Source organism: Eubalaena glacialis, chromosome 16 (genome assembly GCF_028564815.1).
Source record: "Eubalaena glacialis isolate mEubGla1 chromosome 16, mEubGla1.1.hap2.+ XY, whole genome shotgun sequence".
NCBI classification, from domain to species: domain Eukaryota; kingdom Metazoa; phylum Chordata; class Mammalia; order Artiodactyla; family Balaenidae; genus Eubalaena; species Eubalaena glacialis.
Window position 1 is genome coordinate 12,641,726 of NC_083731.1, and position 286,004 is coordinate 12,927,729.

The 286,004-nt window shown below is 40.9% G+C and overlaps 1 pseudogene; it reads right to left on the reverse strand.

The window, feature by feature from the left end:
• Positions 1-41,153: 41,153 nt before the first annotated feature.
• On the reverse strand, positions 41,154-204,226 carry LOC133076334 (large ribosomal subunit protein eL8-like; annotated as a pseudogene).
• Between the last annotated feature and the right edge of the window lie 81,778 nt (positions 204,227-286,004).

The following is a 286,004-nucleotide window of genomic DNA, read 5'->3' on the forward strand; positions in this document are numbered from 1 at the left end:
TTGAGTAAGGAGCATCATGGTGGATAAGGTAGGCTAGAAAATCAGGTATAGGAGAACTGGGGTGGATGTTTTGCCTTACGGCCTTATTTGCCTTATATTCCACGTTAGTCACAGATGAGCTGTGAGAATCTTGGATAATCAGAAAACTCCATGATCTCTTCCTTTTCTTTTTAAAATGTAAACCTTCTAGTGATTACTTAGGTATGGTGTCCTTCTTCAGTTAACAATAGGTTTGGATCCTTCAAGCTGTTCATGTAGCCTTCACCATTTTACTACTATTTGAGATGGAGATGGGGAGGTTAGTGGTGGATAATGCAAATGTCTTTTGTTTTTGAAAAAAGAAAAACTCCTGTAATTATTTCTTAACTATTCAGTGAGTTCATACTGTGTTCAAGTGATCAACTGTGGTGCCTTCACCTGCCCCAGGTCATACCTTTTTACCCTAAAATCTCAAACCTCAAACCACTACATCTACCCATTCACAAACTGGTACATACTTATTTCCTTCCTACCATCATTAACCTTATTTTGGAGAATGTAGAGCCTGCAGACCTTAAAAAATAATTTAAAAAATTTTAAATGTTCCTCTTTAAATTAAGCAACATAATAACTCAGAGGAAGGGAGTGGTCTGGAAGCAAAGTGCTGGCTTCCTCTCCCAAGGCTGCACCCTTCATGAACATGTCTATACTGAGACCCTGCTGAATTGCTTTTCTTGGGATGTATATTTTCATGCTACATCATACATTTAGTGAAACTACTCAGCTATGCTCTTAGCTGGTTGAAGATGGATCACCCCATAATGTAATTCAGACAAAAGCTGGGTTTATTTTTTCAAAGGCCATGGGAAATTAAGCACATTTGCCCACTGGCTCATTTCTGGGCCAGGTTTTGCACCAATATGGAAGCCTGTTTTGCAGGACTTACCACTCCAACAGAGGACTTTCCTGAAATGCATCTTGATAGCTCTTTTAACTCGAAAGTTCATCTCTGCAGGAAGTGGGGACCTTTTGCTACATTTTATCCTTCACCTTCCAGTCTATAAAAATCAAATTTAAGATAGGAAAATTCTTCGAAATTGTAGATTCATGGAACTAGAAAGAATTGGTACAATTCAAATTCATACAACTAGGACTCATATAATTCAGGTAATAGAGGACCAGATCTGAAACAACCAAGAGATTAAGAATCTAATCTACACTTAACCTTTCAAAAAGAAATTTTTTCATGAGCAAAGGATCTGAATAGACCTTTCTCCAAAGATGACATACAAATCACCAATAAACACACAAAAAGATGCTCCACATTGCTAATCATCAGGGAAGTGAGAATCAAAACCACAGTGAGATACCACTTCACACTCACTAAAATGGCTAGAATCAAGAAGTCATAATAACAATGTTGGTGAGAATGTGGAGAAATTGGGACCCTCTTACACCACTGGTGGGAATGAAAATGGTACACCTACTTTGGAAACTGTCTTGCAGTTCCTCAAAAAGTTAAACATAATTGTTATCATTTGACCCAGTCATTCCACATCTCGGTATATACCCAAGAGAAATAAAAACATATGTCTACACAAGAAATTGCACATGAATGTTCTTAGCAGCATTATTCACAAAAGTCAAAGGTGGAAACAATTCAAATACCTATCAACTGATGAATAGATAAACAAAATGTGGTATATCCATGCAATGGAGTACTATTCGGCAATAAAAAGGAATAAAGAACTGATACATGCTACAACATGAATGAACTTTGAAAACATGATGCTAAGGAAAGAAGACAGTCACACAAGACCACATACTATATGATTCCACTTACATGAAATGTTCCAAATAGGTCAATCTATAGAGACAAAGTAGATTAGTGGCTGCCTATGGCTAGGAGAAAGCGGGGGACAGGGAGTGATAACTAAAAGGTATGGGGGTTTTTTGAGTTGATGACAATGTTCTAAAATGGATTATATTTATGGTTGCACAACTGTGAATATACTAAAAAACGTTGACTTTTACACCTTAAATAGGGGAATTGTGTGGTATGTGAACCATATCTCTAGGTTTCCTATCTCAGTTTTTAATCATCCTGGCTGCCAGAAAATTCTTTTTCATATTTATCCTCATTCTTTTTGCTCAGTCTAATCAAAACTCATTCCCTCTTGTTTTTTTTTGTTTTTGTGTTTTGTTTTGGTAGAGACAGAGAGAAGTAAAAAAATATCCTTATTAAACTTCCTGAATCATAATTCTTCTAATACTCAGAGGTCAGTATTAAATTAGCTGTTCTGAGGAAACAATGTTGGTGCCTTTCACCTTTTCTCATAAGATCCATTTTTACACCACTGTTTACGTTGGAGCTTCTCTTGGAGCTTCTTAACCACTCTGGGCCTCAGATTCCTAATCTATAAAATGGGAGTGTTGGACTAGATCTTAGAGAGACGCTCCAGCTCTGAAGTTCTGTGAAAATGTCAATATCCTTTGAGAAAGCTGGACACATAAAAGACAGATATTTTCCTGAGCCACTGTAGGTATAACTATAATCAACTATGAAAAGAATATGGAAATGGATTGAAGTAGCCATGTTTTAAAATCAGTGAACACAGCATGAAGTGGACACAGCAAAAGACTAAGTCAGGAAACTTGATTTCTGCTTTTATGACTCGTGGTGAGAATTTGGAGAAGTCACATGACCGCTTGCATACATTTTCTTTTATGTAAAATGGGCTTCATGTAACCTGCATAGCTCCCTCTAAGAAATGTTTCCGTATAATGAGTAAATGAGCAAATATTGTAATGCAAAGATTTTAACAATAGTTTATAGATGTATAATTCAAAACACAAATACTGTCATTGAAAGACTTCTTTCCTTGGAGAAAATTTATGTCACCTAATTTTTGGGGGGCCTCATTTTACTTTGGTCTCATCATCTCCTCTTAAAACATAATGAATATGGCATAGTAAAAAATAAAGCAAGGGACTTCCCTGGTGGCACAATGGTTAGCAATCTGCCTGCTAATGAAGGGGACATGGGTTCGAGCCCTGGTCTGGGAAGATCCCACATGCCGCAGAGCAACTAAGCCTGTGCACCATGGCTGCTGAACCTGCGTTCTAGAGCCCGCGAGCCACAACTACTGAAGCCCACATGCATGAGCCCGTGCTCCGCAACAGGAGAAGCCACCGCAATGAGAAGCCCGTGCACCACAATGAAGAGTAACCCCCACTTGCTGCAACTAGAGAAAGCCCACATGCAGCAACAAAGGCCCAATGTAACCAAAAAAAAAAAAAAAAGCAAGCATGAAAATAAAAGCATAATGAAATTATGATAAATGTGAACAAAGCTAAGAAGAACATAAAAAAATTAACAAAATATTTTCCTTTCAAATTTGGCCTTGTAAAAAGTCTACGTTAATTATAAAAATTGTTAAGCATATTTCTAGTTGACCTTCCCCCCACCTCTCTACTGATTTCACCGTTAAGTTGTCTTATCTTTTTGGTCAGATCTCAGAAACCAGAAGTCAAGGGACCATGTCTAATTTCTCCTTTGTAACATCTCAATGCCTAAAACAATGCAGGTCCCTGGTATTTACTGAGGAAATACTGATGTTATTTGTTGCCTTGTAATGGAAGAGGTTTAACTGCTAAATGAAAATGTCACAATAAAAATTTTGCAGTCCAGCACTACATAATGATCAAAGGATCAATCCAAGAAGAAGATATAACAATTATAGATATATATGCACCCAACATAGGAGCAATTCAATAAATAAGGCAACTGCTAACAGCTATAAAAGAGGAAATTGGCAGTAACACAATAATAGTGGGGGACTTTAACACCTCACTTACACCAATGTACAGATCATACAGACAGAAAATTAATAAGGAAACACAAGCTTATCTGACACAATAGACCAGATAGATTTCATTGATATTTATAGGACATTCCATCCAAAACAGCAGATTACACTTTCTTCTCAAGTGCACACAGAACATTTTCCAGGATAGATCACATCTTGGGTCACAAATCAAGCCTCAGTAAATTTAAGAAAATTGAACTCACATCAAGCATCTTTTCCGACCACAACACTCTGAAATTAGAAGTCAATTACAGGGAAAAAAACATAAACAATACAAACACATGGAGGCTAAACAATACGATACTAAATAACCAAGAGATCACTGAAGAAATCAAAGAGAAATCAAAAAATACCTAGAGACAAATGACAATGAAAACACGACGATCCAAAACCTATGGGATGCAACAAAAGCAGTTCTAAGAGAGAAGCTTATAGCAATACAAGCCTACCTCAAGAAACAAGAAAAATCTCAAATAAACAATCTAACCTTACACCTAAAGGAACTAGAGAAAGAAGAATAAACACAACCCAAAGTTAGTAGAAGGAAAGAAATCATAAAGATCAGAGCAGAAATAAATGAAATAGAAACAGAAAAAATAGCAAAGATCAATGAAACTAAAAGCTGGTTCTTTGAGAAGATAAATAAAATTGATAAACCTTTAGCCAGACTCATCAAAAAAAGGAGAGGACTCAAATCAATAAAATTAGAAATGAAAAAGAAGTTGCAACAGACACCACAGAAATACACAGCATCCTAAAAGACTACCACAAGCAACTCTATGCCAATAAAATGGACAACCTGGAAGAAATGGACAAATTCTTAGAAAGGTATAACCTTCCAAGACTGAACCAGGAAGAAATAGAAAATATGAACAGACCAATCACAAGTAATACAACTGAAACTGTGATTAAAAATCTTCCAACAAACAAAAGTCCAGAACCAGATGGCTTCACAGGTGAATTCTATCAAACATTTAGAGAAGAACTAACACCCATCCTTCTCAAACTCTTCCAAAAAATTGCAGAGGAAAGAACACTCCCAAACTCATTCGACGAGGCCACCATCATCCTGATACCAAAACCAGACAAAGATACTACAAAAAAAGAAAATTACAGACCAATATCACTGATGAATATAGATGCAAAAATCCTCAACAAAATACTGGCAAACAGACTCCAACAACACATTAAAAGGATCATATACCATGATCAAGTGGGATTTATCCCAGGGATGCAAGGATTCTTCAATATACACAAATCAATCAATGTGATACACCATATTAACAAATTGAAGAATAAAAACCATATGATCATCTCAATAGATGCAGAAAAAGCTTTTGACAAAATTCAACACCCATTTATGATAAAAACTCTCCAGAAAGTGGGCATAGAGGGAAGCTACCTCAACATAATAAAGGCCATATACGACAAACCCACAGCAAACATCATTCTCAATGGTGAAAAACTGAGAGCATTTCAAGGATGTCCACTCTCGCCACTATTATTCAACATAGTTTTGGAAGTCCTAGCCTCAGCAATCAGAGAAGAAAAAGAAATAAAAGGAATACAAATTGGAAAAGAAGAAGTAAAACTGTCACTGTTTGCAGATGACATGATACTATACATAGAGAATCCTAAAGTTGCCACCAGAAAACTATTAGAGCTAACCAATGAATTTGGTAAAGTTGCAGGATACAAAATTAATGCACAGAAATCTCTTGCATTCCTATACACTAACAATGAAAAATCAGAAAGAGAAATTAAGGAAACAATCCCATTCACCATTGCAACAAAAAGAATAAAATACCTAGGAATAAACCTACCTAAGGAGGTAAAAGACCTGTACTCAGAAAACTATAACACTGATGAAAGAAATCAAAGATGTCACAAACAGATGCAGAGATATACCATGTTCTTGGACTGGAAGAATCAATATTGTGAAGATGACTATACTACCCAAAGCAATCTACAGATTCAATGCAATCCCTATCAAATTACCAGTGGCATGTTTTACAGAACTAGAACAAAAAAATCTTAAAATTTGTATGGAGACACAAAAGACCCCGAATAGCCAAAGTAGTCTTGAGGGGAAAAAAATGTAGCTGGAGGAATCAGACTCCCTGACTTCAGACTACACTACAAAGCTACAGTAATCAAGACAATATGGTACTAGCACAAAAACAGAAATATAGATCAATGGAACAGGATAGAAAGCCCAGAGATAAACCCATGCACCTATGGTCAACTAATCTATGACAAAGGAGGCAAGGATATACAATGGAGAAAAGACAGTCTCTTCAATAAGTGGTGCTGGGAAAACCAGACAGCTACATGGAAAAGAATGAAATTAGAACACTCCCTAACACCATACACAAAAATAAACTCAAGATGGATTAGAGACCTAAATGTAAGACTGGACACTATAAAACTCTTAGAGGAAAACATAGGAGGAACACTCTTTGACATAAATCACAGCAAGATCTTTTTTGATCCACCTCTTAGAGTAATGGAAATAAAACCAAAAATAAACAAATGGGACCTAATGAAACTTAAAAGCTTTTGCAAAGCAAAGGAAACTACAAACAAGACGAAAAGACAACCACCCCCAGAATGAGAGAAAATATTTGCAAACGAATCAATGGACAAAGGATTAATCTCCAAAATATGCAAACAGCTCATGCAGCTCAATATTAAAAAAAACAAACAACCCAATGAAAAAATGGACAGAAGACCTAAATAGACATCTCTCCAAAGAAGACATACAGATGGTCAAGAGGCACATGAAAAGCTGCTCAACATCACTAATTATTAGAGAAATGCAAATCAAAACTACAATGAGGTATCACCTTGTACCAGGTAGAATGGGCATCATCAGATAACCTACAAACAACAAATGCTGGAGAGGGTGTGGAGAAAAGGGAACTCTCTTGCGCTGTTGGTGGGAGTGTCAATTGATAAAGCCACTGTGGAGAACAGTATGGAGGTTCCTTAAAAAACTAAAAATAGAATTACCATATGACTCAGCAATCCCACTACTGGGCATATACCCAGAGAAAACCATAATTCAGAAAGACACATTCACCCCAATGTTCATTGCAGCACTATTTACAATAGCCAGGTCATGGAAGCAACCTAAATGCCCATCGACAGACGAATGGATAAAGAAGATGTGGTACATATATACAATGGAAGATTACTCAGCCATAAAAAGGAATGAAATTAGGTCATTTGTAGAGACGTGGATGGATCTGGAGACTGTCATACAGAGTGAAGTAAGTCAGAAAGAGAAAAACAAATATCGTATATTAACGCATATATGTGGAACCTAGAAAAATGGTACAGATGAACCAGTTTGCAGGGCAGAAATAGAGACACAGATGTAGAGAACAAACGTATGGACACCAAGGGAGGAAAGTGGTGTGGGGGTGGTGGTGGTGGAATGAATTGGGCGATTGGGATTGACATGTATACACTGATGTGTATAAAATTGATGACTAATAAGAACCTGCTGTATAAAAAATAAATAAAATTAAAAAAAAATTTTGCAGTCCAGGTAGAATTTTTTATGGGTCTAATGATTTCTGAGAACCACAAAGCTCATTTAAAGCATCTTAGGCAATGACAAATATCTCATAATATTCATGGGGTCAGTTACATCATAACGAGACTTAGAAAACTGAACAAGTCACTAGAGTTTACACACCTAAATAAGTGCTGATCTTCAAAGTAGGGAGACTGTATGCCTTTTCCAGTGATGGCACCATTACTCAAAATGGCATGGATCTTCCTCTGTGGGGAATTTTGTTCAGTGTCAGATTGCCATCTTTCAGGACTTCATTACTTACAGTCACACAATGAGGTGAATGGTGTTTCTTTTCTCTCTTTTTCAAGCTACTTGAGTTATTGGCAAATAGGATGCTTTGTACAGGTGGCAATGGCACTCTACCAATTCCCATGTAATTGGAGTTAGAGGTGGGCCTGCCTAAGAAAACAAACCTTCATAGAGCTGAGGTTGACATCGTTCTCGATGCTTTCAGGTGGGTCATTGTATCCTTAAAGCAACCCTTGGAGATAGGTGGTATTTTGCTCAAGAATGGGGGTGCATTTAGGGACATACACATGTATCCTGGGACACAGACATGTATCCTGGGACATAGACATGTATCCTGGGCCCTGAGTGATTACGGATGGGCTGTGCAAAGTCTGAAGCTGCTGACAGGTGTCCCTCCTGCTGAGGGTCACCTGGCACATTGTTGGCTGTTGCTGGGAGGCCCTCCAGGGACACAGCAAAACCACTACAGCTTCTTAGCACAGCAACAGGAAGCGGTCCCGAGTGGCAGTGGTGGTTTGCTAGCTTTGGCCAAGGTCCCAGCCCACCTTGCAGGAGCCGGGACTAAAGGTGCTCACCTGGACAGGGGCCAGGCCATCCTGAGGAGTCTCTGCTTCTTGAAGAGAGGAACCTCCAGGAGTGGGGGACCCACTCTTTTCACTTTTCAACCTTCCCCAGATTTCGCACCCTCACCCCGTGGTCTAACTTCCTCCCAGCTCTTGTTTAAGGATAAACTTTATGGGTGGCCTCTTCAGAGCTTTGCGTTTTGACTCTTTCAAAGAAAAGAAGGAAAGAAAGAAAGAAAGAAGGAAAGAAAGAAAGAAAGAAAAGAAAGAAAGAAAAAGAAAGAAAGAAAGAAAGAAAGGGAAGGAGGGAGGGAGGGGAAAAAGAAAAAGAAAACAGGTGTTGGCTTTTAAAACAATTGGTACATGTTTAGGTCAGTTGGAAAAAATGTGATAGGGGAAAGGTAGGATCATGTACACATGAAAACAGATTACAAAACAACTGTACAGTCAGTATAAGGTCATTTTCAGATCTAGAAGACTCTATATTAAATGTAACACTGAGGGTCTCTGGATGGTGGAAATGCAAACATTTTATTTATTTATTTTTGTATGTCTATTTTTTCTAAAGTTTTCAATGCACAGATCTTGCTTCTTTCTATATTAAAAAAAGATTACAGTTGACCTTTGAACAACATGGGTTTGAACTGCATGGGTCCACTTACACACAGATTGTTTTCAATAAATATAGTACCTGTATTTTCCACTTTACAGATCTTTAACTAAGGGTGGGGAAAAGTGTGTTCAATTATGGATGACAATATGTGGAATCAAAAGAACTAGGGTTGGAGTCCTGATTCTACCCAAACTGTTTTAGCTTCCTGCCCTTGGTTGAGTCATTTATCAATTCCTTTGTTATTAGTGAAGCAGAGATTACAGTATGCAGATTTTTGACTGCTAGGGAAGGGGTGGAGGGTCGACAACCCTTACCCCACGTTGTTCAAGGGTCAACTGTATTTTAAAAATGATTGCACTGATATGTATTTTCAATTGTGATAAAATATACATAACATAAAATTTACCATTTTCACCATTTTATGTGTACAGTTCTGTGGTATTAAGTATGTTCACACTGTTGTGTAACCATCACCACTATGCATCTGTAGAACTGTTTTCATCTTCCCAGACTGAAACTCTGTATCCAATAAACAATAATTCACCATTTTCCCCCTCTCCCCAGCTCCTGGCAACCCCCATTCTACTTTCTGTCTCTCTGATTTTGACTATTCTAGGTACATCATCTAAATGGAATCGAAGGGTATTTGTCATTTTTGTGACTGGCTTATTTCACTTATTTCACTTTGCACTAAAAAGGAGCAACAAGAACTCACCCACACAGCCGATGGAGGTGAAAAGTGCTACAACCCTTTGGAAAATAGTTTGCCATTCTCTTATAAAGTTGAAAATAAACATACCCCATGGCCCAGTAGTTTCTTTGCTGGATATATTCTCTAGAACGATGCATGCACTTGTGTACCAGGGGACAGTAATGTTCATGACAGCATTGCTCATAATAGCCCTGAACTAGAAACAACCCAAAAAGTCAACTGCAATAGGGCTTCCCTGGTGGCGCAGTGGTTAAGAATCCGCCTACCAATGCAGGGGACATGGGTTCGAGCCCTGGTCCGGGAAGATCCTACATGCTGCAGAGCAACTAAGCCCATGCGACACAACTACTGAGCCTGCCCTCTAGAGCCCGCGAGCCACAACTACTGAACCCGAGTGCCACAACTACTGAAGCCCACGCGCCTAGAGCCCGTGCTCCACAACAACAGAAGCCACCGCAATGAGAAGCCTGCTCACCGCAGCGAAGAGTAGACCCCTCTCCCCAACCAGAGAAAAGCCTGCACGCAGCAATGAAGACCCAATGCAGCCAAAATAAAATAAATAATAAAGTAAAGAAATTAAAATAAAAAAAACCTATGTATTAAAAAAAAAGTCAACTGGACAAATAAATTGTGACGTATACGTTTGATGTAATACAGGGCTACAGCCATACACATCATGGATGAAACTCACGAACATGATGTTCAGTGAAAAAAGCCAGATTCAAAAGATTCCATATGATTGCTTCCATTTGTATTTGTTAGGCAAAAAATAGAGTGTATCTTTAGGGAAGAATGTGTAGATGGCAAATATATAACAAAAAGCAAGGAGTGACTATCACAGGGTCAATACAAAGGGGTTATGAGTGGAAAGGAGCTTATGGGGGAGGGGAATTCTGCAGGGGGCATTGTCCTCTTTTCTGACTTAGGTGGTGGCTACTTTAGAATTTTTAAAAAGTATTATAGATTCGCAGGAAGATGCAAAGATACAAAGATAGTACAGAAGGTCCTGAATATGCTTCACCAAGTTTCCCCTAATAGTTGTATCTTAAATGATTATAGTACAAATTGGCATTGGTGCAATGTACATATATAGTTCTATGTCATTTTATCATATGTATAGTTTCAATAATCCGCCACCAATACCACCATATAGAACTAATCATCACCACAAAGATCTCCCCGTGCAGTTGCTTTAAGTCACCATCCACATCCTCTCCCCACTATCCACGGCCCCTCGAAACCACAAATCTATTTTCCATCTCTATAATTTCATCATTTTGAGAATGTTTTATCAATGGAATTGAACATATGACTTTTTGAGATTGACTTTTCCCAGTCAGCATAGTGCCTTTGAGAACTACCCACATTGCTGAACATGTCAATAGTTTGTTCCTTTTTATTGCTTAGTAGTTTTTTACCTTATGCATGTACCACAGTTTGGTCAGCCATTCACCTGTTGAAGGATATTTTGTTTTCAATTTTTTGCTATTACAGAGAAAGTTGCTGTGAAACCCAGTGTATAGGTTTTTATGTGGACATAAGTTTTCACTTCTCTGGGATAAAGCCCAGGAGTGCAATTGCTGGCTTGTATGGGAATTGTATATTTTATTTTACAAGAAGCTACCAAAGTGTTTTCCAGAGTGGCTTTTCCATTTTCCATTTCCACTAGGAATGTGTGAGAATCCAGTTTCTCTGCATCCTTGCCAGCATTTGGTATTGCCGTTATTTTTAACTGGAGCTATTTTGATAGGTGTGTAGTGATAGATCATCATGGTCCTAGTTTGCATTTCATTAGTGGCTACTGTGATGTTGAACATCTCCAGAGCAGGGTGATGTTTTTTCCTCCAACTTAGGTAGTAGTTACTTTAGAATTGCCTGTAGCTTCCATACACAGTTCTGTGGTTGTTTCATATTTCACAATACAATAATTAAGAAAAAAAGAAGGAAGGAAGAGCACTGAGTTTAATATTTTGAGTTATTATTCCCCTATATCCATTTTTAAAAATATGGCAACCACGAGTAAGGCAATGAAGTCACCTGGCTAGTGCCAGGTAGCAGAGGGAATCAGGTGTGCCTGGTGTGAAGACTGCTATTTTCACCTGAGCACAGCACCTCCATGTAAAACAGGCTTCTGAAAACCAAACCTCCTTCCAAAGCAGACTGACATGGAGTAGATCAAACACGAAGACCAAACACAGCCAAAAATCAATCAATAAATCATTATTTAAAAAAAAAGAAAAGGAAACACGCAGGGAACTATACTCAGTATCTTGTAATAACTACAGTGGAAAAGAATCTGAAAAAGAATATATATATGTATATATATATGATTGAATGACTTTGCTGTACACTTGAAACTAACACAACGCTGTAAATTAACTATACCTCAATAAAAAAAAAAAAAAGAAACAACAGATTTGGCTTAGTATCTTATATTCGTTTTCTAGAGCTGCCATAACAAAGTACCAAAAACTGCGGGGCTTAAACAACAGAAATGTAAATGTCCCACAGTTCTGGAGCCTAGAAGTCCAAGATCAAAGAAATTAGATTCTTAGATTTTAGAAAGATGCTGAAGCCAAAAAAAACAAACAAACAAACAAAAAAAGTTTCTGGAGTCAATTTAACGTTATCCAGAAATTCAGGCATTCAATACACAATTTACTTTATTTTATTTTATTTTTTTAAAATATAAATTTATTTATTTATTTTTGGCTGCGTTGGGTCTTTGTTGCTGCCTGTGGGCTTTCTCTAGTTGTGGCGAGCAGGGGCTACTCTTCGTTGCGGTACACGCGCTTCTCATTGCAGTGGCTTCTCTTGTTGCAGAGCACAGGCTCTAGGCGTGCGGGCTTCAGTAGTTGTGGCACGCAGGCTCTAGAGCGCAGGCTCAGTAGTCGTGGAGCACGGGCTTAGTTGCTCTGCGGCATGTGGGATCTTCCCGGACCAGGGCTCGAACCTGTGTCCCCTGTGTTGGCAGATGGATTCTTAACCACTGCGCCACCAGGGAAGTCCCTCAAGGCACAATTTAAAATTCCAGTCTCCTGGAATTTTAAAGGTGTCCTGCAAATGGTCATTCTTGCTCCTGCGCATTGGAGGAATTTTCTCTCTCATCCTCTTCACTCACCTGCTGTCTTTGACTCACTGAAATTAAATAGTACTGAGAAAAGCACTTTACATGTGTAACTTTTAACTCAACACAACAACCCAATGGATTCAGAGCCAATATTATTCCCATTTTACAGATGAGGCACCAAAGGCATAGAGAAGCTAAGTAACTTACCCCTCGTTTCAGAGCTAATTACCAGCAAACTAAGCTGTGAACACAGGTGGTCTGGTTCCAGAGTCTGTTGTCTTAGGCACTAAGCTGCACTACAGTATTTCTTAGAAATTAAAACAACAACAAGTATAATAAAGTTTCACATCAATGTCAGCAAAATAACTTTTTACAGTACCTTGGCATATGGTAGGTGCTGAATTTTTCCCCCAGCTTTATTGAGATATAATTGACATATAACATTGTGTAAGTTTTAAGATGTGCAACGTGATGACTTGATACACGTGTACATAGTGAAATGATTCCCATGATAATGTTAGTTACGTCCATCACCTCACATAGTTATTTTTTTTCCTTGTGGTGAGAACACTTAAAATCTGCTCTCTTAGCAACTTTCAAGTACACAATACAATTTTGTTAACTACAGTCACCAAGTTGCACATTAGATCTTCAGATCTGATTCTTAAGATCTTTTCATCTTATAATGGGAAGTTTGTACCCTTTGACCAACACCTCCCCATTTCTCCCAACCCCCCAACCCCTGGCACTACCACTCTACTCTCTTTCTATGCATTTGACTTTTTTAGATTCCACATCTAAGTGATCCCGTATAGTATTTGGCTTTCTTGTATGAATGTTATTCATCCTTTTTTCACTTCTAATATCCCTGATCTTCCTTTGACTTATTATTTTACAAGGCAGACATATTTGGGAATCACAGAGTTAAAGATGACTACGTTTGTTTAGAAATTACGGAAACCATTGATGTTGGCCAGTTGTTGGAATTTTTCTGTTGCTGGATTGATAAATGGCCTAAAAGATAAAAATTCTCTTGAAGAGAGTACACATTTTTCGATAATACTGCAACATCTCATTTGATCTGAGGCTAGGACAGTGCTGGAGACATGAAATAACATGGGCACAGACATGTCAATAGGATTTGCTTCAAGTTCTGAGTTCTGATATAATTCTGAACTTTGAAAAAAATATTTTTTTTGCCCCCAATTTTATCTTTGGAAAATGAGACTTTCCCCAGGTCATGGCCAGATTTTGGTAATGTTAACTCAAGTTTTACTAAAAATTAAACTGAGAATGCCTCCTGGTGATGGAGCCTGTTAGATCTGGGATTTGATTTTTCCTATTTACAAGCTAGTAAGTGAGCCCATTACTGTTTCATGAGTGCTGGCAATAGACAAAGATTCCTGGGGCTGAGATATGGGACTTATTATTCATGGCAGAGCAAGCAGCATACACATCAGCATATTTGCTTCAGTTCTCTTTGCCCTTAGGTCCTATGGGGGTGATGTGATACAGCCCAGATGAATGCTCTCTCCGCAGTGGGGTTGAGATGCAGCTGAGAAACTCTGAGTTTGGGGAATCCACCGCTTTTAGAGCAAGCAGTAAGCAAGACTGCTCTGTGTCCCTGGGGAGATATTACCCCATCACTCAAGATCACCAGCTGAATAAAAAACCCTGCCATGGACAAAGAGCAGACAGTGATGAGAAAACTTTTAGTAGAGGCTGGATTAGTGGCAGACCAACCGTTAGTGGGGATTAGGAAAAGCAGTGAGGAAATTTCACCAGCCATGTGGGTAAATGGCATGTAGCCTGATGTAGTGCCATAACAATTTGCAAAACTGTTCTGTAAAAACTTGGAAGATAGGAAATGCTACTAATAAACTTTTGGATTTGGCTAAAGAAATCCCCAGGCAGAATGTTGTGTCAGTTTGTTGGTCCCAAATGCATATGATAAGACATAGGAAGAGACAGATGAGGTCAAAATGCAACTGTTTAATTTGCAAGCAGAATTGAGAGAAAATATAATGTATCCAAGATGTGCTGGGATGGAAAATAAAATTGTTTATTATGCCCAGTGTCCACAGCAATTAAGATTCTCAAAATAAAATGAGGCCTGGGGCCAATGTCCAAATTAAGTGTACAGCTATAATGTCACACTTAAGATTGTTGAATGATTTGAGGCAGTGCCAACTAGACTCTCTCAGTAGACAAAAGAGCATTGTTCTACCGTTGCCTGACTTATGACCCAAAATAGAAAGAGACCTGTCTCAAAACTAATGGTAAATGTGACTTTTGCCCCATTGAGTAGACCCGTATCAGAGTCATAGGAAATCCACAAAATTTTAAAGAGAGTGTTGCTGGCAAAAGCATTGTCAGCTGAGACTAAAAGGAACAAAGACAGTTCAAAATGAATCAACAACCTCTGGGCTCCCATCTCTCTATAGGTAGGAGGCAGACTGAGAAAGCTATTTGGCTGCAAAATGGGCCATTTATGATGGAAAAGGGCTGAGCCAAGAGTCTTCCAGAAAAATGGATTGGATAGTTCGATACCCAGGGAGCAGAGATGGACCCTGATCAAGAAACCTTCCCTAGTTCTGGTTTAGGGGGACCTGGTAACATGTGCCCAGCTGTATTTCAGAATTGCCACGGAATAGTGACTACTACGTACCTCCCAACCTTCCCTCTTGAATGGGAGTATCTACTGTGGTTATCCTGCCTTATTAATATATTTTGGGTGTGTAGGGGGTGGAAAACTTGCTTTTTTGCTGTGCAGGTGTCCATATTGACAGAAGCTGCACCTGAGGATACATACCCAGGGAGCCTCATTTGGACCTGACACAGGTGATTAGATCTTAGACTTTGAGCGTGACGCCATTCTTGAGTGAGACATGTGGGGTTCCTGGGCTGGGGGTGAGCATATTTTGCATGTGAGAGGAAAATAAATAATTGTGGTCAGATGGAAGATGAAGGTAGCTTGAAAAAAACAGTGGGCATAATATTTTACTAGCTTTCTCATCAAAAAGTGGAGTTTATTGTTCTTCTCTTGAATGTGGACTGGCCTTGTGACTTGCTTTGACCTATGGAATGCAGCAGAGTGATGTTGTATGGCTTCCTAGCCCAGGACTCAGGGAAATTTACAGCTTTAGCTCTCGTCCTTGGGAATGCTGCCTTATGTGAAAAGCACAAGTTGGCCTGCTGAAGACGTGTAGCTCAGCCAAGACATAAATACGGATGTTTTATCCCATTGACCCTAGTTGAGCTGCCAAATAACTGCAGCCACAGTAGTGACCCCAGCAGAAAAGGTGATTGGTTTAGCCAACCAAATTGCTGATCTACAGAATCATGAATTACAACAGCAAAATAGCTGTTTTAAAGCCTCTACATTGGGACTTCGCTGGTGGCGCAGTGGTTAAGAATCCACCTCCAATGCAGAGGACACAGGTTCAAGCCCTGGTCTGGGAAGATCCCACATGCCACAGAGCAATTAAGTCCGTGCGCCACAACTACTGAAGCCCGCATGCCTACAGCCCGTGCTCCACAACAAGAGAAGCCACCACAATGAGAAGCCCGCGCACCACAGCAAAGAGTAGCCCCCTCTCGCCACAACTAGAGGAAGCCCGTGCGCAGCAACGAAGACCCAATGTAGCCAAAAAAAAAAAAAAAAAGAAAAAGAAAGAAGATAAAATAGAGGATCTCAGATTAAAATAGGAATTTTTGAGAGGGAGAAATTAGTATTTTTCTGCAAAATCTAGAACTTTCCAGTTTATACATCCCAGCGTCTTCAGGGGAGAACTTGGTTTTACCTTGTCAATTATCCTCTCTGTGACAGCTCTGATCACGTTTCAATAACCTCTTTTCTCTGTTATATATAAATCCTGTTTTTAATCTTGATTATATGATTAGCAGCCTTTGTACATGTTGATGTTACAGGACAGGGAAATGTCACGTTCTAGGACTTGCAGGAGTCCTTAGGACAGAATGCCAAGTGAGGGTTCTTGGCCGCACACAGGAAACAATTCAAGAGCGAACCAGAGTAAAGGGAAAGCAGGTTTATTGAGAGAGATACGCGTTCCATAGACAGAATGCGACCATCTCAGATAGTGAGAGTAGCCCCAGGGCATGGGGTAGTTGGTTTTTATGGACTGAGTAATTTCACAGGCTACCAAATGGGAGGAATATCCTTGCTATTTCAGGGAAGGGTGGGGATTTCCCAGGAATTGGGTCACTGCCCACTTTTTGGCAGTCAGCAAGCAGCAGAACCAGACTTAGAACCTGTGACTTCAAATCCAATACCCTTCTCTCAGTGCTACAACTATAAGGTCCATTAGGTTGCTTTCTTGTGCCCTGTTAATAATGTTAAATTCAAAATCTTCAGTCTGTTATTAAAGCTTCTCCATAATCTGGGTTAACCCGTACCTTCCAGCCTCATCTCCTAAAGCTACCCTAGTGGAGAGTATGGTTGGCTCTCGCAAATCTATTCCTCTCCATTGAGTAGCAGCAGTGCATCCTGGGAGATTATCCTTCCTTCAGGGTGTGCTTGATTATTATAAGAATAATTGAATCCTCTGACTAGAAATTGGTCCATAAACATGTGGGTATGATCCAGCTCTGGCCAAGAGATGCTGAGTGTTGCTAGAGACTTCTAGGAAAGTTCTCTGTTCTTAAGAGAGCAACAGGAAGCTCTTCACTCTCTCTTGTTGGATGGGAATAAGGAGGTACATGGCTCCAGTGCCTGTGGGCAGCCACTTTTCTTTCTTCTTCTTTTTTTTTTTTTTTTACCAAATGAGAAGACAGCAATTCATAGCACCTGCAGATAAGGGGGATAAAGCAAGAGCAGAGCAGAGCAGAGAAATGGGTCTGGAATCTAGAGTTAAAAGAACCAACAAAATTCCTTATCATCTCAACCATTTTTCAGTTGGATTTCTATTGCTTGCAGCGCTAAGCATCTAAGAGATAAAACTACCCAGATGCTTGGCTTACCCTGAATGCAGCAGCAAAACTATTGCAGTCACTATTTTTGTTTTGGAAATTTAAAATTATTTTTATTGTGGTATAATTTATACACAGATCTTAAGTGTTCAGTTGGATGAGTTTTTACAATTGAAACTGTGTACCCAAACCCAAAACAAAATATAGGACATTTCTCTCACCCTAGTTAAGTTCCCTCACATCCCTCTCTAGTCAATCCCCCAACCCCATCCCAGGCAACTACTTTCTTTCTTCTTTTTTTTTTAAAATTTATTATTTTTGGCCGCTCCGGGTCTTAGTTGTGGCAGGCGGACTTCTTAGTTGCGGCATGCAAACTCTTAGTTGTGGCATGCATGCAGGATCTAGTTCCCCAACCAGGGATTGAACCTGGGCCCCCTGCACTGAGAGTGCAGAGTCTTACCCACTGGACCACCAGGGAAGTCCCCCCAGGCAACTACTTTCTGATTTCCAGCAACATGGATTTATTTGGCTTGCTTCTGAACTGCTCATAAATGAAATCACACAGTATGAATTTTTTTGTTTGGCTTCTTTAGCTCGGTATAATATTTTCTGAGATCCATCCATGTGGTTGTGTGATCAGTAGTCCACTCCTTTTAATTGCTGAGTAGTATTCCATCATATGGATGTACTACAATTCATTTTTGCATCTTCTATTGATGGACATTTGGGTAGTTTCCAGTTTTAGACTATTAAGAATAAGGCTCTCTACTGGGAAAATCTGTAGGAATGGAAATACTGGGCATTATACCCATTTTCAATTTCCACACAGAAAAACTTTGAATTCTAGACTATCGAGGTAGGAAACAAGTGGTACAATTACTTAGCTTAGAAACTTCACAAGATTATCCTGAACTCATCTTGTTTTATTTTTTTTTAAAGAAAAATTAATCATTATCAAAATATCTGAGGACATAATTAATATGTACCTACTTTGTACTCCAGGCACCTTACATCATATGTTACTGCCTAATGTTGTTATTTACTAGCTGTTTGACCTCAGATAAATTCCTTAACCTCCCAGATCCTTAGCTGCCTCATATGTAACATAAGGATTAAAAATAGCACTTACTTCATAGGGTTTTTGTTAAATTAAATTAAATGAATTAATTAAATGAGCTAAGGTATATAAAGTACATATCACATTGCCTGACACACAAAGGTGCTCAGAAATAGTAACTGTTATCATTATCATGATGTAGTATCTTACAATAACCCAACGAATTGAGAATTCATACCCCATTTTCAGAGGCAATATGCAATTTGTCCTAGTTATAGAACCAGGATTAGGATTCAAATTTCCATCTACATTGGCACCAGAGGCCAAGCTTCTTCCACCGCACTATTACAACAAGGTATGCTATTTTCATGGTGTATCTTATTTAACCTTTACAGCGATCCTGTTAGATGATTTATGCCAACATGAAAAGAACAAGAAGGAAATAATATAATGAATTAGGAAAAAAAAAGTTTGAAACAAAGTCTCAGAGAAACATGGAGTAAAATTTGGTTTGCTGTGTTATTTTTCCCAAATAGTGAACCAGAGATACCCAGAGTACTTTTCAAGCTTTTGAGGGCTCCATGGGAGAACTTTGCAAGTAAAGACAGGATTTAGGAGGATGTGTGTATGTGTGTGTTTTGTTTGTTTATACTTTCCTAAACATTTAACCATATATTCCACTTGTTTTTCTCTTATTTTTTCTCTTTCTTTAGTGCAATTGGTCCTCCCATTGTAATCATGGCAGGATTACAGATGGCATGTTCAAAGGGGCTTATGGGAAATTTTAATAAAAGGATTATTTATAAATGTGTGGGCCGTTAAAAACCAACAAGGCATACTGAACATCTGTGAGGATAGAAAGAGTAGGAAGCCATTATGGCCCCTACACCAGGAAGGCAAGGGAATGGTGTGGTTACTACAATAGGGAGAATATTGCTCTGCCTGTAGGAAAGCACTGAGCAACAGCCGTTGGGGTATTTGGTGGAGGGACTCAAGACACACATGATGACCTGGGAGGGTGGAAGGCAGGGAACTAAATACCCTGACCTCGCTGGGTCTATCCCTGATTTGTGCAGGGGATGGAGGAGGTGGGAGAGCGAACATGGTGGCTGTGTTTATCCAGGTATTTGTGAACGAGGTGGGGGCAGTAGAGACACATTCTGAATGTGACTGTTGCAGTTAGACATTTTTCTCCACATCTGGACTTGGGCAGTTTTAATAACTTGCCCAAGGTCCTAGAACGAGTAAGTGAGGAAGAGTTGAGGGTTTATGTAGTTCGCTGGTTATTAATCCTGGCTGAATGTTAGTATCACCTGGGGAAGGGCTTAAAAATGACTGAAGTTGGGGGCTTCCCTTGTGGCAGTGGTTAAGAGTCTGCCTGCCAATGCAGGGGACACAGATTCGAGCCCTGGTCCGGGAAGATCCCACATGCCGCGGAGCAACAAAGCCCATGCGCCACAACTACTGAGCCTGTGCTCTAGAGCCCGTGAGCCACAACTACCGAGCCCATGTGCCACAACTACTGAGCCTGTGAGCCACAACTACTGAGCCTGTGTGCCACAACTACTGAAGACCGCGTGCCTAGAGCCTGTGCTCCGCAACAAGAGAAGCCACTGCAAGGAGAAGCCCGCACACCACAACGAAGAGTAGCCCCTGCTCGCCACAACTAGAGAAAGCCAGCGCACAGCAACGAAGACCCAACACAGCCAAAAATAAAAATAAATAAAAAATAAATAAGTTTATTTAAAAAAAAAAGTACTGAAGTCAGAGCCCCATCCTTTGTGATTCTGATATAATTCGTCTGGCTGGGGGCCCAGGCAGCGTATTAAAATCTCCCCCAGGTGATTCTAATATGCAGCCGGGGTTGGAAAACCATGGTCTGGCTGAGCTCCAATATGTGTACTGTTTTCACTGTAATGTGAGCTGCTCTGGGCACAGAGCTAGTGACAAAGAAATCACTGACCTGAGGGAACCCACAGTCTAATGCTAAGCAAACCATGACAACAAAGGGATGTGAGATGCTGGATGCAGTTTGGAGGAGTGAGGGGAGACTCCTCAGAGATCAAGCTTGAGCAGAGCTGTTGGTAGATTTTCCCACGTGCTGGTCATTGCTCCAAGCACTTAATAGTATTAGCTAATTTAATTCTTATCACCACCCTGTGAGAAGGTGCTATTATTAATTAATTATTTTAACCAACAACCATTATTCATTAAATGAACATAATTTAGATCTCATTACCTCCATTTTACACTTGAGGACGTTAAGACACAGGAGAGATTAAGTGTCTTGCTGAAGGTCACACAGAGGTATAAGTGGGCTTGAACCCAAGCAGGTTGGCCTGAGATCCCACCTGCATTAATACTATATGAATTAGCAAAAGTGACACGGGGGGTCAGAGAGAGAAGAGAGCAGACAGAAGGTAGAGCAAGTGGTATTCCAGGCAGAATCTTTGCTGGTTGGAGCTCGGTGGGGAGTGAGGGGGGGGGCGGGGGTTGGGGGCAGAAGGGGAGGCAGGTACCCCACACCACTTTCCAGGGATGAGGCTGCATCGTGATTTTTATTCTCAGGGCAGTAAACAGCCATGAGAGCGTGACTGGGTCAGATCGGCATTTTAGAGCCTGAGAAAGGATGGGACTCTAGCCCAGCAGGAAATGGAGGTGGGCGGGGGCCGTGGGGAATGCGGAAGGAGAAACAGGTTTGGGTTTGGCTTCAGGAAGCGGGAAAGGTTGAAACAATACCGAAGCAGAAATGCGGTAGAATTAGTTTTCAACTGCACGAGTGGGTCAGGCATTCCACAAGTTATTTATGTTTATAATAAAGCACTGAAGTTTGCTAACGATTTCCTCAAGTTAGAATGCAATCTAGCATCTTCCACGATAGCCTCATAACAGTGATACCCTTCCTTGTTTGGGGGAGACAGGTATGGGATGATGGGCAAAGCCCTGAGTTGCAGTCCGAAAATGGAAGAAGGCAAGGGTAGATACGAACACGTTAAAATCTGCAAAATATATGTCATCTTTTTTGGTTTTTTAATGCTTAAAATTTTAAAAATTTTTATGTCATCTTATTAAAAAATGAGGTTTCTTTATGCATGTGTTTCAACATTTAAATCTGTGTGATTTATCACCTTTGGTCTGGAAAGTCTGGAAAAATAAGTCAAGACATTTTAAAAACAAAGTTCATTTTTGGGCTGTAATCTGATCAGTCGTGTTTATTTTTCCTTAGTCTCAAAAGGTATGAGAAACAAAAACTTTCTCCCTCACCAGGAAAGGAATGGAGAGGTGGAAGATGAGGAGGTGGAGGTTTGGTGGCAGCTCAGGGTCTTCAGAAACACATAGCAGGGTTCTTTCCTGGAGGAAAGTACCTACCGGTACTTTTTTTTTTTTTAGTTGAAGTATAGTTGATTTACAATGTTGTGTTATGTTCAGGTATACAGCAAAGTGATTCAGTTTAATATATATATATATTCCATATATATGGAAAAGATACATATTCTTTTTCAGATTATTTTCCATTATAGATTATTACAAGATATTGAATATAGTTCCCTGTGCTATACAGTAGGTCCTTGCCTGCTGGTACATTTTATTAAAAAATTTTTTTTCAATATATTTTTTCAATTTTATTTTTTTATTGAAGTATTTTTGATTTACAATGTTGTGTTAGTTACAGGTATACAGCAAAAGTGATTCAGTTTTTAATATATAGATATATATAATCTATCTATCTATCTAAATATCTATCTATATATCTATTCTTTTTCGGATTCTTTTCCCTTATAGGTATTACAAAATATTGAGTATAGTTCTCTGTGCTATCATAGATCCTTGTTGGTTATTTATTTTATATATAGTAGTGTGTATATATTAATCCCAAGCTCCTAATTTATCCATCCCCTCCCCCCTGCACTGCTGGTACATTTTACCACGGGCATCACTGAGGATGGCCAAGGCTGGCAGCAGTGATGTGTGCTGGGGAGGATTTTGCACTCCACCGGGGGTAACAGAGGTACCCCTGCATCTGCCTTATATCAAAGAGGACCTGGGCAACATCCCAGAGGGAGCCCCAGCACCTCTCTCCTGGTTTCTGGCACCGGGAGTCTTATGTAATTCCATGGAACATGGAGAGATCCTCTCCTGACCAGGGTCACCAGCCTCATGAGGGGGTGGGCCCAGTGGGGGCTCTGAGGAATTTACCTGATTTAGAAAAAGAGAGAAATGTCAAGTTTCTCATACTCAAGTGTTGAGGAGAAATGTCTCACTCGCCACAGAGAAGGGAAAGCTTTTTTTTTTTTTTTTTTTGTGCTGAGCCTGGAGGCAAAGGCTTAAGGGTGGGGGTGATAGAGGTCAATTTCCTCTTGGAGGTCAGACCCAGAGGTTGAAATCTTAGCATAAAGAAATTTAAGGTCTGGAGGAGTGAAGATGGCAGAGTAGAAGGACGTGCACTCACTCCCTCTTGCAAGAGCACCAGAATCACAACTAACTGCTGAACAATCATCGACAGGAAGACACTGGAACTCACCAAAAAAGATACCCACATCCAAAGACAAAGGAGAAGCCACAGTGAGACGGTAGGAGGGGCACAATCACAATAAAATCAAATCCCATAACTGCTGGGTGGGTGACTCACAAACTGGAGAACACTTATACCACAGAAGTCCACCAACTGGAATGAAGGTTCTGAGCCCCACGTCAGGCTTCCCAACCTGGGGGTCTGACAATGGGAGGAGGAATTCCTAGAGAATCAGACTTTGAAGGCTAGCAGGATTTGATTGCAGAACTTCGACAGGACTGAGGGAAACAGAGACTCCACTCTTGGAGGGCACACACAGGGTAGTGTGTGCACTGGGACCCAGGGGAGGGAGCAGCGACCCCATGGGAGACTGAACCAGACCTACCTGCTAGTGTTGGAGGGTCTCCTGCAGAGGCAGGGGGCAGCTGTGGCTCACCGTGGGGACAAGGACATTGGCAGCAGAAGTTCTGAGAAGTACTCTTTGGCATGAGCCCTCCCAGAGTCCTCCATTAGTCCCACAAAAGAGCCGGGTAGGCTCCAGTGTTGGGTGACCTCAGACCAAACAACCAACAGGGAGGGAACGCAGCCCCACCCATCAGCAGACAAGTGGATTAAAAGTTTTACTGAGCTCTGCCCACCAGAGCAACACCCAGCTCTACCCACCATCAGTCCATCCCATCAGGAAGCTTGGACAAGACTCTTAGATAGCCTTATCCACCAGAGTGCACACAGCAGAAGCAAGAAGAACTACAATTCTGCAGCCTCTGGAAGGAGAACAACATCCACAGAAAGACAGACAAAATGAAAAGGCAGAGGACTTTGTACCAGATGAAGGAACAAGATAAAACGCCAGAAAAACAACTAAATGAAGTGGAGATAGGCAACCTTCCAGAAAAAGAATTCAGAATAATGATAGTGAAGATGATCAAGGACCTCAGAAAAAGAATGGAGGCAAAGATCGAGAAGATGCAAGAAATGTTTAACAAACACTTAGAAGAATTAAAGAACAAACAAGCAGAGATGAACAATACAATAACCGAAATGAAAAATACACTAGAAGGAATCAATAGCAGAATAACTGAGGCAGAAGAACGGATAAGTGACCTGGAAGACAGAATGGTGGAATTCACTGCCACAGAAAATAATAAAGAAAAAAGAATGAAAAGAAATGAAGACAGCCTAAGAGACCTCTGGGACAACATTAAACGCAACAGCATTCGCATTACAGGGGTCCCAGAAGGAGAAGAGAGAGAGAAAGGACCCCCAAAAATATTTGAAGAGATTATAGTTGAAAACTTCCCTAACATGGGAAAGGAAATAGCCACCCAAGTCCAGGAAGTGCAGAGAGTCCCAGGCAGGATAAACCCAAGGAGAAACACGCTGAGACACATAGTAATCAAATTGACAAAAATTAAAGGCAAAGAAAAATTACTGAAAGCAACAAGGGAAAAACGACAAATAACATACAAAGGAACTTCCATAAGGTTAACAGCTAATATCTCAGCAGAAACTCTACAAGCCAGAAGGCAGTGGCATGATATATTTAAAATGATGAAAGGGAAGAACCTACAACCAAGATTACTCTACCCGGCAAGGATCTCATTCAGATTTGATGGAGAAATAAAAAGCTTTACAGACAAGCAAAAACTAAGAGAATTCAGCACCACCAAACCAGCTCTACAACAAATGCTAAAGGAACTTCTCTAAGTGGAAAACACAAGAGAAGAAAAGAACCTACAAAACCAAACCAATAACAATTAAGAAACTGGTAATAGGAACACACATATTGATAATACCTTAAATGTGAATGGATTAAATGCGCCAACCAAAAGACACAGGCTTGCTGAATGGATACAAAAATATGACCCATATATATGCTGTCTACAAGAGACCCACTTCAGACCTAGGGACACATACAGACAGAAAGTGAGGGGATGGAAAAAGATATTCCATGCAAATGGAAATCAAAAGAAAGCTGGAGTAGCAATACTCATATCAGAAAAAATAGACTTTAAAATAAAGGATGTTACAAGAGACAAGGAAGGACACTACATAATGATCAAGGGATCAATCCAACAAGAAGATATAACAATTATAGATATATATGCACCCAACATAGGAGCAATTCAATACATAAGGCAACTGCTAACAGCTATAAAAGAGGAAGTCGACAGTAACACAATAATAGTGGGGGGATTTTGGCACCTCACTTACACCAATGGACAGATCATCCAAACAGAAAATTAATAAGGAAACACAAGCTTTAAATGACACAATAGACCAGATAGATTTAATTGATATTTATAGGACATTCCATCCAAAACAGCAGATTACACTTTCTTCTCAAGTGCACGTGGAGCATTCTCCAGGATAGATCACATCTTGGGTCACAAATCAAGCCTCAGTAAATTTAAGAAAACTGAAATCATATCAAGCATCTTTTCTGACCACAACGCTATGAGATTAGAAATCATTTACAGGGAAAAAAACGTAAAAAACCACAAACACATAGAAGCTAAACAATACGTTACTAAATAACCAAGAGATCACTGAAGAAATCAAAGGGGAAAATAAAAAATACCTAGAGACAAATTACAACGAAAACACGATGATCCAAAACCTATGGGATGCAGTAAAAGCAGTTCTAAGAGAGAAGTTTATAGCAATACAAGCCTACCTCAAGAAACAAGAAAAACCTCAAATAAACAATTTAACCTTACACCTAAAGGAACTAGAGAAAGAAGGATAAACAAAACCCAAAGTTAGTAGGAGGAAAGAAATCATAAAGATCAGAGCAGAAATAAATGAAATAGAAACAAAGAAGATAATAGCTAAGATCAATAAAACTAAAAGCTGGTTCTTTGAGAAGATAAACAAAATTGATAAACCTTTAGCCGGACTCATCAAGAAAAAGAAGGAGAGGACTCAAATCAATAAAATTAGAAATGAAAAAGGAGAAGTTACAACAGACACCTCAGAAATACAAAGCATCCTAAGAGACTACTACAAACGACTCTATGCCAATAAAGTGGACACCCTGGAAGAAATGGACAAATTCTTAGAAAGGTATAACCTTCCAAGATTGAACCAGGAAGAAATAGAAAATATGAACAGACCAATCACAAGTAATGCAACTGCAACTGTGATTAAAAATCTTCCAACAAACAGAAGTCCAGAACCAGATGGCTTCACAGGTGAATTCTATCAAGCATTTAGAGAAGAAATAACACCCGTCCTACTCAAACTCTTCCAAAAAATTGCAGAGGAAAGAACACTCCCAAACTCATTCTATGAGTCCACCATCACCCTGATAGCAAAACCAGACAAAGATACTACAAAAAAAGAGAATTACAGACCAATATCACTGATGAATATAGATGCAAAAATCCTCAACAAAATACTAGCAAACAGACTCCAACAACACATTAAAAGGATCATACACCATGATCAAGTGGGATTTATCCCAGGAATGTAAAGATTCTTCAATATACGCAAATCAATCAATGGGATACACCATATTAACAAACTGAAGAATAAAAACCATATGATCATCTCAATAGATGCAGAAAAAGCGTTTGACAAAATTCAACACCCATTTATGATAAAAACTCTCCAGAAAGTGGACATAGCAGGAAGCTACCTCAACATAATAAAGGCCATATATGACAAACCCACAGCAAACATCATTCTCAATGGTGAAAAACCAAAAGCATTTCCTCTAAGATCAGGAACAAGACAAGGATGTCCACTCTCGCCACTGTTATTCAACATAGTTTTAGAAGTCCTAGCCATGGCAATCAGAGAAGAAAAAGAAATAAAAGGAATACAAATTGGAAAAGAAGTAAAACTATCACTGTTTGCAGATGACACGATACTATACATAGAGAATCCTAAAGTTGCCACCAGAAAACTATTAGAGCTAACCAATGAATTTGGTAAAGTTTCAGGGTACAAAATTAATGCACAGAAATCTCTTGCATTCCTATACACTAACAACGACAGATCAGAAAGAGAAATTAAGGAAACAATCCCATTCACCATTGCAACAAAAAGAATAAAATACCTAGGAATAAACCTACCCATGGAGACAAAAGACCTGTACTCAGAAAACTATACGATACAGATGAAAGAAATTAAAGATGATACAACAGATGGAGAGATATATCATGTTCTTGGATGGGAAGAATCAATATTGTGAAAATGACTATACTACCCAAAGCAAACTACAGATTCAATGCAATCCCTATAAAATTACCAATGGCATGTTTTACAGAACTAGAACAAAAAAATCTTAAAATTTGTATGGAGACACAAAAGACCCCGAATAGCCAAAGCAGTCTTGAGGGATAAAAACAGAGCTGGAGGAATCAGACTCCCTGACTTCAGACTATACTACAAAGCTACAGTAATCAAGACAGTATGGTACTAGCACAAAAACAGAAATATAGATCAATGGAACAGGATAGAAAGCCCAGAGATAAACCCACGCACCTATGGTCAACTAATCTATGACAAAGGAGGCAAGGATATACAATGGAGAAAAGACAGTCTCTTCAATACGTGGTGCTGGGAAAACTGGACAGCTACATGGAAAAGAATGAAATTAGAACACTCCCTAACACCATACACCAAAATAAACTCAAAATGGATTAAAGACGTAAATGTAAGACTGGACACTATAAAACTCTTAGAGGAAAACATAGGAGGAACACTCTTTGACATAAATCACAGCAAGATCTTTTTTGATCCACCTCCTAGAGTAATGGAAATAAAAACAAAAATAAACATATGGGACCAAATGAAACCTAAAAGTTTTTGCACAGCAAAGGAAACTACAAACAAGACGAAAAGACAACCCTCAGAATGGGAGAAAATATTTGCAAATGAATCAATGGACAATGGATTAATCTCCAAAATATATAAAAAGCTCATGCAGTTCAATATTAAATAAACGAATAACCCAATCCAAAAGTGAGCAGAAGACCTAAACACACATTTCATCAAAGAAGTCATACAGATAGCCAAGAAGCACATGAAAAGCTGCGCAACATCACTGATTACTAGAGAAATGCAAATCAAAACTACAATGAGGTATCACCTCGCACCAGTCAGAATGGCCATCATCAAAAAATCTACAAACAATAAATGCTGGGAGGGTGTGGAGAAAAGGGAACCCTCTTTCACTGTTGGTGGGAGTGTCAATTGATACAGCCATTATGGAGAAAAGTATGGAGGTTCCTTAAAAAACCAAAAATAGAATTACCATATGACCCAGCAATCCCACTACTTGGCATATACCCAGAGAAAACCATAATTCAAAAAGACACATGCACCCCAAAGTTCATTGCAGCACTATTTACAATAGCCAGGACATGGAAGCAACCTAAATGCCCATCGACAGACGAATGGATAAAGAAGATATGGTACATATATACAATGGAATGTTACTCAGCCATAAAAAGGAATGAAATTGGGTCATTTGTAGAGACGTGGTTTGATCTGGAGACTGTCATACAGAGTGAAGTAAGTCAGAAAAACAAATATCGTATATTAACGCATATATGTGGAACCTAGAAAAATGGTACAGATGAACGGGTTTGCAGGGCAGAAATAGAGACACAGATGTAGAGAACAAACGTATGGACACCAAGGGGGGAAAGTGGTGGGGGGAAGGTGGTGGTGGTGGGATGAACGGTGGATTGGGATTGACATATATGCACTAATATCGATAAAATGGATAACTAATAAGAACTTGCTGTATAAAAAATAAATAAAATTCAAAAATTCAAAAAAAAATAAATAAATAAAATCATAAAAAAAAAATTTAAGATCTGGTAGAAGTGGGGCTGAGATAAGCTAAAGGAATGTGAGATCAGATTTGTAACATCAGTCTAAGTTGGAATTGGATATGCATTCAGAAAGCTCTACAAAAATGAATTCTAAGATTTGCAAAGGTGCCTATTAGGAGGAAGAAATGGACCCACCCCATCCTCCCACCCGAACCACACACACCTCTCCCTCAGGCACCAGCAGGAGGTACCTGATGATTACCTTGTGGTGAAAATGTAATTAACTTTCTTTCTTTCTCAAGTCATCACAACCAATGAGACGGTTTCCCATCCAGGCCCCAGCTGAATGAAATTAATGGATTACAAGCTGAAATCAGTATTTTGGTTTAAACTTTCCAGTTCTCAGCCCACAAGATATCTCAGGGCTTGGACCTCATCCCAGGGATGGAGAGGATTTTTTCTTTTAAATTAATTGATTGGATGTAGGTTGAAGGACTGTGTGAACAGACCTCTTTGTGTAAAATAATGAAAGCAATACTGACCCTGCCTCTGAGGTTGTTGAGGAATGTTAACAGGAGGTGATTGCAAAGGCCCAAAGGCACAGAGGCCTCATGTGAATTCTAAGAGACCTCTTTTGCCCACAAAAAGGCAGGAAAATATTTTAATCTTCTTGAGTGCAAAACAGAGATCTGATTTTATCTCCTCAAGGCAAAAATGATCTCATATGGCCATAAATATGCAAAATGACTTTCCTTTTGCTCCAACTAATTGCTGTAGAATAGATGAGCTATTTCTTACATGGATGGAAAGGTAGAATGAATTGTATAAAAAAGCGCTAGTTTCTAACCACCTGGAATCAACATGGAATATTTTTGTTATATTTGTCATTTTGTTTTTTTAACGAAATTAAGTATTATAGATAAACGTTAAGTGACATTTGACTTCATGTCCCATTCTTGTTTCCATCACCACTACTATGAGTTTTGTACATATTTGCTCACTTCTTTATCTTCTTTTCATATATTTATTTATCTACAACCAATATATAAAACTGTTCTGTGAACAGGTTATTGCTTTCAATTTATATAAGTGATGTTATACAATACATTTGATCTACATGTAGATTTTTCCACTCAACACTGTTTTTTAAACATATCCATATTCATACAGATAGATCTGGTTCTTTTTTTGGCTGTACCGCGTGGCTTGTGGGATTTTAGTTCCCCAACCAGGGATCAAACCCGGGCCCTTGGCAGTGAGTGCAGAGTCCTAATCACTGGACCGCCAGGGAATTCCCTCTAATTCATTCTTTTTAGCAGCTGTACTGTACAATGAATGTACCTTATTTCATGCATCAATTTCCCTATTACTTCAACAGTCTTGCCATTATAAACAATGAACTTCAATGAACATCTGTGTGTGTTTCCTTGTGCAAATGTGTGGTGGCTTCTCTGTGTTATATATTGGAAATGAAATTTCGAGGTTGTACAGTCATGCATTTTCAATTTTTTAAGAGTCTACCAAAGTTTTTATATCAATAAATCCTTTACCAGAGGTATCTTAGACTGTTAGGAACCCATTTCCCTCAATATACAAAAGTTAGGTAATTTGGAATCATTTAAACCCAAAGTCTCTACAGCCTCAATGAAACCTAAACCCTTACAATGGACAACTAAACTCTACCAACAAAGTCCTTTCCCATCTCTCCAACTTCATGTCCAGTTGTAGTAGAGAGGGCAGACTAGAACTTGATAAAGCTGTGATTGGTGACGAAGCAGCCATCACTTTTGTTAGTTTGGAAGGGGAATGTTTGGTGTTTTGTGGGTAGCAGACCAACCTTGTTTTTGTCTTTACTTACACATAATTTAGTTGTGGGCTTATTTTGTCTCACTTCATCACAGTCACAGAATGACCTTGTCTAATGTTAGTATCCTGTGAGATGGTTTATGTCCAACAGGAGAACACCATGGTCTAGCTGTGTCAGACTAGTTTCCAGATGTACAGGAACTTTATTTTTTAAGCTTTGCTAACAAAACACAGAAATCCTCTGCTGTGGGCTGAGAATTTATTTGTTGAAGTCCTAACCCCCAAGGTGACTACATTTGGAGATAAGACCTTTAAAGAAGGAATTAAGGTTCAATGAGTTCACAAGGGTAGGGTCCTGACCTGATAAGATTAGTGCCCTTATAGCAAGAGACACCAGAGAGCTTGCTCTCACCCTCCACAGGCATGTACTGAGGAAAGGTCACGTGAGCGCATGGTGGGAAGGAGGCCATCTATAAGTCAGGAAGCGAGCCTCACCCGGGACTGAATTGGCTGGCACTGAATTGATCTGGAATTTCCCAGCCTCAGAATTGTGAGAAAATACATTTCTGTTGTGTAAGTCCTCCCCTCTGTGGTATTTCATTATGACAGCCTGAGCAGACTCATACACCCATATTTCCCTGCTCTTCCTGGTTCTTCTCCGCACCGGCAACCATTTAAGACAGTTTTAACTGTTTCTTCTGACATTTATCGTGTCCTGTATTTTTGAATTCCATATGGTGCTATCTTATGACTCATCAATTTTATTTATTTATTTATTTATTTTTAATTTATTTTATTTTTGGCTGCATTGGGTCTTCGTGGTTGCACACGGGCTTTCTCTAGTTGCTGCAAGTGGCGGCTGCTCTTCGTTGCGGTGTGCAGGCTTATCATTGCGGTGGCTTCTCTTGTTGTGGAGCGTGGGCTCTAGGTGCGCAGGCTTCAGTAGTTGTGGCTCTCAGGCTCTAGAGCGCAGACTCAGTAGTTGTGGCGTGCGGCCTTAGCTGCTCCGCGGCCTGTGGGATCTTCCCGGGCCAGGGCTCAAACCCGTGTCCCCTGCATTGGCAGGTGTATTCTTAACCACTGCACCACCAGGGAAACCCTGACTCATCAATTTTAGACATCGTCTATCAATTTCCCATGATGGTAGACAAGTATTTAGCTTTGTTGTACTTCATCCTCTCCCCTATCCTCCCACTGTCGTTACAACTTTTGGTTAAATAAATATCTGGAATTTACATTATTTTCTTAATTATTGGGAAAACTGTCAGGACAACACAACTTGCCATAGTAAGTGCAGGTCTCCCCTGCAGGGGCAAGTTATCATGTGGAAAACAAGAATTGTATCCCAAAACAGGAGTAACAGAAAGAGTGAGTAATGGTGGCTAAGTCAGTAACGTTCATTACTTTTCCCAAAGATCCATCAGATAACATATTCCTATACCCTAGGGAATGGTAGGTAAGGAAGAAAAAGGAGGCCAGGAAAAATTCTTCCTGTATTTTTGCCTCCAGGTGAATGAAAAGGAGTTCCCTCCCTTTAATGGAAAACTGAGGGGGGCAGGGGGAGGAAATAAATGCTTCCTTCTCTACAGGAGCCTGCAGCAATGGTAGGGACTCAGCATGGACCTGAGGCTTCCCAGTACCCCTAGGTCAACTCAAGTATCCAATGGTAGCTGAGTATGGCAAGTAGGTACCAAGGAATGAGCAGTTTAGGAAGTTCAAAGTGAAATGTGAGGAAGGTCAGATTCCACAGTCACTTGCCCTTTGAATTGGACTCCACCATTAATCTGCCATGTTCAGTGTCCTGCTAAACAATAGACTTGAAAAAATGATGCACACACAGCCCTAAATTTGCTGAGCTATTCTCATACTCAGGCGAGCTCATTTCAGAGCATTCAGACTGTACCACAATTAGCTGCTGACACTCTCCTAAAATAATATTAAGCCAGGCCAGTAATTATACACTGGAAGAAACTATGTATAGGAAAGCTCATTAACTTGTGGAGTGGTGCAAGTTTCTGAAGTGGGAGCCTTTCCAGCAGGATGGTAGTGCTCCTGTTGGTATGGTTGAAAATCCGACTGCAAATCCTTAGCTAAATATTCAACAACATCCCGCTGGAAAAGCACCAAAGAAGTTTTCAGGGTTTATGGGTCAAGCGATAAAAAGGGTCAAGTCGCTCCCAAGTTTACCTGTAGGTGGCACTGTAAGAGTAGTCAAGGGAAGACCTACACTAACCACGAGGCTTATAAAAGTGACCACAGTCATCAATCAGGGTATCATCATCGTCATCATCATCGTCATCATCATCGTCATCATCGTTGTTGTCGTCATCTTTACAGTCACCATTAGCATTGTTCATTTAGGAACGCATTGCGTGTGGCGTAGTCCTAGATCCCATTTCCCACTATTCTGTAATGACAGACTTCTACTCCAAGGGAGGTTTATCTCGCATGTGTATGCATTTGGCTCTGGAGTCTCACCTCTGAGCCTTTGCTTCTGTGGTGTCCCTTGGCTGGGATACTCTGCCATGACCCTCTCTGCTTTGTTAGGAGGAGCTGCTCTTCATGAGTCGTCACCACTCCACTCAGGTTCCTGAGATCCAGCTCAGGCAGGGCTTCTGTCAACCACACAACCTTCATCTAGAGAAGCTTTGTCCTGCTTCCCTGTTACTTCTCACCCTAGTGAGGGCTTTGCATCTCCCATCTAACCTCAGAGTCCACCTCACACCGGTCAGAATGGCCATCGTTAAAAAGTCTACAAATAACAAATGCTGGAGAGGGTGTGGAGAAAATGCAACCCTCTTACGCTGTTGGTGGGAATGTAAATTGGTGCAGCCACTCTGGAGAACAGTATGGAGATTCCTTAAAAAACTAAAAGCAGAGTTGCCATATGATCCAGCAATCCCACTCCTGGGCATATACCCAGACAAAACTATAATTTGAAAAGATACATGCACCCCTATGTTCATAGCAGCACTATCTACAATAACCAAGACATGGAAACAACCTAAATGTCCACTGACAATGAATGGATAAAAAAAGATGTGGTGTATATATACAATGGAATGTTAGCCATCAAAAAGAATGAAATAATGCCATTTGCAGCAACATGAATGGACATAAAGATGATCATACTGAGCGAAGTAAGTCAGAAAGAGAAAGACAAATACCATATGATATCACTTATATGTGGAATCTAAAATATGACACAGGGACTTCCCTGGTGGTGCAGTGGTTAAGAATTTGCCTGCCAATGCAGGGGACACGGGTTCGATCCCTGGTCTGGGAAGATCCCACATGCCGTGGAGCAACTACGCCCGTGCACCACAACTACTGAGCCCACGTGCCACAACTACTGAAGCCCCTGTGCCTAGAGCCTGTGCTCCTTAACAAGAGGAGCCACCGCAATGAGAAGCCCGTGCACCACAACAAAGAGTAGCCCCCATTCACCACAACTAGAGAAAGCCCGCTCGCAGCAATGAAGACCCAATGCAGCCAAAAATAAATAAATAAATAGTTTAAAAAAACTATAAAAAAATACGACACAAATCAACATATCTATGAAACAAAAACAGACTCACAGACACCAAGAACAGACTTGTGGTTGCCAAGGGGGAGGGAGGATCCAGGAGGGATGGATTGGGAGTTTGGGATTAGCAGAAGCAAACTACTATATATAGGATGGATAAACAGCAAGGTCCTACTATATAGCACAGGGAACTATATTCAATATCCTGTGACAAACCATAATGGAAAAGAACATAAAAAAGAATATATATGTATACTATAACTGAGTCACTTTGCTGTACAGAAGAAATTAACACATTATAAATTAACTGTACTTCAATGAATTTAAAAAATTAAAAAAAATAAAGTCAGAGTCTAAAATAAGTCGTAAACAACTGTCTCCTGTCTCTCTGTTTTGTTTATAGCCAATGCCCCACCCAGCTCTCCAGAGTGGAAGGTAGCTCCTGGCCACCTTTGCCCATTCTTTGACTGCAGTAACCTGCCCTTCCTCCATACACAGAGTGTTTTCCACTGTCACTCTCTTGACATTGCTTGTGAGCCTCCAGAATTCAGGGGCTTTGTCTTATCTTTTGTTATATCCCCAAAGTTGGACACATATTAAGTTCTCAACACATATGAGGTGAATGAATGAATGAAAGCAGGAGAAGATTAAGTAAAAAGCCCCATTATGCACTTTCTTGAAGGCCAGGATGCAGAGAAGAGAAATTTCAAATTTTCCTCTCACTAAAAAGTTTGACTTTGGGGATCGAAAAGCTACAAGAAAGCCTCTCTTTTGAGGAAAGAATGTTATATTATCCTCTCTTGAGATAGGCATGTTAGATAACAGCCCTCAGAAATGCCCACCCTTTTATTTGCTGACCGAGCCCTGAATTTGTGGCTCCCTCCCAATCCCAGAGGTCAATTATGATGAGTTTAAGAGAATGGCTCATCACATTGCTAGGGAATGGTTTAAGCTTGAATTCTGGCTAATGACATCTGAGGGTATCCTACTTGGAGAGTTTGGGGAAGATTTTCCTGATTAAAAATGAAAACCATGAGGGCAAAACACTCTTATTCTTTTTTTTTTATTTTTGGCCGTGCTGCATGGCTTGCTGGATCCCAGTTCCCCAACCAGGGATTGAACCTGGGCCACGGCAGTGAAAGCACCAGATCCTAACCACTAGACCACCAGGGAACTCCCCCCAAACACTCTTATTCTTGATTAGATGTTGTTGGGTTGGTGTGTGACATCTGGAACATCTGCAGCCATCTTGTGGTCAGAGAGGAGACCTTACTCTCCTGCCAGTGAGATGGAAAGCCCCTGGCTTTTGAGGACATCATGGAATCCTGGATTTACCTGGCCTTGAAACTGCCTTTTTTTTTTTTCCTGGACTTACTGTAAAATAATAAATCCCTTATTTTAACTTCTATTAGTTGGGTCTACTATTTATTACAGCCCAAAGTATCCCAATTGACACAACTCACAGACAAATGTTTTTCTTGTGGAACATGCCAGATAGCTTCCCTTTGCCCTTCCAGATACACTTTCTACTCTTTTCCTTCCTGCTCTCTGCTCTGACAGGCTGAACTCTATCTACTATCTCTGTCCTCTCATCTTACCAACAAGGATATTAATCAGCATCTTCTTCAGTTAGCAAATTGTATGTCCACATATTATTTCTTCCAAAGGTTTCTCATCAAATATGTTACCTATAGTTTCCTTTTTAATTTTGCCCAACGCTGAATCCAAATTTGGTGGCTTTTAATGTAATTCCATGCACCAGTCAGGGTCCCAACATGACACAGATGGCTTAGTCAAATCTGGGTAATTCAGGGAAGTTTTTTTTTTTACAAAGGCGTGGGCGGGGTGGTGGCAACCACAAGGCTAGTCAGTTAGTCAACCACACTCTCTGCTTGAATCCAACTCAAGGAGATCAAATTCAAAATCAGTTAGAAGCCTAGTTCTTCCCAGAGTGTTGTCGGATCAAATGTTGCCTTTCTCTACCAACACCTGCTCTCAGTCATATTCTTCTCTTTCTTCTAGAAGAATTGCAAGTTACACTTTTTTGGGGGGAAAGCTTCCCTGTTCTTGACTAACCAACACTTCCTGAGCCTTCGCTCAGAGTTACGTCGCATTGTTATTGATGCTCAATATATATTGGAGTTCCTTGAGAATAGAGAACACATCTGATACTTATAAAACCTATTGCTAAACTGAGTATTACCACCATTATAACCCATATCACTACTCAGCCATTAAAAACAGTGAAATAATGCCATTTGCAGCGACATGGATGGACCTAGAGGTTATCATACTAAGTGAAGTAAGGCAGAGAAAGACAAATATCATATGCTATCGCTTGTATGTGGAATTAAAAAAAAATGATGCAAATGAACTTATTTACAAAACAGAAACAGACTCACAGACTTAGAGAACGAACTTATGGTTACCAGGGGGAAGGGCGGGGGGCAGAGATAGATTGAGAGTTTGGGATTGACATGGACACACTACTATATTTAAAATAGATAACCAACAAAGACCTACTGTATAGCACAGGGAACTCTACTCAATATTCTGTAATAACTTAAATGAGAAAAGAATTTGAAAAACAATAGATACATGTATATGTATAACTGAATCACTTCGCTGTGCATCTGAAACTAACACAACATTGTTAATCAACTATACTCCAATATAAAATAAAAATTTTAAAAAAAGCACACACAAATAACACATATCATACTTTATTATGATTACTTTTATTTTGGTAAACTATATGTAACATAAAATTTACTTAAAGTGTGCAGTGCACTGGCATTAAGTACATTCACATTGTTGGGCAACCGTCATCACTATTCATCACCAGAACGTTTTCATCATCCTGAACTGAAACTCTGAACCCATTAAACAATAACTCCCATTACCCTGCAGCCTCAGGTAAGCCCTATCCTACTTTCTGTAGCCCATACTTTATTTAAATTTCCTCAGTTTTTATCTAATGATATTTTTCTGCTCTAAAATTACATCTAGGGTATCACATTATATTTATTTGTCAGCTCTCTTTAGGTGCCTCTTGGTTGTGACGTTTCCTTAGACTCTTCTTATTTTTGATAACCTTGACAGTTTGAAAGAGTACTGGTATTTTGGAGGATGCCCCTTTACTGGAATTTGTTTCATATTTTTCTCATGAGTTTACTGGGGTGTGGGGATCCTGGGAAGAAGATCACAGAGATAAAGCACCATCTTCATCACATCATATCAAGGTTACCTACTAATTAACAATTTATGACTATTGATGTTGACCTTGATCATCTGGCTGAAGGAGTGTTGGTCAGGTTTTTCTATTGTAAAGTTACTCTTTTTTCCCTCTCCTTTTCCATACTGTACTTTTTGGAAGGAAGTTAAGGAACAGGGAGTTATGGAGTTAGTTTTTAAATTACTGCAGGACACACTTTATGTGGCATCTGTCCAGCTCACACGATTTCCCATTCCTGGGGGAAATTCCCTCCCCCAAATCCATCCGGGTGGCCCTCCACACGCCCCATCCCTTAAACACCTTCTCTTTTAAGCAGCCAGATTTGTCCTATGAAATCCTGGCTCTTGGCCACAGATGTTTAGAGAGAGTTGAGTCAACAAAGTCCCTTCCCCAGGTGCTTGGAATTTTAGGGCAGGCCAGGCTTTCTGCATGCCCAAGCCCAATACATAGCTACTAAGTTAATGATTATTTAATTACACCTTTCACTTGACTATTAATTATGCAAACAGTGTAGCTCAGATGCTTCCGACATTGGTGATTGCCTACTTAGCATCCATTCCTCCCTCCATCCTTTACCACACAAACCCAATTTTATTTCTAAGACTATTTCTCCCATGCAACCCATGTGCCCCAGGAATGGAGCCCCACCCCCAGCTCCAGGAGTGGGCCTAATTGCTCCAAGAGTAATGCCATCTTTCTTGACTGTGATAGGTTCAGGAACAGGCATGTGACTCAATTAAAGACAATGAGATTCGTGGAAAATTTTCTAGGGCTTCCTGAGAGAGATCTTCTTTGCTCTTTTTGGTTCCTCTTGAAGGGACCCTCTCTCCCTTCTGGATGTTGTAATATATAGACTGGAACCACTGCATACACCGCCAGACCAACCCCAAAAGCAGCTGGAACACAGAGGAGGGCAACCTAGAGAATGTCAGCTCAATGGAGCAAGAATCATGCTGATGCCTACCCTTTCTCTAGACCAGTGCTACTCAAAATGTAGGGTGAACTGTTTGTTACATTCTGCGATGACATAAATAAAGAAGTTGAGAGTAAATGTTTAAAAACGTTTGTAGTGATTTGACATTGCCATGACAGCTCAATGTGTGGCCAGTGAATTTGTGTAGTTGACCAGTTTGAGTGTTGTCCAACAAAGAGAAGAGTTGCAAGTAGTGCCATCTGTGTACAAGTCTTGTGCATTAGGACCATGTAGCAATCTGCACTGGATTGAAAAAAAAATAACAATACATCATCACCAAATGTCCTTCACCACTGATAGTTTGGGAGGCACTGCTCTAGACTTAGTAATTACATGAGTCAATTAATTCCCGATTTTTTAAGACAATGCGGATTCTATTTTCTCCAATTAACACCAAAGCATCTGAACTGATACAGTGAGTGAATCAAGTAAAAAAATAAGAGACCACATAGACATATTGGACATTTTTTGTAGGGTATACATATTAAATTAGAGTGTGTGTGTTTGTGTGTGTTTGTGTGTGTGTGTGTGTGTGTGTGTGTGTGTTTCCACCTTGCTCTGATTCTGGGTAACCATTTCTTAACGTTCCTGATTGCAAAAATTTCAAGAAGAGAATAACTTCTCTTTGGTACCTTTGCCAGCTGTTGGCATTTCCCAGCCTTAGTTCTTTGATTTGAATGTGATACCATAATAAAACACATGGGAGAGCTTCTAGAAGAACAGAAATTCCATTTGTATCTCTAGGGAGAATAAGAGGAAAGAGGGTTGACTTCATGCCATTCTCTGATTGTTTTTATCTTTGTATTTCAAAACGTTTCTAATATTGGGAGAATACCAATGTAATTTTTATAACCGTCTTTTTTTTTGTTTTGTTTTTTGGTCACAGCCTTTAAGGAGTTATCAGAATTATAAGTTATAAAAATATTATTTATAAGTTACAAAAAATAGGTCTTTTCCTTTTTTCCCCCTAGTCAATGAAGAAAAGGGCTATAATGGTTATTGTGTACATATAAATAGAATAAATGCATTTGTTAAAAGATGCAAAACTTATTTTTGTTTTTGTTTTTTTTTTGGTGATTATTCTCTTCTGGTATTATTTTGATCCTAAAGGAATGTTTTTAGAGAATTTTTGTTTACCATCCCAAAGATGATCTTTAAGCTAGTGATATGAAGAAAACTGCTGTATGAAATTAAAAAATTCAAGTACTCTTGCAACAGAGACGAAATGAGCACATCTTTTTAGCCTGGATGGAATGAAGCCACGTGACAATTGATTTATAGTGTGCACTGCCATAGCCATTAAGAGCTCTGGAAGCACTACTTGTGTTGAAGGATGAGGCAGATGGGGTGTTCTAGAGAACAACTAGAGAGTTTATTTTGGCCTCAAAGCTGGTTACTATTATAAGAGATAGCAAACTGGGCAATAGCTGCAGCAGAAGGGACTCAACAGATGAGCCTGATATATTATTTTAAGAACTTTCTTCCAAAGCCAAATCATAACACCTCATTGCTTTATATGAAGTAGAAAACACATTTTCTTATTGGACTTGCTTTCCTTGAAAATGGTAAAAGTAAATTCATAAACTTAGACCATATTGTATATAAAAATGGTGGAGCTCTTGTTTCAATGATATGATGAAACATTACATCATCGTCGTGTACCTTGTTGGTACAGCCATCTCTCTGCATAAGTGGCATTCCTTAACTGATCCCCTGGTTCATTTTTTAAATTCAGTTGTATGGCAGAGCCAGCAATACTCACCAAATATTCCATGGACTCCCCTAATTCTCAGTCTCCCTTGTAATTGACTTGGGGCCAGGTGTCTAGATTAGGCCAATGGACCATGAGCAAAAGGGACTTTTGTCACTTCTGGTCCAAGGCAATTAAAAACAAGTCTAGGTTTTCATAATCTTCTTCCCTTTGGTGGTGACCATTTTGACATAGAGGAGTCACAGAGGGAGGCAGCCTCCATCACCGAGTCACCATGTCAAGGAGAGCAGCTGCTTCAGACATTTTGTAAATCAGAAAGAAACTTGCTTTGAGAAGCCACCGAAATTTTGGCATTTATTTGTTACTATAACTCAGGTTGGTGTGATGCTGATTCTTGTAAGTCTTACAACCGTGATAGAATTGGGAACTACTAACCCATTCACCACTTGTAGTGTTGAGATAATCCCAGAGGCAGGGAGATTGATATCTGATGTAGATGTGGGCACACGGTGGCGTTCCTGGGGGCCCTATTTAGGTATTGCTCATTTGCTGCCATACTCTTACTGGGTGAGCAGAACTGTCTTAGGAGCTTTGACGATATAAACAACAACATCAACAACAAAATGATCTTAGTACTAAATCCATTCAGCCCAAGTATGAGTAACATACACTTCCTCCCTTCAATAAACTTACAGTCTGGTAGGAGAGGTTTAGGACAGGTACCAAGTAACTAAAATACAAGGTGGAGCAACAAAGAACGTTTTCTAGACTTGGGGGGATTATAAATTGTAGATTATAACTTAGAGAAGACACATCACTCACATTAACTCAATTAAAAAAACAACATGCATGAGTTTGTGTGTTCTAGGGTATAGTAGCACTATGGGAATTTGGAGAGTGAAGATACTGTTATGAGGTTGAGTTTTTTTGAAGGATAATTTGTATTTTTATGTACAGAAGAGTCAACATTGTGCTTTTATCCCAGTTTGGTGGCAAGATCTTTAGCCTTTGCCTTCCATCTCGGCAATGAGAGCCACAGATTTTTTTTGGACCTGTGATGTTGCCTCACAGTGATGGTGGATCTCTGCGTATCTGTCATTATAACTGGTCCTAATAGCTTCCACCAGCTTAGCTAGAGCTCCTCTGTCTTCCGAGTTAACCTGTGCGAAGAGTCTTTCTGAAGATGAGACATCTCAGCCTGGCCTTTCCCTTGAGAATGAACTCGGGAACTCCCATTTCACGGCCCAAGGCAGGCAGGAGGCCAGCGAGCTCAGTGGGGTCCACAAGTGTGCCGTTGCCCCCTTCTGAGCCTTCTTCTTCTCCACAAGGTGGGGACAATATTAACACCTGCTCAAAGGACAGGCGGTCTCAGTGGGGACTTCCCCTTTGTGGGTGGCTTTATTCTAGCTGGGACAACAGCTTCTGCTTTTGTTTTGTCTCTGGGCTGGGCTCATGGGCCAGCTTAAGCAGTTGAATAGCTATTTGGACCCCTCCAACCCCAAGGCCTGGGTGAACTGTTTCACCAAAGGGGGGCGCTTTCAGACACTCACGGAGGAGAGCCTTTGCCGCTGACAAAGCAGATGGCACAAACGGTTACGTGCCCCATTTTGCAGGCCTACCTGGAAATGATAATTGGCTTGTGATTTAAACACTTTAAAACATTTTGCTAGCATTTAAAGTTTTGGTCAACATAATATATATACATGTTTCAAATCAACAGGTCCCGTGTCAGGCTTTTTGCCACCCTGAGTCACATGATGGTTTACATTTGTACAGGAGTTTTCCAGATTATTCTTAGAGAAATGAATCTGACCACTCAAGGGCAGTTTAAATCTGTACTTCTAGATTTCAACATTTGTAATATGACCACAATATTGAATGTTTCCACCATAGTAGATTTTTTTTTTAATTAAAAGGAACAGATCAAATCAATTTTTGTCACTTTTCTTTTTGCTGAGAAAAAATGAATTTTTCATATGCTATAAAGACAGCACCAGCCCTTTTTGTCCCCTCTGAATAAAGGTATGATGTTAGCTATACTATGAAATTTATCCTCAGGATTCTGTAAGTAATTATACTAAGAGACTGGTCTTTTGTCTCTGTTTTAGCTCTGTTGCTCTCTCTTACCCAACATCTTATTAATCTACTAATGAAGAGATAGAAAAGAATAAAAATTGGGGCACTAGATTATCTATCTATCTATCTATCTATCTATCTATCTATCTATCTCAATAGATTATATAAATATATCTGTATATAATATACCTATCTATATATATTTATATATACATAGATTATATAAATACAAATCTATCTACATATTATATATATATATATATATATATATATATATATATACACACACACACATATATATATAAATAAACCTAGGCCTGATATGCTTTTCATAAGAACTATTGTTATATGATTGTTTTAAGTGTCCATTATATATCCTCTGAACCAAATTCTCTAGTTTTTATTATATTTTCTCCTAGAAAGATAAATGAGGCACTCCATAGTGGAATAAAAGACAGATTTGGCTTTTGGGAGTTGGGAAAGTTCTGGTAAAATGCCAAGTGCTGAGCTGCAGGTTTTCAAAATTGTTTATTTTCAAACCTACTGATGTAGGAAAATATCACATAAAGCCTCATGTCATTGCTTCTGACAGGGAAATAGGTCAGCTGCCCAGGTGGTGTCTAAGGAAAAAAAACACGGAAATAGGTAATGTGTAAATCTTGTTTTCAGCTCAGACTCTTTTTGCTGTGTAAGAGGCTCTGTGGGATTGAAAATCATCACTACCGTTCCTTGATTATTGTCTCTTAATCTGGTGGTCTGACTTTTATGGTTGTGGTCATAGTTATTTGAAAGATCTGATTTTTTTAAACTTTGGAAATTCTAAATTAATTCAGTACTGATATATTCATGGTAACCTATAAAATCAACTCTTGTTCCCAAGGGGCACAGGCCTAGATCCCTTTTAATAGCAAATCAGTGTGGAATTCTAAATGCCATTATTCCGACTTTAGTTCATATGGTGAATGAACTGAATGCCCATAATGTGGGAAGCAGCAGTGGTGCGCACTGAGGGCGGGATGGAGATTTCTAGACCTGAAGGAAGCCAGGTAGAAAAGTGTGGGAGGAAGGCTGGGGAGCATGAGCCTCCCAGAGATGGGGGAGAAGCTCCCAGGGTTGTCTTTTCCCAAATGCGGAAGACACATTTCATTAGCAGAACTGGTGGTAGCTGTGTTCTTTATCTTGTAGACAGATGATGTGATGTAAGGCGGATTTGCTACAGAGATGGGGAGTGACACTGTTTTGGAACCATTTTAGGTCATAACAAGTAGTAATGGGGGAAGTCACTGCAGTCAGGGGGTGCCCCAACCATCAGATATCTGGAAGGGAAGGAGGTCAGGAAGGTGGTGGGGTGGATTCAGACAGAGATTCTGGGGATCCAAGAACATGTGGGGTTGACCCTAAAAAGATAAGTCCTCAGTACACAGGGAAAGGATTTCTGCAGATAAGCCTCTTGCCCCATCTACAAAGCTACCTAAAGTGCCCTGATAGGCTACAATTTGGAGTTTGATGTATCTCTTCGGAACTCCATTCAACATGAATTTTACTCCAGGAGAGGCAAAGCTCGAGTTTAGTATATCAGTGACTTAAACTAAATTGTCAGAAACGTCTCAGAATTCATGTTTCAGAATACAGTATATACTCAAAAGATAGAAGTTAGAAAAGGGGAAATGTTTGCAACAAAAAGAATCTTGTTAACTATAAAGGAATCTACCAACACATCTAATACCCAAACATCCAAAAGTTTTTGAGGGCTAGCAGGATTTTGTTCACAAATTCTTATGGCTCAAATGAGGCACAGAAAATTCTCATCCTTTTTACAAGTGGACAAACTACAGCTCAGAAGGAGCTGGAGAAGAAAAGATTGTCCAATGTTATAAAGTGAAAACACAAAAAAAAGATCAAAAATAGATTTAACTGCATTATGCTTTGCATAATATTTTTTAAATGGCCAACTGTTTTTGTTTTAGAAATGTATTCCCACTGAGTACATCAGGTAATTCTCCAAACTCAAGAAACTTCAAGGGAAAAGAGAGAGGAGAGAGAGTCAAACAGATTTTATCTTAAATCTTTGTCTGATTTCAATTTATTAAAAACTTAATGCTACTAATATTAATAATTTTTTGTTTTTTTAAAAATTGAGGTGAAACTTATATAACACCAAAGTATACAAATCTTAAGTGATTAGTTCAATGAATTTTATATACCTGTGTAACCACCACCTAGATTAAGTTTGGAATATTTCCAGCATACCAGAAGGCTTTCTTATTCTCTCTTCCAATCAATACCCCCAGGACCCCCCAAAAACCACACCTCTGGCCTCTCTCTATCCCCATAGATTAGTGTTTCCTGTTTTGGAACTTCAAATAAATGGGATTCTGGCTTTTTTTGCTGAACATTATGTCTGTGAGATTCATCCTTGTTTTGTGTAGCAGTAATTTGTTCTTTTACAGTGCTGTGTGGTATTCCATTGTATGAATACACTACCTTTATTTATCCATTCTCCTGTAGATGGACCTTCGGGTTGTTTCTGCCTTGAGGAACTATTTCGAATAATACTGCCATGAATGTTCTTATACTTGTCTTCTAGTAAAGATAGCCACTTATTTCTGTTGGAGTTATACCCAGGAATGAAAATACCAAGTCATAGGGTGTAACTCTATTTAGCCTGGTAGATACTGCCAAATGGCTTCCAAACTGGTGGAAGAATTTATCCTTCCATAGTAATGTATGAGAGTTCCAGTAGCTCCTCTTCAACACTTGGTTTTATCTGTCCTTTAATTTTAGGTGTTGTGGTGGGTGTATCTCAGTGTAGTTTAAATTTGCATTTCCCCAATAACTAATGATGTTGAGCACCATAATGAATATTTACCAAAAAATCCACAATCTTACTACTCTATTTTTATTTTTCTGTAAGTCTTTTCAGTGCAGCCTATGTATGTAATTACACTCAGGGTAAATCTAGAATTGTGTTGTGTCTTTTTACATTAAACATTTTAAAGTTTGTTATGGCCTTCATACTTATCTTTTAAAATGGCTTCTTAATATCCCACTGAGTTTGACGCAGTATAATTTACTTAGCTATTTCCCTCTTGTTGAGTATTATGTTACTTCCCATTTTCCTCTGGCTCATTGTTGTTCAGAAGGAGAAATGGAGATGTATCACCCCAGAAACTATCATTTGTGGAGGTGATGTGCCAGCTAGGTGTGCTAGGTGCTTTGATAAGGGTTTAGTTTTATTTCCAGTACAACCTTCAGAAGTAAGTGTTATCTCTATTTTACAGATGAGGAATCGGATGCCAGGCTATATTAGCTTGTTTCTTCATGGAAGATAATTCCAGGCTTTGGATTTGGAAAAAAATTCAGTACAGAAATCAGAATGAACATGAGGTGATCTGACTCTGGGGTTCTACAGAGTTACATTTACCTGAGAGGGTTCATGGCCAGTGAAAGTTTGACACATTTTCTTTAGGATACTGTGGTCACCTACTAAATTATAAGGGCCACATTAAGTGTCTTCCAATGGGAGTGAGACCTCTGGGGTTCAAATCTCAGCTCCCACCCTTATTCACTGGGTAATCTTGGGTGGGTTATTCAATTTCTCTTCACCTCTGTTTTCTCATCTGTAAAATGGATATAATAGCCACTTCCAGGGCTGCTGTGAAGATAAATGAACTAATACATAGGAAACCCTTAGCATAGTGCCAGGCACATAGCACTCAGTGAGAATCAACTCAGATTCAATCATCCCCTAATTTTCCTATATCTTCCCAATATTAAAAGTTTCATTATTTTTAGCTAGAAGTCACCTTAGAGATCATACAGGCTAGTGCTTTACAAACTTGCTCATTTCTTCTTCATTTTTAAACAATGGACTCTTTTTTTCCTAGTACAAGGTACGTGGAACTCTAGCATCTAAGGCTGCTGCCACTGGTTGCCAGTGAGCACATGACCTTTCTGAGCTGAAGGCTCCTCTTTTATTTTCCTCAAGGAATAGGGTGAAGGGAGAACGCATTCACAATCAGAGGTGTTACTACCTCATTACTATGCCAGATAAGTGGTGTTGTAAGCATGGATCTGGGCCCAAACCCATTCATTTTATCCATGAGGATGCTGAGTTCTATGGCAGTTGCTAATGACAAGGAAACTTAAACGTGGCAGAATTAGAACTTGAACTTAGAGTCAGTGGATTTTCAGCTATGCTGGTTACATTTTACTGCCTCTCTAGCAAGAAGAAGGAGATGATGGGAAGAGCACTGGACTTGGAAACAGGAGACCTGGGTTTGGGTCTTGGCTTTGCCTCTAGTTTTATAATCATCAGGACACTTGCTATCATATCTGTCGAGCCCACAGGCTTCCCCTTTCTCTACAGACTACACTCTTCAAGTTTGTGCCAAACGGCTCCGCCCTTTGTCCATAGCTAATGGGCACTGTTTGATTATTTTGAAGGAAAACTGGCTCCTTATTCCTCAAAGGTCCACTCCTATGTAAAATGCAGGTGTAGGTCTAATTAGAATCAGCTGATGGAATCATGTTGCCCTTGGCAAACTTGGCTAGAAACGAGATTCCTTCTGAATCTTGACACAAATCTATTTTTTAAAGAGTAATAATACCCTGGATGCCATAGGCTTAAATGTGGATTTGTAGTGTCATAATTAAATTCTGTTCTTTATTGGCCCAAGGCTGGTCTTTCACCTCCTTCAAGAGTCAGTCTTTGGGATGTCCTTAGCATGCATGGGAATTCTTTTCTGATCTGGCCCTATATGATTTTCCTGCCCTATATGATTTTCCTGCCTCATCTTCCCCCACTACACACTGAAATACTTGTCATTCCCCAGATACTCCATACTCTCCTTGTTTTGCCTTTGAACGTGATGTTCCTTTTCCCCGGAATGCCCTCTCCTGTTGGGCTAACTGCCATCTATTGTTCAAGACCAAGTTCCATGTGTCAGTTCTTCTGGATGGCCTCTCCTGGCCCAGCTGGCTGCCCTCCTCTATGAACTCATAGATTACAACCTACTGGTGTTCTGTTGTGGTAGCTGGTTCTCTTATATGGCTCCCCCACTAACTGTGAGCTCCTTGAGTGTAGAAATGTAAACTATTCATCTCAGTATTTCTATGACTTAGAAGAACCAATGGTATAACAAAAACAATTCATAAATATTTGCTGAATGAATAAAGAATGAATAATTCTTCCTGACAGGAGAAGCAAATACTATAGAGACATTATTACATAGTGGTGGTCAGTCCTGTTGTAACCTCTGTTAGAAATGAAACTGTGACCTCTAATAAGTGACTTGCTGAGATTCAGTAGTTTTAAAACAAGTTTCAGTAAGGTGCCTTTGAACTTGAATTTCTAGTTCTTTTGGAATTTAAAATCCCTTCACTCACTTTTGTTTCTGAAATAGTTATAAACCAGAGGCGATCTCAAATTCAATCTGGTTGGGTTATTACATAAACCTACTAATTACTTGTTTTCAGGCTTGTATTTGCACTTATAACAATCATATACATTATTAAGATTTGGAAAAGGGATTCCAGAACCCAATGATGCAAGATTGCTACCACCCTTATTAAAAAGAAAGAGTAAATTGAATAGATATTTGCTCTTTATTCTTATTTAGAAAATGTTCCCATCTCAAGCTTCATTAAGTAGAGAAAGCCATTAGAATTGTTAGGTTTTTAAGTTCCTTAGTCCTTTCAAACAATGGTTCTTATCAACAAAGTGGGTATAGAGGAAACATACCTCAACATAACAAAGGCCAATATATGACAAGCCACAGCTAACATCATATTCAATGATGAAAAGCTGAAAGCTTTTCCTCTAAGATCAGAAACAAGGTGCTCACTCTTGCCACTTTTATTCAACATAGTACTGGAAGTCCTAGTCACAGCAATTAGGCAAGAAAAAGAAATAAAGGCATCCAAATGGGAAAGGAAGTAGAAGAACTGTCACTGCTTGCAGATGACATGAAACTATATATAGAAAACTCTAAAGACCCCCACAAAAAACCGTTAGAACTAGTAAATGAAGTCAGTAAAGTTGCAGGATACAAAATGAATATATCAATCTGTTGCATTTCTACACACTAGTAACAAATTATCAGAAAGAAAAATTAAGAAAATAATTCCATTTACAACTGCAACAAAAATAATAAATTACCTAGAGATTATCAGACTAAGTGAAGTAAGTCAGAGAAAGACAAATATCATATGATATCACTCATATGTAGACTCTAATTTAATAAAAAGATACAAATGAACTTTATTTACAAAATAGAAACAGACTTACAGACATCAAAAATGAATTTATGGTTACCAAAAGGGAAACATGGGGGGGCGGGGAAATAAATCAGGAGCTTGGAATTAACATACACAATACTATACATAAAATGGATAACCAGTAAGGACCTACTGAATAGCACAGGGAACTCAATATTCTGTGATAATCTATATGAGAAAAGAATCTGAAAAAAAATGAATATATGTATATGTATAACTGAATCACTTTGCTGTATACCTGAAACTAACACAACATTGTAAATCAACTATACTCTGATAAAATTAAAAAAAAATTACCTAGGAAAAAATTTAACCAAGGAGGTGAAAGATCTGTACACTGAAAATTATAAGACACTGATGAAAGAAATTGAAGGAGACACGAATAAATGGAAAGATATTCTGTACTCATGGATTGAAGAATATTGTTAAAATGTCCATACTACCCAAAATAATCTACAGATTCAATGCAATTCCTATTAAAATTCCAATGGCATTTTTCATAGAAATAGAACAAACACTCCTAAAATTTGAATGGAACCATAAAAGACCCTGAATAGCCAAAGCAACCTTGAGAACAAAGCTGGAGGCATCATGTGTTCGTAGATAGAGAGGACAGATTGTTGCCAGAGGTGGGCGATGGGGAGTGGGTGAAGATGGTTAAAAGGTAAAAACTTGCAGGTATAAAATAATTAAGTCATAGGGATGTACTTTACAGCATGGTGACTATAATCAAGCACACTGCATTATATATTTGAAAGTCGCTAAGAGAGTAGATCTTAAAATTTTTTTATCACATGGAAAAAAATGTGTGACTATGTGTGGTGATGGTTGTCAACCAGACTTATTGTGGTGACGATTTCACAATATATACAAATATTGAGTCATTGTATTGTACACTTGAAACTAATATTTCAGCTATATATCAAAAAATCATCTTAAATTTCAAAAATTAATACTTGTTTCTTTGCTTCTTTTTTTTTGACCAGAACCACATAGCATCACCAAAATTGTCTACTCAGGAAGAATTTGTAATGAGTTTATATGATGAGATTTCATTGAGTTAACTACCTCCCCCAAATAGCATCCTTTTTTTGAAAACCTTGAAGTTCAGATAGCTGTTATTCCTTTGTTAATTTGTCTTCTAAGTGAAATGAAAAGTCCTGTCAAGTAAGATTTATTTTTATTGTGGCAGTGGTGGGGAAGTGAAGAAATTTTATCTATATTCTATTTTCTGTTATTCAGATATATCATTTTCCTATATTAACAAGGAATATAGGAAATACACCGTGCTTGTTTGAGGTTTCACAAAATATACTCTAGTTTCTAATGTTGTGTTTGTGGTCCATGTTGATCGATCATATCACATGAAAGTCTGTCTTTGGGCCTCTCGCCTTCTGAGATGGCCCGTACTCTGTCTATGGAGTGTGTATCTTCCTGAATAAACCTTCTTTCTCTTTACTATGGTTCGCTCTTGAGTTCTTTCCTGGGTGAAGCCAAGAACCCACACTTGGTGGCTGTCCCAGGGACTCACCTGAGACCTGGGACATGACCATTCTCTCCAGCCCCACATTCTTTCCTGCAACATCTTTTCTGGTGCCCAACTTGGGACCTCAAAGGGCATAATCTTGATCTTCCTTTTGGGCTATGGCTCCTCTCTGGAGCATGGCTGTGACTTGTCCTGAGCTGTGTAGATTCAAGCAGTCCCTTAGGATCTGGCAGAGACCAGTTCTCTGGCCATGAAGGAGCCCACCAACACCAAGGCTTTTCTCCCCTCGATCTTTCTCATTCTCCTATTGCTCTGTCTCTTTGGACTTGAGAAGATCCACCGAGAGGACCACTGGACATCCAAATTAAGACCACGCGACAAGTACTGACAACTCGGTTGGGTGAATTTCCCCTCTGTGGCTCCTTGAGCCCAATTCCCCCTCCCTACTTGTTTTTAGTCCCAGTTTGGTTCCGGGACGCTGGAACTACGTCGGGGGCCCACACTGGGGGACTCCTTGAGTCCTCCTCTAGATTTGCGGCCGGCCCTCCCCGAGTGCTCTCAGGCTTATGGCCTCACTGCGCCCCCAAGAGGATGTTGGGGGTGAGCACTTCCCTCGTGGAGGTCACAGGCGGACTTCATCAACCTCTGAGTGGAGGTAGTGGGCGAGCACCTTTCTCAGCGGGCTTACCAATCTCTGGCCTAGGGAAGTGTCATGGCTGTACACCTTCCTTTCTATTCTGGGAAGCATCGCGGCTGCACACTTTCCCTCCTTTCCTGGATTCCTCTTATATCCTTCGACTTCTCTCTTGACTTCTTGGACTGTCTATTGATCCTTGAGCTTCCTTGCTGGCTTTGCCAGTAGGTTGTGTGTTGCCTTTTACTTCTGTGGAGAGGTAGGCCTCCTCAACATCACAAGGACCATATCCTGAGGGGAGCTTTTGCCTTGTATTGTTATCACTGCCTTGTGGCACTCCAGCCCTACCCTTCGGCTCTATTTGTTTCTCTTTCTTTTGTTTCAGTGATAAAGGTAATCCATTTAGTTGGCTCAGGGCCTAGGTCTCCCCTCTCCCTCTCTGAAGGATTTAGGCCCTGAAACTCTGGTTGCTCTTTGTCCCACTGGCTCTTGTTCCTTTTCCTGACTAATCCAAGGGGCCTACTCAGGCTCACCGACCAGGCAGATATCGAGTGCTCACAGGGACCCCGCTGTTGACACTGGGAGAACGCCAGGACAAATAACTACCACCTCGCCAGGATCCATCAGACTCTCGTCAAGACATCCTAATAAAAAATGGCGGCAACTACAAGCACCCCAAAGGACTCCCCACTAGGATGCATATTAGCTAACTGGGGAAAATTTAGACAGGATGGTTTAAGAAAAAAATTAATTTTTATTTGCAATACTGCATGGCCCCAATACAAAATAGGGGACCAAGAGATCTGGCCAAAAAAAAAAGGGTCACTGAATTACAATACCATCTTGCAGCTGGACCTATTTTGTAAAAGGGAAGGTAAAAGGGGGGAAGTCCCATACATCCAAATGTTCATGACCCTATTCCAAAATCCAGGTCTAAAGAACTCCTGCCAGGTGTGCTTGGCTCACATCCCTTCAAAGTGCCTTCTTCCCCCACAGGAGGCTGATGTTTTATTTATTTATTTATTTTTGAATTAATTAATTTATATTTTTGGCTGTGTTGGGTCTTCGTTGCAGCGAGCTGGGGCTACTCTTCGTTGTGGTGTGCAGGCTTCTCATTGCTGTGGCTTCTCTTGTTGCAGAGCACAGGCTCTAGGTGCACGGGCTTCAGTAGTTGTGGCATGCGGGCTTCAGTCATTGTGGCTCGCAGGCTCCAGAGTGCAGGCTCAGTAGTTGTGGTGCGCAGGCTTAGTTGCTCTGCGGCATGTGGGATCTTCCCGGACCAGGGCTCGAACCCTTGTCCCCTGCATTGGCAGGTGGATTTTTTTTTTTTTTAAATTAATTAATTTATTTAATTTATTTTTGGCTGTGTTGGGTCTTCGTTTCTGTGCGAGGGCTTTCTCTAGTTGCGGCAAGCGGGGGCCACTCTTCATCGCGGTGCGCGGGCCTCTCACTGTCGCGGCCTCTCTTGTTGCAGAGCACAAGCTCCAGACGCGCAGGCTCAGTAGTTGTGGCTCACGGGCCCAGTTGCTCCGCGGCATGTGGGATCTTCCCAGACCAGGACTCGAACCCGTGTCCCCTGCATTGGCAGGCAGACTCTCAACCACTGCGCCACCAGGGAAGCCCGGCAGGTGGATTCTTAACCACTGCACCACCAGGGAAGTCCTGAGCCTGATGTTTTAGATGATCCTCTTATGAGTCCACCTCCCTGGGGTCCATAACCGAGAACTCCTACCTCCCCCAATTCTGACAGGGACACTGTCTTCTGGACTATTTAACCCGAATGCCCCATCTGGGGAGCTGGAGACCCCAGCCCCCCATGAATCAGCTCATGGATTTGGCCTTTGGAGTATTTAACAATAAAGACAGTGTTGAAGAGGCAAAATGGATTCAGGGACAACAGCTAAAAGCACAATTACTGGAGGCAGCCCTACCCCTGCACCCCCTCAGATGGTAACACCTCAGGATTACCATCCCTTGGGAAGACCCATGGTGAGGACAGGATCCAGGAAGCCTGGATTGGAGCCACTGTCTCACCGAGAAAGGATCTGTTTTAAGTGTAGCCAGAAGGGCGACAGGAAGGGCAAATACTCCCTCTGGGGGAAAAGTCCACTGGGACCCTGCCCGATATGAAAACGAGAGGGCCACTGGAAATGGGACTGCCCCCAGTCCCAAAGGGGACTTGGGGCTCCCAAATCGATGATGACTGAGAGGACCAAAGACTGACGGGTCCCGGGACCCTCCCTGGCTCCCAAAGAACACCTGATCATTTCTCCGGAGGAGCCTTGGGTAACCGTTGACATGGCAGGTAGGAGACTTATTTTCTTATTAGATACGGGGGCCGCCTGCTCTGTGCTGATTTCCCTGGACCCTTGTTCTCCCAATTCTGTATGATAATGGGGATTGATGGAGAGCCCAAAACCAAGCGATTCACCCCTCCCCTCCACTGCTCGTTAGGAAATTTTACCTTTGCACTTCATTTTCTGCTCGTGCCTGAATGCCCTGTCCCCTTGTTGGGAAGGGACTTGCCCACTAAATTCCAGACAATAGTCCAAGCTGGAGACGTTTATGGATTAGAAAACAACTGCTCTTGGCCGGAGGAGTCTACCTCGGTCCCAAGCCAGAGGAGGTCTCCATGCCACCCCATCTAAGTTCTTAAACTATGGGCTATTAAACTTGTTCACAGTGTTAAAATGTCGCCTTCTTCTGCATTCCCCTGCACCCAGACTCCCATATCTCTTTTCCTTTGAGTGGACAAATCTAGACACTGTAATGCCATGAATGCCTCCACTCTCTGTGCTTATAAAATTCAAGCCTAGGGTGCCTATAGGATAGGAATGGAACGGACAAAAAAAGGGGGGGTAGCTAAAAATTGTCCAGCTACCTTTAGAAATGGGATCACATGAGGTTGCAGGCAAGCCTCCACAGATCAAAGCCCTGACTGAGGGCCATAATTAAAGAATTTCTTAAACCCAGGGAGGAACCCCAAAAGTGTTTGAAAATAGAGTACCAAAATAGGAGGCTACTAGTCTGACTAAACTAAGCATACCTGTTAGGAATTTTTGGGGAGACCTTCTCCCCTAAGCTAAATCAGGAAAAGTAAAACATTCCAACATAGGTGAATGGGTATATCAGTTCTTCAATATCACTGAGGTGGCCACCCAATTCTTTGAGGGGGAAAAAAAACCCAAACCTGTCCTTGTTTTACAAATCTAGTCTTTATAGGACCAGAGGTGTGGCTCCAAAAATAATGCAAAGCCCACCAATCCTTTTACCTCTCCCAAAACCTTGCCTATTTATCTTAAGAGGCTTATAAGTATTGACAAAGGGGGAACAAAGTCATCCTAGGAGGAACTTGTCTTTCTCCTCCCATGCCTTTGAAATGCAAATGTTCTACCTGGTTTTCTCCAGGAACCCTTATTTCTGCCATCTTTTTAAAATACAAATTTTGAAAAAGGGGGTGATGTGGAACTTGTCAAACACAAATAGAAATCTTAAGCATCTTTTCCATAAATGTTAGTAAAAAGGGTTTAGTCATCTAGACAAGTGACCTTGATTTGTTCCATCTGCCAGAAACCCAATTTAAATCCACCCTCTTTTGTAACTGATGGGTTTTACATTGTTGTACCTGACTCATGGCTGAAATTTTGGAATGGGAACTATGAGGTCTCTGTGTTTGTTTGAGGTCTCTGTGTTTGTGTGTGTTCGTATGTATCTATATGTGGCAATACCATACATCTATATTGTAGATGTATGGTATTGCCAAAAATTAATTTGTAAAAGAGCTCTATTTATTTGATTTAAAGGAAGTTGAGCACTTATATAAATACTCAGAAATAGAAAATAATCTGGCTAGAATGAATTTCAGGTTCATGTCATCTGGAAAATATTCAGTACTAAACTGATATCTTGTACTGAAGGTGGCTTAAGCTTGTTTTGATTAATATAGACATGTCTTTAGAGTTGTCAATGTTAAGTATAATACTTCTGTTGTACCTAGGTTTACTAGAGGTCAAATAAGACCTTATTATATCTGTTGCAAATTTGTCAACAAGAAAAGTAACTCGATGTGAAAAAACTTTTAAGGAAAGTGAGATATATGTTTTCAGTGAAAGAAGGTTTGAGGAATGAAAAAAAAAAAACTGAAAAAAGTTGTGCACAATCAGGATTTTCTAAGATTGGATTAAATTCAGTTGGATTAATGGATTTTGCTCGAAATGGGCCGAGGAAAGACTTGGGTTCAGTCTCTCTGTTAAGAGAACAAAGTTTTCTTGCAGTGCTGCTTTTGATAACGGATTGCGTGAGTTTCTTTGCCTTTAAGTGATCTGTATTTGCTTTTGAGATGTCTTGTAACTTTGGTTAAAAAAATAAGTATTGTCTCACAGTGACCTATGATCTTATTTAACCAAATGTTTTGAAACTTTTTGACAAACTTCCCAAATATCAAATTTTAATTAAAGTTCTTTTGACTTCCAGCTAACTTTGGGATGCTTTAGAGGGACCCTGAGGCACCTCAGAGAGAAATATTTAACTAATATTATTTGATGTGTTAAATTACATGGAGAGCATTATCACATGAGTGATAAACCTATGTAAAATATACTCTGTGGATGAATGTTATTAATGTAGACATTCTAAACATTATGTAAAGTTTCTAAAATTTGGATATGTCCTGGTATAATGCTATAGTTCTAGTAATTATCTTAAAATGTTGTATGTCACAACAATAACCAAGCTTCTTTATCAATTATACTGTAATCAGATGTCTAACCGTGCTTTTTAAGTCTTCTGTCATTTATAGACAGTTACTGTTGTCCGGATGTTTCATCAGTGATTCATCTTCAAGAAGATTCATAGGAAGGCTATGGAAGAAGTTACAACTGTTCCACAATTGTAATGTGCCAACATTATATAATGTGCCAAAATATATAATTTTTAAATTGTTCTGTAAGTAAAGGGGTCATGGAATAATGACACTCTGGTAGTTGTTGGGATTTTCCTATTGGCTTCATGTGGCAGGTACTGGATATTTCTTACTCATTGTAAATATGTCTCTTTTATTAGAAAAACATTTTTTCTTTTGTCAGAAGAGCCTTATTCCATTCTCCTTGCTAATAAATAGTTGGCATAAAAAATAAAAAAAGAAGATGATGGCTATGCAAGGATTCCAGTCCATACCACCTTAAAACAAGGAGCTGTCCTGCCCCTGGGTCCCCTAGATCAGGCATCCAGAAATTTCTACTCCCTGACGGGCAGGGTCGACACCCTTACTCAGTCCTGAAGCAGCTACAGAAGATGGACCGTTGCCTCTCTGCTTCCCATAAGAATATGGGAGTAAAATCTCTTCGGGGGGAATGAAACAGGAAGGGGGCAGGGGACAACCTTTAAAAGAATGACATAGCCATTGAGGACACGACATAAACTGGTTAGAACCAGCTAGGTCCAAGATGGCAGATGACTGACTTCCACCAGACCTTGAGCCTCAGTATACGCTCACTGTAACATATCAGCAAGCTAAATGACCCACCCACAGGTGCCATGACAGTTCCAAGGCCGACCATAAAATGCCAAAAAAGTGGGGGGGGGGGGGTGGCCCAATTCCTGGAAATCCCCACCCTTTCCCCCAAATAGTTGGAATAATCCTCCCACTCATTAGCCTATGAAATTACCCATGCCCATAAAAACTGACAACCCCGTACCTTGGGGCCTCTTGCCTTCTGAGATGGCCCACACTCTGTCTGTGGAGTGTGTATCTCCCTGAATAAATCTTCTTTCACTTTACTATGACTTGCTCTTAAATTCTTTCCTGTGCAAAGCCAAGAATCCACACTTGGTGGCCGTCCCAGGGACTCGCCTGAGACCTGGGATGTGACCATCTTCTCTGGCTTCACTTTCTTTCCTACAACATGGGCACTAGCAAGATGATTGGCCAGAGACAACTCAGAAAGCTAATCCCATTACCAAAAAACATGAGACTATGAGCCACATGGCAGAGCATTTCTCCAGGGTTCCCTTACCCTGCCGCTCTCTGTCCAGAGCCCCTTCCCAATAAAGTCTTTTGCTTTGTCAGCAAAATAAATAAATAAATAAAGTCTGTCTTTGTATCAGTCAGCTATAGCTGCATAACAGCCTCAAAATCTCAGTGTCATACAGCAATAAACATTTATTTCTTGCTCATGAATTTGAGGCCGCTGAGACAACTGTTTCAAGTTTCAATTCCACTAGGATGTCTCTACACCATATAGCTCTCATTCTTCTCTTGGTATCAGCCAGGGCCTGTTGTCTCTTGGTGATGGAAGAATAGAGAACAGGCCTCAGTATGTAACCACATGTTTAGTTCCTACTAACATCTCTTTGGCTAAGGCAAGTCACATGGTCAAGTAGAATGTCAAGGGGTGGGGAGGTTCACACCATCTTTTGTGTAGCAGTAACTGCAAAATCACATGACAAAAGACATGGATCTATATCCATGGATGAGAGAAGAGTTGGGACCAATAGTTTTATCTATTACAGTCTTGCACTTTAAAACTTTTGGATGGCATGTGTATTTGGTATATACCCAAATCCATGCTAGATTATGCAAGGTTCCAGCAAAAACTGTAGTATAGTCTTTTTCTGTATTGTTTCTTCACAATAAATTACTTTTAATAAGTATAGTAAGGTCACAAATTTTGTTCTCAATATTCTCAGATGTTTCTTAATTTTCTTCTATAGCTATCCTAGTCTTTCTCATAAATATCACCACAATAAGGAGTAGAGAAAAAAATTGTCTATCTAGTAAATGTAAACAGGTTCTTTAGTAAGTCAATGTTTTACAATAGTTGCTTGTGTTTTTGTTGTTGTTGTTTGTTTCGATGCTATTCTCTCCCACCTACCTAAGATGGCTTCTAGATGCCTGAAGCATGGAATGACTTACACAACTTTGTTAGGTGAACGTTTCCCTCCTGGCACACACCCTCCTGGCATTTGCAACTATAGTCTTGATGGGAATTAATGTGTTATTTGTTCTCACGGCTAAGTAGAGCCTGGTAGCCCTCCCACATGACCTGGCCTTGGTTCTTACTGGTGTTCTAAGCACACTGCATTTCTGCATTAGTCTCCACCTAGCTCCCTGGTCAGGGAGTCCACCCCAGACCTCTGCTTCTGGTTGTTCACCCCTCACAATGGCAGGCCCATTGCTGCTTTCAACTCAGCTGCCTCTGAGTCCCCACTTAGGGACTCTGGGAACTTCCTGGTTCTACCTATGTCCTTGGAAGCCATGAGTAGCTTGGGGAAGCAAAGTACACAGGGTGCTCTTTTGCTGAACCACTGTATTAGTCAGGGTTCTCCAGAGAAACAGCCAATGGGAGATATACACATATATAAAAGGAGATTCATTACAAGGAATTGGCTCACATGATCTGCTGTCTGCAAGCTGGAGACTCAGGAAAGTCAGTGGCGTAATTCAGCTAAGACTAAAGACCTGAGAACCATGATGTAAACCCAAGTCCAAGAGAAGAATAAGATGCGGTGAGGGGTCCCAGTTCAAGCGGTGAGGCAGGAAAAAAAAAGAGGGGGAGGATTATTCTTTCCTCCACTTTTTGTTCTATTCAGGCCCTCAAGAGATTCGCTGATGGCCCCCCACACTGGGGAGGATGATCTGCTTTACCGAGTCCACTGATTCCAATGCTGATCTCATTTGGAAACACCGCACAGACTCATCAGAAGTGATATTTGATGTGGGCTCCCCATGACCAGCCAAGCTGCCATAGCATTAATCATCACAACCATGTGTGCTTGCAGATTCACTTTGATGTGTCCACACCCCAGGCTAATGCAGGGCAACCTGTGGGGTGGCCCCTTTTCAGGGTTCAGAATGAGGACAAGGGGCCACCGTCCCCCCATCCTGCCTCCTGCCACCTCCACAGGAGTTCCTGAGGCCACCAGGGCACCTCAGTGAGTCGTCCCCTGGTTGGGGGGAGGACCCCCATACGCCCTGTGCTCTGGGGGAAAGTGTATTGCAGCCCTGGTCATTAATTCTGGGCGAAGGCAACTGGAAACTCCATTTAGGCCTCAGTTATATGCTCCTTCTAATCTAGTTTTCCCCAGAGAGCCTTGTCTTTGGGACATTTTTGGGCATTATCCAAGCCATTCATGAAGGTGATATTTCGACTACTGGTTCTGTCTGTGATTTAGGTTGAATTACTTGAATGCTGACATTCAACCATTTTTGACCTAAGAATAACAGCAATTCCATATGTTTCAACCCACATGTTAACTGATAGAACCCCCTGAAGAGAGGGAGGGTGCCTTAGGCCCCCATAGCCCCTGACCCTGTCACACTTCACGTTAGAAGGTCTGGGAAATTGCTCGCAAAGGATGTTTTAACAGGGCCTGGAGGAAAATGGACCAAACCAGAGGCTGTCAGAATTGCTGATGCGAGCCGGACAGAGGCTGTAAAGAGTTGATGCACTGACCAGCGTCTCCATGAGATGCAAGTCCTCCCCGGACACTGAGATTTCCGACTGTGGGGCTGTGCTCCGTGGCCTGGGGGCACTCAGGTGCGGAGAGGAGCTGTAGCTCCAGTTCCACCCAGGAGGTCTGGCTTCCCTCCAGTTGGGGTGATGCACTCCTGCTTTCATGTTTGGAGGATGCAGACCGCGGTGTGAAATGTGCCAGGGCGCGTGCCAGTGGGGTGGACAGTAGGCCGGCCTGAAAAGCAAAAGCCACCGCTGCCCGCCCCCCTAGCCCTTAGTACCCTCTTGGCTCGCTCCAAGGTTTTGAGGACACGTGGGCCCCAGCGCAGACCCAGTTTCAAAGATAGCTCAGGGCAGTCTGGGAGGGAAGGTGGGTCAGGGCACATCTGTCCTCGCAGGAGGAGCTGAAATAGCTCCCATCCCTGCACAGCGATGACGCAGAGAGAGAAGCGGAGCGGACGTGGTCCTTTTTTTAGTTCTTTCTCAAATTGTTTTCAGATTTGGGAATTACAGTTCCTAAGAGAAATAGTGCAGTGGCTCATTGCCATCCGACAGAGCCGCTGAGGTGTTTCCATTTAGTCTCAAAAAGCGCTTGCTCTGCAGCTCACGGTGACAGCAGGCAGTCAAACCCAGCTCAGCCAGCTGGGGAGAGGCCGGGGAGACACTGTCTTAATTCTGAACGATAGACTGTCTTATAGGAAGTGGCACTGTGTTATGTTTTGTTTTTCAGGTATATATAGAGATTCAGGTTGTTTCCAGAGTGGCTGTGAGTAGAGGGCCTGTCGTACCTTCTCCCCACCAGTCCCAACACCCCCTCCCGGTAAAACTGCCATCTCACTGGTGCTGTCTAGTCCCCTTTGCCATCGGCCCACTCTCCATCCTTACTGCCAGAAGGTGACCTCTGGGGATGGCATCACCTGAATTCCCTTGACTTCTGGCTTCCAGGCGAAGACAGCAGGGTGGGGGGAGGGGGAGGGAGGGAGGGGGAGATGAGAAGAGGGAGGGGAAGATTAAGGGAGGGATGGGGGGGAGATGCAGGGAGGGGGGACAGGGGAGGGTGGGGGGAGGAAGAGGATGGAAGGACAGGGGAGAGTCAGTGCACCAGTTCCCGCCCATTCTGGCCACCGCTGAAGGGCCGGGCTTGGCACTGGCTACCTGCTCTCCCGAGACCCCATGTGGATGGCCCCTCCTCCACTCTGTGTCCACAGGGCCCTGCAGAACCTGATCCCCTTTCTCCTGTAAGCCTAGGGATGGTAGTGGCTTCCTGCTGTTTTCAGTCCCAGGTACCTCACACTGGTCACTTGCCTGTAAGTCTGCGCCCAGCCTTCTGAATAGTCTCTATTAAACTCTCTTTGGAGTTACCATCTGTTTCTGCTGGAACCTTGATCCTGGAACCCAAAGACCTCCTGATCTTCTAATCACCCGGACATATTTCCATTCTAATCTTCAGCACCAGACAGCGGACATCTCTGTATTTTTAAGTCTCTTCCCCTCGGCTTCCCCATTTCCCTCTCACCAGAGCCCCACCTCTTGGCAGTTCCCATGGGCATCTGCTATGGGTGCCTGGTCTGCCCATCTCTGTACCTGCTGCCCATTCTCGGCCCTTCTCTTTTCACTCTTTATTTTCCCCCTGGATGACCTCAATCACACCCATGCTTCAACTTAGAGGAGGAAACTGATCCTTATTGAGTAGTCTATGTATGAATACCAGGTGCTTTATTCCATTATCCATTTGAATATTGAATATTTATTGACTGTCTCCAATGTGGCAGGACCCATCTGGGGCTGGGCATATGTTATCTCTTTGACTCTTCACAACAAAGTTGGTACTACTGTCTCTCTTTTATAGATGAGGATTCTGAGCCGCAGATAAGTTAAATAAAGCGCCCACTCAAGGTAGAGCTGGGACTGAAGTCAGCTTCCTTGCCTCCAAAGCTGGAGCTCTTCCTCCCATATTGCAACGATAATGGAACGCCTCCTCTTTACGTCGTTGAATTTCAGTTGAACTTAGCAGAACTTTTACAGATTCTAAAAACAGCAGAGGGACTTCCCTGGTGGTGCAGTGGTCAAGAATCTGCCTGCCAATGCAGGGGACACGGGTTCAAGCCCTGGTCCAGGAAGATCCCACATGCTGCGGAGCAGCTAAGCCCGTGGGCCACAGCTACGGAGCCTGCGGTCTACAGCCCGCGAGCCACAACTACTGAGTCCACATGCCACTACTACTGAAGCCCGTGCACCTAGAGCTCGTGCTCTGCAACGAAGAGTAGCCTCCACTCGCTGAAACTAGAGAAAGCCTGCGTGCAGCAATGAAGACCCAACACAGCCAAAATAAAATAAATAAATAAATAAATTTATTAAAAAAAAAAATCTAAAAAAATAAATAAATAAAATAAAAACAGCAGAGTCTGACTTCGGGGGCTTGAGTTGAAGTAGAAGAATTTTTTTGCTAACTCATTCATCAGAGACACGTGCCTTACTCTGACTTTCAGGCTCTGTTTGCTCTGTAATTCACTGTGATTCTAAACATTACCCCTGGGTCCCCAATTGCTCTATTTTAAAAGCTGGCATCCTGACAATACAAGATTACTTTAAAGTCAAAGCAGTAGGATTGATTCGAGATCTTTGCTCATAATAGAGATTAGAAACAGGAGTAATTGTTGGCATTTTCTTCTGCCCTGAAAGAGGACAATGAAGCTAAACCTTTTTCTGGGTATAGGACCCGGGATACCCTTATACTGCAGCTATAACATGGGAACAATGGAGTTGAGTAAACAGGATGTGCACAGTTGGCAGTGCTTGGTGATTTGGGTCCTAAAACGTTGGCCTGCTTTTGGTAGAGATGGCAAATATCACTTTGGAGAATATTTGAATTACTATGGGGGTGGGGGGAAATCCCTTCATCAGTCTCCCATCCCATACCCTTTTTAAAAAATAATTAATTAATTAATTAATTAATTAATTTTTGGCTGCATTGGGTCTTTGTTGCTGTGCGCGGGTTTTCTTTAGTTGCAGCAAGTGGGGGCTACTCTTCGTTGTGGTGCGCGGGCTTCTCATTGCAGTGGCTTCTCTTGTTGCGGAGCACGGGCTCTAGGCGCGTGGGCTTCAGTAGTTGTGGCACGTGGGCTCAGCAGTTGTGGCTCGTGGGCTCTAGAGTGCAGGCTCAGTAGTTGTGGCACATGGGCTTAGTTGCTCCGAGGCATGTGGGATTTTCAGGGACCAGGGCTCCAACCCACGATCCCTGCATTGGCAGGCGGATTCTTAACCACTGCACCACCAGGGAAGTCCCCATCCCATACCCTTTTTGAAAAGCAGAGTGCTAGATGAATCCTCAGCAACTTGCATACAGAGCACTGGACGTTCTAAGAGAGAAGGGACTAAGACCTTAACCTCTTGTCCCCAAGAATTGAAGTCCAGAACACTCTTCTGGAAGGGACAGAGTGACGAAGACGCTTAAATAAAATTACCAGTAAGGTAGAAAGAAGTGTGGCCTGTGGGTGGTGAGAGCTGCCAGCAGCCTTGAGTTGGTGAAGGGCGCAGAGTCCAGGTGTCTCTTGGTTCCGGAGGAAGCCAACCTGCTTTCTACCTGCCCCTACCCAGCCCTCCTGAGGGCAGAGTTGGATCTTAGAAAAAGCAGCTTAGAGGAATACCTTAAAAGGGAGCCCTGTCTAGTTTGGGGTGAAGTTCTTTTGACTGAGTTTTAGCCTGAGGAGATGGAGCCAGCAGGACTGCCTGGAAGCCCCCTGCCCCTCAGGAAGTGGAGATCAGGTGGGGGGAGCACTTTGCCGGTGGGTGGGGGTGGGGGAGGGGGACTAGACTTCCTGCTGGGCAGGGTAATTGGGCTGACAGCGTTCCAGTTTGGTATACTACTGTGATATCAGTTACCGGTTACAAATACAAAGCTCTAAGCACAGTGCCTGGCACATAGTAGGTTATCAAGAAATGGCAGGTAGTTATGAACATCATTATTTCATTTCTAAGAGAGATCACAAAAAAAGAAAATTACAGGGGGAAAGGGGCAGGGGTGGTGGTGGTGGTGGGATGAATTGGGAGATTGAGATTGACATATATACACTAATATGTACAAAATAGATAACTAATAAGAACCTGCTGTATAAAAAAATAAAATTCAAAAATTCAAAAAAATTCAAAAAAAAAAAAAGAAAATTACAGACCAATATCACTGATGAACATAGATGAAAAATCCTGAACCAAATACTAGCAAACAGAATCCAACAACACATTAAAAGATTATACACCATGATCAAGTGGGATTTATCCCAGGGATGCAAGAATTCTTCAATATATGCAAATCAATCAATCAATCAATGTGATACACCATATTAATAAACTGAAGAAAAAAACCCATACGATCATCTCAATAGATGCAGAAAAACTTTTGACAAAATTCAATGCCCATTTACGATAAAAACTCTCCAGAAAGTGGGCATAAAGGGAACCTACATCAACATCAATAAAGGCCATATATGACAAACCTACAGCAAACATCATTCTCAACGGTGAAAAACTGAAAGCATTTCCTCTAAGATCAGGAAGAAGACAAGGATGTCCACTTTCACCACTATTATTCAACACAGTTTTGGAAGTCCTAGCCATGGCAATCAGAGAAGAAAAAGAAATAAAAGGAACACAAATTGGAAAAGAAGAAGTAAAACAGTCACTGTTTGAAGATGACATGATACTATACATAGAAAATCCTAAAGATGCCACCAGAAAACTACTAGAGCTAATCAATGAATTTGGTAAAGTTGCAGGATACAAAGTTAATGCACAGAAATCTCTTGCATTCCTATACACTATCAATGAAAGATCAGAAAGAGAAATTAAGGAAACAATCCCATTCACCATTGCAACAAAAAGAATAAAATACCTAGGAATAAACCTACCTAAGGAGGTAAAAGACCTGTACTCAGAAAACTATAACACACTGATGAAAGAAATCAAAGATGACACAAACAGATGCAGAGATATACCATGTTCTTGGATTGGGAGAATCAATATTGTGAAAATGACTATACTACCCAAAGCAATCTACAGATTCAGTGCAATCCCTATTAAATCCCTATTAAATCCCTATTAAAATCCCTATTAAATCCCTATTAAATCCCTATTACCAATGGCATTTTTAACAGAACTAGAATAAAAAATCTTAAAATTTGTATGGCAACACAAAAGACCCTGAAGAGCCAAAGCAATCTTGAGGGAAAAAAACAGAGCAGTAGGAATCAGACTCTCTGACTTCAGACTATACTACAAAGGTACAGTAATCAAGACAATATGGTACTGACACAAAAACAGAAATACAGATCAATGGAACAGGATAGAAAGCCCAGAGATAAACCCACGCACCTATGGTCAACTAATCTATGACAAAAGAGGCAAGGATATACAATGGAGAAAAGACAGTCTCTTCAATATGTGGTGCTGGGAAAACTGGACAGCTACATGTAAAAGAATGAAATTAGAACACTCCCTAACACCATACACAAAAATAAACTCCAAATGGATTAAAGACCTAAATGTAAGACCAGACAGTATAAAACTCTTAGAGGAAAACACAGGAAGAACACTCTTTGACATAAATCACAGCAAGATCTTTTTTGATCCACCTCCTAGAGTAATGGAAATAAAAACAAAAATAAACAAATGGGACCTAATGAAACTTAAAAGCTTTGACACAGCAAAGGAAACTATAAACCAGACAAAAAGACAACCCTCAGAATGGGAGAAAATATTTACAAATGAATCAACGGACAAAGGGTTAATCTCCAATATATATAAACAGCTCTTGCAGCTCAATATTAAAAAAACAACCCAATCAGAAAATGCACAGAAGACCTAAATAGACATCTCTCCAAAGAAGACATACAGATGGTCAAGAAACACATGAAAAGCTGCTCAACATCACTAATTATTAGAGAAATGCAAATCAAAACTGCAATGAGGTATCACCTCACACCGGTTAGCATGGGTATCATCAGAAAATCTACAAACAACAAATGCTGGAGAGGGTGTGGAGCAAAGGGAACCCTCTTTCACTGTTGGTGGGAGTGTCAATTGATACAGCCACTGTGGAGAATAGTATGGTGGTTCCTTAAAAAACTAAAAATAGAATTACCATATGACCCAGCAATCCCACTACTGGGCATATACCCAGAGAAAACCATAATTCCAAAAGACACATGCACCCGAATGTTCATTGCAGCACTATTTACAATAGCCAAGTCATGGAAGCAACCTAAATGCCCATCGACAGACAAATGGACAAAGAAGATGTGGTACATATATACAATGGAATATTACTCAGCCATAAAAAGGAACGAAATTGGGTCATTTGTAGAGATGTGGATGGATCTAGAGACTGTCATACAGAGTGAAGTAAGTCAGAAAGAGAAAAACAAATATCGTATATTAATGCATATATGTGGAATCTAGAAAAATGGTACAGATGAACCGGTTTGCAAGGCAGAAATAGAGACACAGATGTAGAGAACAAGCATATGGACACCAAGTGGGGAAAGTGGGGTGTGTGGTGGTGGTGGTGGGATGAATTGGGGGATTGGGATTGACATATATACACTAATATGTATAAAATAGATAACTAGTAAGAACCTTCTGTATAACAACAACAAGAAAAGAAATGGTAGGTAGGTATGAGCATCATTATATTATTACTGAGAGAGATCTTGATGAGGAAAAGAATGAGCTGTTTGAGCTGAGGGGATGGGGGAGTGGGAGGGGCACTACTGCATGCTGTGACCTTTGCTTGGTGTCCTGCCTCCAATGGCTGTCACCCTGGTGAGGGGTGGAAATGGTCTGCAGAGTTTTCCCTGTACTCTGCCTCTAGTGGCTGTCACCCTGTTTCATTGCCCAGCAGCATGGTTGAGAGAGGTTGGGTATTGCTCAGCTCCTGAAAATGTAATATTTAGAGTCTTAGAATCTTGGAAGGAACCCAAAAGCCACCTACCGGTGGTTACCAAACATTTGAAAGCAGTAAAGCCTGTTTTCCTTCTTGAATAAAATTTTATATGACACACTGACATGTAAAACAAATTGAGTGAAATTTTGCTAATAAGATATCTTTTTGAGTTGAAATGTATTCTATTGACTTATGTTAGCATCGATCGACGAGAATAGCAAAGCAATTTGGAAAAATCCGAAACTCATAATTGGGGCTATGGAAGCAGGTTTCGGTCTTCTATCAGATTTAGTGAACATCCACACAATTCAAATCAAAATGCAAATTAAATCTCGGAAGTACCCCATGATATTCAGTATACCTCTAATCTAGCTCATTGTATTAGTCACAGCGCCAGTGGGAAACAGTTGGCACTCTCAAATTAGGGTGCTTCTAGGCAGCTTTAAACTTCTTAAAGCATTTACAAAAGCATAGGCAGGGCGGGGAGCCACGTGGGATGGTGTAATATCCCAGGGCTAGTGACAGTGGAGTTGTTACCACCAGTAGACCTGAGGGTCAAGCAGAGTAAGCCGTTACTAGCAGCTGGGAGATGACTGTGTAGGGGGGCTGCCTTGAGAGAGCAGGGACCTTCAGGAGAGGGACCGCGCCACTCCCAGGAGACCCTGCAGGAAAAGAGCAGGGGTGTAAATACCCAGTCTCACTCTCTTTCCTCCTTCTAACGTCTTCCAGGGGGCACCCTTTGGCAGACCCCAACCAGAAGCTAGAGGGCAAAAGAGACTTTGATGTCATTCCTCCAAGTCAGCCTCCCAGGGCACAAAGCAGGTTGGAGCAGGGTGGAGAGTGAAGCCAAGCCAGAGGAGCCAGTAGACACCATCTAGGACACCCCTGTCCCTGTTTTTAAAGATAGCAAGAATGTAAGCTCAGAGAGTTTAGTTGACTTGCCCAAGGTCAATAGGTTAGGGACGATGATAAGAAACCAAGTCCTCCAATCCCACTTCGGCCCTCTTTCCACCATGCTTTTTTCATCACTCTAGTCTGAGGACAATTCTTGATTCAGAAATTAGCACAACTCTGTAAATCAACTATACTTCAGTTAAAAAATAGAGACTAAACAAAACAGAACAAAAGTCACCTCATTAACCTAAACCCAAGTTGTGGTGGAACGGGCTTGTCACAAATAACAATACACCCATTTCAGCTTTTGGCGTTGAAGCATTTTCAGGAACTGAGGACTAGAGACCAAACATTAGAGTAAGAGATGTTCCCATTGCTCTTTTCACTCAGGAAATTCCAAAGGTTTGGGCAGCTGTGGGCCAGGAACCATAAATAAAGACCAAACACAAACAAGAAATATACTTGGCTCACCTGAATAACCAAATCTATATTTCTTATAAATTTCAATATCACACCTCTGTCAAACATTTTCCCTCTTTTGCCCCCCCCCCCTTTTATTATCTGACTCTCAGGAAAACTCTAATCCTGGATCTAAACCACCATTCTTCTGTTACACCTGCACTTCCTACTCATGCTGGGGAAAGTCAGACAACGGATAAAGTTTTGCGACTACAAATCTATCGACTCCAACCACATCCACACTTTAAAGGTTGCTCAGCCATCCACCTGAACCCCTGGACAGGTTTGCCTCTTCTTTGTTACCACAACTGTTTCAAAATGCCTTCACTCTCCTCAAGGCCCCGCGTACCCTCCTGACTCCCAGCTGTGACCTTGCCCTCTGCAGGCACTATGCGCAGGTCAAGTTGGCTATGACATACCTCCAGAAGCCTTCTGTTTCTTTTCATTTCCAAGGCATTCGGGATAATGCAGAAACATTGCAGAGCAGTGATTTTTCAAAGCATGGTTCCCTGGACCAAGAGCGTCAGCACACCTCGTTAGAAATGCAGTTCTCATGCCCCACCCCAGATGCAGGAAACCAGGAACTCTGGGAGTGGGCGCTGGTCCTCCGGGTTTAACAAGCCTTCCAGGTGATTCTGATGCAGCTAAATGAGTGCGAGAACCATTGCCTTAAAATAAGATGCAGCTTCTGCTTCCTTCTTTAGCCTTGTGTCTTGTCAACATTGCCGATTTCTCCATTTTATTGTGCCCTCTAACGATGTGGGGCTGTGGTGCTAATCATTCTCTAATCCGATCAAGTTTTCTCTTGGGTCAGAGATTTGCAAAGCTGCTACCTCAGCTTGGCAATCCCTGTGCTATTTATTCCCCATTACCCTTCATTTCTCAACGTTACATATTTTAGGGACTTCCCTCATCCTGCAGCTAATGTAGATGTGAAGACAGACTAGGGACACATCTCTCACATTATCAACAGGGACCTCCAAGACTTTCAGATTAGGGACCCCATGTAAATGTTGGGTACTGGCTCTAGGTGTGCCGACTTCCCTAACAGGTGACTTGAAGGGCGGGTCTGTGTGGAGGGGAAGATAGCCATTATAATGAACTGTGTCTTTTCATTTATTGTTTTGTGATAAAGGAAGACTAAATTACAACCCAGTCTGTGTTTCAAATGTCATTCAGTTCAGCTCTTGCACATTCGGTTGGCTCTTGTTATTTGGTTGGGTTATCAGTTTGGGTCAGAGAACTTCAGGTTGGGCTAGGGGGAGGGAGGGCAGGGCAAGCTTTCTCTGGGTGACCTAGCGGCCCCTGTGTTCCCCATTTGTGATTTCACAAGGCAGCTCTCCCAAATGCACTGGGCCTTCCTGAGCTAGAGAGCACCCTTGCGTCATTTGAGTTAATTCTAGTAAGAAGAAGTCTGAATATAGAAATTAATTTGAGATCAACTGCTCACCTCCTTGGGGTAATTTGCCCCTTTCATGAAGCCAAGCAGTCAGCCAGAGCTAAGAAAATTACTTCCAAGTGGACACTCCACTTTGGAGTGATGACTCCACTTGTATAGGGAATGCATTTAACTCACCTGGCTGTGCTGTAGAACCAGGCCCATCAATTTTCAATGGTCATTCACCAGGCATTTTCAATTTGATTAATTTCCTTGTGGTTTCTACCCAACTCTAAGCAAGGCCAAGTTTTTGTTGTCTCTTGAACATTTTTTGCTTCCCTAGGAAGTATGAAACATACCTGTGTTAGAACCTGATGGCATTCTTCAGTATTTTCCGTGCTATTTTTAGGTCTAGTGGTGAGGTAACTTGGGACCTGGGAACCAAAAGGAACAAGAATTCATCATAGCCATTGTGACCCATTAATTTGAGCTGAACTCACAATTTTTCAGTCGTTCCAATTTAGACTCCTACTTCGATCACATGATCTTTCGACACTGATACTTCCTTTAATATCGTGGTGAATATTTCAGAATTTTTATGATAGCATTATCTATAAACTATGGAAAAGGAACAATGAGATTTCATGTTTTGAAGCGTCACAAATACTACGTGGCATTTTCCAGTTTTTCTTAAAATGTTACTTTTGTATCGTGATACTTCTCTGGATTACTCTAAGCATAATCTTATAATTTTCTTTTGTTTAAAACTAAAGCAGAGTAAATAAAGTTCAGTGGGTTCTGCTTGCACTGTTAAAGTTGGACTTGTGTGTTTAGATTTTCTGTTTCTTAACTACTCTTTGCTTAACCTGTCAGTTATTGAGAGGTTTAAGTTTTCAATTCCTCCTAGTAATTCCTGTTTTTGCCGTACATATCTTAAGGCAATGTTATTCAAGGACGTACAAGTTCAGAATTGTTATAACTTTGGAGTTAATGTTAGGTGTTAACCAGTTTATCCTTAATAATTCAGTTGGATATAAGATATATTTAACTTTAGAGTAACATAGTTGTATTAGATTTTTATTGCTGCTGCAACAAATTACTACAAATTTAGTGGTTTAAAACAACACAACTTATTATCTCGCACTTCTGTATATTGGAAGTCTGACGTGGGTCTCCCGGGGCTAAAATCCAAGTGTTACAGGACTGTGTCCCTTTTTGGAGGCTCTGGGGGTGAATCTACTTTCTTGCCTTTTCTGGCTTCTAAAGGCCACCTACATTCCTTGGCCCGTGGCCCCCTTCCTCCATCTTCAAAACCAGCAACATTGCATTTCTCTGTGTCTTTCTTTCATAGTCACATGTTCCTCTGACAGACTCTTTGTTCTGCCTCCCCCTTCAACTTTTCAGCTCTCTTATGATTATATTGGGCCCACTTAAATTATCCTGTTTTTGAGCTTTACAAAAATGGAACTATATGGTAGATACACTTCTGTTTCTCTTTCACTCAACATTAATTTTAATGAAATTAATCCCTATTGATATATTTAGTTGTAATTTTTTAACTTCTTGACTTAAAAAATTTCTAAATTTTTTTCTTCCAGTTTTATGGAGATATAATTGACATACACCACTGTGTAAGTTTAGGGTGTACAGCATAATGATTTGACTCACATAAAATGAAATGATGGGACTTCCCTGGAGGTCCGGTGGTTCAGACTTCACCTTCCAATGCAGGGGGTGCGTGTTTGATCCCTGGTTGGGGAGCTAAGATCCCACATGCCTCGCGGCCAAAATACCAAAACATAAAACAGAAACAATACTGTAACAAAATTCAATAAAGACTTTAAAAATGGTCCACATCACAAAAAAAAATCTTTAAAAAAAATCATGAAATGATGACCACAATAAGTTAAGTGAACATCCACCATCTCAAATAGATACAAAATAAAAGAAAGAGAAAAAGATAGTTTTTCCTTGTGATGAGACTCTTAGGATTTACTCTCAACAACTTTCATATGTAACATACAGCGGTGTTCATTATATTGATCATGTTGTGCGTTACATCCCTAGTACTTATGTATCTTGTAACTGGAACTTTGTACTATGTAATTGTAATTTATACATTCTTGTTGCAGTATAATATCTCATTGTATGAATTCCATCTAGAATTTTATTAGAAATATTGGACTTTCTCTCCCATCCTATCTTATCTTTTTTGTATTTTCCATCTCTTTGATTCTCTGTGCTTCATGTAGTATAAATTCCTCAGATATTTCTTCATGTTTACTAAGTCTCTACTCAGCTACAACCAATTTGCTGCCTAACCCACCAGCTGAATTCTGTATTTCAATGACAGCATTTTCGTAATTTGAAAGCTCTATTTGGTCCTTTTAAAAACAGGCTTGTTCTTTTTTCAGAGTGTTTATGTGTTTAGTTTTTCTTCTATGTTTTTATTAATCTTAAACATTTATTTAAACTCAAATGATTCTTTTAGATGAAACTTTTCAGGATCTAATCTTGATATTTTTTGTGTATGCTGACTTGTTCTTGGTACATTTTTTTCCTTATCAATTTTACATCTTGAGTTGAGAGCTGAGCTGATTGTTCAGGGTTTTTTTTCCCAATATTTGGGACTGTAGTGCAGTGTCCTTGAAGATTTGCTCTTCAGAATTTCAGAATGGTTTCATGTATGCTTCTGCCTGGCATCTCAGAGGTATCATAAGGTTGTTGCTAGCTTTCATATTAATTGTTTGGCTTGGAGGTTTCTGGATTATAAAGGAGATATATATATATATATGGTTCTGAATTCTCAGGGGAGGTTTTTCCCCCCACTCAGAGTCCAGTATTAAGACAGAAAACAACCTTTGTCAAGTAAACTATTTGTAATTCAGGGAAACTTAAAAAATGATGCAGCCAGCACTATGACTTACACCACTGGGTCATCTGACTCCATGACAAAAGAAGTGGACATTGGCATCCAAGAATGAGTCCCAAGACTGGGACTTCAGTGAATTTTGTTGGAGAAATGGGGTAGAAGAGAATCTGGGAATTAAGCAAGGATTGATGATGGGATTATCAGAGAGGCAGACAAAATATGAGCAGGTAAAGTGGGTGCAGTGGTCCTGGGGCTAATTATCAGGACTCAGAAGATTTGTCTCAATATCGCATTGAAACTGTCTTTTTGCTTAGCTTGAGCCCTACTCAGGACTGAGGCAGTCCCTTAATGGCACAGAGGCTGACTAGTCTCATTTTCAAAATTCTAAATTAAGGGAAGTTGTCCTTAGTCTTGTCCTGTTGTCCTTTCTGACTTTCCCTATTTTACTTGCTGGAGCCACTCCCCTTCCCCCTCCCAGTTAAATGCCTCTAGCACAAGGTTCTCAATCTTAAATGCCTATGGGGAGAGGGTGATGGGGCAGGTAACTTGAATTAATAAAATGAGATGGAATGATGACCGAAGAGAAGTAAAGATCCAGGGGGACGTGGCTTCTCGGCTCCAGCTTATTGTTGCTCAGTGGAAACGTATAGTCTGGACTGGAAGTTTGGATTTCTTAAAAAAGAAAACATCTAAAAATGCTGGCCACTCATTCAGTTATAAAAATGTGCTGTGTTAACCAAAAACACATCTGTAGGTCACATATGGCCTGCAGGCCACTGGTTTGCAACTGCTACTCTGAGCTGCCTTTCAGAACCTTCTGGGTGCCTGAATTCCCTTGTTCCATGGCAGCCTCTATTCTCTCTCCAGGTTTACCTGTCAAATAATATACCTTTCCATATGATCTGCATTCTCAATTCTCCAACAAACACCACATTCTTAGACTGACCGTATTTGAACAAATTCTCACTAAAGTGTGAATGATGGATAGCTCCTCCCAAAGTATTTGGATGGAATCACAGTGTGAAACCCTGGCAGGGAGCCCAAGGAGCAGTATCTTGTGGGCATGACCGATGCAGGCAGTGTGGAGTCGCAACGAGTGTGGGCTTTGCAGCCCTATGTTCCTGCCTCCTGGCTCCCCGCTCACGAGTGGAGCGATGCGGTCCACGAGAGGCTTCATCCCTCTAGGTCTTGGTTTTCTTATCTGTACAATCCGGATAATAATACCTGGCAGGGTTATTGTGAAGCTGTTAACTTCTGCTATATACTCAATGCTTCTTTTTGTTCCGATTATGGGAATTCTGCAGTGATAAGAGCCCTAAGTGAAGGCCCTCCCTGTGCAGATTTTGTAGACCTGGAAGATTTTGGTTCAAGGCATTTGCCCAAGGTCTCAGCTAGGCAAGCTGGAAATTCATTTGCAAAATTTATTTTTAATGGTAAATTTTATGGGACAATCAACTGTAATATCCCATAGCTCATCTCTGAGGCAACATGAATTAATTATTAAAGGAAGACCATTGCCCCCAAATCTGTCAGGTTGGAGTGTTGGGGAAAGGACCAGTGTACTTCCAATCCTTCTATTTAGTATCTGTGCAGCAGTTAATCTCTTTAAACCTCAGTTTGGCACCAGCATCTGCTTTGCCTGTTGGAGTATTACTCCGAGTGTTACTGATATGTTACTTTACAAACTGGGGGTGCAAACATGGTCTCATCTCTTTAAAGAATGAACACTAACCAAAGAGCATATGTTCCTGCCTGGGAGAGAGGTCAGTATCTCCTTCCTGGGTCTCCCCCCACAGCCCCGCCCTGAATTCTTCAAGAACTCGAGGGTTATAGAGTCCTAGGGTGGGGCTTAGGTGGTTGAAGGCAAAGCCAAAGTTTAATCAGTTTTCTGTTACCATTGCTCCTTCTAGCTCATTGTCACTCTCAGAGCCACCTCCTGGTCCTCCAGAGACTTTCTACAATCTAGAAAGTATGTCCCCACTGGGCAGACCCAGTCCTGTGGACGCTTGGCTTAGCAGGTGAAACCTGGGCCAGATTTCAGCCTCCACTTGCTTCTTTGAACTGTATTTCCCTCACCTCCACAAGGGCAGGACACCTGGTCCTGCACCGCCTGACAGAGGGATGCTGTATGATGCTGGTCTGGGGAGGCCCCGCCCCTGCCTTCCCTGGGCTCACAGGGACACAGCTTTGACTGCTCAGCTATTTCAATTCCTGGGGCTGCCATTGCAAGAGGCAAGAGGCACCTGGGGAACACTTGCCTGGCCTCATCCTGCTGCCTGGACAGCCACATACCTCACCCTCAGAACACAGAGGCTCTGAGGTCTGCCGCTTTTGAGAACTCCAGGGCAATCTCCCCTCCCCTTATTTTAGAGTCCTGCTGGTGAGTTCCCCTCCTAAGGTTGACACACGTGACTTCTAGGAACATGCTATGACAGAACTAAACAAAAAAAATCAATGCAAGTTAAATTTCCCTCAAGACATCTTAATACATGTAAGCATCATATTGTATTGAAATATTTTTTCTTTAATCTGCTGTTATGCTATAAATCAGATTGATTTTGAAATAAGCTGGTTGCTTCATAATCTTTAGCAGGAGCCTCCAAGGATCTGGACCTTCCAGGAAACCCAACAAACCTTTTTTTGATGGATTAGCTGTGGCTGTCATTTGCATATGAAATTGAGGTGCTGATACCCTCCCAGTCTCTCTGATAGCTGGAGTGGGTTGCTGCAACTCTCAGCTGGCCTCCCTTGTGACATATGACTTGTGCAAACAGATGCTGAGACTTAGGGACCCAGCCTGGGGTCACGGGCTGGAATTACTTCACCTGGGAGTCAGCCGCCCACCTGCTGGCCTCTTCCTGGTTAGCATTACTGCTTTCTTCTCATCTGGACTAAACAGCCCCTACGAGCTAGTCCCCCTGTTGGAATCCACAAAACTACTGGACCCACGGTAGAAGATTATAAACAAGGAGATTTATTTTTCTTCGTTTAGAATTCTAGCAAGACTGACCAATTTTTTTAAAAATTGGAAGCTCAGTTAAATCAAACCAAGGATTAAGTGAAACGCCAGCCAAAAAAATCAATAAATCATTAACTTGAACAGACCTTAGAGACCTGTTGCCTGGCTTGCTTTGCCACGTGACAGAAGGTTCAGTAACTTGTGATGTGGAAGGAAAGTGGGTAATCATTTCCCGGAGCGTGAATTCATTTCTTTTCCTTGAGCTCCGCTAGTGAATGGGTGGTAGCGATGCTCTATCACCACCTAGTGATACATTCACACACATCACTTACAGCGCACAAACGGGCTCTGAGATTGTCCTGGCGTTCCCCAAGTAAAATCAATGCACGTTGGTGAAAACTAATTGCAACAAATCACATGTGACAGATACCTAAATACAGTGATTCTGAGACTTTCCTCTGCCTTCTGGTTCCCATGCCTTGATTGTGCTGATCAGGGGAAGGAAGTGCAGAGAAGATCTGGGAAACCTGTAATTTACTTGGGAAGTTGGGATTTAATTGCACGTGAGATGGTGGGAAGTGAGCAAGAGAAGAGGATAGACCAGAGAAGCAGGGGGCACGGTGCCCAGGAGCCAGTTCAGAAAGCTCTGCTGATGTTTGGTTTTTGGGGCGAGAGGATGATCAGGGAGTTCAGGGAGATGGAGCCTACTAGGCGTTTTTAGGAAATTTTGCTATTTTCTCATCATGGCTTTTTGTTTTTCAACTTGCAGTGGGTCACAGGACTAAGCTAGGTCTCAAATCAGCAGCAAGCAGGCTACATGTCTTCTGGGTTACACACAAAAATATCACACCGCATACTGTTATTTTGACATTTGGGGCAGCAGGGGGTGTTAAAGATTAGAGGGGATACAGGTGTTCTAAGGATGGTGGGATGCCATTGATGAGTATTGACAAGCATCTATCAGGCCTTCCTTATGGACCAGGCACCCTCCTCAATTGTGCTCTGATGGAAGAGAGAACCGCGACATTGTGAAGGGCTGGGGAGAAGGGGGAGCGAAATGAGGTGGAAAGGAAGGTGGGCTGAGGCCACAAAGCAGCTGAAGGAGACCCTGAAGGAAGTAGAAAGTAATGAGCCAAGAGCCCTTGTAACAGACTGGTGGCCAACATCTGTCTCATCACTTCTCCCCGGGGCACTGCTGGATGTCACACCCTGAAGGGCAGGAGCGCTTTTTGTAAAGCAGTATGAGGTTCTCTTCCTGGGATTTGCAAATACATATCATATGTAAGTTGAATAAGCTGATATTTTTCTCCATAGGATTATATTACTATTAAATATCAAATATGACTATTATATACCTCTGTACCAACTTTGCAGCACTTTAGCAGGCTCTGAATGCCCACCGTCCTTCCCATCCATCGGTTCATTGTCCATCCTTCCATCCATCCCTCCATCCATCCCCCCATCCATCCATCCATCCCCCCATCCATCCATCCATCCATCCATCCCCCCATCCATCCATCCATCTATTCATGTATTCATCCTTTATTCAAGTATTCAAGTCTGAGTCAGACAGTATGTGAAGCACTGAATATTCATTGATGCTCATTACTCCAGGGAGTTCATCCAGCACCAACCACATTCTTCTAGGCTCCAAAGAAGATGTTTCCATTTTCACTGGGGCGGGCCATATTCTTGTAGAGCGTTGGGCCAGTGGTGCCCTGTTGTCACTCGTGGAAAGAGCAGACGGCACCTCTCTGATTATTTCTCACACTCATGCCTTTTGCCTATTACGTCTGGGATTTTCCCATCATGGCTGAGGCACAAAAAGCTTCAGGACTTTTGGGCACCTGTGCACATGCATTGGCTTGCACAGTCTGGCCCGACCTATCACAGACAACACCCAGGCTGTTAGGAAGTGTCACCAGTTCATTCTGGATTCCGAGTGGCTCCCTAGAGGTCACACAGCCCAAGGTGTGAGGGTTCAATGTCCCATGGGATGAAATATGACCAGTGAGAAAGAGGAGATTGGAAGGAGCTGGTGGATGCGTTATTCTCCTTTCCTCTTTGCTGACAGACTGTTCTGAGACTCAGAGCATCCACACTGCTTCTTTCCGGGTGTGTCCTCTGTGACAACCAGAGTTGTGACAACCAGAGTTGTCACAGAGGTGTGTGGCCAGCTCTGTAATGTACCACCTTATCTGTTCTTTCCTTCCTTTGCAGTCTTGCTTCCCTTTTCTTTTTTTTCCCCTCCTCTTGGGACCTTGCGCTTACACTTCTCAACAACGCGTGCACGTAAGTTTCGCCTCAAGCTCTGGTTTCTAGGGACCTTGAGCTAAGACAGTTCACATGCCCATCTCGGGACCAATTGCTGGGATTAAGGTATCCAGATGCCCCCGCCATGTAGTGGTGGGGAGTGAGGGGCTGTGATTGAAATTCCCACCAGGAACAGGTGTCATGGGGGAGGGGTTCCCAGAGGAACAAGAAAGATAGGCTGGAGTCCTGGATGACAACACACTTGCTGCAGCCCATACCACCATTCCTCTCGCCACCTCCAGCTGGGTTCAGGAAGTGGCCAAGCAATGTTTAAATCATTAAAGACATATTGTCCTACCTTCACCATGTGATCCAATTTAACATCATCACAGAGGGACCACCTGACTTCACGTCCCTTTGAGATGAGACAGTATGAGACACATAGAATCACCCATGAAATAGTCTCAACAGAAATCTTTAAAGCCAATCAAGACTTAAGATGTAGCTTAAGTTAAGTTATAGGAGACATAGGGGATAGAGGAACAAGTGAAGTGACATCATGAGGAAAATACTTCCAAATCTAGAATGTGGAATATTCTACAAGATAGCAATATGAGTTTCCTAGGGCTGCCATAACAAAGTACTGCAAATCTGGTGGCTTAAAATGACAGAAATTTATTGTCTTCCAGTTCTGGAGGCTAGAAGTTCAAGATCAAGGTGTTTGCAGGGTTGATGCTTTCTGAGAGCTATGAGAAAGACTCTTCACACCTCTCCCCTAGTATCTGGTGGCTTGCTGGCAACCTTTGGCATCCCTTGGCTTATAGAAGCATCACTCCGGTCTCTCCTTCATCTTTACATGGCATTCTCCCTGAGTCCAAATTTCTCCTTTTTATAAGGACACCAGTCATATTGAATTAAGGACTCACCCTACTCCAGTATGACCTCATCTTAACTAATTACACCTACAGTGACCTATTTCCAAATAAGAGCCCGTTCTGAGGTACTGGGGTTAGGATTTCAACATGTGAATTTTGGGGGGAACACAATTGAACCCCAAAACACTTGGTCTCTTCAAGACTTCCATGTCATTAAAAAAAAAAATACAAGATTAACCTAGATTAAAAGGGACTAAAAAGGCACAGCTGTGAAATGCAATGCGTAAAAGTTGATTGGAGCGTGGTTCAAAAAATTGGATATAAAATTATCTTTTGGGACAACTGAGGAAATGTGAATATGGACTGGCTATTAAAGGATGTGAAGGAATTATTATTGATTTTCCATGGTATTGCAGTTATGAAGGATAGTATTTTTATTTTTAGGAGGTGAATGCCTCCTAAAAATCAGGAGGTCTGTGGATCTTCTGGACACCATCCATGGACTCCAAGGTGAGAATCCCTGGGTCCAAGTAAACCCAAGAGCCTTTCAGAGAGAAGGGGGCATGTATCTGTGTAGCCTGACATCTGGTGGTTATTTCAGAGAATTTCTGGCTCCTGGCTTGGGAGGGGTCGCCCTCGGGGTACAGAGCTCTAGAGGAGGAAGAGGTATGGGCTGTTTGTTGTGTGTGTGTGGGGGGGGGCATTGGGGGACATATATTGACCTTGAGGGGTCTGAGGACCGTCCAGATGGGTTTGTAGGGGGCTAAATGAGTATACTCTGAGTGTATTAAGTCTGGAAAACCTTAGGCTGAGGGCATTTCAGGGGGACCGTCACTGTTGAAGCCTCTTATGGCTGGTGCCTAGTTCAGGGGATTTTATAAAATAGCGAGGAAACGGGCCTAGAAGAGTCTGCCACTTTCTCAGTTGTTTCTGTAATTAATGGCAGAGCTGGAATGAGGACCCTCGTCCTCACACAGAGCCAAGTGCGCTTTCTGCTGTTGGGAGAACTTTGCCATGTTTCCTTTGGTACCAACTTAGGGGTCACTGAGGGACGTGGGACCTTCCTCGGCAGAGCTATTTTTCCAGCCTGCTCTGCCCACTCCACTTTCTCCTGGGCGGGCACGCATATCTTCCTTTGGGGGAAAAAACCCTTCTTTTGTTCTCAATTCATATGTTCAAGAGGGACTGACCCCTATGTACTGAAGCCATGGGATGGGTGTGTCACCTGTCCTGGCTGGTAAAATTGTCCTATCCATCCCACGGCCACTGTAATTTGTTGAAAGATGCACATATGAAGGTCCTGCCTAGGGATTTGGAAAGAGCCACTCTCTTTCTACCTGGGTGGCTAACTGGTGGATGTAAGCCTCCCGCTGCTTGGACCATACTGTGGACAAATCCTGCCTCTGAATGAAGCCAGAGAAAATCAGTTCTGGGGCATAGAGTATGAGGCACCTGCCCTGATGCTCTGTGTTGAGCCACTGAATTCAGTTCTGTCTGAAGCCAGTCATGGACTTAGGCTCCTGGACTTGATAGTTGTTCCAAGGGCCCATGGGGTCTCTGCTTTGACTGAGCCAGTTTAATTGGGTGTCTGTTGATGTTACCTGAGAGGAGTGACCGAAATAGAAAGTGTTTTGGTTTGATAACTCAGGTAATTAACATGGTGCTAATGTGACCTCAGTTACAAATTTAGTTACCGCGCGGTTCAGATAGCACTGCTGAGAGAAAGCTACGCTCCCTGAACTTCTCTAGCAAAAATAAGATTTTGAGAGAGCAAAAACGCTTAATTACAGACGCTTCTTCACGGTGAGCAGAACAATTCAGTGCATTTCCTGCTGACGATGGATCAGAATTGCCATCTCTATATACACAGAATTGAAAGTTCTGGAAAGAATCTAGGGGGCACATTTGAAATGATAATAACTTATGTTTTCAAATGAAAAAATATTTTAACACTTTAGCTAACATGTATCCTGAAAAGCATTGAAATAATTGGTGTCATAAAACTAAGAATACTGATAGGTAATTGAATTATAAAACTCAAATGGATTATGGACCAAATACATTTTGCAAGATCATAGTGAGCTTTTAAAGGGAGGAGGGATCCAAATCTTTCACAAGGAAGTGACATTAATACCGAAAAATAGTACGATAGTAATTTATTTTCCTACAAAGTAATTGCAACAATAAATGGAAATCTTTCATCAACATCTTTTGGTATGAATAGTGCCTAGTACTAATCTGATTTGAGAATTTTTTTTTTTTTTTGGCTGCCTTGGGTCTTCCTTGCTTCGTTGTTGCTCACGGGCTTTCTCTGGTTGTGGTGAGCGGGGGCTACCCTTCGTTGTGGTGCGCAGGCTTCTCATTGCGGTATCGTCTCTTAGTTGGGGAGAGTATGGGCTCTAGGCGCGTGGGCTTCAGTAGTTGTGGCTCGCGGGCTCTAGAGCACAGGCTCAGTAGTTGTGGCACACGGGCTTAGTTGCTCCGCGGCATGTAGGATCTTCCTGGACCAGGGATCGAACCCGTGTCCCCTGCACTGGCAGGCGGATTCTTAACCACTGCACCACCAGTGGTGGCGAATTTTGTTATTTTTAAACAGCTTATAACAGTTTATAACAGAACCAATTTCAGTGATGCATTTTGATACAACATGTTGTAAGAAGAGAATTAAACTTATGACACAGAGGAGGTGTGAAATGTGTTCTATGAATAAACTGGAAACTTATCTGCTTGATCTGAAGACAGATTGGGACATCTATCAATAACATGAGAAAAATTTCTCCCTGGCCTTAATCATGAAGCAAAATTTTCTAATTTATATTTCCAGGATGTAGAGGCTGTCAATTCTGACAGATTTTTAAAAATCATTATTTCATAAAGAGTTTGAACTGGGGTCCTGAAATGATTATATTTATTTATTTATTTAACATCTTAATTGGAGTATAATTGCTTTACAATGGTGTGCCGGTTTCTGCCTTCTAACAAAGTGAATCAGCTATACATACACACACATCCCCATATCTCCCCCCTCCTGCAGTGAAATGATTATATTTTTTGAGAACCATTAGGATTCTGATAGCATTAAAAATGGGATGCAACATAGCAAACATGTGTTTAAGGGAGATTAAATTTACATATAAAATATTCTCAAAGACCCACAAACATCTTTAATCATGATGCATAAATCCCTCATCTCACTTCAACAGCCTTTTTTATTTTCCAACAGCTGAAAAGTAACTCATTACTTTCTTTAATATCACGTAATTATTGTGGAGTGAAACATAATTAAACTAGTAGCCTCTCAAGGACTTTGATGACAGGTATAAATAAAGTTTATGGGCCTAGAAGTTACATTTTAAGTGGTGTTAATGACATTGTTTGAATAAAACGCCCAGGCAATTACACATCATTTGGTCTGACTTTGCTTTGGAGTGTCTTACAAGAAAACTTTTGTTGTAGCTTTACCTCATTAATCATACTTAGTTTAGGCTGGTATAAACACAAAGATCATTTTCCTTCTTCAAATTCTTGTAGGATGGATGCTGAATTTCATGTGGTCTTGGTGTATTTCAGACACATTAACTACGTTTTCCAACTCTTGGGTAAGGTAGGTAGGTTTCCTTTGGACCATTGTTTCTATTACTCTTTGTAACCTCACACAGTACTAAGTATAATTTCATTTAGTTATTTAATAAACATTTATTGGGCACCCATGGAGCAGGACACTGTCTGGGATCTCAAGGAGCTCACAATTTCATGGAAGTTTAGATAAATGAATTTCCAATGACAGCCCAGTTTCAAGAGTGCTCCATTGCATAGGGAAGCCATATTGAGAAATAGCTAATGTCTGGGTTCAAGGTTCAAAGCCTCTCCAAGCCTCAGTTTTCCCATCTGTAACATGGGAATAATAACCCCCTTATAGGATCATGGCACAGATGAACCTGTAGAATACGAACATCCACTGTTTTTGAATTTGTCTTACAGTTTTAGTTACATGGAGACACGGAATCAATCAATCAATTACTATCTATCATTGTCTTTCTGCTAATTTTGAATTCTTGGTGAAGGAATTTGATTAGTTCAATTTGAGTCAGGTGGCCATTTCTGGTCCAGTGATTTGTGGCTATTTCCATACAGCATGGCTACCAGAAGCCCACCCCTGTGAATTGAGGGATTAGAGAGAGTCATTGTGAAATAACAAATCCAAACCCTGGGTACTACACTTCCATGTAGATTTTGTTGTGATTAATAAATCTAAACATTGTGTTGAATTAATAATTTATTTTCACAGATATCAGCAGTATGGTTATTATCCTATAGGATTCTACAAAAATTTTTTGATATTAAGAAGGTTTTTTTGAACTGGAAAGTCTAGAAACTCCTGTTCTAGGGAAGAGGTATTTACACAAGTATTTATAGTGCTACAGATTTACTACAAAAATGAGAAAGCACAAGAGTTCTGGAGATTAGTTGCACAATAATGTAAACTTACTCAACATTACTGAACTGTACACTTAAAAATAGTTAAGATGGTAAAGTTTATGTTATGTGTATTTTACCATAATAAAACCTTTTTTTAAAAAATGAGAAGACACAGACATCAGACAGACTCACTGAAATGTTTTCAAATTTGATAATGTTTCTTATTTAATAGCCAAATGCCTTCAGTCCAAACAAAACATGGTTTTATCAGACTAATAGATATATGCACATGTAAGTATACATATATATAATTTATTTCTGCAGATTGAAAAAATAGGAACAGGTAAATACCCTTGTACATAGTATTAAACCCATAAAGAAGAAAAACACCCAAGACATTGAAAATGTGGAGTGTAAGGAATTATTTATTATCATTGGTAGAGCATCTCCACCTAGGGGTGTTTTTAGACTATTCATTCCTTTTATAATTAGAGACAAGAGGCCTAACACTTGCCAGGTACCAGGCTAGGTGTGGGGTACACCAGCACACAAGACATCCAGGGTCCCTGTCCCACTGAGTTTATACTACAGCAAAGGAGATCATTAGACAAGAAAGTACCAGTCGGTGTCATTAAGTGTTCTGGTGGTTATAGGAACAGATAGAAGTGGTTCTTTACCTGGTCTGGGATTTGCTGGAGGAAGTGACTTGTAAGCCCAGGGGTGAAGAATAAGTAAAAGTTAGTTAGACAGAAAGATGGAAAAAAGAGTGATTCAGGCAGAGGTAATACCACGCTCAAAGATCCAGAGGTGAGAGGGAAGATGATGAATTCAGTGAATTGAAGGAAACCCAGAAATGATTGGAGACTGGGGGTTTGACATTAGTCTGGATGTTTCCAGGGTTGATATTTGCTGATTGGTTGATGTGAAACAGTAAGTAAAGGATTTAGGAGGTTGGCAAGACGCTGTTTGAAGCTAAGAACGATTAAAAGGAAATTGAATTGGAGAGGAAGAGAAGATCCCAGGAGCTGACTATTCACAAAGGATTCATTGAAAAGTGAGAAATAAGGGCAGGCCCTGAAGACATAAAGCTGCAAAATGGGAAGCAGTATGGCTTATCGGTTAAGGAATGAGATCTGAAAGTCAATAGACCCCCGGTGTGAGCCCTACTCTTTATCTTAACTTCGACTTTGGGTGTGCCACTCAACACCTCTAAACTTCATTTCCTTTTCTGATAATACTTACTCACAAGGTTGTTATAAATACTTCCAAATATGTAAGAAGCTAAATGCACAAAGATGTTCATTACAGTGTTAATGATGATGATGAAAAACTGGAAATACCCTAAATGCTTAATAACAGGGAACTGGTGAAGTAAGCTTTGGCATATGCCCTTGATGGGATATAAATATACACAATAAATTTATTTTTGAAGCATATGTACTATTATGGAAAATGCTTAAGAAATATTGTTACATGAAAAAGGCAGATTTAAAAGGTGGCATGATCACATAATGGAAATATATAATATTCCTTGGGCAAATCAAAATCTACCCATAGAAAAATTAAATATATAAAATGGTGGTGGTAGGGCTCTAGATGGTTTCCCCCTTTTCTCCTTTGCTCTCTCCTCTTTTTTTTTCCTTCAAAATTATACAACTTCTCTATACAAAATTGTACAAAGCTTCATATAAACGAGAAACATGCCCATCAAATGAGAAAGGGGGTCTGGTTGGAAAGGCTTCCTCTACCTCAGTGGCTGCAGCCTTTTCAGTCCTACCTGTCAATGACAGTGGGAAGTGTTGCTGAGAAAAGGGAGAAGAAAGGGAAGAGGAAGTGAGAGGAAAAAAAAGAGAAGTAGGAGAAAAGGGGTACACAGGAGGGTGGTGGGCACAGTGGTGCCCTTGCGGTCTGACTCTGATGATGAATTCCTGATACTTCTTTTCGCACAGCTGGAATGATGCTTATATGGAAAGGATTATGCTGTCTCAACAAATGTCTAGAGCTCCATCAGCTGCAATTCCCTCTTGGTAGGGGGAGTGGAGTTGAGCTGTTAAAGTGTGATTGGTCACGACCAATGTGACCATACTCATGAGAAGGTGACAGTCTCCCCTCTCCTGCCAACTCCCCAGTAGAAGAAGACTCTATCACTTCATAATGTCCTGTGTATTTTGTATTTTATAAATACAAAGATCACATGGAATAGGTTATGGGATTTGCGATAACATGGGGGAATGAAGGGATAATCTTAATCTAAACTCCTCAAATCACAGAAGAGGAAGTTTGAGAATTGAAGTAAATGACTGTGCAAGGTGACATAGAATGTTAGCAGCAAATCTGGGATGATTCTCCATGTATAGTCTTGGTAAGCTGGTCCTTGCTTTGCTCTGTTCTTGGAGACCAGCTGGCTGGCTTCTTAAGGCTACTCAGAGAGTGTTTCTTCTGGGGGACCCCAAATTTGTACTCAACACCTGGGAATGGTCAGAGTGGAAGCTGCATAGAAGAGCAATACAGGAAAGGTGAGGGCTTCTCTCTTCCATCCCCTTGCAGGGGAGTGAATGTTTCTCACTTGAATGGTGATGATAATGATGATGGTGATGATGATGATGATGGATGATGACAGTCCTTATGGAGAATTTACCAAGTGCCAGGGCTTATTTTAACTGTTTTAATATATTAATTTACTTAATCCTCTTAATTCTTATAAGATAAGAACAACTATTATCCTCACTTTTACAGATGAGGAAACTGAGGCACAGAGTAGTAGAGAAGTGGCCAAAGTCACTCTACTAAAAAGTGACAAAGTGACAATTGAACTCAGATAGTCAGGTCAAGAGTCCGTGCTCCTAAAAACTATTTAGAGGAGAGAAGGAGGAAAAAAGAGAGAGACAAAGAGGGGGGTGATAGGGAGAAAAAAAAGGGGAAAGAAAGATGATAGGGAGTAGGAAGGGAGAAGGAAAGGGAGAGTGAAGCTTATTAGAAATCCATACCCTAGAAAAGACACATCTCTTTACAGAAATGAGCTGACCTAGAGAAAACTTATCTAACTTCTTTTTGGCAAACATATTTTTGCAAAACAGTATCCCTAACACTTTCTACCTATAATGGCTCCTTTATGTCTAAAATTCTTAGTAACATGTTACAATGTCATCGAGATATAGGAACATGAATCCTTAAGCTTGGAACCTTGCCAAGACCATGGAATTGGTGGGTTTCCAATCTCTTCCTGTTCTGTGTGTTGGCTCCCAGGCAGATGGAAGAGTGGGAGTGGGTATAAAGGATGGTAAGAGAGAGGAATGCTTTATATTTTTCTGAGTCTTTTTGCAATTTTTTATGCTTTATAGCCAAAAGAGTTTATTTTAATACTTCCTAGTGAATAAACAATTGTATTTATAACATGATGTTTGGTAAAATTTCCTTTATTTTTAACTTTGTTATATTTCTATTACAAATTTGGTCTGGTCTCTCAGAAATTAATAGGCCCACATAATAGTAAAAATAAGAATGGAAAAGTGAAAAAGGATACACATTCAACTATTTCTTTAGCCCATGTGGTAACAATAATGGCTTGACTGCTTTTTGGAATCAGCTGATTTTTGAACAAACTAGTTATTCCCACAATAAAGTTACGATCTGATATGCTCTTCACCTTGATTAACTCTTGTGGCTTTTAGGTGCATAGATTAATGCTCTAACTGTACTGTCCAGCATTTAAAATCTAGAGTCTGGTGGGAAAACTGATGGGAATTCTCAAACCATTTAGCCTTTGGCTAGGATTGCCTTCTCAAAAGTTTAAAATAGTCTTTTTTTTCCATCCTATTTATCCCTCGGTGCTGTTTCCTCACCTAGAACTGTCAAGCTTTCTTCCTATCCCCGTCTTTCATAAAAACCTGTTCAGATGCTTCATTCACACTCTGGTGAACGTGAACCCAGAAAGGTGTTTGAATAGTGACAAGAATTATAGACTGCATCTAAAGGCATAGAACATATGTAAAGTAAAATATGTGACAGAAATTGCATAAAAGATGTGGGAGGGACTTCCCTGGCGGTCCCGTGGGTAAGACTTCACCTTCCAATGCAGGGGGTGCGGGTTCGATCCCTGGTCAGGGAGCTAAGATCCCACACGCCTCATGGCCAAAAAACCAAGAGATAAAACAGAAACAATATTGTAACAAATTCAATAAAGACTTTAAAAATGATCTGCATCAAAAAAATATATTATTTTCTTATACAGCAGGTTCTTATTAGTTAACCATTTTATCCGTATTAGTGTATATATGTCAATCCCAATCTCCCAGTTCATCCCACCACCACCACCGCCCACCCCACTTTCCTGCCTTGGTGTCCATACGTTTGTTCTCTACATCTGTGTCTCTGTTTCTGCCCTGCAAACCGGTTCATCTGTACCATTTTTCTAGGTTCCACATATATGTGTTAATATACGATATTTGTTTTTCTCTTTCTGACTTACTTCACTCTGTATGACAGTCTCTAGATCCATCCACGTCTCTACAAATGACCCAATTTCGTTCTTTTTTATGGCTGAGTCATATTCCATTGTATATATGTACCACATCTTCTTTATCCATTCATCTGTTGATGGGCATTTAGGTTGCTTCCATGACCTGGCTACTGTAAATAGTGCTGCAATGAACATTGGGGTGCATGTGTCTTTTTGAATTACGGTTTTCTCTGGGTATATGCCCAGTAGTGGGATTGCTGGGTCATATGGTAATTCTGTTTTTAGTTTTTTAAGGAACCTCCATACTGTTCTCCACAGTGGCTGTATCAATTGACATTCCCACCAACAGTACAAGAGGGTTCCCTTTTCTCCACACTCTCTCCAGCATTTGTTGTTTGTAGATTTTCTGATGATGCCCATTCTAACTGGTGTGAGGTGATACCTCATTGTAGTTTTGATTTGCATTGCAAGGATGCATTGCATCCTTGTCATTTCTCTAATAATTAGTGCTGTTGAGAAGATTTTCATGTGCTTCTTGGCCATCTGTATGTCTTCTTTGGAGAAATGTCTGTTTAGGTCTTCTGCCCATTTTTGGATTGGGTTGTTTGTTTTTTTAATATTGAGTTGCATGAGCTGTTTATATATTTTGGAGATTAATCCTTTGTCTGTTGATTCATTTGCAAATATTTTCTCCCATTCTGGGGGTTGTCTTTTTGTCTTGTTTGTAGTTTCCTTTGCTTTGCAAAAGCTTCTAAGTTTCATTAGGTCCCATTTGTTTATTTTTATTTCCATTACTCTAAGAGGTGGATCAAAAAAGATCTTGCTGTGATTTATGTCAAAGAGTGTTCTTCCTATGTTTTCCTCTAAGAGTTTTATAGTGTCTGGTCTAACATTTAGGTCTTTAATCCATTTTGAGTTTATTTTTGTGTATGGTGTTAGGGAGTGTTCTAATTTCATTCTTTTACATGTAGCTGTCCAGTTTTCCCAGCACCACTTATTGAAGAGACTGTCTTTTCTCCACTGGATATCCTTGCCTCCTTTGTCATAGATTAGTTGACCATAGGTGCATGGGTTTATCTCTGGGCTTTCTATCCTGTTCCATTGATCTATATTTCTGTATATTTAAAAAAAGAAAAAAGAAAGATGGGGTGGAAATGGAAGTATACTATTGTAAGGTCGCTACACTTCAGGTGAAGTGATATAATATTACTTGAAGGTAGGCTGTGGTAAGTTAAAGATGCATAGTATAAACTCTAAGTCAATTACTAAGAAAACAAAACTAAAACATAGAGATAACAAGAAATTAAAAAATAAAATAAAGTCATAAATATGCAATTCATCTAAAAGAAGACAGCAAAAGAAGAAAAAGAGAGTAAAAAACAGATGTGACAAATAGAAAACAAAAATCAAGATGGTATAGATTTAAATCCAACCACATAAATAATCACATTAAATATAAATTTTCTTAACACCCCAATTAAAATGCAAAGATTGTCAACTGATTAAAAATAAAATAACAACACAAGATCCAATTATATGCTATCTATTACACAGATAGGTTAAAAGAAAAAAGATGGAAAAGTATATTCCAGGTAAACATTAATAAAAAGAAAGTTGAAGTGGCTATGTCACTATCAGACAAAGATGATTTCAGAATTATGAATATTTTAAGGGATAAAGAGATTCATTTCAAAATGATAAAGGGGTCAGTTAATTAAGAGGATATAATATTTCTAAACACTTATGTACATAATAACAGGGTTTCAAAACACATGAAGCAGAAACAGACAGAACTGAATAGAGAAACAGACAACTCCACAGTTATAGTTGGAGATTCAACACCTCTCTGTCAGTATAATTAGTGAGACAAGTAGACAGAAAATTAGTAAGGATACAGAATACTTGAAAAACATCATCAACAAACTTGATCAAATTAACATTTATCTATAATTGTTTTAACACTTTACCCAACAACAAGACAATACACATTCTTTTCAGGTGTGCACAACATTAAAAGAAATAGATCACATTTGGGGCCATAAAATAATTTTTTTTTTTTTTAACCATCTTTATTGGAGTATAATTGCTTTACAATGGTGTGTTAGTTTCTGCTTTATAACAAAGTGAATCAGTTATACATATACATATGTTCCCATATCTCTTCCCTCTTGCGTCTCCCTCCCTCCCACCCTCCCTATCCCACCCCTCTAGGTGGTCACAAAGCACCGAGCTGATCTCCCTGTGCTATGCGGCTGCTTCCCACTAGCTATTTTACATTTGGTAGTGTATATATGTCCATGCCACTCTCTCACCCTGTCACATCTTACCCTTCCCCCTCCCCATATCCTCAAGTCCATTCTCTAGTAGATCTGTGTCTTTATTCCCGTCTTGCCACTAGGTTCTTCATGACCTTTTTTTTTGTTTTTTTCCTTAGATAAACAGAAAGAGAAGAGAAAATTAAATGCAAAGTAAGTATAAGAAAGGAAATAATAAAAATCAGCACAGATATAAATGAGAGGTTTAAAAAAAAGAATAGTAAAAATCAGTGAAACCAAGATTGGTTCTTTGAGACTAATGAAATGAACAAAATTCTAGTCAGAATAATCAGAAAGAGAGAGCGAGAACAGAAATTAACAATATCAAGAATGAGAGAGGGAACACCATAAAAGAACATTGAAAGAATGGTAAGAGAATATTACTGACAACTCTACTCAAATAAATTTGATAAGTTATATGAAATGGATAAATTCTTTGAAAAGCAACAACTACCAAAGCTCCCTTAAAAAGTAGTAGATAAACTGAATAGCCCCACATCTACTACATAAATTAAGTTGTAGCTAAAAGTCTTTCTAAAAGGAAATTTCATGACAAAGTGATTTTGTTGGTGATTAATATGAAACATTTAAGGAAAAAAATAATGCATATTGCAAACAAACTTTTCTGGAGAATAAGGAAGAAATTTTTCCTGACTCATTTTATGAGTACAGAATTTCCTTGAAACTGAAAGTCAATACAGGAAAGAAAACTACAGACCAATATTCCTTATGAATTTATTTATTTATTTATTTAAATTATTATTTATTTATGTCTATTTTGGGTCTTCGTTGCTGTGCGCAGGCTTTCTCTAGTTGTGGCGAGCGAGGGCTACTCTTGGTTGTGGTGCGCGGGCTTCTCATTGTGGTGGCTTCTCTTGTTGTGGAGCACGGGCTCTAGGCATGCGGACTTCAGTAGTTGTGGCACACAGACTCAGTAGTTGTGGCACACGGGCTTAGTTGCTCCGTGGCCTGTGGGAACTTCCCGGACCAGGGCTCAAACCCGTGTCCCCTGCGTTGGCAGGCAGATTCTCAACCACTACACAACCAGGAAGCTCTCCTTATGCATTTAGATAGAAAAATTCTGAAACAAATTTTAGCAAGTCAAATCCACCAATATATTAAAGGGATAATACATCATGACCAAGTGGGGTTTACCTTAGTAGTATGAGGTTTGTTTAACATTTGAAAATCAATTTACCATATTAACAGAATAAAAAGATTATGGGAAATCTGTGTATCTTTCACTCAATCTTGCTGTGAACCTAAAACTGCTCTAAAAAATAGTCTATTTTAAAAAAAGAAAAAAGAAAAGAAATCATACGGTCATTTTAGTAGGTAGAGAAAAACATGTGACAAAATCCAATATTTATTCATGATTAAAACTCTCAGGAAGTAGGATTTGAAGAGAACTTTTTCATTCTGATAAAGAACATTATGAAAAACTCATAGTTAACATAATACTTAATGGTGAAAGAGTGAATGTTTTCCCCCTAAAATCGGGAAAAAAGCAGGGATGTCCTCTCTTACCACCTTTATTCAACACTGTATTGGAGGTTCTAGCCAGTACAACAAGACAAGAAAAAGAAATAAAAGGTAAACAAATGGAAAAGGAAGAGATAAAATTATATTTTATCCAAAAAAATATCAGTGTAGGTGAGGATTTGGAGCAACTGAAATTCTCATACATTGCTAGCGGGATGCAAAATGATACCACCATTTGGAAAACAGGCAGTTTCTTGAATGTTATACATATACCAACCACACAACCTAATAATTTCACTCCTACGAATTTACCTAAGAGAAATTAAAGTAAGTGTCTATACAAAGACTTTAACATGTATATTTGTAGCAGCTTTATTTGTAATAGCCAAATACTTGAAACCCAAATATTTATCAAAAGGTGACTGGATCAACAAATTTTGGCATATCCCTACAATGCAATATTACTTATCAATAAGGAGCAACAAAATATTGATACATGTGACAATGTGGAAGAATTTCAAAATCACTATGCTGTAGCCAGATAAGGCTACATACTATATGATTTCATTTTTATAAAATTCTAGAAAATGCAAACTAACCTCTATTGACAGAAAGCAGAGTAGTGGTTACCTGGAGATGAGAGGAGGAGGAGAAGATGGAGATGGATTAAAAATGGGCATGAGGAAAATTTTGGGGGTAGTGAGATGTTCATTATCTTGATTGTGGTGATGATTTATTGTAAGCCCATATGCTGAAACCCACGGAATTGCAGAGTTTATTAAATATATGCAATTTATGCTATGTCAATTGCATCGCAATAAAGCTGTTATAAAATTAACATGCATGAAGTGGAAGCCAGAGAAAGATGTTTTGGGGCTTTTCCTGATGTTCCTGAAATTTCATCAAGTTGACTGTTACCTGCACTGCCTGTATCCAAGTTTGGCCCTATTTTGGTGTAGAAAAATAGCTAATTATAATCCAGGTTTCCTGTTTGGGAGGCTTCTGACCATGCAATGTGTTTATTTCAAATGGGCCAAGTGTTTCCATGTTACCTTGCTGTACCCAATCCCCAAAAGGAACTGTTAGTAACTTTGGAGCTAAGTTGCTTATTCCAAATACCACGGAATCAGGGGTGAGGACGCTTAAAGCGCTCTTAATTTTAATCTTATTTCTCCCCCAAATGAAATATATACTCTGTGTTTATGCTTTGAACACTGAGAATGAACACAGATGGTAAATCAAATTTAGGGAGGAGGAATGTTCTATATAACTCCTAAATGCCAACTTCAAAACACTAGATGGCTCCTCTAATGTGTTTTAGATTGAAGTTAAAAATAGAATTATTGAGAAAGATGACAATCATTTTCAAGCAACGGGTGCATCCATATGGGCTGTAGCTGATGAAGCAAAGGAAAATGTAGTGCAGACTGAATAAAACACTTTTAGAGATTAGAACTTTTGGCTGTTTCTTTCTCATAAAGGTTAATACGCACCACGTAGAGCCTAGTGGCTTGGTTGCTATTGAAAAATTCAGGAATATGTTTTAAAGAAATGAACATGTATTATTTCAGAAAAGAAACAATAAATAGGTTAAAAAAATTAAAAACATGTATTTGACAGCTGGTAATGAAGGGTTGCAGAAATACGCCACCCCCAAATATGACTGTAGGAGTTCAGGACGTGCCTCCCCCAAATATGCCACTTTGGTATACTGGTTATTTTGGGCCATATGCACTAGAAAAACAGCAAATGCAGGGAGAGGCTTTCTTTGAACTCCCCTTATCTGCCTGAAGACAGATCCTCCAAAAAGAACTCAACTGTCATCGTTCGCATCTCCAGGAGTTTCATCAACCAGGGAAGACTGACTTTTGTCACAGAAGGGGGTACCAGAAGTTGACTCCACAACCAGACAAACTTCTTCACAAATGATCATACCTCCCATCTGTTCTTCTAAGGGCCCATTCACCTTTCCTAAACATCACTTACTCTCCCCTAAGTGACCTACATCCCTCCCTGCCTTTCCCTATTAAGATGGTATTATTTAAGCCTGAATTCTAAGCCACCTTGGACAGTTACTCATTGTTCCCTGGGTATCTCCTGTATCTACATGAGGAATATATGTTAATAAACTTCTGAATGTTTTTCTTTTGATAATCTGTCATTTATTTTATTATTTTATTTCATTTTTTTGGCCGCACCTCGAGGCTTGCAGGATCTTAGTTCCCCAACCGTGATTGAACCCAGGCCTTGGAAGTGAAAGCGCCGAGTCCTAACAACTGGACCAACAGGGAACTCCTGATAATCTGTCTTTTATTATAGGGGTCTCAGGTAAGTACTCAGAAAGGTAGAGGTAAATTTATTTTTCCTCTCCTACCTTGTGAAAATAGTAATAATAGTAAAAGTTGAAATGGCCAACCTTAACTTCTGCTGAGACTCTGAGGATGTTTTAGAACCCAGATTTCTGAATTTTCTGAGGAACCAGACGCATGCATTGGCTAAAAGATTAGAGAAACTGGTAAAAAAGAAAAAGCACAGGCTCTGGAATTAGTCATTCTCAAATATTGCTAAATGTATGAATTTACCTCATTTTTCTCCTCTGTAAAATGGACTTTCGATAAAAGTTAGTTTGCTTATCCCCACTCATGAGCCGACTTCATTCTCTTTGTGTGTATATAGTAGAAAAATCTATCAATATACCTATATTTGCATGGTACCTTACAGTTGGTAAAACATTTTCATATTTATAAGTAATTTGCAAACTTTTTTCTTTTTAAAAAGGAATGCACTTTTTCTTGAAATACTACACAAACACACAATATGTAAGAAAATACAAAAGTGGATTTGTTCTGGTTAAACAAGGGGTGGAGTTTTAACACTTCCAATGCCCCTACCCATGCCTGCACATTTTCTCCCTCATGTGGTCCCTGTCTGTGTAGCAGTTTGAAAACCTCTGCTGTACATGATTTCATTTGATCAAATTCAGGACTTAGATAGATATTTACATAATAGAGAATCTTAGAAGCCAAAGGACTGTGTTTACACCAAGATCACATATACACTTCTTAAGGGGCTTTATTCTAAGAGAGAATATGGTCTGATTTCAGGAAATAAGCTATGATGATGAGCAAAGGGATATATTTTTCCAGCTGGTCTGTTGATTCATTGAGGAGATCACTTCTCTCTTTCCATTTCCCTGTCTCTAAAATGGTTATGTTAACTAATAGCAACCTCCCTTCTGTTTTCTATGATACCAGGAAAGGGGTTCAAGTTTACTGGATGCATCATTATGCAAAACCAGAGAGAAATAATAAACCTAATTTGAAAATGGACGTGGTAAAGAAATTTCCTTTTGTCTTAGATAAGCCAACATTTTCCTTGATGCCAATTTTTATATAAATCTTGGCTTAGTGACTAATAATGGAATTACCTTACTCTGGGGGTTGGAAAAAAAGAAATTGCTAGTGGAATGGCCCCCAGTGGGTTCTTCTAAAGCAAATGAGCCCCTGTCTTCCAGTAGAGGCAATGTTGTCCCTCCACTCAAGTCCTGTGGGATGGTCTTCTTGGAAAATGGTTTCAGTGCAAGCTTCTTCAGACTCCACAAGGATGGGCGGATCTCATACAAGCTTATGATCTTTAGAGCCACACTAAGCTTGCAGGTGGCTATGCCATGAGAAATAGGTTATTCATATTGTAGACCTTTGTTGCTTTCGCTCCTGACATCTGCTCCTATTAATTAGAAAATTTAATTCGGGATTCCAGGTCTGGTGTGTTAGGTTCTGACTGGACACCGAATCTCACTGGATTGGGCTACAGAGAAACCTTGTTTTCAAGGATCTTGTTTTCCAGGAGATGGATGAGTCAGTCATGTGGATCTCTACCTGAATTTAGTCATCAAGGAGAGGAAGGGAAGATGCACAGAAAAGTCTGTCTGTGTTGGCAGCTGTAGCAGAAGGTTTGGAGGTGGTGGAACCTTTTGGTTGTGGACAGTTTCTGGGTTACATGGTGATTTCAAGTATCCGTTTTTTTCCTGTATATTTCAGACTCTTGGAGGCAAGTCATCGTTATACTCATATAGGACAGTGAATTCCAGACTTTTGAATTTTTGTGGACCAGGAGAATTTCCAAAAAACTTTGGGGATCAACAGAGGGTTGCTGGCTTTCTATATTTAGCCAAATAAGGCCTTTTAAAAAACTACTTTTGGATTTCCCTAGTGGCTCAGTGGTTAAGAATCCACCTGCCAGTGCAGGGGACACAGGTTCACATGCTGTGGAGCAACTAAGCCCGTGCGCCACAACTACTGAGTCTGTGCTCTAGAGCCCATGAGCCACAACTACTGAGCCCGCGTGCCACGACTACTGAAGCCTTTGTGCCTAGAGCCCGTGCTCCGCAACAAAGAGAAGCCACCGCAATGAGAAGCCCGCGCACCTCAATGAAGAGTAGCCCCCGCTCGCCGCAACTAGAGAAAGCCCGCGCGCAGCAACGAAGACCCAACGCAGCCAAAAATAAATAAATAAATAAAATAAATTTAAAAAAAAACTATTTTTGTCTTCTATCATCATTTCATTAACAAACTGACATTTAAATATCCCTACTTTTTCCCTACACAAATGAAGGATTTAATCTACAACAAAAAGCAATCTCTTAAATTTAGTAGGTTTGACTTTGTGAGAAAACTCATTACACTATATTTTTCTTGTTTTGCTGTGAATGTATGGGAGCTTCGCCATGGACTAGCCCTTGGGAACCCCAGCACTAGAGAACTCTGGAACACCAGGGCGGATCCCTTAAGCACTTACTTCATGTAGAATCAGTGATTCCATTAGGAAAAAAAGAGCTTCAAGGTCTTGAAGTGGCTAATTTTGAGGTGCACAGGGCCTTGTATTAAGGCATTAGAGCTTCCATATTTTTGGTGATGTTCTTGGTGATCAGGAAACATCAGAGGGAAGAGGAAGGCAGAGGGCATAATCTTCCTCCCAAATCATTGACTTACGTCCACCACAAAGGGATATTTTGAATGTGATTCTGTGTAGGGTCACTCATGTGACACCTAATTCAGTCTCAAGGGCAGCTGGTGTTAGGTTGCTTGGGGAAGGGTAGGAGGCAGGGGTTATAGGAGAGCTGAAACCTAATGGAAGGGTATCAAGGACTACAGTAGGAAACTGAGAAATCAGGATCACCCTAATTCAGTCCCTTTATACACATCATATTCTTGGTGGGAGAGACAGTGTCCCCCTCGGCAAGACCACTGTCAGTGGCTAGGGCAGCATCAGCAGAGATGGCTGGAGGGTTGCTATCATGATGGCAACAACATATTCCAGGCAGAATCAAGGTGAGGTCAGCCCATGCTGCAGAAATAGGAGGGTCAGGGGCAGCTAGAGTTATGAAGGCAAAGGCACCAGAGGTGGCAGAGGAGGGCTTTCGTGACCACTAAAAGAATGGCGACCTGACTTCCCAGAGAGGGGAGGAGCTTTGGAGAGTCCATTTCCAGGATTCTGCTTGTTGGACAACAGGGTCCAAGACTTTTTTAAATTAATAAACTTTATTTTTTAGAGCAGTTTTAAGTTACAGATAAATTGCTCAGAAAGTATAGAGTTCCTGTATAAACCCATCACCCCAACCAACAATTTCCCCTGTAATTAACACCTTGCATTGATGTGCTATGGTCTGGATGTTTGTGTCCCCCCAAAATTCATATGTTGAAAATCTAATGCCCAAAGTGATGATTTTAGGAGGTGATTAGCTCATGAGGCGCCGAATGGAATTAGTGCCCTTATATAAATGGGGACCCAGAGAGGTTCCTCGCAGCTTTCACCATGGAAGAGACGATAAGTCTGCAACCCAGAAGAGGGTCCTCTCCCGACCATGGTGGCTCCTTGATCTTGGACCTCAGCCTCCAGAACTGTAAGCAATAAATTTCTGTTGTTTATAAGCCACCCAGTCCGTGATACTTTCTTATAACAGCCAAACTGACTGAGACAGAATGGTTCATTTGTTAAAATCGACGAACGTATATTTATATATTATTAACTCAAGTCCATGGTTTACATTAAGGTTCACTTTTTATGTTGTACAGCTCTATGAGTTTTCACAATTGTATAATGACATGTATCCACCATTATAGGAGCACACAGAATAATAGTTTTACTGAACTTAAAATCTCCCCTGCTCCAACTATACCTCCTTCCCTCCTTCTTCACTGAACGCCTGGTAACTACTGATCTTTTTACTATCTGTATGGTTTTGTCTTTTCCAGAACGTCATGTAGCTACACTTATTAGAGTATATAGCCTTTTCAGAATGACTTTTTTCACTTAGCAATATGCATTTAAGGTCCCCCTGTGTCGTTTCTTTGTTTGATAGCTCATTTCACTCTTTTGATAGCTTCCTTTCTTCTTTCTTGTTTTCTTCATTCTTTTTCTTCCTTTCAATTATTTTCAGTTGTGGTAACATATCTATAACAGAAAAGTTTCCATCTTAACCATTTTGAAGTGTACAGTTTAGTGGTATTAAGTACTTTGACATTGTTGTGCAACCATCACCATCATCCCTCTCCAAATTTCTTTTGTCCTGCAAAACTGAAACTCTGTACCCACTGAACTACAGCTCCCTATTCTCCCCCTCCCCTCAGCCCTCGGCAACCACTATTCTACCTTCTGTCTCCATGCATTTGACCACTCTAGGTACTGCATGTAGGTGGAATCATACAGTATTTGTCCTTTTTTTTTTGCTTGGTCTCTGGATGGGGCAGGCTTTTTTTAAATTTTTTTTTTAACATTTTTATTGGAGTATAATTGCTTTACAATGGTGTGTTAGTTTCTGCTTTATAACAAAGTGAATCAGTTATACATATACATATATCCCCCATATCTCTTCCCTCTTGTGTCTCCCTCCCTCCCACCCTCCCACCCTCCCTAGTATTTGTCCTTTTGTCTGGCTTATTTCACTTAGCATAACCTCTCCAGTGTTCATCCGTATTGTAGCATGTGTCATATTTTCTTCCCTTTTTAAGGCTGAATGATGTTGTGTGGATATACCACACTTTGTTTATCCATTCCTCTGAATGGACACTTGGGTTGCTTTCATCTTTTGGCTATTGTGAATAATGTTTCTATGAACATGAGTGTGTAAATATCTCTTCGAGAACCTCCTGCTGGGTCATATAGTAATTCTATCTATCTATCTATCTATCTATCTATAGTGTGGGGAAAAGGTAATTCCTTTTATTTTTTAATTTTATTTTTAAATCTAAAAAATTTTTAATTCTATTTTTTTGGGGAATTATCATAGTGTTTTAGTGGCTGCCTCACTTTATACTCCCACTAACAGTACACAAGAGTCCTGATTTCTCCACACTCTTACAAATACTTGTTTTATTTATTTATTTGTTTAATAGTAGCCATCCTAATGGATGTGAGGCTGTATCTCATTATGGTCGGTAGCTCATTTCTTTTCATTTATTATTTCTGAATAATATTCTATTGTATAGATGTCCCACAGTTTGTGTATCCATTCACCTATTGAGGTACATCTTGGTTGCTTCCAAGTTTTGGCACTTATGAATAAGGCTGCTATAAATGTTTGTGTGCAGATGTTGGTGTGGACATTTTCAACTCATTCAGGTTAATACCAAGGAGCACAATTGCTGGAGCATATGGTAAGATTCTGTTTAGCTGTGTAAGAAACCATGAAACTATCTTCCAGAGTGGCTGCACCATCTTGCATTTCCAACGAAGACTCTTTTTGTATCCATTATTATTTTTACCCGTGTCCCTTGACTGTCCTTGCTCTTAGTTGGTGTGGCCTGGGCAGAAAACGCTGCAGATGAATCACTGACAACTGGCAGAAACTTATTTTTATGCTCCTTTAGTACAACCTTCAATCAAGTAGCCCTCTGGAGAGTGAAGCTGGACTGAACAGAGGCAAAAGTTGCTTGGCTTTGGGTTCTGGCTGCCAGAATTCATTTTCTACAGAGATTAAAATATTGAGAAAATTAAAAATTTGAACATTCCCCAAAATAAAACTCAAAATGCTGAACCTGAGGTATAAATTACTTAAGTGTTAATATTCTTTTCGACTACATTTCTCATGCTATTAATACTTGGATACATTTGAATGCTGAGGACCCTTTCTTCCACAGAGATCTGTTTCCTTTGAGATAAGGGAATATGGTAAAGGATTCTTCCTGAGAGTTTGGATCTGGAACTCAGAATTTAAAAGTACCAGTCTCTTCAAGAATATTCAGAATTATTTTATAGGTAGAATTTCTAAATTAAAATAATCATTACTAGGGACTTCCCTGGTGGTCCAGTAGTTAAGAATCCGCCTTTCAATGCAGGGGATGCGGGTTCGATCCCTGGTCAGGGAACTAAGATCCCACATGCCACAGGCAACTAAGCGTGCGCGCTCTGGAGCCCACGCGCCACAACTAGAAAGAAGCCCATGCGTCACAACAAAAGATCCCGCATGCCACAACTAAGATGCGACGCAGCCAAATAAATAAATATTAAAAAAAAAGGATCATTACTAGATATAATCCCAACAGAAATATACATATATACGTTCATCAAATGATATATAGAAGAGCGTTCTCAGATCACTGCCCGAAATGGACAGCAATGCCAGTGTCCATCAACAGTAGAATGGATAAATCAAATGTACTATCTTTCAATGGAATCCTATGTGGCAATGAGAATGATTGAACTATGACTACATAATGCAAATGAATAAGGATGATATAATCTTGAATGGGGGAAGACAGATTCAAAAGCTTAATGCTATATGACTCCAATTTATGTGAAGTTCAAAACCAGGTAAGACTAATTTATGGTGTTAGAAGTCAAGATAGTGGTTTACCTCTGGGTATGTGAGGGAGCATGGGTGGTAGCTGCTTCTAGGGGGCTGGAAAAGTTTTGTGTCTTGATCTAAGCCCTGGATACATTAGTGTATTTACTTTGCAAAAAGGCTCCAAGTTATTTGTTTTGATTAGTGCATTTTTCTAGATGTACGCTATACTTTAACACAAAGTTTAAAAAATGATCCCTCTTCTTGTTTCAACAAACACATGAAGAAAATGCCCACAAATTAATATAAAAAGAGAAAGAAAGAAGGGAACTCAAGATAAAAAGCATCCAGTAATTTGGATTTATTTTGCCATTATCGAGAAGATTGACCCTGTACTTTACTATAGATTGATTCAGTAAACCAGTGAAGGAAATTGACTCCACTGATAAGTGTGATCCAGAAGGATGACCATCAGAAAAGGGGAAGAAGATCTGATGGCTTGAGAACTGTCTTTAAAAGCTTTGTCCTTTTGGAGCCAAGTGATCAGCATTTACAAAATGAATTCAAAAGAAGCAGTTATGAAAACTTCCCACTATGGAGATTTTAGTTGGTGCCAAAGCCATACCTCAGCATTCACATGGCAGTGACATTGAAGATGACAGTGGATTTTTTGTAAAGAGACCCACAGCAGTGGCATGGGGAAGGTCGTCTCTTCTGGAGTATAAGTTTTCCGTTTTGTGGGGTGATCTTTTGTATCTGATGAGCTTTGGAGCAGGTGTGGTGATTTCTCAAGGTGGCAGACACAGGCCTCTTGGGAGGCTTATGAGAAGAGAACACTGAGAGAAAAAATGTGGAATAAATTCTACCTCCTGCTGGGTGAAAATGTCAGACTCATTTAGAGCTGGATTTCTTGGAGAAATGGTTGTATAAGTCTGGCTGGGTTTTTAGGACTATTATTGGAAGTTTGTTTTTTCTGTATACTCTAAACTATTTCTTCCCTTTTAACCCTGCTGCCCAGTATCCTATTCCTTCTTACTCAAGTTTATCTTCTCTTTACCTCTCTGAACAGACTTGCTGTTGCTTAGGGTCAAGCAATGGGCTGCGGCAGAGTTCAGACATGGCAGGAAGCCAGGCCTGGGTTAGTCAAGGTCAAGCTTTGGGTACATGGTGGTGAGCTAGATATACGTCAGTAGCAGTCAGGGGCCAAGCAGGTAAGTTTGTTCCATTAGACACAAATCAAAGAGTAGAAACCAGATGTGCAGTCAGGAGTTAGGAGCAGCAAATACTAAACATTGATATAGGAGGTCAGACATCAGATACGAAAGGCAGACAGTTGATATAACTTCTCCCCCTTTGATATTTGAAAACTTTCTGTAAATATTTTATTTTCAGTAGAACTATGTGACAGGTGATGTTATTAGTCAGCTTTTGCTGTATAACAAACAACCACAAAATTTCAGTGGCATGTAATAATCATTTATTCCCTGCTCCTAGGTTTTGGCTTCTGGGTCAAGTTCAGGCCAGCTCTGTGAGTCTCATTCTGGAGCTCAGACTGGAGGATCAGTGGTTACCTGGAATATGTTCTCACAAGAGAGTTTGGAAGCACAAGAGGGTCAAGGCAATCTGTGCACACACATCTTAACCTCTGCTTATGTCATGTCTGCTAATGTCTCACTGGCCAAAGCAAGTTACATGACCAAGTCCAAAGTCAATGGATAAGGAAGTATACTCCACCTGCTTCCCCCATGACAAGATTAGGAATGCATAATTTTACTATGGGAGAGTGAAGAATTGGGACCAATAATTCAATTTACCATAGGTTTTATTCTAGGTGGAAGAGATACCTATATGAATAAGACATAGTTCTTGTCTTGAAGATACCGTCTATAGAAGAGCAATGTTAGTGAAGCTCTGTCTGTTGATTTGTTTCCCACTCTTCTTTCCCCCTCACCCCCCTTCTTCTGTGTGTAACAATTCTCCTGCCTTTTACTGCCAAGGATCTCCTGGAAGTGCTAAGAATTTGTACAGTGCAATAATGGCTCTCCCCCCATCCATTCAACAATTATTGAAAGACAATAAAAAGTAGATAATAATATAATAAGTAAATTATTTGGTAGGTTTTAAAGATGATTAAAAACTATGAAAAAAGAAAAAGGTAAGGCAGAGGAAGGGGGTGTACCAATGTTTTGGAAGTTGCAGCTTTAAATGAGAGGATAGTTAAGTCTCATTGGGAAGGTGAGTTCTGAGCATCCTTGAAGAAGCTGAAGGAGCCCACCATGAGGATAACTGGGACAAGAGTGTTCCAGACAGAGGAAACAGCCAGTGCAAAGGCCCTGAGGTGAGAGCACTGAGGGGTATGTAAAAAACAGCGACATGTTTAGGGCCAAGTTAGTGAGGGGCAGAGGTGGGGGAAATGAGATCAGAGAGAGGACAGGGGTCAAGTACAGTACCTAGGGGATTGTTGTAAAGACTTTGGCTCTTACTCTGACTCAGATGGAAACTGCTTTGAGAGACGAATGACACGATCTGACTTATGTTTTATAGGGTTTACTTTAACTGCTCTGTTGTGAATAGACTAGGGGGATGTCTTAGATGGAAGCAGGTACCAGTCAGGGGGCTGATGCCTTTCAGTAAGATGGCACACTGCACTAAAAATATAGTGTGAGCCACAAAATCAATCTATATAAGTAAGTCAAAATTTTCTGGTAGCTCCATTAGAAGAAATAAAAAGAAACAGGTAAAATTATTTTTAATAATATATTGTGGTTAACCCAATATATCAAAATATCATCATTTCTACATGTAATCAATAGAAAACAATTATTAAGATATTTTACATTTCTTTTTCATACTAAGTCTTTGAAATCCAATGCATATTTTATACTTAGAGTGTATCCCAATTCAGACTAGCAACATTTTGAGCTCAATAGCCACATGGGGCTAGTGGCTACTACACTGGATAGTGCAGACCCAAGAGATCATTACTCATGTTAAAATCACGGAATCTAGCCTTCTTTCCATACCCTTCCAAATGTTTCATTAAATAGCAATAGATTATGAAGCCATTGGAAAAAATAAAGGTAGTTTCTTCTAAGTTCTTATCCGTAAAAGAAGAAACTGAAATTGAGTTATATAAATTGAGAAGTCTAGTGTATTGTAAAAAGTTCTCTCATTTGGCAGTAAAATACTGTTTTGTCACATAAAACAAACAGCAGTCTTTAGTGTTTACCAATAATTATTTTCTGCTAGAAGAAACAGCCTTGTTATTAAATAAAAAAATTTATTACACAGTATTTAGACAGACATATTGTTTTATTGGGAAACCTACATGCAGAAATAATCCCCAGCAAGTGGCCCATTGTGGGAATTAATAAATGTTCTGTCCTGTTTAAATCTGACATTTGAATAGGGGAAAACGTTCGTTATTCCCTAGGTACAGATATCTGGGATTGAGAATAATATTTTTCAATTCATGTATATCATGATGCTTTTGCTTGTGTATGTTTCATACAGTATGCAGAATTGTTAGAATTTAGATAGAAGTAGACCAGCATTTGGTAATAACATATAATCTATGTCATTATGTCTTTGAATTGTGAGTTATTTGGGGTGATAGGAGGAGAGTGGAAAACGCACAGGACTTGGGGACAGAGAACCTGTTAGATTTCTGACTCTGCCCTCATTTGCTGTGCAATCATATAAAATGTGTTAAATCTCTCTCAGCCTCAGTTTCTTCGTCTTACAGAGGAGATAAAAACACTTTCTTCACAGAGCTCTTGCAAGCATTGAGTTAAATACTATATATCAAGAACATAATGTAATGCTTAATACATAGTGGCGTCATAAAAGGTGCCATTCTCATAAACAAGGTTCACGTTCCTGAGGAAAATGGCAAATATACTTTGCTATGAAGTAGATTCGCCTTAAATCAGTGCAGTGTATTTGTGACATTGCAGCTGCCCAGAGAGCTTTGTTCTCAATTATTTTAAACTCTAATGAAAGGGTGCTCTGAGATAGCATTATGGCAAGGAACACTGAACATTCTGAATCTTTCCCTTTCCCTTTAAGGGAGATAGATGCATACTAGAACAGAAAATACAGACTGGAGGCAGAAATCTATAGAGTAACTTAAGAGAAAGCCGTTATTTTGCTTCCATTGTTTCTAGAGAGAAGTCTGCTGTCAGACTCATGATGGTTTTTCGTGATGGCAGGAAATCTGCCTCTGATTTTTTTCTCTAGCTGTTTTTAAGGTTTTTCTATTTGCTTGGTTTTCTGCAGTTTCACAATGATATATTTTTTTTTTTAAAAAAATTTATTTGTTCAACTTGGGGTTCCATAGGTTGGTGGGTTAGTGTCATAGTCAGTTTGAAAATGCCTCAGTCTTTATTACTTCAAATATTTCCTCTATTCCACTCTCCCCCTGAGTCTACTCAAACAAAAATTCAACTTTGCCTAGATTGGCAAATACTTTTAGAGCAAAAGTGGCTTCCATATTAGTTAGTCTCTGGGCATGCAATTTTCATTTGCCTTTAACTCAGTAGTTCCTTTCTATCTGCTGTTCCTTGATGCAGTTAAGAGAATATCTTTAAATATTTTACCCAGCATATTTAATTGCTTCCTGTGGGAGAGTTTGAAAAACCGAATTCACCATTACCAGAAAATAAAAATTAAAAAACATTTAAATCTTACCCCATGTGGAATCACTTTGGGGACACAGAATGAAGAAGTGGGAATCTAACTTCTAAATACATGATCAATTTCCTCATCATTATATTTTGAAGAGTACTTAATTTCCCAGTCTATCTAACATGCCACCTTTTTCATATAACAAAATCCCATTTGTACTTTGGTGGTTTCTGAGCCCTTACATCCATTTGATTGATTTAATTAAGCCAACACCATGCTGTTTTAATTACTGAAGCTTTGTACCATATTTATATACCTTCTAGGACAAACCTACCTGCATTAACCTTCTTTAAATATGGGGGTATACAGTAAGTAGTTACTATCTTGGTACACTTTGCTCTAGTTGTGACATTGACATTGCCATTCATTCTAAGCATGTCTATATGGGATACGTATGACTTATTTTGCTAGGTGCTGGGAATATAAAGAAGTTTAACACAAAATGCCAGGTCTGGTAGACTGTACATTACTGAGCAGAAAAGGTATATTGTCAGGAAAAGTAAAGAACTACATGCATTCAATAATAAAGGCAAACAACAATAGGGAAGGTGTGTCATAAGGCAATGACAAAGCAAAGCAAAGAAAGGTGCATTTGGAGCTGAGGGGCAATAAATTAGAAACTGACAGAACTTCCATCATATAAAATCTTGCTAGGAAAATACAGTTGGCCCTCTGTATCTGCTGGTTATGCATCCTTGGATTCAACCAACCATGGATCAAAACTATTAAAAAAATTCCAGAGAGTTTCAGAAAGCAAAACTTGAATTTGCTGTGTGCGGCAACTATTTTCATAACATTTACATTGTATTTACAATTATTTACATAGCATTTACATTGTATTAGGTATTATAATGATTTAAAGTATATGGGAGGATGTGTGTAGGTTATATGCAAATACTATGCCATTTTATACAGGCACACCTTGGAGATATTATGGGTTTGGTTTCAGACCACCAAAGTAAAATGAATATAGCAATAAAGCGTGTCACATGAATTTTTTTGTTTCCTAGTGCTTATAAAAGTGATTGTTGTACTATTCTGTAGTCTATTAAATATTCAATGGCATTTATGTCTCAAAAACCAATGTATATACCTTAATTTAAAAATAATGCTGTTGGAAAAACAACACCAATAGACTTGCTTGATGCAGGGGTGCCACAAACCTTCAATTTGTAAAAAAATGCAATATCTGAGAAGTGCAATAAAGCAAAGTGAAATAAAATGAGGTCTGCCTGTAAGGGATTTGAGTATCTGCAGATTTTGGTATTCGTGGGGTGGGGTGAGGGATATCCTGGAACCAATACCCCATGGATACCAAGGGATGATTGTAGTAGACAGTAGATAATACAGACAATATTTCTTTGTCCATCTGTCTTGCTTTTCACTAAAAAGAAGTGACAATATTGCACCAAGGTAAAATCCTTAATTTAACATACCTTCAGAGACAGAGAGTAGAAAATAAAAAGATACTAACTTGACTGAAGCAGAATTGGAAGCTGAAAAAGACAGGATGACTAGAAGCAGGGTGCCTTGTGCGCTTTTCATTATTTCTTATTAATGAAGTTTAATATATATATTTATGAAGTTTTATATATATTAACATTATGAAATTTATTTTTAAATACACATATTACATATACTATAATATTTAATTTATGTTGTGATATAATTACGTGATTAAATTATATAATCTGTCTACGTTGTTACAATATACCCCTTTGAAATGTTATTGTGTATATAATGTTGAATATATAGAGAACTGTGTTAATCACTCTCTAGTTGAAGGCTGTTTCTCTAGGGCAATAGAAAGGGAGTGGGCCAAATGCAGGAGGGAGAAAGAAGTCCAGCCATTCAGGCAAAAGGAAATATATACCACATGGAAAATGAAGAGACAGAGATTAACTGCCGTATTCTGAAAGCAATAATAGCACAGCACTCAGGAAAGGGCTTGGTGAAAAATTTCATTTTGTCTCCTGCGTAAGCATCAAATCCACCAGATGGGGCTCTAATATTCTTCTGGTTCTGTGGCTGAAAATTCCAAGCATTGACTGTTTTCTTTAGAGGAAGAAAGTATATTTCCCATATTAACTTCCAAGAGAATTTGCCTGAGATAGGGTTATGTCTTAATAAACATTATCATTGTTTAATATCTTTTAATACTGTAAGGTGACTTTTATAGAAAGTGGCCAATTTGCTGAAAATTGATGCATCCAAATAGCTGAATTAAATCAGTTCAAGGAGTTCTGAATTAAATCCTTTTGCAAGCCTTCTTTTAAGGAAACAATGACATATTGATATACAAATGGGTGCATATCAGAGCAGTGCTGCTCTGTGTTAAGAGTTACTGAGAAACTTTAAAATGTGAATTGTTTAAAATGATGGTAAATCATTGTGAAATTTATCGCAACTGCAATATACTCAGCCCAATTTAGCTATTTTGATAGGTTATGCTTTGAGTGCTGGCAATTGAAACTTTTTTCTTTTTCAGGCCAGGGATGTAGGTTCTCCAAAGAAAACATTTTGCTGCTGTTTTTCTGAGGTTTAGAGTTGGAAATCTGAGCCTCTTCTTGGCCCCCTTTCTCCATGACTCATAACTTTTGTTCAACCTGGAAAGAATGCCAACATGGGAAGATAGATCTGAATTTTGATTTAGAGAGTGGGTGGATCAAAATCATAGATCTGAGATGGAGCTGGATTAGGTAGAGAATGTCATCCAATGGAAGAGGCCCGAGTTAGGATCAGAAGTCCTGGGTTACCGTCCCAGGTCAGCCAGTCATGAAACACGGCTGCCACCAGGAACAGAGATAATTGCTAACATTTACCAAATGTTTCTACACATTAACTATACTGTCCTCCCATTGGCCTCCTGGGCCTGGCTGAGGCCAATTCTCCAGAGAAGGTGACAGCTAGCACACAGCAGTGACACTCACAACAGCTGGGGGATGGACGACACACAGCCTGCCCTTCTGAGCACCTAGGGTCACCCAGTTGTAAGCTCCGGGTATGTTAACACATGAACTGTACCTCCTGGTGTTATGCAAGGCTGCAGCCCGGTTTATACTAATCTTTCTAAATAGGGAACATGTTCTAAATTGTAATGATTAGCAGACTTTTACTTCCAGTATATGAACTCTAGGAAAACTGTAAGTACATAAAGAGGCTAAATTGGCCCCAGTGGAGCTAGTTGCCATTTTTGTCCACATCTGTAGCTAAAACATTAAAAATATTAGACTGTACATGCTTGCCACAGGCCACGAGGCTGTGATAGTGGATAGGCATTTAGCAATGCAGGTGGGGCTTGTTTTGGGAAACAAGAAGGTCCTCATGGGAAATGAGGAGCCTAGGTGCAGACAGCACCCCGAGATCTTCCGAGAAGGCAGACAACCCCAGGGAATTGTGTCAAGATGGTGAGAGAGAAAGGAATTACATTTATTGAAACTTATGTACCTGACACACATAGAGCACAGCACATGGGTAGCCAGGAACGACACAGGCTCTGTCTGGATCTGAGCGCCGGAGTTCGCATCCTGATTTTGTCATTTCCCAGGCTGACAGTTCCGAACAAATTATTTAATCCTCTCTAAACCTCTAACCCTCAAGGAGCCTTTCAAAGGATTAATTGAGATGACTGGCAAAAAGTGCTTATTTTACAGGTCAGAGGGAACCACTTCCCAAACTTCTAGAGCTGGTGAGAGGTGAAGAAGGAATTCCCACGCGGTCTTTCGGATTCTAAAGCCCTGGTTCTTCCAATCGCGATACCCTGCAGAGAAGAACGAAGGGTGAGCTAGGCTGGAGGGCTGGGCACGTGTTGCTGCCATAGCTTCCTCCTCTGCTCTGGCCTCTCTGCCACTGCTCTTCCCTGCTTGCCTCCACACCAGGCTCTCTCCAGCCTGAGAAGGTTGGCATGAGCTGGAATGCAAACTGGGATTCCGTTGCTACTTGGAATTCCATTTCCCCAGCTTCTGCTTAACTCATTGAAATTCCATCTCCTCATTGAGGCCTCCCCTCACCACCTGATGTAAAACTGCAATCTCACCACCATTGGAATTCTCAACATACTTTATCTTCTTTCCAAAAGCTCCATGAGGGCAAGGATCCATGTCTGTTTTTTTTTTCCCCACCCCCGTCCATGATGTGTTCCCAGTGTACCATTCCTAGAATGGTGCCTGAGACTTAGTAACCAGTTGATAAATATCTGATGAATGAATGTTGAATGAATGAGTAAATGGGGGGAGGGCTGAAGGAAGGTAAGAGCAAGATGAGCCCTAAAACCAGAAAGAATTTTGAGTACAGTCGGCTCTCTGTGTCTGTGGGTTTTCCAAGGAAGGACTTGGGCATCTGAAAATTTTTGGTATCCTCGGTGGTCATGCAACCACTCTCCTGTGGATACAGAGGAACGACTGTACTGAGTTTCCAGGCTAAAGGTGTTAGGACCACATAAAGCTCAGCTACTTGAACTGCAACACAAGATCAGATTCTACCATAGGTGAGCAGAGCTCAGCTCTGCTGAGTGGCTTAGCATGGAACTAGGACTGCCTATTCTTCCCATGTGAATCAGGGTTGGCCCCGGGTTTCAAACTCCGGCTTGCATTTTTTCATTTATTCAGTCGTCAGCAAATATTTATGGACACTGCTGTTCTTCAGGCCCTGGGCTGGGTACTGAGTCCCAGGGATGCGAAGATGAAGGCTGTCCCACCTTCACAGATCTCAGTGTAGTGGAGAAAATAGATAATTACAGGTCGTTATTGTAACAATTAAGGTAAGTGTGCTGACAGAACGTCCGCAAGGACTGTGGGCATCCTGTGACCAAGAGCTGATGGCCCAAGGAGGCAAAAAGTTGGTGCTCTGAAGACGCCCAAAAGTTGGCTTTCTTTTACACTGATACCCTTTAAGAATTTGCTCAACTGTGTCTCAGTGAAGCCCCAGGGACACAGACGTTGTCTTAATGAAGTTATTTACAAAACCAGATTGATAGACTGGTTTACTGCCATTGGCTTGTGGAGAAAAATGTTTCAAAGCTTTTCTGTAGTTTTTGATCTCATTTCAATATCTTCGGCAATTTTCTAAACAAAACAACTTTCTTCAAGGTAGCTAAAAGCATTTAGACTTTAGATAATAAAATATGTGACTAGTTTCCAATAACTAGCACAATGCCACCCATTGCTTTAGATGTCCGGTTGGCTGCAGTTGTACACGGATGTCAAAAGTACCAAACAGAGACAGGTTAGGACTAGTAAGGAGGGTTTGTTTTAATTCTCATTTAGGAATGCTATTTAATTTGTTGGGAGTGGAACCAATTTACAGTTCACCGGTTAATAACTGGAAATCCTACTTGACTGGCACCATTTTTACTTTTTTCCAGAGTTGTTTTGATAGAGCCCAGTCAATAAGGCCTAGGCAGCAACTTGGGTGATGCATCCTAGTTGGAATCTTTCCATGTCTTCTTTGAGCCTCACTTTTGTTGCCTGTAAAATGGGCTTAATAATCAGTTGAAAGGATGGTTATGGGTACAAAGTACAGTTTGTGACAGTTTTTAAGTTTTGTTTGTTTTTTAACTGTAAAAACGACATAGTCTAACATTTACCATTTTAATGATTTTAAGTGTACAGCTCAGTAGTGTTAAGTATATTTACACTGCTGTGAAACATCTTCAGGACTTTTTCATCTTGCAAAACTGAAACTATGTATCTGTTAAACAACAACTCCCCATTCATCTGTCCTGCCAGCTCCGGAAACCACCATTCTACCTTCTGTTTCTATGAGTTTGATTACTTTAGATATTTCATATTAGTAGAATCATACAGCATTTGCCTTTTTGTGACTGGCTTATTTCACTTAACATAGTGTTCTTAAAGTTCATCCATGTTGTAGCATATAATAGGATTTCCTTTCTTTTTGAGGCTGAATAATATTCCATTGTATGTCTACACCAAATTTTGTTCATCTGTTCATCTCTTGATGGACACTGGGGTTACTTCCACCTCTTGGCTATTGTAAATAGTATTGCTGTGAACATGAGTGTACAAATACCTCTTTGAGACTCTGTTTTCAATTCCTTTGGGTATATTCCCAGAAGTGGGATTACTGGATCACATGGTAATTCTATTTTTAATTTCTTGAGGAACTTCCATACTGTTTTCCATAGTGACTGCATCATTTTACATTCCCACCAACAGTGCACCAGGGTTCCAAATTCTCCACATCCTTGCCAATACTTGTTATTTTCTGTTTTTTCAGAAAAGTTTGTGCCAGTTTTAGAAATCATGCTAAGAGTTATTAGTATGAGATACAGAATTCTAAAATGAGTGTTTATATACATTTATTTTATAGAAAATATAAATGTATATTTAAATAAATATGAATATGTGGATAAATAATAGGATAGTTGTTAAGGCAAATCCGGCATGGGTGGCCATAGGAAGCATATTTTTGACATCATCAAATAATAGCTATTAAGTACTTGTTATATATAAGGTAAAACATTGTTATATTGTAATCATAACAAATTTAAAAATTATAAACAATCCCATGTTTATGTAAAAAAACACAATTTAGAATCCTGTAAAGCAAAGAGCAGAAGTTTTCAGCCTGTTCTCTACTTATTCCTGTCTTCTGCACCTCCTTCCAAATCTCCACTCCCTAGTAGTAGCCACTGAACAAAACTTTGCTGTATCCTTTTAGGTATCTTCTATGCAGATATCTATATGATCCGTTTTTTAAAGTTGGATTTTACTAGACATATTTTTCATGAAGAATTTAATTAATTAATTAACAATATTTCCCCCTGTTTTATTACTTTATAATTGACACATAACATTGTGTAAGTTTAAGGTGTACAATATGATGATTTGGTATATGTCTATATTGTGAAATGATCACCACATAAGGTTGGTTGATATATCCACCACCTCACATAGTTATCATTTTATGTGTGTGTGTGTGTGTAGAACATTTAAGATAGACTTTCTCAGCAAATTTCAAGTATACAACACAGTATTATTAACTCTAATCACCACGCTGTGCATTAGATCCCCAGAACTTACTGATCTTATAACTAAAACATTGTACCCTTTGACCAACAATCTTCCCATTTCCACCATTCCCCCAATCTCCTCTTCGTTTCTATGAGTTTGGCTTCTTTTTTTTTAAGATTCCACATATAAGTGAGATCATACAGTATTCATCTTTCTATGTCTGACTTATTCATTAAGAATTTTAAAATGTGAATATTTTATCCAATTGAAATGATTTTTGATTAGAGTTATCCGTGTTACCCTCGACTACAAACGATTATTGCAGATGTGACTATTCATGTTAGCATTTGACTTTACCCGGTGGCTGAAACCTTGTACAGCAATCACTGCTGATCTTTGCACAAGAAGTCACAAGTCATGGCCGCTAGCCCTTGATCACCCAGAGCAGCCAAACAGATGATCCCAGAGTCACTCCAGGCATCTTTTTATGGTGTGCAATGGTTGGGATAGGTTCTTTCCTGATCAAGGGTTCAGCTCTTGTTTTAGTAGTGTACTGGTTAAGAGTTTATGTTTTAATATAAAAAAGAGATGTGGGTTCAAGTTCTGGTTCTTTTTAATTTCTTTGATTACTCATTCATTCACGAGTGCCTGCTACGTGCCAGACACTGTGGCTCTGAGGATAGAAGAGGTAAGCATAAGTAAAATCTGTTCCCATATAGCTTATATTCTAATGTGGGGAGACAATAAAAAAAAAACAAATTGATTTTTAAACCATAAAGCACAATTCAACTGTTAATCTTTATGTTTGATTATGGCTTTGATGGCACTGTCTTCCTGGTACAGCATAAAAATAATATCCCAGACATATTTTTGACTCACCTCTTGGGTCAGCAATGCTTCATCATCCTGTGACTAAACCAGCATCTGCCTTAGTTGATTATGGCACAAATAATCATATAACCATTTGGTTTTCTGATATGACTGGAAAATTAATCATAAAATATTAGACTCACAATATAGTGTGTACCTCTGTGATTTTATGAATTCTGTGACATCTGACAGGGTTTTTGAAAAATGTGTAGCAAGGTCATATCAAATAAATATTCATCTTTTTAGGAAAAGTTGCTCGAGCCTTCCTGATTAGTCATTTAAATTGATTTCATTTAAATCAAACCTACTGCAAAAAAGATGAACATTCTCTGAAAAGTGTAAAATGTAATACACAAACACAAGGTATTGTTAAGAATTGTAATAGAGCCTGACTCTGTTTCTTGATGTTTGAAGGCTGGCAGCTTTTAAGTGTCACCCTCCCTCTTCCCCTGTGTCCCATAACTAGGCAAGTTGAACAGAAAGCCTGGGTGCTCCCTGCTGTGGAGTTGGCAGGAGGCTCAAACCAGTAACCCTGACCCAGCCCTACCCCCTAAGTACAATAAAAACCCAGTCTCCTTTCCCTGTTCTCTCAGGCCATTTTTAGACCAGCTTGGGTGTTCTACCCTGATTTTCCCCTAGAAACCTCCTAATATGAGTAATAAACCTCTTCATACTCTCTAGCGGTATATATGGCATCATCAGTCTTGACATCTGAACCAACTTTTGAGTGAGGGTTCATGTGATTCTACAGAGTGGCCACAACAAGAATAGCTTTCCAGAAATCCCCTCTCCGCACTGTTTGCAGCTTATCAACATCCATAAATATTTTGCTAAGTTGGTTTATTCATAACAACCCTGGTGGACCAACAGTCATCAGCAACAACCAGGTTGTCTGTCAGTGCTTGTCTTCCCGGCCTCACCCAGTTCCAGAATCATCCCTGAACTTCCAGGATCAGGAATTAGATGAGTCTTGTTACCCATTGTGTTTGGCTAAGCCGAGGACACACATATACATATCTATTGAGTTCCAGCCTTCCCTTTATTCCTGTTGAGATGATCCAATCCATACACTGCCTCAATTTCTCTCCTGAGCCAGGAGTCTTGACCCAAACTCCATTTCTATTGTGGAAGGGAGCCTTAATGCTTTTCCCGGCTGTGTTCTCTCTTGTTCCAAGCACTAATTAGATGGTCTGTTGATGGCCTGATTGCCTAAGACCTGAATAGCTGTTGTGATGTCTCACCATTCATTTTAATTAAATTAATTATTTTTTTTCAGGTTTCTATGCAATTAATTTTTTTAAATTTAAATTGATTTACAATGTTGTGTTAATTTTAGGTGTACAGCAAAGTGATTCAGGTATCTCTATCTATCTATCATCTATCTATCATCTATCTATCTATCTATCTATCTATCTATCTATCTATCTATCTATCTATCTATCTATTCTTTTTCAGATTCTTTTCCCTTACATGTTATTACAAAATATTGAGTATAGTTCTCTGTGCTGATGTCTCATCATTCAGATAAAACCTTCCTGGATATTGATGTCTTCCTCAAGCAAGTAGGTTGGCCATGCTCCTTTGGACACAGCAGGTTGGACTTTTTCTTTACCCTATACAGGGACTGGCCCTACCACGTTGGCCATTTCCTCAGCCTCATCTTTATCAGTCTTGGTTTCTGTATTCATCCTTCCCTTACATCCCAACATACATGGACATTCCCCCACCCTCTGAATGCATGCACAAACACAGACACATTCTTTCTAGGTCTGTTACTTTTGTCTTAGTAAGCCTCATTGCCAAAACTGCCAAGTAATTTTACTTATGGATTTAAATTTTTTGTATACACTAATTTCTTATGTCATAATTCTACAGTGTGTTTATCTGTCCAGTTGGCCAGAGAATTACCAAAATATACTTAGTCATATTTGCCTTCATACATAGCTATTTGTAACTATCCTGTGAGGACTTCTAGACTCTCTTTCTTAGGACGTATGGGTAAGGCTGACCTTAGGTGGGGCATAACATCGGAGGCTCCTTGAGGCTTCAAAATCTTCCCCAGTTTCCATAAAAGATACCTTGAGAGCTTTGTCTGTTGTATTAGATATATATTGCTGTATAAATAATTACCCCATAACTTAGTGGCTTCAAGCAACAGACAATTTGTTATCTCACACAGCTTCTGTTGGTCAAGAATTCAAGGCAAGAATTCAAGGGTGTTTCTGTCTCATGAGGATGCATCAAGACACTGACCAGAGCTGCAGTCATCTTAAGACTTGACAATGGCTAGAGGATCTTTCTCAAAGATGGCTCACTCATACGGCTGTTGGCTGGTGGCCTCAGTTCTTCACCACGTGGACTCTCTACAGGCTGTCTGAGTGTCCCCAAGACATAGTGACTGGCTTCCTTTCCCCGGGGGGGGGGGGGTGATCCAAGAGTGAGCAAGATGGAAGCAGCTCTCTTTTATGACCTAGTCTTGGAAGTCATCCATTGTCATTTCTGTAATATCCTATTGGTTAGACAGGTCAGCCCTAGTTGGTGTGGGAGGGATGACACCAGGGTGTGATGTCAGGAAGTGGGCTTCGCTGGGGACGTCCTGGAAGTGAGTTACCACACACTTTACGTCACCCCATAGGTGCTGAATAGTTTCAAGATGAGCTGCTCTCAGTGGCAGTGAAGGGGGTGGGGGTGGGGACCTTGTGGGATGAACCTACTTGTTGTAGCTCTTTGCTAAGAACAGGGTAGAGATGAGACCAACCAGGAAGGGCATCTCTAGTAATCACTTGACTTCAACAGAAGAATCTGAGAAGGGAGAAAATAAGAGAAAGAGGATGGAAAAGAGATGCAGACTAGGCCAGTCAAGGCGCCTTTACCATCAATCATACTTGGTGGATGTCAGGACCGCAACAATGGGCTACGGCCAGCAGAGGGCAGGCATTTGCGAGCCAGCTATTATCTTCAGAATAAAGGACAAACAGAACCATAAAATTTCAGAGTTGGAAGGAACCTGAAAAAATCATCTACTAAGACCTTCTTATTTCACAGATGATAAAATCAAGGTCCAGAGAGGCTAAAGTGGCTTGTTCAAGGACTCTCAGCCTTTCGATGGCATAGTTGGGATTTGAAATCCTAGCTCCTTGACCATTTTCCCTTTCATTATACTACACTCTTCCCTTTTAATTAGAATGGTTAAAATATGGCCCATCACATTTTAGGCAAATCGAAAGGATTAGGCATATTTTATTATTTCTCAAATTGGAGCAAAAGGGTAATAGAATTTTTTGGAGAGTTTTTGTTTTGACTTAAATCATTTAAGTATTTTTATTACTTTACCTAGACATATGCAGACATAAAACTAGGAACTTACTACCATATTCAGGTGGTGAATAGCAGTTTAGTTTTAGCTAAACTCAAGGAATAAACACATCCAATGAATGTTGTCAACCTAGTTTTTAAACATTCATTTGTAAGCTCTTTTACTTGATTGATTAAAATCAAACATATGTAGATACGCAAATAAATAATAAGCTTCCTGTGCCTATACCCCCATGGGCTGTGTGGCTAATCAATTTTCCCACCACTTTTTTTTTCTGTTTAAACTGTGACAAATCTTCATGTGTCTAGTGGGTCATTTCAGTATTAATTTGTTCTCATTTGGCAATAATGCTTCATTTATGGATTAATCGCACTTCTTTTCTCATTAGCTTGGATAGCTCTCCTTGTCTCCAACGGAACTCTAAAATATAAATGCAAACAGGAACAATAACATCTGGGGAGATAATAGGTTACACAGTGATTACCCAGAGGACATATTTACATTAATATAAGCATTGAAGTGAAAACATACTCCAAAACAAAACAAAATCAGAGAACTTGTGGCTCCATGAAAATATGTCCACAAACCCTTGGGTATCCTTATGCTGCAATTAGACGAGACACTGCATAATGTACGTGTTTTCAGTCCTGGTGGTATGTTCTGGACATGACATTGTTCAAAAGTTATCTTGATTTCAAATGAAATGAGAAGGGCCATTGCCATTTGTTCAACTGTCGATGACAATGTCTTAATTGTGGAGCTAATTAACGAACACATAGAGAACACCGGCATCATTTTGCCTTTCCTGGCATCATCCAGATGAAAAGTGCCAAGGTTAGGGCGGAAGGTTGGGTCTCCTGGACAGTCCCAGTGCGGACTCTGCTGTCTGTGACGAGGCACTGCGTTGACTTTGCTGGGAAACTGAATACAGAGTAAGACGTGCCTAAACCCAGCTGCTGTCTGTGACCTGTGATTAAGGCACCACGAGCTGCTGTTAATAAATGATGCCTTTTGGACTAATCTAAATATAATTGTCCTGCCTGAGCAATCTTGCAAAACTTATTTGGCTTAAGCGTATTTTCAGTGCAAAAACATCAGAATTGTGAAGCGCTCTTGTCCGAGGCTGACGAGCGGTATTCCACAGCCAGAGCCATGGGGTAGAGAGTGGAGTTTGCGACTCACGCTCTCAATATTGTCCCTCTGTTCCCAGGCATTCCGCTTCCACGAACCAGTGGGAGGAAGCAGGAACACAGCGTTCCTATTTCACTGTAACTTAAGCAGAGAGAAAAGAGGCAAATGAGGGGTTTAGACTGAATTAATTAAGCCCAACACATTTCAGGGTGTGAATGTTTGAGAAGCTTAGATGAACATTTTATATTCACACCCCATCTCCACCTGTTGAAATATTTCTCCTTCTTTTAGACTTATCTCTAAAGCTACTTTTTTTCCGAAGACTTTCTGGATTCCCATCAGACGAGGTTCAGCTACCGCTAAGCCCATGATCATTTTGAGGGGGCCTCGTTTGAAGCTCTGCTCTGCCCAGAGTTGTAGATTTCTTTCAAGATACACTATCCTCAGAGTGCTTTGTGGAGGATGTGATCTAATGAGAACTGGTTAGATCACAGAAGACTCTGAATGGTCGCCAAACATTTACAACATAGTGGCTTCAGCTGTGGCTACTTTAGTTTTCTTAGTGAGGTTCAAAACCAAAATATCCCAGATGGTGGGCTCATAGAAGAGGCAGAGAGGGAATGAAGAGCTTCAATCTCAGCCTCAGCATCAAGATGTGGTCAGACAGCTGCTTCCAAGAACAGTCAAAATTCTGCTAAGGAAGCTGAAAGCAATGCTTTAATTTTAGGGGGAAATTGTACCCCTGTAAGGAACACACAAGGTCATGAGTGGTGGCCTCTGAAACTGCTGATTTCCCATCTTACATCACTAAGGTGTTTAACTGAGAAGGAATCCCTCCTGCCTGACCGCATACACTCTTGGCTTGGCTTGCTTTTTCGGATCCTCTCTTGGTGATAGCTTCTCCCCCACCGGGAACAGGGGTTGGCAGTGGGGCTCAGAGCAGAAAAATCTCTGAGAGGGAAGGTGCATGACAGGAGAGTGAGAATCCTGGTGCATCATCACTCAGGGGCTGATGGGAAATGAAATTGTCGCTCAGGACAAGTTATGGAGCTGGATATGATTGTTACCCTCTGATGTCTCTGCTCTTTCCACCTCCTCATTTTTTGACCTTGCAGGTCTGTGAATAGAGTTAATCAAAGGTCTTGATTGCAGGAGAAGGCTGTGATTAAGATTTAATAGCCAATCATGGCTGGAGAACTCCTTGCCAGCAGACGGTCGGCTGGCCAAGGTTAGCGCTGGATGTGCCGTGCTTGCCTCAGACGTGTGATAAAGGACGCCCATCCCAAGACTTACGGGAAGTGAAAACTGGGTAAGTGATTTTTCTTGGGTAGAGGTGGAGAAACAGAAGTGGGAGAAGTCCCCAAATATAGGCTCACAAATATTTTATTTTAGCTTTGTCGGGGACTTTAGAGGTCACAGAGTTCAACCTCCCAACCTATTGATCAGTCAACTAATATTGACTAAGTGGTTACCATGAGTACTGGGGATACAATAGTGAACAAAACAGATAAAAACCCTGCCCTCAAGGAGCTTACATTCAGTAGAGGGAGACCGATAATAAAACAGGTGCATGATTAAATTATGTGATAGAGTGGAAAGTGATATGTGCTATGAAAAAAATAATATAGGGAAGGAAACTAGGGATAGTGGAGTGGGTGTGGCAGGTGTTGCCATTTTAAGTAGGGTGGTCCGCCTTGACAAGGGGCTACATAACATTTGTTGAACATTTGCTGTGTCAGGGAACTCACGACCTCATAAGGGAGCCTCTTTCATTTTTTTTTTTTTTTAATTTGTTTATTTTTGGCTGCGTTGGGTCTTTGCTGAGTGTGGGCTTTCTCTAGTTGTGTTGAGTGGGGGCTACTCTTCATTGCGGTGTGTGGGCTTCTCACTGCGGTGGCTTCTCTTGTTGTGGAGCACGGGCTCTAGGCATGTGGACTTCAGTAGTTGTGGCACACGGACTCAGTAGTTGTGGCTCTCGGGCTCTAGAGCGCAGGATCAGTAATTGTGGCACACAGGCTTAGTTGCTCCGCGGCATGTGGGATCTTCCCGGACCAGGGCTCAAACCCGTGTTCCCTGCACTGGCAGGTGGATTCTTAACCACTGTGCCACCAGGGAAGTTCCCCTCTTCCATTTTTTGAAGGTCTTTCCCAGAAGTCTTTTTCATATATTGAATTGAATATGCTTTTCTGTAATGGTTTTTTACAGATGCCTTTTATCATGTGGAAGTGCTTTCCTAGGCCTAGTTTTGGGGGAGTTAATAGCAGGAATAGATTTTTGTTAAATGCAAGAAATAGGCAAGGCAAATTTGACAAAGAACAAAGGTGGAGGGATAATACTGCCTGATTCAAGAATTATTACAAAATTACAGGAATAAAGACAATGTAGTATTAGTGTAAAGATAGACATATCAAAGAAGTAGAACAGAAAGTCAGGAAAAAGATCCATACATATATGGACAATTGGTTTACAATAAAGAACAAAGGTGATTCAGACAAGAGAGGGTAACCTCTTCAAGAAATGATGCTGGAACTATTGGATATCTGCAGGTAAAGACAGAATTTCTCTCCATTTTCCTCTTAGTACTCTCTCCTGCAAGCTCTAACCACCTGGGTCTCTCTGGGCACTCAGCATCATCTCTTCACTTTAGGGAATCTGTTGGGCTCCACCTGGTCTTCTCTACCCTGCACTGTGGCCTGGAAATTTTTTCAAGGCAGTAAGTTAGGAAATCATAGGACTCATTTAATTTATATCCCATCTCTCAGGGACCACTGGCCTTCATTCCTGAGGGTCTATTGTCTTGAAAACTATTGATTGATATAATTTGTCTGTTTCTTTTTTTGGTTTTTTTTTAGGAGAATAATTTTGTTCTTTAGTACTCCAACTTGAGCAGAAGTCTTATTCTTGCTTTTTAAAAGATGATTTTAAAATGTTCCTGCTTTCTCTAATCTCTGGCAAAGTACAAACAGTATTAGAATTCAAACCTTGAAGATTTGAAAGAATACACCTTGTATTCTTCAGAATACTTCAGAACTGGCACTTTTTACTAGGAGGAGGCAGTGTGACAAAAATTTTAATTTCTTCCAAGGATATGATTCTGTGAGAACAAGATTTCTATCTGTTATAACTTCAATTTTGGTAATTTCCATTTTCTCAGAAGAGCATCCATTTTACCCATGTTTTCAAATTTACTTAGCTATAGGCAGAGTTAAAACTCTTAAATCTTTAATTTTTTCTGTATTTGTGTTACTTTACCCATTTCTATTTCTATTTTTTTCCTGCTTTCCTTTTCTCCTTTAAAAAATATTTTGGCCAAATTAGTGCTTTATTTTTTTCTTAAAGAGAATAATAGCTCTTGCATACATTTAGCAATTGTACCACCTCTCTATTATAATTTATTAATTCATGCTTTTATTATTATTATTGTCTTCCTTATACTTGGCTTGCTTTGTTATTTTTCTCTAACTTCTTGAGTCAAATTCCTCATTAATTCATTTATATTCTTTCTTGTTAAGTAGGGAGGTACTTTCGATATAAATTTATACATCGTGTAAGCAAGTGCTGAAACAAAAAATAATTTGCTCAGAGAAATTCTGATTTGTCAAAAATGGTGTTCAAATCTGGCATAATTAAATGCAGATGTAAGATTTCCTTCTCCAGCGTTTCCAGAACAGAGGAATCTGTAGTTAAATAAGACACACTTATGAAGCATATAATCTAAATTGGTAATATATGTAAAGTGACATTTGTTGCTATTAAAGTTAAGAAAAGTTACGCCATTATTATTTTGGATACAAGAGACCATTAGTTACCTTGGAGCAGCATTATTTTTTTTAACAGCTTATTGAGGTATAATTGATATACAAAATTTGCATGTTTAACGTATATGATTTGATGAGTTTGGAAATATGAATACACTGTGATGCTATCACCACAATCAAAGGAATAAACGTATCCAACACCTCCAAAATTTTCCTTGTGTCCCCCTTCCCTTTTGTGTGGTGAGAACACAACATATTTATCCTCTCAACAATTTTTTAGTGCACAGCATTTTATTGCTCACTATAAGCGCTGTTTTACGGCAGCTCTCTAGAACTTAATCATCTTGCATAACTGAAACTTTATAGCTGTTGGACATCTCCCCATTTCTCACCCCTCCTCCTGGCCTCTGGCAATCACCATTCTATTCTCTGCTTCTGTGAGTCTGACAATTTTAGATATATCATCTAAGTGGAATCACACAGTATTTGTCCGAGACTGGCTTATTTCACTTAATGTCTTCCAGGTTCATCAGAATTACTTTTTTCCAAGGAAAGTCACTTATGTGAGTGGCTAGTTCATAGCCATTGACCTGGGGAAAGTGTTTGACAGAACCTTTTTTTTCACATTGCTTAGCAAACCAGGGAGCTGAGGGAGTGACTCGTAATTTGTTTAAAGAAATCTAGATCTTTCGGTGTGGTAAGAAACCCCTAACACTTTCTTCATGTGTATTAGTTTGTGAGGGCTGCTGTTGTGAAGTACCACAAACTGGGTGTCTTAGACAACAGAAATTTATGGTCTCACAGTTCTGGAGGCTAGAAGTCCGATATCAGGGTGCCAGCAGGACCATGCTTTCTCGGAAACTGCTGGGGAAGGACCAGTTCCAGGCCTCCCCCCTCACTTCTAGTGGCTTCGTGGCAGTCTTTGGTAGATGCATCACCCTGATCTCTGACTTTATCTTCATGTGTGTGTCTGTGTTCACATTTCCCCCTTTTATAAAGATAAGGTTGTACTTCACTCAAGTACAACCTCATCTAACTAATTACATCTGCAAAGAACCTATTTCCAAATAAGGTCACTTTGCGAGGTACTGGGGGTTAGGACTTCAACATATGAATTTGGGGGGGGGACACATGTCCACCCATAACACCTGGAGACCCCAAGTTAAGAGAAAGTATCGGTAGGCCACAGTGGCTCTGCTCAAGGCCCATTTCCAGGTCAGGCCATGGCAGTGAATTTACTCTCATGGAGGAATTGGCAAGGCTCACAGGGCAAAGACAGTCCAGGGCAAGGAAGGGAGATGGGTGACAGCGGCCACAGTGTGAGCTGAAATCACTAACACAGGCTCTCACCTGACTCTCTGGGGAAAAAAAAATCTGTGCCCAAAGCATATTGTGGCTTGAGAAAGCTGTCAGCTTGTAGGAAATCCCTGACTAATTTGGTACCTGGGCTTTTGCATGGCTCCTGTGGTAGCTGTTCTACGTGAGGCTTAACATGACTTGTGTGATGCTATTGGAGTAGAAGGTACCTAGAATGCTGTCTTGTTAAAACCTGGTGTCAGTTATCGCTGCATGAAGAACCTCCCCACACCTTATCTCATGCTTCTGTAGATTGCCAATTTGGCCTGAGTTTAGCTGAGTGATTCTTCCACTGGTCTTTAATGACCTCGCTCTTGTGGCTGCACAGCTGGGTCACCCGGGGATGGATCACCTGGGGATGTTGGTCCCAGCGGCCTCGCTCACATCTGGTGGGCGGCTCTGGGAATGTGGACCACTGGGCTATGTTTATCCAGCATCTAGCAGGTAATCCCAGGCTTCTGCACCCGAGGACTGTGCTCCAGAAGCAGCAAGAGACGACAATTCCGAATGAACAGGTACTTTTCAAGTTTCCTCTTGTGTTCCGTTGGCCAAAGCGAGTCACATGGCCAAGGCCAGATTCAGAGGATGGAGCAGTACAGACTTCACCTCTTCACAGGAAGAGATGCAAAGAATTTGTGGCCAATCTTTGTATCTTAACCTAAGGTTGTTTAGCAGAACGTACCGCTGGGGAGTGAAGCCTGGACCAATTTAGGTTCAGAATTCTCATGACCAAGGATAACACTGGGAATGAGGCTGGGATTGCAACATCGATTGCCCATAACCAAGGTAGTTCAGATGAAGCTGTTTAGGGAAACCTGGGGACCATCTTTCCTCCAGATCCTCCTGGTCCCCCAATACTCTTGAGATGCCACGAGCACTGATCTCTGCCCCTTACAGAATCACCATGATCCCCTCCCTTCCCATATCTTGGGGAACCTCTACCCCTCCTTCCGTCCCCCAACCCTGGCCACTCTGGGTTTGCTGCTCTCTGTACGTGTAGCTCTTTACGCTGATGACTGCTCTGCAGCCTTGATTGTAGGTCTCGAAACTAGACACTGTTAATGACAGAGGCAAAGGCGTCCACATTTAGAACATGCCCACCTTCTCACCTGGGAGAAGGACAATTCCTTCCATCTTTCCAAGCTCCTAGGGGAGCAAGAAAAAAAAAATCACAAATTAATATCTCAATAAATTATCCTGCCACATTTGTTTACCCATTAAATGTCGGAACTGTTTATCTTCCCTTTAAATTACTCCTGAGCTCCATAGAGCAGAGTATTTTGTCTTAGAAAATTTATTGTGAAATTACTTGTCGCTGCTCCTCCAGAAATGTCGGGTTTCTGAATTAGTAAAACAGAGTACCACAATAGAGCAACTTTTCTTTATGAGGGATGTGGAACTCTGTCATCTGGATTAGGTAGAAATATCCATTAGCATATGCAGGTGCCTAGACAGGTCTCTAAAACATTAACAAAAAATTCTTTTAGCATTTGGAAGCTTCAACTGGTGCTTTGAAAAAAAAAACAAAACACAAAGGGATATTCAGTTTTTATCCCTCTTTTTTTTTTTTTTTTTTTTGTAAATTAACAGACAATGTATCCAGAGATGCTACTGTACGTACTCTTCGGAATCCAGATTAAACCCCATACCCTCTTCCCTTGGATTCTAGATGTGCAGTGTGTGTGATGAACAGGGCCACCCTAAATAGTTGTAATGAGCAGAACCCCTGGGGCTAAAGGGCTTGTCTTATCCAGAGGGATGAACATGCTTTTCTAATTCTCCAGTAATGGGAAGTGGAAACTGGGGCAGAAAAGTGAGTGTTTGAATGTGTATGGATTTATATTTGTATGTTCAATAGAACTGTGTAGTTTTTTTAGGTGGTTGTCAATGTCCATCTCTCTTCCCCTTCAGAGGGTGGACTTTGTGGGAGTTGGAACAGTACCTCATTGAGTGCAGTGCCTGGGGGGTGCTCAGTAAATGAACCCCATTCAGAGCACCACACTGGGCCCTGTGTGGGACTGGGGGGAGGTACAGAGTAAATAGAGCAGCTGTCACCAACAGGCCAATGGCAATCTATTGATTGATGTCAAAATCATAGCTGGTCAAGCGTCATCCTCATTTCCAATGTGTGCCTTCAGCCTCCCTGTCAAAGACTGATCTCCCTCCCCCCACTTCCTTACTCTCTTCTTCCTTCCCTCTCTCCTCCTTCCCTCCCCCCTGCAAGGACAACATCAAAGCAGATCCTCATGAAGGAAATATTGGAGCCTCCCGTATTGGAGAGCAATGTGAGCCTGGCAGTTTTGGGCAGTGCCTGAGAACATTGGAAAGGCAGACTATGCCGGTGCGTTTCCAAACGAGTGCACAAAGTATGATGTCTTGGGGGTTGTGTTACTGAAAGAAGCAAAATAAACATATTGATATACACAGATGCGTAGTCTAACTTGGATCATGGGCTCAGTGTTTTGGGGTTTGAGCAGAATATAGAGAATCTTCTTACAGGCTCTTGTACAATAGCAATTTGTCTACTTTGGGCCCAGGTGTACATATGTGTACTTGAGGGAAGGAGTAAAGGAATATGAAAAACCTGTCTATTTTTTAAAAAATAAATTTATTTATTTATTTTTGGCTGCGTTGGGTCTTCGTTGCTGCGGGAGGGCTTCCTCTAACTGCTGCGAGCAGGGGCCACTCTTCGTTGCTGTGCGCGGGCTTCTCATTGCGGTGGCTTCTCTTGTTGCGGAGCACGGGCTCTAGGCGTGCAGGTTTCAGTAGTTGTGGCGCACGGGCTTAGTTGCTCCGAGACATGTGGGATCTTCCCAGACCACAGATCGAACCCGTGTCCCCTGCATTGGCAGACGGATTCTTAACCCCTGCACCACCAGGGAAGCCCCGAAAAACCTGTCTATTGTTGTTTTAAATATTTCTTCCCCTGTTGTGAGTAGGTTCAATTTCCTATGGAATACTCCCATCCCTGCTCTTTTCTTATCCCCTTCTTGTCATGATATGTTTTCCTTTATTGTTACTTTCTTATCTGCTCTCTCCCTAACTCCCAGTTCTATCTGTTATTTCTACTCCTCCAAAGGCCAGAATGTGGGAGGCATTGGGGGTATGATCAGAGCAGCGTAAGGGCGGAGGGAGGGGTGAACGCCACCTACGTGCTTTCCCAGCTGAAGTAGAGTGTATGGTGACCTCTGTCTGCCAGGTGACCACACTGTCAGCATGTGGGCCACCATCAGTCCAAACCTTGGGCTCAGACATAGGGACATGGGAGGTTCTGGTCTCAAAATCTCAGGCCATTTGAGTTTGAAATATGATAGGCTAGGATCAAATGAAAGAAAACAATCTCTGCCGTGGGAATTGTCGTTGTTTTGACTGTTGCAGTGCTGGCTGAACACGCTGCAGCCAGATACATCCTGACTGTTCTTGTTCTTCTTTTTAAATCATGGGCAAGACGATATGAGCTGTCTGAGGAAAGCTTCAAATTGAAGACAGGGAAGGAAAAATAAATAAGATTTCTTGTTCACTTAACATGGTGGGTCATTTAAAGGGACCACCAGTAGGGTCTCAGACTTGTGGGTCAAGACATCTCTTTCAGTTGGATTGTGAGCTCCCGAATTCTGGGATAGTCTTTCCTCTTTCTTCACCAAATTCACTACCCTTCATCCTTCATCCTTCAGGCTTCAGTTAAATGTCACTATTGCAGGAGAACTTTCCCTGACTACCCACTCTAAAGGACCCCCTGTATTATACTCTCTCCTAACACCTTCTTTTATTCTTTAGAGTACTTGTCTCTATTGGAAATTATATGTTTATCTGTATTTGTTATTTTCTATCACAGTGTAAGCTCCATGACAGAAGAGACTGTTTCTGACTGGTTTATCATACACAGATCCTAGTTTGGTGCCTGAACCAATTTGAGATGTGGTAACTTCTTAAATAAGCAAACTAATTACCAAACTGGGGTAGAGACTTGTTCAGCCAATTCAGAACCTACTTGTAATAACATATTTCCAGAACGTGCTTGTCTTGCAATTCCTTACTTCCATCTTAAGACTTCATAATTTAAATATTGGGTTACTGTTCTCTTATCCATTTCTCCACTCCTTTGTTTCATCCTGAGTTTCCTTTCCTTTGCAAAGGTGCTGCTTCCTTAATGTGAAGTTATCTTAGCATTTCCACGTCTGCTAAATTAAGGATCGTATCCATCTTTGGCCTCAGAACTACCTCTCCCCTGGATCATGGCTGGTGTGTAGTGGATGCACTACTATTTGTTGATGGGATCTACAGGAAGTGAAAAGCAGAACCAATGGCTCTGCCCTTGGACCAGAGTCCATTAACTTTGATGGCTAGTCCTGCTCTTGCTAGATATCTTGTCTTCTAGGCCCTGGACCTTATCCCCCAGAGATCTGTTCTAGACTCATCCTGTTTCACTGGGCTTATTTTCCTGGTCTTTCTAGCCAGCTCTGTCTCTTGCCAAAGCACATCCTCTCTACTGAATCGCCCACCCACCCCATTCATACTTAAACATGCTCACATCTCTACTTCACTCACTTTTCCAGCTATGAGCTATTTCCTGCTTCCCCTTTGTAACCAAACTTCTTGAAAGAGATCTCTTTCTCTTCATCCCCCGCTGACTCTCTTCACTTCATCTAGTTTCACTCACTCCGTTCCACTAACATGACCAACCATCTGTTAAATCCGATGGGGACTTTTCATGATCACACACTCAGCAATGTTCATGGCTGTTGATTCTACTCCTGGTAGATACTTTCTTCCCTTGTTTTCCATGTCACAACCCTCTCCAGGTTTCCCATCTGCCTTTTAAGCTGCTTCTTCTTAGTGTCTTTCCCTCATCCATTTTATTGTAGCGGTGCTGTAAATATTGCAGTTTTTTAAGACCGCTGTCTTCTCAGTCTATGATGTCTTTCTAGGTGACGTTATCCATCTCCAAAGCATCAATTATGTTTAACATACCTATGAAATCTAAATTTATATCTCCAGATCCAGACCCATATATCCAACTGCTTACAGGTATCTTCTCTTTAATATCTTACAAGCAACTCAAATTCAAAATGCCCCAAACCAAACTCGTAATCTTCTCCCCAAAATTATTCCTCCTCCAATTTTCTCTTTCTTAGAGAAACCCCCATTGGCTATTCAGCACTCTTGTTGAGAAACTGTGAGCTATCCACGCTGCTTCATCTCACTCCTCCATGTTGCCAACCCATTGCTGACTTAATTTTTCTCCTAATTGTCTCTCAAATACACCTACATCTCTCCATCTGCACTTTTTAAGCCACCATAATACCTTTCTAATCTGCTGAACCAGTTGGCTAATTGGTCTCCCCACTATCCAATCACGACTTCACACTGCAGGAGAAGTAATCTTTAAAAAAACCACCATGCTTCTAATGTGACACCCTTGCTTAAATGAAGTCACGTCAAGGGTTTTCCATCAAAATCCTCACGCAGTCTTGGTTCAAACTTCCCAATATTCTTTACATGTTAGAGATGAAAAAAGCTAAAGCAGGACAAGAGGTTAGAGAGTGAGAACTCGGGACTTCCCTGGCGGTCCAGTGGTTAAGACTCCGCGCTTCCACTGCAGGGGGCGCGGGTTCTATCCCTGGTTGGGGAACTAAGATCCCACACACCTCATAGTGAGGCCAAAAAAGAAAAAAAAAAGAGAGTGAGGGTGAGAATGCTATCTTACATAGGGTCTCAGATGATTTCCCTGGGGAGGGATGTCTGCGCAGAGACTGGGATATGACAAGGGAGCGAGTCATGCAGATCTGTCGAGGAGGAAGTTTCCAGGCAGAAAAGCCCTAAGATGAGGGGGAGGTGGGAAGGGAGAGGGATGGACTTGTAGTTTGGGGTTGGTAGATGCAAACTCTTACGTTTAGAATGGATAAGCAACAAGGTCCTCCAGTAGAGCACAGGGAACTATACTCAATATCCTGTGATAAACCAGAATGGAAAAGAGTATAAAAAAAGAATGTCTATATGTGGATAACTGAGTCACTTTGCTGTACAGCAGAGATGGGCACAACACTGTAAATCAACTATACTTTAATTTAAAAAAAAAAGAAAAAAGAAAGAAAAAAAAGGCCAAAGATGGAATTATTCTTGGCAGGTTCAAGGGACAGGGAGGGTCCAGTATGACTGCAGCCCATTGAGGCGAGGTCAAGGGGGGTGGGCCAGGCACAGATAATGCAACGTCTGGGAGACCTCCGTAAAGAACTCTGGTTTATATGCTAAGCATGATGGAAGGGCTTTGAGCGAAGGAAAGAAATCCTATGACTTTTATTTGAACAAGGTCCACCTGGCTGCCTGTTAGGGCATAGGCTGGAGGCAAGAGACAGCATCTAGAATGGTGCTGGGTTAATAGTCCGGGATGGACCTAGAGACTGTCATACAGAGTGAAGTAAGTCAGAAAGAGAAAAACAAATACCGTATGCCAATGCATATATATGGAATCTAAAAAAAATGGTTCTGAAGAACCTAGGGGCAGGACAGGAATAAAGACGCAGATGTCGAGAATGGACTTGAGGACACGGGGAGGGGGAAGGGTAAGCTGGGACGAAGTGAGAGAGTGGCATGGACATATATACACTACCAAACATAAAATAGATAGCTAGTGGGAAGCAGCTGCATAGCACAGGGAGATCAGCTCGGTGCTTTGTGACCACCTAGAGGGGTGGGATATGGAGGGTGGGAGGGAGACGCAAGAGGGAGGGGATATGGGGATATATGTATATGTGTAGCTGATTTACTTTGTTATACAGCAGAAACTAACACACCATTGTAAAGCAATTATACTCCAATAAAGATGTTTAAAAAAAACCAGTCTGGGTTGAGGGGTGATGGCAGCTTCAATTACAGTTGTAGTGGTAGGGGCAGTATAAAGTGATGGGAAACAGGAGATATTTAGAAAACAGACAGGATTTACTTGTATTTTTTATTTTGTATTTTGGCATGTATTTTATACAACCATGTGCTATAAGGCATTTTGATCATCCATAATCATGGAAAAGAGAAAATGCAGAAAATAAAAACCTATAGAAAAATTTCTTAGACATCTTCAAGAGTACGGACACTGAGCCAGACAGACCTAACATTAATCATCTTAACTAATATCTATTCGGGGCTTGTCATGTGCCATTAGGTACCGAGTAAGCTCTAAGTGTGAGGTATTCTCTTGTTTAGTGATTAGAACCCTATGCATTAGCTGCTATTAATATGGCCATTTTGCAGAGGAGAAATAGAACTATGGTAGGTTGCCCAAGGTCCAACTGCTAGGAAGCAGCAGAGAAAAGGGTGGGATTCAAACCTTCTACGCATGACCTCTGGAGGTAGCCCAAGGTTAAGTCCCTGTAAGGGTTAACTCCACTCGCCCTTGTGTAAGCTTAGAGCAGGTTTCCAAATGGACTGAGGTTTCCATTCACTCCTAGGAACTCAGAGCCACGCTGACACTCAGGACGCAATTCTTGTTCTTGAATTTTAATGTAATGGTGTATATTTATTAAAAATACTTGTACGAATCAGGCCACAATATAATTTTAAAACTCAAACACACATGCACGTATGTCTTCTTTTCTGCATCTGACTGTGTTGTGTTGGGATGCCAGGCCCTTCTAATGGCCGGTAAGAAAAACTCCCAGAGGTGTAAATAACATAGATAAGGACTGAGAATAACTAAGAATGGACCACCGGAGCAAACTCAAATGTGGAGATGGCTCAGAGCTTTTGAAAAAATTCTAAGTGCTTGTAACCCAAATGTTGTGGGAATGAAAGAGCTGGAGAGTTTATCCACATCTGAGGGCCAGGTCAGCTGCCATTTCCCCAGAGTGGCTGGGTCTGAGGTCTCTGGATTTGCTGTGAGAATATTTGCAGTTAGACTTGGGAAATAATTATGGAACCAACAATTTCCAAGCAATGTGGGGATGGGATGATCTTCTGGGCAGAATTCTGCCTGAGAGCACTTCCTTTCCTGTCCAAACCTCCCTGGGGGAGGAGCTAGCGGAGCAAGAAGTGCTCGAGGGCAGCGCCAGGGGAAGGACAAGTTCAGTGCGTTGGAGTTGTGCAAAGACAACAGGAACAGAAATAGTGATGGAAACAGGATTAGGCTCCAGGAGCCCCAGGAAGGTCTCTGCATTCACCCAATGGCTCTGACTCAGGGAAACCACTTACTGGGGTGGGAAAGAGAAAGGCTTCAGAAGCCCCCTCTTCGTGATAAAACCATAAAGAAAAAAGGAAAAGAAAGGATCTGGTTCAGAGCTGGCAAAAACTTGACAAATATACAATTGAGGAGGAATTGATTGGGGGTTAAGCCATCCTTATCATACCTGCATATCATGTGTGTAATGTGTCTTCTATGTGTAATCTTGTACACATAAACAAACACAAAAATGTATGTTTAGGTTGACTCTGAAGTGAATCTGTTCACAGTTCCTTCATAATGTTCTGGTTCTTCTCTGAGGCCTTATTCACTCATTCATTCATTCACTCATTTGGTTCTCATGTTGGGCATTGGATACATCAAGATCACAGAACACAGGACCTTCTGCAAAGGCACTCACAGCCCAGTGAAGGAAATAGCCCTTTGAATGCACAATTATAAAGTAGTGATTGGGATAATTGAGGGCTTTATGGAAATACAGGTAATGGGGTCTATTATTATGTCCCCTACCCCCAAATTCATACGTTGAATCTCTAATATCCAGGCCCTCAGAAAGTGACTGTATTTGGAGATAGGGTCTTTAGTGAGATAATCAAGTAAAAATGAGGTCATTAGGATGGGTCCTAATCCAATATGACTGGTGTCTTTGTAAAAAGGGGAACTTTGGAAACACATAGGCACATAGGGAGAACGCCATGTGAAGGTAAAGGCAGAGATTGGGGTGATGCTTCTATGAGCCAATGAACACCAGATACTGCCAGAAGGCACAGAACAGTCTTCCTAACAGCTTTTAGAAGGACCGTGACTCAGCCTTGGGGAGGAGGGTCAGAGAAGGCTTCCTGGAGGGGGTGACAGAGCCGAATTTTAAGAATTGAACAACAAGTTGCCAGGTGAAGGGGGTAGGGTGGAATATCAAAATGGCATTCCAGGCAATCGGGGTGGCACAGGCAAAAGCGTTGGGATGAGAAGCAACTGGGCAGTGAGACGTTGGTGAGGTGTGGAGCAGTTTTGGAAGCAGGAAGTAGGAAGAGAGAAATCTACCACCAGGATCTGGCCAGCACAGGGCATGGGGTGCACACCAACACATAAACACAAGCCAGACACGTTCCTGCCCCTGTGGAAGGTGCAAACGCTGGAGTCCCAAGCTGCAAACACCCTGTGGAGCACCCAAGCCCCTGCCACTCTCCTGTTCCCCAGCACGGCTGAGCCCTGGTAGTTGTTAGACCTCTTAGTTTCACAGAATCAGTGCCTTGATGCGGACAAATCCTTATTCAGCCGTGAGAGAAGTACCATGTTTCTGGACTGCTCAGGACCCAGTCTCGGTACTGGGAGGTCTAGCTCTGTTCTGCCTGAGATTTCTCTCATTTCAGAGATAGTGATTTCCTCCCCTTCATCATTAAGCAAAAGCTCCCAGATGATGTTAATTAGAGGGAATACTGAAGCATCATCTAAGGTGGTAGAAATGTCCTGATTCCTGAATGTTTCTGTGTCTTTGAATCTCTTCACCATAGCACAAAAAAGCTTTCACTCAGCCACTTGGTTTTATAAAATCTGGCTTAATAGGTAAGAGGCGATTCCTGTAAAGGCCACCTGATGTTCCCTGCTCTGTCTTCGTCACATGATTCTGTGTAGTTTTGTCTCCTTTTCCACCTCCGATAGATATTTCAAAGGATTCTGGTGAAAAGAGATGCTGTTCTGGAAGCATGTGGCCACCAATGCACAGAGATTTATTCTGGCTAATTAAGAAGACTTTTGTTTTAATGTCAACCCACCTTTTCTACAATCTTTAGAACTCCTGGTGCTCTGGACCAGAGGTCAGACCACTCATCCCAGGAGGAGCTTTAAATTGAGGACGTTGGTAACCTTTTTCTTTTAGGTTTCTTTAAAATTAAACCTAAAATAAATATTAAAGCTGAGTGACACTAAAATATAATGGTCCTTGCCTTTATATAATTGACTTAAAATCATATTTGAATCCTACATTAAGTATCCTAGTTGTAGCATACATTTCTTTTGAGAATGGAAAAATTGATTTATAATACAGGAGGTATTGTTTTTTTTTTTTTTGTGGGCACAGAGTTTGGGATTCATTTTTCCTCACTACTTAGGCAATGCTCTTTTTTTTTTTTAATAGACTTTTACTTTTTTTTTTTAAGTATTTGTTTATTTATTTATTTATGGCTGTGTTGGGTCTTCGTTTCTGTGCAAAGGCTTTCTCTAGTTGTGGCAAGCGGGGGCCACTCTTCATCGCCGTGCGCGGGCCTCTCACTATCGCGGCCTCTCTTGCTGCGGAGCACAGGCTCCAGACGCGCAGGCTCAGTAATTGTGGCTCACGGGGCTAGGGGCTCCGCGGCATGTGGGATCTTCCCAGACCAGGGCTCGAACCCGTGTCCCCTGCACTGGCAGGCAGACTCTCAACCACTGCGCCACCAGGGAAGCCCCAGGAGGTATTCTTAGTTAAAATATCAGCATTATTATATACATAAAAGGAATGCATCTGTATTTAAAGTCTAATATTCTGTATTCAGAAGAATTAAATGGTCCATACAAATATATAATTGAAAATATTTTAAAGATTTGAATATTATTTTTAAGATTTTAACATTTAAATAAGATAAAATATTTTAAGACTTACTTTTGTAAGTGAGAAAAGTTAAGTGCAAAGTTTGTACAGCCTGCCTGCCCCTGACATTCATGACACACACATACTCCGCTTCCATTTACGTTTATCAAATACTTGTTTTGGGTGGAGCTCAGGTGTTCAGGATCAAGAGAGAATCCGTCACTACTCATGAGGAGCCGCAGGTCTGATGGGGAGATGGATGGATGAATACGGCAGGTGCTGCAACAGGGATGTGAACAGGCTGCTGGGACAGCTAAGCCCAGGGGGCTGAGAAATGCTCCTTGGAGATGATATTTAACTGGGGCCTGAAAGGTGGGTATGAACTCATCAAGTGAAGGAGGAATGAGCTACTTGCTCCTTCCAAGTAGCAGGAAATCCTGGCTAAAGCAAGGAAGGAAGGAAGGAAGGTGGTGTGAAGGTGGGTGGCACATGCTGGGACAGCTAGAAGCTCAGTGTGGCCAGAACATGATGCATGGGTGCATGGGAACTACGGTTGGAAATGAGACCAGAGTGGTTAGATGAGGGATATATAGGGGAACATTGTGACACCAACAGGTTATGGATAACCTGACCAGGTCTGTTATTTGGGATGCTGACCTGGCAGCACCACAGTGGAAAGACAGCAGAGGAAGAACCGCTGTTCAACCAAAGGGAGTGGCCCAGGTGAGGCACCAGGGACCCTGAACTGGAAGTGTAAAGGTGGAAGTGGAAGGAAGGAATGGGCTAAAGAGAAATTTAGGGCCAGCAACTCATAAATTGGGGTGTCCCGATGGCTGTGGTGGAGAGGAAGGGTCAAGGATGCAAACTAACTTGGGACATGGTGCCTACTGTGGACTGAATTGTGTCCCACAATTTGTATGTTGAAGTCCTAAGCCCCAATGTGACTGTATTTGGAAATAGGACCTTTAGAAGGTAATTAAGGTAAAATAAGTTCATAAGGGTGGCCCTGATCTAAAAAGATTAGTGTTCTTATAAGAGAAGACTCAAGAGCTCTCTCTGTCTCTGTCTCTGTCTCTGTCTCTGTCTCTGTGTGTGTGTCTCTCTCTCTCCCCCTCATGTGATCACATAGTTAGAGGACTGCCATCTGCCAGACAGGAAGAGAGCTCTCACCAGAAACAGAATCTGCTGGCACCTCGATCTTGGACTTTCCAGCCTCCAGAGCTGTGAGATATGAATATCTGTTGTTTAAGCCTCCGAGTCTATGGTACTTTGTCACTGTGACTAAGTGCCATTAACACATATAAAGAAAGAATACTACAGGGGACAGAGATTTTTGTTGTGTTTCATTTATTTATTTTTAGTTTGGTTTTGGACATGCTCAGTATGTGATGTTAGTAAGGTAGAGAGGAAGAGACGTCTAGTGGGCATCTGGGGACGTAGACCAGGACCAATGGGGAGCAGTCAGGTCAGGAGATGGTTTGGAGAGTTCTCAGGATGATCTCGGGTGGCCTCGGCCTGCAGCAGCTTGAAGCAGGATTTCCGTTCCCGGCCAGAGATTGAAGTCAGGTCTTGGCAGTGAGAGTGCTGAATCCTAGCCACTAGACCAGTGTCCAGTGACAAGGCCCTGGCCCATACGGCTTTGCAGAAAACGAATTTCCACAAAGAAATGGAAAGTAGTGAAATAAGTAAAGTGTTTATTAGGAGGAAAAGGGGTACATGTGGCTAGGCACTCGGGCGGACACAGAGAAAGAGTCGCGCCCTTGTGGTAGTTTGAATCACTCATATGGGAAATTTCTTCTGGGTTTCCTTTGGCTAATCATCTTGCTTTGTTTGGCTCTGAGTCCTTATTTATTTTATCTCAGGGTCTCCCACATATGCGCACGTATCTCTTAGCCAAGATGGATTCTAGTGAAGAGGCCTATGGGTAGGTTGACATCACTCCCTTTTTGACCTCCGAGGAACCTTTCTGCGCATGTGTAGTCGAGAAGGTCAACCTCGAGAATGAGAAATATGTTGTCTCAATCTTTTATGTGGGCAGGGCTCAGCTCCTCTCTCGCTCCTGCTATTTTGAAGTGTCTATACACAGGGGACGAACTGCAGCTGCTCAGCTTGGGGCCCATCTATCTCCTGCCTCAAGGATAGAAGCAGAAGCCAAGACAATGTAGGAGATTGTCCAAGAAGAGTGTAGAATAAGTAAGAGAAGGAGGCCAGGAAAGAAGCTGGGGATGCAGACACTCAAGGGCAAGCAGGAGAAGCAGCCAGAGAAAGAGCTGCAAGAGAGTAGTGTCTAGAAGCTAAGGGGCGGGGGCTTCCAGACCATTTGTCATGGCTGTAGAGGCTTCAACTAGGCAGAGGATCAAAAAATAAAGCATTGGGCTGGTCATTAGGGGATAATTATCAGGAGCTGTGTCAGGGCAGTGCTGTGGAATGAAGCCAGGTTGCATGGGGTTGAGGAATGCTTGGAAGTTAAGAGAGATGAGGATAGACTCTGATGTTAAGATATTTGCTTATGAAAAGCACCAGGAGATGTGGAGGTGGCTTCAGAAGGAGGCAAATGTGGGCAGTTGTTTCCTTCAATGTTTCTGAAACTCCACATTCAGTCCTAGTTTTGTGCTAAAGAACCATGGACAGCTAAAGAAACACAATTGTACTCTGCTTCTCCACAAATCAATTCTATGCAAATCAACCCCTGTCATTGTTTTAGATTTTCAGGCATCTGTTTTCTCCCCAACAGGGACAAGTCTTGCGTCCTCTTTCCCTACAGACGCTTCATCTCACTGGTTCACGTCCGCTAACCTCCTGATGGCCGTCGTGTTTCAATTAGGTGTCAGGATCCCCAAGGTGAGGTTAGGAGTGCACACGTGTTGGGAGTGTGTGTATGAGTGACCTGAGTGACTGTGTGTGTGTGTGTCAGGGGACAGGATGTGAACATACAATATGATGCCAGAGGGCTATATTCTATGAAAAGGATCAGATGTTGTTAATGGTAAATTATATGTTCTATACATGTTGCCATGATAAAAAAACAAAAGAAAACAAAACTTGTCCCCGAAACAATTACTGTGGCCATTCTTCTTCCAACTTCAGATGACAGTTAGAATGAAAAATGCTAAAGACTATATCTGTGTTTTCTTTTTTCTTCTCTTTTTATCCCACATTTATGAAGAGCTGCTTAGCTATGCTCCTGTGAAGCTATCTATCTGGGAGATTGTCAGTCTGGAGGGATGTGATGCAGCCCTCTGTTTTAAACTGCTTAATAATTGAAGCTAAAAGAAAATATGTACTAGAACACTTTTCCTGGAACATCAAAATAATGCATTCATTTGGGAAAAAAGTGATCACATGTGACCTTGTGTAATCTTTGACTTTTTAAATGCCACACATAGCACTTATCTGGTTTTTAGCCTTGCAGGGAAATGGCTGTATCCAACAAGGATAAAAGGCTTCCAGCTGGGATAACTATCCCATAATTAGTGATGCATTTTTTAAAAGGAAAACCAGAAATTACTGGAGACAGTTGATGTAAAACTCTACATTTCTAAAGTATGTGTGTTGATGGCGTGGCAGGTTTGGCCCTATGGATGCAAGGCTACACACACACACACACACACACACACACACACACACACACACACCCACTTTCTCTTGCTATTTGAGGTAGTCAAATTGAGGTACTGACTATTTGAGGTAGTCAGTTTTCTTTCTACTGATTTCAATAGAACTCACTGGAAATCAAATCTGAGTCTTGTGAGTTTGTGTGATATTATGATATAATAAGAAATATATATTTAGTCTTTGTCCCCAGTTTCTGGCACAGAGCTTTTAAAACTCTTGGAATTTCTTGAGTGATAGGAGCATCTTTTGTTTAATATTTGGCCTTTGTTTATAGTTCCTGACACTAGAACTCCTAACTCTTGGAATTTTCTTAGTGACAGGAGAGGAGCATCTTTTGTTATTTATAATAAGCCCCATACCTGAGTGTATGCTAATGAGCTGACTCTCCGAGGGCCCCCCCCCGGAGAGCTTCAGGGTGGGCTCTGGTTGCCAGAAGAACCAACCACGTGATTAGAGGTTTGGACCTTTCAATCCCACCCCCCAACCTCTAGGGAGGTCTGAGGGGCTGGAGATCAAGTTAATCCTCAATGGCCAATGATTTAATCAATTACACCTAGGTAATGAAGCGTCCATATCTAAATGACGGTTTGGAGGGCTTCCAGGTTGGTGAACACATCCAGGTGCTGGGAGGGTGACACACCTGGAGAGGGCATGGAAGCTTCAGGTACTTCCCCCCATACCTTGCCCTATGCACCTCCTCCATTTGGCTGTTCCTGAGTTGTATTCTTTATAACAAACCAGTAATAGTAAGTAAAATGTTTTCCTTTCTGTGAACCATTCCAACAAATTATCCAATCCGAGCAGGGGGTTGTGGGAACCCCTGGTTTCTAGCTGGTCAGTCAGAAGCACAGGTGACAACCTGGGACTTGAGATTGGTGTCTGAAGCAGGGGCAGTCTTGTGGGACTGAGCCCTTAACCTGTGGGATCAGTGCTACCTCTGAGTAGGTGGTGTCAGAATTGAAATGAATTGTCAGAAACCCAGTTGGTGTCCAGAGAGGGAGAGAACTGGTTGATGTGGGAAAACCCCTTGTGTATTTGGTGGCCAGGAGTGTTGTGAGCAAAAGCATCTCAAAGAGTTTGTGTCCATAATACATGATGATTTTATCACAGTGCTGTGATGTGACGGGAAAAATAGGAATTCTCTACTTAGAGCCCAAGAGATATGTCTGTTGTCTATCAGCACTGGAAGCTGAAACCCTCCCCTATGTCATGAGGGCAATTTAGTCGCTCCTTCCTCAGTGCTTCCAGAACATTCTGCTCACATCTTTATTGCTGCATTTTCTATGCTGACTGTAATTATGAGTTCATATGTTGGTCTCTCCATTAGACTGTGAGAAGGCACATTGGCAGTGAGCACACCTGGGCAGTGGTTCCCAAACCTGGCCGATATTACAATCACTTAAGGAGATTTAAAAAATGCTGATAAATGTATTCCTGTGTCGGTTCTGGTCCTCTGAGAATCAGATGCCAAAACAGGAATAGATAGGCAAGAGTTTATTGGAGGAAATGTTGCAGGAAGGGGGACCCCTTCCAGGGCCCGAGAGTGGGCTCTTGTCTAACACTCGGAAATGAATTGTCGGAGGAGACACACGTGCTGACAAAGCAAGCAACTTTATGGGGAAGGGGCGCCCGGGCAGAGAGCAGGAGGGTAAGGGAACCCAGGAAAACTGCTCTGCCACGTCGTTCGCAGTCTCGGGTTTTATGGTCATGGGGTTAGTTTCCGGGTTGTCTCTGGCCAATCATTTGGACTCAGGGTCCTTCCTGGTGGTGTGCGCATCGCTCAGCCAAGATGGATTCCAGCGAGGAGGATTCTGGGAGGTTGGTAGGACATATGGACTGGAGTCTCCTCTCTCCTTTTGACTTTTCCCGAATTCTTCCAGTTGGTGATAGCTTGTTAGCTCTGCATTCCTTACGAGAACCTCCTGTTGTAAGATAACTCATGCAAATGGTTACTAACAGGCCTGGCCAGGGCGGGGGGCTTTGGTCAGTGGTTCCCCTCACAGAAATGCTTGTGAAAGATGAGGAAAGGAAGAGCAGGAGTGGGCAGGGAAAGCCATCAGATCATGATACAGGTCTGACACCTGTGAAAAGAGAGGGGGAGGGAGAGAAGGGTTGGGTAGGAAGAGCCTCAGGGCAGCAGCACAGTGATGGGAACACCTAGGCCAGGCTGGCGGGAAGGGCCCGAGGACAGGTTGCCTGTCAGCAGGTTCCTGCATCCAGCGCGAATGAGCTAGATCTAGTAGCCCACAGGGTGCGGTATTGGCAGGAGCAGTGTGCATGGGTGCACATGTCATAGAGTTACCAGCTGTCCTGGTTTGCCTGGGACTGAAAGGGTTGCCAGGACCTGGGACTTTTGTGCTAAAACTGGGAATGTCCTGGGCAAATTGGGACAAGTTGGTAAACAGGACAAATGTGGGGTGATATCCAGAGGGAGGCAGGGGGACCACCAGACGACTGGGATAACCTCCCCTCTGCAGGTTCTCTGAAGGAGAGCTGAGTGGCACGTTTCATAACTGCCGCTGCCCCTGTAGTTTTTCCCGATTCTGACCAATTCCCCAACTCTTTGGACACCAACTGGGTGTCCTGCAACTCAGCTCAACTCTGACGCATCCACCTGGGGTTAGCGTGGTATCTCACAAGTCAAGGGCTCAGTCCCACCAGACAGCCCCTACGTCAGCTGCAAGATGGGTTCCCAGGTGACCCACACTTTGGCTGATTACAAATTTGGGGTAGTAGTCAAGTCTGATGATTCACTAGAATGACTCAAATGACTCAGGAAAAGGCTCTACTTGTGATTACGGCTTTATTACAAAGATACAACTCAGGAAGTGCCAAGTGAAGATATACACAGGGCGAGGTGCGGAGGAAGGGGAATCCATGCCCTCTCCAGGCACACCTGTCCCACCATCTTGAAGCGTTCATTCACCTAGGGGCTCTCGGAATCTCAAGAGCTTTTATTGAACTCAGTGTCCAGCTTCCCTCCCGTCTCTAGAAATTGGGGGGTGGGGGCTGAAAGTTCCAACCCTCTAATCCAAGTTTGGTCTTTCTGGTGACCAGCCCCCAACCTGAATCTACCTAGGGGCCCCATCCTGAGTCACCTCATTAGCATAAACTCAGATGTGACCCAAAGGGGCTTGCTATGAATAAGCTATGAATAACAAAGACACTCCTATCACTCAGGAAACTCCAGGGCTTTTAGGATCTCTGTGCCTGGAACCAGGCACGAAGACCAAATATATATTTATATTATACTGCAGCCCTCAACCAGAGATTCTGCTTGAAGTGATCTGGGGTCAGGCCCAGACATCTCCATTTTTTTAAAAAAACCACCCCAAAGGAGACTAATATACAGCCAGAGTTGAGAACCACGAGGAACCATTCTTTAAATTTATTTTGGTGAATGGCAAGAGGGGAGGAAAAGCAGCAAGGACTGTTTGGGGGAGGCTTGTGTAGGGAAGCAGCTGCAGCATTGGGGGGGCAGACTTGAGGGTGCAGGGCTGGGGCTGGATGAGCAGGCTGCTTTTCTGGGTTGGGTGCTGAGCGCTGCTGGGGAGAAGGCTGCAGTCAGGGTCCCTGTGGGATTGGGCTGGGCCAACCTGGACCGCCTGGATCCTCAGCACAAATGGTTACCAACGGTGAGGAAACAGGTGTCTGGAGCCTGGATGTTTTTTCCATATCCTAAGTCTGTGATGCAGGAGAGGTCAATTTTTGCATGGTCATAGGAATGAAAGGCACGCAGGACACTTGGCAGGCATGGCCTCCTCTGCCTGCAGATGGCTCACATTTCAACTTCTGGGTCTGGGAGATCCACAAGACACTGGAGGCCAAACAGAAGGGAAAACACAGAAAAACTTCACAAGGGGGAGATTCGGTTCCACACAGACAATATAGAAATGCTTTTCGTCTCCCCTTTACTTCTGTATTCATTTTGAGGGCTGTACCACATGCTGGGTAGCTTAAGTAACAGAAATGTATTCTTTCCCCAGTATGGAGGCTGGAAGTCCAATATCAAGGTGTCAGCAGGGTTGGTTCCTCTGAGAGGCGTGAGGGAGAAAGGGTTCCAGCCCTCTTGCCTAGCTTTTGGTAGCCTCAGACATTCCTTAGCTTCTCTCCGTACCTGTCTCTGTGTCCTAATTTCCCCTTTTATAATGCCAACTACAAATTGGCAGTTGCCATCTACCTCTACAAGGATTAAATCATGAGCTGGTGTGGCCGCTGACCTTCAACACCCCTGAAAGGAGTTCAGGGTGGAGATCAGGAATGAGGCACTCTGTGCTCTGGGAAAAACTGGCAGAACAGGTCTTCAGATAGTTAGATATTTTCAGGAGAAGATTTTATGACCCCAATTCTTGCATCTTCTCATATCTAGAAAATCTCTAAACCATCATCAATGGTGACATCTGCTCCTTGTGACTAGCAGCAAGCCTTTGCCAAAATGTGTGCTTGATGCACGTACCCCCTTCACTAAAATCGTGTATAACACTGACTTTCCCCACTACCTCTTTGGAGCAGTTTCTCAGAGCCATCTGAAATGCTGTCTCCCGGGCTATAGTCCTCATCTGCCCCAAATAAAACTTAACTCACAACTCTCACGTTGTGAATTTTTTTTCAGTCTACAATAAGGACACCAGTCATAATGGATTAGGGCCCACCCTAATGACCTCATCATAACTAATTACATCTCCAATGACCCTATTTTCAAACAAGGTCACATTTTGAGGTACTGGGGTTTAGGACTTTGGCCTATAAATTTTGGGGGGACATAATTCAACCTGTAACAAGTTCTTAACAAAAAATATTTCCACTTCTGGCTTTCTCTTTAGTGCACTTAAGAAGAAAACAGCAGCCTGGTGATGGCTACATAACTCAAATTTCTCCAAGTTCTTCCAAGTACATTGTTTTATGGACAAGACTCACCCTGTTCTTAGGTCCTTTGGCTAAAACAGTTTACAAAGATTTTTTCCATAATGATCAAGCACAGCAACTAAGATTATTGTTAAGATGTACCTAAGGATATAAATTTTGTGCCTTCTCTCTAGAAAGAGCAGTCAATGGTAAAACTTTTATTTCACCCAGTCATTCCCAAGAGAACAAATATTTGTGATCCAACCAAGGATATCCAAGAATAACAAAGAGCCTGATAACAACCTCTGGGATACACAGGAGGCGTGGGATACATTGGCCCTAACATGGGGTTACTCTATTTACAGCTCTCCCTAGCAAAGGCTCTTACCATAATACCAATACCTCTGCTTTTATATTACTTTGCAGTGTCTATACTACAAGGCACTTTCAATTATATGGTCCTGTTTCCTCTCTCAGCACCCATGTTGTGGTGGGTGGAAGAGGGATTATCTTTATTGGCAGTTGAGGAAATAGGGTCTCATAAGAAGTGAATTGCCTAAAGTCAGATGGGCAGTTAGAGGTAGAGATAGGCCTCATGTATTCTGACCTGAGGTCCAGTCATCTTATTTTTAATGTTTTTTAAACTGTGAATTGTATCCTTTACATAGAAGAATGTATAAAACATACATATACAAGTTAAAGAATAATGATGAAATGAATGCCATATAGCCACCACTCAGGTTAAGAAATGGAACATTCTCAGTCCCAGACCTGTAGACCACCCCCTCCACCGCTATTGCCCTGTTTGCTCCTCCCTGAGTACATTGCCCTCCTTCCCCCAGAAGTAAGTCAAACGCTGGCTTTTGTGTTAATAATGATCTTGCTTTTCTTTCTGGTTTTATCATGCAAATATATATCCCCAGTGACACATTGTTTGATTTTGAAAAACTGAGTAGAGAGCGTACCCTAGCTGTGTGAGGAAGGGGTGATACGCCACAGCCAGATGAAGGTTCCTAGGGGAGAATGAGTTGACCTCTGGGTCAGAGTTGGGCTTCTGCTCTCCTGATAAAATAACCCCTTTGGGGAAGTCATGGTAAGGCCTAGAGTGAGTCCAGGGGAACATGGGACTCGGGACAGTCAGGGCACCTGGCAAGGCTGTTGTGTGGAGCAGGTACAGGATCTCTGGCAGAAAAATGTTCAGAGTTGTTTGCTGCTCTGTATTTTCTGCTTCAAAACTCATCGTGGACTATTTCCACAAGGCAGGAGGATGCCAGAGCAAGAGGCGCCCCTTGGATGTGTGACTGAATGTTCCCAGGTTATCCAGGCAGCAGCTTTTAAAGAGAGTCCCCTGCACTCTGGAAATTCACGCACTTCGGTTCTGGTTATTTTCTTGCATTATTTCATTGATGACTTCCTCTCTATCCATTTTCTCTACTCTCTCTTTATGAAATTTCCTTTATTTGAGGTTCAACTGCTAGACTTGTCTTCTAATTTTCCCTTGCTTTTCTTTCATATTTTCTGTATCATTATCTTTCCAGGAGATTTCCTCAACTTTATCTTCCAGTACTTCAACTGATTTTTAAATTTGTGCTATCGTGTTTTTACTATGTTCTAATTTCCAGGAGCGATTTTTGTTTCTTGAATATTTACTTGTTTGTTTGTTTTAAAATAGCACTCTGTCTTTATTTCATGGATGTAAACTTTCTCTTATTTCTCTGAGGCATTTAAAGCCATTTTAAAATTCTTTTTTCACTCTGAATAGTATCTAAGGGTCTCACAGTTAATAATTTTTAGAATAGGGATTCAAACTCAGGTAGTCTGTCTTCAGAGCCTGCTCTCTTGATCGCTGTCCTAAAAATGCCTTCATTTTAATGAACATTGGATTCTGGTCAGGCTAAGAAGGCAGATTGAACACAAACATCATATTTTTTCCCTTCAGCAATTCCACTAAAACGAAACAAAAAGTTTTTTAAAAGACAAACTCACAAGGACAGGGCAAGAGCATAAGTGATAACAACAACAAAATATTGGAATCTGAATTTTTGTGATAAATTAATGACATAATTCATGTAAAAGGCTTAACACAGTGTCTGGCAACCAGTAAGTGTATCATAAATGTTCGATATTATTAATATGACATAATAATACTGCTTTAAAAAAAAGAACTTTTTCCCAAAAATATTCTAAATGTGTCATATATGGTTTAAGAGCTTCCTTGTACTTAGCCAGGCTCTTACTTCCAAATGTGAATGTTAAAGAAGGAAAAAAATAACTTTATGATGCTATTGGCATATTATAATTTTTTGGATTGAATTCATTTTTATTCTGTGGGAGAATATCTGATGCATAATGTATAGGGGAAAGAAATACATTATCAAAAACATGAATATGTGTACTTTAATGGTGAACAGTAGGTATATTAGAACTTTACATATCTTATTTCAACTAGAACTCCCATAGTCAATAGGACACTAATATGAAAACAGCACATGAATTATTCCATGAAAGTACAATCTTCGTATTATGGCAAAAGTAAATAAAATCAACAAATGTTTATTGAACAGTGGCAATATATTAAAAAAAACCCAAGGTGCTGGTTTGGGGGAGAATCTTGATCTATACCTTCAAGCAGCTTATTAGGAGAGATAGATATTTAGAGATAGATATTTACTAGTTAACTATAAATCAAAGCAGAATCAAGTAATGATTTTAACAGAAGTACAAGCAAAGTGCTACTTACGAGTTTGGCAAAAGGAATAAGTAATGCTGACCAAGGGGACTCATGAAGGATTCACTGAGAGGGGGGCATTGACCTTGATTTTGAGGTTTGGCCAGGGTCCTCTCTGGTTGAAGGAAGTGCAGAGCAAATCCCTGAAATGGGCAAATATCCATTCCAGTTCCTTTCAATGTGTTCTTCATCCTAACCTCGTGCTATAGCAGGACAAGGTCACACAATTTAAACGTTAAATGTCCTTAAGCAAGTTCATTGGTTGACTTTGTTTCTCAAGTAGATAGTAATCTTAGTAGGAACAGATACCACATCATATGATTCTTTTGTATATTCCTCCCCAAACTAATCTCAAAGTGCTGGTACAGGGCTAGTTCTCTATGAATTCTGCTTGATCAATATAGGGACTTTTTTCTGCTTAGACAATATATTTTAATGTAGGAAAACTTGCAGGGCAATAGGAAAGCAGTACGTATGGGACATATTAGGACTCTAGAATTCCAGTCATTTCAAAAATATTTTTGAACTTTGCTGTAAATACATACCTATCTTTTTGGTGGATGAGTGTAGAGATTAATCACAAAAAAACCCAAACTAGCTTAGGGTATTCAAAAAGGAATTTATTCATACTAACAGTCATTGCAAAAAAATATAATTAAAAAAGCACTTTTCTCCTACTGGAAGTGCTCACACTAAAATATTTAGAGCTTAGTCATTCTAAGAAAGAACACCAGTAGAGCTAGGTCATGTTGGAAAATGGGACTTGGTTCTAGGATTCCAAAAACAGAAGGACGTATTATTTGCTGCTCCTTGATAGTATGCATTTCAGAAGTCTATCGTGCAACTGCTTGGGCTACTAGAATCATCTAAGCCATCTCTTGACCACCTCAGGAGATTCCTGCCCTCAGAATTGAGCCTGTTTTAATAGAACAAACTTTCTATTTATTAGTTACCTACTTTAGAATTAAAAGTTCGGGTTCAACTATTAAGCCAGTTTACAACATATACAGATGGATGCCATTTGTCACGACTTCCACTAATCACCATTCTGTGCAATGCAGGCAGTTTTCTCAGGCCATGAACTTATTCTACTAAATCAGTCACACACAGAGCCCTCATTTCTGTAAGATTTCAGTGTGGATGAGAAGATCCTCAAAGATGCACTTCTCTACTTGAAGAAATGTTGAAGAAACTGGTATGTGTCTGAAAGCCCTTGGAGAAAAACAGATTTCAGGGTGATAATGTGAGACCCCATAAAGTGTAAATCCTGGCAGACCAATCAATTTTTTCAGGGACATCGTAGCAAGCCAAATTGATGGAGAGGAAGCCAGGGATGTAATCTGCCTTAACTTTACACAGATCTTAGGTCTGTGCTTACAAGAACACTCATCAGAAATGGAAAATAAGCTGCTTCAGGGGCACACAAGTTTGGGCAGTGCTAAGATGAAGAGACAGCTTCTTTACTGGGTTCTGGCTTTATTTCTGCCTGGGTGCTGGCCTCACTTCCATGACAGTGTGGGGAGGTGAAGGAAAGGGATATGCAGCACATGTGCTGGGCTGTGGTACCCAGAGTGTCTTATTCCCACAGGGAATAGGAGTGAAGTCAGACACAACAGCAATATTTAGTGTTTGTGCATTACCCTTGAAATTTACAAAGCATATTGCATGAAAAATGGCTGGGAGAGAGAGAGAGAGTGTGTGTGTGTGTGTGTATGTGTGTGTGTATGTGGCGGGGTTGGTGGCAGGGTGAGAGGGAGAGGTGGGGAGACCAGAAACAGCAAAAGACCAGAAGCCCCTTTGAATGAATTGCCTTTCAATCCTACATCTTAAATGAGCAAGTTTTCTGTGCCTAGAAACGCCCTGTGCTCAGAATACTGTATTAAGTAGGGAAGTTCAAGCATTATCTTTGCCTGAAGGATGTGATAGGAACTGAACTTTCTTGGTGGGAGGCTTTTTGCTGCATAGGTGGTTATGCTTGCACCAGATTCAGCTGAAATGAACTGAAAAAAATGACCTGTTGCCATGCATGTAGTGCCCAATCTAGAGCATCCAAGTTGGTCAGGTGTTAGCCTCAGTGGGACTTATAACTTTATGTGTTGGTTGCCCGTTTTGGATGATAAGCCCCTTAAAGACAGGGGCAATGTTTTTTCTGTTTTCATGTTCCAGTGCTTACCAGTGTGGTGTCTAACATATGTTTTGGGGAGGGAAGACAGAAGGCAGGCAGGGAGGGAATGTGCTGAGGCCACCTAATGTGGGCAACCAGTTCCAGAAGCTAGATGGGGTGGAGGGAGAGGAAATCAGAGAAGGTATCGGCAAAGAAGCAGGAAAATTCTACAGGGATGAGAGCACTGAGAGTAAGACCCCGATCTCGAAAAACATTCAGAAATCAGGCCCGGGAGGAATCAATAAACAGGCCCAGCTAGAGAGTTAGGATTAACAGGTCCCTGTTTCTTCCAAGTGCCTTGGACAGAGTTCTGGGGACCTTTGTGGAAGTGCCTTTGCCCCTCCTCCTGGGCAACAAGAGGGTCACTGGGAATCTGGCATTTGATAACACCAAGTGGCCCAATGCCATCTCTAAAATTATCTTCTGTCTCCCTTTCTCTGGCTTCCTTATCTCTTGTAAAATTTTCATAAAGGCAAAATTGGATGATGTGAATAGTCAGGGCTGCCTTCTTATGTGTTAGTCTTATTTCCTCTAGAACCATAATGTGTCTTCTTTTATGTTCTTTACACTTCTGACAGTGTCTTACACATAGTGAGTTTTTCAGAAACTCTAGGTTGAGAAATTCTCTGTGTCCCAGAGGGAAATGCTATGGAGACCATCCTAATTCCTGGTGAGAGGGAGAGGTGGGGAGGTCTAGTGGGATCTGTAGGGCAGCTGCACTTTGGATGATACCCCTTAAGGTGCATTTTCATTCCCTCCTCTTCCAGGAAGTTGCCCTTTTGTTTGGAGCTGGGGGCTAATAGCAAAAATGAGCTCCAAGTATGTTGGTAAGCTTCATCCTGGGAATTAGGTCTAAAATAGATGTTGGGCAAAGGATGCTGAGGTAACTAGCAGGGCCAGAGGGTGAAACGAAGCTGAAAGTGAAAGGGGGGAAAGGAGAACCTGGGCAAAGGAATGCAAGAGGCTGTGTAACCCAGAGGGTCTGCAGAAAGTGTTCTAGACTGTTGCAGAGATGAGGTCTCCATGCTTATTGCTAGCTTTAGTTCTGTTCACACTTGAGTAAGTGTATGTATCTAAAGAGGTCGGCGCAGGGGTAAAGCTTCCATTTCTCAAGAGGGGACTGGGAGAGAGAGAGACTTCCCTTTGTCTGAAGCTGCCTGACACGCAGACAGAGAATGGGTCATAGCTACGCCCCTCCTGTCCTTGGGAGAGAACAAACGTGCATGAATTTGCAAAATCTCTACTCCTATTTCGATTACTGCCCAAAGGTAGCCATCTAACTTGTTTGTGCAGAGAAAAATAAGTATTTCAGAACAGGAAACGTCATCCTGTGCACAGAGGGTAGTAATTTGGAACCGTGAGGTGCTTGACGCAATGCACTATGTTGTTTTCAGGAAAAATTCAATTTGGTGTCTATTGATGTCACAACCAAATATATGCCTGTTGCTGAGGACCCTTTGACTTTTTGTCCATGAAGATGGAGAGAAGGCTCTTGAAGAGAAGGGAAGAGCTTTGTACTGATGTTGCCTAGCAACCAAAACTTCATATTTTTTCACCCCAATTTGTTGTTTTAAAAAATTCTACATGGTGTTGAATTAACCTGGGTCTGAGGCATACGGTTCTTGTTTGTGTTTAATGGCTGCTGTATACACACAAGAAGGTGGGAACACTTCCTTTTGGGCACTTAACTTCCTAACTGGGCTACAGGGTCTAGGGGCAATTGTCATCAACTTGAAAAATATTGGGTTGGCCGAAAAAGTTTGTTAGGTCTTTCCATGTTACAGAAAAACCCAAACGAACTTTTTGGCCAACCGAGTATGTACAAATTGGGCAGAAAGGAACCACTGGGGATAATCTTGAGCATCTGTCCCCCCAGCTGGGGATCATCTTCTCTGGTCGCATATGGAGGCTGAACACTGGGGCGTCTGTCCTTCTGGACCATGTCTTCCCTGGTTCTGGACCTCAATCTATGGGTGCCATGTCTTTATTGGCCCATTCCACATTCTGTCTCTGTCTTCAGCTGACTGGTCCTTCTCTTAATGACTTGGTGTGGTGGCACCTACACTGACTCTTCTGTGATTATAAAGTATGGTCCTGAACTGACAATTCAGGAGACGTGGGTTCTAATCTTAGCTCTGCCATTAACTTGCTGACCGAACTTGAGCAAGTTGCTTGCTGCATCAGTTAAGATAGGTAAACCAAGCTGCAGGAACAAATAACTCCTGAAATCTCTGCAGCTTTATATCACAAAAGTTAGTTTCTTGCTTATGCAAAGTCTGATGAGTACTGGGCAGCTCTCCAGGGCAGCTTTCTTCCAGGGGATGATTCAGAGATCTGGGCAGCTTTTATACTGAGGTTCTACCATCTCAATGTGGGGGTCACCAAGGGGAAGAAGAGACAGAGGGCGTATATTAGCTCTTCACTAATTTAGCCAGGAAGTGACATGTCACCTCTGCTCATGGTGCCTGGGCCAGAACTGGTGACATGGCCACAGCCTAGCTTCAGGAGAGACTGGGAAATGGAGGAGAACTTCTGGAATATTCAGTGAGCAGAAGCTGTCTCTTCCACTCTTGGCATCTTTGAGCCTCAGTCTAGTCATCTGCAAAACCACAGGGTTGCACTAGATAGTTCCTAAGGGCCCTTTTATAGCTGTAAATATGTAGGAGGCTATGACTAACCACACAGCCATGATTTCAGATTAAGTATTGAAACTTGTCCTCTAAGCATAGTTGTATATTTAAAAGGAACAGATTAGCATTATCTCCACCCACTCACTTTATTGTCCTAAACTGAATAGTCTCACTTCTTTTACTAGAAAAATGATTCCTTATTTTTAGAGAAAAAATCAGACAAATTAGAAAATATTTCTCTAGGCTAAACTTCTTTGAAAACAAATTCTTCCTTTGGAATAATTTAAGAAAATTGTAATCATTTATTGTTCCAACTACTTCTTAAGCAAATGATGAAAAAAAAAATCTACAATATGTATAAACAACTCATTTCACCGAGAAAAACATTTATTTGGCTTTCTATATTAAAGGGTTATAAAGTTATTTCTAAATTAGTGCTGAATTCTCAAGAAGTAAGCAATTTTAAATGAAGAACAGACGCAAGAGAAGGAAGATTCAAGTTCACTTCTTTTTTTTTCAAGACATGCCCATGAAAATTTACAAATAAATACTTTAAATTCCATCCTCGTTCTCTGATGAGTGAGATTTCTGGCATCTTGGTAAAGGATTGTGAGCATCTATTCTTTGATGACAGCCAGTCACCTGGCCTTGGTATGGCCAGTCATATCAAACGAGTGGATAAGCCAATATTCTACAGGTCATTCAGTTCTATGCAACATCTATAGTCTTTTTTGCTCTCTGGACAGATGGAAACATTTCCTAAATTCCTCTTTTGGAGGATCATTATTTAATTAGTATATCCAAATCAAATAACTTCTAGACCTATTCTTTCGTTTTGGAGTTTTAGCAGAGTTGGTTTTGATTTAGCATATTATCTGTAGTTTAAAAAATTCCATAAATTCCCCCTTACTCTGGGATAGGGCATCTCTCATTGTTGGTTCCTCTGACTGGTGGTTTTAAAACATGGATGAAAGTTATTTGACTCTCTTCCTCTTAAGAGGCGTATATGCCTCCCTCTCTTGAATCTGGGCGGGCTCCTGTTGCTTTGGTCAATAGGATATGGCAAAATGATGGAGTGTGCCTTCTAAAGTTTGATCCTAAAAGGCCATGCTGCTTTTACCTCACTCATTAGAACACAATGTCTTGGAACCCTGAGCTGCCCGGTAAGAAGTCTGCCAGCTCAGAGGCCACCATGCTGTGAGGCGCCCAGGTCACCTGGAAAGGCCACATGCTGGGGGTCTGGCCAACGATGCCGGTTTACTTCAGTCTTTGAATCATGTCAGCCCAGGTACTGGACACATGAATGAAGAAGACTTCAAAAGTTCGTATGTCCCAGTTGTTCAAGTCTTCCCCATAAAGGCTCCAGCCTTTGTGGCGTGGATGCAGACACTCCCAATTTGCCCTGTCTGAATTCCTGACCCACAGAATCTGTGGGTATAATAAATCAGTGGTTGCCAGTTACCAACCCAGCTGGCTTAGAATTTGGAGTATGCATTATCATGCTATTTGTGCATTTATAAATGGAAAATCAACATATTTAGCTGTAAAATTCACACATTTCAGTGGGCATTTTCTTCAACAAGGCCACATTCAAAAGCAGTATCATTTGATTTGATTTCTTGCTTCTCTGCTGCATGAAACTCTCATACTTGAAGGCATGGAATGGATCTTTTCATCTCTGTATGCCCAGAATCTGGCACTTAGGAGGCATTTAGCACATGTTAATTAAATGGGAAAAGACAGATATATATATATTTTTTCCTTTATAAATTTATTTATTTATTTATTTATGGCTGCATTGGGTCTTCGTTGCTGCACGCAGACTTTCTCTAATTGCGTTGAGCGGGGGCTACTCTTCCTCGCCGTGCACGGGCTTCTTATTGCGGTGGCTTCTCTTGTTGCGGAGCATGGGCTCTAGGCGCGTGAGCTTCAGTAGTTGTGGCACGTGGGCTCAGCAGTTGTGGCTTGCAGGCTCTAGACTACAGGCTCAGTAGTTGTGGCGCACGGGCTTAGTTGCTCTGCAGCATGTAGGATCTTCCTGGACCAGGGCTCGAACCCGTGTCCCCTGCATTGGCAGGAGGATTCTTAACCACTGCACCACCAGGGAAGTCCGGAAAAAACAGATATTGACACCAACATTGACAGACAGATATTGACATTCAACATTGACATTGACAGAAGCCATAAGTTGCTAAATGCTTTTGATATTAACCAGAATGGCTAAGAATTTAAATTATGAGGTTAAAGAATCTACTCCAATCATTTGATACCAGGGGTTGGTAAACTATGGCCCCTAGGCCACATCCACCCCTATTATTCTATTATTATTTCTTAAATAATAATATTTCTATAAACAAAGTGCTTATTTCTATAAACAAAGTTTTATTAGAACATGGCCATGCCCATTCACGTAAGTATTGCCTATAACTGTTTTTGTGCTGCAATGGCAGAGTTAAGTAGCTGTGACAGAGACCAGACAGCCTATGAAGCCTGAAATATTCAGTATCAGGCCCTTTCCAGAAAAACTTTGCCAACCCCTGAGTTAGACAACCTGAATGTTAACCCCATAGCTTGTAGAAGCATTGAGAGTTAGTATAGACTCCAATAGCAGTTCTCAAACTTGAGTGACCGTCAGAATCACCTGGAAGGCTTGCGAAAACACAGAATGCCTGGCCTCACCCCTCCAGTATCTGATTCAGTAGGTCCAGGGTGAGGTCCAAAGATTTGCATTTGAACAAGTACCCAGGTGGCATGGAATCTGCTGGTCTGTGGACCGAACTTTGAGAAGCACTGGAGTCAGAAATATGAATAAAGAGAGACACAGCTCCATTCCTGGCTCTGCTGTGACCCTCTTGCTGGATGATCTTCGGCAAGGACCTAACTTCCTCACCTGTAAAGTTAAGAGACTGGCCTGAAGCAGCTGGTGTCTCAAAATACTGATTCCCTCAACCCTGGGGAGGCTGTGTTATCTTCCTATCTCCTCCTCCTCCTCTCTGCTCCAGCAGAGAGAAAAATCAGAGACAGCTGTAAAGAGACAAGAAATCTTTTCCTCCCATCTTAAGAGTTCTCCCTGGCATGCTGTAACTTAATAAATGTTGATGGAATGAACAAATAAACAGATGGCATAGCGTGGTATATATAGGGCAATAAATGATCAAGCATCACTACTGACTACTGTCTATAATGCAGGCTAACTCTCTCTCCGTGTATGTGTGTATGTATATGTATGTATATATGTATGAAAATACACCATACATGTACAGATATATACACACCTATATACATATACATATTTTGTTAAAGTTACTCTTGTGCTGAATCTACTTTATAGTTATTTCCATGTATTTCAGTATGTATGGAATACTTACTAAGCTCAAGTTTGTGTACAATGTCGTATAAAGGAAGGTTAGACACAGCTATTATTTTCAGTTAGCTTAAAGTTTCGCTCTATAATTATTCTTTGGAAACTCGCTGAGAGAGGAGGTGGGTGAAAACTCTTTACTGAGAAACCATCTTTTGTTGTAGGACCGGTTTATAGTCTTTCTGTCTAGTGCCTCCAAATGATATCAAAATGGAAATAATTTGTTACATGGTGAGTGTGAGTCATCGCCGAGTGAAGTGGGCTCTGTGAGTTTCAGAGACCGCACAGCTAGAACAGAATTGATGAAAGCAGAAAGCCAAGGTTGGCAGAAAGCCTGCTCCAGAATAAGCTGAACAATCAAAGGTACACTCTGTACCTTTTGCACTGAAAAGCTCTCTGGTTTTGTTGTTTATATGGGTTTAAAAGGCCATTTCTAACTTCTGGCATTACAGCTTCACTCTTGTAGGGATTTGCACATTTGTTGTCTGGGACTAAGTATCTGATTTGCTGCTCAATTTTTTTTTTTTTGAGATGGTTATATGGCCTGATAAAGTATTGTTTATTTCTTTATTTCAATATTCATTTCAATTTTTAAAAACTTTGTTTTATTGAGGTAACTTTGATTTATAGCATTATGTAAGTTTCACGTGTACAACATTCTATTTCTACTACTGTATACCCTGCCGTGTGCTCACCACCAAACAGTGAGTTTCCATAACACTGTACAGTTGATCCCTTTTACCCATTTCACCCTCCCCAACCCCTTCTCCTCTGGTAACCACTACTCTGTTTCCTGTATCTATGTGTTTATTTTTGATGGGTTTGGTTTGTTTATTTATTGTTTGTTTGTTTGCTTATTAGTTTTTTTATATTCCATATACAAGTGAAATCATGTGGTATCTGTCTTTCTCCATCTGACTTATTTCACTTAGCATAATGCCCTCAAGTTCCAACCATGTGGTCACAAATTGCCTCTCAGTCTTAACCAGACTTAATTGGTATTGAATGATTGATTTGACAAATATTTACTGGATGCCTACTCTACAATTGATGCTTCAGAGTTTAGCTTCAGAGGTGAATAAGATATGATTCCCATCCTCAGACTGGTGGAATGGGAAAAAAAAAACCCCATAAACACCACAAAAAGATAAATCCTGGGAAAAGGTAGGAGGAAGAACCAATTACCTGGGCAACTAGGGCAACACAGAGAAAAACACATTTGAGACTGGACATCTGAAAAGTTTTAATATATTCTATGGTTCATTAGGATGGCCTCCAATACAATTAGTTTATTTTTGGATTGAAATCAAAGCCTGGGAAATGGAATGGCAAGCAGAAACTGCTGTTTACTAATATGACTGCATGTTAAGGGGGTTGATCTTTTTACTATGAAAGAAATGTGTTGTTGAGAACCTTCCTGTCTGTGGATAGGCTAGGATGGGTCTGAAGCAGTGTCTTGGAATAGGAGTGGGGAGATTTAATTGTTCTGCAGAGAAGAGAAGAGATTGGAGGGGGAAGAATTGGGAGCCAGAGGGATTAATGGGGAGGACGATGAGTGGTTCAAGAGGAGGTGGGAAGCCAGTTAGATCATGGAGAGTTGTGGGGTCTCTACGTGGCCCATGGTTACCAGTGGAAAGGAATCCCAATAGTCAAGTGGTCTAGTGATGTAAGGACATGGTTGTCCTGTGTTCTATTTTTTTTAAAAAATTAATTTAATTAAAAAATTCTATAGTGCTTTACAATTTTCCAAAGTTTCACACACATGATTTCATTTAATCCCATAATAACCCTTTTTATTAATCCCTTACCTCATGTTGCCCCTCCCCCCTTTCTTCTCCCCACTGGTAACCACTAGTTTGTTCTCTATATCTGTGAGTCTGCTTCTTTATCATTTTATTCAATAGTTTCTTGTATTGGGGCTTCCCTGGTGGCTCAGTGGTTAAGAATCTGCCTGCCAATGCAGGGGACACGGGTTCGAGCCCTGGTCCGGGAAGATCCCACATGTCGTGGAGCAGCTGAGCCCGTTAGCCACAACTACTGAACCTGCGCTCTAGGGCCCACGAAGCACAACTACGGAGCCCACGTGCCACAACTACTGAAGCTCATGCTCCCTAGAGCCCACGCACCGCAACTACTGAGCCTGTGTGCTGCAACTACAGAAGCCTGCGTGCCTAGAGCCTGTGCTCCACAAGAAGAGAAGCCACCGCAATGAGAAGCCCGTGCACCGCAACGAAGAGCAGCCCTCGCTTGCCGCAACTAGAGAAAGCCTGCGTGCAGCAACGAAGACAAAACGCAGCCAAAAAACCCCCCAAAAAAACCTGGTTTGTAATTTTCTGTTTTGTTAAACTAGTAAGCAGCGGGACATAGATTCCATTCCAGGCCTTTGGGCCTCCTAAATCTGTATTCTTTCCTTAACACCTAAAAGCTGTCTCAGCACTGGATATTTTGGAAGCTGCTAAGAACACATGTTACGTATGTCCTGGATCTGTTTCCTCCCCTCTCTGCTCCTTAGTGAGCTGCTCCAACCTAGATGATAGATTTCCAGCTTCTCTACTGGATTGGGAGGAGGGGCTGCCTGTTGGGGGAGCTTTGTGTCTTTGAACAAAATTCATCTATAAAACGAGGATGCTAATAGTATAGGGTTAAAATGAGACAGTACATGTGAAATTGCCTGGCACACAGTGTGTAATTAATGCTATTTCTTTTGGACTAAAATAACTGCAGTCTGCAGTAAAATTAAGAATTTTGACAATACTAAATGTATGTGAGAATGTGGGTCAATGAGATCTCCCATCCACTGCTGGTGGGAGTGTAATTTGGTGCAGTCCCTTCTGAAAACTAATTTTTATTGTCTTGTGAAACTGAAGCATCATATACTCTGATCCAGAAATTCTAGTCCTATGCATGTACCTAAATGCAACCAACTCATGCCCACAATGAGATATGTACGAGGATGTTCATATGTTCATAGATCTCCTATTTGTAAAAACAGGCTGTTTCTATGTTTTCATTCACATGTGGAATAAAAAACAAACAAACAAAACAAAAACAAACTCATAGATACAGAGAACAGAGGGGTGGTTATCAGAGCAGAAGAGGGCTGGAGGGTGGGTGAAATGGATGAAGGGGGTCAACTATATGGTGATGGATGGTACCTAATTTATAGTAGTGATCACTTTACAGTGTACACAGATATTGAATTATAATGCTGTACACCTGAAACTTATATTTTAAAAAAAGAATGTTTCTTCATTAAGCATAAGGCCAGCTCTGAATTGAGACAGATGTCTTCTATCATGTTAAGAGAATGCCCATCTTTTTCTATTCGATGAAGAATCTTGAGGAGACTTAAAAAAAAGAATCTTGAGGGGATAGCTGTATGTATATAGCTGATTCACTTTGCTGTACAGTAGAAATTAACACAACATTGTAAAGCAACTATACTCCAATAAAAATTTTAAAAAAAAGAATCTTGAGTAAGAATTTATGTTGAATTTATCAAATACATTATCAGCATCGCTGATGGAAATGATACAATTTTTATTCTTTGAATATGATATGGTAAAACATGTTAATAAATTTCTTTTAGTATTGATACATTTTGCATTTCTGGAATAAACTCCATTAGGTCAGATGTGTTACTTATTAGAGGTGGATATTACTTGCTAGTATTATTAAATATTTTTCTATTAGTGTTCATACATTAGTTTGATCTGTACTTGACTTTTCCTGTTAAATCTTTGCTGAATTTTGGTGTCAATGTTACTTCATTAAAAAGTATTTAGAAGTTTTCCCTCCTCTTCCATGCTCTAGAACAGTTCAAATAATGTTGGAAGTATGTGTTATTTAAAGATTTCTTAGAATTTCCTTGTGAAACCATCTGAGACTATTACTTTTAATGTAAAGTTGATGAGAGAGAGCTCTTTGACAATTTTTCCTATTTCTTTTTTTTTTTTTTTTTTTTATAAATTTATTTATTTATTTTATTTTTATTTTTGGCTGTGTTGGGTCTTCGTTTCTGTGCGAGGGCTTTCTCTAGTTGCAGCGAGTGGGGGCCACTCTTCATTGCGGTGCGCGGGCCTCTCACTGTCGCGGCCTCTCTTGTTGCGGAGCACAGGCTCCAGACGCGCAGGCTCAGTAGTTGTGGCTCACGGGCCCAGTTGCTCCGCGGCACGTGGGATCTTCCCAGACCAGGGCTCGAACCCGTGTCCCCCGCATTGGCAGGCGGACTCTCAACCACTGCACCACCAGGGAAGCCCTCCTATTTCTTTTATAGAAACGGTCTGTTAAGACTTACTATCTTGTCTGAAGCTGTTTTGGGTATATTGTACTTGTCTTAAAAATTATGCATTTTATCTCACTTTTCCAATTTATTTGCACATATTTGGGCAAAGAAGTCTATACAATTATTGTAATTTTCTATAGTTATACTGATGTTCCCTGACTTATGATGGTTCAGCTTAGGATTTTTCAACTTTACGATGGTGCGAAAGAAATACTCATTTAGCAGAAACTGTACTTTGAATTTTGGTCCTTCCCTGGGCTAGAGATACATGGTACAATCCTTTCTTGTGATGCTGGCAGCAGCCCTGCTACCAGTCAGCCACACGAACACGGGGGTCAACTCACAACACTTCTCTACCCAGACAACCATTCTGTTTTTCACTTTCAGTACAGTAGTCAATAAGTTACATGAGACATTCAATGCTTTATTATAAAATAGGATTTGTGTTAGATGACTTTGCCCAGCTATAGGTTAATGTAAGTGTTCTGAGCACATTTAAGGTAGTTTTGGCTAAGCTATGATGTCCGGTATGTTAGGTGTATTAAATGCATTTCCAATGTATGATATTTTCAGCTTATGATGGGTTTATTGAGATGTAACCCTATTGCAAGTTGAGGAAGATCTGTTATTTATAGTTATTTATTTCTAATTCTTTTAAAAATTTTATGTTTTTGTGGTTTCTTCTATTTTTCCCTGTGGTTTTTTTGCTGCGTAAAAAAAATTCAAATCTCAGTAGTTTAAAACAACAAAACATTATTCCTTGTTCGTGGATCTACACATCAGCTGCAACTCCACTAAGCTAGGCTGGACCACCAGGCTTCAGGCTCAAGGCTGCAGTTCTGGTTCAGGTCTGCTCCATGTGTCTCTCATCTTCTCTGGTCCAGTGGCTTCCTGGGGTCATGTTGCCACAAGATGAATGGCAGGGGCACAAGAGGACAAATGGGAACACATGATGCCTCTTGAGTCATCCAGCGTGGTACTTGCATGCTGTCATTTATACCCACATTTCATTGGCCAACACAAGTCACATGGCCAACATCAGTGACCTGGGAAAATATACTCTGTCTACTATAGGTGGTGTTACTGTGAAGTCACATGACAAAGGAAGTGACTTCTAAAACTGAGTGGGCATGAAGAACTGAGAACAACAATTTATTCTACAACAGTCCACTCTTTTGTCTATTTTTTACATCCTTCTCACGTGCAAAATATACTTACTCTTATGTAAGATTTGCCAAAATCTCATCCAATTATGACATCTGGGCTCTCATTTATATTAGTTTAGAATTTGGTTCCTCTTGCCTGGAAGAACTGTGCATTATTTCCTCTTATTCATCCCGCATTCCATGATGGAGCAGAGACAGCTTAACCTCCACAGGCACACCCATTCAAAAAGGGAAGGAAGAGGAGGCACATGGCTGTCACTGGTTTATAGCAATATTCAAACCCTAGGGTCAAGGATTGCCTGGCCCCCTTATCCTGGGAGTAGAGAATTTTTCTTTAGTAGCCTGAATTTTACTTCCTGGGAGTAGGTCTTCATATTACATATGGTCCTCTGACTCGACTCTGCTCTCTGGAAGATTCTTTCTTTATCATCATGTTCCTTAGCCACTTCTGAAGCAGGCACTAAAGAATATGCTATCTCAGCCTGCTTCCTGCTAGTAGAAAGTTGGAGAGAACAAAGGTCTTATATCTTAAATAACTGTTCTTAATTCTGGCAGGCAGCACTTTTGACAATTTAGTTCAATAAAATCTGAAAAGAAGACAATAAAGAAACATACACTTATCACAGTCTAATAATACTAGTACCTAATTAAAATAAAGACTGAAAATAAAAAGCTTCTATCAATTGGAAAAAGAACTTTTAGCCCAAAAATTTGAAATCAAAACCAAATTTTAGAATATCTAGAAAAAATTTTAAAAGCAGTATATGAAAGGACCCATGGATTCCACCTGAAGGATCCCAAGTAGACCTTTTCATCTGCATAAAATAGCTCCTAAAAAGTCTGTGGATATGGTCTTTTGATTTTTCCAGAGTATGTGTCATTAATTCTAGAGAGAGAAGCATAACTGAAAAAGAAGTATGAGTGTGGTTAGCAACAAAACAGAGATCAAATATTTAGAAAAATCATGAAGTTTTTGAGAGATTTAGATTATGTTTTATGTTCTATGAATATTTGTTCTATGTTTTTTGGTGCATAAATATTAAAAACTATTGTGTCTTCTTTTCAGAGTGCCTGTCTTATTCTCAGTTCGTGCTTTTTGGCCCAAATTCAATCTTATTTTCAACCATGTGCAAAGTTTAAATTGTGACCCTCTCTTCTTCGACTTTTGCATTTTCTTGTTCCTTTGTCCTTTCACGCACATCCCTACTTGAGGTCTGCTTTTGGCAGCTTTTCCATCTATTTGGTGGTATGGAGTTTTCTCTTGCCTAGTTTTACCAAAAATGAATTTTGCATTTCTTCTTTCTCATTCTCCTTGTGGCTTTCAGGTGATTCCCAAGAAGGTAAGAGGATATTCTGACCTTAAACCACCATCTTTAAACTGGAAGTTCAACTTTGGAATTATAAAGACAGGTGGGTTTTATGACAACATATTGCAATGTGTTGATGCTAGTTTTGATAACAAAGACAATTTCAAGGGCAGCATAGTGACGAATATTTTGCTTTTACTTAGAAAGAAGAGGACATCAAAATAACCATTTCTGGATATTTTTTCCAAAAAACCAGCAGATAATTTTAAAATTGTGTACGTAATATCCCCAAAGAAGTTTTTCTGATGTCCTATACCATGCTTCAAATGTTCATCCCTCTTGTGATTTTTTAAAATGCACTATATAAAAGAAAACTAATATAGGTAATATGTGGAAGAACTTCCATGGGGTTGAAGTAAATTGAAATCAATTTAATGTGAATGGGTCTTAGTTTTCCTTGTTTAATCAACCTAGATAGAACTTGAAGGTTTTATATCATGAATGTTAATTTACACCATGAATGCTGGTTGATTAACTGAGAAGTTTGTGGTAATTTTTTATAAAGAGTTGGGCATTAGATTTTCATCAAGAACTACCTCCTTGATTAAACTATTGTTATTAGGAAGGAAATAAGACTGGACCCCAGTCATCTGAATCTAAGAATGTAACTCTGTATATACATTAGCAGTTTCTTTAATCATGCTGTTTTATTAAAATATCACTTTTTTGTACTGGAAAAAGAGAACAATCTTAAAATAATTTTTATTTTAAAATATTTTGATCCTTACCTAGAATTTTAGAATACAGGTTTTTAGGAGTTTCTCTGTCTCTCCTATTCAAAGGAGAAAAGCCTTTGGCTTGTGGCTGGAAATAAAGGGTATCATGTTATACTGTACTGAAATTATTCTCTGTAATTGGCATTCGTATTGGTTTCACTTGAGGATACTTCCACTCACTGTGAGTGTAAGTGCAAAATGAACAAACAAGACAGCAACCACCATCTCCAAATCTTAATGTGGTGGTTTTAAATACGTAGACAAATTCTTTGGTACTCCTCCCTTCAAGGGATGGAGTTTCATCTCTCTGCTGCCTGTGGGCTGCACTAGGGGACTTGCTTCTAATGAATATGATATGGTGGAAGTGATGGTGTTTGGATTCCAAGACTAGGAAAGAAAGTCCTTATGGCTTTTTCCTTGATCTCTGTTTTGGCTCACTCACTCTGAGGGGAAGCCAGCTGCCATGCTGTGAAGACACTCAGTCCTATGGATCGTTCATCTGGCAAGGTCCTGCGGTCTCCTGACAACAGCAAGGAATGAGGCCTTCTTCTAACAGCCTCAAGAGTGAACCATCTTGGAAGCAGGTTCTCCAGCCCCTGTTGAATCATGAGGTTACTGCAGCCCCAGCCAATATCTTGATTGCAGCCTCCTGAGATACCTACTAAGGGATCTCATCCAGCTAAGCCACACCTGAATACCTGAGCCACAGAAACTGTGAGATAATAAATACTGGTGGTTTGAAGCTGGTAAGTTTTTGGATAATTGGTTACACAGCAATAGAAAGCTAGAACACTCAATGTGATCAATTTCACTCTCTCTATAAGGAACACACTGACACAGCCCTCGTGCCTACATTCCATAGAGTGCAAGTCAACCAGCTGAATACCTATCACTTGTTTGCTTTCAATATCCTGGTTCTGTTTTCAGTGATCTTGATATCCTCCTAACCCCTTAACAATTGAGAAAATACAAAAGAAAAACATGAAAAATTCAGTATTTTTTGGATTTAATGGAAGAAAAAGACTAAAATGTTTTTGCCAGTTGAAGTGGGCCTCTTTTCCAAATAGGGACTATTAAAAGCCTCAATGGCTTTTGGCAAGAATTTCCAGAAAAGGGGTGATTGAAATGGAAATTTCTCAGTTCCTCACTTCCTAAAAGTGCTGTTAGTAAGTAGAAACCACCACTAACAATAACAACAGCAACAAATTCTGCTGACTTATCTCAGGAACCTCTCCGTGTAGACCGGGAGAGTGAGTGAGGTAACAGTTGTAACTTGATATAGCAGACCAAGGGCGGTCTCAGGATTTTGAGACAATGGGCATGGAAAATGAAAAATAAATGACAACATAAGGGCACAGTGGATTAATTGTTACCCTATCCAGTGTTGTGAGCTAGGACAAGTCATTATACCCAGAGCTTCGTTGGATTCATAGACCAGCTGAAATCTAAACCCACTTCCTGCCAGGAGGAGCTTTGTTTTTCATACACTCTCAGCCGTGTGGCTGTCCAGCCGAGCTTGAGACTGATGCTTCCTTTGTAGTACGTCACTGACTTCCTCATTGTCACTAGTAACACTGAACATTCCTGCTTCATGGGACTTCCCAAGAGATCCTGCTTTCTGAATACAGACAATGCAGAAGGGATTCCCTCCATGCCTACTGTTCTTTGAGAGCCCAGCCCAAGAGACTCTTCTCTGCCTTCTGACAGACACAGGATTTAATTCCTCGGTGACTATAATTATCAAGGAATTTCAGAAGTGGTCTTTATATTTCTCTTCAAAGTGCTGTTAATATTTGAAGATTCTTCTCACAGAATCATCCTCCTGGAATATGGTTTCAGAACTCTTCAGAAGGAGTGAGGGTTTCATATGAGTTGTAACCAATAACGTGTCTGTGTGCATGGAGGACGTTTCTTCTCTGTCAACCTATCCAAAGAAGTGTGCATCCTCAAAAAGATTGGCCACCTCAAGGAATGCTTCTAAATCTGAGGCTTTATAACAAATCTATCAAAAAAGTCTGTCTTGGGCTGAGTGAAGAGACTTCTTTTTCTTAGTCAGATCACAGAGTTTCTAATTCTTGGTCTTCTAAGGTTGTTTTTTTTTCCTCATCTTTTCCAAGAATTCATTTTATTAATGTTTTTTAATTTTAATTTTTAAATTTTATTTTATTTTTAAATTTTTATTTATATTGGAGCATAGTTGATGAACAATGTTGTGTTAATTGCAGGTGTACAGCAACGTGATTCAGTTATACACATGCATGTATCTATTCTATTTCAAATTCTTTTCCCATTTACATTATTACAGAATAGTGGGCAGGGTTCCCTGTGTTATACAGTAGATCCTTGTTGGTTATCTATTTTAAATATAGCAGTGTGTATGTGTCAATTTTGGTGGCTTTGGTTTTTCAACCTGGAGCCTTGAACATTATACTAGACAGTGTGAAGGATTGGGAGACCACCAGGGGCTGGCTAATGGTAGCAGTCAGTCTGCTGTCCCTCAGCAGGACGATCTTGGACAAGTTACCTAACCCTTCTGACCTTCAATGTAGATGGTTGGAGGAGTGGATAAAGGAATTGGGCAAGGTGGTTCCTTAATCCCTAAGGACACTGGCTCCACATCCAACTTGAATTGGTCTTATGGTCACATATCACAGTGTTGGAAGGTACCAGATAGGGCCAGTCTAAAGGCTATAACTATATTGCTAAACTTCTTCACACCCTAAGAAAGGTCAAATCCATCCTCCAAATCCCTCCCTTTTCATATGAAGAGTCAGAGGCAAGGGATCAGGGGCTAGTCTCTTAGCTTCAGTAAACTTTCCTCTTCAACCCCATCACAGTCTTCCTTGTTAAATGTAGCAATATCTTCTTCTTTACTACAAAGAAGCTATAAAAAAATCACTCTTATCCTCAAACTCAAATTACTCCTTGAATACGAAAGTGTTAGGAATTTGGAATTCCAATGTTTTTCAAGGATTTAGATGCAAAGCAGAGTCACCCAAAGGCTATTCCATCATATTTTAATTCTATTTCATTTAGTGCTAATTTAAAACAGAAACCTGTGGAGCAGAACAGAGGAGGCAGCTATAAAGCCAGGAGGTAAAAGCCTGGGAAAGCAGATAACATCCCTTTCCTCCTTTCCTTCATGACTCACCCTCTTCCTCCAAGGAATTCACTGGTTTAAATTCGTCGTCCCTTCCCAAGTAAAGCGTGCCACTTATGATGATACTACCATCCCCTTTACAACAGAGCTGGTGCAGTCTGTCTGCTCCAGTGTCTGCAGGAGTAGAGGAGGGGTGATAGCCAAGGATGTCAGAGAGAGAGAGCGGTTTATCAGCATCCTCCACCACCTACTCTTCACTCGATTCATTGTCTGCCAGTGTTTTTTATTTTCTGTTTGCTCCCTCCTCTTCAGATGCTCCAAGAGCCCTGAAGCTTCTTGGGAATTTCAGGCGTAACTGAGAACTTCCTGGCATGAATATGAGAACTGGTGAGATCGATGGCTTTGTGTGGCCGCACTTGCCAGCGCTCTAGGACTGATGCTGTAAGACTTGATGCAAACAAACGATTTCTCTCAAGAATCCAGAGCAAAGGGGATCATACCAGACAGATGATCCAGCTATTCAGTTGTGATGCCCGGGGGGTCCTTCCAGACAGCTTTAAGTACCAAGTAAAGCACGAGGCTGGTGATGCCTTTAATTTAATCTCATGTGATGTTTTCCAAATGGGAACCAGAAAGGCAAGAGGGACCAAAGCTCCCTGACCAATGATGAGTGAGTAAACATCACCAGCTTAACACAAATGGAATAATGCTGTGCTCTTTCTTCTCCAGGATTCTCACTGCTCAGAATGGTGTGATTAGCTGGTAAAGAGATTCCAAGCTCTTGAGCTCTGTGTAATTTTCAAATGTTCATTGTGTAGAGGTGATTGAACATGTCTGGGGAACAGGAACCAGAATTCTGAGAAGCCCCTTTTTTTCTCCCCTCAGGGTCACCTGCAATCCACGGTGAGTGGGGGGTGGAATGAAATAAACTTCATTTTGCCAGCCTTTCAAATTGATCCCTGAAGACCTGAGTTGGGGACCTTGCTTACTGAGTTAAGACCAAATCAGATCTTTGGGGTAACAAAGCACATCCCCTCCCTGGGCCTCTGATCCTCATCTGTAAAATGTAAACTCTGAAATTCTGACTTTTAGGGGGGTTTTCTTAGGGGATACAATAAGGTTGCTTTAAACTTGTGTGAGCTGTCACAGGAAGGCAAAGACAAACACAGTGGATTTGTTTATTTTGCAGTCGAGCTTGTAAAGAAGCATATTTTATATTTGGCTTCCTTGAATCAGAGTCTTCACCTGCAGATAAAAACAGTAAATATATTTCAGGACTGTTGTAAATACTGCAACTTGGAAACTACAAATTCAAGGGCAAAGGGAAGATAAAATCCGGAAGAAGCAGTGTTGTCACCATAGTGAATCAAGCACTTCAGGGCCCTTATGGTCTGGCTGACGCTGTGAGATGCAGGAGGTCGATGCAGGTATCACTCTGCCAGTCTAGTTGTCCCCAAGGATTACCTGGTTGAGATGCTCAGGGAGATAGAAAGTCAGATGAAAAATTTTAAGTACTACCTACCAGGGAGGAGACTTATTTATAGCTAGTGACAAAGAGTGAAAAGCTTGAAAGGAGAAAGTTAATGCCACCTGGCTTTAAATGTGGTCACACCAGCTTACTTACACAAAGCGAGTATTGCAGGACTTCTGGTAAACCTCAGGGCAAGTTACGTTCTTTAGATGTAAACATGTAATAAAAGCCTATTACAGCAGGGGAGCCTACAAAGGCTGTTTTGCTACATGAACAGTATAAATAAGCTTAATCATGTCATCCATGTTTACTGAATGCAGTATGTGGGATACAGTCTGCTAGACACAAAGGAAAATACAAAGTAATAAAGGAGTCCCTTCTTTGCCATTTATCCATGGTCTTGGGCAAGTTATTCAACCTCCTTATGTCTCTCAGTTTTCTCATCTGAAAATGAAGATAATACTACTGGCCTTATAGGGTTACTATGTAAATAAAGCATCTGACAGAGTACTTGGCACCATACAAAAAATGTTCATTGTTATTGTTTTTATTATGTATGAAAAGTGATGGTAAACTTCTTGGGAACTTATATAAGACTTTACGATTTATGACACTTTAAATTTATCAAGACATTGGATTCCATGTTAACCTGGCAAAGAAGGTATTGAATATAATCATCTCCACTTTACAGATAGGAGTGGAGGCTTACCTAAGGTTACACACTAAGCAGCAGGGGTGCAGGTGGGGAGGTGCAACTTTGAATCAATTTATTCTTCTTTTCAAACCTATGGACACCAAGGGGGGAAGCAGGCGGGGTGGTGGTGGGATGAATTGGGAGATTGGGATTGACATGTATACACTGATGTGTATAAAATAGATAACTAATAAAAAAATTTATTGTTCTTTTCACTTCACCAAGCTGCCTGTCATAAAGACAGGAAGCTCACACTCTCGAGAGCCTTGCTATTTATTGGGATAGCCAAAAACTAAACAAATGAAAATGACATGAGATAAATGTGTCTGATACAGTACTGTTCGTCATGCTTAGAATATTTGTGACTAATTTTAGAGAGACTGGTGGACTCAGCAACTGCTGTGGAAGTATAGTGGGTAGACGGGGTAGAGGGCCTGATTGGGAGAGATTGGATGTACCTGGGTGTACACCTGGTGGGTCTACGGTAGGTACCCTTACTAGTCTGCCCATGGGACATATTGAACCGTGGTGCTGTCCTTATTCCTGGCCTCCCCAATCTATGGCCTCTCCCCTTGGTCTACCTACCTTCATTCCTTTATTCACTAGTAGAAGCTGACTTTTTATGTTTAGCCATATTCTTTGTTACGTTATTGAATTGTGAGAGCCCTTAACATAGTGAAGATTTGTTCATCTTTGCCTTTCACATTTTGCCTATCACATTAGGTACCATTCCCCCCCCCCCCCGCCCCAGTTTGACACACCTTTTATTTTGATTTTTGGACAAATAAGTTAAAATTTTCTGTAGTAAAATCTATCGCTATTTTCTCTTGTAATTAAATTCCTGTAGCTTTAATGTTTAAAAAGTCCTTCCCATCCAGACACTATGTATTTACCTAGTTTCTTCTAAGTTTTTCTTTTAGTGGTTTAATTGAAATGCAGTGGTTTAATTAATCCCTAATGCAGCTAGAATTTATGTCAGTGAGTGAAATGCTGAAGCAAGTATCTAGATAGATTTCTTTCCGGAGAACTTCCTGATTTCCTAGTCCTCTTTATGAAATAGCTCATCCTTTACCCACCGGATTTTTAAAAAAATTTATTTAATATATCTTAGGTTCATGTTCAATAGGGGCATCTGTGTTTGGGGCATTCATTTTGTTTCCCAAATCTGAGCATCCATCCTCGGGCCTGAGATATTTTTGGACCCACACATTTCCATGTACTGCAAATTGTGATTGGAGAGCTACAGAATCTCCAACACTTCCTTCTTCCTTGGCCAAGGAGCTCCTGGTAGAGATAAGGTGTGGACACCTACGAGTGCCATAATGGAGCTATTTGTTGCAGACACTTATTTTCAGACTCCTCCACCCTGGTCATTTTCTTGGAGGATTAATAAAACAACCTGCCTCACATGACAGCACTTCCACACCAGCACACACATTCACACACACACACACACACACACACACACACAGAGCATGGTGCTGTCTTGTCAGCTTATCACCCTCCTCTGCCTGTCATTCTTTATCAGTTGAAGAGCCAAAGTTGGGAGAAGGTGAGAAGAGAAATTTCTTGTGCATATGCAACTGTCAAAAATCTAAATATAGGTCATATGAGTGACTAAAAATCATCTCCACAAATTCCATCCTTTCCTCACATGTTTTCTCATATCCACATCTCTGATCTGCTCTTTGCTTTGCTTTACTTCCTTTTGCTTCTGTTCCCTTTCACTTTTCTACCTTTGTGACTATCCCTTCCTGGGAGGAATATGTAGAACTTTTTGAAGGGTCATGGAACTGTTCATAAATATTCTGATTTTTATTACTTCATGCACATGGCGGGGTTGACTCCAGCATGTTCTGGTGACATACTTTGGCCAATGAAATATAAGCAGAAGTTTAAAGAAGGAGTGTGTTATTTGGCATAGAGCCAGGCAACATTCCAGACGGTTGGCTGCTCCATCAGCTTGGGTCCCATTGTGAGGATGACTTAGAAGAGAGCCCTCAGACAACAACGAAGAACGTGTCCTACAAGTGAGAAATCAATCTTTGAAGCCACTGAGATTTGGAGGATGTTACCACAGCACAACCTAACCCCATCTAGTTTGAACATACTATAAAGACTCTTTTCAAAACAAAAGAATTGGGCATGTGGTTTGTGAATCAGGTGGGTGTGTATACACCTGAAACATGTCATCTTTATTGTCTCCCAAGAAACTGATGGGGTGGAGTGATCAAGGAAGGTGGAGGATGGCTTCCTCCTTCCCCATCCAATCAGTGGAACTGCAGAGAGCTCCCAGCTGGCCAATGACAGGACAACAGAAACAAATATTTTAAACTAGAACTATCCTTGTACCTTGGGCGCAGAATACCACAAGTGCTTTTCTTAATATAACTGTCTAGGAAGAAAATCATAGCCTTGTCTCCTGTGGTTTAACTCTCAGTTTGGTGTTTATGATAGATACTTGGGGTTACTACACCAGGATGTAAAGATAAGTTCATGTCCTGGTTTCCAAGTGTCTTGCAATTTTGTGCACTTCCCCAGCAGGTGTTCTGTGAAAGCAGAAAAAGAAGTAAGGGAATTCCGAACAGCTGCTTAATCAATGGTAAGCTCTAGCATTTCCACATCTTATCTCAGGTTGAAAGCAAGGATCAGCATACTTAATTTTGGCTTCATTTGGGCCTTTGTGATATGGGGGTCTTTTCCATTCTGCTCCCTTGGCTCCAATGTTATTGCCAGTAACTTTATTAAGTAAATACTTCAGCTCAGCTGGTTGAATGGGTGGTCGGTTCTTATTTTAATTAGTTATTTCAAGGGTTTTTTCATAATCTGGATTTGAAAAGATTTCAGTGTGCCTCATTGATCCTACAGATTATATTCTAATGCATTTGTCCATTTTTTGCCAACATCGCTGTCAAGCTGTGGTTAAGCTTCACTGGTGGGCACTAATTGGGTGGAAGGTCAATGTAAATTAGTTACTGGACTGAATTTGAGTCTTTTTTAAAGAAATGTATTTTAAATGCAAAAAGCAACTCAAACAATTCTCACAAAGTTCTGACAGAAGACTTCCAAGTGGACATCGTGCTAAGCTGCTGTATTGAGTAGATAAAACTTATGTATATAATTAGCATTCCTATTTGCATACAAACAGTGGATGGACCAAAGTCGTTAAAAGTTATTTGCTCTCTTACAGAGATTAAATGTGCTCCTGAATCACATTCAGCCTAATCGGCTGTGTGACAGAACCTCTTTTCATTGGCCACCCTGAACTCTAATCTAACCTACACTGAACTATAACAAATACTGAATTAGTGTATTCCAAAGAAATAAAATGTTATTAAACACTGCTGGGTGTTTTTGAAATATTTGCTGAAAAATTTTTAAATCTCCTATTGCCCCATTTCATCCTAGGGGAGGGAGAGCAGAAATCTCAAATTAAGAAACTTTGTTGCCTATGGGAGGGGTTGTTTGAAATAGAAATAGAAATTGAACTGTAGAAAAGTTGGAAAATAATATTTCGTATGCACCTTTGGATATGGACTGAAATCCAGTCCTACAATTATGATGCTATTGCCTAATTCTATGTGTCATCCACTTAGAACACAGTGTGGATGGTGGCTCATGGAACTGAGCAACCATAGCTGTAACAATATTGGAATGAGATATTCTACTCGCCTGTGGCTACTGATACAAGAACATGTGTTGCTCTTCCCTTTTTATTTGACAAGATTACACTCATCCTTCAAGACTCAGATCAAATATCACTTTTCTGAGACTTCCTGAGTTGCACTGTTTATGTTAGCCATGGTTTCAGCAGGAAGGAAACAGGTGCATACTCAAATTGGGTAATTTGAGGAGAGTTCATAAAGGGATTGTTTACAAAGGTATGGGCTGGGTATATGGAAGTTACAAGGCAAAGATGACAGGATGCTAGAGTTTGTAACATCAAGGCCTAAAAGGGCAGGGGAAGAGTGTCGTCACTAGGACCTGGTGACAGTAGCTCTATGGGGCTGACCACAAAACAGGAACTGAGACCTTCATACACAGCACACAGTGACTCTGTAGGAAAGAAGCCTGGTAGGTAAATTTCCCCAATTCACTCTGTTTTCTACCTTCACTCTCTCTTCATAACCCTTATTAGCTGAACCCAACTGGAAGTGAGAGGGCAAGGGAGACTGCTGATGCAGTCTCCCGGCCAGTGTATTAGTTATCTATTTCTGTGTAACAAAGCTCCAAAACTTAGTAGCTTAAATAGCAGACATTATCCTGTTTCTGTGGAGCAGGAATTGTGGAGAGGCTTAGCTGGATTCTGGCTCAGGGTCTCTTATGAGGTTAATTTAAGAAGCCGGTTGAGGTCGTAGTCATCTGAAGGCTGGAGAATTTGCTTCCAAGATTGTTCACTCACATGGCTGTTGGTTAGAGGCCTCAGTTCCACATCTTGTGGGCCTCTCCATAAGGTTACCCGAGTGTCCTGATGACATGGCCACTTGCTTCTCCCAGAGCAGGTGATTGAAGAGAGGGAGAGAGCAGCGGAGAAGCTGTGATGTCTTTTAGACCTACCTTTGAAAGTCATGTATCTCTTCTGACATAAATCATCCTTAATACAATGTGGGAGAGGGTTATGCAGAAACATAAATACCAGGGGATGCAGATCACTGGGAGCTGTCTTGGAGGCTGGTGACCACAGGCAGCCCACCTAGAGGGTGCTGAATGATTGAAAGCAGATATAGAGAGGCAAATAAAAGATATCCAGCACATCCCCCAAGAAGCAATACTTCCTCTCTCCAATGATCACGTCACGAGTTACCCACAATCTTAACCGCAGCACTAAATATATTGTTTTAAATTTTTTGTATGTGTGTCTATCTGGCTACTGGAACATAACCACTTGAAAAGAAGGACTGTGTCTTATTCTTCCTTATGTCTTTGGGACCTAACACAGTGCCGGGCTCATGGTGGGTGCCCACAAGTGTTTAAAATTTTTAATAAATGCAATCTACCAGCGGTCTCTTGATAGTCCAGTCAATGCTGTTTGCTTTTGGCATCCTTGCACTCTCACCTGCCTCTCCATCTTCCCCTTCCCTGTCCACCTTCCCTGCAGTTGCCCAGTGCTGCCAAAATACCTTTGCATCAATTAGGAAACTGACCTAATATACTTATGCATAACATGAAATGTTAGTGACTGTTTAATCCTGGGGGTGTTTGCATATACTTTCCATATATTTGCATATATAAATTTCCAATTATGAAACGGAAAGGTGAGCCAGAATGTTAGCATTCCATTACTAGTAACCCCACGTCACTCCTTTAGTTCTCTGTTAACTACTTTGGCTCAAGTTCTTCCCACTTTGTTGTTACTTATGTACTCCCCACTTGTACCTCAAGGACTTTTTTAATGTGAAACTCTCATGTAAAGGGGGAGGGTTGTGACCATCCCTGGGGTAGAAAGATGTTTCTTGGGCACATAGTCCAGCCCTTAAAAGCCCTGGGTGAGGCTTTAAGGAGACACCCTTGAAGACAAGGATCTGGTACATGACTTGGTGCATGACTCCTTGTGAATATGGCCAGAACTGCCTCAGGGGCATCTATCATAAGTTCATGCTTACTGGCTGTGCTGACCTGTTTCTTTGATACCACTAATATTCCTGTCTAAGTTCTCCTCTGCAGAGGAGAAGCTGGGAAACATATTTCTCAGAATCTGCTCCCCTTGAATGGTCCTGGGGTAGAGTTTCCCAAAGAGAGGCAGACACGTGAGACTCAGGAGCAGTTGCAGGCAGGTGTAAGATCCATAGCGACTTTCCAGAAGCTCAAAGTAGTTCTCATGCATCAGAAGCACTGGGTGGGAGGGTGGCTTGTTAAAGCGAGATTGCTGGGCTCTACTCCCGGGGTAACTGACTCAGTAGGTCTGGGGTTAGCCCTCCCCATTTTGCATTTCTAATCATTTCCCAGGAGATATGGATGCTGCTGGTCCCCATACCACAGCAGAGACCCCCAGCTTTCCAGAAATAACTGTCTCAATGTTTCCCTTCCCCTGAATTAAGACTCATCATACGTGGAAGGGATAGCACAGCCCCTGTTTTCCTAAGTAAACTCGACCCACGCACTGGACATGAGCAGGAGGGAGAGCTCTCCAGGTCTGCAGGTTAGAGCAGGAAATCAGGCAGGCCAGCTCGTGCTTCCAGGACCCATGTGGCTTCAAGGTCAAAGCAAAGCCCATGCAGCCATGCTGGTCTTCACCTTTCCATGGGGAAGGAATCCTCTTGCACTTGGGCACTTTTGACTTTGCTCAGTGCCACTGCCCAGCTCTGTGGCACAGGCCAGGGCAGGACAAAACCTCCAACTAGAAGCCCTGGAAAGCAGCTTGGGGACTTGTCCTGAGTCGCAGCTGACGATGGGTCTGCCATGATGGTGGGGACACATCTGACTAGTATGACAGCATGACAGTCTGGGGGCCGTGGAGTGTGAGGAGGGTGATGCGAGCAGCTGTGAAAAACGAAGAGGAGCAGATTTGCTTCTTTTGAGTAGAGGTGCTGGGCTCGTGGTGAGGTTCAGAGGCAAAGACTCAAGCCCACTGAGTCATGAGCATCTCAAGAACTTCTACCGCAGCAAAACCGAGGGACTTGAGCATCTCATGGGTCGGGCTACTGGCCTCACACAGGACTCTTGGGCCAAATCTGACAAAGATGATTTTCAGAAAAAACTCACGTTTGTATGTCGTATTGCAGCTACCTGGGTCTTCATACATATTGTCTCAAGGAACCATCACTATCTCATTTAAACTGAAGGTGGCCTTTTCTGAAAAAGACAGACATATTTGACAGATAAAGAAACAGATTCAGAGCTAAGGAATGTGACCAAGATGACAGAGTTGGTTAGTGGGAGAGCCAGGGCTACAACCCCGCCCCCGACTCTGAATTCCAAATTCCACCCCAGGCCACCTCCAGCCCCAGCTGGAAACCCTGGCTCCGGGGCTGAGAGGAGCGCAGGGAGGTGGTCTGTTTAGGAGTTGCAAGGAGAGCCTCTTCTACTTCTGACCTTGGAAAATGTGTGTCCCTCCTGCTGAACTACAGAGTTACAATTTTTTTTTGTAATATAAAAATTTTAAATAATTATAGGTTCACAGGAAGTTGCCAACATAGGACACAGAGGTCCGGTGTCCCTTTCACCCAGTTTCCCCCAGTTGATAACATCTTATAAACTATAGGACAAGCTCAAAACCAGGACAGATGATCTTTCTATGGCACAGTTTCTCATGTAAAAGTCCTCTAAACCTTAACATGCAGGCCTTTAGGAACGCCAACCACTGCTATCATTGTCATTATCAATTAATCTGGAGAGTGTCCTTAATATTCCAGAACAACAGATGACATGAGATGCCCCTGCTGGGGAAGAACATTCCAGAGTCCCTTCTGCAGACCAGCCCCCAAGACTTGTATCAAGGTCTTCCCATCTCGCAATTGCCTTATGTCTCCTCTTTGAGAAAGAAAGCTGAGCCTTTCAGAGACATTTTGCTAAAAGACAAATTCTGAGGTTAATGGATAGAGCAAATTTGGCAGACCTTTTCTGGAAATGTCTATGTCCAACCCAAGAGCACAGAGTTTGGAGCCAGTCAGATCTGAGTTTGAATCCATATATTCAATCATGCACCAAAACTGACATTTCTTCTAGTATTGTCTTAACGTGTTAAAGTTATAAATTTCTTACAGTTTAACTTTTTTACATACATCTGTTTTATTGGAAATTATAAATTCCTAAATCATGGTGCTTTGCACTTTTTTGCATCTGCCACTATGGTTTGATGATTAGATCTGAAACTACTGACAAGGTTGTTGAAACACAGGTAGGCTGGTTTCAAAACACTGAAATTCAATGACTATGCAAGGCATAATCTGCCAATTTGTAGTTATTAAAGAAATTAAACTCACTTGTAAGCAAAACCAGGTGTGTCATCTTAGAAGTGGAACATGAATGTTAATTTGGAGTTTGGTAATCAGTGTTATATTGTCCATCTTGAAACCATTTACCGTAGGTTTGAATGCTAAGAACTCACACCATGAATACCTTAAAAAATCTCAGATGCTCCTCTCTTGGTGGGTTTCAGAGCCCTCTAAGAATTATCCTATATCCTTAAGATAAACATATCTTTCACCGCTATTATGTGCTAGATGAAAGAATCAAAACAACGATACCAACCTTGAAAAAATATGCTGGGTTTTTTTTAAAAGGGAAAAAAAATGACCTAGTTCCAGAGCTCCAAATAAAGATAGAGATTGCTGAATACAAATGCTGTAGGTATTTGTTGAATGGATGTGAGCGATACAAAGGAACCTTGTGTGTACGTAGGCTGCCTTCTTTGTTCACTTAATATTATATCACAAGAATGTCTTTATGTTACACTGTTGTGTGTGGAAACAACAGTGTTAGGTAGAAGGTAGATGTGCAATGAATAAATAGGTTATGGAAAATATATTGACATTAGCTACTTCCATCAAAACCGAGCTATTAACGTTTGAGTTTTGCGGTGACCTTCAGTCTTTCACACAGGGCTTTGGGATTCAAGTAGCACAAAGAAAACATCTGGGAGTCTGCAGACAGAAACTGTAGGCAGAGCTCTTCAATCACAGTTAATGTCATATTACAAACAATTTCTTGACAGCGTTTATTGTAACCAGCTTCTGTGGCTATGGCTGCTATTACTCCTGCCTTTTTTCCCTGTTCAAAAAGCATCTTCTCAACAGGGCTAGAGTCAGAGGTATGTGTCAGCAGCCCAGGGCTGCATGCTATAGTGTTTGTGCTGGGTTTGTTTGTTTGTTTTTTTGCTGTTGGTAATTACTTGACAGTCTCAACCAACAATATAATTCCCAAAATAAAAAATACGGAACATCGTGGGTGCCTGATCTGAAGGCGTAGCAGGACTAGTTGTAGGGTAGCAGCTGGGGTGATGTGAAGATGTGAAGACAACGACCCCGTTGTGCTTGCCACTGCTGAGCTGTACTGCACGAGAAGCAAAGCTCAGTTTCATTTTCCTGACCCTCGGCAAAGAATTATTCTATCTTTGCAGAGGCATCAGAGAATAACATAAAATGCACTCCAATTTCCTTTGGACTTGGATCACTTTGCTTCCGTATAGCCCTTGAACTCTTGAAGCAGAAGCATGAAGAGCTTGCTATTCTTTTAGTCAGTGTGGTCTGACCACGTGGTGCCCCAGACGTTCTCTCCAAATATTTTTCAAAATGTCGGTCAGTGGCACCTGGTGTAGAGTTCCCGTGTGTCTTGCGTTTGTTAAGGTGGTCATCAACTGCGTCTTGCTGATGACCCTGGGTGTTTGCTTCCCAATGATGATCGGAAAAGACTGAAAGGAACAAAATATGCTGGTGTATAATTTGGCATCTTTTGGGGACCTTCCTTCTTTTTGTCGGATCATCTGTAGAGCCTTCAGTGAACTAAGATTCACCTTTTACCATTTGTTTGTTACATATTCATGTCACAACATCTGGAAGAACTGAGTCTCCTATACCTCTTTCATCGTACTCCAAAGGATCCCAGAACAAAGCCGCCCCTTTAGGTTCTGGACTGTGAACACTGGGTCCCTAGTTCCCTCCGGGCATCAGCAAGAAATTACCACGTAAAGATCATATGACATCAAGTGCGGTAGCTCAGTGGGCTTCGTGGCATCGAGGGACATTTAGAGTTTTGTTTTGTTTGACCGTCTTTTGCTTTTTCAGCTTGTGTGTTATTGGAAATTCAGAGGTAAGCCATTTGAGGACTAGGGATCTAGAAAAATTGTCACCAGATCACACATCTATTATAGCGACTGCTGGCCTCCAGGTTGCCGGATTCCTTGGCTCAGCCTTTCCCCTGGAACCACATGCATAGAGTCCCAGCTAACGTGGAACATCGTGGGTGCCTGCTCTGAAGGTGGGTTCCTCTGGGACTCTACCTGTTCTGCCAAGTGAATCCCATCTGGGTTTGAGGCCAATTCAACAGTGTTAACACCATTTGGGTTATAATACAGGCTTTACTGGGGAAGTGAAAAACTAACAGAGGCCGGGGGCATTGAGAGAAGAGAAGGGCTCTACCCCGGATTTTCTCATTGTCCCAGGAAGTTGTGCTGGGCCAGGGCACTGATAGACCCTCAGTGTGGGTCTCCACCCCAGTGGCTGGACCCCACCTCTCTGCAGGACTTTTTTTACAGCACAGGTGAGAGAGTAGCTAGGCCAGTGGGGAATACACAGCTTGCTTGGTAGCAGGTAATCTAGGGTTGGGCAGCCAACTGTAGGTAGAAGTTGTCTGGGAATATTAGCCGTCCAGCACTTAGGGACCTCCCTCGGGGCCTATGGGACGTTATGTACCTTCCTTCTAGAGGGAGAAAGTTACTGGTCCCACTGGATGCAGCCCCTTCTGCTGATGCCAGCTGACTTGGAGTTCAAGCGATCCGGAGAGGGTTCCTAGGATGATATTCAGACAGTTTTGCTCGTTCCCCCACCAAGCCAAATAGCCATTCTTTAACAACTAAGCTTAGAAGAGGAAGACAAGAATGACCGTGGACCCAGTTCATTTTGTCTGTTTAGTTTTATGCCATTTTGTCCATAAATTGATCAGAAAAGGGACAACGAAGGGGAAAAAATGGTCATGCACCCTAAGTAGACTTGTGATTGCTTGGAACACTAGGTAATAATTTTAGGTCACTGGTTCTGCAAACATTCACTGAGAAACTACCATGTATCTGACTCTGCTCGGTGATGTGGCCACACGGTCCCTCATCTTAAGGGCTCACAGGCTGGTGTACACCATAAGAATATAATCAGTATTCATGACTAAGGATGGATGATGCTGAACTCTATGGGTTGCATCTTGGGGCAAGAGTGGTAGAAAGAGAAAGAGTAATATTGTATTAGGTGCAATTATTTCCTCTTCAGGGTGTAGCTTGGAAACTCTGCCTGTGTTCACGTAATGGGCAAATCTACAAGTTGTTAATAGCCACATGCAGTGGTGTGCTGGGGCTCGCTTGCACCAGCCCAGGAGAGCCAGTTGTTAAATTTTTAGGTATTTTGAGAGCTGGTTGTTAAACACAGCCGTTATACAAAATTAAGTGATACAAACTTACAATTAGATGCATTATACCAAAAACAAAGACAATAATACTTAAAATCCATCACTGCCTAAATATTTTAGTACATTTAGCCTATGCTCTTGGGTTATCTATATCTATGGCCTCTGAATGGTGGAAATACTACATAATGGTGCACTGCTGGGCATTTCTCCCCAAATCTGCATTCAGTGATGACACATCGGTAGCTTGAAATTGGTCCTTGTGCAGTATTTACACCATGGAAATCAGTAGACATGGTAAATTAGAGCTTGATTTACTGCCGAAGCTGGAACATGTTCAGTTAATGAATATAATTAATACAAGGGTGAGAAATAGTTTAACAGAAAATCACGTATCAGGTTTAATGACAGCACATTCGTTGGGAGAAGAATTAGTGGACTGGGAAGCAACTCCATTTATCAGTCATGGTTTAATTGCAATTAGAGGTTGGCTCCAGATGCAAGGGTTTGGCAAAAATCAATGAAAGCATTCCATGAGAATCAGTTGGCTAACAATTTACAACCAAGGGTATTATTATTTGTAAATTAAATGCTACATATCAATTGTTAAAATCTGTAATAAACACGTATGTACACGTTTTTCTTTTGAAGAGCCAGTTTGCTGTACATGTATTTACTCTGTATTTGCTATAACACCACTGACTATAAACCTAAACTATCAGTGAAAGTGGTAGCAGAGGAGGCCATGCTAATAAAGTTGGTTTCCTCTGATTGGATGAAAGGAGATAGTCACAGAAAGACCCACTCCTTGTTCTAATCTCCAGATCATTCCTCTTCAGCCGCTTTCCAGAGCTTCTTCTGCCCACAGCTCAGGGTAAAAGCTTTTCTTTTCATTGTGACAACAAGGTGGGATCAAAGCACTTTATTTGCAGTGTGAATGATTGTGAAAATCTTTTGAGGTCTTCATTTCTCATACAGATGCTCTTCTAGAAGTCTGCTAGGGCTGCCCTAACAAAGTGCTCCAAAACTGGGTGATTTAAGCAACAGAAATCTATTGTCTCACAGTTCTGGAGGTTAGAAGTCAGCAGTCAAGGCGAGACAATAAACCCTGTTCCATAATTGTTGGTTTCCGTTCATGTTCTCCCTTGGATGATGCATGTTTCTTGAAAGTCAGGCTGTGGTCTTTACTTCCGCATTCCCAGCACCTGCAACTTTATTTTAAAAAGGTTCATTTAGTCAGAATTTTCCACTGTTTACCCCCTTCCCTTCCTTCCACCACACCTCTCTCCCTCTCCTCAAAAAATGTCAAAGGACTTCTAGGTCTTACCAATGACACCTTCTCGACGTTTCTCTTCCCTGTGTCCTCCTCTCCTTCCTGTGATTTGCCTTCATGTCTTCTTGTTGGGCCCAAACCATCAGAGTGGGCACTTAACCCACCACTGCCCTGGGCCTCTCTCCAATCCAATCAGACTGCTGGACTCATCTTTTAAAAATACTATGATTGTTTTCTCCCTTGTTTAAAACCATTCAAAACCTACTCATTTCCTTCAAGATACTATCCAGACTCCTTAGAATGGAATATTCTGCTCTCTGTGACCTGGCCCCAGCTTCCCTAAACCCCATCTCCTGAACTTGCTTCTATGTATTTTATGCTGCAGCCCCAGAGCTGGTGAATTGTTCCAAGTTACGGTACTGTATTCTGATGGCTTCAGAGTATACTATTGGTCTTCCTGGAATGTCCTTCCTTTCCTCCTTCTGGCAAACTCCATTTCATCCAATGAGACCAGGTATGAATTTCCACTTCTGTGAAGTCTCAGTTCTACCCAAGCAGAGGTGATCATGCCCTTCTTTGGAGGCCAAATGAATTTAGAACTTTCTTCTGGGACAGCATTTATTGGAACTGCAATAATTTGTTTGTGTGTTTCTCTCATCAACTAGATTGAGTGGTCCAACTCCGTTCACTGGCAAATTAATTGTTTCATATGATGCCCAGGGACTATAGGTCTGGAATAAATGCTGAATGAATATGAGCCTGCCAATTTATTAAAAAATAAGACTGGGAAAGTTTATGGTCCAGATGCATCATAAACTCACTAGTTACCACTGAATGAGAGGTTACCTATCATGTGTTTATTTCTCCCACTTTACAGATGAGCAAACTGAGGCATAGATGAGTTTAAATGCCAAATAATTCATACTGAAGGCTTATGATGTGGTTATTGAACTCATATCCGTTCGACTCCAAGCCTGTGTTCTGAATCACTCCCCCCAACGCTGAAATAGCTGAAGGTAAAAACAGTATTGGGAGTAAAAGATTTTTTACGGATAAAAGCTATCACAACATAAGCATTTACTTCATTTATCCCTTAGGGCTTAATCTGTAATATCAACAAAATGTATTCCTTTAAAAAAATACTTGTCTGGAAAAGCCAACATTTAACAAAATCAAAAGGAAAGTAAATGTTCTTCAGAAGCTTTAATCAAAGGCACAAATGGGGCACCTCTAGGAACTGCGTCTCCCATCCTCAGCAGAGATTGAGGGGTCCCCACGCAGACTGGGTTTGCCCTGTCTCAGTTGACTGGGGCAAAAGGGACTGTCAAGGTTTGGGTTTTCATTTTCTATTATGAGAGGAGTCAAAAGAATTCCTAAGAGTCACAACAAGCCCAATGTCATCAGCTTACTCTCCTGGTCTCCATAGCACCTCTGGGAGGAGGGCAAATCCCCATTACACAGACTAGAAAACTGAGGCTCAGAAAAGTTATGTGAAGCTACGCTCTTGTCCTCCACTATTTTGACATCTTCTTCAACTCTCATCCATATGAAAGCATTTTCTTTCAAGACAGATTCCCAGAATTTGGGAGCCAAATAGAAGAGGAGCTAGTCCCTTTGCTTTAGAAGGGAAACGTGCCCGATTTATTTCTGGTTTGACATTCGATTGCTTGCCGTTTCCTCTGGACTGGCTTTGTGTGCAGCCGGGGCCCGGCATTGAGCGCGCTGGTCTGTGGATGTGCCTTCAGAGTGACCCAGAGGAAGGACATCTTGCTGTTGACATTTCCTGTCTCAGTTTCCTTCCCTGCTTCCTTATGATTAATGGCCAACCCTCTTCCCACCTGCGTTTTTGCCTTCTAGCCAGAGATGCACCATCCGACAGGAACTGTTTTCCTGCAGTTTTGTAACTAAAAATAATAAAAGTCTTCAATTAATCTCCCGCCTCCCCAGCCGGCTCCGCCATGGTTCTCTGGCTTGTGCTCACGTGTCAAGTGTGTGCAAGCGGCCGGCCAGCTGAAGAACCTCTGGAAGCTGCCAAGGAAGCTGAGGCTGCAGGATCCTGAGTTGGAGATGAGCTCATAGCCCAGGGTCAGCAGACAGGACCCGAGGCCTGTTTTACTTCTTAAAAAATCTTCTCTTTATTGAAGACTTATTGTGTGCCAAGCACTGCGCTAAGCACATCGTATGCATCGTGTCACTTAATCCCCATAGATCAACCCAGTGGTCATGTCGTCTGCATTTTAAAGATTCTAACCTGAAGCTCAGAGAGGTTAAGTCACCTGCCCAAAGTACACAGCTACCAGAGGCAGGATTTAAACCTTGGGTTATCTTGGTTCTTTTTTATGAGCCTCTGATTTGGTTTTTAATTTTACAATTATTATTAAAATTGTAAACACTCATTTAACAATTGTTGTTTGCTTTCGAAATGCACTGAGAGATGTCGGGCCTAGGGAAAAAGAAACATAAGTAAGATAGAATTCCTGCCTCCGAGGAGTCTTCAGTTAAGCGGTACAAGTCTGCTGCCTCTCATTTCTTATACTGAAGAAACAGGAGGGGTTGTTTGAAATGAAGCCGTATTTGCCCCCGCCAATCTCCGCATGCCAAATTTACCTTCTCTTTTTGACCCATCAGCAGATATTATATATGTTTGGGCAGAGAATTTTTTTCTCCAAACATTTAAAAAATATATATATATAATTCAGGTCTCAAATCAATGACTGCTTCATTTCTACTGGGTTTTCAAAAAGCAGCAGCCGGGTTCAGTAGACCATTTGTAATCAACAGCATCTTTGTTACACTAAGAACAGAACAATGCCAGGCCACCCCTTCTGCGTGTCAGTAGGTGGCAGTCTGGCTTTGCATGTGCCATGTGGCTGGGATCAAGTGGGATTCAGAAATTCATGTGCTGTGGAAATTCCCATCACCAGCCTTTTCAGATCTTTCTGAACCTAAAAGCAATGACTTCTCCATACCTGAAAACATAAATGTGGTGACAGCCATTTTGAGAAACTCCTAGTTTGTCTTAACTGAGCTTTGGGAAGAATCTCATTAGGACTCAGATCCAGAGCCATTTGATGTGTGGTCCAACCCCACCTAGTCTGTAGATACAGTGCTTGCTGGATACAGTCTCAGATCCACCCCACCTGGACCAGATCCCTGAAACAGGCTTCTGGTTCTTACCTGAATGGCAGCCTTTTTCTATTTCTTGCTCGTATCAGAGAATTCAGATAGCTATGTTCTTCTCCAGTAGTTTTCAATCTCCCTAAGACAGCATCAGTTGTGATTAAATGATTATAGGACTCTGATACAACCACCTCAATGGAGACACAAATAGTATGGTGTTTGTGATAAAGACGGCTAACGAGTTGACCTGTGAATTATCTACGAAAAATTTGTTTGCTAAGAAAACAACCCCTAAAGATGAAATTATGGGAATCCTGTTGAATTAAAGGGAACTAAAAGTCATATATACAATTATAGACTGCATGAATTGCACCGTTGTCTGAATCAAGTGATATCATAGAACATTCTATTAAGTGAGTCAGGTTCTGCAGGATCTCTTTGGAAAGTCCAAGGTACTGGTAATCTCAAGTTGCTCTACTTACTAGAAAGAATAAGATAGCGTTTCTTTTGACATTTATACTGTATTCTAGAGTTTTAACTTGCAGTATTCCAATATTTTTAATTAGTAGATTAACTAAAGTAGTTTTACTCCATTTGGAGATCTAACTAATTTGGTTAGTTTGACTAAATGAGTTTTACCCTATTTATGAGTTTCATATAGAAGTGAGGAATTGATATAATTATCCAATGACTTTCCTCATCACAAGACTTTGGGTCCATTTCCGCTTCTTTCCTTTCAGGATGCCACTCGTTGGTGAGTGCCACATAAGACTCTTTAGGAAGCCTCAGGAGCTCTTTAAACAAGCCACTGGAAGCCACTCTTCATTTTTTTGCTTTCAGAGATGAGTGCCTACATCCTAAAATTAAACTTGAACTGGAAGGAGTCTGTCCCATCGACTGGTGTGACGAGAGTTTCTGGAGGGCATTTACCCAGAAGTCCCTCCTCGATGATGCCAGGCGTTTGAAATTCGGCCTTTGGATATGCACCGGACGTACTCTCAGTCTTCACAGTTTCATTCATATCATGCAAATATTTCTGTGGACTGTAAATTAAAGTCTTAGGGCAGTTACCACTCACTTTCCAAAGGAGAAAGCCACCCAGGGGCTCCATCAAGAATGTGCCCTGCAGACAGTTTCAGAGAGGAGGAGAGCCAGAAGGGGTGAAGGGAAAGAGAGAGGAAATGATGATAATCCAGGACCCCCCAAGCCCCCCAGTGTTCCTGAGACCTGGCCCTCTCCTGGGACCCTGCCCACCTCTCTACCCTCACCTCCCTTGATGCTCCCCATGGCCTTTTGGTTTTTCTGAAACACATCATCCTCTTTCCTGCCTTAGGGCATCTACAGTAGCTACTCCTAGAATCTTCTTCCCCAAGACCGTCTCATCACTGGTTGACCTTGTCATGAGTGTCTCAGGTCCAGTTCCACTGTCTCTGAAAGGCCTTCCTTGATCACCAGCCTCAAGCCTTCCCTGTCTACCCCAATCACTCTGTTGTTTCATCCTGGGTTATTTTCTTTCTAGCACTTACACTCTCTGAAATGATTTTGTTTGCTTACTGGATTACTTGTTTATCTTCTGTCTTCCCTCACTAAACTTGGTTTTATGATGGGGTTTCTGTGTTTTATTATGAGACCTTGTCTAAGGCTGGTTCCTCTCATCCCCATCCTCTTAGAAATTTCCTAGCATTGATTAGGCACTCAGTACGTGTTTATTTATTAAGTGAATAAATGAAAAAAAAAAAAAAACAAAAAGTGTATTTTGTTACTTCAAGACATAGGCTTGTCTGTTGGAATCAGTAATGTGAGACTGTCCAGCTGAGCTAGCCCACCGCAATGTCATGTACACTGGCAGAAGACATGAGACTCCTGGGTCTGAGATAAAGGATAGTGTATCATTCACAGTAACAGCAGTGGCCAGAGCATCAGCATTTGCTGTAGTTTCCCAAACCTTCCCCAGGGGAACATAAAGAGGGCAAGGTAGCATCTGCACGTGCAGTGGGGTATGTTACAGGAGAGGACTCCTGAACCTAGGGAACCCAAATCTTTTATAATGGGCTATGAGCCAGCCTGACCATCGTCTGGGGGGACACATTACCTTTATTATACTGGACAGTGAACAGAACTGCCCTTTGCTCCAGAGGGAAACACTATTTCTATATTTGAGCATATTTTCTAAGGTTTTTTGATTGTACGTAGACCTCTTTGAAAAGGCAGCCCAGAAGAAAGGCAGTCAGTACCTCTGCTCAGAAGATGTGCAGAAACGTGGGAGACCCATGGGGAACTGTCTCCTTACAAAGCCCATCTTCCTGGTCAATGTTTCACTAGTCATCCCTTTATCCCATCACCCCCTCCCGTCCTGAGAAAAAGTCAAATAATATGTGTTGAATGGAGCACTTACTTCATCCTATCTCATACACACTCCTTTCTTGAGAGAAACAGCCTATCAATAAGTCAACCCACGCTTACTGAGAAATGGCTATGTGCTTAGCCCTGTTTCTGGAACTGTGGAGCTTTTATTCTCAAACTGGGGTACCCATCTGTCAGTGGGTTTCTGGTGGAGTACCAAAGGGCAAACGAAGCATGGAATAAAAATAGAATGCATTTCATGGATTATAATCTTTACTAGAAAAAATAAAGGCTCATTAGCTGTCTATTAAAATAAGCGCAGCTATATTATACAGTGGAGTACAACACTCTCAAGGGTTTTAAAGATAAAGCAAAGATTTCTTTGGGCTGCACTGCTACCTCTCCCCTGCCCCAGAGCACAGATGACCTTTTCTCTGCCACTTTAGTGGAAAATTTTAAAAGCCATTTTATAGAACAGCATATTGCAAACAACGGACCAGGATCTGTTAATGGATTGTGAAATTGATCAAGTGGGTCTTGACCAACAAGTAATAATAATAATAAATATAATAGAATGGATAATATGAGAGGGCATCATAAATAAATATCCTGATATAAATATTTAAATATTTATATCAGGATGTATGTGTGCGTGTGTGTAAATGAACTGAATTGCAATGTTAAATGTATTTCTCACTATGGGTTTCAGTTACAAAAGTTTAAAAGCCACTACTGTAGAGGATATTATAAAGCATGGAATTTTTTCTTTTTTTTCCCCATAAACGTCTTAAAATCCATTAGGAGATGAGATGTAAGAACAAAATTAGTGCTAAATGATGATGGAGGCTTGGGAAGCGGGCTCTCAAATTTGCAGATGACAAAGTTGAAAAGAATAGCAAACATGATGGACAATAGAATAAAAATTTCAAATAATCTTGAAGGATTAAATTAGAGAGGCATGGATGGAAATGTAAGTAATCCATATGAAGTCCAGATTTTATATGTGAAAAAATAATTCCATCAAATTAGGAGAACCGCTCTTTCCAGATGAAGGTAGATTATGCCTCGTCTATATTCGCTGAATATTTAGTCACATGGGCAGATCTCTCTTCGGTTTTGGGAGGGGGGTTCATTTGGAGAGAGGCACTTATAAACCTGGTAGAGGGCATCTGGAAGAAGAAGACCTGTAATGTGGGCTCTTACTTGGACAAGAGAACACTTAGGAAATAAAGGAAATAACATTTGTTGATCATATATTCTATTTCAGGCAGCTTACACAACTGTCTTTATATATTTGGAAGGTATCAGCTGAAAAGAGTGGGGTTGAGACTCTGCATGGCTTCGGACTGCTGCCATAGCTGATAAGAGCTGCCACTCATTGAGTGCTACAGGGCACCAGACATTGTAACAGACGCATTACAGCATCTTTTTCCACAATGTAACAACCAACCCCATTTATCAAGCCCTGACTATGTGTCAGACACAGTACAAAGCCTTTTACTTGGAATATTTTACTTAATCCTCCCAACTATCTTTTGAGGAAGGTACTGATTTCATTCCCATTTGCAAATGAGGAAAGTGAGCCTCATAGAGGGATTCACTTGCCTGGTATTACACAGTTATTAAATGCGAGGAGGAGCTCTTTAGCCATTAAAACTGCCTCAAAATGGGGTGGGTTATGGCTCGAAGAAATGAGGTCATTGCCCTTGGAACTAATCAGGTAGGAAGCGCCTCCTATTGATCGGGGATCTTTCACTGAAAGTTGAAGTCCTGATATAGGAAGGTGACTTCAGGCAGTTGTTCAAAGGGAAGATTTCCTGGAAGAGATGGGATTTCTCCTGGTCCTTGAAGGGAGAGTAAGAAGATGATGGAGAAGAACAGAGGTGGACCTTTGAAGAAGGAAACTTCACAGGAACAAAACAGGTCTGTGCAAGGTGAGTTGTACCTGAGGGAGAATGAGGACAGCTGTCTGGCTAGTTTGCACCTCCACCGACCCCTTCTTTCCCTGGTTTCCTTTTGTGTTGTGGCCTTGACTCCCACAGTCCGCCTGAACCCTCGCTGTCTATCTCTGCTCCGGGCTGCAGTCCTGAGCTTGCGAATGGCAATTCTGCGTCTCATCTCTTGGGCAGCTTTCTATTGTCTCCAACTAAACCCTACCCCAGGTGGGGATGCAGAGGTGAAATTTAGGCACCTACTAAAAATTCTAATATTATCTTTTCATCTCCTAGTTTCCGGTCCATCCCACCCCTCCAAGGCCTGGCACTTCTGAAAGATCTTGGCTTCAGTGATTGCACTTCTGATTTGATCAGGCCTCCCAGGTAAGAGCTTGGGTAAGTCCCTTTAGGAATCCCTTCTATGCTGGGGTCCAACTGGAGCCTTCAGGGCTTCGTGGTGACCGTTTGACTTATCTTGCACTGTTCTCTCTCACTTGGTGTGTTAATTTTCTATTGCTGCCTAACAAATTACTGCCAATTTAGAGACTTAAAACACCCCCCATTTATGAGCTCACAGTTCTGGAGGTCAGAAGTCTGGGTGGGCTTAGCTGGGTTCTCAGCTTAGGGTCTCACAAGACCAAAATCAAGACGTTGGCTGGGCTGAGTTTCTATCTGGAGACTCTGGGAAAGAACCTGTTTCCAGGCTCATTCGAGCTGATGGTAGAATTCAGTTCCTTAGTGTTGTAGGATGGAGGTCCCTATTTCCTTGCTGGCTGTCAGTAGTAAGTAGCTCTTAGAGGCCACCCACATTCCTTGCTGTTTGACCCTCTCCATCTTCAAAGGGATTCCCTTACTTTTGTGTTTGGAATCTTTCTGACTTCCTCTTCTGCTGTCAGCTGGAGAAAACTCCTGCACCTGTTAAAGACACCTGTGATTAGATTAGGTCCACCCAAGTAATGTCTCCTTTGATTAACTCAAAGCCAACTGAAAAATCCCTTTAAGTATAACCTTAATCATAATCACAAAGGAGGTACCTCATCATATCACAAATCCCACCCACACTCATTGGGGAAGGGATTATATTGTGTTGGCCAAAAAGTTCGTTCAGGTTTTTCCATAACATTTTACAAAGGTGAAAGTCATGGGGGTCATCCCAGGATTTTACCTAGCACATTTAGCAAGGACACCACTATGCCTTCTCCTCTCCCTGCCTGAATATTGGTGAGCCTAGAAGAGTACTGGTACCTAACCTACTTCCCCCTTTATCATTCTCTGTAATACTGTTGCCAAAATCTTGGCTCTCTGTGCACAGATGTCAAACAGAAATAGGGAGACAGAGTTATGGAGGAGAAAGAAAGAGTGGCTTTATTTCTTTGGCAGGCAAAGAGGGAACACAGTAGGCTAGCGCCTCAAGAACTGTGTCCCCCTCCTGGGGAACAGGGAAAGGTTATATAGTCAGGACTCAGGGTCAGATGTATGTGATAAAGATCAAGGCAGTAACAGTGTTGCATTCTTCTTTCTTCTGCAAAGTTTCAAAAGGGTGGGGTTGCTGACAAGATTAGGGTGTGTGCAGGGTCTCAGGTGGTGCTTAGTAATGGCTTCTATCCCGGTGCATTCAGGCTGTTATAACAAAATCCCACAGACTGGGTGGCTTATGAGCAACAGGCATTTATGCTCATGGTTGGCTCTGGAGGCTGGACGTCAGAGATCAGGGTGTCAGCATGGTCTGGTGAGGACCCTCTCCCGGGTCACAGTTCTTCATGGACAGAACTTCATGTTCTGTCCTCACATGGCAGGAGGGACCTGGGAGCACTGTGGGGGTCTCTTTTATAAGAGCATTAATCCCATTCATGAGGGCTCCATACTCACCTCCTAATCGCCTTCCAGAGGCCCCACCTACCAGAACCATCACCTTTGGGTTAGGTTTCAACATACGAATTTGGGGTGGGGGGGACACAAACATTTAGACCATAGCAGCTTCGGACAGTTGAGGGTTTGGTTCTCTGTCTCTGTGATGGTCTGTGCTTCCAGCTACCACAAACCGATGGCTGGTCTTGAGCTTTTTCTTTTAACTTGAACACACTGGGGGCCTGCGCCTTAAAGGTTGCAGGTAAAAATGACAATAGATACGCGGTCCTTTGAATGGATGGAGGTGGAAGAGTAAGCCCTGTGTCCTCAGAGGAGCACGGGGCTGAACCAGGAGCAGCTCCTGGGCGTTGACGCACTGTCCTGTGAGCCTGGACTGCCGTGTCAGGAACACCTGCTAAGTCACGGTCACATCCCTGTCACTGAAGGCTTCTGCTGGCCCCCATCTGCCTCAGACTATTTTAGGACTTAGTCCTTCTGTCAGGAATTCCTTCTACTTAAACAATCACTTTTTTTCCCCTTTCTCTCCCTTTTCAAGTCATCTGGTGCCGTGCAATGAAGCCCTGACCTGGCAAATTTGAGATAAGTTTATTCACGTTTCTGTTATGTGATTCAGTAATAATCTTATATCTAGGGCTTTGGGGCTTTTATTTCTTCCCTTTTCAGGCTAACATGGGCTTGGCAGAAGCGGGGAATGAATAGGCAGTTTTGTATATACAGGTGCTTCTCACATTTTGATGCTCACAAACTACCTGGGGACACTGTGAAAAATGCAGATTCTGATCTAGTAGGTCTGAGTTGGGACCCGAGTTTTCCCAGTTCTAAAAAGCTCCGAGGTGATGTTGATGCTGCTGGACCAGAGCCCACACGTTGTGGATTTTAACCTGCCTGAACATTAGAATCACCTGGGGGAATGAAAACAAAACAATGCTCAGGCTCTGTCCCAGGTCAGGTAACTCAGAATTTATGGGAGTGGGAACCAGACACGGGTTTTTTGGGTAACATTCTTCAGATGACCTTATTTTGTACCCAGAGTTGACAACCCCTGGATTAGGATTAGTAGCAAAAAGCGTTAAATTCAGTGGCAGATGGTCAAACTTTTATCCCAATGATACTACTTCCTTAGCACGTAATTACTCAGAAAGATGCACTTAATTACTCTAGTTACAGCATGTAATAATCACTATATTTGTCCCCACTCATCCAGTATTGTTTTAGCCATTTTACAAAACTATCTGTGATGACTCTCCGTTCTATGTAAGATAGATGCTCAAATGGCATTAGAAACCCTCCATATTTTGGCCATCCAGGGCCACTTCCTACCACACATCAATTTTGGTCACATCTCATCCCTGGATACACTATGGGCTTTCTAAGGCATCTGCCTTTGCTTAAGGTCTTCCCTCTGCTTGGAAATCTCCATCTATTTACTCTCTTATGACTCCTCATACTATTCAGGTGCAGCCACAGCCATCCTTCAAGGTCAACTTCAAATGTCAGTTCTTCTAAGAAACCTTCCTGACTCCCTCTTCAGTCAGTATAAATCTATGTCTTAGGGCACTTTCACTCTCTCTTGTGGAATTTATCCGTCTGCTTTGTGTTAGTTATTTTTGTATATATCTTCTTCCTTCTCCAGTTTGTGAACTCCTGGAGGGCAGAGACCATGTGCTTTCACTTAGGGGAACTCAATACAGGTTCACTGAAATTAGAAACATGACCTCTGAGGGCTAGGCTGAGAATAGTATCTGCAAGAGGTAGATTATGGCCAGTGCTTTGGAACCAGAAGCCATTTTAATTGTAACCAGACTTGGTGGGTCCAGCATGGAATAACTCAGTTGAAGTGACTTCAAAATGTTCCAGACCATGCAAGTCAACTCTGGTTCAGAGGCAGGCTATGTCCATCTGACACTGAGAACTCGAGGAGCTTGGGTTTGCCTTCACTGTGGAAGGTTCACCTGGTATCTCAATTTGGGAATTCTTCAACTAGGAAGGACTCGGGATGGGGTGGCAGTTCTCGAGGATGCTCTGTGTTGGAGGAAAGGCAAAGGAGCTAATGCATATTGATTCCCAATCAGTTATTAGGCTGAATGTTTCATCCATACGATGACCCTGTGAGTTGGGTATTATTATTCCTGTTTTCAAGGTAAAGAAAGTGAAGTTCAGTTAGATTAGTTATTTGCCTGAGGCCACACTGCTGATACTCCACACAACCAGGTTTGCACCAAACTCTGATTCCAAAGCCAATAGTACTTGCAGAGTAGATAATCTACACCTGGTTGCCTTCCAATCTCTCGCTGAGATTTCCTTTTCATGAAGATCAAGGATGACCTAGACTGTTTGCTCCTGCACCTTCTCGCTCACCCGGACTGGGTGAGTCTCCTTGGAAGCCCTCTTCATCCTCTGGTTCATTCTAGACCGTCAGCTCAGTGAGGGCAGGTAGAGAGTATCTCGCTGTTGTATTTTGCCCTCCAGCTGGAGTCAGAATAGAGGGAAAGTTGAGCATAGGCTTTGTTATCTGGCCATTGTTGGAGCTCTTGATTTGCCACTCACTAGCTTGGTGATCTTGGCAAGTTACCTAAACTCCCTGAGCCTGGTTTCTTTGTTATAGGTTGTGGTGAACGTGACGTAGAGGAAGGTGCTTAGCTTAGTACTTGACACATAAGCGATATTCATTAAAGTTGAGATGGACCAAACTTTGCCAATTAGCCGATTTCAGGTGTGACTCTAGACTTAAATCCATAAACATATTTTGTACTTTTCTAGAATTCAACCTAACTTTATGTGGGTCCCATTCTTCTGGGATGTGTAGAAATGCTCAATTTGAGTTCCGTTGGGTATACATACTTAGGGACAGGCTTAGGGAGTGCCAAGGCAAGATGGGGATGGGGAACTTCTGGTCCTGTATGGCATCTGTCCACAGAGACATCCTCCTTTCATTGGGTTTTTAGTTGCTGATCCATGTGTAGATACGCTCCCTCTCGAGGGTCTCGCTTCCTTTTTGGGGCTCTATCTAAGAGTACAAGTGTCTTCTGCCTTTGGGTCTCATCAACCCTCTGGTGGGTTTTGCTGCCTCCCAGGCACTGTAATCAGGAGGCAAGGTACAAGACGCTTTCAGCTGCATCTCAATATTCCCTTCCTGTTATTGATGGACTCACTCAACACAGAGATGCTGACACATGCACTTGCCAACTGTCTCTCTCTTTTATGTTCCACAAGTTCTGGAACCCTGTCTAGTCTGGGAAGGAGAAAATGTCTCCTGTTATCTCCAACAAGCATTTTGTCCAAGCTTTTCTATCTCTCTAACGACATCTGCCTTTGGACCACAAAAGATAAAGGATTCTTTGTTATCCTCTCCTTTTCACCAAGCCACACCTTTCCTCTGAGGCAATGAGCACAAAATGGTTTAATTGGGATGTAGGCGGGAGGGATGCAGGGAAAACACCGGCTAATATTTGAGAAGCATCAGCCCATCACAGCTCCACTTGGCTTCGTTCTCCTTAGCGATTCAAGTAAGACCCTGGCCTCCTTCTTCATCCTCCTTAATCTTCAGCCTTTGTTCCTTCTGTGAGTGTTCCGATTCTCTGCACGATTAATGCCTTGGATACAATCGTTCCTGTCAGTTTTGCCTTTTTGATTAGATGGTAAACTCATTAGTAATTTCTCCAGAGCCTGTGTTCTCAGCCAGTGAATATTGCAAAAAATGTGGACTGACTCAGTCACAGAGGTGGAGACATGTATACCATTGTCTTTCTTAATTTTCTTCTTTCTTTTTTTGGTGGCGGCATGCGGGATGTGCGATCTTAGCTCCCTGACCAGGGATTGAACTCCAGTCCCCTGCAGTGGAAGGACGGAGTCTTAACCACTGGACCACCAGGGAAGTCCCTTTTTCTTTGTTCTTATTAATAAGAAGACCTCTTATAAATATTCTTGCTATCACATGAAATCCTTGTTATCACGCGAAACTCTTTCTAAAAAAATAATCTCAAATGATTTGAATGGCATCTGATAAAAATCCATGGAAGAAATTTAGGCCTGTTCAATTATGAACTTTGGGTGACTGCCTACATAAAAATCAGATTAGCTGTTCTGAAATATACCAACTACAAGATCTCTTGTCCTGAGTCATGTGGAGTTCATCCTCCAGGGAGCCCACGTGGGACTACATGTCAGCACGAGTGCAGGAAGGGCAAGTCAGCCAGGACTGAGCTGAAAGCCATTTCCCATGTTGGATGGAGTTTGGGCAAACCTGGACTTCTGGTTTCTGGTCCAGCATGTAAGGAGCTTTCGAACAAGAAAAAAGCTGAACAAACCAAAAATCAACACCTCTTCTTACATCCATCAGAGAAATGAGGTCACAGGGCAAACCACTGTCCCCAAAATTGAAGAGACAAGTGGAGAGAATCACAACTGTACTACAGATCGAGGCCAAGGAGCAGAAAACTCTGCAGGAACCAGTACCTGGGTAGGAAAACCTAAAGTTTTATTGATGAATTTCTGAAGGCTCGGTATGGACAAGTTGAGAGTTAAAAAGTCCAGGAGATCCAGTCTTGGAAGGGGGTGGGGTCCCACATGTTTATGAGTTTATCTCCAGGAGCCCTACAACATTCTCACTGCGAAGACCAGAGGAAAAAATATCCCCTTGTGCTTCTGGCAGGGGGAGGGGGAAAGTAGCCATTTTGAAATAGCCCCAGAAAATTCTGTTTATTAACAAGGCCTATTCTCGAGAGAAACTATTTTAAAAGAGCTTAACCCACTGGGGTTTTACAAAAGACTAACCAAACTGACGTGGGGAAGGGAAATACCTAACTCCAGGCCCCTCTAGTCCTCCTGTCTCACCTAAGGGGTGCAGGAAACAAAACAAAATGAAACAGAAGTGAGATGCCCTTGTGCTGGTCACAGCCCAGGGGCACAGGCTCACTAAAAAGACCAAGACTTCATCCAGGACTATAGAACTCATCCCTCCCCACATCTCACCACCACATCAGCAGGGCTCCTGCATCATAACAGGGAATTACAAGGGAAAGAACTGCAAGCCTCAGACATTATTTAAGGAGAGTTTGGGCAAAACTGATCTGGGTACATAGGCTAGAACCAGGAAGGCAGCCAGGTGGTTGGGATGCAAAAGATGAGGTAAATAAGAAGATGAATCCAGGATGGGCCCAGCAGTAACGTGCCAAGTTCTGCGCTAGGAATAGCTAGCATAGTCTCTGCCATGAGGCAGAAAGCCATCAGATAATCACACACATTCATGTAAAATTGTATCTATGACAAGGGATCTGGGGGACAGTTATGTCCTGCTATGAGAACCTATAACTGGAGAATTAGGTCTAATCGTGGAGATATAGAAGGTGTCCCTCAGGAGGAGATGCTTGAGTAAGATCTAAAGTTGAATGACTCTTCACTAAGTGAGGATGCTTTCTAGGAAGTGGGAACAGTATGTGCAAAGACTCTTGGATGGAGACCATGTGGGGAGTACAGGCAATTGCAAAAGCCAGGAGCCCAGAAATCCTGGGTTTACGGGAGAGACATTTTCTCTAAACTTCCATGCAGGTTTATAAAAATGTAAATCTCACATACAAATGACATCCAGTCTAAAAGCAGCATGAGAACAAACCAGATGTTGGTTATGTACGTGAATGGGTGTGTCAGTTGCATAAATCATTATACAATCTAACATAAAACTGAATCTGGGGTCCAGAAACTTGAGGCAAAGGTTTAAAAAAATAAGGTAGGAGCTTGGCCTGAATGGAAAGAGCCATGGCCAGAAAGCTGGCTGACTTTAAGTCCAGGCTTAGTCACTTACCATGGGCTTTTCCAGCCCATTTGCCTGTCTACAAATCAGTTTCCTTATATCCAAAGTGGGATCAACATTTCCTGATCTTGCCAGCTCTTGGGTGTGGTGAAAAATACCAAGCTAACATGTGGGAATGTCTCTGGGAAGATGGTATAAACATGGGAAAGGCTGTCAGTTCATTCATTCATGGTACCTGTTTCATTAGACACGTCTGCTGAGTATCACTACGTGGTGCACATCAGAAACACGGTGAACAGTATGACGTGCTCTGTCCTGTACTTGGAGAGCCGGCCTCTCCCATCTTGGCAATGTCACTTAATGTGGCATCAATAGCTCTGTACAGTCAAGTGCAGGGACTAACATGGTAAAACTGAGTCTTTCTTCTTTCATGGATTGCAGAGTTCAGTGAGTAAGAAATGTAATAAACTGTGGCAGGGCTCCATGAAATAGGAGTAAAGGAGAAGGGGTGGAGGAAGCAATTAAACTAGTGGGGATGCAGATGGAGGGTGATGATTAGGAAGCCTTTTCAGAAGAGCTGAGTTTTGGGCTTCCCTGGTGGCACAGTGGTTAAGAATCTGCCTGCCAATGCAGGGGACACGGGTTCGAGCCCTGGTCCAGGAAGATCCCACATGGCGCGGAGCAACTAAGCCCATGCGCCACAACTACTGAGCCTGCACTCTAAAGCCTGCGTGCCATAACTACTGAAGCCTGTGCGCCTAGAGCCCGTGCTCCGCAACAAGAGAAGCCACCGCAGTGAGAAGCCCGCGCACTGCAAAGAAGAGTAGCCCCCGCTCGCTGCAACTAGAGAAAGCCCGCACGCGGCAACGAAGACCCAACACAGCCATAAATAAATAAATAAATAAATTTATTTAAAAAAAGAAAGAAGAGCTGAGTTTTGAAAGGAGGGGACAGGGAGTGATTATAAAATGATGTAATTTATAAGTTTTTATTTGTATAAGCTATTTTAGGTACAGGCACTTTTGCAATAACTCCATATATGTGTTGCTGAAAACCTTGCCTTACAAATCGTGGATTGAAAATAACAGGGGAAGTTGGTCTGTGAACTTAGTTCCTGCTTCTCCATTCTTTGGCCACTGAATAAAGACTGTGCTGTGTCGAAAACAAAACAAAATCAAAATAGAATTCATGGGGAAAATGGGATTGGACTGATCCCTCAAAATCCACAGCATTTTGTAACCAGAGATGGATAAAAGTGATTATAATCCAACAAAACACTGGTCTGGTGAAACCTGCATGTTGGTCTATGGACTCAGTATTGATTCTTTGCAGTTTAAAATCCTGGGATTCATGCACAGTCCGTTTCTAATAGTGACCAGTTTCATCAACATTAAACATGTAATCCAGGGTGAAGTTTTCTTCAGCAATTGTTTTTTTTTAGGGGGAAATGTCTTTGCAGTGTCTCTATCTGTAATTGTAGCTTCCCCAAATAGGCTTAAAATAAATGTTGTGGTTTATGAGGTCATTAAACCAGCCACTGATTGCACTAAAGTCACTTCTATGGGATTTTAAGACTTTGTCTTAAGATCTTCGTATATTTCTAAAACTTTTTCCTTAGTGCTGAGAAAGGTCGTTCTCTTTCCAGTGAGGGGAAATAATGTACTCAGAAAAATGACAGAAGAAGCAACCCAACTTCTGGATTATACAAATATCATTCTCCTATTTTTCAATCAGATATGAGCTAATTTGTGTTAAAGAAATAAGCCTTTGGGCTCCCCTGGTGGTGCAGTGGTTAAGAATCCGCCTGCCAATGCAGGGGACACGGGTTCGAGCCCTGGTCCGGGAAGATCCCACATGCTGCAGAGCAACTAAGCCCGTGTGCCACAACTACTGAGCCTGCACTCTAGAACCCATGAGCCACAACTACTGAAACCTGTGCACCTAGAGCCTGCGCTCTGCAACAAGAGAAGCCACCGCAATAAGCCCATGCACCGCAACGAAGAGTAGCCCCTGCTCACTGCAACTAGAGAAAGCCTGCACGCAGCAACGAAGACCCAACACAGCCAAAAATAAAATAAATAAAAATAAATAAATTTATAAAAAAAGGAAAAGAAAAGAAATAGGCCCTCTAGCAGAATAGATTGTAAGTCATTTTATAAAACAAAGGCATTTAAAACTTGTTCATCAAAATAAGGGATGTTGTCTTCGTAGTAGGAAACTGGGGGGACAATATGCTTTACGGCAAACAATGCTCAAAACTTTAATTAATTAATTAATTAATTAATTATTTTGGCTGCATTGGGTCTTCATTTCTGCGTGTGGACTTTCTCTAGTTGTGGTGAGCGGGGGCTACTCTTCGTTGTGGTGCAAGGGCCTCTCACTGCGGTGGCTTCTCTTGCTGCGGAGCATGGGCTCTAGGGCCTGTGGGCTTCAGTAGTTGTGGCATGCGGGTTCAGTAGTTGTGGTACTTGGGCTTAGTTGCTCCGCAGCATGTGGGATCTTCCTAGACCAGGGCTCGAACCCGTGTCCCCTGCATTGGCAGGCGGATTCTTAACCACTGTGCCACCAGGGAAGTCCCTCAAAACTTTTTGAAAAATTCTTCATTTCAAAATGCTTTCAGAGCCTGCTATGGACTGAATTGTGTCCCTCCAAAATTTTTATGTGGAAACCCTAACCTCTGATGTGACTGTGTTTAGAGACAAGGCCTTTAGAAGGTAGTTAAGGTTAAGTGAGGTCATAGGGTGGGGTGGAAGCCTGATCCAATAGGATGAGTGTTCTTTTAGAAGAGACACAGAGAGATTTCTCTTTCTCCTCCATGTAAGACACAGAAAGAAGGTGGCCGTGTGCAAGTCAGGAAGAGAGTCCTCACCAGAAACTGACCAGAATGACACCCTGATCTTGGGCTTCCAGCCTCCAGAAACTGTGAGAAAATAAATTTCGACTGTTTAAGCCATGGAGTCTATGATATTTTGTTATGGCCGTCTGAGCTGACTAATACAGAACCCTTAATACAGCCTTTTAAATATCCTCAGGGTAGCAAATTTTTGTCGTAAGAAGGCACATTTGACTTTTAAAATCAGCCAAATGTTGTCTGAAGCCAAGGCTATTGAATAATAATGGATGAGTGAACAGAATAAGAACATTTTCTAAAATAAGACAAAAAATGAAATGTGGTTATAAGGTAAAAACATTGCTTTTGATTTGTGCCCATAGAATGGATTTGGGGGTAATTACAAAAGTGAGCAAAGGCAGCGTCATTGCAATAATTGTGCAATTCCCAGAAAGTTATTTTGAAGGGCAACAACCATTTACAAAATTATTTTTCCTCAATTGTAAAAGAACAAAGACATATTGATATTTAATGTAGAAAATTCCAAAATTTTAGAAAATCATAAATAAATAGAAAAATAGAAATTTGATGTTATGCCATCCCTAGAGATATCCACTGTGAAACTTTTGTAGACTTTATTCCAGAACCTCCAGCCCCCAAATATCTGCACATGCATGTGTGCAAGCTCACATATGTGCGATCACATTGAATATGTTGTTATATGTCCTGTCTTATTTCCACTTAACATTATGCTATGAGCATTTCACAAGTAATTCAATAGTCTTGAAAAACATGATTAAAAGTGTTTGTATAATATTCTATCATATAAATATTCCAATCATTTTTTAAAACTCTCTATTGTAAGGCATTAAAAACTTTTCATTTTATTTTAGGGTTAAATCTAACAAATGACAAGATCTAAAACTATAAGTTGTTCCATAAATTTGTCCAAGTAGATTTAAAGCTTAAATGAGGTCTTGAATTTCACTTCAGTTACTGAAAGCTAAGTGTGCGATTTCCTCTCTGTGGGCAAAAATTTTAAAGAAATGAGAATATAGAAGAGAGTGGGTCAAGGGGTTTAAAATAATCACCAGATAAGCCATATTTTAGGTGGAATTATATCAGCACAGTGAACACTTAATCCTATAATTGGCCCAAGTATTCCCAGTGTACCATAAATTTAATCAGAGTGGTCTAATGTCTCAGATCAATGTTTCTTTTTGTAGTAAACCACATAATGCAAAATCCATAGCTCTATAAAACCTAATTATGAAACTTTTCTCTCTTTTTAATCAGTTAATCATAAAGCTCTCATATTTATACTTCAGCAAAAGACAAATGATACACACCCTAGAATTTTCCATCACAGCAGAGTCTTAGTTATTATTGAAGGAGCAACCACAGAATGTAGGTCAGAGTTCACACGTGGTGGCTGTAATAAACTGAACGAAAACCAACTAACCCAAGTACCATTTTGTTGTACACGTCACTGCTCTGTATTGATAAAACTCTTCAAAGTTTTACAGGGAGACCTCATTTTATTGCTCTTTGCTTTATTGTGCTTTGCAGATATTGTGTTTTTGTTGTTGTTGTTGTTTTTTAATACAAATTGAAGGTTTGTGCCAACACTGTGTTCAAGCCAGTGTATCGGCACCATTTTCCCAACAGCATTTGCTCACTTTGTGTCTCTCTGTCACATTTTGGTAATTCTTACAATATTTCAAACATTTTCATTACTATTATATTTTTATGGTGATCTGTGATTAGTGATGTCTGATGTTACTATTGTTATTGTTTGGGGCCTCACCAACCTCGTCCATATAAGATGGTGAACTTGATCGATAAATGTTGTGTGTGTTCTGACTGCTCCACTGACCGATCGTTCCCCATCTCTCTCCCTCTCCTTGGGCCTCCCTATTCCCTGAGACATAACAATATTGAAATTAGGCCAATTAATAGCCCTACAATGGCCTCTAAGTGTTCAAGTGAAAGGAAGAGTTGCACATCTCTCACTTTAAATCAAAAGCTAGAAATGCTTAAGCTTAGTGAGGAAGGCATGACAAAAGCCGAGATAGGCCAAAAGCTAGGCCTCTTGCATCAAACAATTAGCCAAGTTGTGAATGCAAAGGAAAAGTTCGTGAAGGATATTAAAAGTGCTACTCCAGTGAACACATAATGATAAGAAAGCAAAACAGCCTATTGCTGTGATATGGAGAAAGTTTTAGTGATCTGGATAGAAGATCAAACCAGCTACAACATTTCCTTGATCCATGGCCTAATCCAGGGCAAGGCCCTAATTCTTTTTAATTCTATGAAGGCTGAGGGAGGTAAGGAAGCTGCAGAAGAAGGGTTTGAAGCTAGCAGAGGTTCATGAAGTTTAAGGAAAGAAGCTGTCTCCATAACATAGAAGTGCAAGGTGAGGCATCAAGTGCTGATGTAGAAGCTGCAGCAAATTATCCAGGAGATCTAGCTAAGAGAACTACTGAAGGTGGCTACACTGAACAGATTTTCGATGTAGACAAAATAGCCTTCTATTGGAAGAAAATGCCATCTATGACTTTCATAGCTAGAGAGGAGAAGTCAGTGCTTGGCTTCAAAGCTTCTAAAGATAGGCTGATTCTCTTGTTAGGGGCTAATGCAGCTGGTGACTAAGTTGAAGCCAATGCTCATTTATTATTCTGAAAATTCTAGGACCCTTAAGAATTATGCTAAATATACTCTGCCTGTGCTCTATAAATGGAACAACAAAGCCTGGATGACAGCACATCCGCTTACGACATAGTTTACTGAATATTTTTTAAGTCCACTCTTTTTTTGTGTGTGTGTGCTTTATTTATTGTTTAATTTATTTACTTCATAAACCTACTTAAGCAAAAATTGTCAAACATTTAAACACTATTTATATAACCAAGTCAAAATCTACACATTTTACAAATCATATTATTTAAACATTGATTGCAAACTTAAATCTTCCTATACACTTCAATCAAATCATCAGTATTCCTTGTGAAATAGATCAGATGTGGGTTTTGTTGGCTGCATCTGGCCCCTACTGAGGGATTGATACCACATGCTCTGAAGAACAGGAACCAGAGATACAGGAAAGGCCACCCTATCGTCTCTCAGTTTCGCCCTTTCTCACCCTCAGCTCAAGGGCTCATTCATTCTCCCCAGTATTGTTTTAATAATCTCCTAATTGGCTTCCTGACTCTAGTTTGACCATAGCTACCAGATATATCTTTCAAAATCTTTAAGTGTTTAGTTCTTAACATCCTACAGGATTAAAATCCAAATCTCTTAGCATAACATTCAGATTATTTGAGATCTGGCCCCTCTTTCTCTGGCCTTTTCTCTGGCCCCGTGTCCACCAGACTCCAGGCTCCAGCAGTATCAAAATGACGATAGTTACCTGAACACATCTTGTTGTTTAAGGTTCTACAAGTATGACTTTGGGCAAGGTCCTTAGCTTCTGGTGTTTTGGGACTAGGATAGAATCTGCCTTATGGTATTGTTGTAAGGATTAAATGAGATAATATGCGGAAAAGGCTTGGAGCAGAGCCTGGCACATAGGAAAATGCTCAACAAATTCTATTATTGTTACTCCCTTGTTCAGGACTTTTTTAGCTTCTTCTTTGATCTGTCTGACTCCTACTTACCCTTTAAAATGCAGATCAAGTGTCTCTTCCCCTGTTCAGTGTTTATCACTATTTCTGTTGTCCCCTCGTATCCTTACTACCTACCACTCACAGCATCAGTTACATCCCCGGCTGTTATTTGCTTACACGTTTGTCTCTGTCATGAGACTCTAAGCTCGTTGAGGGCAAGGACCGTGTCTTAGTCATCTTGGTAGCCCTCAGTTAGCACAGACCTTGGCACACAGTAGACCCTCACTTGATTTTTATTGAATGGATTAGGATTAGGGTTCCATGGCAGCTTAATGCCTTCCCAGCATGACACCTGTGTGCAAGGGTGGGTGCTGGATTTCAGGCACACAGCCATGTGAGGTGGTCTCTGAGTGTCTGGCCACAGAAAGACGTTGTAAATGCCTGCAGTCGAATTCCCCATCCTCAGAAAGTGCCTCTCAGCAAATTTCTATGCTGAGAAATTCATTATGCTGGATTCAGCATAAGAGCCACACGGCAGAGTGCAAGGGAAAGCAGATTCTGAGTTTGTACCTTTCACCTGACAGATGCCTGATTTACTGTCTCCAGCACATTCAAGTTGATCTTGCACCAGTAAGAATATTTTCACTGAGCTTTTTTTTATTTTTAAATAAATTTATTTATTATTTTTGGCTGCATCGGGTCTTTGTTGCTGTGTGCAGGCTTTCTCTATTTGCAGCGAGTCGGGGGTTACTCTTCATTGCGGTGCATGGGCTTCTCATTGCAGTGGCTTCTCTTGTTGTGGAGCACGGGCTCTAGGCACGTGGGCTTCAGTAGTTGTGGCTCATTGGTTCAGTAGTTGTGGCTCATGGGTTCTAGAGCACAGGCTCAGTAGTTGTGGCTCACGGGCTTAGTTGCTCCGCGGCATGTGAGATCTTCCCAGACCAGGGCCCGAACCCGTGTCCCCTGCATTGGCAGGCAGATTCTTAACCACTGCGCCACCAGGGAAGCCCTTCACTGAGCTTTGAAGTGAAGCTGTAAGGCAGACCTGGATGTTGAGGTGGGAGCAAACATTTACTTCATTTTCAAATATTGCAGTTTCTTCCTATTATCACCAAAGTTGTCCATGCAGTGCTACTGGCCCTTCATAAATCTAAATAGCTCTTGTTTAAAATCTGATATAATTCTGAAATGGCCATAAAGATGATCAGACTATAACACAAGAATACCTTGCCACAGAGAAACCTATTTAGAAGCAGTTCAAGGCTGATTTTGAAAAACTGCAAGAAGGGAAAATATGTAAAGTAGGAAAAATGTGCCATAAGAAAAAAAAATGTGTGAGAGACTATCACTCTGTGAGAGAACTGTAATTGGATTCCTCAGCTCTGTTGGAAGGATGAAACTGGCACTTCAAAGTTTTAAAAAATGTTATTGAGTTCTGAGGCTTATAAACAAGGTACCAAGTAGATGATAAAGATTATAATGGGGTCAGAGGTAAAAATATCCAATATTAAGACCCTTTAAGAAAATCACACTACCTCTACGGCACCATAAAGTTATTAAATGGTATTGATAAACATTTTTAAATAACCTTGGAAATACTAGAGAAATAATCCCCCTCCCCCAAAAAAGGGCAATTACAAAATTGTAAATACAGAATGATCTCAATTATGGAAAATGCATGGTAAGAAATAGAATCTGTCACACCATAATGGTTGTTGCCTCTTAGTTGGTAGTGGAATAACAATACCCTCTTCCTATTCCTGGCTTCTGTCTATTAACAAATTAAATTAAATTAAATTAAAATGTTTGTTTATTCTTTATGTTGGCAGAATAATCTTTGATTTACATTTAGAGTTGCAGACTTTCCAGTGAGCTGTCAGCTCTTCTGGAATATTCCTTTTTTGAGGGGCAACAGAGGCCTTGGGAGGATAGACTCTCACAACTACAGTATCAGGTGGTCCAGCTCTACTGGAGGAATGTATTTGCAGCATTTCACATAAATGCTTGTTGGAACTTGGGAGCAGATGTGGGAAAACTTTAGTTTCCTGTTTCACCTGGGCACCTATTTCAGCTCCATCCCGACTTCCCACACCCCCTGTGAGAGTCTTAAGGTTTGGGTCAGCTAGTGACCACTTAGGGGAGAAGGTGGGCATGCTGACTGCTGGAGAGGAGAGAGTTCAAGAAGAGCAGGAGTTCAGGGCAAGAAGGGAGCCAACTGGACAAAAGAGAGCCAACTGAGAGACAGATGGATTTGGGAGCTGATGAAAATGCATGATGGGTCCACGTGACTAGACTGGAGGTAGAGTGAAGGACAGTGCTCTTTGAAAATTACTCTGAGGTTTCTTAAATGATGGAAGGAAATAATTGCCAACCTAGAATTCTATGTTCAATAAAATAACTTCAAAAAATGAAGACAAGGTTAATAGGTTTTCAAACAAACAACAACTAAGATAATTTGTCAACAGTAGGCCTACATTAAAGATTAAAAAAGTGGTTCTTCAGACAGGAGTCTAAAAGTGTTTTTTCAGATAGGGGTAAAATGATCCCAGATGAAAGCATACAAATGCACAAAAGAATAAAGAAAAGGAAATATATGTGGGCAAATTTAAATGAATATTGATTGTATAAAACAAAAATAGTGATTTATCTCTATAGACATAGATATATGACAAGAATAGTACAAAATATGGGAGGTAGTAAATAGAGTTAAAGTGTTTTTAAGTCAATACATTATGCAGCAAGTGGAAAAGTACTAATTTATATTGGATGCTAACTAGTCAAAGATGCATGACTAATGTCTATGTTAAACCACCAAACAAGAGAAATAGAATGTATAACCAGCAAGTTAATAGAAGAGGAAAAAAAGGAAAAAAATTGGAACCAGTGGAAAGCAAATAAAGATGGTGAATTTAAACCCAAATATCTAAGTAACTACACTAACTGTAGCAGTACTAAATACTCTTGTTAAAAGATCAAGATTGTCACATTGGATTGAAAAATAAAACTCAACCATACACTGCTGAAATATAAAGATATGGGAGGTTTGAATATAAGTGAATGGAAAATGATATGCAGAGACTAATTAAAATACAGCTGTATACTAATATGAACCAAGATATATTTTCATACAAGAAGTATTACCATAGAGGAAGAGGTACATTTCACAAGAAAAAAGGAGTCAGTCCAACAGGATATTATAAAAGTTCTAAATATGTTTACAATGAACAAAATAGCTTTAAAATACATAAAGCAAAAATTGACAAAACTAAAAAAAAAGAAAAACAAACAAATCTATAATCACAGTTTATTTTAAAAATAATGCCACAATACACTCAGTAACTGACGGAACATGCAGGCAAAAAATCAGTATGCACACAGAAGATTTGAATAGCATGATAAACAAAAGTGACTATGTAAATACACACACACACACACACACACACACACACACATATATATATACACACACAAATGTACTCCCCAAAACTGCAGAATGTATATACTTTTCAATTGTTCAATTGCACAGAAAATGTTTGCATACATTGACCATAAGCAGGTCATAAAGCATGCCTTACACAATTTCAGGGGATTGAAATAAGGAGATATTCTCTGATCATAATGCAATTAAACTAGAAATTAATAACAAAATGTGTTAGAAAATAGGCATTATTTTGACAAGAAAAACACTTTAACACATGAGTCAAAGAAGAAATTTCAGCAGAAATTTTAAAACATTTTGAATGAAATAATAAAAATACAGCACATCAAAATTTGTGAAATGTAACTAGAGCTATGCTTAAGGGGAAATTTGAAACCTTAAATGCATGTATTAGAATAGGAGAAAGATTGAAAAAAGTGATCTAAGCACCTACCTCAAGAATTTAGAAAATCCTAAGGAAGAAGAAAATAAGGAATAATAAGAAGAAGAAATTTGTGACAGAAAGGAAATTTACAATAGAAAAAGATCAACATATTAAAAAACTGATTCTTTAAAAAGACTAATAAAATTGATAACCCTCTGACAAGACTGGCAAGACAGAGACAAGGTGCAATTACTAACATCTGAAATAAAAAGGAACCATCACTACGGATCCTACACACACTAAAACCATAATTAGGAGATATTATTTGGAAACTTTATGCCAATCAATTTGAAAATTTAAATGAAGTTAACATATTCCTAGAAAGATAGAACATCTCAAAATTGACACAAGAGAAAGTAGAAAATGTGAACAGTACCATTTCTATGAAAGTAATTTACTCTGTAATTAAAAACCTTTTCCAAAAGAAAATTTTAGTCCATATTTAGTCCTGAGAAAACTCTCTTTAAAATTTAAGGAAGAAATAGCACCAATATTATACAAAATCTTACAAAAAGAAAAAAAGAAGAACCCCTTTACAGCACATTTTATGAGGCCAGCATAACCTTAATACAAAGACATAACAAGGACTTTACAAGAATGGAAATCATAGGCCAAAGTTTCTCATGAACATAGATGTAAAAGTCTGGAAAAAAAAATTGGCAAACTAAACCCAACAACAGCAACAAAAAGATACTGTCCCATGAACTAATTGGCTTTATTCAAGAACACAAAGCTGGTTTAATATTCCAAATCAATCAACGCATGTCACTATGTATTTCAGAATAGAATAGAAAAAAAAAATCATCATCTATGTAGATGCAGAAAAAAGCATTTGATAAAATGTAATACCACTTTTTAAAAATATTTATTTATGTATTTATTTATAATGTGGTAAAGTATACATAATATAAATGGACTAAAATCACTTTTTGTGTGCATTAATTCATTTAATACTCACAAGATCCCCAAGAAATAGACATTATTATTTCCCCAATTTTATAGATATGGAAACTGGGTCACAGAGAAATTAGGAAATTTGCCTAAATTCACACAGCTGGTAAGTGGCAGAGCCGTTATTCAAACACAGGCCATTTCAGTCCGAGCCTGTGCTTTAGCCACTCAGCTCTGTTTACTACAATATACTCAGCCAACCTTCCCAGGTGGGAGGCTGAGAATGTGGACACAGGGAAGGCAGAGGCCCTTCTCTGGATCAGGCTACACACACTGGAGCTTCAGCTTGAACAGGATGTGGAGGCTGGAGAAGGGTAGAAAAGAAGAAGAAACAATATCTCTTCCAAGCCCCAGTCGGGAAATTCGCCTTTGCACTCATAGAATGAGCCTAATTTACGTGCCAGGTGGGGCTTCTCCAAGCTTTGGAACAACCAGGATGTGTGGGGAAAGGCATGCCTCAAGGTAGTGATGTTTAGAGGCACCAAACTCACTTGTCAAGGACGTCAAACCGGAAGAGACTCAGCGAATGGCCTCTGGGGGTTCGTGGGAGGTGGGTCGCTCATCGGACCACTCTGCTCCCCAAAAACGCTCATGCAACATCCTCCCACACCATCCCAGGTCAGTAAAAGAACATTGGAGGTTTTCTGAATGAATTAAGAAACCAAAGAATAGTTAAACACATACGCCCTTCAAATGCTTAGAAACTGGGAGAAGGAATAGAGCCCGGACAGGTTTTTGATCCCGATTTCATCCGAGGTTTACGCCCAGGTGGGATTGACTGGTGCAGCTAGAGGAGGTGTCAGCTAGCGGTTTAGTTTTCCTACCTAAGCTCCGTGCACGGAATCCTTCCCCAGGGCTTCCCTTTCTGGACACTTCTTCCCTCCCACGGTCTGGTGTCACTTCCACTTCCCCTTAAGGGCCAGGGCTGAAGAGAAAGGTCTGTCTGTTCGGCGGTGAGGGGAAGCCAACAGACGGTGACTTGATTAACAGACAAGCCCCAGTCTTAGGCAGAAGCCTTTCCCCGTTAGTAACTACGCCTCCTCTCGGGGTCACCGAAGAGTCTGATATGTTATAATGGAGGGCGTGGTCTCTTTTAGAAGGGCTCAGAGTTCATTCCCTTGAAAGCTGCAAGCAACCGGATTCCTTTGTCACAGATGTCACTGGATTTGGGAGATGGAGCGCGGAGCGCAGGGTCCAGAAAAGTAAGACGCGGGGAGAGCATGACTCTGACGTGGACCCAAGATCCATAGACAGGACACCCACATCCAGGGAGACAGTGAAACATAGTTGATGACCGGATGGGACAGGAGCTAACCAATCAGAGTGGACACTGGCAGCATCAATCACTGGTAGGGCCAAGGTATTGTATCGCAGCTGAATAGCCTGTTGACCACTGGGGAACATGCTGCACTCACCACTGACCTGCTCTGCCCAGCAGCTCAGGTGGCAGGAGGCCAGGCGGTGTTCTTGCTGGGCAGCCATGTTGGCAAGGGCAAGAGGCCCTGCTCCCCCTCCTCTCCTGCTCCTGACTCAAGCCCTCCGTAGGCAGGGTTCCTCTAGCAGGAGTTACCTCCTGTGAACTCAGAGATGCTCGCGCCCATCGAGAAATGGAGAGGGGGCCAGAGAGCAGACAGTGTCTACTCCAGCCAGGCTGCCTTTCATGCTTCCGTTGCTGTTATTACTTTCCTGCCTGTATGACCTCTGCACGCCCTGATGACTTCCCATCTCCCAGACCTTTGGCTTTTTTCAGATCTCCAGTTCTGCTGAGGCATTGGTCTCTGTTTGTCTGATTTCAGCCCCTGACACTCACCACTTCCCTTGTCCTTCCTCAAGGAGTGACCAGACAGAGTCTGAGGTTGCACAACTCCAGGGCTGAATTCCCACAGTATTCTTGTGAAAGGCATCCCTGGCAGGGCTTCCATAGGATGCAGTGTTAATGGTGCCCTCTGGACTTGGGCAACCCTTCACTGTTACAGCTATTGTACTTGAACGTGGGAAATTTGGTGAAGTCCGAAGTGCTAGCCAGTTGAGATATTTTTTCCCTACCTTTTTAGCTTGGTCTATTTTGGTATGACCACCATCTTTTCCTCCTTTCTTGTAACAGTTCTCCTTCTTGTCTTTCTGGGTCTGGTAATCACAGAACCCACCCCTCTGCTCAGAGTGATAGGCACCTGACTTGCTTGGTCACTCATAGTTCCCACTGGATGTGGACATGTGACCCAGGACAGCCCATCAGAGCCCTTCCCTGGGATTTTCTATGACACGTGCTGGCAGACAGATGCTCTCCCTTTGCTATGGCGTCACTAATCTGGGACTGTAAGCCTAGAACTGTCTCTGGCCAGGCCCTGCACTTGTACAGATCATAAGGAATAGGAGGGACTTAGGCCAAGTATTGGAGAGAGAGAGAGAGAGAAAGAAACAGACAGAGAAGAGAGAGAACAGAACCATACTATTTGAATCCCTGAAGTCAACTCTACCTTGGACTGCCCAGTTACACATGCCTTTACATGCCCAGTTTTGCTTAAGATACTTTTACCTGAGTTTCCATCTCTTACAGAACACCCCTGAAACAAATACAATTTGGTACCTGAGACATCGCTTACACAAGACTTACAATAGTAACAACAGAATGCACATTATGTCATAAGCCCCCAAAATTGTGGGGCCGCAGAGCTGAGGCAAGGTCTCTGGCAAGTGATTTGTGATTTTAATCAAGTTTAAAGCAACATATGTGAAACAACAACAGTCAGCACACACCCCCAGCCAGCCCCTGCCTAGAAGTCAACCTCTGCAGAGGGACCAAAAGCATTTGAGTGGATTTGGGCTGCAACCTCTATCCTAATTTTCCTCAGGCATAAAGACCAGCATCCTTGCTACCCTGGGACCTGCCAAACATTTTCTGAGAGGACAAGGCAGGACAGAACGCCTCTCATTTTTGTTGTCAGCTAAAATGAATGGAGAGCTGACTATTCCCACACTGCAGAGGGTACCCAGGCTGACGTACTGGTTGCCATGGTGCCCGAGTGCACTCTGCCGTTGCTGAGATCTCCGCACCTGTACCTGCAAAATACCACTGACGGGGAGCTTATTTTCGTGATCAAGGTAGTTAGTCATGCATTAACAGCACAGAAGAGCATTCTGCTGACCTGGACTGTGATGTCTCCGTAGGTCAAGTAGAAACGCTTTACTGATGCACTGGAGCAGATAGTTCAATGTCACTTAAAAGCATTCACTGAGAAGCAGTGGGTGTCAGATCCCTGCAGGAGCCTAGGGAGTGTGAAGATCTTGCCCTTTGGATAAGGAGGCCAGACAGCAGTAGCTGAAGGATTGGCATGGAAATACATGGAATCATAAAGAGCACAGCTTTGCTGGTGTTTGAAAGCCAACAGTGGGGAGAGAAAGTGACTTGCAGAAATTTCAGTGTTCGTGGTTGTGGTGTGGGATGCTGGGGGTGGTGAGGGTGATGATCAGACAGTGCCCATCTGGGTCTCTTCCTTTCTGTTCCCTATGTGTTCACTCTGGTCCAGGCCATTACTACCAATTTTTCCTGGACTATTGCAGTTGACTCCTAACTTTTCTCCCTGGAATCAAGTGGTCCTCTTCTCTGAACTATCCTCCATCTGGAGGGGAGGTAGTCATGCTATGGTTTGACCAGGATGCTCCCCTGCTAAGGAACCTTCATTGGCTCTGTTCTGCCTTCAGCATGGTATTCAAGGTTTTCCATGACGGTATCCGACTTTCCTTTCCAGCCCTGTCTCCTGCCTCTGTATTGCATACACTTAGGTTTGTCCAAACAGAGCCAGGCACTTACCCTCAACACCCTCCCCCTTGGAAATCACTGGAAATTTCCTTCATGGACGCTTCCATCTTCCTCTGAGCAAACATAAATCTCCCTTTCTCAATCCCCCTTTTGCATGGTACTTGTCAGTGATCTTGGATTACAATTATTTTACAATTTTTTGATAAACATCTTGAGGGTGAGACCATGAATATTCATCTCTGTATTGTGCATACATTTTAACATAGTTCTTTATTTTTGGTGCTACTTATATTTAAGTAGTGTTTGTGATGAGTAAATGAATGAATGGATGAATGCTTATTTAGGAATAAATTGTTAGAGGAAAAAATTTTAAATAGTGGGTAATCATGACTCTCATACAAATATGAAATGTACACATCAAAGATTTTATTCAGGTCATTAATTAATAGGAAACCAGCAAGCTGTTACATCCGGATCAAAGGAGAATTCTAAGCACCACACATATATAAGCAGAAAATAATGTTAAATGAATTTACAAATAGATGCAAAACTATCTTGTTAAGGGGGCTAGGAGGAGAAGAAATCAATTATGCAAAATTTATTTGCATGTGTCTGTGGACAAGAAATATTTGTGAAATATTTTACAACCTATAAATATTTTATATACTTATTTATTTGTGAAATCTTTTACAACCGTTTCATTTCAAAAACAATGAAAGGAGAGGGCAGACAGCAGAAGCAAGAAGAACTACAATCCTGCAGCCTGTGGAACAAAGACCACATTCACAGAAAGATAGACAAGATGAAAAGGCCGAGGGTTATGTACCAGATGAAGGAACAAGATAAAACCCCAGAAAAACAACTAAATGAAATGGAGATAGGCAATCTTCCAGAAAAAAAATTCAGAATAATAATAGTGGAGATGATCCAGGATCTCGGAAAAAGAATGGAGGCAAAGATCGAGAAGATGCAAGAAATGTTTAACAAAGATATAGAAGAATTAAAGAACAAACAGAGATGAACAATACAATAACTGAAATGAAAACTACACTAGAAGGAATCAATAGCAGAATAACTGAGGCAGAAGAACGGATAAATGACCTGGAAGACAGAATGGTGGAATTCACTGCTGCAGAACAGAATAAAGAAAAAAGAATGAAAAGAAATGAAGACAGCCTAAGAGACCTCTGGACAACATTAAACGCAACAACATTCACATTATAGGGGTCCCAGAAGGAGAAGAGAGAGAGAAAGGACCCGAGAAAATATTTGAGGAGATTATAGTTGAAAACTTCCCTAACATGAAAAGGAAATAGCCACCCAAGTCCAGGAAGAGTCCTATACAGGATAAACCCAAGGAGAAACATGCCGAGACACATAGTAATCAAATTGGCAAAAATTAAAGACAAAGAAAAATTATTGAAAGCAGCAAGGGAAAAACGACAAATAACATACAAGGGAACTCCCATAAGGTTAACAGCTGATTTCTCAGGAGAAACTCTACAAGCCAGAAGGCAGTGGCATGATATACTTAAAGTGATGAAAAGGAAGAACCTATAACCAAGATTACTCTACCCAGAAAGGATCTCATTCAGATTCGATGGAGAAATCAAAAGCTTTACAGACAAGCAAAAGCTAACAGAATTCAGCACCACCAAAGCAGCTCTACAACAAATGCTAAAGGAACTTCTCTAAGTGGGAAACACAAGAGAAGAAAAGGACCTACAAAAACAAACCCAAAACAATTAAGAAAATGGTAATAGGAACATACATATTGATAATTACCTTAAACATGAATGGATTAAATGCTCCAACCAAAAGACGCAGGCTCACTGAATGGATACAAAAACAAGACCCACATATATGCTGTCTACAAGAGACCCACTTTAGACCTAGGGACACATACAGACTGAAAGTAAGGGGATGGAAAAAGATATTCCATGCAAATGGAAATCAAAAGAAAGCTGGAGTAGCAATACTCATATCAGTTAAAATAGACTTTAAAATAAAGAATGTTACAAGAGACAAGGAAGGACACTACATAATGATCAAGGGATCAATCCAAGAAGAAGATATAACGATTATAAATATATATGCACCCAACATAGGAGCACTTCAATACATAAGGCAACTGCTAACAGCTCTAAAAGAGGAAATTGACAGTAACACAATAATACTGGGGGACTTTAACACCTCACTTACACCAATGGACAGATCATCCAAACGGAAAATTAATAAGGAAACACAAGCTTTAAATGACACAATAGACCAGATAGATTTAATTGATATTTATAGGACATTCCATCCAAAAACAGCAGATTACACTTTCTTCTCAAGTGTGCACGGAACATTCTCCAGGATAGGTCACATCTTGGGTCACAAATCAAGCCTCAGTAAATTTAAGAAAATTGAAATCATATCAAGCATCTTTTCTGACCACAACGCTATGAGATTAGAAATGAATTACAGGGAAAAAACGTAAAAAACACAAACACATGGAGGCTAAAGAATACGTTACTAAATAACCAAGAGATCACTGAAGAAATCAAAGAGGAAATCAAAAAATACCTAGAGACAAATGACAATGAAAACATGATGATCCAAAACTTATGGGCTGCAGCAAAAGCAGTTCTAAGATGGAAGTTTATAGCTATACAAGCCTACCTCAAGAAACAAGAAAAATCTCAAATAAACAATCTAACCTTACACCTAAAGGAACTAGAGAAAGAAGAACAAACAAAACCCAAAGTCAGCAGAAGGAAAGAAATCATAAAGATCAGAGCAGAAATAAATGAAATAGAAACAAAGAAAACAATAGCAAAGATCAATAAAACTAAAAGCTGGTTCTTTGAGAAGATAAACAAAATTGATAAACCATTAGCCAGACTCATCAAGAAAAAGAGGGAGAGGACTCAAATCAATAAAATTAGAAATGAAAAAGGAGAAGTTACAATGGACACCGCAGAAATACAAAGCATCCTAAGAGACTACTACAAGCAACTCTATTCCACTAAAATGGACAACCTGGAAGAAATGGACAAATTCTTAGAAAGGTATAACCTTCCAAGACTGAACCAGGAAGAAATAGAAAATATGAACAGACAAATCACAAGTAATGAAATTGAAACTGTGATTAAAAATCTTCCAACAAACAGAAGTCCAGGACCAGATGGCTTCACAGGTGAATTCTATCAAACATTTAGAGAAGAGCTAACACCCATCCTTCTCAAAGTCTTCCAAAAAATTGCAGAGGAAGGAAAACTCCCAAACTCATTCTATGAGCCCACCAGCACCCTGATACCAAAACCAGACAAAGATAGTACAAAAAAAGAAAATTACAGACCAATATCACTGATAAATAGAGATGCAAAAATCCTCAACAAAATACTAGCAAACAGAATCCAACAACACATTAAGAGGATGATACACCATGATCAAGTGGGATTTATCCCAGAGATGCAAGGATTCTTCAATATATGTAAATCAATCAATGTGATACACCATATTAACAAACTGAAGAATAAAAACCATATGATCATCTCAATAGTTGCAGAAAAAGCTTTCAACAAAATTCAACACCCATTTATGATAAAAACTCTCCAGAAAGTGGGCATAGAGGGAACCTGCTTGAACATAATAAAGGCCATATACGACAAACCCACAGCAAACATCATTCTCAATGGTCAAAAACTGAAAGCATTTCCTGTAAGATCAGGAACAAGACAAGGATGTCCACTCTCACCACTATTATTCAACATAGTTTTGGAAGTCTTAGCCACGGCAATCAGAGAAGAAAAAGAAATAAAAGGAATCCAAATCAGAAAAGAAGAAGTAAAGCTGTCACTGTTTGCAGATGACATGATACTATACATAGAGAGTCCTAAAGATGCTACCAGAAAACTACTAGAGCTAATCAATGGATTTGGTAAAGTAGCAGGATACAAAATTAATGCACAGAAATCTCTTGCATTCCTATACACTAATGATGAAAAATCAGAAAGAGAAATTAAGGAAACACTCCCATTTACCACTGCAACAAAAAGAATAAAATACCTAGGAATAAACCTACCTAAGGAGACAAAAGACTTGTATGCAGAAAACAATAAGACACTGATGAAATAAATCAAAGATGCCACAAACAGATGGAGAGATGTACCATGTTCTTGGATTGGAAGAATCAACATTGTGAAAATGACTGTACTACCCAAAGCAATCTACAGATTCAATGCAATCCCTATCAAACTACCAATGATGTTTTTCACAGAACTAGAACAAAAAATTTCACAATTTGTATGGAAACACAAAAGACCCTGAATAGCCAAAGCAATCTTGAGAAAGAAAAATGGAGCTGGAGGAATCAGGCTCCCGGACTTTAGACTATACTACAAAGCTACAGTAATCAAGACAGTACGGTACTGGCACAAAAACAGAAATACAGATCAATGGAACAGGATAGAAGGCCCAGAGATAAACCCATGCACATATAGTCACCATATCTTTGATAAAGGAGGCAAGAATATACAATGGAGAAAAGACAGCCTCTTCAATAAGTGGTGCTGGGAAAACTGGACAGCTACATGTAAAAGAATGAAATTAGAACACTTCCTAACACCATACACAAAAATAAACTCAAAATGGATTAAAGACCTAAATGTAAGGCCAGACACTATCAAACTCTTGGAGGAAAACATAGGCAGAACACTCTATGACATAAATCACAGCAAGATCCTTTTTGACCCACCTCCTAGAGAAATGGAAATAAAAACAAAAATAAACAAATGGGACCTAATGAAACTTAAAAGCTTTTGCACAGCAAAGGAAAACATAAACGAGATGAAAAGACAACCCTCAGAGTGGGAGCAAATATTTGCAAATGAAGCAACTGACAAAGGATTAAACTCCAAAATTTACAAGCAGCTCAGTATCAAAAAAACAAACAACCCAATCCAAAAATGGGCAGAAAACCTAAATAGACATTTCTCCAAAGAAGATATACAGATTGCCAACAAACACATGAAAGGATGCTCAACATCACTAATCATTAGAGAAATGTAAATCAAAGCTACAGTTAAGTATCACCTCACACCAGTCAGAACGGCCATCATCAAAAAATCTACAAACAATAAATGCTGGAGAGGGTGTGGAGCAAAGGGAACCCTCTTGCACTGTTGGTGGGAATGTAAATTGATACAGCCACTATGGAGAACAGTATGGAGGTTCCTTAAAAAACTAAAAATAGAACTACCATATGACCCAGCAATCCAGCTACTGGGCATATACCCTGAGAAAACCATAATTCAAAAAGAGTCATGTACCACAATGTTCATTGCAGCTCTATTTACAATAGCCAGGACATGGAAGCAACCTAAGTGTCCATCGACAGATGAATGGATAAAGAAGATGTGGCACATATATACAATGGAATATTACTCAGCCATAAAAAGAAACGAAATTGAGTTATTTGTAGTGAGGTGGATGGACCTATAGTCTGTCATACAGTGTGAAGTAAGTCAGAAAGAGAAAAACAAATACCGTACACTAAGACATATATATGAAATCTGAAAAAAAAAAAAAGGTTCTGAAGAACCTAGGGGCAGGACAGGAATAAAGACGCAGACGTAGAGAATGGACTTGAGGACACAGGGAGGGGGAAGGGGAAGCTGGGATGAAGTGAGAGAGTGGCATGGACATATATACACTACCAAATGTAAAATGGATGGCTAGTGGGAAGCAGCTGCATAGCACAGGGAGATCAGCTTGGTGCTTTGTGACCACCTAGAGGGGTGGGATAGGGAGGGTGGGAGGGAGAGACGCAAGAGGGAGGAGATATGGGGATATATGTATATGTATAGCTGATTCACTTTGTTATAATGCAGAAACTAACACACCATTGTAAAGCAATTATACTCCGATAGAGAAAAAAAAAAAAAAGAAATATACATTCTCTTATGATTTTCCCGCATGAGCAATTAGCTTGACCAAAAACATGCTCAGCCAGAGGCACTTATTAACTTCCCCAAATGGAACCTATTCACCCTGCCCGAACCTGTTGGGGTGTACCAGTTGACTGCATGTTCAGCTTTCCTGTTGTTTTACCACTGTGATTTCCAGAGCCCAGAAAGCTACTCGGTTCTGCTGTTGTTATGCAGGTCCCAAGCTGGCTGAGTCCCCTGCAAGGCTATTTTAAAGATCAGGTGGGTGTTAGAACGTACAACGCAGAGTTTGCAGAATCACAAGCTTTGTGAGCCAGATGGAAGTTAGGGTTGGTCATCCATCGAGCCCAGTCATCTCATGCAGTAGGTAAGGAAGCAGGCTCAGAGAGGTGAATTGACTGCCGCTCAGTGAAACAGAACATTTGGGACAGAGCAGGGACTAGAGTTCAGATTTCCTGACTTCTGGTTTACTGCTCCATCCATGACATTTGCCTTCTCCTGAAAAAGTCTTTGTCATCCTACCGATGATTCTCCTTGCTCTCTTTCAAACAGACTGCTTGTTCTTTGTTTTCTAATTCACTTTCAAAGCTCTGACTGGTTTTATGTGTTCCTTGGGTTGGAGATGTCATTATATAACTCATATTGCTCACTATACACAGCTGGAGAGTGAAAACAGGGTCACAAAGCAATAGCATTCCTCTGGCTCCTCGAGGCCCACTCAGATTTCTCTCAAATTGTTCTTGGAGCCCACGTGGAATGGTCTGCGGTGGGCTTCTCAGAGGAAACCCTTCACTACACTGTGACTCCCACCATTTTCCTCCTCTCTCTGTTGTGATGATACCACAAATGATGACCAGGCCATCAAGGCTGATGCATGCCCCAAACATTATGGCTGCTACCAAAGGTATGAACCATGAGCTGAGGTTGCTTCTACCTGGGCCAAAGGTGATGATACTACCTGATGCCAACACGGTCATCAGCGCCAGCCCATCTCCCCTCTTCCGTACCAACACTAGGATCCCAGCATGAATTTCTGAGTGGGGAAGGAGGAAAACCTGAGTGACATAGATCATGCTATACACAGAATTGCTCTTCCCCTCAACCACGGATCATTTTCACCAGCCTGAACTTGTGTGCTGAGATTTCCACTAAGAACTTTTCTAGGTAGACTCTTGATGGATAACCAGCCTTCCAAACTTGACAGAATACAAGTGTGGACACAGCTTAGACTCAAACTGGGATTCCTGCTACATTTAACTCTGAAGAGAGTCTGTAAATAGTAGAGGGTCTATAGAATATAGTCTGATAATATTACAGCAATTAAGAGCATGAACTCTGGAGTTAGACTATCTGTGTTCAAATCATGGCTCCCCTGCTTGTGGCTGTCTGACTTTTGGTAATTTATTAAACTTCTTTGAGTCTCAGTGTACCCATTGAGGATACTTGTGATTATCAAATGAGATAATTCATAGAAGGCACTTGGGTACAATGCTTGGGATCGACTTAGAGTTCAATAATTTTTGAATGAATAAGTCAGACATCTGGGATCAAAAGTATTGAAAAACAAACTTTTCTGGATGTATTTAAATCTCAGAGACTCATGGAACATGAAACATGGAATACAGAGATTTGCTTAGCAGCTTCATTCTCATTCACCAAATTACTCGTTTATTCGATAAACATATGTGTTTTGGATCTACTTTCTGCTAAGCACTGAGTTTAAGACATATGTAGAACTTACAGTCTAATGAGGAATAAAGACAATTCAGTGTGATAAGTTCCATGATAGCAGAGAAAAGATGTTGCCAGGTTTCATTAAATCTAAGACGCCATCATTTGAAAGATCTATCCTTTTTATGAACCTCTAAGAAAAAAAAGTTGGCAATTTTAATTGATTGTAAGACATCAGTTTCAATGTATTGATTGATAATTTTCATTGATTATGAGACATAGCATTTTTAGAGCTGTTAAAATGCAAAAAAAAAGTATCTTAATACTTAATAAATGAAATAAATAGATGGTTAAGAAAGAAGAGCTTGAATCCTTACCAGAGAGCTACCTTGGACCATAAAAAGAGACAACAGGGGCTTCCCTGGTGGCGCAGTGGTTGAGAATCTGCCTGCCAATGCAGGGGACACGGGTTCGAGCCCTGGTCTGGGAAGATCCCACATGCCGCGGAGCAACTGGGCCCGTGAGCCACAACTACTGAGCCTGCGCGTCTGGAGCCTGTGCTCCACAGCAAGAGAGGCCGCGACAGTGAGAGGCCCGCGCACCGCGATGAAGAGTGGCCCCCACTCACCGCAACTAGAGAAAGCCCTCGCACAGAAACGAAGACCCAACACAGCTAAAAAATAAATAAATAAATAAAATTAAAAAAAAAAAAAAAAGAGACAACAGATTAAGATTAGGTTTGAAGATTAAAAAGTAATACGTAGTCAATCACCATAGTGGACGTTTGTCATTGTTTAGCTGCCCAGCGTATAAAGCTCCATCCTATTTAGGGAGAGGCCCCCTTTGTGAGTGTTGGCCTCACTTCCCACTATAAAAGCCAAAAGTAACCACATATTTCTTTTTCCTACTACCTGGTGGCTGGTGTGTGACCCAGGCTTGACCAATTTTTGCTCTTCTTTGGGACTTTGGCCATTGAACTAGTGACACAAAGATGAAAGAGCAATTTAGGATTTATTCATAATGAAGGCAGCCAGCAATGGAGTTAGTGTTCTCTACAGCAGTGATATAGGTGTTCTGAAAGGGTGACATGTTCTGGAGTGGGAGGGACAAAGTTGCCATGGATGGTATTCTAACCAGACTGCTCCAGTATCATGAGCTGGTGGGAATCCCTGCTCTCTGAGTTTTACCATGTTGGGTACTGGATATTTTTTATATTCTTATAAATATTTTTGAGCTTCCATTCTTGGAATGTAATTCTTAAGCAATTTGGAAAACCGTTTGATCTTTTGGGGTTTTGCTTTTTAAGATTCGTTAGGCTTGATCAGAACAGTAGTGAGGGTAAAGCTAATCATTACATACTACTGAGACAAACTCTCCTCAATGCTCCAAGAATGAGAACACTTTCCAGGCTGACTGGTAGAAACAGACACTCTACACTTTCCAGTGACTTTCCCCCCAGCCTTAGGTAGGTTTTTTCCTTACACGTGTGCACAGATCTGCACTCGGCTGAGTGCTTGTGGGGCTCCTCTGAAGATCCTTAGAGTTTTCTTTGTGTAGTTTTCTCCTCTCCAAACTTGACCTGCAAACTCTAGTCACTCTGGGCTCCCTGAACTTTTAGCTCCATTTCCTCAATCCAGGGGGCTCACTGGGCTCTACCTGGGTTCCCCTCTTATGCTCTGGCTTGGAATCTCTCTCAAAGCAATTAGCTGGGGCAATGCAAGGGGGCACCCAATTTATTTCCTGTCTCTTAGAGAGAGTTTCCTTTAATTTCCTAATGTCCAGTGTTTTGAAAGCCTTTGTTCCATATATTTTGTTCTGTTTTCAGATAGGAAATTCTTGAAATTCTTGTTCATCCATGTTAGCCAAAAGTAGAAATTTCCATTAATTTTAACTTAACTTGAAACATGTAAGTGTGGATTTTTTCCCCTGATCTCTTGATGTAGTGCCATGACTCTCTGAGTTTGATTCTACATATTGGATTTCTTGTTGTAAATTAAATTCATCTTATATTGCCTATATTTTCTAGTTCGGTTTCTTTGAAATGGAAGTGAGAAGTGAAAAATACTTAGAAATCAATCTGAGTATATTAATCTTCTAGAGTTAAGGATTATTCTTTGTTCAGTACTCTTATTTCACCCACACCAAATTCAATAGCAATCTTCTTTTCAACTCATATTCTTCCTACAGCATTCAACTTAGAATTCATAGAAACAATTCACTTTTTAAAAACACTTTTAAAAATCTTTGTTGATTTTTATAGAATTTAATTACATTATGTAATTGCAATAGCAGGAACATAAAGAGGCTGGGAAATAAAAATAACCAAATCTTGATAAACATAATTAGCTGGTGTGAGCAGGTGAGCACACCTGAAAATGACATAGTAGATCTGAACATTTAAGGTGTTGGTTATCAGTCTGTTCAACTTGGAAAGTGAAACTTGGAGTGTTAGTTAATCCTGCCAGGTGGTTAAGTGAAGGTCCATTAAGGGAGCATCTATATTGATCTTTGCCATCTGCCTTGATGATGTTAATTAGATAAACAAGGTGAATGAGTAGCTGGTATCTTAACAAGGCAAAGGGGGTTTCAGCTGAATGAGAAAAAGTATCAGTATTTGTGTGCGTGTAAATAATAATTATCCCTTTGACCTTGGGCCCTTTGATTGCAACCTGAATTTCCAACTTTTTTTCTTCTGATTTGTAAATAGTAGCACAATCTTCAGCTTTTCTCTGAACTATCTTAAACCACAGATAGTAACACTTTCTCCCTGAATCCTCAGAGCAGTGCTCTGAGATAGGTAACCCATGATTCCTATTTTACTGATGAGGAGACTGAGACAGAGAGATTACAGGTCTTCCTGCGGACACAAAACTAGCAAGCAGGGGAGCTAGGATTCTAACCGGGGCTCTGGCTTCTATTTTCAGAACACCCTCATTTTCATCCCATTGTATTGGCCAAAGTAAGTCCCAGGGAGGATTCAAGAGTGGGGAAATGGGCTTCACTTCTTAATGGAATGAGCTGTGAAGCTACATTGCAGAGCCGGGGATACAGGAAGGGGTGGAGAAATGGGACCATTTTTGCAACCAACCTAGGGCAGGTGGAGGCCATAGAAGGCAGGGCCTATGGACAGTTTAAGGTGTCTTATTTTTATTCTGTGGGTATTGCTCAAAGATTTTTAAGGTGGACTTTGCCTTTGCAAAGACCATTCTGGCTTTGGACAAGATGAGTAGACATGGAGGCAGTGAGGAGGCCGTCATAGACGTTCAGGTGAGAGATGATGATGATGATGATGATAATGATGGTTCGGGCCACCCTGGTGGGGGTGGACGTAGAGAGAATTGGGTGATTGTGAGAGATAAGGAGGTATCTCTTCTTATCTAGAAGGTAAAATTGACAGGATTTGGGGATGGACTGAATATGGATTGGATGTTGAATTTCTAGACATAAGCTACTTGAGGGCAGGGACGATAACTTTCACCTCTGAAACCCCACCTAGTATATCATGGGTGTTTAATAAGTATTTGGAAAATGAATGAATTCCTATATTTCATAGTGCATGTTTCTTCTCAGTTACATGTAAATCCTTGGCCTTTCCCAGCTCCACATCGGGAACGGCCAGCTGTAACTCTGACCTCCTGTAAAATACGTAGAGACTCAGCAGGACATTCACGTCTCCCAAGATGTGTTCTGCAAGGGGGCCTCCTGGGAGCCATCAGGCTAATCAGCTCCCAGGCTCTTGCCTGGTAGAAAAAAGAAACACGATAAGGGCAGGGATGGAGGCTGGAGGGATTGGCGCCTCTGAGTCTGGTTAGTTTGTCATTTTCCTCTTCCAGGAAGAAGCGTGACCAGTAGTCGCTGTGCGAAGCGGAAGTTCCGCTACTCGAAAACAAAGAAGGAAATCGAGGCCCCTAGCTCGTCATTATGGGGTATTTGGGTAAGAGTCGCTCAGCATAAAGGGTTTCCTTCGCCATGTAGCACAGGGCTGCGCTGATGCAATTCTAGGGGCCGTGAAGCTGAAGGGAGGTTCTCCTTGCTGCAGGTCTGATCTGGGCAGCTGGGAGTTTTTTCTTCAAGCTTATTTTTCACTCATATTTGCTGCTCTTCTGGCGGGGAGCCAAGGATTTGGCTAACGGACGGGCCCTTTCTGGAAGGAGGGGAGAAGTCTCCCTGCCTGCCCTGCCCGGGGTTGAGGAGACATTCATTGTTAGCAGCTGGGGCTGATTACTGTGTCTGGCCCACTCACTCCATTTCACAGAGCCCACGGACGCTGCAAAGTTTGGAAAGGCAAGATTACATTCAAAAAATGCCTTTGTGACCACCTAGAGGGGTGGGATAGGGAGGGTGGGAGACGCAAGAGGGAAGAGATATGGGAACATATGTATATGTATAACTGATTCACTTTGTTATAAAGCAGAAACTAACACACCATTGTAAAGCAATTATACTCCAATAAAGATGTTAGGAAAAAAAAATGCCTTTGAGCTTCGGTTGTTTGTGTGTGAAATGCTGAATAATGCAAACGTTTTTTCTTCCGTAACTAGCAAAGCAAGTAATGTTGGCGGTTTTACATAACAGAGCCTGAAAACGGACCCCCGGTGCAATCTATTCGATGCTTACAAGCTGCCCGCTGGGTTTTTAAAGTGAAAGATAGTTTTGCCTTAAATAATTGGCTGAGATTAAAAGAAATATGAGAGCCCTCCTCTGTAAACAATTGTGAGCCACTTCGGGGACTGTAAGGTGGTCATTGCTGTGAATCAAGCCCAGAATGAGGACCTCTCAGGCCCTATCGCGGTTAACGGGACATTCCCTCCCGCATTTTTTTCCTGAGGGGATGAGATCAGAGCAGGTTGAGGAGGCTTAGGGTGAAATGACTCCTCTTCGTGCTTTTTTAGTTTCAAAATATTGAAGGGGCAATTTCCAGCCTGGCGTGTGGGCACTTGACTACATGCCTATTACCCGTGATGAGATGCAAACAGTTTGGCCCCTGCACTTCGATTTACCCTTTAAATTAATAAGTTCTCCCATCACGGAGCTGTAAACAGTTATTTTCTAAGAAAAACAACCAATACCCTCTTAGGTTTTCCTGTAACTGTGGATACACTTATTCAGAAAGTTTCTTCGTCTGACAGCAAATGGCAGGACACACTATAGGAACAGACGGTGGCCAGGCCTTGTGTACAGATAGAGCTCTGACCCACAGACCCAAGCCCCTGCCCAGGAAACCTACCCCACCCCACTTGTCTGTCACAAACAGCCTGGGAAGCCAGCCTGCTGTCAGTCACACTTGTAGGAAGACAGATTGCTCTCTCTACGGACAATCCAGGAAGCTAAATAATAACTTCTGCAAACATCAACCCAAAATGGCCAGGACCTGAAACTTCCAGCTTTACCCCATTTTTGTCCCTGCTTCCAACTTGGGACCAAGCAGAGAGAGGCAAATATGCACCCCCAAGCCATCACACAGGATCCCCCAGTTCTAGTCTGCCCACTTTCGGCTTCCTCAGACCAACAGCCTCTGAGCAGGACACAAGAACCTTCCTTCCCTTTTTGCCCCCATGAAGCCCTCCTACCCCCGCCCGCTTTTGCGTCTCTGCGCAGAGCAAGTGGTGTGGCAACCCCCCTTGCTCCTGCAAGCTCTGAATAAATAGCCTCTGCCTGTTCTCCTGTAATTGGTCTTGGTTTATTTCCACCTGTCTTAGCTCTTGGGAAGGTTTTACGTTAATTGGGTGTACCTGCGACTTTTCTGGAACTCCTTCTGCCGGTCTCCCTCTTGTCCCTAAATGAAATGGAACAGATGCAGGGCAGATAATATACATGCTCTGCCACAGAAAAATGACCTACTTCAGGGGCAGAGGAGTTTGTAAGCCATTCCTTCCTAATCCCTTGCAAGTCCAGAAGGGCATAATTTTCAGCCAAACCTGGGAGTTCCTTTCAGACAACCCTTCAGACACGACTGATGTTATCCAGGCTCATTTTAATCCTTAAGAGGCTAAGGAAGGACAGGTGAGGCTCTCTCAATTGGAAACATTTGTTCCATCAGTTTTCATTTTATTTAGTTATTCAATGTACGTTTATCATGTGCTGAATTTCTATTTCTTTTTTATTTTCAAAGACATTTTTGAGCACATTCTTTTGATTCTGGAGAAACTGAAGTTCCCCTGCGTGGCTCCTAGGAGGCAGCTGTTCAAAAGTTCAGCCACAGGGACTAGACTCATCCTTCAATATCTCGCCAAGAGGTTTTACTTTTCACCCCAGCTTTCCACGCTTTTCAGCAGTTTCTGATGCCAAGCTTTTAGGCTGTTGTTCCTCAGCTTGTCTTTAAAAAAATTATCGGTGCAATTCAGAAGTACTCTTGGAATATGCTCATTGTTTAATGCTCATGTAACTGAGCAGGACCCTATGGGGCCTTCCCAGGACAGGCCTTTTCCCCCATATCCTCTGCTTTAGCTCCTCTCTGAAGTACCCAGATAACGGTATCTGATGCACATTTCCTGAGTTGCTGTACAGATGTGGAAAACCCACACCAAATGGAAGATGTTAACTACCTGATGACCATGAACACATAGCCCCCAGGTCTCCTGGAGCCTAAGGACTAATAATGTTAACCCCGTGACACTACCCTGTTACCTCACCATCAGCCAATCAGAGAACTGTGCACGAGCTGATCCCATACCCTGCGACCCTCCTCCCTCACCTGGCTTTTAAAAATGCTTTGCCGAAACCCTTCGGGGAGCTCGGGGCTTTTAGGGCATGAGCCACCCATCTCCTTGCAGGGCCCTGCAATAAACTTTTCTCTGCTCCAAACTCCAACGTTTCAACTTGTTTGGCCTCACTGTGCATCGGGCACACGAACTTACAGACCTTAAGTCCAAGCCCTTACCTATGCATTGACTCCTTTATTTGAGAAGTATTTATTAAGGGCCTGCAAAGTCAGATTTAGCAGGAAGCTAAAGACACTTAAGCTGGAGGGCCCCTCATTGACTGTCTTCTTCCAAGTCCCTGGGAGGGGCCCTGCCAACTTGTCGACATGCTCACATGATTTTGTAAAATTTGCAAGTGTAACATATTTTAACCACTATTGGTTAAGATGCCTGTTGCTTTCTACTCAACATCCCCTGTTGTCACACCACTTCCTCTTGTGTCGGGTGAGTTTAGAAGAACTCCGGGGAAATTTGAGAGCTGCCTAGGAGGAAGCTAAGTTGGGGATTTACTTGGTTTGAGTGTAGTGGGATATGTTTATGTGTGCAGCTAAGTTCTTGCTCCCAAGGATTCATGATAGGCCAAGTGGCAAATGTTCAACTCTCCTGCTAATTGATATTAACACTATACCCTATGACTTTCTCTTTCTTGGTGGCCAGTCAACTGGCCTTGGATTCTTTAAGTTAGATGCTCCCCCCTTCCCTGACACTTGCTGGCATGTGATGCTAATTCTCCCTCCGTTTCTAGTTTCAACACACTTCCTTTGACTTATCACCCCCTGTTGTCTTTCTTACACACCATCCTCTGTGCAAACTGGATTCCATGGCCTTAGCACATGCTTGACCCTGAAATGACCCTGCTCAACCCTCTCCACACAGGTTCCTACTCGTTTGTTGCTCATGAAATATTGACACAGAAATAACATAAAACCCATACCTACTCACTCCAGTGAGGACATCAATGCCAAGTTGGTTGAGGATGGTCGTTAAAGAGTATATAAAGTTAGTCACTGTACAAGAAAACTTGAAAGCCCACCATATTATGCCTCACACATGCAAGAAATTGATATTTTCATAAATTTGACAACAATCCTAAACATTGACATGACACTACCAAAGGTAATTTTCAAAGTTTAAAGAAACTTTTCCAAACTAAATTCAATCAGCAACACTAGAGGGAAAATTGATATTTTTCTCTTGTCTCTGTAGAAAGAGATATTACGAAGAATTATCATATGAAGAGGTGATCAAAGTATATGTAGACAAAAATGTAGGGAAAAGTATTACAGAGGCTTGCTAGGGAGTCAATGAATAGAAATATGTTTGTAGCTGTAGTGATGCATGTGGCATTTGTCGGGTTTTTATTATTTTAATTTATTGTGATATCTTTTCTCATTCTAAATAAATATTTACTTACATATCTAGTTTTTAATTAAACTTTTAATTTTGAGATCATTGTAGATTCACATGCAGTTGTAAGAAATACAGCAGAGAGATTCTATATTTCCTTTATAGAGAGATTATATAAATATAGAAATTCTATATTTCCTTGTTTCCCCCATGGCAACATCTTACGAAACTGTAGTGGAATATCAAAACCAGAATGTTGACTTTGACACGGTTCATGTCTAATTTTATATTTGCAGTTTTGTACCATTTTTCTCAAGAGCTCCCCTTCCCCCAAGTATAATAGGCTTCAGGTCCCACAAAACCTGGATCTGGCCTCACATCCACCATGTGCTGGACACCATTCTTGGTGCTAAGGATGGAGCAGTGAACAAAGAGACAAAGTCCCTGGCTTCAGGGAGCTTATATTCTAGGGAGAAAGCTGGAAAATAAAACATAGAGTATGTCAGATGGTGATGAACGCTATCTCCAAAATAAAGCAGGATAAGGGATCAGGAATATGGTAGACAGACTGGAGTTGCTATTTTATGAAGGGTGGCTGGGGAAGGAAGGATACACTGGGCAGAGGCAAGAAGGAGCAAAGCCAAGAGGGTTTTGCAGGGAGGAGGAAGGGCCAAGTCCCTGAGAGGGCAGCAGGACGAGTGAGCCAGGTGGGGAGCAGTGAGCCTGGAGCGGTGACGGGGTGCCGATGGGGCAGGCGGAGCTGGGCCTCGTGGGCCATGGGAGGAGATCGACTTTTGCTCTGAATGAGTTGGGAAGGTATTGAAACAAAACATTAAAACACTGATCAGCCTAAACTGGTTTTACTTCCTTAAAAGAGGTTGTTGATTAATCAAGCCTGGAGTTATTTTACAGAGCCAGCACTAAGCATGTGAAAGATGGGAACCCCCCCCTTTCTCCCCCTCCCTTTACTAAGCGAGAAGTCCTTTCGTAAGGAAAATCTGACTTCCAACAGCACCAGTAGCTTATATGAACTGATTGGAGACTAGCTGATGGGCTTCCAAGTTTGAAATTCCCCTAACCCCTTAAATTTCACCTCTAAGCCTGCATCGAGGAGACAGATTGAGTCCTGCCTCTTGCCTCCTTGTCAGTCAACTTCGCAATAAAGCTCTTTTCTCTTGAAAGCCAGTGCCACAGTATTGGCTTCTATGTACATCATCCGGCAGCCAGCCCTGGTTTGGTAACTGTATTGTAAGAGTTTTGAACAGATGAATGAGATAAGACTTACACTTAAAAGAACCACTCTGGCTGAGAATACCTGGGGTACAGGGCAAAGAAAGAAGTAGGAAGCAGGACCAGCTAGGTAGCTTGCGGGGCCATGTCAAATGAAAATGTAGAGTGCTTATTTGAAAAGCAGGAAAAAAGCTTTTCTTCCGTGGTCTCCCTCTTGGCATGTCCTTGTGTTTGCTATATACTGTCCCCTTCCATTGGGCATGGGGATACTCTGGGCTGAGTGCAGACAATCACAGTTGCCTGGGACCCCGGTAGGGGTCGAGGGTGACAGTGATTCCTGGGGGCTTTGCTTCTGGGACATGAACATGTGACCAGAAGTTGCCAATCAGCCACACCTGCTTGATATTTTGGGCGGAGAGCAACGTCAGGACCCAGGCTCTGTGTAGAGGGTCTTGTGTTCCACACCTCCCCCCCTCTCAAGAGGAAGCAGCCTTGTAGCAGGGGTGGTTTTCTGGTGGCTGCAAGATGGAGATCCTGGTGGCCCAAGGTGTGGTTTAAGGGCATGGTAGGGGCAGCATCAACCACGGTGGTCTCCTATCAGGCCAGTTGTTGGCGTGACTTTGGCAGTTTCCAGGATGCTTAACCTTTAGCCTAGTTCTCCAGCCCTCCCAACCCAGCTGTGAACACTCAATTTTTCTTTAATTACAGGATTACCTTTGTTGCTTACAGCTGAGAACGACGACTGAGCTAAGGTCCCTAAACCCGAATCCTAATAATATAAATGATTTAATATTTGTAAAGCACATAGTGCCTGGCAGATAAGCACTGTATGAGTGTTTTGCCTTTTAGTTAATAAATCTCACTTTGGATCTCAAACTCCATCCTAAGACTCTTAGATCATGCTTACGTTATACAAATATCTCTGTCTCTAAGGATATGTTTTGGTTTAACATGAGGCACAGTATTCGCATACTTCTGTCCTATAGAAGATGTAAAACCCTAGGATCTGTGCCCAAGGCTACAATATTAAAGAGTTCTGATGGGAAGATCTGCTATTAATAAGCAATTGGATTTTAAGAACTGCTTACTTTGTCCAAACTACACTGTCTTAAGAGCTGATTGTTCTGTTATTTGAAAATAATCAAGTGTCAAACACAGTACCAATCATATGAAGTCAAAGACACAAATCAGAGAAGTCTGTGGGCAGCTATGAGAAAATGAAGATGGTAATGAGCTCCTGAAGAATAAATCATCTTCAGCCCATAGCTTTGTGTAGACAAGAGGCTTCCATGGATGTTGAGTTGAAGAGGCAAGTTGCAGCAGAGAAAGCTCTGCAGACCAGGTCTGTGTCCTGCCTCTGGCAACTACTGTGTGATTTGGTGAAGACACTTGACTTTTTGCGATGATTAGAGCAGATAACATACCTAAGCTTCTTATGTGATGATGCTCTGCACAGAGCAGTTGCTCAGTAGATGTTTGTTCCATTTTTCTCACTCTCATCCCATCCGCTGTAAAACCAGGGTGATCTTTATACTATGTGCATTTCAGGACTGTAGCATTGTTGTTAGAGTTTAATGCAATAACGTGTGTTTAAGCAATTTTGTAAATTAGAAGGTTTTTATTATTGAACGTGACAAACGTCATTATTTTTTTCTGATTTGTTTTGCTATGTTTTGGGTTCAAAGACTGTGGCAAATATTTGGAATTTACCAGAATGTTTGGTTGGTCATGAAAAAAATTGTCTTATCAATTGTTTGGGCCAGTGGAAATGTTACATGAAGTAATGTTGAATGGGAGTGCCTTGTGTTTGTTAAATGTCGTTGAGTTAAGTAAAAGTGAATGTCCAAGGATGGTGAAGTAGGAAAATGTGTGGAACCTATCAAAATGTATTGCAAACTGAGAAAACCACTGCCACATTAAATTCCAGAAACGTCATATTTGATTGTTCCTTGCATATTGGGAAATATGAATTCTCCAAGCATATATCAAGAATAGCTCTTCTTCAAATTTTGCTGGACCCTGTAATAGAATCAAAGTCTCTGTAAAGACAGCTTTTGGCTATAACATTTCTCCGAAAGCCTCTGGGAAATGGTCAATAAAGTGACATAGCAGTTCGTAACACATCAAGACCCCAACTTACCAAAAAATGGTGGGGGGTAAGGGTGGCTGGTGGAAGGAAAGGAATGAAAAGGGAAAACGAATGAGACATTATTGCAAAGTCCAGTGATAAAGTGGACTTCAGGAAAGATTTGATCCAGGGTCTTGATGATGTTAGCAAGATGTCCTCATCTCTCCACTCTCTTCTTCCCTGCTGTTCATCCCAAGCGGGAGCCCCCTCATGTTTGTTGGCTTCATGGAAGATAAAGGAGGCCAATGTGGCTACAGCTTTGTGAATAGTGTTGAGACATGCAGGAGAAGAAGTAGGTAGAAGATGGGCAGGAGGCAGAACATATGTGGCCTTGTACAACAGGCAGAAAGTTTGAATATTATATTAAGAGCAGTGGGAGGTCACTAAAGATTTTTAAACAAGGTAGTTACATGATGTGATGCACAGCTTTAAAACACTCTGATTATCGGTACAGAATGGTTTGGTGAAGGGTCAGAGAGGAAGCAGGGCAACAAGTAAGTAGATGGTTGTAGTGGTCCCTCAGGCCTAGGTAAGGATTGGGTGTGAGAGATGAGAAAAAGGAAGGAATCATGAGTTAGATGTTTTATTTGTGGTACCTCTTTACAGCCCAAGTTTAGAGAGTCTTTCCTGGTATTTATTTTGCCAGGGACCCCAGAGGTATTGCCCAACTATGACCAGTTTTTAATGTTAACCTTTTGGCTTTGGTTATTTGAGAGCTCTCAACCCGATATTACAGCACATGAGAGTGAAAAAAAATGTATGACTAAACAAATGGGACCTAATGAAACTTAAAAGCTTTTGTATAGCAAAGGAAACCATAAACAAAACAAAAAGACAACCTACAGACTGGGAGAAAATATTTGCAAATGATGCTCCGACAAGGGATTAATTTCCAAAATATACAAACAGCTCATACAGCTTAACATAAAAAAAAACCAAACAACCCAATCAAAAAATGGGCAGAAGGTCTAGATAGACATTTTGCCAAAGAAGACATACAGATGGCAAACAGGCACATGAAAAGATGCTCAATATCACTAATTATTAGAGAAATGCAAATCAAAACTACAATGAGGTATCACCTCAGACCCGTCAGAATGGCCATTATAAAAAGTCTACAAATAATAAATGCTGGAGAGGGTGTGTAGAAAAAGTAACCCTCCTACACTGTTGGTGGGAATGTAAATTGGTGCAGCCACTATGGAGAACAGTATGGAGATTCCTCAAAAAACTAAAAGTAGACTTACCATATGATTCTGCAATCCCACTCCTGGGCATATATCAGGAGAAAACTCTAATTCGAAAAGATACATGTACCCCAATGTTCATTGCAGCACTATTTACAATACCCAAGACATGGAAGCAGCCTAAATGTCCACTGACAGATGAATGGATAAAGAAGATGTGGTGTATGTATATACAATGGAATATTACTCAGCCATAAAAAAGAATGAAATAATGCCATTTGCAGTAACATAAATGGACCTGGAGATTGTCATATTAAGTGAAGTAAGCCAGACAGAGAAAGACAAATATCATACGATATCACTTATATGTGGAATCTAAAAAAATGATACAAATGAACTTATTAACAGAACAGAAATAGACTCACAGACATAGAAAACAAACTTTTGGTTACCAAAGGGGATAGTGGGGGTGGGGTCAGGGAGGGGAGATAATTTAGGAATTTGGGGTTAACCTATACACACTACTATATATAAAATAAATAAACAGCAAGGACCTACTGTATAGCACAGGGAACGATAGTCAGTATCTTGCAATAACCTATAAGGGAAAAGAATCTGAACACATATATATATATTCAGTATAACTGAATCACTTTGCTGTACACCTGAAACTATCACAACATTGTAAATTAACTATACTTCAATTAAAAAAATGGTTTAAAAAATGAGTGACTAATACAAGAAAGAAATATTACAGAATTAGACTCCCAAGGAATTCAGATCATAGAATTAGCAGAAAAACACTCTGAATTACATGTTTCAGATAAAAAAACTGTTAAAAAGGGATTAAGAGTGAGAAAAGAACAAGAAAATGAAAAAAAAAAAAAAGTCCAGGAATATTTGACAAAGAATCAAATAGATCTCTTACAAAGGAAAGTATAGTCATTGATATAAAAATATTTAACACAAATAAATTAGTAAACTGGAAAAAAAAAATCTGAGGAAATTATCCTGAATGGATTGTAAATATAAAGAGGTGGAAGACTTAGGTGATAGGTTAAGAGAGATCAATGTGTGTTTAGTATCAGTTCTGGAGAAGAGAACAGAAAGAGTGAGGTGGAGACTATAATACAAGGAATAGGGCTGAGAATTTCCTAGAGTTGAAGAAACATATGATTTCTTAGATTTTGGCAGCACAAATCGTAGCAAGCACAAAAAATTAAAGTAAATCAATACTGGGGGAATTTTCATGCACTGCATAGACCAAAGGGAAAGAATCCTTAAAATTAATCAGAGAGAAGCCAGGATATCTTCAAAGGAATACTATATAGCAGACTTCTCAACTGCAGTAATGGAAGTCAAAAAGACAATGGAATACATCAGAGTAAACCCTTACACCCAGCTAAGCTCCAACATGAACCATGGAAAAAAATCAAGGCAATCTAGACCATCAAAAACTGGAAGAGTGTACTATTAACGGATCTTCAATGATGTTTTAAATAATGTACTCCCAGGAGAAGAACTGTGAAACAAGAACGGATAGTGACACAATGAGATACCACTTCATATCTGCTAAGATGACTATAAACAAGACAGATAACAAGAGTTGGTCAGGATGTGGGTAAATTGGAATCCTCATACACTGCTGGTGGGAATGAAAAATGGTGCAGCCATGTTGGAAAAGAGTCTGGCAGTTCCTCAAAAGATTAAATATAAAGTTACTATGTGACCCAGCAATTCCACTCCTATGTTTATATCCAAGAAAATGGACAATATGCCCAACAGAAACGTATACATGAATGTTCACGGCAACATTATGTATAACAGCCAAAATACGGAAACAACCCAAATGCCAATTGACTGATGAATGGATAAAAAAATGTGATGTATCTATACAATGGAATATTATTTGAGAGTAAAAAAGAATGAAGTGCTGAATCATGCTACAACATAGATGAACACTGAAAACATGATATGAAATGAAGGAAGCCAGTCACAAAAGACCACGTATTACATGATTCCATTTATGTGAAATGTCTAGAACAGGCAAATCTAAAGACAGAAATTGTTTTAGTGGTTGCTTAGGGCTGGGGGTTTGGGGGAAGTGACTGCTAATGTGTACAGATTTCTGTTTGGGGCGTTGAAATGTTCTAAAATTGCTCATAGTGCTGGTTGCACAACTCTGAATACACTAAAAGCCACTGAATTGTACACATTAAATGATTGAATTATATGGCACGTGAATTATATCTCAGGAAAAAGAAAAGAAAGAAAAAACAGAATAAATAGTGAGCAAAGAAACTGGTAAATACATGGATAAGTAAATCAACTTGGTAAAAACTGAAACTAAAAACTAAATAATAACATTTATTTATTTTAATTTTTTATTATTTTTTTATTTTAATTTTTAAATTAGGTTTTTATTCAAATTGGAAATTCAGACATCTAGAGTTTCTGGAAAAAGAAACTTTCATAATGGGAGGTTGGTCAGTGGTAAAGTTTTCTCATGAGTTGATTAAATGTAAATAAAATTGTATAAGTACTTAGATAATAACATTTAAAATAGAAGGATGGATAAGATAGAAATTATTATTAACCTCAGGCTCTATTAAAGTATCCATGTATGATTTTAAACTAAAAAAATGAATAAGAAGAGACTAGGGAATGCAATCAATACAAAAGAAAATAAGATTGATAAATTAGAGAGCCAAGGATCCAACTTAAGAGTTGGGGGAAAAAATAACCAAACTCAAAGAAAATAGAAGGAAATAGAGATAAGAGCAGAAAACAAATCTCCAAAAAGGCAGTCATCAAAGTCAAATGATTCTCAAAGAGACTGTTAAAATACAAAAACATTTATCAATAATGATAGAGGGAATTTAAAACTGATATTGTAAATGAAAATGAGGACTTAGCTACAGACAGAACAGAAATAAAGATAATAAGAGAATATGACAATAACTTAATGCCAATAAGATGTGATGACTATTTATCAGAAATATACGCTGACCATCATACATAGAAAAAGTAAAAGCATTTACCTTAGAGTCAGGACCAAGACATGGATGCCAGCTCTCACCACTCCAATTCAGCACTGGAATGGAGGTCTCAGCCAGTGTAATAGACAGTAAAAGATATAAATATGTAAACACTGGAAAGATAAAGATGGATCATTGCTACTAGAAGAGTATATGGTTTTCTACCTAGAAAAGCCAAGAGAATCAAAACCAATGAGAGTTAAGATGTATCATAAAAGGTCTGTATTATCTTTGTTATCATTTAATGACAACTCTGTTCTAGGGTCTGTACTGAAGATGTGATGTTATTATCTTATTTAAACATCACAACAAACTTCTCAGCCCCATTTCACAGGTGAAGAAACATGCCCAGAGAAGAGTTAACTTACCTAAATGCACAGAGCCAGTGAGTGGAAAATCTGGGGCTCAAATCCAGAGAACTGAGTCCAAAGTCCCTAGCCTTTATCACCGGGCTCTACTGCCTCCAAACACAAGTTTCCTTCCCTACAAACTGGAGGTGAAGAAAAGATGCAATTCACAGTTGTGAAACAAATCATAAATGCTCAAGAATAAACAAAACAATATACATCTGAGACCTGAATAAAGAAAAACTAGTAAACATTATTGAAGGAAATAAAAGAAAATCTAAATATAGTCAAAATCATACCAATCCTGGGTGGAAAGCACAATTATTACTGTGAAGAGGTTGTTTCTCTTCAATTAACATATAAATTCAATGCAATCCCAGTTAGCTCAAAAGAATTTATTTAAAGAGAATTTGATAAGCTGCTTCTAAAGTTCATTTGAAAAAAAAATCCAAAAGCCATTTAAAAAAAGATTTACAGTTCTGACTACATACAAATAAAGATTTCTGTATGGCTCAAAACACTATACACAGAGTGAAAAAAAAAAAAAGATGATAGTTTAGGGAAAGTTATTTTCCATACCTAAGACAGACAAGGTGTTATATCCCTAATAAACTGAATGCTTTCACATGGATATGGAAAAGACAAACAACCTGATAGATAGATTAGATAAAGCTATGCAAAGGCAATTCACAGAAAAGGAAATATAAGTGGTCAATAAAATATGAAAAGATGCTCAGACTCTCGAGTAGGCAAGTAAATGGAAATCAAATGATGGAAATTTCAATTTTTGCCTATTAGATTGGCAAACATGTAGAAGATTTATAGCATCCAGCACTGGCAAGGGTGGCGGGAAATGGACACGATCGTCATTGCTGATGAAGGATTAAATTATTATAATCTTTTAAAGTCATCTAGTGGTATCTATTAAAATTGAATATGTGCATACCCTTTGATCCAGAAATTCCATTTTGGAGAATCTTGTCTACAGAAGTCAAACTACCAGTAAAGTAAGGATATGTATAAACATGTTATTCCAGCATGGTTTGTAATGGAAAAATAATTATTTGAAAAATCTAAATGGTTGAATGAATTATGTTCATTCATACTATTGAAGATTATGCAGCTGTTAAAAAAGATTGCATTACATCTATAGGGAAATCCATGATATTATTATTAAATGAAATAATGTAATCTGCAGAGTAATGATTACAGTAGTTTTGTTAAAATAAAATCCTATAACCTATATACCATAATCATGTATTTTATAATATATTTACTTATATGTATGCATAAAGAAAGTTGTGGGAGAATACTTATAAAACTTAATATTGTTTTTTTTCAGATAGTGGGATTAGAAGAAGCATAGAGAGAAAGATTATGAACTACCTTTACAAAGCTTCAGTGTTCTCGACTTGTTATAAGCATGTATTGCTTTTGTACTGCCAACTACAAATTGGCACTTGCCATCTACCTCTACAAGGATTAAATTATGAGCCGCTGCAGCCGCTGACCTTCAACACCTCCTGAAAGGAGTTCAGGGTGGAGATCAGGAATGAGGCACTCCGTGCTCTGGGAAAAACTGGCAGAACAGGTCTTCAGATTAGTTAGATATTCTCAGGAGAAGATTTTATGAGCCCAATTCTTGCATCTCCTCGTATCTAGAAAAGCACTAAAATCCTTCATGGTGATGTCGGCTCCTCATGATTAGCCATAACCTTCACAAGACTAGCAGAAACCTTCTGCAAAAAATATGTGCTTGATGGTATGTATTCCCCCTTCACCAAAATCACCTATATACTGACCTTCCCCCCTACCTCTTTGGAGTGGCTTCTCAGAGCTATCTAAAATGCTGTCTCCCGGGCTATAGTCCTCATTTTGCCCCAAATAAAACTTAACTCACAACTCTGACATTATGCATTTTTGTTTTCAGTCAACAGTGCATAAGGAATTTAGTAACATAAATGAAAGAAAAAGACCTTGCTACTTTCTCAAACTTTTCTATGCTTTAAAAAATATATTTGATACCATGTTTATATTTTCGCCCTCTTAATCCCCTGTTTACTTTGTAATTTTGATATTGACCATGGCCAATTGGTCAATCATGGCAGTTTCCAAGATGAAAGCCTCCAGATTTACTGAGGGACCAATATCAGTATGTATTGGTGTAAAAGCATCCTATATTCCTGTAATTAATAGGCTAGTAGTTATTTGGGGACATTAAGCCTCAAGCCCTGGAATTAATGACATTCCCTCCAGGGAATGATTAACCAAATTCCAAATGAATCCCTAATGCGCTCCTTTGCTTATAATGTCAGAGTTACTAATCCTTTTTACGCAAGGAAACATTTATTATGTGTTGCAAATATGGACTCTGTCAGCTCATCAGTAGACCATTTGGTTAAGAGACAAGAGAAGGAAATCCTTTGTCTTTCAAGATAATCTGGTAGAGAGACCCTTGTGCATGGTGGGTGGGCTAGTTGAAAAAGAAATCAGAGAAATTCCTGTAAGAATTGCTTTGGAGCATGCTGGCTGGCATCTTCCTAACATTTTTTTCTTCCTCAGAAATCCTTTGCCTTACTCAGAAGCCTTGGGATTAGTAATGGGAACTGCCCAGGTCAAGCTTAGCTCTTGCTAAGATTTTTTTCCACTGAATGTGAACAAATGCAATTCCTGGGCTGTGTGAATATCAGTTGTGGTTTCAACAACTTTTGCGGCATTGCTAAGAGTCTCTGAAGGAAAGCGCAACCTCTCAGGAAATGCTTTAATGCAGTAAGAAATTTTTTAAAAAATTGTGGTAAAATAAACATAACATGAAATTTACCATCTTAGCTATTTCTAAGTGTATATATAGATCGGTAATGTTAAGTGTACTCATATTGTTGTGCAACCAATCTCCAGCACTTTTTCATCCTGCAAAACAAAAACTCAACATCCATTAAACAACACACCTATCTCCCTTCCCCCCAGCCTCTGGCAACCACCATTCTACTTTTGGAATCATACTGTATTTGTCTTTTTGTAACTGGCTTATTTCCCTTAGCATAATGTCCTCAAGGTTCACCCATGTTTTGACATGTATCAGAATTTCCTTCCTTTTTAAGGTTGAATAGTATTCTACTGCATGTCCAGAAAGGAATTTTAATATTCAAAAAGATTCGTTAGATATAAAATTTAAAATTCCTCTGTTTTAACCCTTAAAGAACCTATCCTCTCTTCCTTCCTTCCTTTCCTCCATCCTTCCTTGCTTCCTATTTTCCTTTCATTCCTTTATTGAAGTTGCCTACTATATGACCGAGTGCAAAAAAAAACATAGATGATTAAGATATTGTCACTGCCCTGGAAGTTCTCAAAGTGGGCATACAGCTATGATCCAAGGTAGAATAGGTCATTTGAGCAATATGTTACAGTAACAAAGAAAGACACATCACCTCAAATCGACTCTATTTCAGGGCCTATTATTTCTAAAAATTCCTTACTGCTTTCTCTTGCAAAACTCTTCCTTTTGCTTATAGAAGATCAAAGTGGGCTAAGAACATGGCATTTGGTAATTTAGGATTGATATTTGGTTTATTGTTTGAGGCTATAAATTCTGCCTCTTACAGAAAGCGGACACACTCTGTGGCTTTTAGACAATGTTTGTGGTTTGCATTTTTTTATCATTAAAAGCAGAAGGGAGAGAGGATACTGAGCCTCCCCGCTAATGCTCTAGTCTAAGAGTGACAGACATTTTAATATTCAGCAGAGAGAGAAAATCCATAGCATGATAAGACTTGCCTCTCAAGGTCAGAATATTTAGTGAAAACTCAGGGAAAATCTTCTCCTTTGTATTTGCACAGAGCGTAGGACCTCGTTTTACTTTAACTGAGCTCTTTGCTTAGTTCTCTTAGGGCCTATTAGGCTGTGCCCCTCAGGCCTTATTTTTGAGTTGATAAATGGGCAAGTCTAAAATGATAACAGGGCAGGAAGGTGAGTACCGGCTTCTGGCACATCATGCATTTTATTTTCTATCAATAGCCCTGTTACAGCGCACAGGCTCTTGGGTTTCCTGAGAAATGGAGCCATTTTGTAAACAAAAGCTGTCATTTTAAGCCATTAGAATGCATTATATGAGGCATAATGGCCGAAGGAGAGCAATTGGGAGTTGGATGAGACATAGACTAGTGAAATCTTTGGCTCTCTGACTGCCTTGGGACTTGACAGCCATAATGAACTCAGCCTTCTCATTACCCATTGTATTAAAAAAAAAAAAATCTCTGGAGCAAAAGCACACATGTGCTTTCCTTCTTCAGGTAGAGGTGGATTTAGCAATGCTGACTCCTGTTTGCTATTTCAGTGAATCTAGTTGTTTTTGGAGTCACATATTCTTCTCTCAGATGTTATTTAATTGCACTCCCCTCACCTTTTTGGTAAGGAAACTTCAGCTCCTTAGCTCCTAAGGTGTCGGTGAATAGTTTTAGCTGCTGAAGAACATTGTCTCTCATGTTTTGGACTTGGATCTGAGGCCATTAATTATGCTCGTGCGTCTTGTATTGTAAAATACAACGTAATTCTTATTTGTCAACAGGGTAGATGGTTCCCTGGGAGATCAGCTCTAACACTGCATTCCGTGTATTAGTTTCTAACAGGAAGCAGATGCCAAGATAGGATTAAACATGCAAGGATTTCACTAGGGGACACTCTTGTGTGGCAGAAAATGCAAAGGAGATTGGAAAAAACTGGGAGAGCATCAACTCACCATGCAAATTGAACCCCAGTGAAGAAAAGAGAGGGAAGTTTGTGTGGAAGGATCAGAGACTGCCATGCAGTTTAAGGTTTGTCAAGACCTTTGGGAAATCTTTGGGTCAAGGTTGGCAGTCAGAGGAGTCCCATGTCTCCCAGGAACCCGGCTGCCTAAGCATCCCTGCCAGCTCATTCATTGGTGGGTAGCCTGAACTTCAAATTCTTAATTCAAGAACACTGGCCTTTCTCTAAAAATTTGTTTGTCTCAGTGTCCCTCCCTACTAGTATCTGCCACAGTATTTGATAAATTGCACCCTTGCCTCGGAGGATGGGAGGTCAGGATCTCCACTCCACGTTTCAGATGGCAGCCAGAGAAGACAGTGTCTGGGGTGGGCGTGAATTCCACTTCTGTGCCTATCATTTCTCTTGCTGTTATCCAGTCTTGCAGCAAGTGGAAGGAAAATAGCAAGTGCAGACTTGGATAATGTTGGCAATTATGCCCATCACACAGGGAGGCAGGGAGCAGCCTTTGTTCGGCAGATAAACACAGTCCAACATCCGAGGAGTCATGTTTTTGGAAAATCACAGCATGATGTTTGGAGGGGGTGAAGGAGCGTGTTGTGTTTGAGGTTTCTGAGGCCTTTATATTCCTCCTGGTCACTAGTCATTAGACCTGCACTGTCTGAAAAAACCTGGTGTCTTTTCAGAAGAGTAAACCTGTGTGATGTGGTGAATGGTATATATAGGGGTGCACAGCAAAGGGAAAACTAATCTACAGGTTCTCCAACTGTCCTAGCCTCACTAGGGAAAAATCGGGAAGGGGAGTTCTTCGTAGATCATGTTTGAGCCTCGAGATCCAGCTTGTCACAACCCAAGAAGGACGCTCCAGTAACTTCCTGCTTCAGAGCTTACTTCAACGAGAGAGAGAAAGAAGTCAGACTTTCTTTAATACAGATGTCAAATGCTTGGGTCTTTGATGGACCTGGAAACCACTGGCTATCCTTAGTGTCCTGGACAGTTTTTAATTTGGGAAAATGTTTCTTTCTCTTTTGTGTTCTGCCTTTCCTTGTTTCTATGATATAACTGGCTTTTCAGGCCAGTGGGCTAAGGATTGAGCAAAAATCCATTTTCAGCTTGGACAAGGACGTAGTCCTTCCCGGAGGCCATTATCATAGGCCCTTGGCCATTTGTTCTCATCCCAGTGAAGGGCCTGAGAGAGCAACATTCCCGGCAGAGTTGATTTCTCAGAGAAGATCTTCACTGAGATCAGGTCACAAAATGGCCATCATGTCACGGCCCCAAAATGTTTCTGGGTTGTCAAAAGAATTTATTCATGAACCTGAGGGTCATGTCCACTAGGAATTCAATCTCATAGGGAATGCCTTCTTTTTGGCAAGAAAACAATTTTACTATATAAGTGTCAGCATAACATAATGGTTGGCATATAACAAGCCTCCATAAATGTTGAATAAATGAAGGAAGTAGACCAAAAGAAAACCAGACAGTAGAATGGAAAAAACTGGACATAAATACTCTGTCTCTCAAGTTCATGCCCTCCTTGTGTGGTTTTTATGGTGACATGTGTTTGTGGGAAAATGCTGAGTATACTCCACACAGGCTGACAATGTCCATTCTTTTGGTTTTATCATAAGGAGAGCAGAAAAGGGAGGTATACAAGGGCATTCACAAATATACACTGTGATCTATCTTTATATACATTTTCCCATTCAGTTTTCTAAAGGAAAAGGCCCTATGGGTAAGTATGATTAATTCTGATTTATATATTAATCAAGGAGAGTTCAGTGTATAAAATAGAACCTGCAGTCAAATGATCTACCACTGAGCTATACCCCCTATAAGATAGAATATTCTAGGAAGTTTCAACAGAAAATCATTTAAGGTTATTAGATGCTTATAGAATTGGAAGGGCTAGGAAAATGTGTTTTAGGTTTAGGGGACTTCAAGAACTCCCCAAGAGATTGGGATTGACATATATACACTAATATGTATAAAATAGATAACTAAAAAAAAAAAAAAAAAGAACTCCCCAAATAATTCAGAACTGATCATCAGGCTTCCCTGGTGGCACAGTGGTTACGAATCCGCCTGCCAATGCAAGGACATGGGTTCGAGGACTGGTCTGGGAAGATCCCACATGCTGCAGAGCAACTAAGCCTGTGTGCCACAACTACTGAGACTGAGCTCTAGAGTCTGTGAGCCACAACTGCTGAGCCCATGTGCCTAGAGCCCGTGCTCCACAAGAGAAGCCACCTCAGTGAGAAGCCCTCACACTGCAACGAAGAGTAGCCCCTGCTCGCTGCAACTAGAGAAAGTCCGTGTGCAGCAATGAAGACCCAACGTAACCAAAAAATTAAAAAATAAATAAAATTAAAAAAAAAAAAAAAAAAAAGAACTGATCATCAAGGAAGCTATTACCTCTGAGGCTGCCCCGGGAGCTTTTGAGCTCAAGAACACACCAGCATGGCTACAATGCAAGGATCAGGAAGTTAGAGCAGGAAGTTGCCTTCTGTCCCTGTTTTCTATGCCCCAGGGTTGGTGACTGGCCATAGGAATGCAGAGTGTATCCACTGCCCTCACCAACGTTTCCCCTTAAAGCCCAAGCACTTGGAGAATGGACACTGGAAAGCTACTCCCCTAAGCCTCACTTCCCACAACCTTGTTTGCTAGCAGAAAAGCAGCCAAAGTGGCAGGGAGATGGCTTCTGCCTCACTTTGGCCTTCTAGATCTACAGGAGGACATCTAAGTGATGGAGCCGAACATTCAGAACTTTACCTGCAAGAGCATCTGTGGAATGTAGTTTCAGGCTTTCCAGCCTCTGCATTATTGGAAGACACATCAGGAGGGCAGAGTAGTGGCTAGGGAGCCAACCCATCACAGATTGCTTGGGGGGAAATTAAATCTCAGAGAGGCTAAATAAAATTTTTTGCTCCAAGTGAAAAGAGAATTATGGTTAAATGCGTGGGCCCTGCAATCTGATGGACCAGGGCTCAAATCTCTACTCCAGCACTTACTAGTTTTTGGCCTTAGACAAGACAATTCTCTAAAAGTTTCTGAATCCTAGTTTATAAAGTGGGAATAATACTGCATCCTCATGGGTTTGGGGTGAGAACTAAATATCATGTTTTTAAAGTGTTTATCACAAATTGTGAAGCCCAACAAGGATCCAATAAATTGTAGACATAATTAATAAGGTTCTACAGTAAGCAGTAGACCCAGGACACTCACCCAGGTGCATGGTCTTTGCTGTTATCTCCTGGGGTAACAGAGATGAGATAGATCAGTAAATGTTTTGAGGGCCAAAATAAATATTTATAAGATGAGTGCTTTAAAAATATTTTAATGTTATTATGCTTCAAACATATATTATTATAATTTATTGAAACTATGAGGTATTAAGATGTATCCTACTAGCCCTATATCCAAATTGACCTTGTTATAAGCACACTTTTTATTTTATACGTAGTAGTAGATTGAGTTGTGTCCTCCTAAAAGATATATTCAAGTCCTAACCCCCAGTATCTATGAATGTGACCTTATTTGGAAATGGGGTCTTTACAGAAGTAATCAAGTCATGATGAGGTTATACTGGAATAGGGTGGGTCCTAAATCCAACGACTGGGGTCTTTTTAAAATTTTTATTTAATTAATTAATTTATTTATTGGCTGCGTTGGGTCTTTGTTGCTGCGCGCAGGCTTTCTCTAGTTGCGGCGAGCGGGGGCTACTCTTTGTTGTGGTGCACGGGCTTCTCATTGCGGTGGTTTCTCTTGTTGGGGCGCAAAGGCTCTAGGTGCGTGGGCTTCAGTAGTTGCGGCATGCAGGCTCAGTAGTTGTGGCTCACGGGCTCTAGAGCACAGGCTCAGTAGTTGTGGCTCATGGGCTTAGTTGCTCCGTGGCATGTGGAATCTTCCTGGACCAGGGCTCGAACCCGTGTCCCCTGCATTGGGAGGCGGATTCCTAACCACTACACCAAGGAAGTCCTGACTGGGGTCTTTATAAGAGAAAGAGAGGGAGATATACAGACACACACGGAGGGAAGATGGCCATATGAAGATGGAAGCAGAAATTGGAGTAGCTACAAGCCATGAAATGCCAAAGATTGACAGCTACAACCTGAAGGTAGGAAGAGGGAGGGGAGAATTCCCCACTAGAGCCTCTGGAGAGTATGGCCCTTGACTTCAGATTTCTGACCTCCAGAACTATGAGACAATAAATTTCTATTGTTTTAAGCCACACAGTTTGTGGTCATTTGTTATGGCAACCCTCGGAAACTAACGCATACTTCATTATGTAAAAATGAATTCATGATAAATTGTATAAGACCATGTATATTTCTTTATTTCTTCATAATACTTTCAGGGCTATTTTACTTTACTTCCAGATTAGTATTTAGTTGGTGGTGGCTTCAAAAACTTGACATTCTCCTTTCCGAATTTTCCTTCACATCTCTGTCAAGTACCCAGTATACTCTAAATAGACCATTCAACATCATCAGGGAATACAACTCTTTAAATAATCCTGTAGGGAACTCTTATAAATTGAGCACTTATTTAGTTTATCATTTGTAAATTAAGTAGTAGAGTGGAAAAAGCAGTGGTCAGAGGGCCGGGAGGTATGGAGAGTCATAATCACAGACATCTTAATTGAGCACATACTGCATTTGAATGCAATTCGAGGCATTTTATATAAACTATCTCATTTTATCCTTTGAAGTAGGAATCACAGCCCCACTTTACAAATGAAGATACTAAAGCTTAAAGAGGCTAAGAGAATTTTCTGACCAAGATCACACAGCAGCACCCATCCCCAGGCTGTTGGATGCCATAGCTTGTTTCCTCAGCATTAGAACTGGTGTTGATGTATCTCCCTGGTTCCTCCCACACTCGTCTGTAAGGTAAATGGGTTAGTCTAGACAAACTTTTCTCAAGCTACCCTTCTGTGGGACAGAGTTCTGTTTGAAGCCTAGAGACTCATTTCTCTCCTGGGGCCATAATGACTATCACATTCTTAGAGATTTCTGAAGGATGAGGAACTGTAAACAACTGATTAACAAATGAACATCTCAGAGGACAGGGATGAAAGCCGTAAAGCTTTTAACTCAGGCCAAGAATGAGCAGTTTCGTTTTCCCAACGCTTCTTGCACATGGTTCCTTCTCCCTTCCTTTCTGCTGTCTTCACATCATTCTTCTTTCTCCACCCACATTACCCATGACCCCCACGAGTGTTTTCTCATGGCTTTCCTTTCTTTCTCCCATTATCTCCTTCTTGGTGTCTCTTTTCTCTTTTCTTTTCACTCCATCCTCACTTAGTTGCTCAAAGTCTGACCTTAAATTATGGAGACGACTTTAGAAAGTTTGAAAAGTTTGGGTATAAAATTACCTATGGCTTGTGGTACTGGCATGGAATGGCTTATAAAAAGGAAAATAAATTATCATTAGTGAAAACAAATTAGAAAAAATAATTTTTTATCCTTATCCCATTAACAATGTATACAGACAGACCTTGGAGATATTGCAGGTTTGGTTCCAGACCACTGCAATTAAGTCAATATCGCAGTAAAAAGAGTCACAGGTTTTTTGGTTTCCCAGTGCATATAAAAGTTATGTTGACACAATACTGTAGTCTATTTAGTGTGCAATAGCAGTATGTCTAAGAAAACAATGTACATACCTTAATATAAAAATATTATTTTATTATTTTTTATTGCTAAAAAATGCTACCCATCATTTGAGCCTTCAGCGACTTGTAATCTTTTCACAATAGTAACATCAAAGATCCTTGATCACAGATCACCATAGCACAAATAGTAATGAAAAAGTTTGAAATATTGTGAGAATAAAATGTGACCCAGAGACATGAAGTGAGCAAATGTGTTGGAAAATGGCACTGATAGACTTACTTGAGGCAGGTTTGCCACAAACCTTCAATCTGTAAAAAAAAAAAAAAAAAAAAAAGCAATATCTGCAAAGCACAGTAAAGAAAAGCACAATAAAACGATGTATGCCTGCAAACATTAAGAAACCCTTAAAAAAAAAAAAAAGGAAACATTCAAAGAGTAATCTTGAAAACTATGTCAAAATGTGTGAGCAGACATTAATTTATATATAATGTGATAATTTATATCTCAATGACATTTTAGTTGCTGAGAAATTTTTCTTTGATATGGTATCCTTCCTAGAAGGAATTGGAAGTTATATGTGATGATACTGTAATACTTCCTTTCTCCAACTAACAGTGAATTGATGTTGTGCTTTCACATTTACTAGGTAGGCAGTGTAGAATCTTCTGTGTTGAAAGTTCATAATTATAATTAATATTCCCTTACGTAAGGAAACCAAGAAAACCAAACAGTGTCATTATAGTACATTCCTCACGTTCTTTACAGACAAATCAGAGAATTAATCAAGTACAAGGGCTATTTATGTGAGTACCAATCAACAGCAGCGGAGCAATCAGGCTATTGATTTCCAGTGTTGTCAACATTTGCTAATACACAATTATAAAACTGTTAGACTCTATCCTCTCTGTGAAAGAATGTGAACATTCTTAGAAGCTCCAGAGTGTTATGTTGAATGCTGGAGAATTATAATTAGATTTTTTTTTTTTTCCGGGAGTGAAAATACCAGTCTCAGAAAGCACCATGGTTCATCTAGTGCGGTGACTGCCTGGCTATTGATCATTACCAATCTATGATATCACTAGTTATTCTCCTTAAACTCTCTGTCCGTTCCAATTAAACGCCTTGCAAAGGTTGAACAGACAGTAGGTAATTGAAAATACCCTACTAGAAATCTCCCCTTGGAGAGAGTTCTGGATACTCTGCTAGCTGCGATCGGGCTACAGAACTGTGCTCTCACTCAAGTCCTTGAAACCACCAAGCAGCTAATCTCTACCTTCATAGATTGCTGCAGTACTGTTTGTTATAGCAGCAAATGGAATTGCCCAGACCGTTGTTAAGAAGGCTTATGGAGAGGAGCATACTTTCATCTCACAGATAGTTAATTCAATTTAAATAATCCCTCCCTTGGCCAATATTATTATGATTTAGGACTTACATTTTTTTTTTAAAGTTGTTTAAGTTCAAAATGATACCGGCCTTACCCAATCAATAGAAATTGACTAGAGGCCAGACAAGAAATTCAGGCAAGTCTTTATTGAGGCTCCTGCTGGAGCAGAGGGGAGTGATAAAAAGTAACAGATTCCCTTGCTTGCTGGCTCCCGGAAGGTGAGGGTAGGGGTGTGTCCAGGGGTTGGGTCGGAGGGCTGACTTAGCTGGTCTGCCCACCTTTCTGGTGGTGTTGAGTGCAGGGGGCATGCGCAGTACCCTGCTTTTGTTTCCAACACCCGGTTTTTGCTCCTGGCTATTCAGAAGTGGTAGTTGGGTTTTTCTGGTCTTTTTGTATCTTTTTGTCTGTAATCTGCCCCAACTGTGCATGCATGCAGTTATTTTTAGTCCCATATAGTTTCTTTGTATTTTGTAGCTCAGGGAGAGGTGTGTCCAGGTGCAAGCACTGCAGCACTGCAGCAAAGGGTCCCAGGTCCCAGCCTGTCTCAAAAAGACTTACATATGTTGCCCATTTAAAAGGATTTTTTTTTTTTTGGTTTGTTTTCCTAAGTGTCTTAATAAGTGCTTACTTAGCAATTTACAATGCACAGCCCACATAATGATACAACACACGAACACCAATTTCCTCATTTTGAAGGTACATGGGATTATTGTCAGCAGAGGTTACAGTGTGTATAAACCATTGTAAAACTGTCTTGAACTCTTTATACAAGAGTTCTCCAGGAAGCCAAAAGCTTTCTGTTCAACATAAATGAATTTAAGGGTAAAGAAATCATTCCAGTTCTAGCTTCTTGGAAAAGCCCACATATCAATAGTCAATGCTCACTAATGAGATGTCAGCTGAGTGTCTCAGATGTACCATAACAAGGTTTGGAGCTTGCTCTACTGTCTTTGTTTTCTGTAGCCCTGGCACAAGACGGCATATTGTTAAATCTCTTACTGGTGGTAAAGTGAGAGGGTTTATCAATGGAAAGGAATGCCCAGTGGGTTGGATGTCTCAGGCATTTAAGATTCTGGACAAAATGGTAACTATTTGGATTCGGCATCTTTTGCTAAGTAACACTGACGCTTTACAGAAATATGAAAAGCAGCTAAGGATGAGATAGAGACACCTGAAAACTGTGTGAGGAAGCCGGGGGTCTCACTTGGTTGTGTACAAAGAAGCTCTCATCCCCTCTAGCAGGAAGGTAGAGAAAAAGGAGGACCAAGCCCAGACCTTAAGAATATGACGGCTGAACTTCAATGTCCAAACAGGGCATGTCTGTTATGCTATGCTGAGAAAACCTGAGACCTGGATACACAGCAAGGGGACATCTAGGTGGATGTCCTTGAAGATTTTGACATTGTAAGACGTCTCCCACCTCCTGAGCCTACAGATGTTGCCAGTCTTCCTGTAAGAGTGAACATCCGCACTCTTCCCATACCCCAGCCCAGTGCCGTGGCACTAGCACTGAGGACTCTGTCCCAGGGCGACATGTCCTCCCTCTCTTCCCAGGACTCCCCTCCATACCTCCTCCTGGACATAGACCAAAAATTAGCACAAAGGAGCAGTATAACCCAGCTGGTGATGTGCTGTGTCTGATGAGGGAGTAAAGGAATCGTACCTACTCGGCATAGACCGGCAGGGGCCAGAGTGTACCTGTGGGGCTGGATTCCGAGAGCACTGGATCAAGAGGGTCAAAACACAAAACTGGATAGGTGAGTTTATTGGGAGTGCTGTCCTGAGATTAAGAATAGATACGTTTAACCCTGGCAAATAGCCCAAGAAATGGCTCAAAATTGCTTGTAGGATGGCTCCTAGAAGCAAGGAAAAAGTTATGGCCCATGCTGAGTGAAGCTGAAATGCCACAGTTGCCAAGGCAGACGTTGCCAAAACAGAATGACCAAGGAAGAAAGGATTAAAAGGCTCAAGGCAGTGGGCAACCAGTCATAGGTGTTCCATGCATGGCTAGATGGCTGACCAGATGGTTATGTTCTACAGGAAGATCTGGATGACACACCATTTACACAGGATGAGCTAAGGGGAGGAGTATAAGCATCGCTAACCGTTCCATGGTGGCTCTCCGCAGACCAGGGCTGACAGGGGGAGAGGCTATAATAGAACGTGGTTTGATAATGGCAATGAGGATGATGGTACCTGCAAAAATAGAGGTCAGGTGTTGGCACCCTAATAACCATGGTGTTTTCCCATACTCCATCGTATCATCTATTTTCAGAGAACCCAACCCATCACTCTAAGAATCCAGGTTCTATGCAAGTTAAATAGCAATGAATAAATAATAAACACCTAGACACATCACAGTGAAGTTTCAGAAAATCAAAGAGAAAAAGAGAACCTTAAAAGACACCTGAGAAAAAAGGAGCTTACAAAAGAACAACAATTAGACTGGCAATCAGTAACAGTGACAGCAACAATGGAGTAACATCTTCACAGCACTGACAGAAAGTGAATATCAAATGGGAACTCAGTATCCAGTTAATCTGTCATTCAAAACTGAGGGCAAAATAAAGACTCTTTGAGACAAGCAAAGACTGAGAGATTTCATCACTCTAAGATCTGATGAATGAACTACTAAAAGAGCTGTGCTTCAGCAAGAAGAATTGAATCTGCACATGAAGTGGGATTCAAGTTACTATAATCACTCCTAAATTCTTAAACAATAGCAATAAATCTAAAAGGTATAGACTTTGCTTTCCTTCTAATGATTTTAGTGCACATCACCTGTGTCTATTTTGCAGTGTGCTCCTTAGCTTAGAGGTTCTATACATAAAATTATTTCTTATTTTATACACAGTAGGCCCTTTATACAGCCCAAAACATATTCAAATACTCTATTTTTTAAAATGCTATTACAGTGTTTAACAAGAGTTTACAAAGATGTCCAGAGGAGTAGAAAACACAAAGAATTTTTTAACATTTAAAGGCTGGGTGATTGGTTCCTACGCATCCATTTCCTAATATCTGCATACAAATTGGTGTCTTGGCCAAAAGATAGACAACCACAGCAAGCTTGGGACATTCTGAGATGTTTACAAAAAGTTGAAAGCTATAGTACAGGGAGCTCTACTCAATACTCTATAATGGCCTATATGGGAAAAGAATCTAAAAAAGAGTGGATATATGTATATGTATAACTGACTCACTTTGCTGTACACCCGAAACTAACACAATATTGTATCAATAAATCAACTATACTCCAATAAAACTTGGTTTTAAAAAAAACCAAGTTGAGAGCATGACTGTTAAATCCGGGATCACCGAGGCAATATTATACTTTGTATTTTGAAAGGGTGCAGGGACTAATATTTATTGAACACTTACTATGTGTTATATAGATTAACATATGGTATTAGCTTTACTCTTCAAAAGAACTCTAAATGGTAGGCAGTATTATTACCCGTATCTTACTGATGAGGCAATTGGTATTCAGAGATTAAAAACTTTTCAAAGTCTCTACTAGAAAGGGGCAATAATAAGATTTGAACCTAGTTCTTCAGGACCCCAAAGCCCATGTTTTGACACTAGACACATCTTCCAAGACAGGTAAAAGCAGAAGATAGCTATCAACCAAATTTATATGCACAATATATACAGTAAGTCCCCTACATACGAACCTTCAAGTTGAGAACTTTCAAAGATGCAAACGTGCATTCGCATGTCCAATCACGTAAGTTAGTTCTATCTGAGGAGGCACTGTTAGTTTTTGAGGCACAGGACCCAAACGTAGAATGCTACACGAAAGTTGCAGCAGCCATTCAGAATGCAATCCAGTGCTACTGTGTCATCTATGATGAGAAAAAAAGAGCTACTACCCAGACATCACTGGATCATTTTTTCAAGAGAGTAGATACAATTGAATCCAGCAAGGAACCAGCACCTGTGCCATCAGCGTCAGGCGTGAGTGAAATTGCAGCTTGCCCTCCGTCTCCTATTGCTGACAATCCTTCAGCTCTACCATCTCCCACCTCCTCTCCCTCCTCCAGTCAGTAACTCTTCTCGCCTGTTCACTCCATGCCAGCCCCTGTATGCCAGCTGTTGTACTGTACTACTGTACTTTTCAAAGTACTGTACTGTAAGATTTTAAATGTTTTCTTTATTTTTTGTTTGTTTTTTATGTACTTAGGTATTATAAACCTGTTACAGTACAGTACTATATAGCCGATCGTGTTAGTTGGGTACCTAGGCTAACTTTGTTGGACTTAACGAAAAAATTGGACTTACGAACATGTTCTAGGAATGGAGCTCATTCATATGTAGGGAACTTACTGTGTTTACGGAAGGAGGAGAAGATACAGACTATTTTCTCATTCTTCAACCTGTTAATTTTCAGACTCTTCTCCTGTCTCTTTTTTCTTTGCTCAAACTTATATTCTTGTATTTTCCTGGAGTTTTATTCTTGGCCTGTTTATCACCTACTTGCTCATTTCCCCAAATTTGTGTGTCTCATCTGAATGACCAGGGGTTTACTAGATGTCCCACAGGCATGGTTTCATTCATTTGTTCATCCATCACCCAGTCATTAAATATTTATTGAAAACTACCCTATTCCAGTCATTGTCTTGCATGATGAGTATCAAATGGCACAGAAGACGTAGCGTTGTCGTCAAGGATCCTATAGTCTGGATAGTTCAATGTGTCCAAACCCACTCCCCTCCTAGTAAATGTTCCCATCACAGTAAACGCGTGGCCTTTAAATCCTACCAATTCCAATGTCCCTCCCTCCCCACCCCCAATATCTCTATTTCTAGTGCCTTCTTTTACGCCCTCTTCACTTACCAACTGAATTACTGTTGTAACCTCCTTAAAGTTTTCACTACTCGCTTCCCACTTGGGTTCAATCTCCACATATATCGGGATAAGTGTGAGCACATTATTCCTTGGCTTAACCCCCTTGAATTAGGAATAAGGTCCGCCCTTCTTCACATCACCCAAATCCCTACACAGTGAGGTTCTTGCTTACCTCTACCACATGGTCCCTATCTCTCAATTCCTCAAAACCCACCATTGTATCCACTTCAGCCATAATTATTTCATGCTTCCATGACCTTCCTTTTTTTTTTGGCTGCGCCCCACGGCTTATGGGATCTTAGTTCCCCGACCAGGGATTGAGCCCAGGGTCCCAGCAGTGAGAGCACTGAATCCTAACCACTGGACCGCCAGGGAATTCCCCCTATGACCTTCCTAATAGTATTCCTTGGGTCTGGAATGATCCTTCCACCCTAGACCACATATAACAAAGCCCTACTGATCTCTCACACCTCACCCATTTAAATCTCTTTAAGTCTCAGCAAAATTATCACCCCTTTATTAAACCTTCCTTGACTCTTCCAGGGAGAATCACCATTCTCTCTTTTGGACCCCTAAGATTATCTTATGTAATTATATCCTAAATCTCTTAGAAAAACATATTTGCTGACATGTCCAAATTTTTTCCCCCAAGCTCCAAGTCCTTATGGGCAAGAGCTACGTATTATTCATCCTCATGTCTCCAGGACCCAGCACAGTGCTTGGTACATGCCCCATCTGTCCAGTTCAATTCGTATTTGTTGAGTAAGTTGAATGAATGAAAATATGACTCATAAGGTGTTACCCAGCATAGCCTTGCAATGACAGAACATGAGGCCCCATAGAAAGCAGCTCACTGCTTTTCCCTTCCTGTTCATAGAAAAATATAAAAATACCCAAATATCTTTTGGAGTAGCTCAGCTTTATAGCCCATTTCTCAGTGTTGTTGGTCTACTCTGGAAAGACAAAGAGCCCTTGATCAACTGCAGACCAGAAGCACATTCCCTTCTAAGTCTATCCTAACAAACACTGGCAGTTCCTCTCTTAAAACACTGCTGTTTTAGAACCCTTAATTTCCTTGTTAGACTTGGATAGGGTTTCACTCATCTAATGTTAGAATTTATAATTGAAACTTCTGTTTTCTCTTAAAGCTAGCAAAGCAACAGTGCTCATCTGCTTTGAAATCCTGAAAAGAGAAATAAATAATAGTGGGAAAAAATACGTAAGTTTTACCATAAAGCATGTGGCTATTTTAAAAGATATTACTTTGGGTTTCCCTGGTGGTGCAGTGGTTAAGAATCCGCCTGCCAGTGCAGGGGACACGGGTTCGATCCCTGGTCCGGGAAGATCCCACATGCCACGAGCAACTAAGCCCGTGAGCCACAACTACTGAGCCTGTGCTCTAGAGTCCACGAGCCACAACTACTGAGCCTGCGCACCACAACTACTGAAGCCCATGCGCCTAGAGCTCGTGCTCCGCAACAAGAGAAGCCACCGCAATGAGAAGCCTGCGCACCACAATGAAGAGTAGCCCCCACTCGCCGCAACTAGAGAAAGCCCGCACACAGCAACGAAGACCCAATGCAGCCAAAAATAAATAAATAAAATAAATACATTTATAAAAAAAAAAAGAGGTGGTTACTCTTAAAAAAAAAAGATATTACTTTGAAGACTTATCATGGAGAAGTATAAACTCTAAACTTTGGGCTACATATGTATTTGTTTTCCCTTAGAATGTTAAAGTTTTACTCCTTAGTTCCAGAAATATGTCTTTCTATTGTTTAAAATTTAGGGCTTTTCACTTTCTTTTTTACCCGATGGCAGTTGTTATAAACATTTCCAAAGTGAATATTTTAACTTTCAAACAAATAAAACATGAAATGGCATGTATGGAAAATTAGGCCCATTTCATTTTGTTCACTATTTTGTTAAACTTATTTTTAGAATATTTCATCAATCTGGATATTTTCACAGATATTTTTATCCGTTCAGCCTGTTCTGTATCACTTACCAGTCTGGTTGCTATGGTATGACAATGGTTTTTTATTCTTTTCCAAACAAAAAATAACCTTTCGATGACAATGCACTTAGATTTTGAAAAAAATGCATCCATACTTTCTCAGGCTGTTTTCAATTATACAAACCAACTGTATTTTAGCTTCAAACTCTCTTTAATCTTCAGTGTTATTAGAACAGGATTTGTGTCCTTGGAGACAGAGTTTTTAATTGAAACCCAAACCCCATAGCACTAACAAAACATTTGTGTGATATGGCAATTTGTAGGTTATTTAAGGTAAGATGAGAGTCAGATCTTGGCTCATTCAAAGCAAGTTGATAAATCCCTGTCCCCATTTAGAGATAGGGAACTAGGGGGAGCCATAATAATAAAGATAATAATAATTTAAGAAATAATAAAATAATACATTTGTATGCACTTAGTGCCAGTCAGTGTTCTAAGGTATTTTCCTCGTATTAACTCTTTTAATCCTCACCATCTTAGGGGTAGGTGCTGCTGTAACGCCCATTTTGCACAGAAGAAAGAAGGAAACATAACGAGGTCAAATAGTTTAATGCCTACCGTCACATCAGTCATAAATAGCAGAGCCAGATTTTGAAGCCTGGTGGTTGCCACCAGAGTTGGTGCTGAAATGAAGCCGTTTACTCCCAGGTATATGAGAACTTGCAGCAGAGCTGGTGTTAGATTTTTGAGTCTCATTTGCATCTTCTATTTTTTTGGCTATTGCTTTAGCAATTCACAAGGACCCACTCTGATCTGTCTCTTCCCAAAGCACCCGTCTAGTTACCCCACAGGTTTAGCACTTGATTGCTCCCTTATTCTAAACAGGCACCTATTTCTTTTTTTTTTTTAAATAAATTAGTTTACCACTTGGAACCATGAAGTTCAAGAGAACACCTATTTCTGCCAGCTGGAAACACTCCAGGGGCAGGGACCCCAAGGGGTCTTTTTTTTTTTTTTTTTTGATTCAAGACTTAAATTTACTATTTCAAAATACACAATGACCAGCAAGCAAAATGCACATAAAAAAAGTCATAAGTAGGCATATCATAGTCAACCATTAAAAATCAAAGATGAAGAGTAAATCTTCAAAGTGTTAAAAGAAAAATTAAACATTACATGAAGAGGAAATACAAATCAGTTAACGTTCAATTTCTGATCAGAAGCTGTGGAAGCCAGAAGACAACAAAGTAATGCTTTTAAAATGCTAAAAGAAAAACCATCAGCCCCAAACTTTACATGTAGCAAAAAGATTTCTTGAAAATGAAGAAAAGATAAAGATATTCCCAAGGGGTCTTATAAATCTTCGGGTCACGACAGAGCTGAGCACTGGGCTGGCCATAGCGGGTGTCATGAGGGCCCTGTCTCTGAGGGGTTGATCAGGTCTCTAACAAGTGTACACGGGGTTTCCTCCCATCCTCCTACATGCCCATGGAGTCAACACAAAGTGGAAGGAATCGCCTAGAAGCAAAGCCAGGAACAAAGCTGATCCAGGACCCTCTCTCTGTCCTCTTGCATCCCTTTGTCATGGCTGTTCGTAGGTGGGATGGTGCCTGGGCTTAGGAAGTAAGGTAGCAGAGGTCCAGAGTCTCTGCGCCAGGTCAGAGCCTCTATCTTTCGACTGAAGCTTCGTCTCCAGGCAGACCTAGATCAAAACTCTTTCAAGGGCTTCCCTGGTGGCGCAGTGGCTAAGAATCCGCCTGCCAGTGCAGGGGACACGGGTTCGATCCCTGGTCCAGGAAGATCCCACATGCTGCGGAGCAACTATGCCTGTGCACCACAACTACTGAGCCTGCGAGCCACAACTACTGAAGTCTGCGCGCCTAGAGCCCGTGCTCCGAAACAAAGAGAAGCCACTGCAATGAGAAGCCTGCACACAGCAACGAAGAGTAGCCCCCGCTCGCCGCAACTAGAGAAAGCCCACGCGCCGCAACGAACACCCAACACAGCCAAATAAATAAATTTATAAAAAAAAAAAAAAAAACCTCTTTCAATCTGATGACTTTCAGACCTGCCCTCTCTTTCTGTTTAAATCCCATTTAGGTAGAGAACCCATCCTGTCTCTTGGCTTTCTAATCTCCATTATATCTGACACAGACACGTGCAACCATTGAGCCTTTAAGAACTTCGTCGCAGGTAGAGGACCTGCTGGCCCAGCTGCTGCTCAGGGCAATGGGTGCGTCAGCAGATCAGCCCCAACGTGTGTGAGCTCAAGAATGGCTGCTGCTTCCCTTCTGCTCCCAATCTCCCACGCGAATGTCTCACGCAGGCCTCCCAAACCAGAAACACACAGGAAAGGGATTTCTAGGAAACGGAGCCCAGCCCTGCCAAGCTGACCTGTTACGAGGCCAACACAGCACCTTATTGCTTCACACAGCAAGTGATACTTGCCACGGAAATGGTAGATGTCACCTGACTCGGCCCGGACGCCTTAGATGGTTTTGGAGAGGCGAGTTGGAATCCCAGATGAAAACGTGTGAACTCCAAACACACGCTAAAGAGCGTGGGATTTGGAATCAGAAGACCTGGCTTTTCATTCCAGTTCTTTCCCTTGTGTTTTCTGGGAAAGTCATTTACATATTTATCGAGTGCCTCAACCTCCCTGAGACTCAGGCTTGGCATCTGTAAAACGAGAATACTCGTATCTGTCGGGGAAAGGGTTGGCAGACTTAGATGATATAATACATGTTGAAGTTTTTGTTGTTTTTCTGTTGTTGTCTTTAAAACTGAAGACAAGATAATAAAATTGATCCTGATTTGCTTTGCTTTTTGACGGTGGTGTGCGCTGGGAGAGGATGCAGACACTCCTCTTTGGGGGATCAATTGATACGAGCCTACCTCCATAAACTCTTCTTTCAGCAGACTCATTGGCAGAAGCGGGAAGTTCTCATGCCACTTTTCAGCAGAAAGTGGAAGAGGAGGTACAGGAAAGGGTGGGCTCACTCACGTGGCTTTTGGCAGGTGGAAGGCTCTCTCTGGCTGGTGACTGGGGACACCAATTCTTTGCCTTGTAGTTCTCGCTATAGGGCAGCTCACAGCATGGCCTTCCTCAGAGTGGGCAAGTGTGAAAGAGGACGCCCAGCTTGGATGCCACCATCTTTTGTAACTTTCCGGGAAGTGTTACCCCATCACTCTCGCTGATTCTGTCCACTAGAAGTGAGTCATTAGGTCCAGCCCACCCTCGAGGGGATGGTGTTACATGAGCTGTGACCCCAACAGGTGGGGTCATGAGGGCTATGGCAGAGGCTGGCTCCGCAGGGAGCAATGAGGGCTTCGGTGTTCAGCTCTGGTCTTGTTCTACAAGTTTTACTACTGTATCTCTCTCTCTTTTTTTTTTTTTTTTTAATATTTTCAACTTTTTAATTATTCAAACATTAGGTACGTACTTGTAAAAGGTAAAAGCTTCATATAAGTGAAATGCAGCTCTACGTTAATATTTTAAAGGCTCTGAAAAGTTCTGATGTATATAAACCTGACTAAATTTGTTTAATGCAGCATTCAAACTATTAAAATAATGGAGCCTGCTTTTCCCCTATATAACACCATTTTACCTATATTGGAAAATAGGTAAAAAGTGCTCTAGGCATCTTCTACTAGTGTATTTCTGAAATTTTTCTTCTGCTGTTATTTGAAGAGAAGAAGCTTTGGCAAATGGTCACAACATTTTCTCCTATTGCCTTGCTCTTGTCTTGGACATTGACAGCTTAATTACTTAATTATTCAGCTTAAATGAATATACATAAGGGAGGCAGTGTATCCTAATGATAAAGGGTGCAGACCCTGAAGTTCGAGTAGTAGCTCCACCATTTACCAGATGAATTTCCGCAAGTTTCTGAGCCTTAGTTTCCTCAGTTGTAAAATGGGAATAATAATAGGATTTACCTCATTGTAGAGTGCAACGTAAAGGGCTGGTAAACCTGGCACATGATAAACATTCAATAAATATCAGAGGTACGACTTGTTGCTTTTGCCATGCAAGCACCGTATTTATTAAGTACCTGTCCCCAACTAACCTATAATTTAGAGCAGGAGACTAAAAATTCAGTTTTATTTTCTGTTACTTTTTTTTTTTCTGATTTTGGGATACAATCCCTTTTATTTTCTCACAGAAGGAAAACCAAAAGGCCTCCTCCTTAAATTGAAGGCCACTGGTGTTCTGCTAAGTAGCTTCCAGACAGAACATTGAGACGATCCTTGAATGTGCTTTTCACTCTCTCTCTTGCTTTCCTGCTGCCCTTGACACTCCGCTGTTTGGGCTATTCTAAGGTTAGGTGAATGTTTATAACTAAGAAGACGAAAGTCCTTTGCGCATGGCCTTGAGCTCTCCAGAGAAAGCATGCCTCTGAAATCTAACCAATAAATAATAAATAGGCAGTGTTTGGAGCAAGAGGTGTAAGGCTCCCAGCTTCACTCAGAGGGAACATAAAGGGCTTTGCAGGGGTGGGTTACAGGTTTCTAAATGTTGAGAGAAGCACCACATTTTATAAAGCAAGTATCCTGGTATTTCCTCCTGTGTTCAATGGGATATATTGAATTACACATTTTATAGGGTTGCATAATCATGTTTTATCATAAAGGAAAAATTGAAGTTATAATAAAATATTTAAAAACACACACAAACCTTCTGCACTTTCCACTTAGTGTTGCTGTGAACCTAAAATTGCTCTAAGAAATAAAGTCTATATTTTTAAAAACCATAGAATTCCTTAACAAAGTAAATGTTTATGATTATAAACCTTGATCACAAATGACATAGTTGGCATAGGGAGTTTAAGCTTCTCTCCAGACTGGTCAAACATTTGTCCCCTGCATTTAGAGGAAAGGACACATGAGCACTTATTATGTATATACCGATAATATACTTATTATGTATATATGGATAATACACCTTTAACTAGTTCAAGGAAGCACCATATTTTAGTGTATAAAGCAAATGTTTCTTCATGAGAAAACTTGAGACATGATATGAATGGTGGGAACTTCAGGAGAGATGGTAGACAGGTAGGGGAAGATGCTTTTCTTTTCTTTTTTTAAAAAATATTTATTTATTTATTTATTTTTGGCTGCATTGGGTCTTCTTTGCTGCTTGTGGGCTTTCTCTAGTTGTGGTGAGCAGGGGGTATTCTTTGTTGCGGTGCGCGGACTTCTCATTGCGGTGTCTTCTCTTGTTGCAGAGCACAGGCTCTAGGTGCACAGGCTTCAGTAGTTGTGGCATGTGGGCTCAGTAGTTGTGGCTCGCGGGCTCTAGAACGCAGCCTCAGTAGTTGTGGCGCACGGGCTTAGTTGCTCTGGGACACGTGGGATCTTCCCGGACCAGGGCTTGAACCCATGCCCCCTGCATTGGCAGGCGGATTCTTAACCACTGCACCACCAGGGAAGCCCAGGGAAGATGCTTTTGATCTGGGAAATTTTCTGTGCCTCTCAGTTAATAAAACCATAGAAACATTACCAAAGGGGCACTCCTGTTGCAACACCCCGGGGCACAGATGTGTTAGCTTTGTGAATTTTCCTAGGATTGATTGCCTGTGCTATAACCTTAAGTTATTCCCTAATATTAATTCTTTGATCAGATACTGAGCCTTTAAACCTAGAAGTGCAGGTGTTACTGCTAATACCCATAGCCACCCTGAAAGGTGAGTATGTGCATCATTTAGAGTTCCTTGTGGCAAGCAACAGAAACCAACACTGGCTAACTTAATCAAAAAGGAATTTGTCAGGCTCAAGGAACCACGGGAACAGCTAAACACACAGGCTTCAGGAAGAACGTGATCCAAGGCAATTTGGGGGATTCAGGAGCAGAAACTAATGAATCGTTTGTCCAGGGAGCCTCCGATTGCTTCTGGACCCTGGTTCAAGTCCTACAAATGATGGTGGCGGTGGAGTGTCCGATGGTCCTGGCTTGAGTCTGTTTTCCCTTAGGGTACTTTGATGGACACACAATGGGGTTGGCTTTACTTTACAAAGGGACGTGAGAGAGGCTGTTAACAAAAGAAGCAAGGAAGGGAAACTGCTCAGGCAAAGATCCAAAGTGTCCACTATAATATTCTCCTAATTTTAAAGGTGAGGAAAGAGGTCATTTATGCTTAGTTACATGTCAAGGCACATGTCTAGGCGACAAGGCTGAGATGTGCACCCCTGTCAGTCTCATCCACAGGCATCTGCTCTTCCCCTCTGCCGGATTCCCCTTGTTCTGTGGCGCATAATAGCAGAAGGATGACATCCACAGCCCAGAAGGTCCACAGCCCTATGTTTATAAAACCTTCTGAACTCTTTCAGGGAAAAGTAGGGTTGCACTGGAAATGAGTCAGCAGCCCTGTCTGAACTTTCATGCCTTTCTGCTTTTCCCTCAGTTTTTATTTCCTTTGCTCCACCCCCGCCGGCCTCTTTCCCAATGTCAACAAGTTCGGAGGAATTGATAAGTCAGCCTGGCTGAGGGGAAAGCAAACAGAAAAGAACCGTCTCGTTCCGCGGCCACTGCTGGCCCAGGGAGAGTTTTCTCCTCCTGCTCGAGCTTTCTCTCCCTCTCTGAAAATAAGAGTTCCAAATAAGCTAGCTTTATGTGGTGTCACCAACCGAAACACCCAAGGCTAGATCAAGAGCAAAGTGTAATTTTGAATTTAAAATGAGAGATCTGGGCCTATTTCAGGAATTGGTAGCTGTGGGGTGGTGACCAAGTATTCAAACTTTTTAAAAAAATAAATTTATTTATTTATTCATTTATTGGCTGCACTGGGTCTTCGTTGTTGCACGCAGGCTTTTCTCTAGTTGTGGCGAGTGGGGGCTGCTCTTCATTGTGGTGCGTGGGCTTCTCATTGCGGTGGCTTCTCTTGTTGCGGAGCATGGGCTCTAGGCGCGTGGGCTTCAGTAGTTGTGGCACACAGGCTCAGTAGTTGTGGCACACGGGCTTAGTTGCCCCACGGCATGTGGGATCTTCCTGGACCAGGGCTCGAACCCATGTCCCCTGCATTGGCAGGCGGATTCTCAACCACTGTGCCACAAGGGAAGTCCCCAAGCGTTCAAACTTAAGCATCAAAGATGTGAGTAGTGGCTTAGTCGACTTTTAAATTGTGCCTGGACTCATGACTCAAAAAATGCCATTTATGTCATTAAAATACTTAGCATTCACAGTTTACACAATGCTAAACATTTCTGGTGTGAGTTCGTTTACATACAGTTATTTCTGTTTAAAATTCACCTGAAACGGTTGTTTGATTATGTAAGTTATGTAGTTAAAAGTGGTACAGTGGGAGGTAGGGCTTTTATTTTTATTGTTAGAGGAGATAATGTTTACCAGGTGCCAGTATATAAAAGTTACGCAATAAATGCTCGTTCCATTCTCTCTGTGAAATGAAGTAAACTTTAACTAGTTATTGTTCCTGTACTTTAACATTCTTATTCATTTAACTTCTACTGAATACCTGCCAGGGGGTCAATCACAAGCCACTCTCCTTCAAATTCATCAGTGCTTTCCATCACCTCCCAGGGCTTTGCTACTCAAAGTGTGGTCCGTGGACCAGCAGCAGCCTCACCTGGGAGCTTTTTAGAACCAGAGGATCTCAGGCTTCCACTGATTCCTCCTGAATCAGAATCGGATCTCAAAGTAATTTGTATACTAAAGTCTGAGAAGCACTGACCTACTGGCTCATGTTCCCACTTCTTATTATGAAATAGTCTTGTGCCCATTCTTTTAGTTTACCTCCTGCCACTCCGCTTCTTGGGATTTGAACTGAAATTCCCCAGACACAGCAAGCTGTTTCCTGTCTCCGGGCTTCTCTCATGCTCTTCTCTTTGCCTGGGTTCTATTTCCTCTCTTTTTGTCTTGTTATTGCCCACTCTTTCTTTAAGACATGCATGCATGCATCTGTCCATTCATTCATCCTATATATATTTATTGAGTACCTACTATATGCCAAGCACTGTGCTTAGGCAGAGTTTTTGTGTGTGTGGTTTTATTTATTTTTTTAATAAATTATTTAATCGAAGTATAGTACAATATTATATAAATTACAGGTGCACAGTATTGTGAGTCACAGTTTTTAAAGGTTAGACTCTATTTATAGTTATCATAAAATATTGGCTACATTCCCTGTGTTATACAATATATTCTTGCAGCTTATTTTATACCTAATAGTTTGTGTCTCCCACTTCCCCACGCCTATAGTGCCTCGTCTCCCTCTCCCCACTGGTAACCACTAGTTTATTTTCTATATCTGTGAGTCTGCGTCTTTTTGTTATATTCACTAGTTTGTTGTATTTTTAAGATTCTACATATAAGTGATATCATATAGTATTTGTCTTTCTCTGTCTGACTTACTTCACTTAATAATGCTGCCAAGTCCATTCGTGTTGCTGCAAATGGCAAAATTTCATTCTTTTTTATGGCAGAGTAGTAGTCCATTGTGTGTGTGTGTGTGTGTGTGTGTGTGTGTGTGTGTGTGTACTGCATCTTCTTTATCCATTTATCTGTTGATGGTTGATGGACACTTAGGTTGCTTCTTTATCTTGGCAATTATAAATAATGCTTCTGTTTTTTTCGGATATATACCCAAGAGTGGAATTGCTCAGTTTTTTGAGCTGAGTTCTATGCTCAGTTTTTTGAGAAACCTCCATACTATTTTCCACAGTGGCTGCACCAACTTACATTCCCACCAACAGTGCACTAGGGTTCCCTTTTCTCCACATCCTCACCAACATTCGCTATTTGTGTTCTTTTTGATGATGGCCATTCTGACAGGTGTGAGGTGATATCTCATTGTGCTTTTGATTTGCATTTCCCTGATGATTAGCAATGTTGAGCATCTTTTCATGTGCCTGTTGGCCATCTACATTTCCTCTTTGGAAAAATGTCTATTCAGTTCTTCTGCCCATTTTTAAATCAGGTTGTTTGTTTATTTGTTTGTTTTTGATGTTGAGTTGTATGAGCTGTTTATATATGTTGGAAATTAGCCCCTTGTCGGTCGCATCGTTTGCAAATATTTTCTCCCATTCAGTAGGTTGGCTTCTCACTTTATCAATGGTTTCCTTTGCTGTGCAAAAGCTATAAAGTTTAATTAGGTCTTATTTGTTTATTTTTGTTTTTATTTCCTTTGCTTTAGAATATGGATCACTCCAAAATACTGCTACGATTTATGTTAAAGAGTGTTCTGCCTATATTTTCCTCTAGGAGTTTTGTGGTATCTGGTCTTACTTTTAGGTCTTTAATTCATTTTGAGTTTATTTTTGTGCATGGTGTTAGAGAGTGTTTTAATTTCATTCCTTTATATGGAGCTGTCCAGTTTTCCCAGCACCACTTACTGAAGAAGCTGTCTTTTCTCCATTGTATATCCTTATCAGGCAGCTTTTGAAAGAAACCCCTACTGAGATGGGCGGCTCTCCTCTCTGCTCTTCAATGTATCAGGCTTAACTCTATCATTGATGTATTATGCTAGGTTGAAACTGTCGACGTTGACTGAAGCGGGTTGGGAGCCTGTCATAGTTCTCTTCATCTCTCCTGTACCTAGCACAGTTTCTGGTCCTCAGTGGATGATCAGACAATGTTTTGTTGGACTCAACCGTTGCATTTTGAGGAACGAGTGATGCCAGTACATAGCAGGTGAACTCTGAAGTTATTCATGACCCAGAGTGAGCACACCCTTTGCCCACAGACCACACCCAGACACCCTCATGCACCATTTGCCCTCTCTAATTCACTCAAAGGCCCTGTATTGGCCAGTGGCAGTAGTGACATAATCTCACACTCGTGTAGACATTGAACATATTTGGGAGCTGAGAGTGTCACGGGCAGGAAGGACTCAGCACAGAGACCTGAGAAGATGACCACTGTGGGAGGCACAAAGTGGGGTTATGGCTGCAGTCTCTTTGCCACGCCTCCCCCTGCTGTAACTACATTGCTCACAATCTGAGCTGCGTGTCATCCTTTGAATTAGTGACGAGTGGAGTTTCCTGCTGATTCCCTACCCCTTGGAGAGGCATGCCTGTGGGCAGCTGCCATGGTGGTGACCATTTAGGGGGTGCCATCTTTGTTGGGAGATAGTTGCCCAAGAATAGTGAAAGCAAGGACTTTACCGTGATGAGTAGGAACAATGGAGGGCCATTACATAAAGGAAAAAGAATAAATGAAATAAAGAGAATAAATAGCAGATGAGAGGCAGAAGAACCTTGTGAAAACATAGACTGTGGAGCCAGTCTACCTGGGTCCAGACCCCCAGCCCTGCCTATTAGAGCTGCATGATCTTGGGCAAATTGTTAAATTTTCCATGCTTCAGTCTCTCCATCTGTAAAGTGGGAATAATAATAGTACCTACCTTATGAGGGACTGTTATTCATAAAGACAAGTTATTATTCATGAAGACTTGGACGAGTGGCTGACACACCACATAAACAATATGTGTTATATCGCTTAACAAATAGAGAATATTGTACTGCTTGAAAATAAAATTCAGCATCTCATTCCCTCATTCTCTTTTCATCACCGTGCACCTTCACACTTGTAAATGCATTTGCCTACTTCATAGTATTTCCCTGGGTTTGCAATAAGGGTGTGTACATCTTTAAGCTGGTGAGCAAGGCTTAAAAAAAAAAAATGAACAAAAGGGAAACAGCTGCTTTGTTTTTGAAAAGATTTGCCAAGCTCATATAGTTAAATTTAATGTCTGGGTGTTTTAAACCCTGGAGAACAATGTAATTTGTGTCATCACTGCTACAAAGGATGACTCTTTGGCGAGCATTTCATTTCAGTCACCTAAAGACCTAACTTAAACAAAAGAAGCAAAAACAAACACAAATACAGTTATGGAAAAACGCTAATTAGGCTTTGGGGAAAGATTGTCCGGTCCTGTCATGTCTTAGCAGAGCAAAATAAAAATAACACTGGCACCTGCAAAGTTATTTTTCTCACCAAATATTTTAATTTTTTAAGTAATATTTTGTTAATTATGATTCTAGGAAGTGGGAGAGTGTTGAGAGAAAGGGACCAGCTGAAGACCAATATCTGAATGTTTATTACCTGCTTCACTTGCAATCTTTCTTTTAATTCTCCCTAAATTCTGTGAAGGAGATATTTTCCCCATTTACCATAGAACACTCAAGCTCAAAAAGGTTAAGTCACTTAACCAAGTTCATACAACCCAGTGAGTTACAGAACTAGAGTTTGACTCTATGTCTGTCTGACTCTGGGGGAATAAACCCCCTTCAAAATTGGTTTGTTCATTTTTTAATGGGAACAAAGTATTTATATCTGAATCTCTTCCATGTAGTTGCCAGGAACCAAATACCAAATGCTTGGAAGTTCAGATATATCTAACATTTAATTTTTCTTCGTACAAGATAGAGATTTTGCTTCACCATAGTCTCTGCATTTTGGTAGTAATCGTGGGAAAGAACTCGATGATGAGGATAACATCTGCGGAAGACAACAATCAACGGATGACCTCATCTTGGTTTGGAAGCCCCAGTTTCCACATGTTAGTACAAGAAATGCCAAAGACTTGACAAAAACCAGTATCTTGTGACACAATTCAAAAGAGATGGTGATGATTAAAGCTGTCACTCACTCGTAAGGGGGGCTGGCCATCTTGTAGTATTTCTAATTGATATAGAGAAAAACTGGGAGAGAGAAGATTCCTGAATACAGAAAGGATTAAGGAATTCTGCTACTTTCCTCCTCAAGTGCACTATTCCCATATTATTATACATTGTTTATCACCAGATTGCCCAAGGACATGTGAGAGGAGAGGAGACAGAAAATGGATGGAAGATAAGTCACTCATAGCTGTTGATAACTAACTGGAAAGGACTTGTTTATTTGGGCTTATGCTCTGTGTAACATGTGGGTTTCCTGTTACCTTTACTCTCTAGGTCAAGAAATCTCTTACTCCAGAGAAGGCAGGGAACAATTTCGTTTCTCTTCTTGACATTGAGTCAAGCAGCCAACTGAGTCTGCAAGAGCACTTCCCTTTAGTTGTTGTTATTGTTGTTGAATGTAACAATGTGTGTGTGTGTGTGTGTGTGTGTATGTGTGTGTGTGTATTTAGAATGGGTCTGAGGGCACTTATGAAAAAAGATCCTGCACCCTCACTAGAATAATTCCTGGGTCAGAGGCTGAAAATCCTTCTTATATATGCTACTTTAGCACCAGTCTGGTGGGGTCAGAAAGGCTCCTGTTATTGAGAAAATTAATACAGGAAAACTTCACTAAAACGGAGTCAGAAGACCAGAAGGGAGAGCTCTCATACACGTATCACATGATGCCAACACAGCTCCCAACAGGAAGAGATGTACCTTGCACCTCCAGCAAGAAGTGACACTACTTTACTATCACCAGCAGGAGAAAGATTTTCTCCTTGCCTGGTAACAGATCAGCCATTGAGAGACTGTCACAACTCAGCCAATGAAAGGCCACTACCCTTCAAACTCCCAGTTTCCTCCAATGGACTTTTTGTTTATAACAGCCCTTTTCAACTCCCCCATTCTCCTCTATAAAAGAGTTTACTCTCCTTTGCTTTACTGGATTTGCATGTGGTTCACCATAGTTGCATGTCCTGAATTGCAGTTCTTTGCTGCTCCCACATAAACCTGTTTAGCTGGAAAAATAAGTGATGGTTTTACTGTTTTAGGTTAACAGTATACTGAAAAAGGAAGTGCTCTGAGTTCAGAAAGCCTGGGGCTGGTCTTAACGTGATTCCACTTGCTCTATGACTTTGAGCAAATTATTAGAAGCGGTAAATGAATATATTTGAAAATGACTTTTTAACTGAAAAAGCACTGTACAATATTTAAGGTTTATCAACAGATTGTGATGTATAATAGTATATTTTGATTGGACTTTGTTTCTTTTCTGCCATCTCCTTCTTCTCCCACCAGAGCTTTTACCACATTTCCCCAAACATCCAGGAAAACAAAGAATAGTTTCCTGGTTAACTTGGATCTTCCTATGGTGAGTCCTACAAAGGTTGCATTTGGGGAATTTGAATGAAGTTGGTTGAATGTGCTTCAATCTGAGTCTCTGGAGATAAAAAATAAGAAGGATGTTTGTTTACTCTGCTGGAGAGGAATAGCACATTTACGTCATCGTCTGGGCTACCCTGCCTTCTCCTCTGTCCCTAATCAATCCTTCCCATTTCCAAAAAAGCTACCACTATCTCCTCTTTCCTCAAGCCTCCTTCCTCACCTCCTCTTTCTCATTCTTTACAGGTGCCTCACCCTCCACCCCCTTATTGAAAATGGAATCCAGCGACACACTTCTTACCCCAACCTCCGAATTTCAAACCTACCAACTATGCTACATCCACTTCATCCCTTCCTTCTTGGAATAAATATCCAACAAAAAGGTGTCCTTTATCCAGGCTAAGTTTCTGTAGCCCATTCTTACCCACCTCATCTCAAAGAATCTCGTTATATCGATTATGCCTTCTCTCATCTTTATCCTTAACTCTCCAGTCTCCTTAATAGATCAGTCCCATCAGCATCCAATCATTGAATGCTAGCATCTTCCATCTTATAGTAAGAAAAATAAAATCACCCCACTGAGAGCTTGAAGTTGCTGTCTTAGCTCTCACTCTTCTTCCAGACAAACTCCTTGAAAGGGTTGCTTCTCTTCTCGCCTCCACTTCTGTGCTACCCACGCACACCACAATGCTCTGCCATGTGGCTTCAGTTTTCAACACTGCACTAAAATCGCTCTTGCTTGGGTCACTGATGCTCTTGCTGCTAATTTCCTTAGAAGATTTCAGGTTTTTTTTTTTTTTTGAGTCTGGTATTTTAATATTTTATTTTATTGATTTATTTTTTATTGGAGTATAATTGCTTTACAATGTTGTGTTAGTTTCTGCTGTACAGCGAAGTGAATCAGTTATACGTATATATATATATCCACTCTTTTTAATTTTATTTTATTATTTATTTATTTATATTTGGTTGCGCAGGGTCTTAGTTGCAGCAGGTGGGCTCCTTAGTTGCTTCTCACTCCTTAGTTGCAGCACGTGGGCTCCTTAGTTGCGGCATGCGAACTCTTAGTTGTGGCATGCGTGTGGGATCTAGTTCCTGACCAGGGATCGAACCCGGGCCCCCTGCATTAGGAGCGCGGAGCCTTAACCACTGTGCCACCGGGGCAGTCCCTATCCACTTGTTTTTAGATTTCCTTCCCATTTACGTCACCACAGATCATTGAGTATAGTTCTCTGTGCTATACAGTAGGTTCTCATCTTACTTGATTCTTGGCAACTTTTGATGTGTTCACCCACTTCTTGAAACGTACTTTTTCCTTGTGTCTTGTGACACTATATTCTTCTTGTTTGTCTCCTATTGCTCCGGCCACCCCATCTCAGTATCCTTTGAGGACTCCCATCCCTCTGCCTGTCCCTCTCCTAAGCCCTTTACACCCCCAATCCCTGACCCACACCTCCCCAGTCTCATCCATCCCCTGAGCCTCAGTTATCATCTGAACGCTTGTAACACCAAATCCTTGTGTCTCATCCAGCTCTCTCTTCTGACCCCCCAGTCCTCTGCCTCTGACTGCTTGGTGAGCTCTACTCAACATAGCTAAACCCACACACATCATCTTTTTCTTTAAATCTGCTCACAAACACAGTGCTTTCTTGTCACCCTCAAAACAGAATCCAGGCTCTGTATGCTTTTCAAGAACCTTCAGGTCCTGTGGACCTACTTCTTCAGGCTTGGGACACTGACACTGCATGCTCCAGGCATTCTGACTAATTATGGTACCCCAGACACCTCATTGCCTCTCCCACCTCTGGACCTTTGCACAAGCCAGTCCTGCTACCTAGAACAATTTTCTCCCTAACCTGCCCCCATTCTGTTGCTAACTCCTACTCATCTCTTACGTTTCATCTTAATCATTCTTCTAGGGGTTGATTAGAAGCCTCTTCTATGCACATCAAACTTCCCCATAATAAACTATTTACCAAATCACATGAAATAACCAAAATTAGGGCATCCCTGGTTTTTCTTCTTGCCTCTGCAACCCCCATTCTCCCCTCCTGAGGTAGCTGAGGCTTCTCCATGCTTTTGTGGCACTTAACCACAGTCTATTTCAAATATTCTTTTATATCTGTCTGTCCATTAGACCATGAGCTGCTAGAATGGTGCTAGAAATTTAAAGCAGTCAATAAATGTTTGTTGATATGTATGGACACCAAGGGGGAAAGTAGGGTGGGTGGTGAGATGAATTGGGAGATTGGGATTGACATGTATACACTAATATGTATGAAATGGATAACTAATAAGAACCTGCTGTATAAAAAATAAATAAATTAAATAAAATTCAAATAAATAAATGTTGAATTGGACTGATCTGAAACATAATTGGTTATGGTGCCATAATATTACATTATTTACATGGCTATTTTCCCATCTAATTTACTTAGAGAGTCTCCTATTTTTAGACATTCAGGGTTTTATTGATGTTTACTATTATAAAGAAGGCTGTGATGGAGATCTTTGTGATTGAAGCTTGTTTCTATTGTTTCAGATTATTTACATAGATTTGAGTTCTAAAAGTAGAGTTATTCAGGCAGAAGTTATGATAATTTTAAAGACTTTGACATGCATTGTCAGGTTGCTTTCCAAACTTATTGCACAATTAAAATCCCCATTTATATGACTATTTTACAAATTGTATTTCAAACCTTTGTATAGCATGAATATACATCTAACAACATCACTACACTGGAAGCATTGCAATAGCTGTCTGAGTTTACCATTTACCTTCACTAAGAATCTTGCCTCAGTGTAGAGGTCCTGAGGAGCTGGAAGCTTGCAGGCCTTAAAAAGAAAATAAAAGAAAGAAAATTTAGAAGGCCCTGCACAGATAATGCAATCTACCAGGAAGACAGTTTTAGAGGCCCAAATGCAGGGCCTGGGGATTTAAAAAATTTCAATCTTTGTTCATTTCCTTCTCTGCTACCTAAACATGTATCACTGATTGTTAATAATGAATGTTAAAGGTTATGGTGTAATGTATAGATAAAGTAAAAGACTTCTTTCGGTTAATTTCATTGTCACAAGAATGACAGTGTGTCTTGAACCAATCATAAAAAGCCAATATCTCTTTTTGAGTCATTTGTTATGAGTCACAATAGCCCTTCTCACTTGCAATCATGTTAGAATGTTGAGAAACAAAAGGTATAATATTGATGTGGAGAAAAACATATGGGTAATCCAAGTTTGTGACTAGTGACTTGGTTCTCCTTCAATTAGGAAGTCTCTTGTGCTTAACCATTCAGCTGATCCAACAGCTGGCCATTTGCCTTGGGTGCCCTGGTCCCAGCCAGGCCTCACAGGCCTTTCTGTCATGTGACGGGGGACGCAGACCAAGTCTCCCACTGGCTTCTTTGTGGGTTCCGGCCTCATCATCTTCAGGAAGATGGAGACTTGGGGTGGGGAGGAGGGAGCGGGCTGTGAGTAAAAGAGGTTATTTAAACAGAAATAATGACCAGAAAGTAGAAAACGCAGACAGTGAAGATGAGTGTCCTCCTTGGGAAGGATGAGTAGGCCCTGAACTATGTCAGTGGTCACAAGGTTAGAAAGAGAAAGGCTAATACAGAAACTATCTGAACACGGTTCGTCTGCACCAGGCCAATTATTCTGAAATAAAATCTGTCTAATTCAATAAATATTTTTTTAGTGTCAAGACTATACTAAGAATACAAGAATACAATCCTTACCCTCAGAAAGCTCAGTCTACTGAGAGAGAGAGACTTTTAAACCAATAAAAATAGAATGCATTAATAAAATGGGCATGGAAATAACCCCAAAGTAGGAATGTTTACCTGTCACAGAGGGCCAGGGAGGAGACATAATAAGCTAGGTTTTCTCAATAGTTATTTTCTAGGTCATCAAGTGGAGGAATGGGAAAAATAAGCTTTTGCAAAGGTTTGAAGTATGTAACTAGCAGTATGTAATGTTGAAGCGTAAAATGCAAGCGTGGATTATTAAGCCATGGTTAAGGTAGGAAACTTATGGATCTTGATATTTAATAGTTTATAATCAGACACAGTACCTACTGCCCCTAATGACTCATAAAATAAGATAATCCTAGAGGTATAACAGATATGAAGTAGATCTCATGCCCAGGGCCTTTCGTATTTATTTGTTGCATAAATGCATGAACCTAGTCCAACCATCTGTTTCCAAGCTTATTCTAGTGTTTAATCACTTCAGCTATCAGGAAGTTCTTCTGAAATTTCACTTAATCATTATTTTTCTATTTTCTCTAGACTGACCTTCAGGAGAGGACCAGAAATCTGTCTCGGGCTCCCTGGGGAGTTGGTGCCAGGCTGTTCCTGGTGCCTGTCCCTGGATTCCCGGATGGAGACTTTCAACCCAGCTCCTTGACACCTGCTAAGCCCCTCTTCCCTGTCATATGCCTCGTGCCTCCAGGCCTGCAGTTCTGCAGGGTGAATGGGCTTTCCTCTCAACAGTAACCCCTCTCAATATCAGTAGCCTCCTCTCCTTTGCTAAATTGATTCCCATGTCTCTATTTCCCATTTGCATTAAAAAAGCCACTTTGGGCTTCCCTGGTGGCGCAGTGCTTAAGAATCCACCTGCCAATGCAGGGGACACGGGTTCAAGCCCTGGTCCGGGAAGATCCCACATGCCACGGAGTAACTAAGCCTGTGTGCCACAACTACTGAGCCTGCGCTCTAGAGCCCACGAGCCACGACTACTGAGCCCACGTGCCACAACTACTGAAGCCCACATGCCTAGAGCCCGTGCTCCACAACGAGAAAAGCCACCGCAATAAGTCCGTGCACAGCAACGAAGAGTAGCCCCCGCTCTCCGCAACCAGAGAAAGCCCGCGCGCAGCAACAAAGACCCAACGCAGCCAAAATAAATAAATAAATAAAATAATAAAATAAATAAATAAAATTAAAAAGCCATTTTATCCTCTGATGTCACCTGTCATATTCTTTGCTTTTGTTGGTTATGTTTTTGCAATTTTTTCCTTTAATTGTAGTAGGTCCTTGGGAGCGAAAGGCGACAAACATCTTCAACCTGCCATTTTTTCCTCAACTCCTTATAAACAAAATTTGTTTCCAGTCGTTGGAGGTCATGGAAAGGTTGTAAACTGTCATAAGTTCTACAGAGTCTTCATATCTTTTGGTATGCGTTGCCACATGGATCTACCTGTACTAGCTGGCTGGTCAGAGGGTATCTTCCAAAGCAAGTATCTTCCTGCTTGCTTAGGGGCTGAGCTAGCAGGTTCCAGCAGATCTGGAGGGAAGGAGAAAGACTGCGCCGAGGACTGCCCTTTTGCACTGTGCCTGAGGGACCCTGAGGCTTGGGGGGTTTTACATTTCAGCCCTAAAGTCCCAGCTTGTGAACTCATTCAACACTGATCCATTTAGGGAGAAAAAAAGCAGGCATGTCTTCCACTGCCTGTCAAGTCTCTATTACCTGAGAGACCCAGTAGCTGGACTTGCATCATTTCTTGCTGAAGAAATCCACACTCAGCAAGGACAAGAAAATAATGAATCACTTCAATGAACATAACAGATTGAACAACTAGATTACATCGGTCCTACTGAGGCAGAATTAATGGAAAAACAGATTAGAGATTTAATAAAAATGTAATGAGAAGTCTTAAGGAGATAAGAGACTATAAAAAGATTTCTGGAAATATTTTTAAAAGTCCCCCTCAAAATTTCCAAATTTAAAGTTGAGAGATGAATTCAAGGAGAGAGCAGTTCCTGATGAAAATCAAATTGGTTACCTGAAAGATCAAGTGGAGAAAATAGTACACAGTACAGAGCAAAAATTCAAAGAAATGGATACCATAGATGAAAAGACAAAAGACATGGAAGACACTGGTAATAGGAATTACAAAGAAAGAAAAGAAGACTATATAGGAGATAAATACAGATCAAAGAACAATAGATACGACTTCCTTGTTTGAACAAAATTTGCTTTTTCAGATTGAAAGGATTCAACTAACACCAGGAAGTATTTTTGACAATGACAGAGAAATCAGATTCATCCAAATGAATCTTCTGAAATCAAAAAAAAGAAAAAGAAAGTTTAGTAAACTTTCCAATGCAAAGAAATGGCTGTTAGAGGAATAGGAGAATTAGACTAGCATCAGACTTCTTATTTGCAACACTGGAAGTTAGAAAACAGTAATGATCATTTACAAATCTTGACAGAAATTGAGTCAATGTCATCTAAATGTGAGGACAAAAGACAGCCATTATTAAACAGGCTAGGACCCACTCTTTTTGAATATACACTTTTTATATTACTAGAGGAATTATTCTAACTGAATGAAATTTAATGATAACCTAGATCTCAGGATAGAAGACAAAGAGTACAAGAAACAGCAGTGAGCAATGTGCTTGTAAAATGTATAATTAAGTCTAAAAGATGACGACAAAGGCTGTGAACTGTAATATGAGTTAAATAATAATTCCCTAAACAGAAGAGACACACTGCATGTATCTGTATGAAATAATAGCTGTCTCCCCAGGCAAAAAGCACTAATGTTTACTGAGTGATACTTAGGTTAAGATTTCAATTTTAAATGAGTCTCAACAGTTGGCATGAGGGCAATGGGAAACTCTTGGTTGGGACTGGTGGTATAGAGAGCAGATTAATAAAAATCTTGATATGGGGATTAATATTACTTAATTTAAATTTATTACTACATATCTATGACTTTGTGACTTTAAAAATTAGGGAGAGGAGGAGAAGATGGCGGAAGAGTAAGACGCGGAGATCACCTTCCTTCCCACAGATACATCAGAAATACATCTACACGTGGAACTGCTCCTACAGAACACCCACTGAACGCTGGCAGAAGACGTCAGACCCCCCAAAAGGCAAGAAACTCCCCACGTACCTGGGTAGGGCAAAAGAAAAAAGAAATAACAGAGACAAAAGAATAGGGACGGGACAGGACCCACCTCTGGGAGGGAGCTGTGAAGGAGGAAAGGTTTCCACACACTAGGAAGCCCCTTCGCGCGCTTGGAGACTGCGGGTGGCGGAGGGGGGGAAGCTTCGGAGCCGCGGAGGAGAGCGCAGCCACAGGGGTGCGGAGGGCAAAGCGGAGAGATTCCCGCACAGAGGCTCGGCGCCGAGCAGCACTCACCAGCCCGAGAGGCTTGTCTGCTCCCCCACCGGGGCGGGCGGGGACTGGGAGCTGAGGCTCGGGCTTCAGTCGGATCGCAGGGAGAGGACTGGGGTTGGCGGCATGAACACAGCCTGAAGGGGTTAGTGCGCCACAGCTAGCCGGGAGGGAGTCCGGGAAAAAGTCTGGAGCTGCTGAACAGGCAAGAGACTTTTTCTTCCCTCTTTGTTTCCTGGGGCGCGAGGAGAGGGGATTCAGAGTGCTGCTTAAAGGAGCTCCAGAGACGGGCGCGAGCCGCGGCTATCAGTGCGGACCCCAGAGACGGGCATGAGACGCTAAGGCTGCTGCTGCCGCCACCAGGAAGTCTGTGTGCGAGCACAGGTCACTCTCCACACCGCCCCTCCCGGGAGCCGGTGCAGCCCGCCACTGCCAGCCTCCCGTAATCTGGGGACAACTTCCGGGGGAGAACGCACGGCGCGCCTCGGGCTGGTGCAACGTCACGCCGGCCTCTGACGCCGCAGGCTCCCCCCGCCTCCTCCGTACCCCTCCCTCCCCGCGGCCTGACTGAGCCAGAGCCCCCGAATCAGCTGCTCCTTTAACCCCGTCCCGTGTGAGCGAAGAACAGACGCCCTCAGGCGACCTACACGCAGAGGCGGGTCCAAGTCCAAAGCTGAACCCCGGGAGCTGTGCGGACAAAGAAGAGAAAGGGAAATCTCTCCCAGCAGCCTCAGAAGCAGCGGATTAAATCTCCACAATCAACTTGATGTACCTGCATCTGTGGAATACCTGAATAGACAACGAATTATCCCAAATTGAGGAGGTGGACTTTGGGAGCAGGATATATTATTTTTTCCCTTTTTCCTCTTCTTGTGAGCGTGTATGTGTATGCTTCTGGGTGAGATTTTGTCTGTATAGCTTTGCTTTCACCATTTGTCCTAGGGTTTGGTCCGTCCGTTTTTTTTTTTTTTTTACTTAAAAAATTTCTTTTTCTTAATAAATATTTTCTTAATAATTTTTTTCTTATTTTTTTATTTTAAAAAATTAAAAAAAATTTTTCTTAATAAATTTTTTCTTAATAATTTTTTCTTATTTTTTATTTTAATAGCTTTATTTTATTTTATTTTATTTTATCCTCTTTCTTTCTATTTTTTCTCCATTTTATTCTGAGCCGTGTGCATGAAAGGGTCTTGGTGCTCCAGGCAGGCATCAGGGCTGTGCCTCTGAGGTGGGAGAGCCAACTTCAGGACACTGGCCCACAAGAGACCTCCCAGCTCCACATAATACCAAACAGCGAAAATCTCTCAGAGATCTGCATCTCAGCACCAAGACCCAGCTTCACTCAACAACCAGCAAGCTACAGTGCTGGACACCCTATGCCAAACAACTAGCAGACAGGAACACAGCCCTATCCATTAGCAGAGAGGCTGCCTAAAATCATAATAAGGCCACAGACACCCCAAAACACACCACCAGACATGGACGTGCCCACCAGAAAGACAAGATCCAGCCTCATCCACCAGAACACAGGCACTAGTTCCCTCCACCAGGAAGCCTACACAACCCACTGAACCAACCTTAGCCACTGGGGACAGATACCAAAAACAACAGGAACTACAAACCTGCAGCCTGTGAAAAGGAGACCCCAAACACAGTAAGATAAGCAAAATGAGAAAACAGAAAAACACATAGCAGATGAAGGAGCAAGGTAAAAACACACCAGACCTAACAAATGAAGAGGAAATAGGCAGTCTACCTGAAAAAGAATTCAGAATAATGATAGTAAAGATGATCCAAAATCTTGGAAATAGAATAGACAAAATGCAAGAAACATTTAACAAGGACCTAGAAGAACTAAAGAGGAACCAAGCAACAATGAAAAACACAATAAATGTAATTAAAAATACTCTAGAAGGGATCAATAGCAGAATAACTGAGGAAGAAGAACGGGTAAGAGACCTGGAAGATAAAATAGTGGAAATAACTACTGCAGAGCAGAATAAAGAAAAAAGAATAAAAAGAACTGAGGACAGTCTCAGAGACCTCTGGGACAACATTAAATGCACCAACATTCGAATTATAGGGGTCCCAGAAGAAGAAGAGAAAAAGAAAGGAACTGAGAAAATATTTGAAGAGATTATAGTTGAAAACTTCCCTAATATGGGAAAGGAAATAGTTAATCAAGTCCTGGAAGCACAGAGAGTCCCATACAGGATAAATCCAAGGAGAAACATGCCAAGACACATATTAATCAAACTATCAAAAATTAAATATAAAGAAAACATATTAAAAGCAGCAAGGGAAAAACAACAAATAACACACAACGGAATCCCCATAAGGTTAACAGCTGATCTTTCAGCAGAAACTCTGCAAGCCAGAAGGGAGTGGCAGGATATACTTAAAGTGATGAAGGAGAAAAACCTACAACCAAGATTACTCTACCCAGCAAGGATCTCATTCAGATTTGATGGAGAAATTAAAACCTTTACAGACAAGCAAAAGCTGAGAGAGTTCAGCACCACCAAACCAGCTTTACAACAAATGCTAAAGGAACTTCTCTAGGCAAGAAACACAAGAGAAGGAAAACACCTACAATAACAAACCCAAAACATTTAAGAAAATGGGAATAGGAACATACATATCAATAATTACCTTAAATGTAAATGGATTAAATGCTCCCACCAAAAGACACAGACTGGCTGAATGGATACAAAAACAAGACCCATATATATGCTGTCTACAAGAGACCCACTTCAGACCTAGGGACACATACAGACTGAAAGTGAGGGGATGGAAAAAGATATTCCATGCAAATGGAAATCAAAAGAAAGCTGGAGTAGCAAGTCTCATATCAGACAAAATAGACTTTAAAATAAAGACTATTACAAGAGACAAAGAAGGACACTATATAATGATCAAGGGATCCATCCAAGAAGAAGGTATAACAGTTGTAAATATTTATGCACCCAACAGAGGAGCACCTCGATACATAAGGCAAATACTAATAGCCATAAAAGGGGAAATCGACAGTAACACAATCATAGTAGGGGACTTTAACACCCCACTTTCACCAATGGACAGATCATCCAAAATGAAAATAAATAAGGAAACACAAGCTTAAAATGATACATTACACAAGATGGACTTAATTGATATTTATAGGACATTCCACCCAAAAACAACAGAATACACATTTTTCTCAAGTGCTCATGGAACATTCTCCAGGATAGATCATATCTTGGGTCACAAATCAAGCCTTGGTAAATTTAAAAAAATTGAAATCATATCAAGTATCTTTTCCGACCACAACGCTATGAGACTAGATATCAATTACAGTAAAAGATCTGTAAAAAATACAAACACATGGAGGCTAAACAATACACTACTTAATAACGAAGTGATCACTGAAGAAATCAAAGGGGAAATCAAAAAATACCTAGAAACAAATGACAATGGAGACACGACGACCCAAAACCTATGGGATGCAGCAAAAGCAGTTCTAAGAGGGAAGTTTATAGCAATACAAGCCTACCTCAAGAAACAGGACAAGAGGGAAGAGATATGAGAACATATGTATATGTATAACTGATTCACTTTGTTATAAAGCAGAAACTAACACACCATTGTAAAGCAATTATACTCCAATAGTAGCTGACAGAGAGAGAGAAAAACCTCCTAATTAGTTTTCAGGGTTAAGGTGGAAATAAAAATTAAAAACTTTTTCAATGCAGCAAATTAAAAACAATATCGAGAGGAAGCAACAACAAAAATCGATTATAAACAGAAGGTAAAACGTAAAAATAAAACAAAATAAATATCGCAGTGAAAGTGAAGGAGTACTTTATTTTAGTAAAAAACAAGCAACTTCAGAATACTTATAAATTCTACCTGTGGGCTGTTTAAAATAAATTCAACTAAAGTAAAATAGTAAAGAAAGGTGGAAAATAATGGGACATACAAAGATATTTTAGGAAAATAGAAAACAAAAGAAAAGAAAAGGCAGCTATATTAATATAATACCGGATAAATAAGAATCTGAGGCATGATATGGGAGAGTAATAAAAGGTATAACCTACAAGGAAGAGATAATATTAATAAATTGTTATGTCTCTAAATGGCATAGCAGTAAAACATACAAGGTAAAACAAGAACTAGAATTGCAAAGTGACATTATAAAATCCAAAATCATAGCAGAGACTGTAGTATACTTTTTCAAAAATTAGGTGAACAGTAAGTAAGGGTATAGATGTCTCAGATAATGCAATCAACAAACCTGATCTAAAAATAGGTCTGTAGATAATTCTGTGCCCTACTCTTCACTATATCCACCAGACAGTTGTGGAAATAAATCATTTACTTGACTACAAAGAAAACCTTAAGAAATTCCAAAAGATTTTTATTGGCCATATTCTTTGATTATAAAGCAATTTATTAGAAATTACTCATAAACACATAACAATATTAATTACTTGTACATTCATGACCAAACTTTAAATTGGTCAAACTGGGAAGAGCACTATCAAGCACATGGAAGAAGTAAACACAAGTTCTCTCTAGAGAAATGAGCCATTCATTAAGGCCTCATGAAATTTGCACACATAGGGTCTCGCCACAGACGAGCTCACAACAAAAATTCTCCAAAACGCGAGAAGAGGGTCTGCTTCTCACAATGCCTGCTCATTTGTTTCGGATCAACTCTCCCACTGAGAACTCCAGCCCGATACTGTTATGGAAACACATCAATCTTGGCCCATTGCTTGGTTGTGATCTTCTCAAGTGCCTCGAGCTACTTATGGATTGAAACATTGAGGAAATATTGCAGAGTATATAAATATCAGGGGGCTAGAAACATTGAACCAAAAAGTTAAAAGAAAAAAAAAAAACGAGAACTATTCCAGCCAAAAGAGCAGAAGTTAATCAGGCCATTTATGCCTTTTTAGAAAATATTTTATGTCATACCTGGAGATCATTGGAGTTGCTCTTCTGATCTTGTGAGAGAGCAAGGATCCTTCCTACTCTCTGTGACCAATTTGAGAGCATGACTTTATGGAACCCTGGCTTCAGTTTTTTGTTTTACTTTTTTTCCCCTTGATTTGGCCTGATGGGGGCTCTGCTCCTGCTGCATGCTTGTATTTATTCTGTTTCAGGTGTCTGCCATGACAAGCAATCAGAGATGCTGTGGGCTGCCCCCTCTAGGAGCTGATATTTATATACTTTTTGGTGGATCAGCCTGACTTATCCTCAAATATTTCCAGGCATTTTAGAACATCTGAACTCAGCAAATGTGCAAAGATTCACCTATCTGAATAGGCCTTAGGCTAGAGGCATAGAAAGCTAATTGACCAAGTCTTTTTTTTTTTTTTTTTTTGCTGCATTTGGTCTTAGTTGCTACTTGTGGGCTTTCTCTAGTTGCGGCGAGCGGGGGTTGCTCTTCCTTGTAGAGGGAGCTACTCTTTGTTGCAGTACGTGGGCTTCTCATTGTGACGGCTTCTCTTGTTGCAGAGCACGGGCTCTAGGCACGTGAGCTTCAGTAGTTGGGGCACGTGGGCTCAGTAGTTGTGGCACGTGGGCTCAGTAGTTGTGGCTCGTGGGCTCTAGAGTGCAGGCTCAGTAGTTGTGGCGCATGTGCTTAGTTGCCCCTCAGCATGTGGGAGCTTCCCGGACCAGGGCTCAAACCCTTGTCCCCGGCATTGGCAGGCGTATTCTTAACCACTGCGCCACCAGGGAAGTCCCGACCAAGTCTTTTAAAGACTCCAGAGGCACAGAACTCACCTGAAAGGGTCCTAGATTCAGCTGACTGGTCATCACGATCAGCTCATATTTCTAAGTGTCAATTATTGAAATTACATTCTGCTTAGTGTATGTGTTACCAAAACTCCCCAGACCTACCTTTATACTGAAAATGGATTCTTCTCAATAGAAGGGGCAGGGTTTTCAGCATAACTAGGTTGATCTCAGTCCAATAATCACAGACAAAGAAAGAACATATATACATTACATGATAAATGTGACAGTAACAAGAGTAGTTGTATCCATTAGGGACTGAATGTATCCCCTCCCAAATTCGTATGTTGAAGCCCTAACCCCCAATGTGATAGTGTATGGAGATGGGCCTTTGGGAGGCAATTAGGGTTAGGGTAGGTCATGAAGATGGTCCCTCATGATGGAATTAGTAGCCTCAGAAGAGCACATGAATTAACGAAAGGCCATGTGAAGACATAGCGAGAAGTCAGGCACCTGCAACCCCAGGAGAGAGCTCTCACCAGGAACTGAATCAATTGGCACCTTGATCTCAGACTCCCAAGCCTCCAAAACTGTGAGAAAATAAATTTCCGTTGTTTATGCTATCCAGTCGATGGTATTTTTTATGGTGGCCTGAGATGACTAAGACAATCCCTGATGTAAAATGATGGTAATAAGGGGTAAATGCCCACTATATGTTGGGCTTAACATAACCTTCATAATATCCTCCTAAGTGCTAACACAACATTGTAAAGCAACCATACTCCAATAAAAAGTAATTTAAAAAAAAGATTGAACATAATATCCTCCTAAGAGAGTGTGGAAACTCGAGATTAGAACAATAAATACTGGCGTCCATAGAGGTTAAATGATTTGCACAAAATCAATAGGAAAAAGCAACTTAAAATGCTCTTATTTCCAGTGCATTTCTTACAGTGCACCTTATTTGATTTTTGAATAAAGAATACATATATAATTTTAAATGTAAAAGCTTCTACTAAAATATCTCAAAGAACTAGACAGAAGGTTGAATAGCGGTTCAAACAGAAGACAGAAGTTTAAATAGTTTGCATCGGTTTCTCCTACTGGATCCAGAAACCAGGGGGCTGCCAGAGTCCAAATCGAATCACTAATCATCAAATTCAGAGTCAGGATTGGCCCCCTAGAAGGCCTAAATGATGGGTCTTAATTTGGGGATATTTTCAGTTTTAAGGAGAATTGGGTTTACTTAATTAATCAGATTGCATTTAATTAATCAGATTACAGTTTGCAAAAAGCTTTCCATGCACTGTCACATTTAATCTGTACAACAGTTGATATGATAATAACAATCTCCATATTATAAAAGAGAAAAATTGAGGCTCAGAGAAGTTAAATGATTTTCCCTAGCTCACTTAGCTGGTCTATAACAGAATCCAAACATTGATCCAAAGCCTTTGATGAGAAAACTCACGCTCTGTCTACAGAGTTTAGGGACACCAGGAGAAAGAGATGGGCTCTCTCATAGGTTCAATTGTTTGCATGGTTGATCTCATTATTTCCTGACCCTTGACTCAGAGCCAGGCAACGGATGGTGACTGAAAACCAAGATTCTCTGATTCATAAACACCATGCTGTTATAGTCACTGAGTACTTAATAAGCTTGGATGGGAATAATGACAGAAGAAATAGGGCAGTCAGCCATGTGCATAATACACTGTTGGGAACAGCTTAGAATGGGATCATCAACCGCAAGACATATAGGGTATAAAAATGAGATAGAGGAACATGTTATCTCATCAAACAATTGAATATGCTTGACTTCTGAGGAATCAGAGTAAACCAAATGGAGTAAGAAGCTCAAATAGGTTAGTCCAAGCTGCAACAGAAAAAATGAGATGGACTTAATGTGAAATGCAAGGTGAAGCTCAGCTAGCTGCAAGTAACCAGGATTTCAGGTGAATGGTGTGTACTAAAAAAATTAAAGCCTTAACTGAAGCCAGGGTTGTTACTTAAAATACCATGAAACTATTTGGAGCGACTCAAAAGTTAATCGATTTCACCTGACAATGCGTGGCACCCTAATGAGGCATGCTGGACCACAGGTGAACTCCATGCATCTAAACAATGGGGATTTGATTTAGGGAGAAACCCATGGAACCTAAATGAAAGTTGTAGAAACTAAAAAAGGCATGGATTTATAAAATAAATCATGCATGGAAATAAAATAAAGAGATGGTACTGAGATGCCACAAGACCAAGTGATGACAGAGGTGTAAGGAGGAAGGCAGAAGGACTTGTTTTCAGCATAGAAGACTTTTGCCTGGTGTAAATGATAAAAATTTTAAAAGAGAAAAGAAAAACACAAATTTGTTTATTTTAACATTATTTATTTATTTAGTTAGTTGCACCACGTCTTAATTGTGGCAGCTGGGCTCCTTTGTTGCATCTTCCGGGCTTCTTAGTTGTGGCATGTAGTTGCAGCATGCATGTGTGATCTAGTTCCCTCACCAGGGATCGAACCCGGGCCCCCTGCATTGGGAGCATGGAGTCTTATCCACTGCGCCACCAGGGAAGTCCCCAAAACAAAAATTTAAGGCAATTTCTGAGTGAGAGATGTTAACATTTTTTGAAGAAGAAATGCTGCCTGGAGTTGTCAAAGAATGAAGAAAAAAATATTTAGTACAACATGTTGAGGATGTGAAGCTTTCTACTGACCTTTCACCGTGAGGAAAAGGAAGCACACATTGTCAACATGCTAATCATTGCCTAACTCGGGTCTAGTTTGTCTGATATTAATATAACGACACTAGCTTTCTTTCAGTTAATGTTTATCTGATGTATCTTTTCCCATCTGTTTGTATTCAATCTGAATCATTTAAGTATTTCAGTGCACCTCTGTAAAAAGCATACAACTACATTTTGTAAACCCAACCTGATCATCTTTTGCTTCGTAGCTAAATAATTAGGTCCATTTACATTTGTTATAACTACTGGGTTTATAAATTAGGCTTATTTTTGCCAGTTTGTTTTGTGCGTGTGTGTGTGTGTGTGTGTGCTTGTCCCTATTCTGTTTCATTGCTTCCTTTTCTCACCTTCTTTTAGACTGATTATTTTTTTCTCATTCTGCCTTTTTCCTCTTCTATTTTAGAAGTTACATACACTGTAGTCTAAAGTAAATCAGTATTTTTATACTTCTCCCCAAAAAGAAGAAATTTAGACAATTATTTACTTCCAACTTATATGTTATTGCCGTGTATTTTAGTTCTACCATGTTTTTCTAACTTCACAAGATATTTTAATTATGTTTTACTCAGTCAGTATTAGCTCTGGTTTACCCATGTTTGCCATGTCCTTTGTTCTTTAATCCTGATACCTCAGACTTTCCATCTGGGATCATTTTGTTCTGCCTGAAAAATATCCTCTAGAATTTCCCTTACTGGGTATCTAAATGTGGCAAACTCTCAGATTTTGCCCTCACTCTTGAGCGCTATTGTTGCTGAGGTGTGCTGTTCGAATTTGGCCTTTATTTTCTCTCTGTACGTTACCTGTTGTTTCCAGGTTTCCATTGTTGCTGTTGAGAAGTGAGCTGTCAAATGTAAGCCTCACTCCTTGGAAGGCCAAGTCTTCTCTCTAAGGAAGTTTTTAGCATCTTCTCATGGTTATTCAGTTTTCATGTTGCTGTGGCTAGGAATGGATTTCTTTATATTTATCCTGCTTTATGTCGATTTTTTGAATCTCTAGATGGATGTTCTCAAACCTTCTCAACTCTTCTCTTATCAAATATTGTTTCTGATTCTTTTTCCTTCTGGTACTCACATTGGACCTGTGTTAATTTTTTTCATCCTACCATCCATGATTCTTAAAAACTCTTTCCTATTTCCCATCTCCTTATCTCTCTATGCTTCATTCTGTGTAATTTATTCAGCTCTGTTTTCTAATTCAGTATTCTTTTTTTGGCCAAATTTTACCTTCTGTCTCTGGGATGAAGGTAGTTCTTCGAGAAAAGAACTATATTTGGTTCTGCCAGGCAACTGGTACAACTACATTCTGGGATCACTTTAAACTACATTTTTGACGGTGGTTTTTGGGCAACATAGGTTGTATGAATTGGGGTTGGAAACCGTGTGAAGACTGGCATGTGGCCGCTAATTTTAGGGAGACTTTCCCCTTCTACTCAGTGACAAGGATCCAGCCAGTATTTGTCCTCACTGCCCCTGGGGAGAGGAGCAGAGAGTAAGCTTACTTCTAGGGTATGCCTTTAGAGGAGAGCCTTTGATGTCCAGGGTTTATGGAGGGGTTTTCCATTAAGTCACGCTTGGATGGGTCCCGGTCCTTGCCGCCTCTTTTCCAAACCCTGCAAGACCTTGAACACCAAGGCTCAAGTTCATGGCAAATATGCTCAATGCAAAAACTGTCTCTGCTTTTGTTCTTGGCTGCCTGTCTTTACTTAGTTTTTAATCAGAATTCTTTACATTTTGCCAGCTTGTGAATGTAGTTAATTTTTATTTGTTTCTTTATTTTCATTTTATCCACTGTATTTAGTTGTTTTAAATGGAAACTAGTCAAACTGGATGTCTAATCCATCATTGTTTCTTCAAATCCACAAGACCAATAAGAAGATAATACAATAAAGGGGACATGATAGCTGATGCTGTGGGAAATTTCAGAAACCCACCAGAATGGCCAATGGATGGGGCTAAGGCAGAGTGAAGCCCCCTCTTCACAATAACAGCCATTGCTAGGGAAGCCAGCAGCACCCAAGGAAGGTTCTGGGGAGATTACCGATGAATCTGTCAACAGGTTATGCTTTCTGATTGACATGTGTTTCTAATACCTGCAAGACCTGTCTCTAAATAAGCGGGGTTTATTATTTTATTCAGCAATCATTTAATAAGTATCCACACCACTCCCAACTCCAGACACCTAGTGACACAGGATAAATTTTCTGAATTAGCAGAGCTCTGAAAATAAAACCTGCCAAGTGTGCAGCCTTGATTAGTTGATCGCCCATGTCATGGATTCCAAGCTTTTAAAAAATGCAGTGAAATTTGACAGAGTCTTAAATAATTACTCAATCCATAAGAAGGACTAAATTTGTAATAAGATTACATCAATCTTTTGATTTTCATTTTCCAAAATATGAGGGATTTTTCACCATCCCCACAACTGAGAGATCACACTGATCCCATTTACTCTCTGCTTTAGACACAAGTAATAGACAAACTTCCTCCAACAAATGGATGTCACAGTATTGTTTTTAGCAATGTTGATTGAACAGATTTGCCTGGATTCAACGTGTTTTTTGGTCCAAATTATCATAAGAAGTGGAACTCCTGGTTTTGATGGTGAGCTCAGGAAACATTAAACATTTCCTGGATGCTGTTGTGGGTTTCTCAGCTGGATCTTAAATCCAGTTATAGAGTGTGTCATGCTATAGTGATTTCCGGGTTCTATCTGGTCCGTAGGAACTGGCATCTTTTTGTTCATCTATCCCCCTATGTGACATTTCCTCATGCCATCTATCTTGGGATTTTCTTTTCAAAAGTAATAACAACGCTTCAACTTTTAGGGACCTCACAAATGCTTCTGCCAAGTGCCAACAGATTTGAATTTATGGATTAAGGTTTGTATGTTTTGCTTCTTTCCTCCTTCTCTCCTTTCCAACCTCTCCCTTCTTCTTTCCTCTATTTTATTCTTTCTTGTCCTTTTTCCCCTGTTGCTATTAGAAAGCTAATGACCCTTTTGGGCGTTCCTGGAGCTTTTAATTTTTTTCTCCTACTGAATTTTTATCTTATACCCTCTCCTCATTAAATTGTTTACTATTTTGCATATAAGAAAAATATTTCTATCTAATTTTCTTTTTTAATTCAGTAAGACTGTGGCCATTGAGTTTACAAGATAACTATTTGGCTAATTTGATTAACGATTTTAGACAGTCTTTAAAAAATTATTATTCATGGAGCTCAGTTGGCCAGTTGCTTTATATTGGGTAAATGTGACCATAGAAAGTGTAGGGAGAGAACTATCTGTTAATTTCATTATTTAGTCTACCTGAACTGTTGTTCTCTATTAATTTTTACTTGGTTTGATTTAAATAGATTTTTTGTTTTGTTTCATTGTGGGTCCTCTATTTGGTTTTCCCCCCTTCCTGTCTCTCCTTACCACATTGTTCAGACTCTAGGTCTATGCTGTCTAATTAATTGAATGTGAAGTTCATTTCATGGGTCACACTAGCCACATCTCAAGTGCCCCATAACTACAGTAGGCTCATGGCTCCCATACTGGATGGCGCTCATTGTCAATGCAGAAAGTTCTACTGCAAAGCCCAGTTCTATATTCCACCCCAGTTCTCCCTTTCACTACAGAAGGCAAAGTTTCAGTGCCAAAAAGGAGTAAACCTTTCCTGTGTATCCGCTGGATATTTTCTTTTCAGATCCAAGGCATAACGTACCGTCCTGTTTCAGTCTTTGTCTGAGACAGCTTCATGGAAACCCCTTAAAGGGGGCAACACAGACATTACCCCACACACTCTATCTCAGTGTAAAAAAGCAAGAAGAGAGATTATGATGCAGAAGGTCTAGAGAAGAGCTTCCATTTACAAGTCAGATCCCTGGTGGTTACAAATCAGATCAGTGCTGGAAGAGCAGAGGATCAATTCAATAGTCACAGTTCTAAGCCTTTCTTTTTTTCTTTTTTTAAAAATTAATTAATTAATTAATTATTTTGGCGTGTTGGGTCTTCGTTTCTGTGCGAGGGCTTTCTCTAGTTGTGGCAAGCGGGGGCCACTCTTCATCGCGGTGCGCGGGCCTCTCACTATCGCGGCCTCTCTTGTTGTGGAGCACAGGCTCCAGACGCACAGGCTCAGTAGTTGCGGCTCACGGGCCTAGTTGCTCCGCGGCATGTGGGATCTTCCCAGACCAGGGCTCAAACCCGTGTCCCCTTCATTGGCAGGCAGATTCTCAACCACTGCACCACCAGGGAAGCCCCTAAGCCTTTCTTATAAGGAGCATTCTGGAAGGTGCTGGCTGGAGGGCCCATTCTGTACGTTTGGCAGCTTATATTCTGTATGATTTGCACTTTTCATCTAACAGATCATGGTGGAATTTAAAACTTAAGTATGGGAGCTGTATTAGTTTCCTAGGGCTGCCACAACAAATCACCACAAACTAGGTGGCTTCCAACAATAGAAATTTATTCTCCGACAGTTCTGTGGGACAGAAGTCCAAAATCAAGGTGTTGGTAGGGCTTCCTATGAAGTCTCCGGGGGCAGATCTTTCCTTGCCTCTTCCTGCTTCTGGAAATGTTATCACCAGCATCAAAATTGAAAAATTAGACTTTGGATTTTTGGAGGGCACGCTTGACACCCTGACTGATGAGACTCTGAGAGCAGGGCTTCCGGGGACAAGGGGGATTGACAGTCACAAACTTTGTGGTGTGAGAGCAGGAGGTGAGACGCCAACTTGCTTGGTGAGGAGTAAAAAGCCTGTGTTTCAGACTGACCACCTTCATGCTCTGGCTCTATGACCTCTTACTAGGTGTTAAATGGGGAAATAGTATTTACTTAGTTAAAAAATGCAGGCAATTTGGTTATGTGTCAAAATTGTATGAAAATCTTGAATAAGGAGGAAAAAAAAATCCTCTTATAGGCCAAAGAGGATTCACTTTTGGTAAAGACATTCTACAGAAAAAGACAATAGATTATCCTTGTCAGCCTGACTATTAAAAGAAACATGGGCTTCACTGGTGGCGAAATGGTTGGGAATCTGCCTGCCGATGCAGGGGACACGGGTTCGAGCCGTGGTCTGGGAAGATCCCACATGCCGCGGAGCAACTAGGCCCGTGAGCCACGGCTGCTGAGCCTGCGCGTCTGGAGCCTGTGCTCCGCAACAAGGGAGGCCGCGGTGGTGAGAGGCCCGCGCACCGCGATGAAGAGTGGCCCCCGCTCGCCGCAACTGGGGGGAGTCCTCGCGCAGAAACGAAGACCCAACACAGCCAAAAATAAATAAATAAATAAATAATAATTTAAAAGAAACATAAGTCATTAAGAACAGTCACTAGACTCTTGACTGATTAGTCATCTGTGGTGTGGGTGATGATTCCCCTGAGCAAGTCATAATTTCATTAAAGCTCATCAGAAAACGGCTTAAACATTTGATCAGTAAAATCCTAATTTCTTTCCAGAACGAGGCTATAAATTACATCAGGCAGACCATGTTCAGGACAATGGTTTTCTGTCATAACTTCATAGAGTTGTTGTGAAGATAAGCAAGATATTACAGGGAAGATGTCTTCGTCCAGCGCCTGGTCCATAGAAAGAGTCTGATTAATATTCGTTGTTCTGTTGTTGTTGTTTTAGAAGGACCTTCCCTTCACTTCATACGTCTCCCAACTTTGAATGGGCTCTGATTGGTCTGGTCAGGGGCCCTGCTGAAGAGTCAGATGCTGAGTCACCTGATTACTTGTTGATTGCTACAGAAAGAGACCCTAGGTACAAGGTCTTTGTTAAGCAGGGTCTCCTTAATACAATTGTTGACACTTTTGGATATTTAAAGGTAAATCTAAAGCTTTACTTTGAAAGGATAGGAAATTTAATGTAATAATGGAATAAGAATTTGATGGTTGAAGACTGGTAGTTAGAAAATGGAAAAGGAGGTGTTGGAAGAAGCAAGAGAGGCAAGGAGATAGCAGTAAGCTCAGATCTAAGGGTTTATGTGAGAAACATTGTATTCTGGGAAATGGCCTCTTAATTGTTAGTACAATGATGTCCAATATTGCATTTAAAATCTTTGCCGGTCCTATGGTTTTCTTGGGCAGCAATCCCTTTCTGTTACTACAAGACTTAAAATCTGCCTCACTTATTCCAAATTATGGCTACCTGAGGCTGTGGATTGTAGCCTCCTGAGCTAGTTAACTTGTCTATGTTTGGCCCTGAAGAGCTCACCCTGTAGTATGACAAACACTTTCTACTGGAAGCACTAAGGAACATGCTTGAAGACGTCTCCATTTGGGGACTGGGTGTTGTGGGCTCCTGGGACATACCCCCTTTGGTGCTGGTCTTTTTTTTTTTTTTTTAGCACTTTTTTATTGGCTGCGTTGGGTCTTTGTTGCTGTGCACCAGCTTTCTCTGGTTGCAGCGAGCAGGAGCTACTCTTCGTTGTGGTGCGTGGGCTTCTCATTGCCGTGGCTTCTCTTGTTGCGGAGCACGGACTCTAGGCACGTGGGCTTCAGTAGTTGTGGCTCGTGGGCTCAGTAGTTGTGGCACACAAGCTCTAGAGCACAGGTTCAGTAGTTGTGGTGTACGGGCTTAGTCGCTCTGCAGCATGTGGGATCTTCCCGGAGCAGGGCTCGAACCCATGTTCGCTGCACTGGCAGGCGGATTCTTAACCACTGCGCCACCAGGGAAGCCCCTTGGTGCTGGTCTTGAATGAACCACAGTTTTCTGAGATCCAATGTGGGAGAACTATGTCTCTTTGTTTTTTAATAAGAGAATTCTTTTTAAAATAAAATCAAGGAGTGAAGCATTGATCACATAATATTGTGAAAGTCTCTAATCTTTCCATCATCCTCAATTTCATTTCCTAGTGGAAACTGATGGGTATCCCTTCACATATTTCTATGCCTCTATAAACATATTTCTTTTATACATAACTGATGTATATTTTATATACAAATAAAATTATTTGCAAACTCTTTCACAATGGCTTTTTTTTTTTTTTTGCTTTATCTCATTGATACAAATGCAGCATATTATCAGCATACAATCTTGAAATTTATTTTCCTTTGTTTTACTGGTCAATACAAAAAGCATGTATTTTGGGGCTTACATTTCTTGACTGAATCTAGGAGTGAAAACCAAACTAAGATTGGGAGACAACCAAACTGAATACAATGGAAATAAAAGCATGAACTGAATGTTTTAAGGTCCTAGGGAGTGGGTGAGGCTAGGGTGGGTCAAGGCTTGAAGGACGAGTTAGCATTCCTTGAATAGCAAAGAATTGGGGAGGAAAAGGAATCAGTGGAAACAAAGGCTTGGAAGCACATTGATGTGGCTCAGAATTTAGAGGTGAAAATTATGGAGGTCCTACAACGTACATCGTTCTGCCTGGGATTCACAGGGTTCACTCTCGGGTAGGCATTAACATTTACTAGGTGACCTAACGACATCCTCATGTAATGGAAGGTTTGCTTAACGTTTTACTTAACAGTGTTAAGTTTTCTGTTTGTTCCTAAACTCTGTCTTCAGTACGTATTATGGTGAAGGGAGCACAGGCAGGAAATGGACTCAGGGAAGATTTCATTGCAGGTATTTTTAATCTTTGCCCGTAACTCTGGAACAAATCTCCTGTTAGAAAAGCCCCAAAGGGAGATGTATAGGAGATTGTACACTGAAGTAAGTTACAATACCCTTCTTTAGTTCCAAAACGAGTATTGGGCTTTCACTGACCTAAACCACTTTTCTCTGGAATTTTGCCCTAGGCTGAAAGCCATGGGGAAATTCTCTACCAGGCAATCTCCTTAAGAACTGGGTCTTCTCTTTAAAACCTGCCCTCACCTGTCCCACTGCTAAATAAATGACTTCCTGCTCTCCTGTATTCACGGTTAATTTTTATTCCTTTTAACGTTATTTTGTTTGGGGTTATACTTTTCCTACAGTGGGATATTTAGGGGGACCTATTTTAAAGTAAATTTGAATTTCATGAAATTACTGATTGTTGACCATTTTTTTTAACCTACAAAAAAGGCAGTTTCAATATAAAACTTGAACTATGTTGTTTCTTGTTAGTAAAGTTGGGGTTCATCAGTATTTTGTTTCTTACTAATTTTCTCACTTTTAACTTCACGGTGAGTCAAAATGAATTTTTGTAAGCCTCAAAACATCTCCCAATTCAGTGCCTTTTCTCTTTTTGCCTGTTATCATACAAGTTCAGGCCCCCTTATCTTTTACCTTGACAGTATGAAGTGTGTTTCTACTTGGCTTCCAGTCTCCTGGCCAGTTTTTCTCAGTGTTATCTCCTAAAACACAATCCTTGACGACCTATCAATTTAAGACCAGGCATGGGAGGCTCCCACAAGATAATCCAGCCTCCTCTTCTTCCCTCTGTCCCTCTTCCTTTGCCCACAACTTATATCTTGAGTTCACTCTGAATTCATTTTTGGTTACTCCCATTTTGCCACTGAGCTTGCTTTGCCTGGTGTCACAGCTGCTTCTGTAGCAATCTTTTCATCCCCCAGACTCTCCCCGCTCTCTGAAGGCGGGGAGAGCCCTCCTGAGGCTCTGACACAACTGCAGCGTCCAGCGTGCACCACGGGTGGCTGTTGAGGCTTTGGACAGCACGAGCCTGGGGTGGCTGTTCTTAGAGACTAGGTTGTGAGTGGCTTCTGCAGGAGCCGCGTAGTGACACAGCCGTGGTTAGCACGGTGGCTTATGTAGAGCAGATTCTCCAAAGGTACTCACAGAATTCAGCTGAGTCTCAGTTTAGATCTGGCCATGAAAAGTGCTTCCGAAGCAC